General features: G+C 43.6%; 7 protein-coding genes and 2 long non-coding RNA genes across 23 annotated transcripts; 3 read left to right on the plus strand and 6 right to left on the minus strand.

The window, feature by feature from the left end:
- Window positions 1-394: 394 nt before the first annotated feature.
- RAB11FIP4 (RAB11 family interacting protein 4) lies at window positions 395-125,372 on the minus strand. Of its 9 annotated transcripts, XM_068655363.1 has the most exons (15): window positions 124,198-124,585; window positions 85,756-85,843; window positions 75,517-75,605; window positions 22,271-22,494; window positions 18,789-18,980; window positions 17,097-17,231; window positions 15,590-15,625; window positions 14,582-14,681; window positions 14,123-14,226; window positions 13,426-13,566; window positions 12,794-12,875; window positions 12,359-12,496; window positions 11,697-11,855; window positions 11,209-11,352; window positions 395-9,398 (listed from the first exon to the last, which is right to left on the minus strand). In XM_068655363.1, exons 1-15 carry the CDS (start codon window positions 124,339-124,341, stop codon window positions 9,282-9,284), a joined length of 1,893 nt encoding a protein of 630 aa, XP_068511464.1. In that variant the 5' UTR covers window positions 124,342-124,585; the 3' UTR covers window positions 395-9,281. The 9 variants fall into 9 exon arrangements, with proteins under 9 accessions (XP_068511464.1, XP_068511465.1, XP_068511473.1 ...); XM_068655364.1 differs by lacking the exon at window positions 18,789-18,980 and having other exon boundaries at window positions 124,198-125,372; XM_068655372.1 differs by lacking the exons at window positions 75,517-75,605; window positions 85,756-85,843; window positions 124,198-124,585 and adding an exon at window positions 66,857-66,881.
- A 5,003-nt stretch (window positions 125,373-130,375) lies between these two features.
- On the minus strand, window positions 130,376-141,115 carry SCPEP1 (serine carboxypeptidase 1). Of its 2 annotated transcripts, none has more exons than XM_068655380.1 (13): window positions 140,992-141,115; window positions 140,161-140,306; window positions 139,156-139,245; window positions 138,098-138,253; window positions 137,547-137,621; window positions 137,274-137,346; window positions 136,289-136,326; window positions 135,986-136,114; window positions 134,392-134,476; window positions 133,484-133,597; window positions 132,697-132,834; window positions 130,945-131,108; window positions 130,376-130,821 (listed from the first exon to the last, which is right to left on the minus strand). In XM_068655380.1, the coding sequence occupies exons 1-13, from the start codon at window positions 141,047-141,049 to the stop codon at window positions 130,756-130,758; spliced, it is 1,332 nt and encodes a 443-aa protein (XP_068511481.1). In that variant the 5' UTR covers window positions 141,050-141,115; the 3' UTR covers window positions 130,376-130,755. The 2 variants fall into 2 exon arrangements, with proteins under 2 accessions (XP_068511481.1, XP_068511482.1); XM_068655381.1 differs by lacking the exon at window positions 140,992-141,115 and adding an exon at window positions 140,479-140,515.
- COIL (coilin) lies at window positions 141,116-147,972 on the plus strand. Its single transcript, XM_068655376.1, has 7 exons — window positions 141,116-141,405; window positions 141,576-142,770; window positions 143,125-143,211; window positions 144,635-144,682; window positions 145,279-145,354; window positions 146,267-146,355; window positions 146,813-147,972. The coding sequence occupies exons 1-7, from the start codon at window positions 141,152-141,154 to the stop codon at window positions 146,900-146,902; spliced, it is 1,839 nt and encodes a 612-aa protein (XP_068511477.1). The 5' UTR covers window positions 141,116-141,151; the 3' UTR covers window positions 146,903-147,972.
- On the minus strand, window positions 144,882-150,161 carry LOC137841914 (uncharacterized). Its single transcript, XR_011088826.1, has 3 exons — window positions 149,769-150,161; window positions 149,410-149,523; window positions 144,882-146,432 (listed from the first exon to the last, which is right to left on the minus strand). It is a non-coding gene; the product is annotated as an uncharacterized lncRNA (long non-coding RNA).
- Window positions 150,153-161,225, plus strand: TRIM25 (tripartite motif containing 25). 3 transcript variants are annotated; one of them, XM_068655373.1, is made up of 10 exons: window positions 150,155-150,864; window positions 151,725-151,820; window positions 152,817-153,050; window positions 153,595-153,751; window positions 154,689-154,793; window positions 155,213-155,296; window positions 155,742-155,807; window positions 156,439-156,465; window positions 156,815-156,943; window positions 157,609-161,225. In XM_068655373.1, the coding sequence occupies exons 1-10, from the start codon at window positions 150,244-150,246 to the stop codon at window positions 158,139-158,141; spliced, it is 2,052 nt and encodes a 683-aa protein (XP_068511474.1). In that variant the 5' UTR covers window positions 150,155-150,243; the 3' UTR covers window positions 158,142-161,225. The 3 variants fall into 3 exon arrangements, with proteins under 3 accessions (XP_068511475.1, XP_068511474.1, XP_068511476.1); XM_068655374.1 differs by lacking the exon at window positions 156,439-156,465 and having other exon boundaries at window positions 150,153-150,864; XM_068655375.1 differs by lacking the exon at window positions 154,689-154,793 and having other exon boundaries at window positions 150,156-150,864.
- Window positions 161,226-166,321: 5,096 nt separating this feature from the next.
- Window positions 166,322-181,583, minus strand: LOC137841911 (meteorin-like protein). 3 transcript variants are annotated; one of them, XM_068655383.1, is made up of 5 exons: window positions 180,436-180,655; window positions 179,352-179,568; window positions 179,159-179,267; window positions 170,690-170,749; window positions 166,322-168,414 (listed from the first exon to the last, which is right to left on the minus strand). In XM_068655383.1, exons 1-5 carry the CDS (start codon window positions 180,534-180,536, stop codon window positions 168,098-168,100), a joined length of 804 nt encoding a protein of 267 aa, XP_068511484.1. In that variant the 5' UTR covers window positions 180,537-180,655; the 3' UTR covers window positions 166,322-168,097. The 3 variants fall into 3 exon arrangements, with proteins under 3 accessions (XP_068511484.1, XP_068511485.1, XP_068511483.1); XM_068655384.1 differs by lacking the exon at window positions 180,436-180,655 and adding an exon at window positions 181,444-181,583 and having other exon boundaries at window positions 179,159-179,568; XM_068655382.1 differs by having other exon boundaries at window positions 179,159-179,568.
- Window positions 181,584-184,719: 3,136 nt separating this feature from the next.
- On the minus strand, window positions 184,720-199,810 carry DGKE (diacylglycerol kinase epsilon). 2 transcript variants are annotated; one of them, XM_068655379.1, is made up of 12 exons: window positions 199,628-199,810; window positions 198,270-199,496; window positions 196,451-196,610; window positions 195,990-196,109; window positions 194,928-195,071; window positions 192,867-193,024; window positions 192,541-192,592; window positions 192,290-192,403; window positions 191,830-191,901; window positions 191,172-191,299; window positions 190,219-190,330; window positions 184,720-185,486 (listed from the first exon to the last, which is right to left on the minus strand). In XM_068655379.1, exons 2-12 carry the CDS (start codon window positions 198,731-198,733, stop codon window positions 185,361-185,363), a joined length of 1,650 nt encoding a protein of 549 aa, XP_068511480.1. In that variant the 5' UTR covers window positions 198,734-199,496; window positions 199,628-199,810; the 3' UTR covers window positions 184,720-185,360. The 2 variants fall into 2 exon arrangements, with proteins under 2 accessions (XP_068511480.1, XP_068511478.1); XM_068655377.1 differs by lacking the exons at window positions 184,720-185,486; window positions 199,628-199,810 and adding an exon at window positions 185,488-189,901 and having other exon boundaries at window positions 198,270-199,339.
- A 1,177-nt stretch (window positions 199,811-200,987) lies between these two features.
- C18H17orf67 (chromosome 18 C17orf67 homolog) lies at window positions 200,988-207,163 on the plus strand. The gene is made up of 4 exons (XM_068655387.1): window positions 200,988-201,144; window positions 201,837-201,937; window positions 204,962-205,101; window positions 206,712-207,163. Exons 1-3 carry the CDS (start codon window positions 201,090-201,092, stop codon window positions 205,076-205,078), a joined length of 273 nt encoding a protein of 90 aa, XP_068511488.1. The 5' UTR covers window positions 200,988-201,089; the 3' UTR covers window positions 205,079-205,101; window positions 206,712-207,163.
- A 29,183-nt stretch (window positions 207,164-236,346) lies between these two features.
- LOC137841874 (uncharacterized) lies at window positions 236,347-242,317 on the minus strand. The gene is made up of 3 exons (XR_011088815.1): window positions 242,132-242,317; window positions 238,332-238,429; window positions 236,347-238,049 (listed from the first exon to the last, which is right to left on the minus strand). It is a non-coding gene; the product is annotated as an uncharacterized lncRNA (long non-coding RNA).
- Window positions 242,318-260,566: the final 18,249 nt, after the last annotated feature.

The following is a 260,566-nucleotide window of genomic DNA, read 5'->3' on the forward strand; positions in this document are numbered from 1 at the left end:
GTACATAAGAGGATCCACATTAGCAAGGACAGCTTTATTGTCCCCAGAAAGTATTTCAAGAAAATACAGATTAAAATAGTGTAATGGCACATTGCAACAGTATTGACATCACTTCACTTGTGTTGTAAATTACAGAACAAGATTAAAAATAATCATTTGCCATTTTTGCTAGCTTTTTTTTTTTTTTTTTCCTGTAACAATGGAGTGAATGGACTTTGCTCAGTTTCTTACCAAGCAGCCTTTGAAATAAAAAAATAAAACCATCTCCTTGCTTCTAAGGCAGCTTTGTGGCCTTAAGTGGATGCCAAATTCAGTTTAAAAAATTCTCCTCCATGAGAACAGAACACTGTATTTTATAGATCAAAACCTTGGGTCTTTGAGTTTTTAGAGGATATTATTCTTTTTTTTTTTTTTTTCCCCCTTTCTTTTGTGATTTAACAAGATCTCTTTGTGATCGCTCTTTGTGATTTTATTATCTCACACCATGTTTGCAGGCTGGTGAGTGAGGCTTATCAGGTATTGACAAAATACGTGAGAGAGGGAACAATTCAAGCATCTGACCAGATGAGGGGGTCAACACTCAAGAAATGAAAGCACCAGCTCAAGAAGAGGTTGGTGGGAGGGAAGGACACTTCTAGGACCAGGGCCCTGGTTGCCAAAGAGTTACAGGTGGCCCAGTCTCACCTGGAATCTGTTTTGCTTCCCAAATGCTGCAGGGGTGTTACGCTACAAGCCCCAAAGGAGGTTTATTCTGCAGCTGCTAAAATGTGAAAAGCAAGACACCCAATTTCTCACATCTGCAAGTGGAGGTTAGAGATAGTTAATCATCTGTGCAAGAAATTCCAGCCCTATTACCTTCATATTCTTAACACCTTGCACTTTCAGCTGTGCAGATCCAGTAAAAGCTGCCACAGAAGCCTGGAAGGGAACAGAAGTAGTAATCCAAAGCATTTTACCATAAGAAGGAGGGTCTATAAATTGGCACTGCTATTTCCCTTTTGATTGCAATAGGCAAAGTAAATCATTCACCCACTCCCACAAAAATAATCCCAGAACTGAAATTAAATGGGCAATGTGTTAAAATGAAGTTTTTGTCTGATGTTCATTTCAAGTGTAGAAGGAAACAAGTTTTCTGTAATGTGAATAAAAACCATAATCATCAAGGCAGGACCTTAACATACATCTAGATGTTTTATTATTTTGAATTTACTGAAACTAACAAGTGGATAGAATTGGTCTCATAGTGATACCAGAACAATAAATCCAGGGAGTGCGTGTCACACTGACTTATAAAAAAGACCAGCCACCTGACACAACATTTCTAAAACAAGACAGAACTGCTAATTATGTTAAACCTCATTTGCTAAGTAAGTTAGAACATGACCTAGTGCTTCTAAAAAAACCTGTACAAAATGAGTATTTTTTACATCTCAGGCACATGAATACAAATCTGATCTATTTTATATATACACACATTTACATTACATGAAAATCAGAGATGAAGATCAAATGAAAGAAGTGTATATAAAAAGTACCCCAAAAAGCAGATGAAACATGAAAATGATGTTCTCACAACATAGAAGTGAAAGGCACGAGTACTAAAATGTATAACCATGCAAAAAATTGAAGTACAATCTGTGCAACAAAGCAAAACAAATGGCTCCCACAATTGATTTTACAGTAATTCTCAAAATATCCCAGTATTTAAACATACTGTAAGTGCAACATTTACTGTCCTGTAGCATATTGAAGTGTTCACATGACATGAAATTCTCCCCCTTCAAATTTCCTTTCTCCAAAGCCAAAATAATTTAGCTAAGGATAAGGTATTAAATAAAACAGGGCTGATGTTGGGTAGTGTAAAAAGATGACTGCTCCAACTATCTGGGTGGAAGAGTAACTGCAGCCCTTCTGCACCCGTTAATTACTGTGTATTAAACAGGTCTGCCAGAGCAATCACCTGCCTACCCTTTGCCAGGGTACAACGGGCTTTGCAGGGAGTTCACCAGGGTGAATTTCACTCTGCTGAGAACGGTGATGTGAAAGCTGACAGCTGAAATGTCACAGTTGCACCACTAACAACACCTATGCAAGAAAGAAATACAGACTCTAGGGGTAGATGTCCAAAAGATACCAAAGAAGTCCATATTTATTATTTTTTTCATTCAAGTTTAACTTAAAAGTAACCTCTAATTATGTTTCAATAGGTACTACTCTCAGAGTTGAACAAAATTTCAAGACTTATGCCAATACACCAAACAGAAGTCTAAGGAAGGCAATGTAACACTGTGAGCTGGCTCCGCTCCGTCACAAACTACGGTACAGTGACCTGACTTGCAGATGTTTCTGTCTGAAGGGGAATTGGTTGTCTCTAAGTTATGCTTGCTAGGCTAAGCTAGTAAGTTTGTGCCTTGCAAACAGAGTGTACAGTTACAGCATGCAATTGGATAGCTATACAGAACTGAGGTAAAGCTTATAGGGACAACCCTGTGCTGCCTTACCTGGATGGACTTCAGTCTTATTCACCCTATATGCTTGCATATCATGGTAATCACAATTTTGTCATGCAGATGGGACACACCTTGTCTTCAGGATCACAAAAGACATGTAGAGGACCAGCCTGGTATAAAGCCAGGGCTAAAATTCTTCTCAGTAACTAAAGCTGTACTGAAGCCAAGAATACTGTCTGTGTTTGTCCCTCCCAGCTGCTCAAAGTAGCTACCCCATGGCACATAGATGCTCTGACAGTGAGCACCGTAGCTGGGGTCAAGACTAAGAGTGTACATGTCAACAAAAAATATTCTGGGGGAGGAAATCCACAAAGAAACAACTCTTGCACTTTAGAGCACTTCCCAGTACGTTATTCAGCACTGACTATAAGCTGCAGACTCATGGCTTGTTAGAGACATTGAGACTGAGATTCAAAAAAAAGTGAATTGTCAGGATGTTACAGCTGATCTAGAAATTTTATCAGCAAATCACAAAGTCACAAATAAAGCTGAACCAGAGCTGTGTGAAAAGGATTTGCAGCCTTATCTCTATGCTGTCTTTTTGGACAGGCTAGTCAAAGATATTCTAACAAGGCAGCTCATGTAGGTGAGATGCTGTAGAGGACAGCTTATGGTATCAGCCACGGTGGTTGCACCACCTACACCACCACTCATCATCACTGTCAAACAGTGCTAACCAAGGAGCAGCAATGGACATAAGAGTTCAGATAGGAAAATCTCACTAGGATGGACTTAGTCTAAAAAAGCACAAACTTTTTTTTTTTTTTTTTTTTTAAATCTTGAAAGCATAATGGAGATGGGACTTCCCTCTGAATCTCAGCAGTGGCTGCTCCCTGTCATGATAGAAGCATACTGATAGCAACATCTTCATTCACCACTCCCCTGCAAGGAAGGGGCAGTCCTGTGTTCCCCAGACAGCCCATTGCATCAAGGGGGTGCAAGCTGTCCAAGAAGCACGGGAATGAATCCCACTCTCAAGAAGGAGATTTGAGCCTGTCTAATGCTTTTCCTGAAACACAAACTCAGCACAAAATTCCCTCCCAGACAGATCACTATTGACGTGCACAAGCCATTGATAACTGAGCTAGTCTGTGCTAAGGGCTCACACATACTCTTAACTCTCAGTAAACCTCAACTTTGTCCCTCAGTGATGCAGGAGACTGAATGACCACAAATAAGATCTCAAGTGGAAATAAAATATGATACAGACATCAGTACTGGTTAAGGGCAGACAAGTGAGGTTCCTTTGTGGGACAGCAAATAAGGCTTCAAGGTTTGTGGGGGTTTTGTTTTTTACCCTTTTTATTTTTTACCCTTTTAATTTTTTTCCCCAAGCATAACAAAGTTCTTCCCTTCCCTTTTTCCTCTTTCTTTAGTGACTATAGAAAACAAAGGATGGGAGGCAGTAGGTGAGAATTTTCTCTATATCTCTGTTGATCTCTTTAAAAGGAAAATAGCTACTCACAATGAGGATTTCAAACCTCTTCTAGTCACTATATAATAAAATAACCCTAGTAAATATAATCCACAGCTCAAGTTCCGCCTTGTTGTGTGCTAGACACACAAGCCTTTGGTTAAATTATTGAAATATTTTGTTTGCAGTGCTCAGCTGAACCCACATTCTCTCCTAAAACAGAGAACAACCATAGAAGCCCCAGCAAAGTCTCCCTCTGTGCAGAACAGAACGCTTGCAAGGACTACACGATTCAGACTATGGTACACAAAGTTTCATTAAGTAAGAACAAACTCACATACGCCACATGCTTTAATAGCAAACTGCCTTGGAATCAGTATTTTGGATTGAAAAATACTGAGAAAACAATCCCAAGGATGTAGTCAAGGAACAAATTGCCAGCAGCTGTTGAACAGTTTATTTCCTTTCAAATCAGCTGTGGTACATAACAAGTCGTGCTTTCTTGACAATATTCCTTGAGTAACAAATGACATAAGAATATGAGCATTGCTGCTTACACTAGATTACACTAGAACCAATCCAGTAACTGCTCAGTTAAAGTTTGAGTCAGTTTTCACTGAAATCAATATAAGCCAAGTCACTGATTTGGCAAGTGTTTGATCAGCTGCTACTTCCTTCCTTTCTTGGAAAAAATCCCTCAGACCACACCATACAGTATTTGTTTTAAGAAAACACTGTACATATATTCACTGCCATCAAAGAAGAAAAAAAAAAAGGATTTATTTGTAAATTCTAGTCCTTAGACTCATCCCACATCATTAGCACTATGATGTAGTCTGCTGAACAGTGACTGATGTAGCAGGCCACAATCTATGTTTACATATTAGCTTCCAAACCCTCAATTACTAACTGGATTAGAGTCTAAATACAGTAGGCTAAGATCCTCTCTGGAGAGTAGAACGGAGCCTTGTTGGATTCAGAGAGCAAGATGTTTGTTGATACACATCTTTGAGAATTAATAATGCTGCATTCAGTTGCCTACAGATCTGGCTGATGAACATCCAAATTTCTCCCAAGACCGTAAAAGGAAAGTTGGCAGCAAAAGCGTATTGATTTTTTTTTTGAGACTTGCTACAAATCTATGTATTAAAAACTCCTTTAGAAATAGATCGGATGGTTAGTTTGTCACTGTCGCACTTCAAAGCACGACAAGTTCTCCAACAGCCTGAGTCTTTATTAGAAGTTATTAAAGAAGCTGAAAAATGCTCTTCTAATGTCAATATAGTTTGAGTCAGCACCACACTCTGAAACCAGAACTAGGTAGCAGTTGAAGGCTGATACTTGGAGTGAAGCAGCCAGTATCAGAAAATCCTGAAAGACCACATTTCAGGATTGCAGGAACTTTAAGTGCAAGTTTTAAGAGAGAGTTTTCCACAGTAGCTTGTGTGTGATTAGCCTGGTGAAGGACTGCTTCTAGCCAGAAGCAAGTCTTTTTTTTTTTCCACTGTACAAAAATACCTGCAGTGGTTTGCAACTAGTTTGACCAGAGTATCACTTAGCTTTTCAGAATCTACAGAAGAAAGAACTGAAGAGCAGATTAAAATATAGTACCTTGGAGTGCATTTACATCCCTGAGGGTTAAATGAGAAGCATGGTTTTAACACAAGAATGTTTATTACGTTTTAGTATTGCTAGAATGAGATGATACCATATTTCTGTTTGATATTATCTATCCAGGAAAGCCAAACCATTGTTCCACCAAGCACAACACTGACAAAGAGGCAGGCTGTGATTCCCCAGCTTGCCTGTGAGCACAAAGTAAGACGACAGTAAAGGTAAGACATTTATCAGAGATTAGACACTGAAAACAGTGCCTTCCTATGTCCCAAATCTCCCTGCTATTCTGCCAATATGTCTGTCTGACACTTGATCAAAACATGCATTCTCTGGAAAACTGGTATCCAATTACTCTTCTCACTGCCCCGATGACCCACCAAAGATGGTCCCTTATTAGCAAGTTACCTTTATGTCAAAAAACATGACGACTTATTTTCTGGGATAGAAGGGTTCTCCAGGGTTTGGACTGCAAGATAAGTTGGTCTAAAGTCTGTAGTTACAAGGGCTAATATTAGACTCAGTTTAAAAAAATCAATTGCTAATTATTTTATTAATTTTATTTTCTTACTATTTCCTTAAAATGCATCTGCAAATGAGATGCCTCCCTCCACCTCCAACTCATTACTTGTAAAACACAAGAAGTGTCTGGATATGTATTTGAACACTATGGAAAGCAGTACCTCACCAACAGACCCACAGGAGTGGAAAAGCAACTCCTTTACGCAATAAAACAAAGCTACAAACACCACCAACATGGTGGTAAAACAAATCTTCAAATTCAAGCACTGCAGAGCAAGGAACAGCTTTTAAATTCTAAAGCATCTGGGTGCAGAGCTAAACAAGAAGTCCTGCAAGTCTTCATAAAATTCACTGCTGGGTACCCTTGGTTAGTGTGCCATTTCCAGCGTTTCAGGCAGATTTAGTGACCTTTAGTCACTACTGGTAACCACTCATTTCTTACATGTAAGTACCTGCACAGGATTCTGGATATCACTACAATCACATCTTCTTCCATTCAAGTCCATGGACTCTGTAGTTTCAGTGAAGTATGCCGGGTGCTCTGCATCCCCAGTGCTCGGCATAATTTTCTGTGAACTAGTCCTCAACACTTGCTGATGTTTGACCCTAACAGGAATGGGTTTTAGATGATTAACATTTTGAAGACAAGTCCAGTTCATGTCAAAATATTTAGGGGAAAAATATTCAATCACCAGTCTGACCTGCAACTGCTTCGCTCATATTTCAATCCGCCGTGTGAGGGCAGGACAGAAGTGTAACTTACCAAGCACAGTTAGCTCCGGTAGCAGGGCTGCTGGCTCACCCAGCCCTGCTTGTCACAGGTTAGCAACAGCCACCTGACAGCTTGAAACAGTTCTCAGCGGCCTACAAAAAGAGCAAAGTCCTTGGCACAACCCACTGACATCACTATTCAGATAGAGTTGTCGTCACTGAATTGCAGGTGAAGAGTCCTCTTTGCAGGGATCTGTAGGTAGTGCCAGGCTGGTTTAACCATTTCTCTCCTACCTGCTGGGTGGCACATCCAGAAGCAGCAGTAGCGGGAACAGTGCCTACGTGGGGGGGTGTCCTTGGCATTCCACCTGTTCCTCCACAAACAGAAGCTGCTGAAATTTAGCACAGAACATTTCACACTGTCCCCAGCTGGTAAAGGACTTGCCCTTCAATCCCTTCCTCCTGATTACCCTATAGCCTCAGGAATCCAGCCCTAAGACATTACTGTTTGAACAAGACTAACATTTCTCCCAGTGCACTGAAGTCCTATTGACACCTGCGCATGCTGGGATGTTGTGTCCCATGATTATCCCTCTGGTCCCTTCTGGCTTTCCAGTTACTTTACACCTGCCTAATGCAGATACATAGAAACAAATTTATTTTATTTTCTTGCCTTCAACAAAGCCTGATTTCAATATTCCCCCCCCTCCCTTTTCATCACTCCAGTAACATATCACTGAAGGCAAGAGCACAGAGACTGCAGAAAAATATATGTATATATATTTACATCCGTAACTGAATACATATCATATGTATTCAAATCCCGAAAAATGCATCACATATACACACCAAGATACATCAAGAGAATACTAGGGGCGAGACAGTGCCAACAGCAAGAAATACACAGAAAAGCACAGTCATTGCTACTGTAACATTCTTCTGGGGAGTGTATTCAATAGAGGAAACATCTCTACACACTGGGAAAAAAACAGATACTTGGGCCTATTTTTCTGTGTCAGTTGGCATCAATCTAAAGGAATTTGAAGTGTGAAATTTTTACTTAAAAAATATAAATTATTCCATCCACATTTTAAGGATTCAACTATCAGCCAATTTCATCAGCTTCTTTTATATAAGCTGCAGTAATTATTAATTAAAAAGGGCCTAGCCCTACAGTACACAGATCCAGCTAAGGAAAACACACGCACGTGTTGAAGTCCACCCCTCTTTAAGGCAGCATTTTAGCACACACTCAACTTTAAAGCTTTTGTTCTGTCCCACTGACTTCTACGAGCAGTCACAGTATACATTTAAAGTTAAGCACCTGCACAACTGCTCAGTAAATCAGGATGTATTCCCTATTCAGAGCTTCAGATACGCACATGTGTACTCAGTCTGGATTGGTAACTTCTGCAAGACCAAGCTCTTTTGCTTTTTACTGCCCTAGAGGTAGAAGTCACTCCATGGCACACTTCTCTGCAGCGCTGTGTTAGGATGGAGATGGTCCTCCCTACAGCTTGCCCACAAAAGGTCACTCAGTCACTCCACAGAGTGCAGTGTCTGGACAGCAACTTATCACCTGATTTCAAGGGCAGCTCCTCCTCCCCAAGAAGTGGGCTATTTCATGCAATTTTTCCTTTTTTCCTTTTTTTTTTTTTTTTGTTAAGAACTGGCATATTTCTTCAGTGAAATCTTTAAAATTAAGGTGTAGGATCCCAGAATTCATATCAATGGCCCATGATAAACCCCTGAAAATAGGGGAATAGATTTGAAGAGCTTCTTAGCCTCAATGCTACAGGGACCCTGGCATAAAACATACACATGCGTGCACACACACTAAAGAGTGGGCTGGCTCAGAACATCCCAAAACAGGCTCCAGAGTGATCTTCTATAAAAAGCACTTTGTGCTGACAATGGCAAACAAGTGGATGGTGATTTTACATAGATAGCAACAATTCAGAAGTGTCTTCCACTTCTTTCACACACTTTGTGTCTCCCCTTTTCCCCAAATTTTCTTTTCCCATGTGTGGTTTAAGTAATAAAGCTAAATTGAATAGGAAATTACACAGTCAGCACCAGTCAGGAACTGAACCTGGGTATGTTGATCGGTTTGTGGTACCCAAATTCCTGGAAGAACGAAAGAACAATTCCTGCTCCTAAAGTTAGGGTCACATCCATATGCTTCCATTGTCTTTTTTACCTTTACAACTAGAGGTAGAATCATTTTGTCCAGTATCTAAAACAGCATGATCCAGTTATATTGTTATTACATTAATATACAGTAACTATCTTGTCACAGGTATTGAAAGTGCATGGAAAAAGTCTAACCAAGCCAATTCAACGACAAATAACAGTGTACCAAACATCATATAAACACACCCGCGCACCCACACTCACACGTAGTGTATATATATATATATATTTATAGATTTACAGTATCAGTGTTGTTTAGATCCAGTGGCATGTGCAGAGATATCAGGCAGTTGCTGCTTTTCCTTTTTGTGGTCTCTTCAATTCTTTATTTCCAAGATAGATGGGTTGTGATCTAGGATTGCCAAAATGATCTTGTCCATATACTGTCGCAATCTGTAATTTATCTCTTCCTGTTCTTTAAGGGCTTCCATGAGCTGAAACACATTTCAAAGTTACTCCTCCAGCACTGTAACTAGTTTACATAATGGCATGAATTTAGCAAGGCAAGAGACAAGTGCCTGCTCAAGATCACCATTACCTTATCATTACCTTATATGACAGATACTCTACCTCTGCCTCCTCCATTTATCTCTGTTAGAAAGGATTTGCATATGAAAGACCTTTATTATTGAGGAAGGTGGTAAGCAGTCACCACCAGGAATCTTTTGGCAGGTCATTTGAAACACAAATTCCACATCTAGCCATCTAGCACACCAAACCATCCTGTACCCACACCATGGATGAGCAAGAACTCATCTCAATGCAAGAATGCATGGTACCCAGCTTGCTTTAGATTTCAGTAGATTTGCATGGAAGGTTGCTGAGCAGAACATGGATTGCTGTGTTTTGGGCTGGGAACAACAGGAGCTCCCTTTGTATCATACACTTTTTTTTTTTTTTTTAAAAAAAAAAAAGCCATCAAAAAACCCACAAAAAACAAACCCTAGCTACATATACTCCTCAAGCACAACCCACTGAATATTTCATGTTCTACATTAAATACATATTGTGTTCCACTAGACCTTTGAGCTGTGAAAAGCCCTTTAATATTTCCAAGTTGAAAACAGCTTGCTTTTTTTATACACAGCATGTTTAATATCAAGCTGCCAAAGCTACCCAGAAGTGTCAAAAACCCCAGATCCTCCTAAAGCTAATGCGATTCAGGTGCCCATTTCCATTAGCCTGCAAGGCAGTCCCACACTGAACCTGCAGCCTCTCACCTTCACTTTGATTATACAGGAAAACCAGCACAATGGGAAAGAGTTATGCTGGTCTGGGAGGTTTACTAAGCCTGGGCCACAGCTGTGAGGCACACTGCTCCTTTAGAGGAGTGCGGGCTATTCTCTGCATGAGCCAGAGCCATGAGACTCTGGAGGAGAAATAAAGATGCCTTGACAATAGCAAAACCCAATTTGCTTTTACTCAATTAGAGTGCAACAATTAAACTCCCTTTCTTCAAGTGCAGCAAGAAATTTGAGTATGTAATTCACTTTAAGGGGACCATCCAGGGGCTAAGGCTAACAGGGCCATTTCAGTAAAAACTGGGTAAGAAAGTTTCCTCTTAAAGAAGATATGGGACGTTCTGTCCAGAAAAAAAAAAAAGCATAAAAAGCAAACAATTCATTTTAAACTCTTTCATCCCGAATTTGTCGTTTTCTCTGGGAACTCTTACATTTCTGTTGGCCTGATCTCCTGATCTGTCCGGCAGCTTAAAGGAAGCTGTACCAGCTTGATGCAGCCCACATGCAAACAGTCTCCTACAACATCTTTGAAAGCATTACCAGATCATCACTTGCACACTGCCTACTTCTGCAAGAATTCAGCTCTATTACAGGGCAAATTTAGATCTAAGTGAAAGCTTGTTACTGAAGTAACTTAGAACTAATTTTAGAATGGAGAGAGAAGATTTAATTAACTAGCTACAGCAATGTCTATGTGAAGTTAATGCCATAATACCACAGTCCCCTATAAGATAGAAGATGTTAAAATAAATCCATTGTAAAACAGTTCACTGAGATTCTAGTAATTCCTATTCTGAGAGGGAGAAATGGAAGAGTTATGTAAAAAAGAGTCCCTAAAACCACTGTTAATTTAAAACAGTCTTCTAATACTCTTTGAACTCCTAACAAAACATATTTTTCTGTTGTTCTCTTGTCAACTTCAGACAATTTCACGTTGACCGTTAATTAAATTGAAAAAAAAAATAGATTTTTGGATTTAGTACTTAATGAAAAGGTATATTACCTCATCTCTTGATGCAGAATCAATTTCAGCAGCCAAAGACTGGGCTTTTGTTTGTGTTGCAAAGAGATTTTTAGCTTCATAAAGACTCAGACTAAGAATCTGTCCATTAAGATCATCATTTTGGTCACGAAGTTTCTGGTTCTCCTATTTAAGGAAGAAAAAAACATTGATTTTAAGTTATTCCTACAAGGATTTGTTAAAAAAATCACAGCTAGTGTCGATGAGATACAGTAAGGACGCAAGCTCACAACTCTCTTACCAGTGGCAAGTTGTCCCCACCTGAACTGCAGGTGTTTCCTAGGCATACAACTTTATCACCTGTGCAAATAAATCCTAGATGAATGCCATGCACATCCTGTGCTTAAAGATGAAGCAGGAGGGGATACAAAAACCTAGAAGCAACGTACTAGGATGTGCAGCTATAGGCCTTTTTCAGAGCAGTCCTGCACAGTTCACTGGCACAGACTGTGAGGCCCTTCCCCGCTCACCTGCTTCAGCCGTTTTATTTCATGCTCCATTTCCACCTCTCTGGTTTTGGCATTGAATTCACTCACGCTGGATGAGGAACTTCTACCACGTCCAGGACGCTCACATTCCAGCTTGTAGAGCTGCAGGTGCTCCAGTTCCTTCCGCAAGTCCTCAATGAGCTGCAGATATAAAATAAGGCCATGTCTCTCCAGTCTCTGCATAACCAGCCCTCCCTGGCAGCAGCCATCCCTTTGCTGCACCTTCGCACTATGACAAGAGCACTGTGTAAGCCTGGTCGAGGCCAGACACTCCTAAATACCGCCTCTTGCCTTCTGTGGAAGGGCAAATCACCCACACTGCTTCAGAGCTGGAAGAGGCTCTGACATCCAAGCTTGGCATCTGAGAGGCATGATTCTCCTTGCAAGCTTAGTAAAGCAGTCTTATGGCATGCATTCAAGGCTCCAAGTTCTCAAAGAATTGTAAACCCTTTGGGATTCTCATTTATTAAGTATTCTTGCAACATTCAACGCCCTACGGGTATCCCCTCATAGAAATACAATCCAGTAATATATTCACTGGATGTTGTACTTTCAGTGTTCATCCTGTCTGTCTATACTTTTTTAGATGCTTTCCATGCAGATTAAGCACAATTGCCTCATCTTACAACCTTCCTCACGCTTACCTCCTGCGTGGCTTCCCTCTCCTTGTTAAATTCCAGTCTGTTCTGCCGCAGCTTATCCATCATTCTCTTGTACAAATCCATCTCATCCTTCAGTCGCAGACTAGTGTCCTCCAACCTGTCTGACATGCGTTGCCTCTCCTGGAATAAATGGGGAACTTCACAGCTAGCTTACAAGTGCATGAGCCATCCTCAGTTTTACAACACCAACCTATAAGCACATTTATATTACATATAGACAGGTAAACTGGCACGTGTCTCAGGGCATTTCTGCCACTAAAGGTGACCAATGCTCCAATCCATTAATATTCTCATTTAGGGAAGGCCAGTTAGAAAACCGGAGCCAATCACTATATGAGTTTGCCTTTACACAAATCAAGCTGCTGTCAATTTGCACATGACATCAAGGACTCAATCAGCACTCGAGAGTTTTGTTACCTCATCTAATCTCTCTGTTTGCGATTTCAGTCGTGTGACAGTGCTTTTCAGCTCACCATTTTCGTCTTCCAGTTGCTGAACCCTGTATCAATAATACAAGTCTTACAGCAAATGTCTCTTCAAGAATACAGACATGCAAAAACAACATGCTCTAAAAAGCAATTCTGCTTGCAGTTGACAGAAGGACCAGTAAAGAAAACCTTTCTAATCCTGGCATTTTTATCATGAGTTATGGGGTTCCTTTTTGTTTGTTTTTAGGGCCAAAAACGCTATGCTGACATGTAATTTCTTATATTCATCACAACTGGTATCTAAAAAGAATCAAGTATAAAGAAAATAATACAGAGACAAATGTCTGGTACAGCTGGCCACAACTCCCTCCTTGAATCCATGCCACGTAACCAGCTAAGCTGTCTACATGGGTCATGCATATAAAAGTACTAATGTAAACCACCCGCTATGACTGGGCAAAAAGGGTATTAGACATGCAACCGCATGGCTACTCTGTAGAACTATTACCCTGTAACCACCTGTGCGCTGTCTGGGTGTGATCAGCCTACATTTAGATACAGAAGAAAGAGGAAGAGAATATAAATGTACTCTGTCCTGGGTGGGACCAAGATGTTTCTTACCTTGTGTTTAGCAGTTCAATTTCCGTGCCTTTCTCTTTTTCATACTTGGTATATGCTTCTCGATGTCTCTTTATCTCTTCTTCCAGGGTCTGTTCTGCTGATGTCTCTTGGTCTTTCAATAATTCTTCCAGCTCATGAACTCTAAGGAAGCCAAGTCTCATTTCAGTAACAGATTCATATGTATTTAAAAATTAAAAAATGCATGCAACTTCATTGCCTGCTTCCCTCCTCACTTCTTTATTCCATTCTACTTCACCATCTTCCTCAACATTTAACCTCTCCCAGTAGCTCTCTTGGTATTTAATCTTCCCAACATGCAAAGAATTAAGTAGTATCAGTTCATCTATTATTCCTTCATTTTCAGTCTCAAGAAGTCTGTCTATTCCCCCAGCAACAACCAGCCTACTGTTCTTGCTATGCACATTATAAAACCCAATGGTAACCCGCCTTATAACAAAAGAGCTTGTTCTTGTACAAGTTAGTAACATCTCTCTGCACTAGAGAGTTGCCTCTACTTGCTGAAAATTCAGTAAGGCAGCCCTATTCCGCTTGGACTTCTCACATGAAGCCTTGCTTTGTTCTATCAGTATCAAGGCAGAAAACTCGGTCACATTTTACAGGTAGAGATGTTCTTTCCCTCCAACTTTGTTCTAGCACTGCTGTGACATGATAGAGAACTGGTTCTATGCTTCATTACCTGTGAACTAGCTGTGTGTTCTCTTGTTTCAGTTTGCTCTTCAGGTCACCATTTGTCAGGTTATCGTTCTCCAATTCTGTAACCTTTTTTTCTAGATACGTTACCTGGAAAGGAGAGTGGAAAATAAGAGCTGAGAGTCTGAATCTCTTCATACATACACTCCTGCACCTTTTCTAATTGACATTTGGCTATGGTAACCATTTAAGAGGGCATACTTCCCTTCAAGGTGATTAATGCAAATACTCAGTAAAGAGGTACCAATACAATGCCCCTAGATCTGTATTTCCATAGCTCCTTCATTTTTGTGAAGCAGTTTTAATATTAATGGAATAGCTTAGACATTTTGAATGAACTACTTCGTATCATTGGTACCTGTGAGCAAGACAGCTTCCTCAATTGATATACATCTCCAGCAGGATTTGGTTAGGTAAATTAATTGCAATACACACAGCTTCTTACCTTTTCAGTTATATCATTATCGCAGGAGTCTATACTGTCTCTGAACAGGTCTTCTGTGCTGCCATTACTGCTGCTGAAGTTGCTATTGTGGAAGAGCTGCCTGGAAAATCAGAAGGATAATTATTTTAGTTGAGGAAGGAGGAAAAGGAGTGTAGGTGCTGTCTTATAGCCTGGCTTTGCACTTACAACATCCAGTGCTAAAATTTGTGCAACCATTTCAATGACAATTACAACTGCTTAAGCACAACTCTTACAAAAGACTGGTAGATAAATGAAGTCATACTGAGCACAACCAATGACATTAGTTCCAGAGTGTGAGCTCTCTGTTCCTTTTGATAGGACCTGTCACCAGCATTAGCATTGTCTTAAACCTACTTAGCTTTATTCACACTACATACCAACTTACATTTGCTTTACTAGAAATTCAAAGGTCACCACTGTGCACTGGTTGGTACATCTAATCTAGAAATTTTCATACAGTAAGAGCTTCTTTAAAAAAACAGGAGAACAAAAAAAAAAAAGAAATCTGAATCTCAGTCCCCAATACATAATACAAGGGAGCATCTAAAATATTCTTGAAACTTACAGCCCTACCCAGTCCAGGGCTGGTTTACTAAGCCAAAGGAAGACCACAACTCTGTGGGTCCTTTTCAAAGGCATGCTCTTGCTATCCTCTGCATTTCACCAACAAAACCAACAAAAAGTCCTGTACTACCAGGGTGAAAGAAGCAGTAGCTGGAATGATGGAATAACAATTTAAAGGAAAACAACTGACAGACAACCAAGTAACTGTGTTCTTCTCAGCAGAGCTCTTCCCAGTTCAGGGACCTGCTCCAAGACTAGAACTTCTACATTCTGTAACACTGCTACCCAAATATAGGACCCTTTCCTTGAAAGCTTATCTTGCTTCACCAAATTTATTCCTTCTCTCTCCCCCTACTCCCATTTATGGAATTGTTACAGTTGATTCCACAAGTATTCAGAAGAAAAAAAGTTAAAGACACTTACCTTCCAAAAGCTGTGCTTGATATTTTCCTGTTAGGGCTACAAAGATACAGAAGGCATGATATAGGAATTAAACACTTATTTGATCAGTGTTGAATTCAATCTCAGTTTAATCTTCAACTGAATTGCACAATTAAACATAATATTGATTTCTTAGTAGAAAAAAATAAAAAGGTTCTGTGAACAGTGTTCTTAGACAACTTAATCAAAATCTGCAGTTATTAACAATGTGAAGATGAGTGGAGCCACAAGTGATCATTAATATGTCAATCTGCAAGTACTGTTATATCTAGCAGAAATTTGTCAGTGTAAATCAGAGTGAAGCTAACATTAGAAATATCACAAAAGAACATTGAGTTAGTGATGGATGTTTATGGGATTTCCAAATTTCAGATGATTTTATAAACAGATAGCTTATCCTTCATCATAATGCCTCCCAGCTCAGCACAGAAACTGAGATGCTCTCAATTTTTAGTTTCCTTTTGCATCTAAAGACTGGTATTATCCAAAGGAGGGACCAGATTCCAGACAAGAGCACTAGAACCAAATCAAAATATCCAGTTGCATCTCTTGACAAGATGCCACATCTCTGGGCACACAGACGCACAGCTCTGTATCAGAGGACCACCCTCTTTCAGCCAGGTATGTACAACTTCACTCCTAAAACTACCAGAAGTCTAGCCAGGCATGGTCTGGGTTTTAGCAGAGTCCTTGCTAGGGCAGGAACACTGTTCCTATCAAGTATGATGCTGTGTCATCAAAAGCAGCAGCTCTGAGCACTGTGCTCTGAGCCAAGAACTATGTAGACAGGTGGAATTTATATTCAGTTTCTAGAGGGAGCCAGAAGCTCACCGAATAATCTCCTTCAAAAAACCCAGCTGACTGTTGGAAGTGCAGGATTCCTTCCAAGTGCTCAGCACAGCTTAAAAGTGGTTGGAGTAACAGGGATAGAAATGTAAGGAAAACTGAAATTACAAACAACCCTCAAAGACACTTCTGCCCTGGGATTCATCGTTATTTCAAGTTCTCTTTAGGAGGAAAAAAAAACACAAGACTGAAGCACTTCTGCTGACCAATGGCTTCATAAGAGGTATACGTAAAGTTATACACATTAGTTAAGGATCTGCCAAGATCACTTCTTCCTGGAGAAAAACATAGTGCAGAGTTACGATCACCTAAGCAGTACTGCAGACACCACTTCCTGGGAAAAAATCCTGGAAATATCACTCTCACTCTGTCATCAAAGAGCCCATTGGTTGAAATATTTAAGGCATAGACAGCATTAATACACTCAAGACAGGAAAAACTACTTATTACTTAATGAGGAACAGCACTTTTGTTCACGCAAGATGTCAAGGTCTGAATTTCTTACAGTTTTGCAAGAGAAACACAATGTGTTTAAGACTGAATGGGACACAGGGAAGCAGACAGCTTTTCTTCCTCCACTCCTGCCAATAGATGGTTGTATTTCAAGGGAGCATTGCTAAAAGCAGTGCAATAGGCTGCTTACCTGTTTGCTTTCAAATTTTTCAGCCTGGCTTCCAAATCGTTGAGCAGATTTATCTTTTTGCAGCACTGTGAGCAGTAAACATCCAGTAACTCGCTGTTATAAACATGCCTCATTTTTCGGGGTGTTTGGCCAGCACTGTTTGCAGGAAAGGAGAGAGATTACTGGCTATAGTAACCAACCCTGAGCAGGTTTTGCCTCTTGACTGTGCGTCAGAATCACAGATTCTGAGGGACGTGGGGAACCACCTCTCACCACGGCCCATCTGTCTTAGAGGTGATGATGAGGAATGCTCGTTTAAGGGCAATTCTACCTGCCTGAGTTGAGGCTTTCCAGAAGACACGTTCTGGGTATCAATGCAAAGAACCAGTTTGGGCAACTGGAGGAACAGCGCAAGATGCACAGAGCCCACATGATGCACGTAGCAAAAACAGCTACAGCAGTATGTTCACCTCAGCAGTGTCCCCCTCTGTCTTCTTGCCTATCTTGCCCCTGCGTGGCATGCAACCTGAAGGGTCCCTTGTCCAGGAGAAAGGCAGGAAGATAAAAACAGAGTGGTCTGGCAGGAAGAAATCACATGAAATCCCACAGATGGTAGGGCAGAGGGAACCCTGGAATGAGGAGGTAGGGAGAGGTGGACATAGGTCTGAAGAGGAGATAACAGCAGCTCTTGGCATGATAAAGGGAAAATAAACTGAAATATATAAAAAAAAAAAGACCAATTGTGGCATGAAATGCACAGAGCCCCAGGAATGGAAAGGACTACATAAGCTTGAGGAAAGGAAGGATGAAGGACACAAGCCATTATCATGAAAAGGCAGCACAGAGGGATGCTGGCTCTGCATGCATCGTGATAACAGCAGTGAGGCTAGATCGTGGAGGTCCATGAAACACAGGGTGGCACACCAGGGTTGCATGTGGAACAGTGGGATGCAGTGAGCTTGTCAGCAATCAAGCACAAGACCTTCATGCACTAGTGATTCGAGCAGACAAATCCTAGTCTTCAACATGCTTGGCTCTTCCCCAACCCTGCTCACCCACTCCCTTGCTTGGAGAAGGATTTTAAATCAGCAACTGGCTTGGTCATAGGACATAAAAGCTACTGAGTGTGGTTGCATCCAGGAACTGGTGGACTGTGGTGGCATTTCCAGCTCCTAACAGACAGCAACTACTTGCTTATGTTCTCCAAGACATTCAAAGTCAATACAGATGCTTGTTTCACACCAGCCTGTCTGTATATATAGAACTTCATCTTACAAGATAATATTAAGGATTTGCAGTATTAAAACACTAAGAAGAAACAGCTCTCTCACAGATCTTCTCTCCATTGCACCAAGGCTCGTGCATAGCACTAAGCTGGTATCTGACTTACAGCAGGTAACTTCCAATACTAACCCCTAACTGTGATATCTGCTGCTTGCAATCGGAAGAAAACTCTACAAGCAGAGCAGCACAGTTATTTCAGCAGAACCCAACAGCAGCTATCAGAAACAATGTATTTACTGTAATTTGATTAAACAATGTATTTACTGTACTCTGATCATCAAGTAATTTGTCAATTGGAGGGCAGAAAATGAACTAATAGTTTGCTTTTAAGGCAAGTCTGTGTTACCACTTGAAATTCTGTTATGGTCACCCAGGCTCAGAGAAGAACAAAAAGAAGGGAAAAAAAACTGTTAACAAATAAGGAGCAACCTGGAAGATACAGATGAGCCAAGGTCAGAGTAGGCGTTGGTTCTGGTCTCATCATCAGGGCATGGGCTACTGGGAGTGAAATCCACATCATCTCCTTCCCCATAGTCTTCAAACTGTTCTTCATTACTGATCAGAGAGGCAGTGGAGTAAGTGGAGAGGTCAGATGCTGCAGAAGGGTTGTGAGGACTTGACCTGAAACAAGAGGTCAAAACGTCTGGAGGGCCGACTTTGATAGCATCTCACCTCGCATGGAGCCTTCCACCTTTTCAGTTTGTCCCCTCATTTGAAGTTGTAGTCCACTTAACAACTGAAGTGACAAATGTACCTGATATCCATTTTTCACGGTGACTTAAAAGACAAATGCATGAGAACCTACAAACGAGCTACCTGTGAGACGGGTTTGTATCAACACCAGCCACTGCAGTTTAATAGTACAGCTTGGCAATCCTCAGCCACCATTTCCACATGGTGAAGGCTGCTGCTCATGGGCCTTCAGCTGATGCAGGAACTGTGCAGACATCTCCGAAATGCATTGGGCAGTGAAAGGGATGCGTACAAGACTGAGGCAGCTGCTGTATTCCACAACCAGTTCCCAGTAATCTCCATAAACCCTCTCCCTCACCCCATGAGCTTCAGCCACTCTCTTTTGTGTGGCCAGAAACACCTTCAGCTCACTACGTGCCAGACGAGCTGGGAATGAGAGTCACGAAAACCAGAGATGTTGCCTACCCAAGGCTGGATCCCAGCCCTTCCTTCCATCATGACAAAATGTATCTTTCAGAGGAGATATGGACCCCAAGAATCGGCTGCTTTGTTACCACCGAATTACCCAAGATAGTACCAAACAGATAGGGAATGGCAGGACCACGACCTAAGAGTGAGAGCAGCCATGCAAGTACACAAACCTGTGTAAGGATCAGCAGAGCCAGGCAGCCCAAAGCAGCTGGCAGAGCACACCACGACCAACACACCACAACCAACATGCCTGCTGCAGGGACAGTGGCTCCCAGCTGAGACTGACCTCCAGCAGCTCACCGATATCATCTCCTTGGTGTCTTTTCTGAATCTACCTTGAGCCTCCTAACCGTGCCCTGCACTTTCTGGGAACAGGGAGATTCCTCTTCCTATAATGCTGTGCTGGGGAGCTGTAAACAAGAGCCTCAACTACGTTGCTTTGGTGGTTGGCACAAACATTATTTGTTTATCGCCTCCCTTCAAAAGCAATTAGTAGAAGAGGAAGCCAGCCAGCATTACACATGTATGCTCTCTTGTTGCTCCTGTTTTGAGGAGATCCATTACAACCTGCACCTCATTTATCTAACTTATGCTAACAGAAACTACAGCAAGTCAAGCCTGGCACATTATCAAAGGATGAAGATCATGAAAGATAGGAATGCTCATCTAGAAATAGAACAGACTTTCATCTAACAAGGTTCCTTGGCTAGGAGACGGCTTAGTGAGAAGCTTGACACATCACACTATCATCTATTCATAAAGAGCTGCTGTGCCACAGGCGTACTATGCATTGATGAAGATTTTGGGCAACTACAATCTGTGTAATTACAACTGCCGTGTTTTCATCTCAGTGTTGTTACACTAAACCAATTTAGGAAGACGCTCCTCATGACACTTCCACCAAGGTTGGAGGCTGACGACGAGGCCTTAGTTGGGATGATAACATATAACTGTCAATAAAATCCACATTCCTGCACAGACAGTCCTTGAACAGTACCACTTGCTAACAGACTGCGGTTCAGCAGCCTGTTTTCCCTAATGCTTGGCTAAGTCTTACAATTATCCTTTCTTTTTTCTCTTATGGCAGCTACGCTACAGTCAGTCACCACTGCTGGGCTTGACAGTGTCGCTTAGAACTTCTCATTGATAAGTTCTGCCAAACTCTAAGCTGCTTGGGTTGAAACAGGCCATGGCCAGGATGGATCCTGAACTCGTAACCAGCCTCAGACTGGAAACTTTCTAGGAGTTGCTCAGTCATTTTCAAGGGAGTTGCTAAAAGCAGCTGGTTTTCTCATTCTAACAGTTTCTAAAGGAAGCTTTCAGTGTGTGTGTGTGCGTTTTTAAAGCTAGTTTCTGTTCTTCAGAGCAGGACTTTGCCAAGTGCTGACACACAACTGATGCACAACCCACCTGCTTCTGCAACAAGCAGGTATCTGGGTTTAGCCAAGGCAGAAACCTCTCTCGTTACTTCTAACACAAGAGCACGAAGCTTCCCAAATTTACCAAAGCTAAGTAGGCCTTGAAGGATAAAGCAAGATTTTTTAGTAGGAGCAGTGCAACTTTTAGTACTTCCCAGCTTATCCAGATGGGAATTGTACAGGATGTACGAAGTTCCATCCCATCCTCTTTCACAATTACGAATTCCCCCCTGAATTATGCAGTTTGGAGGAAAGATACTCATTTCAAAAGCAATATGGGTAAAAGTCAGCCACTGCAAGGGTAGGTGCTTAGAGAGAACTGGGAATGGCAAAGTAAGAAAAATTTGATAAAGAGATGACGAAAAACTGGAGTTAGCTTAACAAAGTCTCTGGAGCTGCTAGGGCATGTGGGAGAAGGCCAGATCTCAGCTAGCTGAGGAACTCAGGAGAGCAGGAATGAGGCTGAAAGGAAAAGGAGAGCACCCAATTAGGCCCAGGAGAGAGGACAACTGCCCGAGCAAGGAAAGAAACTCAAGAGGCACAAACCCAGAGGACAAGCCAAAAATAAAGAAGAAAGGGCAGAGGCTTATAAAGCAAGCCCAGGTGAGCTCTGTCCTGTGCTACTCCATTAGCTCAGTGGAAAGCAGGATTAAACCAGATTGGGTCCCTTCCCCTACAAGTCAGCGTTTAACAGCATCCCTGGGTACACACCTGTAAAGAGTCAAGTTAGGATTACTGAGACACTCTTGTGTTAACAGCAAGCTACGGTTACACACGCACATGGCAGAACACCCTGTGTTAAATGCCGGTTACTGTTGAACACTAATGACCATGGAAAATTAGAAATACAGAATTAATTTGGTACATGGAGTCACAAAGCAGGTCAGCAGCACCCGTACCTTCAGATACCCAGACATACAAAAGGCTAAAGCAACATCCTCCACATTGTGCTATGTTGTGGAAAGTATTTGGTTCAACTCCAGCACGTAAAGGGCAGTAACACAGAAGATCCTAAGTTTTGGGGGGGTGACAAAAAAGCGATCCTTTCTGGAAATGGACAGCCCAACATTTTCACTTCAACACATGACACAGAAGTTCCATGAGTGTTCACAGAACACACCAAAAGAAGCCAGGGCTGAGACTGTCTAAGCCACTTAGAGGCTCTGGACATCTATCACCCTTATATTTTAAAAGGATATCAAGTTTCTAAATCCCTCAGGCATCCTCAGCCTCCTTCTGGAAGGATTAGTCAAATAAAGGCTTCTTCTGCCCTGGTTCTTTTACAAATGCTTCACAACAGAGCTGCCATGGGGCAAAACCACCACTCACTTGTCACCAGGCAGGAATAAGCCACCAAGCACACCGTCCTTCTCCTCAATCCGACACACGTCGGAGGCCTCCGAGCTCTGGGCACTCTCGATGGCACTGTCCATGTCAGACTCATGGTGAACCTCTTGCTGTGCTAGCGTCATCGTGTCGTCATCAGGAAAGAGCTCTGACTCGCTGTAGGCACCTTCGCTGTCCAGGTAGGTGCAGTCCTGGATTTCACCACCCTGGCAAAAGAAGAATTAGGAAGCTGTTCAGATCATCCCCCGAGGCAGCTAAGAGGATACAGGGGAAGCAGTAACCCACCCTCTGGATGCCCTAATAAGCAAGAGTGGTATTAAAGCAATAAAACAAAAAGCTTGACCTGCTTTTCAAAGGCCAGATCCTGCAAGCCCCTAGGGCAGCTTGCACCTTCCACATAGGGTTTGAACACTGCCCCGACCTGCTGTCTCTTCCACAGGAGAAATGCAAGACCCAGTTATAACATGCAGTCAATTTTGGCCTAATTCACTGTCAAAATGCAATCAGAGTTAATAAATATCCTCAAAGGGTTTTTAATCTGAGAAGAAGCATCTTTTGTAAGAAGCTTACCACAGGACCAACTCTCAGTTACTTCACCCTTCGTGTATTATCAATTAAACAAAAGCAACCCAGATAAGTATAGCACCTTACTCCGTCTTCACAGGTGGGCAAAAATCTGTATTTTGGAAGGGGGGGAAGTCGGCAGGTGTTAAAACATTGCCACCACCAACCAAGACTTACCAGGAATCTAAGACACGAGAGAGCGGCAGGAGGGCGGTGGGTAGTGTTAAGGAAAAGCCCCAAAGAGCACAAAGCCATCTGTTCCTTCTTCCTGGAACCGGTCTTAATTAAGTACCAGCTAAAGTAAGACGTCATCCTTATTGCTGCAACACTTCCCTGTTGCTGCTCATCCCCTCCCTTCCCTTCTTGCCCCATGAACATTCACAATAGTCAGGACAAGCTGCTTTGTGTTTTCTTCTCCTTGAGGGACAAACAGAAAAATCTTAATTGAAAAAATAAAGCCTAACATTTTGCTCTGTCCTCTGTCTGATACACGGCAGCACAGTACTGCTTTGGCAGTTCCCATCCAGCGAGACAACTCATTCAGGGCTCGGCAGCAACTCACGCAAATGCTCTGACTCCGAGCCCCACTCCAAAGCTCACCTGCTCGCTCCACAGGCAGCCCTGCCACTGAACTACTGCCAGCAAGTTAAGGCTTAGTTCACTGGCACAAGTAACGAAGCATTTCATTCACAGAAATAGCCTGTATTTAGGTCCAACTGTCCTCCTGCCCTGCTCCTTCTGAGGAATCCCATGGCAGCGGCAGCCTGGCACCGCTGGCAGCATCAGCTGCCCTCCTGGCAAGCACGCTTGCTTGGACGCTGTTACAGAGGGGCTGCTGGCAGTGCCATGGCTTCAGGCAGTCCCCTGCAGCCTCTGAGCACCCCCATGCTAGTGCCACGGGGATTAAATCCCCTGTTACAGCACTTGTGGTACTCAGCACCAGTGACACCAATTTTTCTTAGTGTTTTTTCCACCTCAGCACGGTAGGAGTCAGCCAGAGGCTGCAGCTTTCTGAGATCTGCAACAACTGCTACTGAAACGCAGGTCTCATTTTTCATGTTTTCCTGAAATATTTGTATGACTGTGAAAACTCCTAGCACACTGATGATTAAGAAATTCCAGAGCATCCTCACTTGCTCAAGAAGCCTAATTAACTAATGAACATCTGAGCAGCCAAAAGGACAGATTTACCTGCAGCGGTTGGATCTCCAGACAGGCACTCAGAGCAAGTATCTGGATGCTTTTCTAGCTGACTTCTCAACAGGTCTTTCAGGTACACAGTAACACCAGTGAGACACTCCAGCACTGTACAGGGCTGAGCCCACGTACACACGCCTTCTCCCCCTTTTCAGGGTCAGCCTTAGTAAGCTTGAAACATTCCCTCGGTACCATTCCAAGACACGTCCGGAGGGTTTTACTCTTGGTCTATCCACGTGGTATTTCCTGGAGCCTCATTGTCTCATGCAGTCAAATTTCCAGCTCTGAGCCACCACCACACCTTTGGCACGAGCCCTCCTCCGCACGGAGCTGGCAGCTTGGCTGCCAACCGCCCTGCTCCTGCTGCTCTTCAGCACATCTTCTGACCCGCACCTCGCACCCTCAGAAGTGAGAAGGGGCAATCACAATTCTTTGCGAAGTGCCTGGGGATTGACAAACTGCACAAGCAGTAAGACCTTTTTAATAGGTATTAGAAAAGTAAAGATTGTTAAGAGCAATTGAGATGTTTCAGCAGTATCCAGGAGAGTTTATTTACTCTAACATTTCCCTTAAGTGTTCTGCTTTGTGCTAAGCCCCAGAGGCACAGAGCTCCCATTTCTCTTTAAAAAATTAATGCAATTAAGCCCTGACTGCCATTATGGAATTGTACCAGCTGGTAAAAATCTGATCCAAGATGGGCAGAGAGGCACGGAGCACACAGCAGATCCCTGAAGTACGGGTCTGCAAATCAAGGGAGGAGAGAAAGAAAGGACTCCTGCACAGCCCTCCCTCCCCATCAGCACATCTTTTCTGGAGTCTTTACAGCAGACAAATCTCACTGGTATTAAACAAATTAACACAAAGAAGTAAAGGTCAAAAAGAGCACAAAAGACTGTTCTCGTTCCCTGTAGGTAACATCAGGCTTGCTTTTTCTAATAATAGCATCCTAGATGCTCTTTAAAAAAAAAGTCCATTAGCAATTAAATGTGCAGTGTCATCTATAAAGACCAAGGGCTCACTTTTCTTCCCTGTCACTTTCTGCCAACCCAGCCATCATGTATTTACTGGTGTTAGAGTTGTGAACCATAGCTACAGTACAGATCACACCGTCCCCATGCCAGTTAGTACCATCCTTTCTTTTTCAAAGCCTTATCATTCTGCTCCTAAACATTTACTTCTGAGCCCCATGGAAAAAATAAAAAAATAAAAAGAAAAAGAGAAAGAAAAAGAAAAGTTATTTGAGGCAGTGACCCATCTAAGCCCGAACACCTGCTTTACAGCCAGTGAAATGCCTCACTGCCTGCCTTGGAAGCCCTCCTGGAAGCCAGCCCTCCTCGTACCTCCTCCTAGTACTGGCCCTCTCTGAGTACCTGGCAGCCAAAGCACTGAGGGCCCCTGCTTGGGCACACACCCAGCCCTTCTGAGGTGAGCAGCATGACAAAACGCAGCCCTGCCAGGAAGGCTCAGCTCCAGCTGATTTACATCTAGGTGCTTGAGGTCCTTGCTTCAGCAAGCCGTGCACAACATGGACCAGAAACAGCCACTGTGGGGCTGAAACCTACGTTATCATTTTCTGTGGGTACAATCTATATGCTCAGCTATTAAGTATTCGGAGATCAAGACGAAGAACCACCAGTAATAACATGGGGTTTCCAGGCATGAGGATCTCTCTGATGTGCACAGAAATCCTGTAAAGCAGGGGACGTGGCTTGCTTGGTGAAACCAGCCTTAAGTGCAGCTGTCCCCGTTACACAGGTATGCGGCCATAGGAAGTTTTCCTTCTGTGGCCTAAATTACCAGCAGAAGAATAACCTTTAAAGCAAGTACAACAGGTTAAGAAAGCCTCTTGTATGAGAAGTCACAAGCGGGGCATGTCACTACCAACAATACACCGGCATCCACGCTTTGCTGACTAAGGCTGCAAGACATTTACAGGGACAATTGTTCAGCGATCACAGGTTCTCACAGCACCTAGTTTCAGTGCTGCCAGCTAGCACAAGCTGTTTACAGACCACACCTAAGGGAACAAAACTCCTCCTTAAAGAGGCCAAACGCACCACTTACGGTCTCAATTTACTCCTTCATGTGTAGGTACCTACAGGATTTCATGTCCCAAATTAGAGCTTGGCAAGACCCAACATTATTCAGCTAGCCTTAAAAGAGCTGGTGTGAACCTAAGCAGTATGTTAAAGTTTAGGAGACACCTCTGTCCTGAGTCACTTGCTCCGAGTGCACATGCATAACCTGAAACCAGAAGGAGAAAGCAGATCTGACGCCCTGAATATGAATCACTGTGCTTCTTGTTCTCCTGGCAGCTCCCTTCTTCCTCAGCTGAGTCAAAAGAAATGAAATTGTTGCGCTTATTATCTTGAAATATTCACATTAAAAAAATAAAACAGCACCAACACAACAACACTGTGGGTAGCACTAAAGCAGCAAGTCCTTTGCACTTTAACTGGATGCTCAAGATGCCTCCAAGTGCTTCACAGGCAGCAGGCCAGGCGCTCGTACAGCGACTGCTGAATATTCAGCAACAGTTTGCTCTATAGAAGCACCTGCTGCCCAAAGATCTGAGGCCACTTCACAGTAACTAATGAATTCCCTGCCTCGAGAGAGGCCATTGTGTGGCCGCATTGAAACCAGACGAGTAAGCACAGCCTGCCTTCACACAGCCACCCCGACCAGTAGCAGGAGCCAGAAGCTGGTGATTTCCATGGGCTAAAATTTCCCAGTTAAAATCCGCTCCCACCACAGCCAAATCACCAGCACCTCTGATGGACTCCCACACACCGCTCCAGAGCCAGCAGGGAAGATGAGATGATCCAAGCCTCCCCCCACTGGGCGATTCAACTGGCAGGAGCCAGAACCACCACAAACACCACCACAAATAAGTGCCTCGTGCGCTTCCCTCACCAGGACCGTGTCCCTCCCCTGCACCCTTCGGCCAAGTCGAATCCATTAGCCATGGGACAGATGAAAGCCTGGTGTCCCTGCACCCTCCTCTTCCAGTTTCTTCCCAGCAGAAGCGCAGGAAAAGTCCCCCAGCAGAGCTGGAAGGGAAGAGGTACCACATAGAAGTGTGCCAGGCTCAGAGAAAATACTACTTACCGTCACCCATCCACCACGGAGAAAGTCCCAGGCACTCACCTCTATGTAAGCAGCCACTGCATTGGGAACGTTCTTCTAATCACCAGGTAAGGAAGAAGGGCGTGAGGTGTTTCTCACCAACGAATCTAGAAGCACACCACTCCCATACAAACGGTTGCGTATTTACTTGACGTTGGCTATAACTGAAGCACAGGTTCCTCCCCCAGCCTATTTCCCTTTCAGCACTTGGGCAGAGGCTGGGAGGTGCCGACACATCCCTCGATCTGACTGGGAAGGGGACAAACTACGTAGAGGAAAATGCCACAGCGCTACATCAGACCATGCTGCTGCGCCGGCGCCCCCGAGGAAGCTGCCGACTCTCGCCCACGCGGCTGTGGCCGAGCACAAGGCTTGGGGCAGCCCCACGCCTCCTGCTGCGGCGTGCAAAGAGCTGCACGTTTCCCCAAATAGCTGGGGGTTTGACACCTCTCAGAGGGCTCAACATCAGAGTGCAGAGGATGGCTGTTTTACTAAGCTGCTCAAATAAGAAGCTGCTTCAGGGCCACCCCTCAGTTTGTTCGCTGCAATAGCTCCACCCAGCTGTTCAGTTACTCCAGTCTGATACTTGAAGCCCCATTTAAGGCAAAACTTCACGTGCTCCTGCTGTGGGCATTGCAAGGGATTTCTTTTGCAGATTTGTTCTTGAGATCTAAATCTAGCATGGAGTGCAGGACAGCATCCTGGAGAGCTGTGCCCAGGCTGGGGCAAGCCATGCATGTGCTGCAGCGTGCTGCCAGCCTCTGTAAGGTAACATTAGGATCTCATACAGCCGTGCAACTCATGGACAGCAGGGTCGGACTGCACGCCTGAGCTTCAGCCTCTGGGCTGTTGACACTGACCCACATGAGCAGAGGCTGGGAAGGGCTGCTTTGTGCAGTGGGTGGGAAGCCCACGCTGATGCACCCCGCCGAGGAGAGGAGAGGGGCAGCGTGCGGCTGGAGCCAGGCTGGGAGGAGGCAGGACTGTTTACACTCCGCTACCTGTCACGTTAATTGGCCATAATAGACGTGCCAGCCCTCATCACCACACACAGGGTCTAGATCCAAGCGCTCCTTTTCACAGGTCATCGCTAATGCTCTGGAAGTCTTAACATTAAAAGACTTCAGCAGACAGATAATTTGATCCTCCAAAGAAACCAATATAAAAAAGGCTCTTTCCCAGTACTTTGAAGCTGCAGCCCATCGCTCCCTGGGCTGCTTCTCCCTGCTGGGCTATCACAGGCTCATCAGTCCTCGCTGCAGGTTCAAAGCAGGGAGCGTCCCTTTGCAGAAGAAAACATCCCGGCCTGCAGCGTTAGGAGCAGAAATACAATCCCTCCACCTTCAGCATGGATGGGGCCAGCACATCAGCTGCAGAGTTCAGAACAAAACCACCAAACCATTTGGCACCTTGCTCCTATACTCATCAGGGTGCTTTTAGCTCCGGGCTGCAAGGCAGCTCTCATTCTTTTTCACACAGACAAAAAAACAGAAGTGTGAAGTGGCACCATGCTGGTATGCTGGTCACTGTCACAAACGTCACTTGGAAAGTCCTAAAGTAACCACTCCAGAAAGAGCAGGGATGAGACCTAATCATCCAGAGAAGTCCCTGGTAACATCTCTAGTGTGAAATGCTGCCTGTGAAAGCTGCTAACCCCTGCTGCCTGGTGCCACAGCCCCACCAACAGAGCTACCTGCTGGGACAGCCCACAGCAGGAGCCCCCCTTAAACCTCCAGCCCAGGGACAAAGGCAGCTCCGTGCTGATGGGAGCTGGGGTGGACTCAGCACCACCTCTGCAGCACACAGCAGGGTGCTGCAGCCCCTGGTTTGAGAAGCACTGCTCTACACCTCCAGAAACAGCTCATGGCATTTGTCACGCTGCAGGTAATAAGCGTGACATAATTAGCCCTCTTGAGAAGTCTCTGCCTTGAGATGAGGCAGCTCAATTTGCCAAGGCAGAACAGCAGTAACCGGGAGGGAGCACACAACGCTCTTCTTGGGGACCATTTCTGGGGCTGATGCTCAGGCCTGCCCTGCAGCCACGGTGCCAGTGAGGCCAGCACCAGGACACTGCCATCCGTGCCACTTACTGTTAACACCGGCATGGATAGTTGGTGACAGAATTAGAGGCCACCAAGCGGCCAACCGCAGGGCATGGTCATAGCACTCCTTGTGCGCAGGCACTGCGGAGCTGCAGCTCACAGCTAACAGGCAGTCAGGGTCAGAGGTGAGCTCAGATTGGGCTATTTTGAAGCAATTCCAGAAGTGAGCACATCTGCTATGTCAGAGAGCTGGAAGCTGCTTGCGCAGAAGTGTCTTTAGCACAAGTAGTTGCTTTGCAGTTCAGTTCCTTAATAACCGAGTCTGGGAGTTACAGCATGCTCCTTGCAAGTAGATGTTTTCTGCTCAGGAGGCAGCTGAGCTCACACAGTACTTGTTTTCCTTGACAAGCCTCAAGGTCACCCAGTTGGGTAGATGGTAAATAGCAAAAAACTTGCATCATACTTGCCTGCAGGTGCTGCAGGCACATGGGTAAGGAGCTCCAGGAGCAGACCTGGTGCTGCTGCACACCACTGCTGGGTGAGGAGGAGGGAAAAAGCCCTCCAGGAGCCACATTAGGCACTGCACGAAGGACAGGAGGAAGCTCGCTGTCCCAGGCACTGACACCTCTACCTACTTTTAAGCTTTTACAGGAGCCCCGGTCAAAATCTCTTTCCCCAAAGAACTTGAAAACTACACTGTTTGTGTTTCTTTTCTATACTGCTGCAAGTCTGGCCTCCAGGAAACCCAGGGAAATAAAGCCATTGGAAGATAAACAACAAAATTAGGATTTTTGCCTCACAAATCATATTTCTGCCTTCCCACCCAGTCGGGTTAGGTTACACTGCAGTGTATAGAGAGGTGGAATGGGAGCAATTTCAGGTCCCAAGGGGTGGAGAAACATCCCAAGCTCCCACAGCACAGTAAGAAATCCAGCCATGCTTGCTAATGAGTAGTTTATGTTGGCAAACAGAGGGAAAGCATTAAGGATGTGGCTTTGCTCTAGCTTATATGGAAACACTTCCCAGAGCCCATTGGTCAGTCTGAATACAGACAAGCCCAGAAACTAGCTCACTCTGTGTTTAAGAAATACCAGAGAAGCTCTGAAGAGCTCTCCTTTCTGAGGAGGAAGAGCTCCAGGACCTTGGCTGCTCTTCAGCTGGTGGCTGAGCAAACCATGGGTTAGGGAGCCTTTGTTGCAGGAAGAACTGGAACTGCAGCCTTTATGCAGCAAAGCTTGCAAGTACTGAACTTGAAAAACGTTCAGTCCCCCTCTGTATATAAAAGGCTTTATATATATATATATATATATATATAAATAAAATAAAAGAAATAAAAGACAGACTCACTCACCTGCTCTTTCGTTTTCTTATAATGAAGTGAGTTATCTTTATTTGTAGATGGGCTTCACTTTATTGTTGTTTTTTTTTTTGTTTTTTTTTTTTTTTGAAGTCTGCCAAGCACATCACAGTGCTTGAAACATGACAAACAAGTTAATATCCCAGCAATCACCAACTCTGGCACATCCATCAGGCTGTGTTTTTTCACTTATATGGTAAAATACGGAAAAGCACAAAGCACAGCTTATTGTAGTTTGCAGCTCTGCACAGGCATGGGATGTTTCTACTCATGAACCGCACAGACCAAGCAGACAGGATCCAAGAAGAAATAATTGCTAACAACATTAGTTTGCACACTGAAAACAAGACTCAAAGCAGAGCCGTAGCAAAAGACCCCCGCTACTAACCAGCGCTAGGAGCTGCAACATCGTGCCCCAAACGCCGTGTTAGGCTGTCAGGAAGTACTTACAGAGCCTGTCTCACGTTCAGAGCAGCCACCAACCAAAATGACTATGGCAACAACAACAGGAATTAGATTATTATTATGCTACACTTCAGAATTTCAGGGGTCAGCTGCCAAAACACAGCAAACACTTGAGAACATCAGAACCAGGACAGCAGATAACTCAGCAGCAACCCATGATTATGTTTGAGAACCACTTCAAATATTTCACTAGACACTGTATTCACAAGACCCAAAAAGTTTAGCTAAGGTGTGCTCCCACACATGCAACCAGCCTGGTTAATCAGTAACCGAAGCAAAGCTATCCCATTCCCCTTGCTGTTTTGGCATGGGGAGCGTTTTGCTTTGCAGCCTCTGCACATGGCTGAGAGCCCCGGCACGGCAACCGCTGCTGAGAAGCATCTGCACGTCAGGTGCCTTCTTGGAGACTTGCTGCCATTTGCAGCCCTTCTGCTAGTGACAAAGTTGAAAGAAGCCTGTTCAAAGAGGCTTTTAAACTGCTTAACGGCTACCACGTCTAGCATGGGAACAGCTCAAGCTCCTCAGTCTGGGCAGCCACTGCCAAACAACCACAACCTCCCTTACCCATTGTGAGCAATATTCCACACTACTGGACATCTCCGGGGAGGACGCTGTGCTGTTCCACCCACCCCAGAAATCAGCAGGGCCATAGGCAGAAAGCCCCTCACATCGCCACCAAGATCCCATTTCATCCCGGAGCTATGCTCAGGACCAAGGAACAACCAGGGGAGGGCAATCCACTGCTATCAGCAATGAGCAACCCCACGCTGTCACCACCTGACAGGAGAAAGCCCGTTTTTAACGGGAGCAGCTACAGTAATACATCAAAAGGGACTGAAAGAACCCCAAATTCTGCTGGTGTAAGGGCTTGAACCCAGGTACCACAAAGCCCACATTCTGGGCACCAACTCTCAACCTGTTTCAGAGCACTCCCCCATCCATCCTGCCTCTTTAACAGCAGCCAAGTACCAGGAGGTTTCTCCCAGAGAAACTGTTGTTTGTGCCCCCAAAAGCCACTAACCGTGTGAACCTGCAGGAACAGACGACGATCACCGCTGTTACCAGAGCAGCAACGCGGCGCTGCCACCCCAGGACTGACACCACAGGTGGCTTCCTCCCAGGACAGGAGGGCCAACATCCCACTGCTGTCGAAGAGGATGTACCCAAATCCGGACCAAGACCTGCTGGCATCTCCTGTGCTCCTCACCCAGAGCTCCAGAGGACGGTCTCTGCCCATGAAACGCTCTCTTACCCTGCCAAGCGTGTGCGGCGCAGGCCCCGAGCCGCCGGGCTCCGTGGGTCGAGGCAGGAGCAGCCCGGGTGCTGCTCGGGGGCTGCGGGCAACCCCCGGAGCCAGCACACGGCGCTGAGGACCAGGGCTCGGTGCGGAGAGCGTCCTGCAGCGGCAACCAGAGCCGAGCACACCGCCGGCAGGAACACCGGGACGGCGCAGGGCCCCTCCAGCACGGCCACCCACGGGCTCACCACCACTCCCCACAGCTCTGCAGCGAGCCCCAGCCCCGTGCAAGCGATAAAAAAGGCTGGGGAGGCAGCAGCGGCCCCAGGGCCGGGCAGAGGGCACGGATGCTGCCACCCCCGGGCGCGGTGCGAAACCCCCGGCACGGAGCCGGCTGCTGCAGCCCCGGTGACGGGCTCCCGGTGTGCCCGACAGCGCCGAGCCCCCCGCCTTGCCTTCCCTTGCCTTCCCTCCCCTTACCCGCTCGGCTCCGTCCCGTTCCGCCGCCGCCCGCACCTGGCCCGGCAGCCCCGGCCCAGCCCCAGCCCCAGCCCCAGCCCCGCCCCGCCGAGGGGCGGCCCCGCGCCCGGCCCGGCCCCGCCGTTGCTGGGCGACCCCGGGAGGGGAGCGGCGGCGCCGCTCGGTACCGGGGGCCCCGCAGGCCCCGGGCCCGGTCCCCTCACGCTGTGGGGCCGTGTCCCGGCGCCCTGCCCAAAGCTGTGGCCGTATTGCGGTGCCCAGCTCCCGCTGCCTTTAGCACGGCCCCTACCCCTGCCGGGCTCCGTTTGCCCACTCCCGCCGTGCCCTCTGGCCCTGCTGCCCGTGAAGCGGTCGCGGATCACGTCCCGTTGTCGGACTCGGTTCCTCCCGGGGTGCCCCACAGGATGGTGGTGCCGCTCAAAAGCATCCTCCGAGCTGCAAAGCAAAGCAGGTCCTGCGAGGAGGTGCTGTTTGTTTGTCCCTGACTTTATCCCTTCGGTTATCAGACAAAGAACAAACCAAGAAGGCTGAGCGCACTCGCAGACTTCGTTCTTTGAAATTTGCTTCACTTTGGAGAAGTTTTGTAACTTCCTTTTTCACCACATCTCACGAGAACCGTGTGGGCTGCAAACACTTCTGGGGGTTTGCAGCAGAGGCCTCACAGCCAGAGGCGAGGGGTGTAAATAAACATTTTCTGCAAAACCTCTTTCAAGGAGCCAGGCTGCAGCCACACTGAGTGTCACAGCTGCCACCAGAGCATGATGTATGACAAAAGCCTGTCCCACTGAGCGAGCAGACAGACAGACACCTTTCCCTACCCAGAGCAGCACTGGGACAGGACAGCATCTCCTGCCCCATCCCTGCTGCCACTTTCCAAACCCTGTTTTTAAGGTTAACTTTGGGTGACAGTCACAGGGAGCTGCTGGGGGTGCGCTCTGACAATGGTGCTTAAACAGGGACACTTGCATCCTCAAATCTTTTGGGCTTTACTGGACAGCGTCTGCAAGGCTTGCTGGAGAGGAGTTACCGGCAGCAGAGGGTGAGGAAAGGAGAAGCAGTGGGCAGCGGGTGCCTGCCCCACACAGCCTGCCCCAGCTTCGCATCTCTTGCCCCAGGTACTGCCGGAGCCTGTCCTCATCTCCATCACACCCAGAGACTTCTAAATGTAAAATATTGTTTAATAATAAAAAATAAGAAAAAAAGCATGTGGGACCCAGCAGGACTCCCAGCAGCTGCAGAGTGGCTCTGGAGCCTGAATTACATGTACATTACCAACAGCACCACAGCTCCAGGAGGCACAATCCATACCACTGCCCACGAAACAAGAGGCTTACAGCAGGGCAGGATCAAGCCTTTGTGCTTGTGTTCCCAGAGAGCCTGCTCACCGGCAGGACAAAGAATCAGGTTTGTGCAAATGGCTCAATGCAACTCCACAGCACCTGCCCGACCAGCGCCGTAATACAAGTGTGCACTGCAAAGCAAGACCCTTCCTGAGAAACTGCACCACGTACTGTGCATCTTGCTGGGGATCGGTCCGTACAGCTGTTAAATGCCTGTCTCCTGATTGTCTGCAAAGCCCAACGCCTGGATTACAAAGCCCTGTCTTTAAGCACACAGTATGACAAAATAACTCCGGAGAACCTGAAGGGCGCGTTGTTCTTCACAATGGCTTTTTTTCTGAGTGACATTTAAAAGGAACAGCAATTGTATTCTGATTTCACAGCCATTTATGCAGCTTACCTGGTTTAACTGAGTTAGTCCTGGTGAGGAACGGTGCAACGGGGATCAAAAAGTCCTCCCAGCCCTCTTTTTACTCATTGATTTAACTTAATGGGAAAGCCGTTATTACAAGACAGAGCTGGGGACTGTATCACTGCTTTTTAAACAGGACACTTCTAAAATCTGTGTCTCCTCTCAGTATTCAATCTGAAAGAGGTGGTTGTATGGCAAGGATTCACTGCTGAATAAATAACATAAATAAAACAACCACATGCTCAGTACATTTTTAATGCTTTCCCAACAGATGTAAGAAGTGTTTGAACTGTTGCACTGATCAGGCAGTATCACAGCCCACGGGGAAATGGTTCCAGATACTTGCAAAATATTTAGTGAACACAGCCATATTTTCAATAACTTGTGATGAGCAAAATGTGAAATAAATCTTTAACAGATAAAGCAGCAAATTGGAAACTACTATTACAATAGAGATGTTAAGAATATGAGTCCAAATGTTTGGTACGTACACCAACCAAAAACACTACTGTGCATGTCAGGCAGGGCTTTGGCATTTATCACCCCGTAATAATTGAGAAGGCATAAATGTCTCATTGATTGAAGTGTTCCTCAGTAAAGGTCCCAGGAAATGTGCAGTTTTTAGACAATCACTTGTTATTAAGAAATGACTGTATAAAAACTTTATTAAGTAGGTGCTTGCAGAAGCATGCAGAGGAAATTTGGGCAAAATATTAATCTTCTGGGGATTAGAGGAAGATTGCTAAATAACTAAGTGCCTAAATCACATGTGGTGATGATCCCAATAGCACTGAACACCAGGGTGCCTGCCGAAATCTGTGTCTTCTGGCCAGGAAATGCAGAGAAGGGCACGCTGCTGAAAGGGATTGCAGCAGGGCAACCTGCTGGTCTTGTACAAAGCACTTCACTTTCTTTTGGAGCTGTTTGGAACAAAAGCTGGCACCTCCTCTGCTGTTCCAGAGGCAGAATCCTTCCTCTGAGTCTCACTAACGCATCGCTCACAGGCTAGTCGCCCTAATGACAAGAAACTGGAGCTGAAATGTGAAGAACAGAGACTAATTAATAATGAAGATAATGAGATCACCAGAACGTATAGACCAAACCCACATTTTAATTATCTCATGAAAACTGGCAACTCCAATCACACTTCAAGGGCCTTTCATCACGCTCCTTGTGATGAATATTGGTGGATATTTTGCAGACACTTCTGTAAAAATACCTTTTGTGTGTGTTTTTCCCCTGCAATAACATCCAGCCAAGTTACTACTGCAGATAAGTGCTCTGCTTGAAAATGAGATATTGCAGGCTAGTAATTACAGTTGGTCTGATCTTCATCTCATCTACTAATCTGATTTTGGAGTGCCTCCTTTGAAGCAAATGCAATGAGACCGGTGTGAATTACTGCAATATTATAATGAATCCCATTTATTATGGCAGAGCAAACCCGGAACACTCCCTAATTAAGCCAACCTCTGCAGAAACACAGGGAGCACACAGTCCCTGCCCCAAAGATCTTACAGTCAGAACATGCAAAGACAGACTTCGAGACAGAGAAGAGGGGACGGAGTGAGCACAGAAGGAACCTTCTCCTCATTGCAATTTGTTCCCATGACATTTTTGGAGGGGAAGTCCAGAGGCTAAGACAGGATGTGGAGTACAAGTGTGGAGCTGCTGAGCAAAGACTGCAGGAGGGGGGAAGAAGAAGGTAGCATGGACAGCACAGACAGAGCCTTTTCTCAGCTCTCTGCCATTCCTCCTCTGCCCTCCCCACCCCTGCATCCCTGGCCAAGGCGAGGAGGTCGGCTCCATACTCCAGCAGCACGGGAACATTGCTCTGCATGGAGCAGGCTCCGCTCACCCCCCACTCCCAAAAAACAACCCGCCAAGTGTCTGCAGAGAGGCTTACTTTAGTAAGGAAGCAGCTCTTTAGACTACACCATAGGTTAGACCGTGGGGGGCTGCTCTCCCCGTGATCCCCGTTAACATTAATCGGAGCGGAGTGCTTGCCTGTGTGCTGTGCTCACCAATATGGCAGGCAGCTGGGCAGATCAAACAGCACGGGTCAAGCAAAGGGCTTGCAACAGAAGGTCTCTGCGCAGAGGAGAGCGCTGAAGGATGGGGCCGGCTGAGGGCCCATTAGCATCAATTCCTTGGGCCTACAACAAAGTTGGACCTAACTACTGCATGCAATTATAGTATAAAGACATTTCAGGGGACTTATCCATCGCTCTCTCTAGAGATGAGCTGCTTGCAACCTTTTTGACACTGGTAGCTAACATTTTCTTTGCTTAATGAGGCTGTACTGGGACAGATTCTCTGCATTCCTCCACAAGCCTGAGGGACTGTAAGTCAAGAAGTGCAAATCCAGAGGCCAGATAATGGAACAGCACATGCAGCCCCCTCCAAAAAGGGGGCTCATTTTTTGCTCATCACTGCAGCTGTACCATTAGGTTTTTCGTATCAAGCTCTGAAGGCACCTCATAACAGCATCTGTTAATCCACATTAGAGTACCTTTGTCAAAGGCATTACAAAAAACATGCCAGGCACGCAATCTATTCTGTTCAGCCTTTGTCGAAATGCCCAATAATAATAAAATAAAACAACAAGTTATGAGAGCAAATTCAACGGAAAAATATGTACCATATGCTTTAGAAATGGGCCAGGAGAACTGTGCAGAATGAAGGCCTGGATGTGGGCATCTCATAGATGAGAGCAGGCGGCAAGCAAAGCCTGAACGTCCCCTTAACTACTGCAGGGCTTAAACCAAGGTGGAGCCAAGCAGCTCCATGCTGCACCAAAAAGATGTAAACACATTTACTCAGCTGTCTGTGCTGTGGCAAATTAACTCTGCTCCTCTGAGGCCAGAGTGACTGCAGACTTCATTGGCTCTTTTACCCAAGCCAAGCAAGTGGCCAGGAGCGAGGCGAGCCTGGAGACATGGCCGGGGCAGTGGGATCTGACAGCTCCCTTGATGGATGTGATGCTCTGCTGGATTGTGCTGCTCTGTAAAAGGCAGGCTGCTCTGAGCATGTTTTAGTGACATGTTTTTTGGCTTTTAGTCCCTACTCTGTATAATATAACCACTTCGAAGAAGAAAAGGAAATAAAAAGAATCAGCTGGACAGGACAGGAATAATTTATGCTTGCCAGAGGCTATTATTTCTCCCGTGGCACATGGCTAACAGCGATGCTGCAGAACAGAGCATCCTAAAGCAATGAAAAACCTGTACTGAGCTCATGGGTGCAACTTCAGTCCCACTGCTTGTGTGTGTTGCTGCATGTCTTTAATCACACGATCACGTGCTATCTCCCACTGCTCTGCGTTTGTTCAGGACACAGGCTGGATGGTGCTCAATTTATCAGCAAGTATTCAATATCTGCTTTAGTCTCTCTGATCAAAGTGCAGCTTCATGTCTTATTTACGGCTACTACTAACAGCTTGCTCTGCACACACAACTATTTATTTCCCCCCAAGCTTTTCTGTGGTGTTCATCACTTTGACATCTGAGTGCTTTGCAAAGATTAATTCATCTTCATAAAGCCTCTTCAAAACGAGGGAAGATGGTATTCCCATTTTGCACATCAGGAGCTGTTGCGCAGACAGATTGAGGTCACGCATATCTACTCATGATAGGTCCTAATATGAAATGTCTCAGATCTAATCTTTTTTAGGTGTCTTCAAATACAATGCCAAAACAAAAAGCTGCTGATTGTACGTTCAAACAGAGCTCTGACTGGCTTCTTTGGAAGCCTGGTAGTACAAGAATGGGAAAGGCTTAGGAGCGGTAAATGCTGGTCACCAGAAATAAGGATGAAAGCTTGCTGAACACTGGTCTCGGGAATACTGAAGAACAATACAGATAACCCAAGTGAAGACTTTACGGGTCTTCTGTGAAACAGCATAATATACCTCAAAAAATTATACACAGATTAATTTTTCACTACAGTCCATAACACAGGACCAAATCCTGAGAGCATAGATAGTTTAAGGTAAGAGGAACTGCAGTTTCTCTGCGTTTCTTGGGGCCTGGCCAAGCCAGGACAAATGCCGAGCGCTTTGTAGTGCAGAAGACCACCCTGGGAAGCATGGCTTTTGTTTTATTAGTGTGTTAAAAGCATCTGCGGATCAAATGTGCCAGTATCACTTTACACCACGAAAATGCTGCCCAGGGGACTCTCAGGACTCATCTTTTCAAACGTTGATACCTTTGTCACTTTTAATAAAAGGCAGCTATAAAAACAAAGTGGACCATGTGGTCTCAATGAAGCAGAGACCATGGCAATCAATAACAGAAACAATCTGCACTTCCTTGCTGGGAGAATTTGCTATTAGCAACAACGTCTATAAAACAAGACATCACTCAAGACCTCCCTTCAATTTTTCTTGGGACAATGAGCCCACTGTGCCCAAGGCACATCTGTGCTTATGGAGATTTTCAAATCCAGGACAGTGTTTAGTCTGATAACACGACCGTGCAACATATGATGATGATGGATTGGAGCTCGTGGGATGCTTGACCCTTCCTCTTTTATCCCCAGCTGGGCACTTTGCTGACTCAAAAGAAAATTTCAATGACAAAAATGATGATTTTTTTATGCAATGGACATTATTTTCTGGTGTACTTCCTGGTTTTTCCTCACAGGCCACCAAACACCCACCTGGGTCAGCACCTTGGTGTGTCTAAGACAAGCTCCTCTCTCTGGCCCTGGTTATTAGCAGATGGGGAAAGCAAACAGCTAGGGAAGAATGAAACATAGGGAGGGAAGTGTCAGGGAAACAAGAAGAAAGCCTTAATGCGATCCCTAAAAGGCACCAAACTGTGCCACATCAAATACTATCAAGCCCCCAGGCTGCATATGACTTAGATCAGTTAAATTTTATGTGGAAAGTTGTAGCTGAGGCCATTAACCTCCTCTATCTTATCACTCAGGTGCCATCTCCGTGCAGCAGCACATAGGAACCGGGGCTCCATGCACAAGGAGGGCCGCGAGCTGCCTTCCAGCAGGGCAAGCACACCCACCGGGAGCAAGGCAGCCCCGGCTCAGCCCCCGGCACTCTCCATCAACACTGAGTAGGAAGCTACTTGACAGGGTGAGAATGTTACAGAAGTGCAGGGGCTGAACCATTTGCTGTGTTGGGCCATTTTCATAAGATTAAGCTGACATGGACCTGCCGGCACCAGGAGCTCTGCTGCCAGCAGGGTTCTGTAACCTCCTGCAGCCTGGTGCTGAGCGCGGCAGCAACGTGCCAGCGACGTGCCAGCTGAGCTCCCACCTTCCACTGTCACCCGTGGCCATGTGGTGACAGCAGTGTGCCAGCCCCAATGTGCCAGCCCCCTGCCATCTTGAGGTCACCGCAGACGAGGGACACGAACCGGTCCATTTCCCGTTACCCTGCCCTGCCGCGACGCTGTGGCACTCAGCTGCACGCCTGATCTTCCACTTCTCAGCAGATTCCCAGTGCTTTGCTTCACAAAATAAGGAACCAGATGTTTTCAGTTCCTTCTGTCTGGGAGATGCTGCAACATTTGTGAGCAGAGGAGCCTGCCTGTCATGTTAAGCATGCTTCAGTAATTCATGTTAATAAAATCAGCTCAAAGTTATGGCTGCTGCAAACTTGTATTTATATCCTGGTTCAGGATCACTTTTGGTTTAGGATCTTGGGTCACAGAAGAACTCAGGAATGGGCTCAACCACACTTAATTCTATCCAGAAACAGAACTTTAATTCTTTGGCAAAAAAATAATGACCACCAAAATATTACCTTATGGATGGAAAAAAACGCTGCTTTCTGTCAGTAATGCCTACAAAGCATTTCAGGGGCTTGGCTGGGTCCAATCTCAGTAAGAAACATACAGATTTTAATTTAAAAGTCACACATGGGTAGTCTTATCAGCTGAAACATGAATTGCATTCTAACCTGGATGACCCACTACAGACATCAAAACCATCCAATTTCCAGCCTGGGCCATCCCAAGCACATTGCTCTACCTCTGTGGTTTGCGGTTCCTATTCACCACCCATTTGCATTCTTATTGAAATCCAGCAAGGCAGTTACTTCATCAGCTCTGCACCCTCGCAGGAACATGCAGGAAGTCAATTTTCTGCAGCACCAGAGAATGACAACTCAATACTCCCCATGACATTTCATTCTGGTGAATTTTAATCTCATAGTAAGAATTTTTGTTTCCCTGAGAGACCAGAGCTGCTAGCCACTAGTTTTTATTTTGTTGTTGTTGTTGCTTTTTTCTTCTCATAGCAAGGAGAGGAACAGTAGCAAGAAAGAAAGAAAACAAGATTTTTGCCACGGTGAAGGCAGTGCTTTTGAAAACAAAAATGGCCTTCCTCTACCTCCAGGGAGAAAACAACAGAGAATAAAGAAAACGCAGACAGAAGTCTTATCAAGCCTTGCCACCAGAGTCATGCCCTCTTCCTCCAAGTCACACTTGCTCAGTTGTCAGATCCTTTTCTCAGTATTTTATTCTAAGGTGAGCCAAGGCCTGGCCCAAATCTGAGGCTCCTTGAGAGCACAGTGCTGTACCATGACGAGCCAGCAGCACAAAAACCAGGAACTAAGTCAATATAGTTCAGTAAACAGGGAGAGAGAGAGAGCAGCAAAGGGGATTCTTTTAGAAATGCAGCATCTACAAACAAAGCTGTTTTTCCTTGCTCTCCTAGCTGCTTTGCCTTGCCCTAGACAAACCCTCCACTGTTTTGCTAACCGTTACACTAAGATTTGGAAGCTGAAGTCTTTTGAAGGTGTTGTCCAGGTGAATGGAACTAACGGGACTTGCCTTGCTGTCCTGGTATTTCACACCAAAGATATGTAAGAATGGTTAGAAAGCTGCGTTGATACTGCAGCAAACACCATGCTAAACTGGCTACCTAATACAGAGATGAGAAAGCAACAGAGGTTTTTCTTGTACAGTCCTTTCATGTTCTGCCCTTTGCTCTGGCTCAGCCAACGAGAGGCACAGCCTCTCTCGGGACACAAAGATCTCAGTCCACAAGACATAAAAACATTTCTGTGCACGGATTGCCTCCTCACAATAACCTCATTATCACAGCTGTCAGTCAACAGGACAAGCCAGCCACTAGCATGGGAACTACTGATAAGAAATGCTCACCCTCAAACGCATTTGTTGCCTGCAACAACACAAGGGACAGCAGCATTAAGGCAGCAACAGGCGAGTCTGGGTCCTGTCTCCTCGCTGCCGCAGCCGGGACGGGGCTGGTGACAAGGTTTCCTTCAGCCCTGCACCATGCTAGCATGGCTGCAGCATGCAGCCCCTTCAGCTCTGCACCAAACTCTCACTCATATGGATGTAATTGTTTAATAGCCAGATCCACACCCTGTCATTCAGATTTATGTCCCACAACTGTGATGCCTTGTGATCAGGCCGAAAAATCTCAGGGCTGTTTTCCTTACAGATCTCCCAGTGCAGAGATCTTGCATCCACTCGCTGTCCCCCTTTACAAGTGGCTGTCCAAAACCTGAGTATTATTAATCACTCACTTTCTATGAGGCCTCTCTGTGTTTTATGCAAACCTTTGACTTCCCAATGAAGGGTGGCTGTATCCCTAATCATGCTGATGTAAAGCTGCATTCATCACTCATACTCAGTTCCACCTCGGTACTCCTCAGCCTCTGTTCAAGACAGGGAGAATTTGGCCCTGATTTACTGACCTGAACCATGAAGTGATTTTTAAAAGTTTCAGAACTTTTTTAAATCATTTTTAAATCAGCTGAAACATCTTTCCCAAGGCAGTGATGTTCAGAAACCTACCGAATGCCCTGAACATTCAGTGCCTGAATCAGAAACTGTAACAGATGGACTCAGAGGGCTTTTTTAATATTGGCTATTAATAAGTGCACATGTTCACAATGACAAATGCAATTTATTTTTAGCCTCTACCGGGATATTAGCCTGGTCTTCCTCAACAATTTTGTCAAACTCCCTGCTTTGAGACGAAAGCACCGAGGCGAGAGCTCCTGCAGCTGCACAGCCAGCCGGCCCCGAGCTCTGCCCAGCAGCCCTGCAGGGTCCGACCAACGTGTGGCTGGCCGACCCCCTTGCTTTATTCCTCTCCCAGCATACGACCATATTCTTATAACTTAGGATTGTTTAATGAGCGCAGCTTAGTTAACCCAGAATTACTTGTAGTGTAAGTTACCTCAGCATCAGGCCTGGCTACTGAAACGAGTGCATTAACTCCTGAGTAGGAAACCACTTTGTAGCCCAGGTAGGAAAGCCTGGCTCTGGAGCTATAAAAACACCACAAATGCAACCGGCTTTACTAAAGTCATTTCTCCAGCAGCTACTTTTCAGCAGCTACAGGGGAAAAAATGTGAACCTGTGGCCACGTACAACCTATCGGCAGCACCGTGCAGAGGCCCAGTCATCCCCCTCCGCCGTGCCTTTCCCTCCCAGCTCCATCCCAGCACCAACACCTCCGAAAGCCCACGAGGAACGACCTTGCTGTGAACCTTGGCAGCAAGAAATGCAAATATTTTGAATCTGATTCTTGTGGCCATTTCACTAAGTTACACACGCAGCCTTAACAGTTCCCAGAAGAACGCTGTGGTAAATATAAACTGTGATAACAGTTTGACAAATGTCAGCTGACGTAAAATGGACCTATTGTTTGTGTTTAATTAGAAGCAGTCGGGATTTCATGTCTGTACTTTGTGGTTTCTTCTGGGATCCTTGCTTTACTTTCTGTATATCACAAGTGTATTCCAAGAAAAGACCATTTTTAGACTGAGAGCACCAGAAAGAATGTGGGGAGACCTGGGGTTAGAGCACTTGCAGCTCAGAAGAAACAGGGCCGTGCCTCCAAAGCCAGGCTTTGTTACTTTGCTAACATACTGACCTGTGATATTCTGCAAGCAGCAGGTTATCAGCCACAGAAACGTGCTAATTCTGTTACAGGCTGGATGGCACCTTTTGCTTTACGAGGTTTTTCTGAGGGGTTTAGTTGGCTTCTCTTTGCCTTCAGACAGGGCACGGTGATTTACCCAGTCAGCCGCCCCTGGGGCTGCGATGAAGTACCTCGCTGGGATGGATGGTGTGCGAGACTAAAATTACCCTCGGCCAGGAAATATTTTCCTCATGCGTTTGGTTTTGCTCCTTCCTCCTCCCTGAGCAATGGGCAGCTATTGGGAGAGAGCATTTCACATGATTAATTTTCTGCTATGGCAGAGGGGATGCGTTTCCTTCTACATCTGTGTTTTTGTTCACTGGTGCTCAGACAAATGACTAAGCCGTGGGCAGCGAGCGGAGCGACAGCAGCGCTCTGGCTCCCAAGCACAGCACAGCCGTTCCTTGCGAGGGCGGCTGACTGGACCGATTGTCTTTCCTTCCTAAGCGACATTAGCGTTTTATCATTAAATCATAGCTAACATCACAATAAAGTACATCGCAGAGCTCCTCAGCTGAAACCAATTTTTCATCCGCTGCTCCCGGGAAAAGCAATGGCTCTTTGACATGCACATTTGCTAAAGCAAGCTGCCCACCAGGTCCAGGCACCCGGCGATACAGCAGCGAGCACCAGCACTTCTGCCAAAGCCTAAAATCTACCGACAGCAGTAGCAAAGCTTCCTTTGACTTGTACGTAAATTCTTTGTGGTATAAACCCCGCATATGAAGTCACAGTGGGAAAGTGCCCTTCAGTCCAGAGATAACAACCCCCCTCCCCCTTTGCAGAGCTGGCTCTGGGGATGCTCAGCACAGCCCTACTGTCTCTTTTCCACACCTTTTCAGTTCTCCCATGCTTTAACTGCTTCTACTTTACATTTGGATGACCAAAGCTCAAAAGGGAAAAAAAAGAAGAGTTCAAAGGCTTTGTCAAATCACGGTGTAACACTAGGCAGTTCCCCCATGGCAATCACACATCTTACAGCTAGACAAAAGGAAAATGAAGGAAGTAATCACAGCATCCATACAGGACCACTGCTGTTAATTATCCCTGCTGGGGGGAACCTGCCCTCTGCTCCCACCCTGGTGGCTCAGCCCAGGGCAGGCAGAGGCCGTGCTGAGAGCCCAGGGGTGGATCAGCGTGATCAGTCACTATCTGATGTCTGGCATTGCTCAAGATTGGCTCCAGCTGACTGAGCACAGACATTTAATGCCACTTTGAAGCCTGAAGATAGCCAAAGCATTCACACAGATGGGGCATAGCCCCTCCAGGAGAGCATGGCCATGCAGCAGCGCTGTGAGACTGCTGGTGCAGGCATGTAGAAGACAGAGGCTACAGGTGAGAAGAGACAGCACTGGATTGAGATGTGAAGATTGATTTGTCACTGCAGTTAGCTGGGCTTGTTAGGGTGGCCATGTAGCTGGAGCCACACACACCCCAGTCAGAGCCATCACCCTTGTTAATATCCTGCACGTACTCTGAGCTGTCTCACCCATTCTCCTCTCAGTCTCTTCTGGAAAGTGCAATTTAAGGAGAGCAGCAACAGCTGAGATTCTCCACCTGAAATCCAGAGGACCGCAGAAGAATGAGACGTGGGGGACTCTCTGTTCAGGCTGCAGGCACATGCTGTCACCCCCATGGCTACACAGGCTGCTCTTCAGCCAGTTATTGGATTACAACTTTGGGCTCTTATGCTGTGTGAGATCCGAATGAGCCTGCTTAATCAGCTGGTGATGTGACACTTCCTCCTGTAAAGACCTGAGAGGTACTCCCCTGGCAGTATGCCTTTCCTCCGGGAGGTCAGGCTGGATCCCTCACTTCTGAAGTGCTGTTGGCAGTGGAAAGACAAAGCAATAATAAATAAATAATAATAAAAAAGATCAGGACAGTTGTTATTTCCATCGAAACTTGACAGGACATTCTGCCTGAAAAGGATGTCTCGAGCTCCTGCAGGCTGGCCCGCTTCAACCCCTGACAGCAGGAGGCTGAGCCCCGAACCTTGGCTCCCTCCAAATTCACACTAGGTTTAATTGCTTGAGGTGATTAAGGAATGACAAGTGATTCTCTAAAAAAGAGGTGGAACAACAAGCCTCAGACACAAAGTTAAGCAAAAATGCACCAAAAAAAGACATTACCTACTATTCCAGGAAGAACACTGAATTACCTGCCATACAAGACTTCATGGGACAGAAGTAGTGCTCAGATCTGGGACATCCTAACTGCACGGACTGAGCTCCCCCTGGCCCAATTCTTATCTCCTTTACATGTAGCTTTCTTGTCTCCCTGACTAATTTCTTATCTTCCAAATTCTTTCAATTCTTTTGCTAAGTCACAGTTAGCAAGTACTGTTAAAAAATGGCACAGGAAAAAAGCCAGCCAGAGCCATGTGTAATTTTTGCTTTGATGAGCGTTACAAAACATCCCAGGTGAAATACTTCGCAAGGCTGAGAACCCAGCTGCCACCACCTCACCTGAACGCACCGGCACCTTGCTTGGGAAGAAGCTGGAAGCATCTCCTGCCCCTCTTGTATACAGCAGATCCCAAAATAAGATTTTCTGGACAGTCTTTTATGCAGCACACAGCTAGGCAAAGCCAGTCTTGTTATTTCCAGCAGGCAGGCTCTGTTGCCTGGAAAAGCAGCTTTAGTTTGGCATGAACGAAAGCCAATGACTAAAACATTGTATGAAATTGATTTAATAAGGTTCAATGATTGAAACAGGAAGGATTTCCTTTAATAATTTGTTACAGGCCAGATTCAGCCACTGTGACCAGCTCTGCCATCAGCCTAATTGAAATTTGTGCAATGAGTGGGGGCAACAATCTTTGCTCTCAATTAACTCTGAAGAAAAGTTGAATTTTTTTAAATCATTCTGATTTATCAGCTCTTCTTTCATCTTATTTTTAAAGAGGTCTGGGTATTTATACAGCTGTTCGGAATATTCAGAGGTACCATAATTCACAGATGTCATTTCACCACTATTAAATTGAATGTTTAAAAGCTAATTAGAGATCAGGACATAATTCGTATTTCATTTGGAGGGAAGCAGGCAGGAATCTCCTACAAATACCCACTGCCAAGCCTCCATCTAGTCCCAGCCCAGCTGGTCAGGCAGCCCGCCCTGCCTTCTGGCTGCAGACTGAATGGGGTACATCTGGCATCTCCTAGGCTTTGGTTATAAATATGAGAAAAAAACAACACAGTTCTGCCATCGTTGCTTACCCTAACCAGCACCTCCTTTGGAAGTACTCCTTGTGGTCTAACTGAACTTGTTTGTAGGGAAAAGTAACGCCTTACGGTAGGTAGGTGAATCCCTTCAGCCAGATGCAGTGAGATCTGGGGGCAACCAGACCTTGGATTAGGTCTGTTGCCTACAATCTGCCTGCCATGTTCCAAGGTCTCGGTGCATGCTGCTGACCCTCTCCTGGCTGCCCTTGCTCTGAGCACGGCATCGTGTCTGCCAGCACCCCGACGTGGCTCCCGGCGCCTGCTGCGAGCAAGGCACAGGGCTCAGAGCGACCGGGGCTCCAGGGAGGAACCGCAGCTGAAGCTGCAGAAGGCTTCACGTGAGAAAATTCTTCTTGTGAAAACGTCTCTATTAATAAAACAGTAGGGAATGCAGAAAAGAAGATTTATCTCGGAGTAAAACGTTTCTCTGGGAGCTCCCTGAGGAGCCAGCAGCAGCTTGTTACGGAGCTAACATGTCTTTTACTGCCGCAGCCACATGAATAAGAAATATTTCAGCATTAGGAGCAGTTAAGAGAGGCACAAAGCAGGAAAGCTAGGCAAGCAGAACAAGCGGCTCTGAATAACAAAACCCGCAGCTACTGGAAAACCTTCTGAAAGGTTTTGACTCTGAAACAACCCGTGACCTAATTAGGTGGTACTGTTACTGGAGAACAGAGCGAGGAACAGAACAACAGGAGGGGGACACCAAGGGGAGGAGAAAGAGCCAGGCCGAAATACTTGGCCGACCAGCCCAAGCGAGTGCTGACCAAGGCTGACATTCATTTAACCAGCATGAGCACTCGGTGAGGCATGGGGGAGGCACAGATGAGAGGGGTTTTGCTCTGTGCACGTGGGCAGAGTGTGTTTTACGCAGAAATGCATGAGGTACCTGGACAGACAACATCAGCTTGTGGAGATCTGCAATGAACGGGGCATAGCCACATGGTTTTCTGTTACTATAATACAGCATTTTTCTCTGAGGGGGAAAAATGGGTTAGGAATCCCTAAGCAGCCTTGGAAGAAACAAGCATTGCAGCGAGTTATTGCAGAGTTATGGCAAGATGTGATAAGGATGCGACTTAATCTACACCTTCCCCAGGAGGATTCACCATTGCTCACGCCGAAGCAGTTTGGAGGCAGCTGATGTCCCCGAGCAGGATGAGTGTGGTTCCTGTGCCTGGGTTATGTGGGGGACATACAGCAGACGAGTCCCCGCAGTCCCTGCACCAGCAGGCCCAGCCACACCGAACCAGCAGCGTGCTGCTCTTGAGCTCAGCGCAGGAGTAATTACAAGAGTCATTGGGAACAGCCGCACGGACATCGCCGTGGGGTGTTTGGGCACCCTGTCTGCCCGAGGCAGGAGGTCCTGGAAACCCAAAGATCCAAACCAACACCATGCTATGCAAAGGGAACTCCCCATGGTCCATGTTAAGCACCCTCTAAACCACCTCTTATTTGTCACAGCTGCTGTATTTTCTGTAAAAATGGCAGGCCAGACTCTTAGCTAGGATATACTGGCCCAGCACCACTGACTTCAGCAATTTAAATGGTGAGATTCAGATATAGTTTCTCCCAAAGATACTGGGAGTGGAGAAGAGCTGGGCTGGCCAAATCCTCATCGCTTTTCAGCCAGCAGGGTTACAGGCTGAACTGCAGCCAGCTTCCTGCTGTTCGCCTTTGGGGACAGCAGGAGAGCCCAGGAGGTGCAGCAGCCTCAGGGGCTGCCACTCAAGTACAGCAGCCCCCGAAGGACACGGTCATTCAAAGAAGGAACCAAAACCGCAAGGATCTGGCCCCGCTGTCAGCTGTTACCACAGATGTGTGGAGCCTTTGAACCAAGTTTCTTTAATCTCACATTCCTCTCTACTAAAAGCAGGGGTATGATTGCTCAGTCAAACGGCACCAATAAATTGAGTCCCGACTTCTCTTCCTCCCACGGCAGCGCTCAATATTCCCAGAGGAGCAGGGCTGAATACTTCATTCCCTGTATGCTGGGACTAATCTCCCGCAGCCCCACAGAAGGGGCTGCCGAGGAGCGCTGCCGTCAGGACGGGTGGCACGGTGCGGTCCTGCCCTCACTCAGCTGCAGGCAGCTCATGACTCATTCCCCGCACGGAAGCCGCACAGGCTCTCTGCAGTGCTGCAGGCTGCCTTCCGAGTGGGTAGGTTTAGGCAACCGAGCTGTGAAAGAACTGCAGATGAGGAAGCCACGGCACTGCCCCGGCCCTTCAGAGAACTGCAGTCAGCTCCTGCAGGGAGCGCAGCCAGCCCAGCCCTCCACTGTGTTTGCGAGTGCTTTGGCTAGCTCACTTCCTACAAGCATGTTTTTTCATGGCATGTGCCACAGGTTGTGCATGGCTCCACCAGGAAATGTTCAAAGCAGGGGTGCGCGCATACCTGCAGCGAGTGCGGTGTGACTCAGAGGCACTGGAAGAGGGTGCTCGGAGCCGTGCCCGCCCACATGCCCACCCACGCAGGCACGACACATGCCGCAAGAGAAGGCTGTGAGCCCTCGTCAACAGCGGCAGCTGTGGTGCACGGGAAGATCGGCTTTTTCCCTGAGGTCAGAACAATTTAGGTGACTAAATCACAAGTACAGTCACAATAGCCACCTTTCCACTGGGTTACGGTAACCTCTGCAGGGTTGGTATTGCTGCACTCACTGTTTGCTCCATTAAAAGCAAGCACAAATACTTCAGAGAACAGAGGAGTTCAGAAGGAACAGGAGCCCACTGCACATTCTGGTTCTGCATCAGAAATCAGACATCAATAAGAAATCTCAGGAAATACAGCCTTGCCCAGCTAAAAACTCTCATCTTCAAAACGACACCACTTTACTATGATTTCAGTGCAAAAGGAATGGAAACAGCTCGCTGCAGTGCCAGGCTCCCCTGTTGCATCAGCAGTGCAAGAAGGGATGTGCAGAGCCCACAAAGGCATGCAAGACGCTGGGGAGGCTGTCCCAGCTCCCCTCTCGTGCAGACAGCTTTGCTGTAGGTAGCAGGCGCACACAATACAACTAGCTCCCTCCTGAAAAGAAAAAGCTGACAAAGGGAGAAGGGTCAGGCTCTGCTTTCCCACTCCGCCTGGTTTTCTAAGACTCGTCTCCTGCAGCCTCACACCACTCTGTTAATGGCTCATTAGAGCAGGTTCACACTAACTGAAAGCAGAATTGTGTATATTTTAACTCTGGCTTTTAGCCTGATGTGCCTCCCTTATCTACAACACACTTAACAAAAGACAACTTCTGGGGGTAAAACATTCATCGTTTCTTAATTCGAAGTTCTACTTACTGAGAACGGCTGTGGAAGTCGCTATAGGAAATCGCAGGGACTCTGAATCTCCCTCGTAGCAGCTAAGTTTCTCCCGAGTGGGACGTGAAGGCAGACCTGGGACACGCTCTGCGTCTGTGCTGGTGAGGGCTCTCAACTGTGCGTCGTTGCCAAGAAACCTGGGGTAGACTCCAAAGCCTTCAGATCTGCCCTGGCTAAGGCATTCCTAATCAAATCCTCCTCGCAGCAGGAGCATCCAGCACAGCCGCGGGCAGCACGGAGCCGGGAGCAGCATCGCTGCCTTCGATCCAGGTAACGCTGAACTTCCACGCAGTGCTTCCACCAGTCCGAAATATTGTTAGTTTAACAAAGCAATTTCTATCTGAATCTAAACTAGCTATTAACTTTAGACTTATTTTGAAACAAAATAATTTTCTGCCTCGCACTCTCCTGCTTTTAGCTGCTCAGAAGAGATCACCGAAACGATGGCAGGACTGAGGTTTGCCTTCAGGTTTGATGCCGAAGTCTTCAGTGGAACCAGGTATTTCTGAACAACTCTAAGGCTCTGCTATGCCAAAATCTCTTGACTTGCAACTACACAGCTCCTGAGAACAGGGAATTCGTAAAATCTGCTGCTGCAGTAATGCATATGAATAATCTTTTGCGTTACGGCAACAGATTCTGGACAGCCAGGTCGCACAGTGCCAGCTAACATACACATTCACAGGCTCTATCTATCCCAAAGATCTTGCAGTCCAAAATAAGAGATGTACAAAGCTGCAGAAAGCAAGAAATAGCCAGGAGAAAGGAAGACAGCAAGCAGAAAGAAAGTTTGAAGCACAGCAGAAGTTAAACTTCCTCTCTAAACAAATACTACCTCTCTGCTACCTCCCAAATGAGTAAAACAGCCATCATTTTAGGCTCCTACCCCTTTGAATTTGTTGCTCCATTCAGAAAATGTTGATTGTGGCAAAGGATATTCTTCATCTTAGTGGCTGTAAGATGGAAAAGATTCACGAGATCATGGGAGCCTGGGCAAAACCAGAAGAAATGAGCAGGCATTTAGAGATCCCCTTCTCCACTGGTCCTCTTACAGCTGATCTTGATACAACCCAGCTTTCTCATTCAACATTATTTTTTGTTTCTACAGGTAAATTGATCATAATAAAAATGTTTACATTGTGCAAGTCAGATCAAAATGTTTTAACATTAGCATTTTGACTGATTTGACAAATTATTTTTATATTTTATATATTTTTTATATTTTCCTAAGGATCACAAACACTTCTGAGAATGAATTCTTCTCTTGAGTTAGGGTAGGCGATGTTTTTCAACATCTTTCAGTCTTTAACGAGACAGAAAAAAAAAACATTTCCTGCCATTTTCTATTAGTTAATCATAACATAGCTGAAGTTTATCGTCAGACTGAAACAACATCACATTGAATCCCATAAAAAGTCTAAATTTAGGCATGATAGGGGCATATCAGACTGTGCCTTGGCATGGTCATTTTCACAACTACTTTATCTAGAGCTGGCCCAAATGACCTTACATGAAGAATAACTGAACCCTGTTTATTTTAACTCTGGTACTTCTAACATTCAGATCTCTACAACAATGGAAAATTATGGGCCTTTAATTTTGTTGATGAGGACTGCTCAAAGGAGGAAAGGTCAAACATTTCAAAGATTAGAGTTTTCAGCAAGGATACACTTTAATCTCCTTCTTTCCTCCCAGAGTTACCATTATGTGCCTGTAAGTAATTTAAAATGAACTCCTCATACAAAACCATGTGTACATCATGTGTAATGTGGCTAAAGTAAATCAGTTAAATATATCTTCCCAGCAGGGCCTCGGTTCCTGATTGCAAACAAGAGTGGTGTAAAGGAAGGTGGCAAGCAAAAGGCAGCAATAAGGTCAAGGAAGCAGAAGGAAAGATAACTATGGCTTTGCATATTGGTTTTTGTTCTTCTTTATACTCCAAGAGACACATTTATAAGGAAAAGAATAAATTCTTCTGTTTCTAGCACTGCATTTGCAGTGCTGATCAGTCCTGGAGCAGGCAGCCTTGAACCAGCTTCATCATCCAGCCCAAAAGAGATTAAGCATGAACAGCTCTCCCAAAAAGAGAGTGTTAAGAACCCTAGTCATTGCTGCTCTAGGGAGTGAGACACCTGAGACATGTGCTCTTAGGACACATTGCTGCTCCTGCAGGCTCAGCGCAGAAGATGGGGCAGCCCAGCTCTGCAGCAGGGCAGGTGCTGGAGCATCCCTGGTGCATCCCTGCAGCCCAGCCCAGGAGCAGCAATGGAGCCCGCTGCAGCTCAGGGTCCTTCTCCTGAGATCCAGAGGCTGCAGAGCAGGAGATGAAGCCAGCTCTCCCATACAGTTAGGATGTGCCTGGGCTGTGCAGTGCAAAGCAGGAGTGGGAAGGGCTCCATGCTCCACAGCTGAGAAACAAAGATTACAATTAAATAAGCCCAGCATGATTAAAAATGTATCTCTCGCACTCACAATTTCCATGCATCTTTCAAAAGGTCTAAATCTGAGAAGGTAAATTAACTCCTTATCTGTTCACACTTGAAGCTTTTTAAAAAACAGGCCTGAAGGCTGGAAGAAGTTCAGCAGGCTGAAATGTTTTAGCCTTACATGGGAAAGTTTGCCTAACGAAATACTATGGTTTTATCAGACTGTTTCCTTCTGCTTCCTCTCTGGTGGGTAATGGAAGTTACACCCACTCCTTAGCTTTGACATGTGTAACCCAGAAAAGCCTTAGTTCACTGTAAAAATGCCAAGTGATACGATTCTTTGTTAGAATATGTCTTGGGGCTCTTGTTGCATTCTTCTAAACACGTCAGGATAAACTAAATGCATTATTAACAGCTGGTGGAAAAGCACCACGCATTAGCCATTCTTCTTCTGAATGGAAAAGAAAAAATTCTGATGAAATATAGTTCCTGCTATATTCCTAGATTGCTTTACTGGATAGCTGCCCTGTCTTTCACCAGCCTCAGGCTGAAAACAGGAATTCTGGAAGATAAATCCAGATACCTTAAAAAGAATTAAAAGAAAATGTGAAAATTCTCACTTTTTTTTTTAATTGGTGGCAATTTCTTAAAATGTTTATATGATTAAGTGTTACTAATGTTATTAAAGTTATTAAATGTTTATACAATTAAACAAATTTGTTAAAAACCCAGTAAAAATTAAACCAAAACACTCCACAGACAGATGTCAAAACGAGACTCTGAAATTTAGGCATAATTCCCTTCCTGCTATGCCAAAATGCTGTCAAAACCTGTAATTTAGGGTCATTTCAACTCTGACAGAAAACAGCTTTGCTGAAACATGGCCTGCCATTGGACTTGGCACTCTGTCCAGCGTCTCAGTGAGAAATGCCATCCCAAGAAAGGAAGGAGACAAATGATGCCAAGCTGCTGCAGCTGCACAGAAGCGGTGTGGGATGGGGGACTGAAGGGCTGGGCTTTCTGCCCCAGCTGTGCGACGGGGCAGTACCTGCACACTGCTCCGGCCCAGCAACAGGTCTGAATTCCTCCCGTTACTTCACATGATGCATCGCATGATGCACGCTGCTGCGCAAAGTCAGCGGTGCTCCCCTGCCTCGGGATGCATCTGCGCTCAGCTACTCCCGCCTAGCAGGGGCTGCTGCCCTAATGCTGCTTTTGTAGCCCAGCATTGTATGGCAGAAAGGCTTCAATCTGCCTCCTCAATGCCTGTCAGAAAGCACTATAGCTGCGCTACAGCTGAAGTTTCCCTCAGTGCTGCAGCAAAACGACAGCTATTTATAAGCTATCTCACTTCCAGATCTCACTTCTCCCTAGTAGGAGATACAAAGACACGTATAAAAGGCAATTAAATAAAACACAATGGATTGTGTTAACTACTGGTAACCAAGAAGCCACCTTGATCTCCTTCTGAATCTAAGATATTCACTGCGTGACACTGCGGCCTCAGCTCACAAAGACTTTTCAATTTCGGATTAAACACGTCGCATTGGAAATAGCTCTGGTAACCCCCAGCAGCAGATTAGAGCTGGCAAAGAGGGAAGAGAATGAATGGCGGGGGGAAGACAGAGGGGTTAAGCATTTGCATTGGGAGAAGGAGTGCAAAGGAAAAACACTGTTTTGTAAAGGGTTTCATTATCTTGCCACGTTTCTGGAACCTGGGAACTGTCTGGACCATGGGGAGGATGAGGGAAATCATTCGGACTAGCTCTTCTCACAAAGCCCGATTCCACTTTCTGGAGCTCCAGTTCTTGAAATATGATCAAAATCTGGGGAAAAAAAATATTCTGAGAGAGACCTAACTGATAACTGCACCAGTAAGAATGAGATTGGCTTGAGTCCCAGCCAAAACTGGAGAAGGCAGATAGAGGGAAGGACACAGAGCCTCCCAGCAGCGCCTGTCAGAGGTGGCAGTTCTTCCATAGGCAGACTTCATTTGCTGCCAGCCTGCAGGACTGCTGCTGAAAACATGGCTTCTTCCTTCCACGATTTTCATGCAGAATTTATTGCTGGTTCCTCTCCAGATGATTCACATTTAGCCTTAGAGACTATTTTTAGCTGCTTTTCTTTCAGCACTTATTCTTGGAGAGTCCCTGCAATATACGTGGTCTCCCCTCCCCTGGCTCCTCTGGCGAGAAGCACCACGAGGTTGGCTGCTGAGAGCAGGGCTCGCTCCTCGCTCATCCCTTCTGTGCACAGCAAAGCCCATCATAGCACTTCTGAGGTCAATAGCAGCGGTCTGTATCGCCACAAAGATAGGTAGTGGAAAGAAAACAAACCAAGGAAAAACAAACACACTGCAGGTCCTCGGAGTGTTTGCAAAGCCATTGTCAGGCTGGTTGGGCAAAGGTCTGATGGTCTGGACACAAGAACAGATAGCAAAGGTGAAGGCACACATACATAGTGAATGCATACAGAGGCAGCTGGGTACAACGGAGCGCTGTAAAGCATGAGAAAATTGCTGCAATTCGTCTGGGGTAAACCTGACACTGAGACATGAAGTTAGGGTCACACAGTGCTTCCAGCATTATAAAAGGGAGATGTTAAATAACCCCTCAGTGTGTCCACGGCCAGCACCATGGTAGGTGTACATGTCCTTTTGAGCTGGATTCTGATATCTTCAGGATTAGTTTTACAGCTTTGACACAGACATTGTGGGACACGGTTAACAGCACAACCACATAACATTACCAGCCCAAGAGGCAGCTCCACAAGCAGGAAAGCGCCTCGTATCAGTCTACAGTGACTTCTTTCACATATGGGAGTAGTATTGCTGTATTAAATCATTTTTACACTGGCAAAGTCATATAAATTAAGGCTTGTCTTGCTTTAACTATACCCATACAAAAGCCTATTGTTATGAACCATAAAAGTTTAATATTGTTGAGGTTCCTGCCTCTCTTCCAAATGCGGTTGACATTTTCTAAGAACTCTAAATTTTCTGAGGCATGAGAATGGGACACATACATACGTGCTGTGCACACATACACCACAGACATTGGGAAACCTAAGATAGGAGTAAATTAGCTGGAGGGAGAGGTGAAAACACACTCAAGGTATGAATGTTAAGAAACCTTTGACTGAAGATTGTTATTTTTATCTGTGCAGTCTTACCTGGTTTACAAGTAAATCTCTTCTCTACCATGGAGAGACTCAGCATGCTCTAATACATAACCTTAACTTTTAAGAGCATTTTGTATATTGATTCCAAACGTATGACTCAAGCTTGTTAGCTTATAATCTGCTCGGTTAGTAAGAGCTCCTAGGGAGCCAACATATGGGTGTACTTATGAGCATGTTAACAGCTGTAGTAAAGCAGCTAAGTCCATTACACTGAGCAATGGAGTTGGTTGTACTCTTTTCCCGTTGCCAACACAGCAATTATTAGGGCTGCTGTGTGCTTCAGTAGACTAAAAGAACTGGCAGACCAAATTGATCCCAGGAGTAATTCAAGAAAGACAGAGGAGTTACACCAAGAGTCGTGGCCCACCGTGTTCCTCTCCTTGAAACCCTCACTTGAAAATATTAGCTATTTGCAGGCTGGAGTCTAGGCTACTAAATGGTAATTAGACAGCTACATGGGAAATAATTACCTGATTACGAGATGATTAATTAGTATTCTGTCAAGATACGATTATCCTGGCATCTAGGGAATACACTGCATTTCTTCTTAGCTCCTTACAAGATGATGACAGCAGCATAAAGCACTTCTGCCCTAAATCCCTACAGAAAGGAACAGCAAAAGAGCACAGACAGCAGCACTCAGCACCCAGGGGTCTAATGAGGCTAGAAATATGCATGGCAGACTGACACAGTCCAGTCCTGCAATGACAGGTCAAAAACAGACAAGAAAACAGCTTCACAAACAGCAAGAACCAAACAGGATCCTACCTGCACCATCCCTCAAATACACTGAGCCACTTTTGACTGCAACCTAACAGTGGGAGACAAGCAACTTCTGGCTGCCTGCGTATTGCAGTGTAAATGCCACACTTTGTCAGACAAAATCAAGCCTTGCAAAATTTTATAGATGCCTACAGGGACTGGAGGATAACAGCACAAGTACTTCTGAGGGCCCCTGAAACTCCAGTAAAAGGCAGGAAGGCTGACATGGTAGGGAGAGGCGAGATTTACAACACAGCTGCTTCTAACAGAACACAGCCTGACCTAATTAGTTGAACGCCTGTTTGTACAAGGGTGCAGCAGACCTATAATGGCCCCCTTGGCTGCTTTTATAAACTAGAAGTAGATTTGACACCTACAAATCTTGCTGGGCTGGTAGCTTCATAAAGTAGTGCAGGTGAGCAAGAAATTAATTTGCCTTCAGCACTATTTGCATCAGAGCTTTGATCTTTCCCTGGTCGAAGCAGGGCAGCCCTGCTTTGCACTCTGCCTTTCACCCAGGAAGGCTCTGCAGAACAAGGGAACAAGAAAAAGCATTCTGGAAAATGATCAGCACGTGAAATTTAGTAACAAATTCCACCTACGTGCACAAAGTACTGCTGAGTTTTATACGTGCTCAGATACAGAAGCAGTGTCAGCAGACAAGGCACTGGGGGAGACATGGGTCCCCACTCAGTGACAGGCATCTCCGATGACCCCAGTGACACGCAGTCACCTGGCTCTTCTGTGGACCAGCCTGATTCTGCCACCTCTGACCTGGGCCTTATCAGTGGATACCTCAATTTATCTTCCACAAACTTGGGCTGAATAACAATTTCCTAGCTCCCAGAGGAGCTATGAGATGAATTCATTAGAGCCTGTGAAGTACTTTGATAGTATAATAATGGAATAAGCATTGTAGATAGTTTTTATGCTAATTCCTTCATCTACATATCTGTGGCTGCCTCCTCCAGGAATTTAACAGATACATGGCGTGCAGAATAAATGTCTCAGAAGTAACAAGCCTCTGTACCAAGCCTGCAGCTCATTTCCACGTCTTGCCATGTGTGTACGGCCACCCTGCACCTGCCCTACCAGGACAAGTGAGACCTCCTGTAAGATAATGGAAACTGACTGAACCATGAATGATGCCTCTTCGTGTATCTCCTGCACCAGCCTTAGGCGGAAAGCATCAGGATGGCAGCCCCTTGAAAAATCGCCTGGTGACAAATGCTATGCCTGCCCAGCTCTCCGGGATGGAGATGTGCAGGCAGCCTCTCGCTGGCCACCCTGTTATTCCAGTCAGCGTTTTCCTCCTCCTGCACACAAATACCATTAGAGCTTCTCACATTTGTACCCTTCTGCTGGGCCAGAGCCGCTCAACCCCTCAATTCCAGATGAACCCAAGTGCCCAGGTGCCCAACACCATTGAAAGGGACAAGAATGGAGTCCCCATGCATGCTGGTGACACGAGGCCTCCCAGCTGCCACCTCCCTTGGAAGACTCAGCATTGCAGCCTGGGTGCTGAGCACGCTGCAGTGAACTTTGCCCCAATGTTACCCCTCAGCTAGACAGCTCCCAATTAGCGACTTTGTGTCAGCCCAACTGGCTCTAGACTGTATTTTCAAATGTGACCACTATGAAAGGAAAAAAAAAGAAATAGGTCAAGAGGATTATGCAGGGTGACTAATGATTGCTGCATGCTGGGCTGAGATGTGAAGCCTGGCTATGTTTTCAAAGGTGCATAATAATATGTCCTGGTCTGACCTGTGGTGCTGTTGACACTTTTTCTGAGTTGATGCCTTCTCACAAACGCCCATTAGGCTGGAAGCTTGGACGCCCCCCATGAATGATGGCAGCGGAGTGGAAGGGCTATCAAACTTCGCAGAACTCCCATTAAGTTTCACTTCATTTCTTAAAAGCCAGGCAGGAGGACAAGTATTTAGCCATCAAGGCCTTTTGGAATTGTTTGCTGAGGAATGTGCCCGCTGCTTGCACGCTGTGGGACACAATGTGTTAATACTCAATTCCCTGGAGCCAGGCAACAGGAACGAGAGGAGGGGGCTGCTCTGCTTGGCACAGCTGGCACTCAGAGGCAGGGGAGCACGCGCTGCCAGCCAGCTTGCCATCCAAATAGCCAGAACTAATAGTTTTATCCTCAGCTATTGCTGAGCTGAACCCAGAGCTCCCTACGGGGACTCCTGACCAACAAGCGATGTGGCAGGCTCAGAGAGCCACGGAAAACAGCGTTTCATTTCTCTCAGAGCCCCTTCACGGATGAGAGTGTAAGGACAATCACTGAGAAGCCTCCTTCACAAGCACAGACATACCAGGAAAAACATAACCTCCAGTTCAGCTGAACTGTGAGGAAGATCTGGAAGCCATCTCACCTCAGGCGCTGGGGGCCAGTCGGCATACACGGGCTGTCGGCAGCCGCCGGGCAGCATGTGGCGAGACCGGCTGGTGCTGGACCTCGAGCAGGAAACAGCGGGTGCAGAGCTGCTGGGAAAGGCAAGGTGCCGCCTTCAATTCGTGTAACTTTTGTCAAAAAGCTGCTGGGAAAACTCCCGGCTATAGGAGAAACGTGCAGCTGTGCAATGAAGCTGAGGAGTGCAGGCGAAGCTGTGAGGGCAGGAACGCCACCGAGGCCTTCCCAAGGTGCCCTGACAGACTTGCCCCTGCACCTGGGTGACTCCACATCTGTACAAGCAATGAGGGAACTCAGCACGTACTCACATCTCACAGACACCTTTCAAATAACCTCAGTTTTAATTCCCAGGAAGTTCTACACAGTCAAAGAGCAGAAAAGCATTGCTGTAGCAGGGGCAGTCCTCTGTGACTGACAGGGCGCAGCCCAGGCAAGGACTTTCAGTACAGACTTCAGGCTCCCCGCCTCTTTCCTCAAGGAACTGCTCAAAATTTAACAGAGGATCAATTTTTGCCCCATTGTTAGGTCTCTGCAATCACAGGCAGGGAGGAAGATTTTTGCACAAGCTCCTTGATTTAGACCAACCGAAAAGTGACAAGAATACTTTTCTCACTTTTTTAAAGCCTGCCTGAGCCCACAGGCTGATTGCTCCATAAATCAATCTCTTTTCCAAATGTAAAGTCTCCCATTGCTCATCCCCTGTCTTTCATCCTAATTAAATACTGATGTGAAGCAATCAGCATTATTGTCAATGGCTCTGGTACTGCCCAGACACTTCTGAATATAAAGTATTAGGAGGAAACGAAGCCAAAGAAGTTTTCCCTGCAGACAAGCAGCGTGGACAGAAATCACCCACGCGAAGAGGTGGAAACACCACTGACCCAGGCAGGACTTCTGTAGGGCACAGCCATGACTCCAGTCCCAGCAATTTGCAACATGAAAAGAAGTGGGAGATTTAAAAGAGCTGAAGGAACAATGCTGCCTACACTCGGGGAGTACTGGCCCAGTGTCCTGTGAAAGCACTAATAGCACACTGCCATAGATTGCTGCTCTGCTTACCTGCTTGTAAGCACCACACACACACAGGAGCAAACCCACACCTTGCAGTACTGTCAGGAACTCTCCGCTGGCTTTAGTAAGCCATCAGCCACGGACAGCCCTGTCTGCACTGCGAGGTGCCCAGGCAGAGGCCCTGGTGCCACACTGCTCCAGCCCTTGGGCCTGGCCCCCACAGACGCCCCTGGCACAGCTCCACAGCTCAGGGTAGGGGGCCATGCTGTGGCCATGTAACTTTTTTTTTTTTTTTTCTTCAACAGAAATGCTTTATTTTGCCTCAACAAAACCAAAACACGGCAAGCTGTATGAAGCAAATTCACAGGCCTATGTTTTATACTTCAGCAAGGCGCCCGGTGGCTGCAGGGCTGGCCTGGCTGGGGGCCTGCAGTGCCCATGTCCTGCAGAGAACAGGTCATGGGAGGGCCCCTCTCTGTGCTGGATGTGACACAGCTTCCCTGCCACTGCAGAAGAGAGTCAACTGCCTCCAGTTCCCTTTCAAATTCTGTTTTCATAATCTGGTCAAATTAAAATACTGAAGTGCTCTTACATGCTGATCCGTGCCCTTGGCACTCACCTCTCCCTTCTTATTAATCACATTCAATACGGAAGTGTTTAGATGCCATCAGAAAAGAGCTCCTGTGAGGCAGCAAGCTGTCAGTGGGGGGGAAGCTCTGGGACCCCACGTCATCTAAGAAGCAGCTACAGATGGTGAATTACCATAGGAAACAGAAACGCGTGTGGTCCATGTGGTTCTTGTTACCACGGGCTCTTGTGGAAGTGGCATGAGTGTGAAGGCAGCCCCAGCCTCCCTGAGCAGACCTGTGCAAGCTGTGCTAACAGAGACCAGCCCAGAGCAGACAGGGAAGCATGCCCTCAGACAGTCTGAGCTCCTGGGAGCTGATTTGGGAGAGTCCATCCTCCCTCGAATATCAGATTCCTAATAAGAAAGAAGACACTGCACGTAAAAGCAAGGTACTTGCATTCTGCATAGTTTAAATCCAACTAAATATGAACGTTTGGTGTGTAAGTATTGATATGCTAAGAAGACTGCTGGTTGCTTTCCTTTCACAACTTTTCCTTCTAAGGTTAAGTGCTCCTGTTCTTCCAGGGGAGAAGCAGAGTGTCCCATATGACAGGCACTATACAATCAAGTTTCTTTCTGTAAAGGTTTTTGATCTAAAAAGATTACCTACAAGCTAGAAGAAAAGCATGTCACTCAGCAGCACAGCAAGCAGCACCCTGGCTCTAAGTCAGGAAACATCTGACAATTTGTTCATGGGGAAAAACCAGTCATCTTTACTAGTTGTAAAGAAAGTGACTGAGGACTTTCCCCAGCCCTAGAATTTTGCTTCATGAAGCATGAGTCAGTGTTATCAGAACATTTCACTGCTAAAGCTTTTCTTTGGAGACTAGCAGGGCATTGGTCATGCTTGGCAGGGCATGTGCTGTGATATCTGAGTACAAACTCTTTCCTCTTTGATTTGAGTACCACAAAACAACATAGGATGTCTCCTGATAGCAAAGTTTTGCTTTGGTGCAGTAATCTGAGAAATCTTACTCTTTTTTTTTTCTTTACAGGCAAGAAAATGTATTAGACAACAGGTGAAAACTGAGTTCACTACACAAGACACCCTTTGGTAATTTCCCAGTAATATCTCACATTTGGGTTTGCAATGAGACAAACAGAAAGGTTTTATGTCAAGTTTCGAAATACTGTGCAAGTACAAAGCCAGCAATTTACTCTTTCACTTACTGACAGCTTCGCAGATGAGAAACTTGTGGCAGCTCCTGAAGCTAGATAAACCCCATAAAGAGTGATTCATAAAGGAATGGTTGTTCATCTTTGTGCTCAAGAGTTCAGAGGTAAACAAATATTTATGAAAGGCAACGTTTATCCACTAGTCTCACAAAATACCATGCATTACTCATGTCAGATCTCAGAGATGCAGTGAAATACTGACTCCATTCATTATTTACGTCTCCTTCCTCACTCTTCCACAGGGTTAAAATCAACTTATAAATCTTTCCTTGGAAGCATCTGTGTGAGTTCACTAAAAAAAAAAAAAAAATAAAGCCCAGAATTGCAAACAGTGTTGGTTTAAGATAAAATTTTCACAGACTCTTAAAGCCCAAATCCCATACTGATGTAGGTGACATTGATTACAAGTCCAGAGCCCCACGTTTTTGCAGTACATATGTGTATAGCAAGAGTCCTGCTAGAAAGGAAAGGAGAGCACCAACAAGGTTCTCAGGGGCTTTTCTTCAGGACATGCTATTTGCCCCCAGAGGTAAAAAAGCAAAAGCAAAGTCACAGCATGCAGGTAGAAAATACATGGTTCCAGAGCTCTGATGGACATGGTCTAGAGACAAGAAAACAGAAGTTTCTGGGTTGCTGCTGATAAGCTGATCATCTTGGTTTCTGTTTTGTTATCATGAACAGACACAAACAAACAAAAACAAAGGAACACTTATTTTTCACTTTAGCCACTGGCTTCATATTTGTCATACCAAACTCTGAAATTCCTGTTCCAAGTTCAGCAATGGAAATTTAACCACAATAAAGATTTATTTGGCCCAGAGGTTGGATGGTGCATGGGATCCTTTGGGATAACTGGTACTGGACAAAGTTAAACATTTGCAAAATATCAATTTTCCATAAGCAGCAGGTGAGCAAGAGAAACCATCCTAATTACAGCCCAGACTTCTCCCAGTTGGTTTTCCTTTTATTCACTAACCTTTAATCTCCTTCTTTTCAGGAACCTTTTCTATCATATCTTTTTGTTGGCCTTAGATTTACTTTCCTCTGATTTGTAAGAATTCACTTCCTCCTCTCTTTTTCCTTCTTTCTTTCCTGTACTCCTGTAAATACCCGTTAAATAAGCTGTTTTTGCACACCAATCTCCTCAGCATGCAGAGCTGGGGTTTGCCCGCACTGTGCTCAGGCACTGTTCTGCACTATGAACGGGTGAAGGGAAAGTAGGATGTTACTTCTTCACTCACTCATGATGTGAGCTCTCCTGTACAATGCACTGAGGAAAATTTCAGTTGAGCACATTGTAACAGTGTGACCAGCAGGGCTAGGGAGGTGATCGTCCCCCTGTACTCGGCTCTGGTGAGGCCGCACCTCGAGTACTGTGTTCAGTTTTGGGCCCCTCGCTACAAGAAGGACATCGAGGTGCTTGAGCGGGTCCAGAGAAGGGCGACGAAGCTGGTGAGGGGCCTGGAGAACAAGTCCTATGAGGAGCGGCTGAAGGAGCTGGGCTTGTTCAGCCTGGAGAAGAGGAGGCTCAGGGGAGACCTTATCGCTCTCTACAGATACCTTAAAGGAGGCTGTAGCGAGGTGGGGGTTGGCCTGTTCTCCCACGTGCCTGGTGACAGGACGAGGGGGAACGGGCTAAAGTTGCGCCAGGGGAGTTTTAGGTTAGATGTTAGGAAGAACTTCTTTACTGAAAGGGTTGTGAGGCACTGGAACAGGCTGCCCAGGGAGGTGGTGGAGTCACCATCCCTGGCAGTCTTTAAAAGACATTTAGATGTAGAGCTTAGGGATATGGTTTAGTAGGGACTGTTAGTGTTAGGTTAGAGGTTGGACTTGATGATCTTGAGGTCTCTTCCAACCTAGAAATTCTGTGATTCTGTGATTCTGTAATCATTTTGAGCCTGCAGGCCAAATACCATCAGATATGCCTAGAGAAAAAAAAAAGGATGTAACTGGCCTATGAAATATTCTGAGGAGTTCAACAAGAAGCCAGTGGGGCAAAGATCCTAAAAGACAAAACAGTCTAAAAGAGTTTTATGGCAGAACCCCATTTCAGAGATCTAAATATGAAAAGCAATTTTAATTCTGAAATTTAAAAAACAAAAGACCCTGGAGGAGATGAAGCTGTAGGAGTTATAAGGAGGCACTATACAGAAAAAGTTCCTACTCTAACAATCTTAAGAGCTTACAGAATGGGAAAAGAAAACCCACCAGGAACATATCCTCATTTCTTTCTTACTCTTAGGTTGATTTTCACCATCTAAGAATATGACGAACAGTTCTTAATGGCTCCCAACACCCCCCTTTTTCTGGACAGGTTCCCATCTTCCACGACCATGCCTTAGGGCATCGTAACCATATGGTCCATCTCACGATGAAAGACACATGCCCCAGTTAACCCGACCAATCCTCCTCAGTGATGTTAACATTCAAGGACACAGTAATTAAAAACTGATGGGAGCAGCAAACAGCAACAATTCTTTGAACACACACATGCCAGTAAGAAACATGGAACAGTTCCTGATATAGGAAACTTCTTGCGGAGGATATAGAAGAACATTTGAGGCTCTAGCAAGCCCAACACATCCTCGCTGCAGCTGGGAGAAGGTGTCAGCATATTCACTTTGTATCTGTTAAAAAGTTCTGCCCATTTAAACGGGGTTAGGTTTTGTATGTAGTGTGATAAATACACTTCTACCATGGGCAAGAAAGTTTACGTATGTATTACTGCCTTATTCTATAAAAATGTTTGGACACAGCTCTACAACAGAACTATATCGCATTCATGTAACTGGGCTGAAACTACCTAAGGGTAGTTTTGTTTTGTGAGCCTACATGCAGTGAAAGATGCAGAACAGGCTTTCAGGGGGTAGGATTAAATTATTTACTTACTACTTTTTCTGCATCCTCTCACTGGGAAATTGTAAATAAAATAAAAAATTCCACATTTACTTCAGCAGAAACCCTGTCATGGGTTAGATATCCTGTTACAGCCAAGAACAAATCAAACTTTTGGAAGTCGAATTGTTTGTTATCATACTCCTATTTGCACAGACTGGGAAAAGCTCCACGGAATCACCCTTTTCAATATGCTTTTTTTTTTCTTTTCTTTTTAAACCGCACTGTATCTACTTCATGCCTTCCCAGTCATGTTAATTTGAGAGCAGGCTGCCAGATTCACACTGTCAGCCCAAAACACTCATCAGCATTTGCATCCACTCTGTATCAACATTGCCATGGCTACATTATTATTCCAACTTAACCTTGCTAGCAGCTTATCACAATGCCATGTACCAAAACAAGCCCAGATCCAGTGTACACATCCACCCAAACAAGCTGCCGATCTGACGGCCTATGCTCCAGCTGATACCCAAGCCAGCTGGGTAATTACAGGAACAGCCTGGGTAAAAAGGTGTGCCAAAGAGCAAAACTCCTAATTAGCAACACCTCTCAGGGGCCTAATTGATCTTGCCTGGATTTCTGTAAACTTAGAAGATGTAACAGTCAATGATGTCTTTCCTATTTCTCATCCATTCAGACTGTAACTCTCGAAGCAAGCCCCGCTGCGCTCCCCCTCTAAAAGCTGCCTGGCAAGGTCCTGAGGGCACCAGCACCTTGTGCAGCCTGGAAATCCCTCGGGGACTGCGGTGACCAGAAATAAATCAGCTCCGTTCCACCCAGTTCCTGCTGAGTTTCAGCAGCCTCTTCTTGGCACGAAACTTCTGGACAGAAGCTGTGTTTCTTTGACATCCTTACTCCAGCCATGGCCTCCGCATCCCTGATTAAAAGAAGGTCAAATAGCCCACATCTCTTTAATTTTTAATCGCAATTTCATGCTGTTATTTCAGCTGCTGGAGGCAGCGTAGCACAAATCCCGCAGGAGCAGTTCCTAGATACTCTCTTGTAGGCTGGCCTACTTTCCCTTCCTGTTGGGTTACAAATTGCTTATCACGGCCCTGATGTGTGGCGGTGCTGGGGAAGCGTGCCTCTACCCAATCGCATAAATGCTCCACTGTAGCATGTAAAATAGTGCATTTTGATCCTTCTCTGGCTTCTAAAAATAGACAAGATAATCAAGATCCAATTTTTAGCTCTGTGAGCCCAGCTGAGTACAATGGTGTAATGTTAAGGGTAAATGGAACTGACGAACTGCTCAATAAACCTGCAGGTGGGAGGCACCGAACTGGGAAGGCTGGAGCCCACACAGCTTTGGGGGGGATTTTGGGACATTTCAAGGGCTGGGGGTGAAATGAGAGTAGAAAGCGGGAAAGGAAAAGCAGTGGGCAATTTTATTACTGTAATGGGTAATTCTGGTGGCCCTTCCTGAAACTACTGAAATCAAGCATTTGAGCCCTAAATAACTGCAGGCAGTCTAGCAGCAGCTGTGTGACAGAAATTCCTATAAGATCCTCCTAAGGAGGATTGTTTTTTTTAATGTAGGTGGGAAAACCCTGGCAATATACAAAGCACATTTTTTTGTCAAACAAGAGAAGGTTCCTCCAACAAAATACATTGCTCTCAGTCTGATCAGAGAGACTGAAGAGCAAAAAGGATGCAGGGAAATGCTTTTAGTTTGCTTGTGCAAGGAGGGGTTTCAGTGGCTTTGTTTAGCCCGACCACCTCTCTGTGGCAGACCTTCTCCCCACAGTTTCAAAAAAACCTGGAACGTGGCTTTACCAACCAGCTTTTACAGGCCTACACAGACCTTACTGACCTTTCTCCCAGTTAAAAACAAAACCACCACAACAGAAAATACCTAAGCCCATACTTTTTACTCCAAAGAGGTTTTATATTTCAGTTTCACAGCCTTCTCACTGAATATATTCAAAGAACTCTCTGTGTTCCCTTATCTTCTATAAACGGCACAATTCTGCCTGAACAGCAAAGAGAAAAGAGGTGAGGCAGAGGAGGAAATAAATACAAAGAAAAAAAGAAAGAGCTAGTTTCAAGTTTATGATCCGGAGGGCAAAGATAATTTCATCCCATCACACAAGTGGCAAGAAACCCACAGAATCCTATATGCACTGCCTCTTACTTGACTACTTTTATTACAGATACTTTGGTATTTCCAAAAGAAATATATCAGAGTCAGGACTGCTTCACCACCCTCTGACTGAGCAGCTGTATTTCTATGACAAGAGAACAGGACAAAGTGAGTGCTGTCATAATCCTTCTGCTTATATTGTTGATAATGCCATAGTCAAAACACACAAGCTGAAGTGGATAGATTTGCATTACAACAAACAACAGGTAAAAAGGGCTAAACCACAAAGTCACACTTACCTGAAGGATTAAATCAATAGGGACGCAACTTCCTCGACAGAAAGGCAGCAAGTTTTAGCTTTCCATAATTTCACAGCCTCTACCCAAAGCCTGATCCGCTGCCCAACTTCGTTTATCCACGGAGAAACAAGATGGGAGGAACATTTTGCCATGGCAACTGACAATTCCAGAAAACCACCCCCAAAACTGTGCTCAGTCAGAAAATCAGCAGATGAAAAGCTTGAAGATAACACCTCAGAAAGAAAAAAAAGGCACGGGAGAAAATGCCTGTTAAATAGAGGTTCTGTCAAAGAGAAACGTGACGGGCTTTCAAATGGTAAAGCTTCTGAAGGTTGCACAAAACCCTACCTGGGCCCCAAAACAGCAAAATACTCAAAGAAGAGGCAAAGATACCAAGAAATACGGATGCATGAGGTAACTCTTCCTCAGAGGCCTGGAAGAACACCGGCTGTAGCTTCACCTGTGTCTGAGCAGCAGCAGAACGGCCGCACTGAGCAGCCACAGCTCCGCCTGTCTGAAGCCCCCCAGCAAGTGCAGCCCTGAGAGGTGGCACGGGTCGACTGGGACAATGCCACGTGCGAACAATTTCTGCTCCCTTGCTGATTTACGTTTCTATTACAGGAGAGCAGCAGTTCACCTGCAGCAGCAGGTGGTTACAATTCAAAGCAGGTAACTGGCAGAATTTGGACAAAACACTGATATAAGCAAACTCAGCCCAGCTTTCCAGCTCCCCAAAAGACAGTGGTGAGCTGACCAAGCAGCACTGCGCCGAGATACAGCATCACGATGGTGACAGAAACTCCAGCAGCATCTCTGATGTCCCTCCCCAGAGCCAGGCAGACCCCTGCTGGCCCCAGAGACAGCGGGATTGCATCTGGAGGGAGCAAAACTCATCTGCTGGGGTGGTAGGGCAAGAATGAGGTGGGAAAACACTTCTCTCTCCCTAGGAGCTCCTAGATTTCAAAATATTTTCTTGTCCCAGCTCAGGAAGAGAAGGTCAAAACCTCGTATTTTTTTGAAAAGAAAATCCAAAGCACATTTTGAGAAAGGGACGAAATATTTTTGGACTGGGCCAGAGTATTTCACTTTTTCTTGTATTATTTGGTGTGCTTTTTATACAACAACCAAGCAGAAACAAGTCCAGGGAAAAGTAATTTACCCTCTGAAGACATCAGTGTGTGATGTTCCACCAAATCACAAAATTCAAGCTGGCTTTGAAAAAGAAAATACTCCTCAAACAATCTTTTCTATGGCTGCTTTTGGAGGAGTCAGCATTTATTTTGTTGGAAGATGCCTGCCTTGCCCTGAGTGCAACGCTGCTCATTCTCTGTGCAGCAGCTCTTCAGGGCAGCCTTTTGTAGTCAGCTTGAGCAGCCAGAGAGGTAGATTATTTTATGCAGGTGCTCTGTACCAAGGACACTTTGCATGTATGCACAAACACAAAAAATATAAATCAGAATATTGCCAGGTGAAAGCAGGCAATTTCCATGTAAATTAGTCCCAAATGGGTGCACGCTGCGCTTTTCATTGCTCTTGGTAATTGTTCACTGGAGGTTTCTTGGCAGTTGTAGTTAATGTTGCTTTCCGATGCTTGGAAAAAAATAGGAAAAAAATGAATTGCTGAGTGTTGCCCTTAGAGGTTACAATAAACTTCTCAGTAGTGAAGATATTGCATTGCCTATGTATAATCCTATCTCGTCCTACCTAGGAACATGGGCTTGTTTCTCTGTGACTGCACGGCTGTGCTGTATGAAGATTTTGGACAGAGCTGAGCTTAGAAGTGTCCTCCAGCAAGGGATCCAGGCAACAGCCTCCTCAGGAGCAAACCCACAGTGTTAGCCTAGAAGAAGCCCAGGTCTTGAGAAGTCTTTCTCCTGATTTCAGCAGGGGCTGGATCAATCCCTAGGCTGGGTCCCACAGAAGGCATCCCCTGAGATGTCGACTAGACACATTTCCCATGGGACACAATAAAAGCGGAGGGGAAGGAGAATCTGGCAGATTTAGGAGCATCAAATAGAAGCCAGAATTCTAGATTAGAAACAAGGGAACCTTCTGCTTCCTTTAGCGTGCCCAAGGGAGACACTCAAGCCAGAACATCCCCCAGCTGAAGCACTGGGGACATGCACATCCCGCGTTCTGACTGCTGCAGCAGTGAAGATGCAGCCTCCCCCCCAGCTTGAGGAAAGATGTTAAGAATGACTTGTTCATAATCACAGCGTGGGTCCCACGGTGACAGCAGGACAGAAGAGCCCACCAGCAGCTTGGAAAGGGAAGCAATTTGCAAACATACGCTGTGCTGATTGCTGCGTAGCACAAACACCCCAAGAGTCCCAAGCGCAGGGAGGGAAGGCTTCACACGCGAGGCAGACACCGAGCAGCGACAATGCCAAACACACAATGGGAGCCAAGAATGACAGTGTGGAGGTGGTGGAGAAAACTGCAGGCTGATAAGAAACAGAAAAAAAACCACAAAGCTTCAATTTGCTGTGTTTAATACTACTTCTCCTGACTGCCTAGGCTGTGTTTTTCTCTTTGGTATCAGTTGGAAAGATATTTCCAACTTAACATCTAAGCTGTTGTTTCTGTTAAGGTGGGAGATTTGGGGTCCTTTGCCCAAACTTTGCTTCAGCCTCCAGAAGAAGAGAAGTGAGCTGAATACAGCATGGGTAAACGAGTCCAGCGCGATCCATGTGGGGAGTTTCCTTGGGGGCTCAGCCACACCAAGTCTGCACCAAGGACAAAAAAATCAACAATCAAGCTTTGGAGGGTGTGTGGTGCTCTCTGAAGCAAAGATCTGTTTTAATCTGTGGTGGCAGGTTAGCACTGTGCCTTTACTCATTTTCATGGTGGACACTGCCCTAAAGTGGGCAGACCATGCTTCTGGGAAGCTAGAAGTGATCAAGCAGATTTTTCTTGGGCTCGGGTAAGATTCGAAGTCTTTGCTTACTCCTCTCTTCTGAAGTGACCCAGAGCGGTTTGCTCACCAGCAAACTAACATTGCTGTGGCTGCCAACATGCCTGGTGAAAGAGATGCCCTCAATAGGCAAAACAAAACAAAACAAAAAAAAGAGTTTTGCTTAAGATGCGAACAGCAAGAACAGAACTGCAAGTTTGAGTTCAATAAAATACTCAACACTTTCCTGGGCCCTGCTTTGCAATAAACATAACAGACAGCATGGAGATCATAAGCGCAATTCCATGCTGACCCAGTGACCTATGCAAATGGCCAGTCACCTTTCCTTAGTCCCACAGTGTCTCAGACTGCTATTCCCTTCCTCAGCCTCATGAAAAACGCATTTGGATCTCTGGCTTTTCCAGTGCAGATAAGTCCCTCTGTCCTGCCATAGGTGTTAGCAGATCTCCTTGAGCAACTGGTGGGAAAAAAAACTTTTTTTCGGAAGCCAGTGGGGGACACCTAATTGCTGCTGAAAATAATTTCAAAGCAGCAGATCAGCTAGTAGTCCCAGCTCCATCCCAGAGGCAAACACAATTTATTTGTCACATTTCAACAATTTTTCTGCTGTTCATACAGTGTAATTAATCACTTGGCAGGCAGGTGAACACACACAGGACTGAAATGGCAGCTCATTCTTTGACACACAGCAATCATCCTGCACCTTGTTAAGCAGCAGACTCCCTCTTATTTACAGATGACAGCAGCAAGAAAAAAAAAGGAAAAAAAAAAAAAAAAAAGGGAAAACTGCAACTACTCAATACTGCACCAACGAATAAGAAACAAACAGCCTTGTTTAAAACAGGCAGCCTGCTATTATTGGAGCTTACAATAGGCTCTTCTACTGGGTTTGCACGTACAGCACTTGGGCATTGATTTCAGATGAAGAGGCAATTTCTCTTACATAAAAATGCATAGCCTGTCTCTTCACAAGCAGCTACTCAGGTACCCTGCTACCTGGTGAGAGGCTCTAAGATCCTTCATTCAATCTCCTCTCCTGTCACCCACCCAGGTGACCTAGATTCAGGGTCCATTCAAATCTGAACAGCCAGAATATGCCAGCTGAAGTGCTGAAAACTCCAGATCCTGGTGCAGATTCCCTTTTCCCCAAACTTAAGACACCTGGAACCAGGCAACTGCTTCTCTGACCTGCTGGGCAAGTCTCGGCCAGGGAGGTGCGGATGCAGCCAGCCTCATTCCCCTTCGGTCCTGTGGCCAGTGCCCGCAGCTGGCTGGGTGCCCAGCAGGGCCCTGAGCCAGCCGTTCACAAACGCTGGGCACGGGCACTTTGCTTTGTCTGAGCTGGCTGAATCTGGGTCTGGGTTTCCACACATGTACTTCAGCTGTGGACTTTGTTGGTTGGCATCTCCTCAAGGCTAGCCAGGGCTCTGCAGCACTACCAGGAACTTGCTGCAGAGCAAATCCTGCCCAGTGGGCTAGGGAGACTTGTGGCTCCCTTCAAACCGCAGCCAAAACTACACTTGAGGGCACAGCAGCCAGCACTGGGAAGGGAACTCGGGGTAGGTAAGTCAGCTTCTGTCTTATTTAGAACATTTCCATTCTCTCTAAAGAGACAGAAATTATACCAACCACTTATACTGCCTCAAAGAGAGCACGTTACAGACTGAAACACCAAATCCACAGACCCTGAATGCATACCCAGGGGTGCAGGTTTGTTCACAGGTCTGGGAGTGGAGAGGCCCTACAGCTGCTAACTTGTGCTGTTGTGGAATAGACCTGCTTCCCCCGCAGTATTTATAACCCCATTCTTAACACCACAGAGCACTTTGAGCAGCAGTTTCAAAAGCTTCTCCTGCGTAGCGCCAGAACTTCGAGGTATTGGCACAAGGTTGGGTGGGGGAGGACGAGCAGGGACCCGAACATTTTGTTTCGGGTCTGACACGGGTTTCCTAACTGCCACCCCATCCCAAGTTTCTTTGGACCAACTCTCTCTGTGTGCACTAACATTTTTGCAGCCTGATTCAGTCTGTGAGAAGTCAGTGAGACATTTCTGACTGATCCGATGGTCCTGTAGTAATTAAGTGCTGCCCTTTGCTTTCCGTGCATCATGCCTTAACAGACCTGAGCTCAAAGGACGAGTTATCTGCTTGCCTGACACAGCACACTGACAGTCTCTCATTACAGACCATTAGAAAACTTCCATGGAATGGTCTTTGCATTTTAAATTGCATAGTTGTTTTTTTTTTCCCTCCCTTCTGGCTGTAGACATTAAAAGATTATCAGTTTTTGTTCTTGCTTTCTGTGAAGAAGAAACTAAAAGCAGACCATTTAGAAAATATTAAATGAAATGCCCCAACCTCCTGGTAGCTGGGGATCTTACCTATAAATTTAAATTAATTGCATCTAGTTGGTTGCAATTAAAGGCTTGAGTTTTGGCAGTTTCTTCTTCCCCATTTGTCTCAAAACACACAAACAGCTTCATCAGTTCAGCACCTCACTCTCAGTGAGGTGCTCTCAGTGAGGTGCTGAAAGGCAGCTCCTGCCTTTACCTCGTCCCCCTTCTTGGCATTACCTTCACCCCTCCATGCTTTTGCTTCATTTTGGGCTTCGAAAAGCTTCGATACAGGGAATAGGCACATGGGAGAGGAAGCCAAAGCGAAAGCAGGGGAAAGGGGAAATAACATAAGACAAGGACAAGTCTCCTTTTCCATTTTTCTCCCCCAAATCACAAGCACCTGAGAGTTAGACAGACATGCAAAGGGATGAAAATCAGATTGACAGGCAACTGCTAGTTGTGCCACTGGGACCTGTACATAAGCCTGACTACATTACCAGGAATTCACACTCAGTAAGGTCTGGGAAGTGCAAAGTGAACTTCCACGTGTTCAGTACGTGCCTCCTTGGGAGCGAAGCGCAAACCTCAGCAGCAGCGATAACCTCAAATCCACCCAGGCCTCTGAAGTTCTCCCCTATTTCACCGGAATGAAAATTGCAACTTTCTTCCTCATAGGAGAGGATCCTTAAAGCAGGCACAGAGCCGGTTCTCAGAGTTTTCCCAGTCTTTAACTGACATCTAGTGAAGAGTTTCTGAACTGCGCCTGAACAACCAACCTGGAAACTAAATCGGACGAGACTGCCTCTGAGGAAAGCAGAGCTTCACGGGGGAGCAATAGCTTACGTGTGGGGTTTACCAAAACGTACAGTTTCCTGTCCTCTCCCCACCAGGCAGGGAGCAGGCCTGGTTGTGCTCTGAAGCCATCAAATACTGCACTGGTCCGGTAAACGTGGGCAAACAGCTGCTGGACTGCACCGGTGCCACCCGCTGCACAGCCCATACAGGGTGACTGGGGGCACCAGAAGCCTACCCTGGAGCAACCAGTAGTTTCCACCCCAGCACTGTCATATGAACTCTTTCTGAACAGGCAGGGTCGCTCGGTGCCCCTTTCCTTTCCCAAGGGCACAAAGTTAGAATGGGAACCCATCAGCTGGCTGCTCTCAGGACCAGCAGGGCTCTTCTGGCTACTGGGTGGCAGGACTGGCACACTTTGCATTCCCCTCACAATTCACTTTCCAGCACCTTCTCTGCAGCCTATCTTTGGTTTACAGCAGATCTGAAACCTGGCCCCAAAGGAATAAAGACCCAAGAGCCACACCAGCTGCCTTTAGAGTCAGACGGAGCCAGCGACATCTGCACAGGAGACACTGAGTGTTTGCAGAGAGCCTGCTTTCTGTCTTTATCATCTCCTGCAAAACAGAGAGGTTGGTTTATGATGTCTATTCAGGTTACCAAGCAACAGCATTGCGGGCATCTATGTCACCAGTTACAAAACAATTTCGTTTGTAAAGGAGCGGAGTGTTAGCGCTGTCAGCCCTTCGCTGCCCGGGTCCCGAAAGCAGCCTGCCACTTCCATCACACAGAAAGAGCCAACAAGCCCAGCCAACTCTTCCCTATTCAAAAAGTTGGTGTCCAAATTCTGCCCTTTTGTTTGCAGCCTTAGAAGGCTCCTCCTATCTTGTGACGGACATCATCCACCTTGAGCTGAAGGAAATGTTTGTGTACCTTCTGCACAGTGAGAACCATTCTGTGTATCACCACAAAGCAATGGGGACGGGCTCCGTGGCACTCACACCTCTCACCACGTGCTTCTGCAACTAAGTTGAAGTGCTGGTCCTAGGTATTCACGAGGAGTGCAAAGAAAATGTTGAAGCAGGATCCTGGTGGGGCCGAGTGATGGGTGCTTTCCCTACACATGCAGTGGAAGGAAGGGCTCCCTGCCTCTGAGCAGCTCCAGCTCCATCCCTCAATAAAACCCTTTGCCAGTCCTTGTCCTGTAGCTCGCACCCCAAACGTGGCCCAGCATTACAAAGAAGCCATAGCTCAACTCTTCAGCTAATTACAGGTTCAACCCTCCTGCAGGCAGGCCTGCTGGGAGGAAGCTGTCACCCCAGGACTCGGCCACAGACACCCAACTACAGCACTGCCTGCAGCCCGGTGGTTACCACACCTTGAACCCAGATCCAGCAGGGTACACCCTGGGCTCAGGCTCCTCACTTGGCCTCCATTACAGACCTCTGCCACACTGACTCACTAAGATTTCCATCACACCAGGTCTTTGTTCTTCCCAGGCATCTCCCCACCACGAGTCCACTCTCTAATCACCGCAAAACTCTTCTTTGTCATCGAAAGGTGCAGCTGGAGTTGTCAGAGCTCCCAGGCTCAGCTCCCAGCCTCTCCAAGCCACAATTGCTCTCATTGCCCCCTTGTTGGTACCAGTTCACACGAGGGCATCTGAAGCCACCTTCTGCTAGAAGCCTCTGGTGCAGAGGCCATAAATTGCTAACAGCACCTTCCCTGTTCTGCCTTCCTTTTGGGCATACTCAGCCCAGGGCTTTTCACCAGCTCTTCCCTGACTAACCACCTCATCCACGCACTCACAGATCTTTTTTCCCCTACAGGTGCTCTCAGAGGAACCCAGCAGCATTTCCCTGCATGCTTATCATTCGCCTATCCTCGCTGTATGAGGATTGTTTTCACACTTTGTCACCTGGGAAGCTACAATACTTTACATCCAAATTGCACAATGACTTGCAAGTCTCCTAACACCACTGACATCTGAGTGCACAATGCCAACTGCGCCTTTAATCGTAAAATGCACATGGGTGGAGATGACTAAAAACAAAGTAAAATGAAGGAGAGACAAAGAGATGCTTAAATGAAGCATAACACTGTCCTGCCTGTTGTTGCAGACACTGACAAATTATGGACAAGGACTCCTTTAATAGTTTGAAAAATTGAATATGGATATATCATACCCACCAGCCAAAATATTATAAAGGTATTTTTGTTTCTGCTTCCCAACTGCTGCTCAATCCCTATTTATTATCTGCAGAAGGTCTCTGAGGACTTGTTCACCTACGAAGTTTGACTGATTTAATTAGATCCCAATCACTCTTTTCCACTTATGTGGTGCCAGCAAGCTTTTATGTGATGGCTTCACAGAAAAGAGATTACCAAGGCTTGTAAGAGCAGTGCTAACCAAGTCCTAAATTCTCTCTCATCAGCTGACATACAGCCTGTGTTAAATACAGCTTAAACCAGTACGGAAGGCTTGCTAACAGTCATGAATCTAGGAAGGAAGAGTCAACAGGCCAAGTGAAACAACAGCATTTATAACAACCCAACCACACATCACTCCAGAGACATTCTCAGCACAGTAAGATGAGGAAGAACCGATGCTTCTCCTACCTGGTAATAGTAGTCATCGTACTGCGGCTCATAGTGCTGAGGCCCAGAGTTGTCGGGAGACAGGACATCTTTCAGTAACTCTTCACAGCCTGGCAAACAGAAACAAAAGCATATGGTCAGGCTGAGAGCTTGTCTCCCAGAGATTACATCGACAATGGAGGAAAAAACAGTTGTAGCTAGCCTGCATGCACAAAACTTTGAAAGACAGCTCTGGAATATGTTTAAATAGTTCTAACAGAGCCGTGACTTCAGAGCTGTGCAGGGCACACATTCAGCATGTGACCCTTAATAGCTGCCATTACACTAATGTTGGCACTACTCTGAGCTGTAGTGAAACCAAAAGCTGCACATTGCCTGGCTTGGGAAGCTGTGCTGCAGGATGGAGACCACCCCCACCCAACCCCAATGTCTGGACTCAGAAGCCTGGCACTAGCCAGCATCTACTTGACATCAGCAGAGCTGCTTCTGATTCCCTCTGGCCTAAGGACGGACTGGGCAATACCCAAATGTCACATATCCCCTTCAAAAAGAGCTCTGTCACGAAGCATACAGTGTTTGGCAAGCAAATGTTTATGTGCTGCAGTCAGATCTTCAGCTTCTGTGTTTGCTTTTGTTAACCAACACACTAACAGCTGGAAAAATCAATGTCCATGTTTTCCCCAGTCCTTGTCTCGTCTCAAAACCTGAGACAAATATAGAAACACTCCAATCACCAAATGCCTCATTTCCCATTAATTACCAGTGACTGCACTTGGCATGTCGAGCCGCAGAGGCAGTGCTATCAGGCCAGGTTATTTCAGAACAACCAGCCTACAGCCTTGGGCCTGAACTGCACAGAACCTCAGCACGCGTACATTTGGAAGCAGCAATTAGCCAGCAGCATTCCTCTTTTCCATCCCATCACTAACGCAATCCATTTGCTCGTGACACGACACACTGATACTCATGAGGCAGATGAGTCAGAGAAGGCAGAATAATGCAAGGAAGTGTGAAATGTAAGGATTTATCCTGGTAGCTGGCCTTCTCTCTTGCTTTTTTAAAATAACGAAATAACATCTCCAGGGTTGAAGATACCTTGTGGTTATGGAGGGGAGTCCCTTACAGAAGAAGTGAGTACCTAACAGGGAAGGTGACAGGATGGAGGATGCCCAACATTGGGGTCGATGTGTTTTCCTGTCTCCTACCCACAGATGTATGCCAGAGGCACCACCAGGTGGATGAAGCCAGTGACGTGGTGTGCGTTTTTTTACTTTTCTGGAGAAGTCAGCAAGCAAGAATTGTGTTGCTGTCGCTTCCCAAAGAGGAGCTCACATGGGAATAACAATCCAAAGAGGTTATTTACCTTCTGAAAAGAGGCAAAATATTAAACGTTTTTGCCTTGAGACAGCATCTTTCTACATAACTTGGCATGCCTGTGGCTGTCACATTTCCCACTTGCCCATGGTCCATTTCTTTCTCCCGGCTTTAGCATTATGTTTGTCAGCCTGTGCTTGACTAAGGGCACTTTCTAGTCCTCTTACAGAGAATTCAATTTACTATTTGTACCTTTTGACATTTATAACAAAAACTTATTACTCATCAAACTACCTCATGCCAGCACCCACTGTGACAGTCTTTACATGTACGGACTGCTTGCTCTGCTAAATGCTCTCTGCATGATATGGAGCACGTACTCGTTAAAGTGAGTTATCTCCAGCAAAAAGGAAAATAAATGCCAAGTGCTACACAGCAGTGGATGTAGATTTGTGTAATGAAGGAGACGTGTTTACACAGTTCTAAAAATTCCCAGCTATATCTTCAGCTATAAGGTTAGGCCTTATTTTTCCTATTTCAGCTGTACTAACAGTGCTTCTAGCTAAAGACTTCTAAGCTGTCAGCCTTTGCTTAAGCCTGTTAGATAAGCGTACCACCTTCCCCAACCTTTTTCTTTGGTGGGCAAAAGTTACAAAGGCTTTCAAAGGTTTTCAAAGGTGCAAGAGGGATTTAACTACCAAAACCAAGGGGCATCTTAAACCTCTCTAATCTGGAGTTTAGCTGCAAGGTCTTCTGTGTCCCCTCTTTGCTGCCCAGTTCTTATCTGAGATTTTTCCTGATCACAGTTATTCATTTTCCTTGACCATTAAGGTCCATCTCTTCATGATAGCCCTTGACCATTTAAATTCAAACCTATAATTTACTCAGAAAAAAACACAGGAGAAAAAGCACCGTCTCCTCCATACCTAACCTACTTGGGGCAGCCCTAGCCACTTCTTCAGAGAGCCATCTGGCACAGGCTTTCGTGTCCTGGGCCAGAACCGCAGAAGCCAATCAAGCATTTGAGCCATTTCCAGAACATCACCAGGCACTTAATCCAATTTGTTTACTGAGCTGAAGAGCTCCATTTGGCAAACGGAGCCAAATCTTCCTTTTATTGAAATCACAGACCAAATTTCCAATGCAACTGACAGAATCAGGACAGACTCAGGTTCACCTGAGACCACCTCCTCCTGCAGAGGTGACTTTTTGTTGGGAAGACGTTTGAGCATGCAGCAACCAGCGTCCCCCGTGGGAGACACTTGCTGAGTGCAATTAATGTGCTGGCGTGGCAGCTTGGATCCCCTCATCCTGCTGGGAAGATTTGCATGTTATTACACCCGGCAAAAGGAGAAGAAGAAAAGAAACTGCTGAGAGGCCATTCTCCTTCAGGGTTACTCAAACACACTGCTGCCACCTTGCTGGACCTCATCCACCATCCAGCAAACCATGGAAAGATGCCAGTGGCTGCAAGAAGCTTAGGATCGTGCCACCGTTTTCACCCCACTTAAGAACTAGGTTTAGTAACAAATAAATGTTTTGTTGCTCATTTTCCCTATCAAGACACAAACTGTCACCCCTAACAATGGAGGGCTGTGGTGCTGCTCTTTCCCCAGGGCCCAGCCCCTACCACCAGGACGTTGGGTTTTGGCACGCAGTTGGTAGAGGCATTGCCTTTCTTGTCCAGTGTTTTTTTGCAACACTGCTAACACATCTCACCTTTTGTTTCCCATATCTGGAGGATGATTTGAATTTTGCAAGTACTCCAAGAGGTTTACGCAAGGGGCATACCATAAGAAGGGAACTGAATTAACCTGCAGTGTCTCAAATACTGTTCACATGTCTTCTTATTACCTGAACATATTTTGGCTTGCAGCCTGGGAAATGCCAGTGAGCAAAATGAAAGTGTCACAGTCCAGAAAGGAAACAGGAAAAAAAAACAAGGTTTACTCTGGCACATCTCAGTGTGGAAACACGAAGGCGTTGGACAGCAGCTTGTATAGGGAGCTGTCTGGTCAGGCACACAGGGTGCTTTCTGCCAGTATCTGTCTTGAGGACAAACATTTTTGCCCGGGCTTGCAGAACTGCCATGATCAGTATTTCAAGCCATGCAGCAGTATGCACCCAAGGCTAGTCTGTCCATAAATAACCCACTGCAAATACATGAACGGATACTTCCTGGCTACTTTAAGGACCTCCTGCACTGAGCTGTCCCATTGTTGCTCTAATTTCATTTTCCAGGAAACAATAAAACTGAAAGCCACTTCTATGGCTGTTTAGAGATATTTCATTTGAATGCCTACTTGTATCACAAGATTTTAACGTGCTCAGTGTGCTCTCACCCTTGCTATGGCTGGGAAAACCTCCTCATTCACATTTCTGGGCAACATTTGGCAAGGAGACCCAGCTCCACTGCAGTCAGTGAGGCAGCGAATGGAGGCGAAGAGCTAACCCAAGGGTGGTTTCAAGTCCTTCTATATTTTCTACAGCTGTGCAAAAGGATGCCCTCTGTGGAGAACACTCCTGCAGAGCCGTGCATTGTATAAATCACTGTGCAGGGTGACAGAGTTTAGGAGCAACCTCATATCTGGAGGAGGAACTCAGTTACCAAACCGCAGGAGAGTGGTGAAGCTGCTGAGGTTTCTTTGGCTAGAGACATGCGGTGAGCCAGCACAGAGCCGGCTGCTCTTGTGTCCGTCAAAAGACTGCTCAAGACAACGGCGTGTGTCACTTCTCATTCACCAAAGCACCGGGTCACTCTCTAATCTGATTCTGTCAAAATTACAGAAGTTAAAAACACATTTATCCAAAGTATGCCAAAAGCAGAAGTGTACACGGTGCCTTTGGCCAGAACTGCAGTGGGGAACAACCTGCAATCTGGCAATTATTTGCAGGGGCAAACTGAAGTAAAAAGACAACTGCCCGCACTCTGGTAAGAGGAAGACGCTGCAGAACAAGAAATCTAAGCATCATAACCACTAGATCATTTATCCTCTCCTTTTGTGAAAACACAAGTACTTCTGGAAAATACCAAACTAATGCTAGTAACCTCTCAAAAGGCAGTGCTGGCTCTCCCAGAGGCAGGACAGGCTCATCTTTAACCCTAAGCAAAGATGATGCAAGTGTTTTCCAAGTCACTGAAGGGGAGGACGTGAACCTTTAACATTTTCTGTTTGCTCAGGATGCCAGACATGACTTCCCTTACCACATATTTTTAGATATTTACCTTCAGTTTCATTTAAAAAAATGTTTTTCACACTCTAGCAGACAGTTAATTTGCAAACAGACACTCTGGCTGCAAATAAACACAACTGCAGCAAAGTGGTTTCCTGCAAATGTTCCAGGAAGGAGAATTAACCCATGCTGTGTCAGGCAATTTTCACAGGCAATTAAACAACTTTAATACTATGGGAAATCAAATCTGGCTACCTAACTGAATGAAGTTGGTTCTTGGCATTTTTCCTGAGACCAATAGCTTTTTTACTTCATCTACCCTTGGATCTTTAATGGTGTTTTAGACTTGTTTATGATCTCAGGCTATATTTAGTAAAATTTAGTTGAGTCTTAGCAAACTCCGACGTACTTTTAAGAGCAACGAAGTTCAGCTCATTAAAGAGTTTTAGCCTGACTCACAAAAGGAGAGCTCAGCTCTCCACATTTACCAGGACAGTCCTTCTCCCTAGAGCCAGCCCAAGTACCGCTCCCGTTTGTAAGACATCCTTATTAGAACACACAGACTCATCAAATCCTCTCCAGCTATGGTGCGTTGCAAAGTTTGAGATCTACAGCTATAAGCCTAAACGGGCTCATGAAGATTTTTTTGTTTTCTGCTGTGCTTTACTGAATGAAATTCTTGTGGTAGCACAGCTCTTCTGCTCCTTAGAACTGGTAGGTATTGCAAACACTGGTGTCCAGCAAATAAAGGTAAACTCCTCTTGTACAAGTGCAACACATCCATCTCAAGTTCTCTGTTGGATCTTCGGGGCAAAGCTGATGCAATCCTATTCTCAGCTACGGGACTGCAAATTAAGTTAAGAGAGATAATCAAAACTCAGCACTGGTTCTGCAGAAAATATTTGTTTGGAGCAGCTAAATGAAAATATAAAAGCAAATTTAAAAAAAAAGTCACAAGTGCAACAGAAGGCCAGAAATATTCCGCTCTGGAAAACTTTCTTTTGAAAAAACATTAAATTTCATAGTACATTATTTTCACAGTACTGATAACCTGCCACAGTGGGAGCTAACAAAGCAGCCCACTTAATTTTTTTTTTTTTTTTAGCATTTCTTTGAAGTTTTTGGCAATTCTGTATTCCTGGAAATTTCATCAAAATTGCTAGGACCTTATGGAGAAAATAACTACTTTTTACAGAAGAAAAAAAAAGACAGCTTATCTACTCACACTGGGACTGCTTCTAGAAGTTTTCCAGCCAACTGCAGTAATTAAAGATCCAAGAAAGCACACAGATGGATTTTTGAAGGCACTTAACATTTTGTGTTACTATTTTGAAGACTCAAAGGTTGCTGTTGATGAAGGTGGGGAAGGGTAGAAATTCACAACTGTGCTTCTCCCAGAGTTAATGAACATGAAGAGCTCCTACACCTCAGCTTTTTTTAATATTACAACAGGTCATAACTTTAAAGCCCTTATAACATCTAGAAGATGGGGAAAGCACTTTTCCTCCGGAGGAACAGTAAGCTGTATAGTTTCATTTGGGAAAAAATAAAATAAAAAACCCACAGTGATTCTGCTAAAGCATGAAAATTCATTATTGCAGAAGTGCTCTGTGCTGGCATGGCTCAGCCTCTCCCCTTATGAAAGCCATTGCCCTTCAACTACTGCACAGTGGTTAGCGTTGTTTTCATGGTTTAAATAAGCAATGAAGTTGGAATATGTTTGCCTTTATCTTTTAATTCTGCATGAATTTGTATTCACATTTTACCCTCTCATCTATGTGAGCTGCAACTCCAAGGTCAGCAGGGGGAGCTCGCTCTTTATTTGTCAGGGTTTGGTGGGTTTTTGTTTGTTTGTTTGGTGTTCTGTAAGTGAAGCATCAAAGTGGAGAGACTACTGTGAAGAAAACAGAAACCTTAAAATAGAAGGAACAGATCAGACTTAATTGGAGCCTGCTAAACAGACCAAGAGCCTGGTCCTGCAAACACTTACCAGCCTGTAGAGCACATTAGAAATAATAGTTTCACTCAAACCTTCAGGTATTACAAGTGGCAGAAAATATTTACTGGATCGTTACTGTAAGTCCAGTACAGTAAAAATAGAAATGGACTCCACTGAGCAAACAGTAACGGATCCCACGCTGACCCTGCTGAAATCGATGGGCATTCAACCTCTGCGGGATGTTCTGGCTGCTCTCGAAGTCCCTGTGCAGTGCCACTTCACAGACCGTTCTGGCTTTGACACAGCTGCTAGGTAAGAGGGTACAGGTGTTATTTCATGGCAATTGCTCTCCAGACTGATGCAGTTATTAGAACTAAAGGCATGCAGTGAGCAGATAACAAAGGCAGCTATGGCAGGAGCAAAATCTTCCTATTCTGGAATTCCAGTGAAATTACTGCAAAGCTTTAAATTTGATGGCAAGCTCTGGCACTTTTTGCATGGGGAAAGCAGCCCAGACAGCGGGGGGCTCAGCTCGGACACTGAGGCAAAGTGCTTTAATCCATGAAGGACAAGCAAAAAGAAGCAAAGCCTCCCATAAACAGAAAGCACCTCTGCCTGGGTAGTATTCCACCCAGGAGACATAGTGGGAATGAGTTCCTCCAACACACTTCTGCCCTCTAACGTTGATACTTCTGTAAAAGTCCTCTCCATCACTTCCAAAGGTCCCTGCTGCCAGCTAGACTCCTCAGCACATCCTTCCCCATGGGACCTGCTGTTCAGCAGCTGCAGATGTCTCTTCCAGATGAGAGTCCCAGCAACCTTGGTGGAGGTACATGACTCATACATCACGGGGTTCGTCCAGCTCAGAAGCACGGAGGAGGAGGCAAGGTTGATGTCCACTTGTCAAGGGCCATGGCGCTTTTCATTTTACCACACAAGAGTGCACAATGCCCTGGCTTATGGAGAAGAGAGGCCAAGCTGCAGGTTTTAGATGCAGTTTGAAGTTTCTCCTTGCAGTGAGAGCAGCTGCCACCCAGTTACAGAGCAGACATTGAACGTTGTGTTTGGGATTTTTTCAGGCTCCAACATTTTGTTGTTGGCTAAGATCCAGACCTGGATCTGAAAGGATTAAACCATCATCATCAGAGGTGACTTCTTTACCACTGTGATTTGAATCTGTTCCAGATGCTTCAAGCCTGATGTTTTAAACACAAATTCAAGATACAGCGAACTAACAAACAAAAACTTGACACTATTTCACCTCTGCAGGAAGAAAGTTCCTCAGCACACCATAAAGGCAGCTATCTGTCAGATAACTTAATGTGAAGCCTCATAAATGAGAAATATGGCAAGGCATTAGGACAGTAAAGTTTGAATTTGGACATTTGGCTTCAAGTCCCAAGAATAACACAGCTTCACACTCCCTCACTGAAAAAAACAGTGGATTCATAGTAGCATCGCATTTGCTCTATTAATCTGATTACCCCAAGCAATTAAAATAGGCTGAGATGTCAAAGCATTATATTCATAATCTGTTGCTGCCAATACAAATTGCTATTGTTCGATAACAAGCCTGCTGCTCCCCCTGGGATGTGGTTGCACTGAAAAGTGAGAGATGGAGGCTTTCCATCCTGAACCGCAGACGTACATTTTTTTCAACTTTCGCACGACCAATTTATTTTTAAGAAAAGTGGGCCTGGTTGCTAAAGACCAATGAAACTTTCACACTGTGAGGTAAGCAATAGAGCCAGTTCTCCTTAAGCGATGCTGTGAAATCACACACAACAATGTCTGATCAGAAATAGATACAACTGCTCCCGTGGTTATATGCACTTGGCACTGATGCTGTTTAAGTGTTAGCACTGCTAATGATGTGCTACAAGAGCGCTATGTGATGCTGCAGAATTGGAAGATCTCTCTGTCTGTTCACATACACACACTAACACCCATCAAGCATACCATAAGACTTTCCACATAAGGGCTTTAAGGTTTTCATAAACCCAGAGTACAAGGTATTCCAGAGCGTTTGACTTAGCCATGTCTTTGCAGGACTAAACCTTAGGCTATGAATATATGAACCAGCTCCCACACGGTGAGGCAGGATGAAAACTCCCAAGGCATCATCCCTCTCTGATAACCATCATTATGCACATGCTGTCCCTCACAGTGAAGGAATCGCAGACGCCCACTGCTTCCCTGAGGGCACTGCCCACTGACTTCTTATTTGCTGCGGGCAAGGGCACATCTATTACAGAGAAGATGTTCTCCTGGCTCACACCTATCCCTTACTGATGCCGTTTCGCCCACCTGAGCACATCTTTAGGCTGTGAATTATAGAGGATTACTGGCTGCACAGAGCTTGTGTCTGCCTTAACCTAGACCCCAGTTTACTGCAGCATTTCTTAGACAAGGGAAATGTCTAGCGTAGGCTCTAGTGTCTAGACATCTACATTAACTTTCCTTTAGGTCTTTGCACTGCCTTCTCTTCAAATACATCAGCATCACCTTTGGAAGGTGTCTCTGTCTCCCCAAACCTGGACTGAGAGCAGCTCTCACAGTAATTTCACATAATTATATGCTGTTCTCAGTTACCATAAACTTTAATTAAAATTGCTATGGTGTCACATTCTTGCATCCTTATGGCTTCATAACAGTCTCGTTGTAGCAGACTCTCCAGAGGCTTCTCCTGGAATCATGCTGCAATCACAGTGACATTCACCCTGTCCCTGAAGTGAAGCCTCTGGGCTGTGACGGCACTCCGGCACTTCACTAAGGACATACCAGGTGTCCCAACAAGGACAGGCTGAACTATTTTGCTGTGGGAAGCTACAAAGCTAATCAGCAGCAGAACAGCTAAAGTCTCTCTTCACTGTTTGCTTCATCGCCCTTTGGCGTCTCTGTAAAGAATAATAGTGTCTATGCCTTCTGCCAAGGACTCTGCAAAGGAGATGGTTTGATCCAGCTGGTCTCCTTCTGGACTCCTTAATTTGTTGAGCCTGTAATTAACGCCTTTCATTCCAATACAAGTTCCCAAGTACTTTAAAAACATGAATTAACTATAGCTTGCAGGTATCTTGAGAAGAGTATAATAGTCTTAAATTTTCTAGTAGAGAAATTAATGCCCCAGGATCTCCAACTTCCTTCAGTAAATCAACAGCAGAATCAGAATAAGAACCTGGAAGCATTGGACTTTGACATTGCCTGGTAACCACAAGGCTACTCTTTCTTCTGCTACATTTTGCTTTAAACCACATCACATCTGTTCTGAAAAATTAGCAGTAGAGCAATACTCAAGCACCTCTGGATGTAGGAACTCAGCATTGCTCACCATTGACACACAGACTGCACAAGAAGCAGAGATGTATTGGCTCTGTTCCCAGAGCTGCCCTACTGTCACTACAAATAATCACAGTCAAAAGAGGAAGCAGCCAGTCCAGCCATGTTACTTTCTGTCGCATAAACCCCAGCTAATCTTAGATCAGGTATAATTACATTGCTGCACCAACCAAGAACAAACCAGCTACAACAAGAGCAACACATGGCCAGGAACATGCAGCCCTTACTGAAGAGGTCACCACCAACAATCCTCAGAAACACAAAAATAAAAAATAAAAGTCTAGCTCTAGATTTTTTATTTTTTTTTAATTTGTAAGAGACATAAAAATGAAAGCCAAGAAGGACGGCTGGGAATTGTAACTGTTTATGCCTGTATCAACCAGAAAAGCACACTGCTGCTTCCCAGCAAACGTTTTGTCTTTGATCATTACATTTCCTGCAACCACAGAAACATTGGTGGCACTGAAGTAGGTAATTTTTATGAAACATGCACATACCTTTGATGGCAAAAACTCCATGACAGAAGTCCTTAAAATTGATTCTTCCCAAATCATTTGGGTCCAAGTACTTTGCCAGTTTTTCCACCTTAAAAAAAAAAAAAAAAAAAAAAAAGATTATAAAATACATGTTGAGAATGGTAAATCATCTTTTGCTCAGCTAGTCTGTAGCTTCCACAGAAGACCGTGAGTGGAAGAATACCCGCAACATTTACTTGAATCATTCAAACCGTTCTGCAAGGAGAAGTCACAAGTAGATTATCTGATGCCAAGCATGGTGCATTGCATTAAGCTCAGGAGCTTAACAGGGGGTCAATCTGTGACCTAACCTTTCATCTTAGAGAAGGGTGCTAACAAAATCTGTTTCCCTTGGGGCCCTTTTCATTTACACAGCTCAAAGAAAGTTAAAACCTTCATGATGTCCACCCCTCTTGCCACCAGTTACTGAGGAAGAAGAATAGATGTGCACAATCCATAGGAGCCTCGTTCCCTGAAGAATCCAGAGTAAAGTAGTGAATGTTCTTTGGCCACTTGGGATCAAAAAAAAATTTCCTTTGTCATGGCAGAGAACACAAGTTTGAATTGGAAAATACAACGGTATAAAGTATATACATATACAAGCAAGCAATGTATTTATTTAATTATAGTTATAGTCTCGGCTTCACAGTTTAGCATTTCTGAACACTAGTCATTGTAAAATGAGATTATACAGAATTTAAACACAGCCACCAAGTTGGCATTTGCCCAAAAGAAGGTCTGGCAGATTGCTCAAGAGGGAGAAAAGCAGTCCAGACAGGAGAGGCTGCTGCGTGCTGAGTTGTCTGGAATAAAGGAATGGAGAGGGTTTCCACAGAAACAAGTAGCTGAAGAGGGAGAAAAAGGAGAGGGGCAGAGCATGCTGGAGACAAAGGAGAGCAGGCACCATGCTGGGACACCCAGCTGGCTGCTCCCCTCTGCCATAAACACGCTGAATGACATTGTACAGGTCTTCCCCGAGCCTCCTCCTTCCGTACCTAGCAGGCAGTGTGCCGAGGCAGCCCCTTGCTGCTTGCCAGCACACTCATGGCCAGCTGCAGCACAGCCCTGACCTTGATCCGGGCCCTCCAGACACCCCAGAGCATGAAGGAGATGAGGGCAGCAGGCATGTAGGATGCTGCACAATCCTGGCAACAGCAAGAGGAGCTCAGATATGTCAATCTGAGCAGCAACAAAAGCCCAGCTGGAAAGCTATGCAGCAAATGAATCCAGATGACCCAGTTTTTCATTTTTCTATTTTTTTTAACATGCTAGTGAGAGCCTAGCTGTTTCTCAAAACCCTGCAGATAACGCACTGATGTGTGCGTGACACCTCTTCCTTCAGATTCTCTCCGTGTTTATAAATTCTCTCATTGCTAATAAATGCCTTGATTAGCCAAAGACCTCATTTAGAGCAAACCAATCTACAACTAGCAAAGGTGTTGGGATGGTGAGGCGCAATTCCCCATGACACAGCAATTCCTGCTCTTTGTGGGTCCCATTTCTGTCCCTCCAGGTGGTCAAGTACCTGCAAGGGCTCAGTATCATGACCCAGGGCAGTGCCAGGGGCACAGTGCGAGCTATATTTGGCTTCTGAGCCAAACAAGGGCCCTGAAACTGTGCTAACAGCACTAACCTGAGTAGTGCTGTGTTTCTTTGCTGATGACACCCAGGAACAGACAAACAAAAGTTTGCTGTACTCAGGTTTAGGACATCATGCAGTTGTCCCTGTTCTTCTCAGTGCAGGTAGGCATTCCCTGTGTAAGGAATTTACCAAGACCTTACCTTGGTTTCAAGCCTACAAACTCCTCTGCTTGCAGGCCTGAAGCAAGTTACCTCTCCCCCATCACACCAAACTGTCTAACCCACGGCTGACAGTCTTCAGCCTCAAAAGGAAGAAGAGAATCTCTCAACTGTCTCAGTCACAGAGCGAGAAATGGATCTGGAGTAGGAGAGAGATCCCTAATACCTTTCATGTTCCATATTGTAGACCTGCTTGCTATTCATTAAGATTTTGTCTTTCACTGCAGTAAGAGCAGGAATACCGTTGTGTTGAAACTGCAAGCCAAATGGTCCAACCATGGATGGGAAAACGACCCACTTCTTACATGCAAAATGCTAGGTTCAATGAGAAATGAACGGTTTGATCCTTTCATTGCATCCTTGCACCTCTCTTTGTCTTAGGGAAAAACAACAATGTTCTTAAACATGACCCCAGGAACGGAAATGTTACAGCTGCCACCTATTGTGATCAAATTCCTACATCTGGTACCACGAGCAATTAGCACAGTCCCACTGATTTACAGCAGCTGAAGATAGGGGTCTGTTTCCAAAACACAGCCACTTCACCACTGTAGAGTGGGTTTAACGCATACACGATGAGCTGGAAATCCTTCCTGAAACCACTTAAATCGATCCAAGCCTGGTACAGGAAAGCTGGGTTGCTCTTATCGCTGCTCACCTGCACAAACAGCAATGTTATAGAAAGATGAAGCAGCAACAGAAATTCCTTTCTCTGGGCTATTTTTGGATGCATTCAAAGCAGCATAATCACACCGGCCATTGAGGCTGGCAGCAGCAAGATTTTAGAGCTGAAAATCTTCTTGATCACTGTAGCAGCTTAAATATGCGGCAGATGTGTCAGCTGGTGTAACTCAGCCTGGCCCTGACAGCGCTGATGCAGACCTCGGTGAGGCCACTAGCTCAGCATCTGTCCCTGTGCAGATACAGCAACAAAATCTGATCAGACACCTGTCTGCTGGGTTATGGGATCAGCCTGTAACTCCCTCTGACAACTGGCAAGCTCCCATCATTGCAATGTAAGTAAATACACTTGCAAATGCTTGCGGGGTTGCTCTGAAGCATCACATTTCCTGTAGGTCTTTTGCTAAGAGGCAAGAAATTGTGGTTTAGGTTTTAATGTACAGATTCCCGCAGCCAGCTGGGAAGCCCCTACACAACTTCATATTGTGCTGTAGCCCAGTGGTGCCACTCGGTGTTTCCAGCACGCCTGGCCTGGTAAGTTTATTTCTGACAGTTGAGCCAGTGATTTTAGTCCACCAGTTTCTCAGCCACATACAATTATATTTTCTAATCAAATTAAATGAGATGTTATACGTCTGGATGTATTTGTTACAAAGCAACAGCGAATGCTTTCATGTTTAAGCTTGAGCAACGTTTAACAGCAAATGAAATTATCACCTCAGCAAAACGCTTCAGTCTCCAGTCTCCCCGCAATCCAATTGTGCAGGTTTTCAATTTGATTTCCTAACGCAAAGAGCTGCCATCAGAACAGGAGAGAGGAAGGACTTATAGAACGGCCTGGTGGAATTTGTGCTGATCCCCCCCACATCTTCAGCCAGCACTGACCAACGCAGCTCCAGCACAGGTCGAGGCCGCAGAGCTTTTTATCAGCCAGGACTATATCCAGGTATAAACTTGCATGCAGTCAGTGCCTCGATACACACGCATGTACTGTATATAAACCCCTATTGACGTGCACAGTTTCAAGCCTCCAGAGCACATGAGCATGCATTTTTACCAGCTGTTTTGGGGGATAAGGCTAAGAAGCTCTTTTCTACAGGGCCTGCCTTTTCTGGGATGTCTAAAAGGGGCCCTTGGACAGGGCTCCTTGGTGGGGCTGTAACACAAAGGAGAGCCAAGACTTGGTTTAAGCAGCACGATCTTGTTAATTCCAGATTGAAGGCATTACTTGAAAGTAAGCACGATTTCAAACTGTGGCCAAATAAACTATGCCATCGCAGCCACTCCTAAATCTTCTGTGCTGTCTATACCGTGTCAGCCATCCTTCTGCTTCTCTCTGTAGAGAAATAATGTCCTCTCCACCTCCTTCTCACCAGGGGTTGGCTCCCAGCAATCAATCAGAAGCTGTGGCACTTACTTATTGCCTTGGGAGGCGTTACGGGGTTGTCAGCCCAACAGCCAAGCTGCATGACAACAAAACCTTTTTTGCAGTCCACAACCCCATGGGCTTCCAGATAAAATCCTCTGCCAGCAAACAGGGAGCAGCAGCGCTTCAGCCCCGTTAGCAGCACGGGCAGTGCTGCCTGATTTCACAGACGTGGGTGAAACAGGCGGTGCCAGTCTTGGACACGGTTAGACTCCTGAGCCCCTGCATCTCCAGGCTGTGCTGGGCTCTGCCTCCTCTGCTGATCCCACTGCAAAGGACACAGGACTGCAAAACCAACTGCTGCCAGAACTCAGGGCTGAAACGACCGGGTGATTGTTGTGGTGCCTGCAGGCAGCACAGGGAACATGCTCCAGAGCTGAACACCATCGAGATGGGCCAAAGCCAGGGTTTGGGGCTGGGGATTGACACTACTCTCTACATTGCTGCACTGAGCAGTCCCCCACCACGTGGGACAGCACAAACAAGGTCAGGATTGCAAACCTTGCAAACTTTCTTCATTGTGGAAAGAGAAGGACGAGGACAGAAAAAATTAGCTGCAGGCTCAATAGTCCAGCTGGTTCTCCTGGCAGCTGCGAGGGTCCCTCTAATGAGCTCCTCAGCAGACATCCAGTAGTCTCAGAGAGAAGAAATAAATCATTTTTGCTCTGGGAAACAATTGGAGAAAATCAAACCCTTTGTTGCTATTGTTTAGCTTGCTTAGATGAATGGGTGATTATCCTTCCCAGGCAAATGTATTTCCCCATTGTAATAACCGGTCACTTCAGCCAAAGCATTGCCCCTCTCCGTTGCATTTCCCAGCTACACTGAATGTGCTGCGAAGTGATGTTTGCCCCTGCTGCTTTCTGATAGATACATGTAAGAGCAGCCTAGAAACACCTGAGAGTTTCTTCAGCCCAAAGTTTCTTGCTATGCTAGCTAGAGAAGGAGCCCCTAACTGTGGGGGACAGCTCTGCATTTACAGCAGAGGATAACATTTCTGAGCTCTGTTCCAGTGAAGAAGCAGACCTTCTATGTTCCCACAAGAGCACCAGGCACAGGGACAAACCCAGCCTTCACCAAAGAAAGGGGATCGAGAGTATCTTGCAAGGAGTCCTCTGTAGCCGTGCTGCAGATAGGTATTTATTTTTTTTCAGCAAGGATTTTCCTCCTAGAAACTGAATCTTGCTGCCATCTCCAGCAAAGAAAAAATTCAGGCCTCTACTAACCTCCCTTAGTTTTCTTCAAAAACTGGCCAGCTCAGGGGAGATTTGTTACCGCACAAAAATGTTAGAGCTGGCTGCAACAGGAGGGACCCCACGCTGGCTCCATCCACCAGCATCTTACAGCCGGCTCCAGGCCCCAGACAGAAGATGCCATCTGAAATACTGAACTCAGCTCAGCAGCGTGCCGTCATACTGCGGGAGCCTGGAAGCACGTCTCGCCCTGGAGTGAGCGCAGGAGCACCTGGGAGCAGTGAGAACAGCAAGACGAGCACTCGCAGGAAAGGTCAGACCATGCTGTGGCATTTGGGCAGCATCTCCTGAAGCATGAGAATTTCTCAGAAGTTTACAGAAGCTTCCAGCAAAAGGAGAGCACATAGGTGAATGCTGCAGAGAGGAATTAGAGAGCTTCCAGTGTAATTTATAAAGGGAGCAGCAACACTCACTCTGATTTTAACAGACTGGCCTTTTCTGCACCTGGGGAAGCTGCGTGAGATCACACCCTCGCCTGCTCTCCCCTCGCTTTGCAGGTCTTGCTCCTCCACCACTTCACTCCGCAGCCAGCTACAGACATCCAGCCCCCAGCAATTCGTCACCTTGCATCTTTACAGACAAGACGAGTTACAGGCTTTGCTGTTTTCTTGCTTATATAACCCCCTGACACAATGAATCTAGCTGGGAATTAGTTCCCCCTAAAGGGCTCCTTCTAAAAACAACCCGCCGTATCCGCGATACACAGGCTGACAAAATGGGAGTCCAGCAGAGGGACCTACAAACATCACTGAGTCCATCCAAGAGCTTCAGGGTAACCAAAAATTAAAGTCTATTATTCAGGGTATTACCCAAATGCCTCTTGAACCCTGACAGGCACAGGGCAAGGGCATCACCCGCCTCTCTAGGAAGTCTGTTCCAGTGTTTGGCCACCTGCATGGTGAAGGAATTTTACCTGGTATCTGGTCTGAGCCTGCCGGGCAATGGGCATTCAGGAGCCCAGTAGCACAGAGTGCCAGCATCTCTTTGTGAGTTGGTAGGATTGGTCCTACCCCAAAGCTATTCAGTGCTGCCATTCAGACTGCAAGTAAATAGAAAACCATGATGATGAAATTTGCAGATGACAGGATGATAAATAACAACAATGCTGACAGCCTCATGCTCCTCTGGAGAGCAACAAGTGAAGCCCATACAAACAGGGTATGGTTTAAGCACTGCTAGGCAAGGCCACAAAACAGAAAATACAAAAGAAAGAGAAGTAAGAGTTCACATCTACAGAAGGGATGGCTGTGTTTGGATGAGCTGGGGTTTATAGAAGTATTCAGAAGTTCTGACAATTTTGGGGAGGGGAGCAAGATAAGGAAAATGATTTTACCTTGCGTTGGAGAGACCAATGCTAACACAGTTGTGTTACTAACGCTCACAAGAGATGCTGAAAACCCAAACAGATTGCAGAGAAAAGGTATAACGTTAAAGGGCTGTGGAAATGCTTTATACAACCAAATTTCGGGTTCTCTCTATCTAATTTTGTAAAAGAGAGACCAAGGGTTGATTTGTTACTAGGTATAAAGACTTCCACAAGCAGGAAATTGCAGGCTGTAAAGGACTCTCTGCTCTAGCAGGGGAAAAACAAAGAACCATTAGCTGCAAATTAAAAGGCCCAAATTAGAATCAAGGCACCAATTTCTATCAGCACAGTTGTCTACCCATGACAACTATAAAAAGAAATGGGTGGACTCCCTCCCATCCGAGGCCTTTTGAGAAGACAAGATACACCTGCCCAGTTTTACCTAACCTAGAGTAAATGGGTAACGAGCTGTGCTGTCACCATTTCAGGACACCTCACGGGATAACCTGGTGCTCCCCCTGAACCTGACCTTCACATACATGAAGGACGACGTCCCTACTGACACACGCAAGGCGTGGAAGGCCAGCACTTAGGAATCGTGAGTCCAACCAACACCGTGCCCTAACTGCTCTATGCTGACAGCCTTTCTATCATAAATGATTCACGACGCTCCAACCAGCATCACAGATTTCCACAGATCCCAGACCATGCAGGAGCACACATCACAGCTGGAAACAATGGCTTTGAATTTGTTTTGAATTCTGATTCTGATTTCAAGCATCAGTCATTGTCCCCTGGTGCTTTATACGCTGGCTTCAAGCCTGCAAGTTGACATGCCAGAGAGATTTCTTTAAACAGAAACTACTGTTTCAGTTCCTGCTTTAACTGGGGACACCCGATTCACCAGCTAGAAGGTAGATCTTGGACCGTATCCTCAATGACGTAAGCAAATTTGTTGAATAATCTTGGCGTTGACTTTGAGCTAATTCCTAATTCTTTCAAATCCATAATCTTCTGTGCCTCTAGTGCAAAGATCTGACTACACTCAAGGCAGCCCATTCACAGGTCTTCCTGGGTTTAGCATAAAGCACACAGAATTGCATCTTCTTCCAATTACAAATTGGGTCCTTGGGGACCCAGATGGAGAACACAACCATGACGCTGCTGCCTTTTGCTGAGTGTGTGAAAGATAACAGTGAATTACAAACCCACAGAGCGAGAAAGGTACTTTCAGAGGCATCGCAGGTGGTTGAGTGCACTCAGAGGAGATGGGGAAGCTCACAGTGTTCATTTGTTATTAACGCCCTGTGTAAGCGTTACCTGCCTCAGGTGGGCAACAGATGGGAAATGCAGCTGAGCTACAGAAATGGGAATCAGGCAGCACACGCACGAGAGCTCAGCTTCCACCTTCAGAAACGCAAGGACAGCAAGTGCTCTACGCATGCCCAGCTGCACCTGCCCGTTCCTGGCAGAGCTGTGTACGTGCCGCCTTCCAGCAGGGCCAAACAGGACGGAGCACAGGTAGCAGCTCCTCGGCCATCCCCTAATGCTCAGCTCTGTGGAACACACCAGACACACCAACCTTGTTACAACACGCAGGTATTTGTGAACTGCATTGCAGACAAGCCTGTCCCACTGAGCCGACCCTTATCTTCATGCCATCTTCTTTTCTTATTCTGTTCAGCAGCATCTCCTCTTCTGAGAGGAGAAGACTGAGCCATATGGAAGTGCAGAGAGAACACGTTAGAGATGGATTCGTTTAAAATATTTTCCATAAGCTGCTAAGAGAACGTAGTACTCCATGAACCTCAGTGAATGCATGTGTGGCAAATACCCAGGCAGTGCCAGGAAAATCAATGCCTTCTGTTTTCCATGGAGAAATCACTTGTGGTTTTTACTACAAGTGATGACACAAATCTAATTTGGGATAACAACAAAGACAATTCTTGAGATATTGTATACTCAGATTTTGCAGTTAACATTCTTATAGCTTGGATTTTCTCCACAGCGAGAAGTTATTACATCTAAAGAATCCTTTCTCTTACACCACATACCTCACTGGCTAGCCTCTCGACTTACAGAGCAAGACATTTACAACCACAAAGAATTGCTCATAAACTTTGAACAAAGTGACATGCATAGCTCTGACTGACAGCACCCAAAAAAGGATCACTACCTGTTTTATTCATGAAAATGAATAAAATTCATGAAAATTTAAAAAACTGGAACCAGAAAGTTTTCTAAACTTCCTCAGAGGACACATCCCAAAGTGACTGCCCCTAGCTACAGACTTTACTTCCCTCCCATCCTTTCTGCAAGCCAGAGACCAGAGGAATTCTGGTGCTTTTCCTCTGCCTTGTTCACCTTTGGATCAGGTCTCTGTCACAGGCAAGGGTAAATCCCCCAATTCCTTACGCAGACAATACCACTATAACAGCATTTCTCACTTGGTGTGTCCATCCTAATGCAATGTGGCAGCCAGCAATGAGCAGGCACCAGAACCATAAGACCAACATCTCTCCACAGCCTCTTCCACCATCCATCAGCCCAGATGCGAGGACCTCTCGTTTAGAGTCACTTTGACATAGCTGACTGGAGAAGGAGGCCATTCCCCTCCTTCCCTCTGATGCTGTGTTGCAAAACAAGACGTTTGGCTGAGCCCACCAATCTTACAACAGTCTATGGGGAATCCCACACAGTCTGGAGTACCATGGGAACAGAGAGCAAGGCTAAAAATATGCCGGAGCCATCTGTTCACTCTACAGTGATTTGTGGTGTTGTGCTGGAAACAAAGAGTTAACGTGATGAACTGTTTTCCTAAAACCACTGATTCACTCACTTGCTAAAATAAACAGGGCTGCATTAACGCCTTCTCCTCCACTTCTGCCAGACCTGAAACCAAGGCTTCCTGAAAAATAAGGCTGTTAGCAAAAGCTGTGACAAGCTGAAATGAAGCGCAGCCCTTTATTGTCTCATTCATTAGCGTAAGTCAAATACAGCACGAAGCAGTCAGAGCTCAGGTATGCAGGATGCCATCGGGCATGTGGGTGCAGCGTGCTCTGCCTTTAAACAACAGGGAGGAAGATGTTTGGGTTACATCAGGCTCATCCACTAGTGATGTAGCACGGATTCAATTATCAGAGAAAATATTTCCCCCCCTCTGCAGTTCGTGGTGTGTGTGATCCTTCCCATCAGTGCACAAAGCAAACTTGCACAGAACAATGGTTTTCATGGCCTTCAGTTGTGAGATGTCAGCCAAATGGGATCTACTCCAGGAACGATTACCATTTTTGAAGTAAAACTGGGGAGAGAGGTAGGGCAAACAGTGCCAGCTCCTGAGCCAGCACCTTCTCTGTGCCTTTCTTGCTGCCACATCTGCAGTTTCACTTTAATTGAGGTGTTATCACAGGCAAAGAGCAGGCACAATACCAGAGACCAGCAGGAGGAGGCTGGAGAAGGTGGAGAGAACACAGCAAGTCCGAAGTATCCCTGTAAGTCCCGGCATGCACCTCAGGCATCCTCTATTCCAGCTCCACTTGTGTGAAAACAGTGCCCAACGCCAGAAAGAAGCTACAGAAAATTCCTCGAACCAGAACCAAAAGCTAACGCAGCTGCCACAAGCACACTGCAGGCTCACACTGAAGGCCAGGCAGTCGCTGCAGCCTGCACAGCTCAGGCAAAACAAGAACCAGGCCCTCTTCTGTCAGCCACATTAGGGCCCCCTCGTTGCTTTTCCCTGATTGACACATCAGGAACACAGCTAAGTGCCACGACAGGCTCCCAAGACACAGCATCCCCCGGTTTTGACAGCAGCATCCTTACAGGTTGGGTTTCTAGCCTCACGGACAGAAAGCAGGTAGCACACTTGGTCATGTCTCAACTGCCTGCTTTATTACTTTCTCTCCTTAACACAAAATCATTCCAACATATGCACAGAGCACAGCGCTGCATCACACACCAACACCTACTTTCCAACACAGTTTAGATCATGGTCTGCACTGGGGTCTGCCCAGCACAGCGCAGGCTGGGCCTCCTCCAGCTCTCCCCAGCTCACTCCTGAAGGCAGCTGCTAGAAGGGAACGTGCTCGGCCTTGGCGTGCTCGCAGACACAGAGGATGAAATGTAGGTCTCGAGAGCTGATCTCAAATGCAAAAGCCCGAGTGAGCAACAGTCCTGAAATTAAATTGAATGAAGGAAATTTCATGGCAAATTAATGCTTTGACGGAAATCCCAGGAGGAACAAGTACTGGATGAATCCAGCACAGGAAGACACGCATAAGTTGAGATGAAAAACATCAGGCAGAAAGGTATGATTAAAGGAACAATCTTCCACTTAGCTGAAGAGAAAGATGCTTAACCTTTCAGAGAAGTGTGGCTAGGAGATAACATCCTTCCAACAAAACAAAGCAAACGTGCAGTGGGTACCACCGCTACGGGGGGATAATTACCGAGTACGAAATGCAGTTGACAGGTTTGAGCAGCAGCTGCTTCAGCTGACGTCAAGACCAGGGAAGCACAGATAAGCAGGCAGCAGCAGAGCACGAGTCAGGACTGCTGATGCCGAGAGGACAACGATGGGTCCCACCAAGAGCAAAGCTACCAGGGGAAGGAACGAGTCCTTGCTGCATCAGCTTGCCCAAGCAGACAGATTCCTGACCACAGCGCTACCACAGACAGCGGAGTTAAATCTTTTCTAAATCCCCCGAGCCTTGTTGCAGCTGTCAGCTCCAGGCAGTGCAATAGCTCAGAAGCCCCTCATGCCTCCCTCTTCCACGTCGTCAGCAATTCCCCCATCCAGCAATCATTCAAATTGCAAAGAAGAAAATTCTCGCTGTATAAAATGACACACGGAAATTTACGCTGCCCTTTGATGCACACTGGGAAAGACATTAGCGGGAATGATAATTAGCCAAAATTTTTGTGTAGGAATGGACGGACGAAATACAAAGCAAAGCCTGCACTCATACAAAATCTCTTTCCAGCCTTAGAGGCTGCACAAGGTACTTCATGTCACAGTACTTCCTATGCTCCCCATCCTCACGTCTGGTCCATATTAATACCTAATGGCTGGAAGGCTGAATGGAAACAAGATCCAAAGCATAATACAAAGAGAAAGGAAATAAAGGTGCACAGCTAAGCTGGAATTGTACTTTTGTATTCTTAAAGTGTGCCCAATCCAACTCTTACCAATTAGTGGTGGTATTGTTACAATAATAGTGAGGGACCGGGCCCAGTGTTCCCTGCTCGCTGCATGCACTACTGAATTCACAATATCAGACCCAGAGATAATTTTCTCTGCTGGTACGTGATTTTATATTCTTTTCTTACCCAGAAACAGATGCACTGTAAAGAGTGCTGGGCCCACGGACTAAGCAGGAACGGCAGATTTTGAAACAGAGACTGAGCTGCTGAGAAAACCCTGATCTCCTGAGTGCAAATTTAAGCAGGACTGTGGCATCACTGCATGTGCAGTTGGGTATAGTGTGCATGGGCCCCTGCCGACGTGCTCTGCAACTCCAGCAGTGTGCAGCAGGTATGCTGGCCCTGGGATCACCCCGCAGAGGACCCCAGCTGGCTACAGCACCTCGCTTTTTAGCTGAACAGAGATTCCTCCTGCTGCACTTCTCTTTTGTACCCTGGGAACCAAGCCTCACAAGAGAACAAACAACAAGCACGAACAATACCGCACTTCACGAGCCAGGGACTGAGCCGGTGTTCAGCAGCCCCGTGCTCACGCTGCCCTTTCTCCACCATGAAGGGTAGGAGTGGTTCTGATGACTTCCATCAGCTGGAAATCTCATCCCACCAGCTCAGCAAAGCAGGTTGTTGTTCCCAGAGCAGCTGTCAATCCAGGCAATAGTCATCGGAGAGGCATTTCTGTCCACCTACAGGTGGGACCGTAAATATTCATGCCTGTACACTCAGCAAAGGGGTTCACAAGGCTGTTTCTGTTGTGTTAAATTGTTTCTTCCTAAGGCTTTATAAGAAGTTCTGTTTTGGTCTTGCTCATTTCCACTACTACTTTTTTTTCAACCAGATTTTAGTAAGGATGTAGCTTGGATTTTCTAATCTATGGCTCAATGTGTATACATTTATCATCTCTCAGTAGATTTAATTTTGTGTATCCTTTGAGACTGTTTTTGACACTGTGGTATCAGCATGTTAATTCGTTTTTCCCTACATTAAAATCAAACCTAACAGCCTCACCAAGAACATTTTGTTTTTTCTAGCTAATGTACGTTCTCTGTAGGTATTGTCACAACACATCACCACAGAGACCCAGACAGCGAAAACAGATTGCTTGGAAAGTGAAAGCCACCGACCCCTTCATTGCAAAACTGGAGTAGGTGCTGTTTACCGTAAATCAGGAGGAGATTCACCTGAGGTGGAACCCCCCAAGAAATGAGGTAAGAATTGGCCACTAGAGCTCAACTACCACATCTGACATAGAATATGTCCCCTGTGCACTGCCAAGCAGCGGAACTGCAGTTCTGCTTTGGAGTATCTATAGAAGAGGGGAGAGGAACAGGTTATCCTTTTCAGTGGGACCTCACCCCACTTTGAGGCATAACATGAAGAGTAAAAGGTTACTTCTGAACCACCTGAGTCCCTTTAAAAATCCGGGCAAACACCCCCTTCTTGGCCTTTCAGTTCATAGGCTCTTCTTCATTTCACTGTTAAAAAGCTCTTGACAATTTATTAATCTCCTGTGAAATCCCCAAGCAGGCAACAGCTGATTTCTGTGTGTTTGCCAGACCTTCCATGGTGCAACATCTCTGAAGACTCGCTGCTGCTGCCTTCTCTCAACCTGCAAAAAAGCTGTGCTCCTATCTATTTTCCTCCAGCATAAAGATGTCTTGTAAGAGTTACAATCAAGAGGTGAGAATGCAGAAAGCACAGCAGATTTATACTGCAAGGCCCTCACCCAGCTGCATTTCACTGCACTGTGTTGGATCCGAGCAGCCTGTCCACCACTAATACCCGAACACATACCAGCCACAGAAACCACAGGGCGCTCACTCCTTGTGTATTTCCAGGGACACAGCTTCTTTACAAGGTAATTTACTAACAAGGAGGTAATTTGCTCTTCAGTACTAAGGCTGGGTGAAGCCCTGCAGCAAAGGTACATGTATGAAATGTGAGGCGAGGTGGCTGAGAACCTGAAGGTAAAAAAGGAGCTTTCTGGGAACATCTTTCAAAGGACCAGTTCAATAAAGGAATCCACACCAGACAGTACATAATCAGCTCCCTAGCCACGGAGGAAAGTAGTTTCATGGTTTATAACCACCTTGAGTTAAACAACCTGACATTTTTACACCCATGTAACAATAGCAGTGTCTAGCTGACACTGCTGATGGTGGCACAGTGTATGAAGGCGCCCCAGAGAGGGCTGATGGGACTGATTTTGCCTGATGTGCCCATGGACTGGGCATCTTTTAGAATATAGTTTCTTTATAATGCATCTATGGAGACTAAAATCCAGCAGGCACGGAACCTCAGAGCTGCAGCTTGGACAATATATACGGGGAAATGCCAAAGAAAAAATAAACTCTTTCTAAAACGTGGTGCTGGTGCCTCAGCAGCCAAGGCTTTGCCCCTCGGCAGCAGGACGACACTCCAACCCCTGCCAAACCTCACCCTGCAGTCTGACCTGGGAACAGCCACAGCTCCCAGAGCTCTGAATCGCACTTGTTTGGATGGGATCCACACATTTTTTTGTAAGGTAGGAAAAACAACCTCGTGAGCAAGGTGTGGGGATATTAGAGACAGGCATCCTGCCAGCACTCACTCCTGGAGGGACCAGAGACAAACACAACACCCTGGACAAACTGCACTGCGCCTCCGCTAGCCGGGCTCCTCTCTGCAGCTCTCTGCATAGGCGGCCGTGGGCTGGAGCTGCACAACTGCTCCCAGGGGAAATGTGAACAGGGTCCTGCAGGCTTCACGGTGTTCTGCGAGCAGCTTGGATGAAAGCTGATCTGGAACAATGCAATGTTATTGCCATTACTGTAGATAAATGTAAGTTGAGTCACAGTGAAATGCTGCACCTGGTGACAGCTCAGCCTTGCCATTCTCCCTGGGTATGACCTCAGATTTCTCACAAATCAAGGCTGATGCACTCGTATTAAGTGACCCAGTGGTGCCCGGGCAGGGAAGCAGTGGGGAGGGCACAAGGCAGCCACAGAGCTGTCACATCATTCGGAGCTCACACCAAGCAGCATTGGTCAGGGCAGGGAAGCAGAGAGGAGCAGGGAACAGCTCCCGTGGCACCACGCTAAATCTGACCTTGAACAACGCCAGAAGCAATGGGCTTGACACAGGAACCACTTGTACTGTATTATACAATGAAAGTCATGCTAGAAGAGCTTAATGGCCGTAAAATCTATAAGTCACCAATGCCACAGGGAGGTATTTAATGCTGAAACGCACTGCTGCAATAAATTTGTAAGCTTTGACAAATAACACTTAGCCCCTTACTTGAAAGATGCTGGGAGGCATTGTTATGATCTAGGGCTTGAATCAAACTTGTCCTGGTGTGAGACCTGAACCTTCTCTGGCTGAATATCGCTTTCCAGTGCTCACCATCATCCAGGTATGCGAGGGCTCTCCACCCTACAGGACATACTCCGCCTTCATTGGCGCAGAACAAATCTCTGTACAGCCAAGTTTGTCACAGTCTCATTATGCAGGACTAGTAAAAAAGTAAAATGCTGAGAATTACAAATAGGCACCCTCAGACTTGCTGGTTTTTGCAACTGTGTACATTTGCTCAGAACACTCGTACTTCTGGACTATCATCCTAGAGACCAGGAACACCGGTGTAGCCTTTTGGGGTTCCAAACCTGCACACAAAAGCTACAAAACAGGAGTTCACCGTCTCCACTGCTTTGCAGACCTACAGGGGACAAGGAGCCCCAGAACAAGACACGTTACTTCTTGCTCAGAGTTCACAGAATGGTTTTACCCTTCGCTGTAATAGGAATCCCTCTTTAAACAGACCATCAGGGAAGCTCTGCAAATGCCTTTCAAAACGCAGCCACCAAACCAGAGTCTGTCCAATACAGAACTGAGCAAATATCTTTGGCCTCCTGCTGAACCCTCCCTGCACACAGGGAGGCTCCACATCTTTCTGGAACAGCATCAGCACAGATCTTTCATGACCTTTGCGTCCAGCAGTTACATTAGGGGAAGCACCAAGTCTCTGCAAAAAGTAATATTTTGTCAGTGAAATAAAAAAAGAACATTTTTCTAGCCAGCAGTCAGAGCCATGGGCTGGCAGAGGGGACAATTCCCCTGCTCCAGGGCATTTTGTATCTTGATGATAAACTCCAGTGGCTAAATTACTTCTGGTTCCCATCATGTGTCTCACTGCTCGCTGTTTATTTACACTGCTGCACCGGTGAGAATACGAAAAGCTGCAATAACTGAATTACTGCTGTGCTCAAAGATAACAGTGGCGAGGCCTTTTAAAGGCTGCTGCCCAAACACTTGCTTTGTCTGGGATAAAAACGAACAAATAACACCTGAACAAAACAAGGATCTCAGCACACAGTGCACGCTGGATGTTAGGGGGTTTCCAGCACCAGAGGTCAATCTTTGTGCCAAAGAAACAGAAGGTAATGTAAGAAGGGAAGAAGTACTAGAAGGTAATATTTGTATCCTAGCTCCTATCAATTTTACAGAATTTGGGTGATTCCAGAGGATGAATGGCAAGCGCTGAGCTCAAGGGAAGCTGTAGTCTTACTCTGAAAGCCTTCCACCACCAACCCTCAGCCTAAAGCTGCACAAAGCCCAAGGCTCACTGCAGGTCTGCTCACTGGGGAGGATGCTGTGGTTGGGAACTAAGCAAGTGCTCCTCACCCCATCCACACCTCCAGCAGCAGCAGCTGGGGGGACAGCCAGAGCTCCTGGGGGCTGAGACCCCCACCAAAGCTCGACTGCCCTGCTGGTGGGCACTGTAGCAGATAGGCCATGTTCCTGGGGACAATAAAGAGGCCTGAGACATGGTGAGAGGCAAACAACCAGGATGGATGCACGGTAACACGAGCAAAGCCCTCTGCAGGCCAGCTGTGGTGTGCCTCAAGAAGTGAACAGGAACCTCACCGTCACCTGGACACCTCCTGGTCAGCACACAGGGTCAGCAGCGAGGCTAAGCTAATTAATGGCAAGGCTTTTTCACCCTTGGCTAAGCTTCTCACAAGCAGCAGCACTCAGCAGGAGAAGTGAGACTTACCGAGGGATTTGACAGAGATCAGCAGCTTTATGGAGCTCTGCCAGAAGTTTTGCCATGTATCAGGAAGAAGCTGCGAACTGCAGACTCACTCTGCCAGTGTCAGACTGACGAAGAACTACAGCTCTGCTCATGATTTTCTGTTGTTTCTCTTGACCCTAGAAAAACCTCTCTCCATAATGTGGGCTACTCCATTTCTAGGATGCTTCCTTCCTGCATCAGCTCTGTAAGTGTATTTTACCTTCTCATACACCTGACCTTTCAGCGTAGGCTCCACCCTTTCTCAACTGTTTTTCAGGCATTTTCCTGTGCCTGTATGTCAGGACCAAATACTCAGCTGATTAAACAGGAAAACCTACACCTCTCCAAAAGACGCTTGCTGTGTGGGCTAATAATATTTTACTGGTTATACTACATGGACTGTTAATTTAAGGTCAGAAATTTAGTGTTAATGTAATGTTCTGAAATAAAGCCTTGCAGACCAAAGCCTAACGGAGCTGTGAATCAGGTGCAGGCAGCAGCCTTTCAAGGTTTCTCATCCTGGCCGTTCAAACCTAAGGCAACACCACTAAGAGGTGGTCTGACAGTTCATTTTATGCTTGGATACTTTACATATTGACAGCAAAGGGAATCTGTGGCAGCCCCATCTAGACCCAAGGTGCAGGCCAGCGCCTCAGACAGAGCAGACAATCTGTTACTCTTGGAATAAATTATCTGCTTGGAGAAGAACATAATATGATGCTATTCTCAGGAAAATCACACTCTCTTCCTGTTGTCCTTTCATGATGGTTTAAGCTGCATGAACTGACTGCTTGTCTATGGAATTGTGCACACGTTGCTGTGGCATTTACTGCCCCAGCGTCCTCCTCCTGTATCATTCAAAGCTGCTGTACAGAATCGAGTCCTTCCAGACCTGATCAGACTCTGGTCTCAGGCTTCAGTTCTTCAAGAGCCTCTTTCTCTCTCCTGACTATCTAGGAGGCCTTGTCTTCTGCTAAGATCAGATGCCTGAAGCTGGGTGTTATGCTTCCCAGCTGGTTTTCCATCCATTTACCATGCTTTTTTTTTTTTTTTATGCAGTCTGTTCCCTCAGGATCTCCTACATACCGTTGTCCTCTCTGAAGCAAAACTCTTGAAATGCATGTAACACATCCAGTGGCAAGGAGGGAAAAAGTCTGCTCCTTGTCTAGAAGGCCATGGTTTAGTCTGGGTAGGAGCTGCTGGCCCTGCTCCAGCATGAGCATAGCTGGGATAAAGGGAATTCTGCCTGAATCAAGAGCTGCAGACTGAAAGCCTAGGGAAAGCCAACTCAGACTGCTCGAGTACATTAAAGGAGGTCAGATGTTAAGTAAATACTCAATTAAGAAAGGAGGGCAAGTAATTAGTAAGGCTAATTCTGTGCCAAAGTGGTCTGGATGGTACACACACAGTCATCCCATCTCCTTCCACACAACGTAAGCCTCAGTTCTTGAAGGTGCAGCCCAGCTTTCAGGAGAGCTGTGTTCAGTCACCACCTCTGCCACAGCAGCAGCGGTCTGGTCACAGACAGGTTAATGGTTGGCTTGCACGTCCATTCCCCAAACTCCCAGGACAGTGAAAACAAGTACATTGCAGCTGAGATGCTCAGCCACTACAGCAATGCACCCAAATCGGTGTGTATACATGGGGTTATATATTAAAATAAATACTTGTGGCAATTACAGCTCTCCAAGAAGTCCCGAGAGACCAAGCAAATGCTTGTCTGTCCCCACACCTATTCTCAATGCGTGTCCAGCGTGAAGGGATCTCATTACTAAAAAAAATCAAGTGTTATTCTACATCAAGCACTGCAATAATACCACAGCGGGTAGCTGGCACGTATCACAGATGCACAAAAAGAAGCAAACGCCTTATGCAGTGTTATATAAAACCCATTAGAAACACCAAGCCTGGCTGGTTTGAACCTATTTGGCCTGCACTCATTTACTGCAACACTGCTCTCACAACTGATATTCAGAACTGGAGGGATTCTAAAAATAACCAGTGCAGGGAAAGAAAAGAATGGCAAAGAAATTGTTTTTTTGGCCTGGCCAACAGATTGGGCAGCAGCTCCCAACTCCCCAGGAGCTCTCAGTGCCCTGCTCTGTTAGGAACCTGCACTCCCTAACGGCCCCATTAGGGACATTAGGCAGGCAATTTATGGAAACTCACCATGACCTAAATTTTCGCACAAGACATGCAAGAAGGGATTTTTCCAGTTTGAGGCCAGGCCAGAAATTGTCATGTCTTGTGTCAGAGCTGATTCAAGATCTAGCTGTCAGTGAATTGATGGAGGACATCACCCTGCCATTATGACAAATATATGTAGCTGCTAATTCAGAACCAGGAACCCAGTCCCCAGCCTACTTAGCTAGAGGTCTCTCATATAAGCTGTAAAATTGGATTTAAAAAAAAAAAAAATCACACTTGCATGCTGCCCTGTGCTCCCCCAGAACAAAGCTTTCTCTTGAAGCTGATGCAAAAAAAAACACATTCTTGTGTGCAAGCTCTCCTCCTCTGCTGGACCATTACCCAGGGCTCTGCTTTGAGTCACAGGACCCTGTCACCAGCTCACCCTGCCTCCTTCCCACACCCTTTCCATTTAACTAATTCTCGCACAGCTGCTGCGCAAGTGAAGGCTTCCTGTAAAGCGCTAGGAGAAGCGATGAAAGCGATCTAATTGCTCTGTGTAGATTAATGGTCCCAGCACAACCAGCACATTTTACCAAGGCACGGAGCTAAGTTTATACAGTACCTGGGAACAATTTGCAAGCAGACATAACACCCAGATCTTATCTGATGCTTTCATCCATCTACCTTGCACTGTAACACTGGCATTGACTTCTGGTTACTGCTGAGAAATGGGCAGATACAGCGAGAGCAGGAGATTAGGCACGAGATACCATTAAAGCTGACAGATGTTCTGCATCCCAAATCCTGCCTTGACGACCTGAGGGTGTCCTGATGGAGCAACACAGCAGAGAGAGAAGTCTGTCTGAATATGAGCATCTCTCCCAGCCATCCACTAGACAGACCTGAAACACAACAGGAACACTCCAACACTGTGTGCAATACATCAGATGCAAGATTTAACAATTAGCTGGTTAGAATAAGAGCAAGCAAGAAGAAAAATCTTCCCCTATAATTAAGGGTTTTCTCAGACTCCCTGTGTTATTTTTCTGCTAGTAAAAGCAGTCAGCGCAGTGCTGGGGTAACAGAGGATAGAGAGCCTGTAGCTCTTTCATATAATTACCAGTTGTCATCTCATCTGAAAGACAACCCCGCAAGCCCCCTGCTGTGTCAGATGTGAATTAACTTGTTCTTCTCTAGCAAGGACACTGCACGAGTGGAACGGTTGGGGGCTTTCTCCCAACAAACACACGACAAAGCTGTGCTCCCTGTTCAAACACAGGGACAGCGCTAACTGTTTTGGCTTAGTCTTTCAATGGTACAGTCACCGACTGGCGCAGAAAAGCAGCTGCTACCTTGCAGTCTTTGAGCACGCTGGGCTTAGCTGCAGCCTGGGGTCTCCTGTGGCTTCCTCCTACACCTGCTCTGACCAAGGCAGGCTGAGGTGCACTGTGGAATGCTGACTGTCTGCTACATCTGTGGGTCTCTGCAAGAGACTGCCAAAAAAAACGCATTCGAGCACACTTGGGAGCTTTGAACCATGCCGTCAGAAATGCTGGCATTAAACATTTGGGCTTAATTTCACACCACCATGATGTACTATCAGCATAATTGGGTTTCTATGATGTAGCCAACACTCTCTGCAGTTAATCAGATCTGCACTGCCATCTCACAGGCTCCTGAAAAGTGAACTCTGGTCTCGCGGGGTGCTCACCAGTGGCTCTCCAGGGCATCACACGGCACAGCAGAGTTAACGTCCCACACATCAGACCAACCTCCACAGGCAGCAGCTGGACTGCACAGTGCGAGCTGTGTGCCCTCTACATATGGGCTCAGCCCTGATGGAGATTTTGCCCTTTACGGCTTTTGGAAATAACACAGCACAATAATAATCAGCAGAGGCACAGGATATTGCAAACTCATGGCCTATTTGGAGGAAATAATGAAGGGTGAAACGTAAGAACTTGAGGAGAATGGAATACTCAGAGGGTCAGGTGGCAGCAATAAAACACCACATTTCACATTACTATTGCACAGAATAATTTATCAGACACTCTCAGTATATTGTAATACAGGCTCCGCTTCCCCACCCGAGATGTAAATTTGCATTTCATACCCATTGCTAGGCTGATAGATATCTGCAGCCAGTGCAGCCCAGTGACAAAGGCTCCATACATCAACTGTTCCTGGTCATCAAAAGGACAAAATTTACACACCAGACAATGTCGAGATAAAGCACTGATTAAGTAAGAGAAAGTCGCTGCAAATTCTGCTTAGCATTTTTCACTTCAATTCATAAGCAGAATGGACCGTACTCAGGACATGCCAAAAGAAGAAAGGAAATATGCCAAGGAAATCAGCACCTAGCACGCAGCCAGAATGTTCAAATTCTGACAGCAGAAAAAAAAGGCAGCAGCAAATCCTCTGCAAATAACTCACCAGTAAAGATTTGGAAAGGGGAAAAAGTCTTCAAGCATGGGCCACTGTGAAGCTAAGCAAATCCGGGGCTCAGCAATACTCAAATCATGACAATAATATTAAATATCAACTCTCAGAAATGGTAAAAATGGACACAGAGCTCTGAAAGCTCTGAACCTCCAGGTATGGAGAAGGTAGCCCAGGAGGCAACCAAGAACAACACCGACTAACGGTTTCCCAAGGACAGCCAGCTCACACTGCTTTCTCCTGCACTCTGGTTCCTCACAGCAGGGCTGCCAGCACCTAAGGAGATCTGCAGGGCACAGCAGCGCTCAGCTGGGCTCCCTCCACCCTGTGACCGTCTCCTGTGCACAAAAAGGGTGAAGTTTCTCGTCAGGCAAGGAGCCTTGGCAGTCTTTCCACAACATCTGTTGGTATCTGCATCTCTACGGAGAAGCTAAAGAGACCTGTAAATATTTAAAATGGCATTTATTAATCACCTCCTGTTTCTTCTGTATAAATGTTATATAAGTGCTTTGGGGATAAAGCTCCTTAGTTTTAAGCATAAACCGGTACAGCTCCTTTTACTCTTAACAGCACCACAACAGGCTCTATTTCCATCTCCGAGTGACATCAATCTGAATTTCATTAAAGCCCAGACAGTTACACCAGTGCTACAGTAATGGCGAACAGTTAGACCTTTGAAGGACAAATCTAAGGGAATTAAAATCCTAACAGAAATTATTCACCTAATGACATGACAAGAGAAATTCTGAACTTTTCCAGGTGGTTTTCCATGAGGTCACCGAAGCCTCTGTTTTCCTTTATTTGTGCTTCAGCTGTTCTCAGGAGCGTCTGAGGTCAGACAGATTCTCCCTGTTGTTCTCTCCTTTATGCCAATAAAAACCAGAGTATGAAGCCTCTGGGACTTTCAGCAGCAAAGACAAAAGGCAGTCAGCCTAAGACAAAACATTCCTGCTTCCATCTGAAATTACCAGTGAAATCTGACTACAAGGACGAAGGCACTACAAAGATTTAAATAAGCACTGTCTGCATTTAAAACTTTTAATTCACAGCTCACAGGCATTTGGCTCCAGGTTTGGCTGAGCCCAGTTCAGACAAAACCATGAATCTTACACGCAGTCAGAAGCGTATCTTCCTTCGCTGCCAGACACAGCTATGCATTCTGTAAAACACAGATTTGAGCTGGGAGTAAGGTTCCTGTCCTTCTAATCAAGGAAAGAAAGCAGGAACAAGATGATCTGGGTTCGTGCAGTTGGTAGAAGTTACAAATTGCAGTTGTCATTGGTAAGAAAAAGTGAGCACTGCATAAAGACATCTACAGGAACTGTGGTGGTCACGTCCGTTTGGCCCCTGCTCGTTAGTCTTCTGCACCTAGCGGCGCAGAGAATTTACTGAGATGCTTCCACGACACGCAAGCTGCTGTGCTGAGTAACGCATCGCTGCTGCAACCTGTCACAATATGTTGACAGACCTTCACAGCGTGAACAGGAACCTGTTTATTTCATTGTTAATCCTCCTACAATCCAGCTGAAAGGGATGGCGTGTCCTGTTTGTTGTTCCCAAAGCGCAGGTAAGGCCCCGGTTTGAGGATTTTGTGTAGATGGGTGTTATTTTTTTCCCCAGAGCTGTTCATGCTTCTGAACTCCAGGATCTGAGCTCCTTCTGAAACCCCATACAGGACAGGCACGTCCCTGAGTTCAGACCCTACAGACCCCGATACCGATGACAGCTCCTCTTTAGCTGAAAGTACCCAGAGGAGCCCTGGCTCCTGCCCCAGAAACAGCCACCGTGTTCGAAGGGACCCCAGGCTGAGGACAGACTGATGGGGGGAAACCTTTCAGTCCCACTCCCAGTTTGCAGCAAAGCTCCACTGGTTTTACTGAAAACTGCCAAGTTGCCTACAGTCAAATGAATAAACTCGTCATATGGCACACATTTTTTTCCGTTTTCTTTTTAACTACTATGTTTTACAGTTAGCTTTTTTTAGTCTGACATTAGTGGGTGGCAGACATGTTACTGCATTACAGCTTTTTTTTTTTTGGGGCAATTTTATCTCAGATTAAACCTACCTAATCTGAATCACAAATACAAGTGTGTGTGTATGTATATATACATTGAAATCTACTATTGCAGCATTTTAACATACAGCATAGGGCTTTTTTTTTCCCGTAATGCAACCCACGCTAATAATAGGAACATCCTCCCCCCACCCAAAATATAAAATACAGCTCTGATACCATTGTCATGTTCCTTTTCCTACTTAGGCTCTTACAGCCTGTGGTTAGCACAGAGAGGGAACAGGACATATTTTTAGGACAAGCTCTATGAAAGATTTAATGGCAGAAAAGCGTATGACAACAGTCACTCGGAAGACTGCTGTCCCTGCACAAATCCTGCCAAAGGCCTCAGAGCAGGGCTGTAGGTAGCAAAGGAAAAAGAAGAGGCAGACACAGGAATAGAAAATAGACCCCAGAGGAAACAAAACCTGAAGGAAAAGATCAGCAACATGTTTAGCACATGTTTATTACACACTAGCATCTGCAATGCTACCTAGCATTTTACATTACACATTTGTATGTGCGAACAGTTGCACAAGCACCAGTAACATTGCTCAGTGCCTTAGGTCTCTGCCCTTGAAGTCTGCAGGACTTTACGAAGAAACTAGTTCCAACAATCTGTATACTTGGGGAGCCAGCAGAAAATTTCCTGCCTAGATTTTCCTTTTTCTCAGCTATTTTGATTAGCCTGATTGCTCCTTGCTGTAAAGAGCACAGCTCTTCTACCAGGAAGTATGTATGAAGCTCATGTTAGGTGTGCAAAGCCCTTGGCTCATCAGGAGCGTTATGCCTGGGCTAACTAATTTCATAACTCAGCATTCCCGACAGGTGTCCGGTCTAGCCCTAAACATCTTAAAAAATTAACTACACTTGGCAGCTCCTTCCACTGCTTAGCTCTTCTGATAGCTAAAGCAGAATCAAACAATAAATTAAGCTCTGGAAAAGCCCCGTGGCAGTGAACAGAAACGACAGATTTCTACTCTGCTGTAGAATTTAATAAAAGGAATACACTTTTTCTGTGGAATTCCAGAGGACACTAACAACATTGGAAAGCTGTCACTTTTCCTATCTCTTGTATTTTCAGTGTCATTTCTAAAGAAACCTGTTAATATGGATTTTCCCAATCATATGGGACTTCCTGAAGGAAAAAAAGAAAAACAAAACAGAAAGGCCTTAAATTCAACAAATCTCTGCTGCATGCATTCAACTTCATTTTTTTATTCAGCTCCACTCCTGTTCATCTTTTACCCTCATGCACACAGACCCCCTAACGTCACTGGGACGTGAGCACATGCCTGAGCACTTGGCACAACTGAAGGCTTTGTTTTTCTCTCTCATTCATTGTTGTTATCAGTGGTGTAAATTCTGCCACAGATGTCAGGCCAGCCATCAGCGCCTGCCTGCTGGTGCTGAGCAGGAGCTGCCGTGCAGGCTGTACCTGCCTTCCTTGCTACAACGCTGTCATTAAAGAGATCTTTCCTTTAGAAACCTAGCTGCTTTTTGCTTTTTCTTTCTGCTGGTGGATTTCCAGCACAAGTAAGGCAGCATTCGCAGGCTCTGAAGTGCAGCACTGTAGTATCAGTGCAGCATCCAAGGCTCCCGACTGCGCCGTGAGCAGCTCACTGATAGCAGATGCATTCCTCATTTTGCCCCGCTCTAGAAAGTGATGACCATCAGCAGCATTCCTGGGGCCACGCACCAAGTTGCATAGGCAGGCTAATGCTTTTACACCTAAATCAGATGTGCTGCCAGGTGTAAATCAGATGTGCTGCACTTTTTGATTAAAGATTTTCACAGTGCTGCCAAATCTTCTCTTATCCAGCTATCTTGAACTCAGATTTTCAAATTAATTCCACAGAGGGCTTTGGCAAAAAATCTCTATTGCAAGCAAAAATAAACTAGCAAATTTAAAACACTTCACAGCTTTATTAGAGGCTATTCTTAACTTGGGTAACACCAGCATCTTTATTTAATTTCCCCACTACTCTTGTGAATGGCATTTTAAGAAGTAACAACTTCAGAATTAAGACGTTGCCCACGAAGGTCTGATGAATTTCTTGTCCCCTTCCTGCATAAGCAAGGACTCTGCCATCCGAACCAATGCCATGACACCAGCTTTTACCACCTCAAAGTTTGTGTCAGAGCAGAAGAGCCCAGAGGAGCTGCACGACCCAGCCCATGCAATCACACCAGAAGAGCCCATAGCCCAACTCCCCTACAGGAGCTTTACACCCAAAAGCAGACTAAGTCCTAAACTCACTGAGTGTCTCTGGTGTCATTTGTAATTTGGGGTGTGCTGAAAAAGACATTTAAGAAAATTAAGTTTCAGGAGAGCTGATCATTCTACCTTAACAGGAAAAAAAAAAAAAAAAAAAGGAGCCTGGTGCTGCCTCTGCACACCTGGGGTAAGAAACTGCTCCCAGACTCTTCTAAAAGCCTCTGAGATTTCAAATCCCCTTCTGACACCTGTGCAACTCCATTTGATGTCGACAAATTGTGCTTAGAGGACAATGTGCTCTGAGCACTGATGCAGCATGACCCCACCCATCTTCCAGAGCTGCAAATTAGGGAATTGCAGCGGTGCAATTAGCAATGGTAAAGGGAAAGATGAAGCAGCCCTGCTATCTGCCACTCCAGACTCTTTTGTAACAACACTTGCTGAGCAAGAGCCCAGCGGTAGGAATCCAAGCCTCCATTTTAGATCTCCTACCATGTGGCAGACCCTGAATATTCATTACCTATTAGAAGCTTTGAAAGTGTAAATTCATCCCACAATCAAGTGAACTGATTTATTCACACAGCTGAGTCACACTCGTTTGCAGTCTCTGACCTAAATCCATTAATGCAGCACCAAAATAAGTCATGCTTTTTATGTTAGCAGTATTAGCTGAACAAGGGTGAATATTTTAAAATTGTGTGTGCTATCTCTTTGAAGCGGGGGCTGACACACAGCTCGGCATGGTGCTGAGCCTGCCTTCCCTGCCGCTCCCACGAAGCAGCGTGGATTGCTCGTGTTATCTGCATGCAGTGACCCATTTAGTCCAGATTTCACAAAATCTTCCCGGGAATCACATCAGCTCTTTAACGAGAGTCTTTAGAGTGCCAAGCAGCAAGAAACTTCACCTAAAGGGAGTAATAACTCCCTCATTAATCACAGAAAGCACAACAGCCATTTCCAATAGTGGGGAGGAGTACTGTGATGAGAACGCAGCGTTTCTGGGTCTAGCACCTCCTGCATCTTCCCCGAGGGTTAACGCAGAATTTCCATGAGCTTTTGCCATACTCGGAAAGTAAAGCTGCATTTTCAAAAATGACCCGAGCTTTTTGGAGCCACTAACTTTCAGTGGAAATAAAGAAGCATCAAATATAGCAACCAGTTTGGGAGGTTTAACTTAAAAATGCAATCAATGAGAATTTAATCTTTTAATGGCTTCTCCCTTCCTTCCCCTCTGATAGCCTGTGACATTGCCTGAGTTCATCACTGATAGCACAAATAAACCCACAAGCTCCTGCAGGAAGAATGAGTTTTTGAAAGGTTAGTTAAAGTTCAGTCCTGTGCTGAAATTGCCATCACAATCTAATTACTGCGTGCACTGAGCGCACACTTCGGGTCTTAAAATCAATTCCCCTTCCAGGCTGGCAGCTTACTCCTCGAAACCAGTCCTTGCACATGGGTGGTATTAAGAGGCACACAGGTATTCAAACAGGCTAAACACTGCCATCCTGTTCCACAGCTTTGTCCATTTCACCTGAATTCCCTTTGTATTCGTTCACTGCTGGTGGCAATCTACCCATTTATTTGCTTCTTGCTTCCTTGTTCCTCCTTCCACCCAATTCATTTAGCGAAACCACCGGCTGGCACTGATGACGGCACGCAGTCAGCGCTACTGACAGCAGTTCCCCCCCATTAAGCAGGCACAATGACTAACAGACTGGTTGCAAAAGAGGAAAGTTTCTATCAGTAGCAAGGGTAGCATAGAACACACAGAAGAAATTGAAACTAAAGCTGAAGTGGGATTTGGGTAATCGGAGAAATACCTCCTGTGACTGACACACCCACCGTGCACTGAATGATGTGAGTTCCTAAAAATGCTGAGTGTTACACAACGGGGAAAGGAAAGAAAGGTACCAGGGTGCCAGCTGTACTAGGTCAGGTCACACAGACACCTTCAAAGGATGGCAAGAACTCCCTTCCGGAGTCTCACATCTTTAAATTTCCCCAAATCAAAGGACAATTCTGCATCTTTGCCTCTACAGAAGGTGTTCCAGAGGATGCTCAGCTTGGTGCCCTTGTGGGCTCAGGAACAGCTTCTGGTGAAGCTACCAGCAGTTAATGCAAGCCTCCCTTCAGACATCCAGTACCATACGGAAGTCTGGAAGATTAACTTCATTTTCATATCTCATAGAACAACATAAAAGATAGGGGAAAAAACAACCAGACACAATGTTTCATGGCTATTACCCATGGTAACCCTTCCTCCTGTAAAAAAAAAAAAGGTATTTCACACTTCACACTTTGACTCCAAAACACAGATGCTAACCATTTCTTGCTATAAGAGCAGAGCCCGCACTCCTACCCTTTTCATCCTGTGCTGTAAATCCAGAGAATCGCTGCCACAGAATAGAGCAACATCTAAAAAATGCAAGCAGTGGCAAGCACTGAATTAGAAGTGCCACCGAACAGAACACATTGCAAAAGAGCCACTGGCACTAATAAAGAGAGGGGGGTGAAAAGCAGCAGCCAACTGCAATAAACCCAAAGGTAATCTATAGCCCCATTATCCCACCAACTCAGCTCACTCAAGCAGGCTTTTCACTCAAAATGTGTAAATCATTCGCGTTTACAACCACATAGAGCTATTCCTCCAAAGCTCCATTCTCTTCCCAACAGGTGCTAATTTGCTACAACACAGCTAGAGCTAAGTGAGCACGATGGTTTAAGCTAAGAGCCCCCCACCACAAAGCACAAGCAATGACATGCCCAGGACTGAAGCTCTCCCTGAAGGAGGAATAAACTGGGACAATAATACAGGGAGGCCAGAGCATCAGGTGTTATTTCAGAGAGTCTCCAGCAATGCGAGGCACCCAGGCAGAGCTGGAGAGCTGTGGAACAGCAGTGACTGCAGTCAGCTCATGGGGTGTCCCCCGAGGCACCCCTGATTCTCATGCCTTACACATCCCTGCTGCATGGTGCCCTCCTCCTCCTCCCCACGCTACGAGGCAGAGGCAGGGAGCAGAAACGTGGCCAGTGTGTGTGCAGCGCTGGCCCAAAGGCAGGGCAGCTGCAGAGGACCTCCAGCCGCTGCCAGCTGCACCCAGCGGGGAGGTGCGCGGTGCAGCGGCACCCAGAGCACACCAGGAGCACAGGAGGGATGTTTCCACATACCAGGCTTACCGTGCTTCTGGAAACGTACTGAGAACGCCGTTGGGAAAGTAAAGATGTTGCTGAGAAAAGAAATGTCATCCACAGTAGTTATACCAGGTTTACATGAAAAATACAGCAAGAGGAATCCCTTGGGGCTACCTACACAACAAAAGCCATCTGCGTCTTGCACTTTTGGCAGAATCAGTAGAGTTTGCAAATATTTTACCTTGTTAAATATGCAGAAATCCTCTGGATTACTCATAGAAACAGCTGGCAAATTGGACATCAGGACAGTTGTGAAGTGGTAGATTACTGAGAATGATGGCAATGTGTCAGCCCAAAGCAGCACTGGCACTCAGGGATGTGCTCACCTCCACTGCCTCCAGCTGCACCACAGGTGGGTGCAATGGGGTTGGGAGAGGATAACAACACATCATGTGATGTGGCAGCATTCCCACAAACCCCAACAGCAACAGAGCCTAACTTTGTTCCAGCAAATTACAAACTGTGCATCCCTGGGCTTTTTCCCAGCTGTAATTCCCTCTGAAGTTTGTCCTTTCAGAGGGCTATTATTTTGTCACTCATCAGTTATTTTTCTGGTTACATCTGCCTGTTATCTTAGCTGGAAGACTTGGTATTCTAATGCTTGATGCACATAATTTATGACATATGCCACTCGCCACTGCCAGGAAGAGGCAAAAAGCAGACAGACTTTCACAAACGCTCGTTTCCAACCACTGTCTGTTCAAACCAATTTCACCCGCCAACAAGAGGCACTGGACTGTCACACTGGGAGCAAATATCACGGCACTTCCCCATGAACGTTCCCAACTGGGCAGAAGAGCTTGCGTGTGGCAAAGGCCATGCAATTCCCAGGTGGGAACTGGGGGGAAAAACTGGAAGAGTTTCCTCAGTGGAACCTTCCGTGGTGTTTAACTGCTCAGTGAGAAGAGCAAAGCTGACATTCTTAAAGCTCCTTTCAACATCTGTCCCAAGCCATACCTCAACTCTTTATTTTTAAGGGATCTTAAAGGGAATTGAAGAATGAAACACACAATTCACTCTTCACACCAGAGTCTAAAATTCACGAGTTTCACCAGCGCCTGACTGCAGCAAATGAAGTCAGACTTCATTTGCTCAACACAGAGACCAAGGGAACGATCACTGCAACCACAAGCTGTGAAAAGCAACAGACAGAGATACTCAAGAGCTAAAATCCGACATTCTCTGTACCATCCTGCTTTAAAGCTGTTCCAGTTTTCTGTACAAACTCATGATATTTTTTTCCTAAAGATTATATTCCTCTAGTCTCTTTCTGACAGCTTGGCATTATCCAAGGTTTTGCTTTTACCTATTGCTCTATTTTCCCCATAGCTCTGGATAACTGTGAGCTGAACATAAGTCAAATTAGGCAGAGGAGAGATGAACCGAATGGCTTATTTCCTCTCCCTCCTGGAGCTCACAGGCTCCCTGTACTTGCTTGATACAAAACTTGGTAAATACCTGATTTTTCAGCTTTTTGCCCAAGTAAAGGAAATCAAACACATTTTATCAATTTCTTAGAAAAAAAAATAAATAAAATGTGTGTTGAACAAAATTTTATGATTTGGGGCATTTTCACTTTTTGTTTGTCAAATACCTCAATTTATTTTTGTCAGGAAAAAGCAAGCTTCAAATGAAAACAATCAAAATATGCTTAAAACAAAACAATAAAAACAAAACAAAACAATAAAAAACAAAGTGAAATTAACTACATTGCTACTTTTTTAAGGCAAAAATCGTTTGCAAAACACAAACCAGACTCAGGGTATGTATGGGACTTGCGAAAAGAGAAGAACTCACCAGCTTTGCTGAGACACTCCACACTGTTCCGTGTGGACACCGCAAACAAGCCAGCATTTTGTGTTTCCCCACACCGAATAAGCATGTAATTAATTGCCCACATACTTCCTACCACAACAATTTTATGTTGTCATCAGACAAGACTGCCAGCAGGAGAGGGCACGCAGGTTTGAAGCAAGCTGCCAGTCCTTACAGCATGTTGAGATACCCCCATTTGGAAGGGCTTAGTGCACAACGATTACCTGATGGAAAAAAGCCCTTGCAACATACAAGGGTCACATCCCCGATTTCAACAGGGTCAGGACTCCTTGGGTCACGCTGCCAAGCCTACTCTCATCGAGGCTGCCTGTTGGCCCAGTAAGGACAGCGAAATCTCTCTTCCCACATCCCATTCCTTTCATTAGCAGCCCACCTCCCTCCGGAGCGTGCAGCTGCCCTTAGCCCTCTTTCCAAGCAGGCTCTATTGTGTTTTGTCACAATGCCACACAAATCCAGCGTGCGAGAGAATGCTGCAACAAAACGCTTCTAATGAGAGCCCTCCGGCTTTCCACTGTTCCCAAGAACAAAAAAAAAGCTCAGAAAGGTAGCTCTAGTGCTATTACTGGAGGATTTTGTACTGCTTTGGGGTAACAGGATACACTGCTGCATTTCACCCTCTGCGTTATTAGCTACTGCGCCCCAACATTATGGGGTTTAACTGGGTGAAATACGTTCCGCTGGTCATATAGTTGCTTGCTACAAAAACAGCAAAATCACCAATATTTGGGACAGTTTCTCAAATCTATTAATACCATGCAAACATATGGGCAAAGCTGTTTATATCTGCATATTTGTTTGAGCTTTTTAATCACAACAACAGCAGTGTCATTGGAAAAGAATATCCCATGTTCCAAAAGCCATCTGGATCTCATTGGGGGGGGGAGGTCTGGTTCACCACGAGGTGGTGGAACAACACCAGAATGGCTTCACGAGCCCACTGCAAATCTTCATGAAAAACCAGGCACCAAGAACACCCAGAACAACCTACGCATCGGAAAAAAACACAAAGCATGCTGCCACAGCAAATTTCCAGCATGCGTACCAGAAACATGCTCCAGTGTGGAACGTCACAAAGCAGTGCCACAAGCTGAAGATGTCCAAAAAGAAAAAGGTTCCTTGAAAGCTTCCATCCAAGGACTCCTTCTACTTCTATCAACACCAGAACAGACACTTCCAGTATCTACTTTCCCGATTTCAGGGAACCTAACAGAGAACGTCTCTCCCATCTCTAAGCTTTCTGCTTCAAACAAACAAATAAGCAAACCCCAACAACAAAAGATCTGAAACCGTAATGCTATACCCAAAGTAAACTGTTGAAGTGGCTTTAAAATCTAAAGAGTAGATTGTAATTCTTCCAGGTCTGTGCCCTGTGCATCAATCCTGTCTCTCGCAGTATTTTGACCCCACAGCTCACTCCTGTCACTCACTCTGGGGCAAAACATACTGTAAAACTGAACAGGACGCACAGCTTAGGAAGGAGCCCCGCTGGGTTTGGTTTTAACGGCACAGAAGATGTGAAAATAACATTCATAGTGGTACATAAACACTCACCTACTCTCCAAGTGAGGCCCTTTAATTACATAGTGAAGAAAAAGGAACAGAGATGCATTACACAGCGCTTTGCTTACACTCGCGCCGCTGCTGTAAACCCCGTATGTTATAGCAGTAGTGTTCGTGTCTGACATTTCCCGTTACCATTCATCAACTTCATCACTCCCCACACTGAGCTAACTACGCTCAGTGCACGGATGGGAATTCACTCAGCAGCTTAGGCAGGTATCTAGGTCTGAGATCATGGGCAGCCCACAGACTCATGTGTATTTTAAGAACTGGTAGAACTTCATTTCTAGCTCTTGAGCAGACACTGTGATTCAGTTTACTTCCATTACAAAACAGCAATCAGGGATTATAAAATGTTTGTGAATATTAGCATTGAAAGTAGATAAAATTATTATGAAATGATTTTGTAAACTACAAAGAGAATAATAAGACACATTTACTTAGCTAAACATTATGATGCAAATGATTTTCCCCACTATATTGTTATGCAGGTGTTGCTGTGGAGTACAAGTCACTTGTGCTATAGTTCTGTATTGCAGATCATCCCCACAAATCCCACATGGCACTGTCCTGTTCCCCCCTAATATTTACCCTTCCTAGCAGCGATTTTGTCTAACTCACTTTTCAAAGCTTAATCACATTACAGGAAGAAAATCAGTACGTGCTAGAAATCTGAAATCCTTCCTAGGATTTGCAAGAGCAAATTTCTGGAGAACACGCAGACATGTCACAGACAAAGAATATCAATTTTACAGCTTAACAGCATGGAGCAACTCAGGAATGGGGCTGGGGAGGTGGAAGGGGGAAGGAAAAAAAAATAGCAAATACCTAGTCTTGCTAGGCAGCTGAATATTTTAACTTCACCAGTTACATATGATGCCTTCAATACAGTGTGGAAAGAATGCAGTAATGTCTTCTACACTTGATCTATATGCTAACTTTTTTCTTTACTTTTGCATTTAATAAGGCAACAGTAAATCACTGTAGCTGTACTAAAAGCAAACACCGAGGTAGTAATAAAACAGTCATTTAAATAAGAGCATCAGGAATTGCTATTAAACTTGTTTGCCTTTCCTCAGGCTTTGTGAACTCACTATTTCAGATTGCTGACACGTATTGCAAAACACAGCAACAATAAATTCTTACCTGTGCACATCACCCCCCTCAGCTCTCACCTTTGAAAGGCAAACATATTACATAACAAATTAAACTCATGAGTGCACAGCAAACCCACAGCTTCTCTTCCCATAACAGTGCTTCAGAAAATGTTTGACTAACACTAAGTACTAAGCTCGGTCTATGCCAGCTGTTTGAAAATACACGCTTAGTGCAAGGATATGCCAAAGGGCTATTTTAAACTTACTGCTGGCTAGTTTGCATGGAATCAGGAAGGCTACAGCAACAGAGTAATCCATAAGCCAAGTACCCACTGCACCATTCCGCAACTACGCATATTCCATGTCATTCTGAATGACTTGATGGTCTTTAAGGTCCCTTCCAACCCAAACCATTCTATGATTCGGGTCATCGGTATATACAATTTCAAGGAATATCACTTTTTAAAACTACTGTATTTATTTCAATGTCTCGGTGCCAAAGTCTTTTTTCTCATGGATGGAGGTATGGCCAGAGCATGCTGCACATTACCAGGAACCTATGAACCAGCCTCTGTCATCATGCACACTGATGGAAACTTGCAGCAACTTCACTTATCTCTATGGCACAACTTTGAACTGCACCTCTACAGCTGGGAGAAGCCCGAAACTCCCCCAGGCCATTCAGAAAGATCCCAGGTTGTTATGTAGTGAAATTACAGCCCTATCTTCACAGGAGAAGCCAGCCATGGAGCTGCTACAACAGAGGGGCTGTGCTTAGGGCACAACTCCACCAGGTGTCCCTGGGAGACACCTGAGAGCAAGTAAGAATGGAGCACGTCTGCCAGGACTGTCATTAAACTGAGACAGCAGCCACAACTACTATCTGGGCACCATGCAAGGCTGATGCCTTTGGTTTCAGCTCAGGATGGTGATAATCATCACAAGAAAGCAACAACAAACAGCAACAAACATTTCCCTAGTCCAATGGTTTCTTTTGGCCAGAAAGTTTAATTTGTTCACATGAAACATTAATTTGTTTCCAGCTACTTCTGTTCTATACTACTGGAAAGCCATTGATTTCAAGTGAATTACTGTCCAGTCACAAGAATAATTGATTTTGGCCTCCTGATTTTATTAGCTGCTCAAGTTCCCTCACAAGTTGAGGAGTGTTTGCCGACCTTACCATGACAAGGTTACTGCCTACGCACCTGCACAGTTTGCACACCTCCCAAGGATGATTCCAACTCTAGAAGCAGTCAACACGTTCAGCATGCTTCACTTGTTGCTGAAAAATGAATGCAGAGTTTAAATAGAATCTGGCATAATGAAACATCAACTGGCACTACCCTGAAATACACATTCACACACTCCACTGCCAGAACTGGGGCTTGCTGAACACGTCACTCACAATGCTCCTAGACACTCAGCTGCTAGTACAACTCTCCTCCCAGTGAAAGGGAACCAGATGGCAAGCAACTCTTGGCATTTTTCGATGTTATGAGAAGTGTTTCTTCAACTAGTGAGCACCCGCCATTCAGTCAGGTCTCTTTGGAAACAGCCCTTCACATCTTTCTTCAGCTTCTTTCACAAACAGCCATTCAACAGGAAAGCAAGGCCCAAGCCTGTTATTTTTAAGCACTGAACCAAAATGTCTCAGTCTAGGAGTTTCTGTTGTTAGGAGAGATAAAGAAGCACTTCTGAAAGATGAATTTCATTTTGGGACCTGTTACCTCTGAGTGCTCAGCTGATCATCAATGACCACGGAGGAAAATTACTTGATATACCCTGGTTATACCCCAGAAGATGATTCTGCTGTTGGCTGTGCCAAATGAACACGGACTACTCGTTTCTTCCTGCGGTTGAACCACATGCCACATAGGTCAAAGGTTTCCTTCTATTCTTTGTACAGGCTCAGCTGAAGCCTGGTGTTGCTGCTGCAGCCTCCGCTAGGAGCCAAGTCCTGGGCACGTGAGAAGATCATGGCTCCGTGCTCCTCAGCAACAGCAGGAAAGAGAATCACGTTGGGTTGGTCCAGTGTTAAAAATGCAATGACGAAATGCTACAGCATAAAAGCAAACTTGCTAGAAATGCTTCTGCTGCAGAAACACCTTACACAAGCAGCTGCTCCGAGACGATGGCTGCTCTGCTGCAGGTGGCTCTCAGTGACTGAAGGAAGATGAGGATTTTGGGGGGGGGTGGAAGCAGAACGGTATGAGGAAAGTGTGATGGTGCGGTCTTAAAGAAAGGAAAAGCATCACACTATTAGAAGCGAAAGCTCAGAAGTTCAGTAAAATAGCAAGGAATTTGATAAGAAATTTTTAAATTTGCTATTCTGATGGTGCAGGTAAGGGCTGCTTTACTTGAACAGGAAGCTGCTGCCTTGCTGCAACATTTTGCCTTGGGGCAGTTTTCAGAGAGTTGTAGATCTTTCAGGAAAAATAAATTTCAGCAAGTTGTAGATCTTTCAGGAAAAATAAATTTCAGCATGTTGACTGCACACATGTCCAGAAGAAAAAAAAAATGAAGAAAAAGGAAATGGAAAGAACAAGAAAAATCAGAAAAAGTCAAACACCCTACACAGTCCAAGCCCCACACGCCCTGGTTGGTATTAAGAATTTATAGACTCCAAACTTTGCACTGCTGTGGCTGCAGGAAGGTAGAGAAGAGGTGGAAACCTGCATGCATCAGGACAGCACAGCTGACAGCACAGATACTGTCTCATTTCATAAACGTGACCCAAGGCTACCAGGGGTAAGAGTCACAATTATTCAGGCCACAAAATTACAAAACGGGATCCTCTCTGTGGCCAGATTAATTCAATAAATAGAAGCAGCAAATAACTTAGACATGAGGGCCAATCAATCTTTCACTGATGCCAACAGAACGATTTCTTTTGAATGCAAAGGAAGCCATGGTGGATCAGGCCCAAGAAGCATAGCACGTTCAAATGTATAATTGGTTTTCAGTGACAATAAACACATTTTAGTGTGTTAAAGGAGAGTGCTCGAGCAGTGTCTCTTCAGCTTAATTTCATGAGCTGCATTACCACACACAGCTTATTAGGTTCCTGCAGCTGCGGGGGTGAAAGTGCCATGTTATATGGGAGAACAGCTTCTCAGTGTCTCCAGACATCAGCTGCGATTCATCATACATAAAGTTCAGTTTTAACAAGGCTCAAAGACAGACCGGCTCACCTGCTCTAATCTTTCTGCAGTAAATGTGCACTTGGAAAATTGATTCTGTATTTCCCTAACAAGCCTCTTTCGGTGATTTACTAATCACAATTACTCAGCTGATACACGCTCCTTTGAAATCAAGGGACTGCCAGCCAATGACTACAATCAATGCAGAGAAGCAAAGGGGAACAAAGGGTTATATCTCTGACAGATGCATAGTTAAGAATTCTGTGTCCCACTTTTGCACATACCTTGTTTGAACACTGCCAACTACAACTGCATAAAATAAAAAAGGATGCGTTGCTCCCCACTGGTAATTCCTCTAGTGCCTGCCCAGGAAGCCAGCCCCTCCTGCAGCCTCGATACCATGCTGACAACCGATACTTTTCTACCGCCTTCACTGTTGAGATTACCGGTTTTGTCGTCTATTCTGTTCCATTTCATATTTTAAATATTTGCCAACTAATATACTCCAATTTACTCAAAGCTTGAGAGCACCACCTGAATTCTCCCTTACATCACACAGAACCTTCCATAACCTGATAGATTTCTAAGACCAAAAAGGATTGTTGTGATCGTCAAAGCCATTCTGCTGCAAAACAGCCTGTGGAATCAAACTAATCTTCCTCTGCGCTGCAAGAGAAAACCACCAATTTGCCTCCAAATAAACGCAGCACTGCAAGAAGCAATCCTGATGCAATGCATTTGGCAATACCATTTAGAAATACTTCTATTAGCTTATATAAAATTATACAACTTACCAAGAGACAAATAAAACTAGAAATCAATAAAGCTCTCTACTTTTATGCATTTCTCCTCATCATTTTGCTGGTTAAAACAAGAAACTCTAGTTTCTCATTAAGAAAACGTTTAACAGACCAATGACTACCTGCAAGCAATGAGCCTCCTCCTGCTCTTCTGATTTCATTCACAAGCTGTTTCATTACCAGCAGTAAGCCAAAAATGAGTAATTTGCTCCAACAATTAATGTGAATTCACTGTGGTTTTGCTGCCCCTTTGGCATCCCTTCCCAAACTCCTTTTTTAGAGGCTCCTTCCGTTAATTTGTTTTATTATCCTTTAAAAGGCCAGCTGAGAGCAGCCGAGCCTTTTCCCAGTCCCAGCTCCACTCCCCAGCCCCAAACCTGCCGGGGGCGCGTTGTGAAGCATCAGTTAAGCGCAATAGCCCGAGAGGTCTGAGAGGGAAAGCATTTCTTGCTTGGTTAGTTTGATCAGAGCTGCAACCCTTTACTGAATCACCTAAAGGAATTGTTTAATATCAAACACACGTCATTACCCCCCAGATACGGGTCCGAACCCCGCTCTCACGGATTTACAGGGTCCTGCTGTCATTAGGGCTCCACTGAGCCCCTTGGAGCAGCTTGGGGCTGGCGGTGGGATACCAGAGGGCTGGGTGGATCACCTGGGGGCTCCACTCGGTGCCTCAGGGCTGCTCCTGGGGGCTCTCCTCTGCTCCTGGGCCGCTCCTTGTGTGGATGCCCCGCGCCTCACTGATGCCCCCGCCGCTGCGGGCGGCCTGCGGGCCTGGCACCGCCCGGAGCTGCGGCTCGCTCCGTGCCCGTTCCCCGCTCAGGACCGTGCTCAGCCGGCACGGAGCAGCCCCCAGCTCGCAAACACCTCCCTGAAAGGCTCCGTAGCCCCGCCGGGACGGCCCTGAGGCGGGGTTGGGGAGGAAACATCAAGGCCGGGTGGCTCCGGGACCCCCTGAGGGAGCCGGGACTCCGGCCTGCCCTGAGGGACGGGGGCTCCGGGACCCCCCGGGGGGAGGCTGCGGGACCCTTCTGAGGGACGGGGGGAGCCCGGGACGCCCCGAGGGGCTCCAAAAGGGTCGGGGCAGGTCCGAGCCGCCCTGAGGGAAGGCGGGGAGCTGAGGGGGGGCCGGCGGGGCAGAGCGCGGTGGGAGCAGCAGGTGAACGGGGCCGGGCCGAGCCGAGCCGGGCGAAATCCTGGCACCCCCCATCCCCATCCTCCTCCTCCTCACCTCCTCCCCTTGGCCGAACTGCAGCCCCAGGGCCACGAAGTGCTCCACCCGGATGAAGCCGTCCGCATCCTCGTCGCACACGTCGAAAACCTCCTTGAGCTTCCGCAGGAACGGCAGCAGGTTCGGCGGCTCCATCGCGGGCATCACCTCAGCCGGAGGCCGGCGGCGGCGGCGACACCGGCGGCGGCGGCAGCAGCAGCCATGATCACCCTCTCCCGCAGCCGGTGCGGGAGGGACCGCGGGCAGGGGCCGGGGGAGGGCTGGAGGAGAGCCGGGGGAGGGCGAGAGCCGCGGGCGGAGGGAAGGAGGGAGCGAGGGAAGGAGAACAAAGGGGCGGCGCGGCGAGGCGAGGGCGGCGGCGGCTGGCGAGGGGCCGCGGGGCCGCCAGGGGGCGCCGCTGGGAGGGAGCGGCGGGGGCGCGCGGCGCCCTGAGGGGACGGGGGAAAAGGGAGGGAAACGGGAGGGGAGCGCGGGCTCCTCCAGGCATTGGCGACCCCTCGGTTTCTCTCCCGGTTGCCGCAGACTCGGTCCTTCCATCCCCAGAGTCCCAAATAAAACTGTCCTCGCTCCTGAGAAAATTCCTGGCCACCTGCTGTGGGGAGGCCCGGGCTAAAGGCAGAAAAGCGGAGTGTGAAGAGTTGGAGGGTGGTAAAGGACAAGGAGGGCAATGGGAGCCGCTGTGCTCCGGCTGGCAGAAGCACTTCTCCCCGCCTTTGGTTTAGGGCATGAGCTCAGCCGACGAGACGTGGCTGGGAAGGAAGGGATGCCCCTGCCTTTGCAGGGTTCTTCATAAAAGCCTTGTGCAACTGCTGTGCTGGGTTTTAGTTTGATCTTTCTGCTCTGTCCATTTTTCTCAGTTTTTGGACCACTTTTTAAGCCCACAGCCATGAGCTGCTAGTGAGAAGACCAGTCCAGGTTCTGGTTCCTGCAGTGTGCCTCAGACCAGGAAGGTCAGGGAGGATGGCTCGTGGAGGATGTGACACTGGCTGTACCTGGCTCAGGTACATACTGCCTCTGCCAGGACATCTTTCCCTCTGTGCTTACTAAGGACAAGTGACTGTCTATCACCAAGTGACATTCTGTAGGTGATGGATAAAGCTAACAATCCAAAATGGCCACGAAAGTGTAGCAGGTTTTGAGCTGAGGCAGTGTCCACTTGGCTTCTTTCAGTAGGAGAGGTTCTCATGCCCCTCAGCAACCCTGAAAATCCCATAATTAAAGCAAGCTAGTGAAATTCATCTCTTCTTTTTTTTTTTTTTGGTATCACTAGGAGCGTTCTCCTCAGGAAGTTTTCTTTCTTTGAGCATATATCCCTCATCTCTGCTATGTTCAAATTCAGCGTTCAGGAAGAGGCTGACTTGACAGCTCTGTAGGCTTAAGTCAGCTGTCAATCAACAGCACAGTGATAGCACACACTGAACAGGCAGCACAGCTCCACATATAACCAGCCTCTGATTTGGTTCCATAGCCCCTATCACCCTCCTTTAGTTTTATAATAAATACATAAGACTTATCCAGTTCCCTTACTGATGTACAAGAAGGTCTTTCCAGACCAGCAAAAAACCTCAAAGTGCAGAGATCAGATAAGATTCCTGAGAAGCAAAGAATTCATGAAGAGATGTGAAGATGCAGGCAATCTGAAAGAGAAAAGGGAAGCAAAACGTTTGATCAGCAAACTTCTCTGAAGCTGTCTACATAGAGCAGGACTCTTAGATGTTGGGACATTTAGCTTTTATCTCAGCATAGGTGAATTCACCTTCAGGTTACATAGGAACTGAGTTAAGCACACCCCTCAGGGGCACCTGTTTGGAGTATTAAAAAATCTATGAGCTGGTACCCTTCACAGCTGTGGAAAGCATGCTTTTAGGGTATCAGCTACTGTTAGTCTAAATGCTCTGAAGTGGAGTTCAGCCCTTTCAAAGCTTCAGTGCATGCCTGTGTCGTTGTCCCACACTTTGCTCAGATTTTCTCAGTGTCTCCTTGCACCATCTGACTTGGTTCTTTGTCTGCAGGTGGGCACTTGTACAGTCCCAGACAGGGAAGTGGAGTAGCACAATATTATGGAAAAAAAAGCCAAACAAACATCATAGTAGACATCCATATTTGCCATGCTCAGATGAGTCTGTCTTATGAAATCCAGTTAATTCCTACTGGCTTTATCTTCTGATGGAGGAAAAAAGAATTTGGTCCAGACATGCAAGTAAGTGACAATATAGATTTAGACCAAATCTGTCAGTATCAAAGTATGTGTTATTCTAGTATTAATTTCTAAAAAAAAGGAGGAACACAAGGGGGGGAAGCTCCAGGTATAGGCAGTAGATACTATAGTTTGGGAAGTTAGTACAGAAGTCTGAGAACTGCCACACAGTTTGAATGACAGACAGAACTGAAATCAAGCTGATATGAGAGCTAAAGAGACAGCTAAATATTCCGAGCAAAGATCTGACAGCTGGGAAATTATCTGATGGTACTGAATACAGAAGAACTGTGATGTGAGATCCTGTCAATAAAGGCCCAGGATCTGAAAGCTGGGGGTGCCCCAAGCATGCTCAATTTGGGACACTGAGCTAAACATGTGCCACACACACTTGATGGACAACTGCACTGGCAAGGGACATGGGAGAGGTCAATTTTTACTGCCAGTGGATGTAGCTGGCATTACTCCTTACTGATCTCTGCTTTTCCAGTTCTCAGTAGAATACGCACGCTAGTACCACTAGGCTATTTTTCCTTAACGGTATATCAAAATAGCTGTTTAATCAGAGATGTTTGACAGCTTCTTCATTTGAGTTTTATACTATGCGGAGTAAGTATCTTATATGTTGTGAATCTGATCTTCTAAACTTGCAATAAGACTAGTGGTGGTGCTACCATCTTTGCCTGTTAAGAATGAAGAGTTCAGGAGGAAACATTTCATTGGATACCACAGGCCACGGATGCGATTCGCAAGATTTCTTTACAGTCAGCTGCTCATCCATCAATGTCACTTCCATTTATTTAGTGAATTGTAATCTGGTGTCAGAAACAGCGTGTAAGGACTGCATTAGCCACGACTGATGACCTTATCTACAGTTCTGGTTGCATTCCAGCAAACAGGAGCGACATCTGGAGACCTAACCTCTCAGAACAGTTTCATAGTACAAATTCTCTCCGTATTATATATAACATCACTCAACTAAATAGTGACTTATTTGACTTACTGTATTTTGACTCAAATGCTGTTTTCCATCAACAACTGTAGCTCTGATTAGCAATATAACAGATGTGCTCTGCTAAGTAAAATGACAAAATACTACAAATTTTGTAGAACTTTCAACTAGCAAGGATCTTTGAAAAATTCTAGTTCCTAAAGGGTCTCACCATGTAAAAGTTTACTTAATGGTTTGTTTTTATATAGTGTGAACGGTATTGCTTGATTTCAACAGTCCTCTTACCAGATCATGAATTGGGCATATGTGTAACTCCTTGCTAGATGAACCTAGCTAGACAGCTGACTGCAGTTACCTAAGCAAACACAGCAATGCCTTCTTTGTTTCTTCTTAACACACATACTACCTTCAGAGACATTGATGAAAAAGTTTCCAAATTAGTCAGGGAATACACCAAATTGGAAAAGAAGAACATGCTTAAATACAAACGACAATGTAAAATGGTATGTTCTGGCTAAAGCAGGCCAATCTAGCTGCTGGTTGCAACCACAAAACCTCACTGTAAATGGGGGCTGTACCCACAAAGACCAAAATATCTGTTCTATTGAAGCTACTACAAAAGTTAATCTTCTGTACTGGCTCACATACAACCATTTCCACTATGAATTCATAGGATCAAACACACATTTCCAAGTGCTAATCAGGTTCTCCCAGGGATGGCACCAACATGTTCCCATTGTATTTGAAGGGCTGCGTACTCCACCAAGTGGTCAGCCATCTCACTGCACTTTTGTCACCAGCCAAGAGAACCGTTTTGCTGGCCACCTCATAGAGGGGAACAAGGTGAGTTTAGTACCAAAAATTATATGGAAAACAGATGACTAAATAGTATGGGATGAAGTGAGCTATTTTCCTTTTCTAGTAACTCCTACAATCCTCCAAATGCCTTGGGACCAAGTGTTTCAGCTCCTGGTACATTCCAGGAGCCTTCATGCCTTCTTTTAGGGAGAGGAGAGCACCCATCAGCTTTTCTCTGAAGAGCTCTAAGCAGTTGGGAAGGCTTATGTTTGCCTCAGATTACAACATGTGATGGCATCTGGCAGCCTCCTGGAAGCATTAAGGGTGCTAGAAAGCATCTGGCAGCTACCAGGCCTCTAGGTCATTTCTGTCCTGTTCTTCAGGTAGAGATCTCCAGTCTTGACAGGAGATTCTGAATACAACAAAACATTTAAGATACCTAATTGTTCTGTAGACCTGAGAACTTGTGAGGGGACCAGCAATGGGTCTGGATAAGCAGACAACCATGTGAAAAGGTAACCTAGTGTAGTAGCTACAGTCATTTCCAACTCCTACCCCAAAAAGCCCTGCCAAGAGACACACAAACATTCCTCTCTGGCTCTAGCAACCAAACAACAACACACCTCAGACTCTTGAAGGGAAAGACCATTGTCTTACACAAGTGACCTCTAAATGTCTGCACACACCCTCAATTTATTAAAATAAAGACTGCTATTTTGCAAATCATCTAGCAGCTGCTCTTGCCTGAGGGCACACCAACCAGTATATTTTCCTTAGGCTCACTCGCCCACAGCACACAATATGTGAACTGTTTGGTAATTTGATCCTTACTGCTTTAAATATATTTTTTAGTTTTGTTTACTTTGCTCTGAGATGGACTACACAACATCTGAATAGGTATGCTCCATCTGTGATTTTATTCTAGCTGACTACAAGGAGTGCAATTCCTGTATTTTTCTGCATTTAGCAGCAAGATCTGGGACAGAGTAGTAAAATTAGAACATGCTATACCATGCTAACGCCAGTGATTACTTGTTGCATCTCAAAACAGATTGTGTGAGCTGAGTCCAAGTCAGCTGACTAATAGGAGCTAAAGGACAGAACAAAAATATTTATGCATGAGAATGTAGGTGCAGCATCATTACTGCTGTGACCATCGACAGATCAAATTGGCTGGGGGGTTAATGGTGATCAGCATAGTCTGGCTGTGCCAATGACAGTATGTCCTATGACATTCTATGCCCAAGGGAGAGCAATAAGATTAGACCTATTGCACTTACTAAAAATGTGTTTTAAAAGGGTCTGGATTTGCATTGTTAAAGTTCTCCTGAACACAGTTCAAGCAGACAACAAGAAGGAGAGCAATTATTGGGTGCCAATACTCCAGCTGCTGGACGATTGCACATGTTTACATAGCATTATGCCTCAGTCCTTGCTAAGCCAATGCTATCAGACTTTTCATGACAGTTTCAGTTGCTGGAGTAACTGGCAGGTTGCTATTTATTTAGGATTCTGACAGCTGGAACAAGCTGTGTGCCTCCTAGCAGACACTGATAAAGAACAGTCACTTTGTGTTCTTTAGCAGAAGTCAAATATGTCTGATCAAGTCTCTCCTTGACAGTATACTGTGTAAAAAATATTGTTTCACAAGACAAAAGGTCTCTGCAAGACTTAAAAAAGCTATCTAGAAAATGCAGTGAAGATATTGGTTCTAGTTTGTATAGCCTTCTTTTAAAAACGATTACCTTTCAGAATTATGCTATTACTGTTCTAGTGACATTCTGCTTTTCATTCTCCAGCCTATGCTCAAAAGCTTGTAGGAGACTTCAGTTCATTAGGACTCTTCTGTACAAGATGGTATTAATAAGGCTTGAATTGAATTCCAGCAGAAATTTTTCCTGGATGTGCTTTAGATGTTAAAGCCAGGGAAAAAAACTTGAGTCATTAAAAGAGAATGAAAACAACAAATGGCCAGATGAAAGAGGTCAAATCCTCCCCTGGAGGGGCGTGGTGGAAGCCTGAGGAATTTTGGATCCTAACTCAGGCGTCTCATCTCACTGAGATGATGGACTGTAGACCCTATTGTGCAGGTCTTCTATCCTGGCCAACTTCGTGTCTTCGGCTTCTAATCCAGCCAGGTGGCTCAAGCAGAGGCCTGAGGACAAAGGAAGGAACATTCCACAGCCTCATGAAAAAGGCTTGCTTTCTGAAAGGAACAAACAACTAATCCATCAAGATGCAAATCAGTTTTAGTCTTGGTCTGTGAACAGACAAGAGAACATTTGGAGTAAGGCAGCTTTTTTACAAAAGCACAAAATCCTTCCAAGACAAAGGCAAAGGCTTATTGCTAGTTGTTTATGACAGAGGAGTTCCTTCTGGAAGAGTCATTACAAACAGTATTGAGGCAGCAAATCATATCTTTCTAATTCAAAAGAAACAACTCATTCAAGGAGAAATATGCCTTTTCATAAATGCTTTCACACATCATCAAGATCAGAGAAGCTGTGTGTCCAAGTACCAGTTGTTCCTGATGCGGCTTATTTGTTCTGGACTCACATTCTGCAGTAACACAGCGCTCAGCAGGAGGCCATACCAGCTGGCCTCCCCTTCCCTAGTGCATCTGTTGGGTCACCATTCTGACCATTTTCAGTGCCATCTCTCCTTGATCAGACGGTACCTAGTATGGAGATGAGAGCACATGGTCAGCAGCTGCTGTAAAGAAGCAGGGAACGACAATACATGCATGCTCAGTTGCCTTGCAGGTATCGGTGCATCCTACCCCAATAGGTCTGTTATTTACCATGTGCCCAGCCTTAAGAATCCAGAAGAAAGCAAAGTTCTTATAGGCTTTGTGGAAAGCAGCTGTATCCGTGGATTCTGGAGACACATAAAGTGCCTTCCACCTCTGTTGGCTGAACTGGTCCAAACAGGGCCATTTCAGTTTTCGAATCCATGCCTCCTGGCCTGTTAAGAGATATGAGATTTAACAGAACGTTTCCATGTGCTCAGATTCTAAAAACAATTTTGCTCTGCCTAGAGGAGTGACCAAGGCTGCAAACAATCCAGGACAAGCAGAAACAAACCAATGGAGAGGGAAGGGAAAAAGCAAACTGAAAATGTATGTGAAATGGAGTTATGGTGATTTTTTATAGTTGGCTGTAGGAAATCTTCCAGCTTCAAGGTACCAGCCCACTGCTGGACTCCCTCCCAGTCCAGCTGTGGTCCCAGCAACAGCTGGATTTTTTCATAAGCCTTTATTTCTATGCTCAACACTACAATAGGCAGGTTTGGGTAGACAAGTGGCACACGCACCTCGTACAGGCTCTGCAGCCCTACCAATTCTGACATGTTTTGCTCAAACACCTTGAATGTCCTGCAATGGAGGAGAATCAACCCCTCTTAGAAATCCAAAGAGACACCTGCCACATGGGTTACTACTTCTTTGCTTGCTACAGTCACTCAGCAAGAAGAGCCTAAGAAAGACTCTTTTCAGATCCCTGCTAGAGAAAGTGGAAGTCAACGCAGCAAAAAGGCCAACTCCAGGACACCAAGGGGGAAAAGGCTTATTTTTAGCCTACCTCTGAGCTACTGGAAGAATTTACACATGAACTGAAGCTAAATTTTAGCTCAAAATATGATAAAATGGAGCACCGCTAACTGCTAATCTGTTTTGACAGCCTAAATACTCTGTTTTCTGACATATTGATTGCCATGTTGTTCATGAAGGGCACGTGAATATCTAAGTGGGCAAAGAAACAAAGAATAAAGCCATTTGCAACACAAAAAGATGTTTATGCAGACTGTAGCTGCAGATTATCTGCATCAATAGAAAAGGCAAATGGAAGAGAGCACGGGCAGCACAAGGCGTTCCAGCAACACTTGGCCTGGCTCCCGCACTGCCACTTCATCAAGTCTGCATCTTGCAAGCAGCAAGGGACAAAGCCCTGCCAAAATGTGCAGGTGCCTACAAATGTTACTGAGCAGCAGGTGCGACCATGCTTCAACTGCACCCTCATGGACTAATTACCAACACCCTCACTGCATCTGATCTGGCACCATGCTCTCTGCTGCAGACTGCTCAGTGAAGGCTGACCCATGTTCTGCATCAATCTGTAGCAGGATATGGCCTTTGCCCCACAGGACAGGATTTTCAAGGCAGAGCAGGAGAGGAGAGGACAATCTCCAAATATTTATTAATTTATTCTCAGTCTTCGTTTATGAAAAACTGTACTTATATACACACACCTACCCAGAATAATTCAGTGGGTTATTAGCTACCTGCTTATGGGCTTCATTGAAACAAGAAAGTACTGATGTTGCATATCTACTTCCCAACACTATAATTATAATGGAAGTAGGGAAATTGCCTCTCTCACAGGGGTGTAAGCAAAACATAAGAGCTGCTCATTTATGACTGAAGTATTTAAGCACTGCAAGTTACATAGGAGGTTTGCAGAAGACATCCAGGTACAAGTGTTACTCGTGATGACATGACATGTCCTACTCATAACCTGTTCTGTTCCCGACCTCAGTCACAAAGTCCCTTACTTACCCATGGTGTCAACAATGAGATCCAGCTGCCCGTTATAGACTGTAACATTGACATTGGCTGCTAAAAGCTGATCAACAATGTCAACGACAGGCTTCATGAAGTCCTCAGCCATGTTCTCAAAGACGTTTGTGGACTGACCTAGTTAGAAACAGAAAGGAGACAAATTTTAACTGATGAATGATGGCATCCCCAAGCTGGGACAGAAACAACTGGCCAGAGGTCTCAAAACACAGTTCGTAGCTACATAAAATCCAGCTCTAGCACGAAGTATCAGCCTGTGATTTATCAGTCTGAGGAACTAAAGAGAACCAGAAAGCAGCCACACTCCCACTGGAGCTAATACAGCACTGTTGTTTCTAGCTCCTATTACACATATACAGGGTGCTGGCATCAGTTCTTTTTGCTTTTCCTTTGTTTTTTTCCTCCCTCCTCCACACCATGCAGCAGTTCATGATACCATCCTTCTGGCAAAGAAAAACTGACAGAAATTCTTTCAGCAAGGCTGTGAGGGCAAATATCAGATGCTGAGATGTGGGAGATCATCTTCCACTCATGAACTCATCTGCTTGGCTAAAGACAGATACAAGCAGCAGAAACAGAACCATGTCTGCTATCACTGATTTGCCCATTACATTTTCATTCGTGAGAGTAAGTCCGCTTCTTCGGATGAAGGACAATGAAAATTTAATGTGACTGCTAACTACCAAAAAATTTCCTCCTTTGGACTTTAATACAGTGGAAGGCAATAATATATTCATTAGATCCACACTAGAAGATAGGAAAGTACCTCCCCATTTCACACAGTCAGGAATAATTTTTAGCTTCTTTCTGATGGGTCCATTCATCAATTCATTTAGGCTGTTCTTATGCATATTTTTGACATGGCGTTGGTAAAGTCTAACTGGAAAAGAGAAAAAAATGCTTTGAGTAGTTGCACATTTAAGACAGCCATCCTGCACAGATAAGAATTTTCAGTGTTACAGTCACAGCCATCAAACTCTTCTAGTGAAAACGTAACACCATAAAGAACAATTTGTTTTCTTTTACTAGAACCCCCTGAAGTCAACCCTTATTTAGGTCATGGGATAAAATGGGAAGAGCCCAACCATCCATTTCTGCTTTTAGCTAACACGCTACTTTTTCAGTTTCTGCTTTAGCCACTTGGCACAGTTTCTTCTCCTCAGCAGACCAGTTATTTTAAAGTTGTAATGCTTTACTCTAGGGAGCTGACTGTGCTGTTCACCTTCCCAGCTGAAGCCAAGAGAGAAAGAGCTTGAAAGAAATTCTGTACATGTGCTTATTTTCACACAGATGCATAAGCACCATGAAGCCAGAGAGACTAATCAGAATATTTATGTGAATGGGACATTTTTGTATCCTAGCTTGAAGACAAATGAAAGGCATTAACAGGAAGTAACTTAGAGGTCATAAAACTTGTGTCGCAATTACGCTACTTCCTTGGAGTAATCTGTGCAGAATGTGTAGGTGGAGATGTAATCTATAGGGGGGTTACTCCACATTCCTATTCATCCTTATCTATGCAAGAGCTATCAAGCTCTGCTCAGGAGAAAATCCTTTGGATCTGACGGTCCCATTTTAAGGACGTGCTAAACCGAAGCTGTTCCCACTATTGGAGTTGATGGTATGTGAATGCAACCAGAGCCTCAGAAGTTCAAGTACTTAAATCCAACTTACTGAGATGAAGATTTTCTTGTTCATTTGTGTTCATTTCTGGAACTTCCTTAGTCATGATGTTATAAAAGTTCACATTGTCTGTGTTCTGAAAACACAAGATAGTTTTTGGAACAGTGTTACTGAAACATTTCTCAGATTTGAGGAACAGAATTCCTTCTGAAAAGAAGAGGTAAGGCCTAAAGAAAGGACCCTGTGACCTACCACTTGTCTACATATCAGGAAATTATTTATGGAAAAGCTTTGGCTCTACATTTGCTTTGAGAATGGTAAAGAGTTTTCTCAAGTCTCTGTTCATATGTGGTTTGTGCCAGAGATGCTACTTCTCTAAAAAAGGTGTGAAGCTACAGAAAGCCCTACAGCCTGCAAATGACTGCAGATTCTCACAACTCATTACAGAGATAGTTACAAGTGATACTTTCAAATGCCCTGTTCTGCTAGATCTAGTCTAGCCCAATGCTGAGCTCTTGCTCGACATCCTCCCACCCTAAAACCCTTCAATATCCCAAATGCCTCCTTAAGACAGTGGTGATAGGTATCCATCAACCCTCTTTTGGAACTGCTGACATCTAGACAAGTCTGAGAATCATTACATGACAGCTCTGATACAGACAGTAGACTGACTATGTCCAAAGAGTGATCAGTGTGATCACCGTTGCTATTAGCGAAGTTACTCAAGATTCTTGAAGCTCCCCTTTACTTAATTGTCAAATCTTAAAAGTTATGAGGCTCAGGTTAGGAATGAGCTCACAACAGCCACCCTACTGGAACTGAAATGCCTGCACCCTTACAGTGATCAGAGCCAGAATGGAAAGACAAACATGTTTGAAGAGAAAGGCAAAATGGGAACCACAAGTTTCTACCAAGAAGTAAGAAGTGAAACCAACTGTGTGCAAAGCACTGAGAAAGAAAGAGGGGGGTGGGACGCAGTTCAAGATTAGTCTTTCGGTTTGAGGAAGCCATAATTTTACTTGCACTAAAACTACAAATACAAGAAAAGATTGAAATTTTGGAGCAACCCTTTAACAGGAAAAATTAGAACAAAATTTTACCTAGTTTTTAAATTTGAACTTGTTAAGTACTAAGATGCATTTACCCACAGTAACAGAATGTAATTTGATGTTCCTTTTCATCTTATGCTCCTATTGTACTTTTTTAAATAGAAGATTTAAACTTAACTTGAAATGTGTGCCTTGCTGGATGTAGTTTTCAACAGTCAAAACAAAGCTTTCAAGGAGACATAGCTTGTTCAAGTTGAGCGTAGGTTCTATAGAAATCAGTGGGACTAGTGGCATGCTAAAAATTAGGCATCTACTTAAATGATGTGGCGGGTTGAAACCTTTGTGCAATACTGCAAGCCCATCAGGATTGCTCCTCCCACTGCCTCTTATAATCACACAGCAGCACACAGCAAACAAACAGCTCTTTTACAGCAGCAGTATCATAAAACACATACTGGTGGAAGTGACTGGTCAGGGTTTGGAGGATGCACACCAAGCCAGTGCTCATAGAAAAGAAAACCTGGCATTGGGTGCTCCCCCAAGCACCAGCTATTTGTTAATGCTGTTAATATCTTGTTAATTTGTTAATATCTTACCTCTTCAATGACACCTTCAGCCTTGCTCCAGAGCTCAGTGGCCAGGCCATATTGATTTTTATTTATGGCATCCATTATTTCTTTAGCAACAGCAGTCACCTCTGCTAGACCATGATCATCAAGGAGAGACTAGAAGAGAAACGCAGTAGGACAGCTTTAATTATAATTCCACATTCAGTTCTCATTAACAGTCTCCATGCATGAGAGATTTTATACCAATTAAGAGCCAACCTTAAAATCAACCTCCATTTATACTATATGGTAGTACAAGTTCTCAGAAGACCAAGAGCTTAAGGTACTTACGGTGCTATAAAGATAGGGCCCCCAAGACAGCACCGAATCTAAAGAAACAGAACAGATTTCAAACATCTACATTTTTGCCATATGATTTCCTTTACTTTTCCTTTATTGTAGCAAAAATGGTCATGACAAAAACCACACAGAGATAAGTTACTCAGTGAAGAATTACTGTCTGCTCACTTTAGTCTGAAGCTTAGATGCCATGGAGCAGTTTCTTTACAAATCTCAAGAACCACTAAGACTAATTCAATGCCATAAACATAAATCAGTGAAATTTATATAAAGCAACAGACATGTCCTTACCAAAGCATTCTCACCCCAGCACTGCAGCACATTGCTACAACATGGGGAGAGAACAGACAAAGTCTAAGCATAGTCTAAACTAATCTATTTGAAAATATTTCAGGGAAAAAATAGTTATAGAACCAATCTTTTATCTAACAGGATAATTTATAAGGTTTCAATGAACAGATGATCCTTCTAAGACAGGTAGGAGTTGGCTTGATACTGTCCCATGTCACAAAGAATCTGTGGAGCCTACCCTTGCAAATCTTACTGAAGACCAAGTATCCTTTTCTTTTTTTGGCCTTCACCAGACACCCTATCTTCTCCAGGTCAGCAAGTACATCAGTTCCCTAGCACAAGGTCTCCTTGTGAAAACAGTGAGAAAACTTCAGTTGCAACTTTGTGGATCATCTAGTGGCCACATTTTATGTGCAGTACTCTTATCAAAACACTACAGACACAGTAGAGATTTGTAAGGACATTTCACCACCACCCCAATAAAAATGCAAGTGTGCTCCTCACTGACTTTGCTCTCAGACTGTTCATGACTTAGATATATTCTAAAGATACATTCAATCAGCTTGCAATACTAAAGTATTTATTTTTGGTGATTTGATTTACCAGACTCACTAGAGATTTAAGTCCCTTAAGGCAGGGCTGGCATTTTTGACTGTAGATACCCATGAAACAATTTTAAACGTACCCAAAGGAGAAATCCATGAGTCTCCAAGAGCAGTCCCAACAAAATTGCACTTTATACTTCCTTTTTGAACAGCCTTGGTGAGAAGAGGAAAAATAAAAACAAGCCTTCTTTTAGTAAGAAATTCACGACTCTAGAACCAGTTTTCCTTACGTGAAAAACAAAAATGGGTTATTGGCCTGACTTAGGCAAGAGGCACAGCGTATTCCAGGAAATACTAGTATTGTAGGATACCACATTTTAAAGTGAAAAGTGAACTACATCCCAACTACTTACCTCATGAAGCGCTAAGGCAATGCCAGCAGCCATTTTACCTCCATAAGATTCAGAAAATATGTAGAATGGGATGGTCTGGAGAGAGAAACCACACAATGAACCCATTAGACAGAGGGCAGAACATATCCCCAACCCTTTTCCGCCATCCCACAGAACCCAGGAGCTCGCTTGTCAGTTCTCACTGTCCAACACTGGAGATTTTTGATTCTAAGTTGCAGATAAGATTTCCACAACATACTGGTGTAATTGCCAGGAGTTTTGAAGTGGGCACTTCAGTATTTTGGAACTAGGAACAGTCATGTTCCTACATGCTTCTCAGGTCACAATAGAAAACAACACACCCTTTTGATTACCTAGCTGGTGCCTAAGACAGAAATTCAAGATACCAGTTATAAATTGTGAAAAATCAGAGGCAGTGCTTACATCTGCAGTGCCTCCCCCGTCGCTGCATGCTACCTAGTAGCAGATGTCTCCTGTTCACCAATTCCTTTTGAGAACTATTTAACAATCAAATAAAAATAGGATTCTAATCAATAATTCAAATCACTTACCTGGAATTCAGTTCTATGTGTGAAAAAGTCTCTGAGAAAGACCATCATATCAGAGACTACTGTGGTAAGGTTTTTGGCAAACAAGCTGCAGTCATCCACATAACTGAATCCAGTGCCAACAGGATTATCCACAAACAAGATACTGGCTGCCTGCAACTGTACAAGTGGAAAGCAAGTTTCTATGAGATCTCAGTTCAGCTAACAGTCCAGAAGAGCACCACTACTGTAAACTATGGTTTTGATGCACAGAAGTCTAACAGTCACTGTATCCCTCACCCTGAAAGAACCTGCCAAAAAATTAGGTACAAGTCCAACACAGGAAATGGTACAGGTAGGACTTCTGTCTGTCAGATGTCAAATATGCTATCAAATAGTGCCAAGTTGTATAGTTACAAGTGTTTACGTAAAAATCAATAGATCAGCACAGAGATAGCTAGCACAGCTCAAAGCAGTACAGCTCATACAAGAGGTACAACATGAAGTCTTTCCATTTCCTAATCTGTAACAGGAAAGGCGCCCAAAAATCCCAGTCATTCAAGGGCAGATCATCCATGTGATCTAGGGATCTCCAGAGTAGTTAAGGCTATTGGTTGTCTCACAGCACAAATATGTTCTGTTGAATAAACCTTCATAGGCAGCTATAATTATATTACAGCTGGTTTCCCATGAAGGTGATACTGGGCTTGTAATTACAATCCCTTGGTTATATGTTGCCAGCCACCCAGAAAAGCCTTCATGACTGCATGCAATGAAGCAAGGATTGGAAATAACATCCTCCTAGAATTTCCCTGCTCTCCATTTCCTCAGACATGTGCAACTCACAGATTCATGGAAGCCCAGCCATATTCCATCAAATCAAATTAAGAGGCTACTTCTTCAGATCTTAACAAGGCTACTCATATAAGCCATTTTTATTAACCACATCATTTTAAGATGAAGTATCATAGTTCTATTTAAATGAAAATTATTCTGTGTGTGCTTTTGCCGAACAATCTTTTGCCTACACAAGCAACAAATATTTTTCAATCAATTATTAGGAGCTGAACTCTCCACTATACCCAGGTAGTATTTCTTGGTTTCATTTCTTTGTCTAACGGACCAATCTCTTCAAAGTTCCCAAATCCACAGCCTGAAGCTCCTGGACCTCCCTAAGGGGAAACAGCAAATGACAAGTAAATTAGAAGGCAGCATGGTGGAGACATAAAAGACAGGAGAACAAAAGCAACCCCCTAAGCACAACCTATCACATGTTTAAAGAAGTGGCCTTTGCCCTACATGTTAACTTGCAAAGAAGGCTCTCTTCCTCATTGTCTTTTCATTATGCGTACACAAGCTATTTCTGAACGGAGAAGCAGTCACCCAGTTGTGAAAGCATCTAATGAGTTGCATGATATGAGTGCTGTTTGAAAACCTTTCCCCTTAATCCCCTAATATCTAATGCCAAAAAAAACAGCTAAAAACAGACATTTTCAAGTGATAATTTTTTTCTCAGCATGTACAGCACATGCATTTCATTCTGAAAAAATAACATGAACAGGGAAAGGACCAAATCAAGCGATTATATTCAACATTTATTTCTGAAATGCAATACTGGAAGTGAATGTGGAGCACACACCACTGACTTTTATCAGTTGTGATTGAACGGGACCAATTTCCAAAACAATCAGTCTCTCTGACTTGTTTCCTTACAGCAGTTACCCTACATCTCTGATTGTTTTGTCTACTCTCCCTCTGAACATCAGTTAGGCTGTAAACTCCTCAGGAAAGTTGCTGTGACGCCTCTAAGTACTTGTCATGTCTGGCACAAAAAGCACTACTGTTGTTTGAAAGATAAGAACAGCTGCTATTTCTGCAGTTTAACTCTATGAGTAGTTGAGGGCATCACACAACTGCGGAATGACACTTTAATTATTTCTTGCTAACCTGAACACTTCCTTCACAACATGAAGCATTAGAATCAGACAGCTTTGAACACTACTTCTGTCCAGCTGTAAAGTACTTACCACACTGAACCAGACACAGATGGAAGAAGTTCTTGACTAAGTGCCTTTACCAAACCTTACCTGAAGCCACATGATGAGAGGTAGCTCCGTGAAGTCCTTGGTTGGGTTGTTTGCGTAGTAGAGCCACCAGAACATGTGGGCTTTACTTCGGACTTGCACATATCCCCACAGCTCTTTGGGCTCTTGGGGTTGCTTCAGCACCACACCTTGGGGGTAAGACAAACAAACACTGAATAAAACAACCAAACAAACAGCTAAGTCCAAAAGGTTCAGCTGCGGGCTTTCTCCCAGATTTGTTCCACAACGTTACATTTCAATCTCGGGTGTGATAATTAGAGGTGCTTCAATTAAAGAAATTACTGTAAGAATCATACTTACACGCCCGTGGCTGATTTACCATCAGTGAATGCGGTTAGGCGTGCAATTAGGCGCTCGCTTCCCAGCGCCTCACAGCGCAGCTGCTGCGGGCACAGCACCGGGCAGCCGCTGGGACAGGATTGTCACAGAGACACCGAGGGGCTGCGGTGGGCAGGAGGCTCCAGAGGCCCACCCGGCCCAGCAGGGTCACCCAGAGCACAGGGTGGCACCCAGGCGGGTTTGGGTATCTCCACACACGGCCACCCCACAGCCTCTCAGGGCAGCCCGTTCCAGCGCCCCCTCACCCGAACCCTTTCGAGTTCTCCTTCCCGCGGCTCCCTTCACACCCGTCACCCCTCGTCCTGCCGCTGGCCACCACCGAGCAGACTTTGTCCCCGTCCGCTTTCCAAGGTCCCTCAGGTGTTTGCAGAGCTCGATGCGATCCCCCCCCAGCCTCCTCCCTGGGCTGAGCGGTCCCAGCCGGGGTCCCCTCACAGGACCGAGCCCCCCCCCCCCAATCCCCCCGCCCCGTACCTGCCGCCAGCGCCGCCAGCCCCAGCCCCAGCACGACCCCTGCCCGCTGCGGCGCCATCCTCCCGCCGCTGTCACGCGAGCGGCTCCCGCACCGCCCCTCCGCCCTCCTCTCCCCTCCTCTTCCTCCTCCTCCTCCTCCTCCTCCTCCTCCCGCCGCAACATGGCGGCGCCCGGCAGCTGCGGCCCGCTCCGCCTGCGGCTGCTGTTTGACCACCCTCCGCCGGGCAGCCCGGGCTGCGCGCTGTGCTGGCTGCTGCTCGAGCCCGACCAGGCGCGGCTCGTCACCGACCTGCTCAGCATCATCCGCCACAGGTTCGGCTTCAGCCGCCGGGCCCGCCTCAGCCTCTTCTTGGACGGGGCGCTGCTGCCGCCCACCGAGAGCGCCCGCCTGGTGCGGGACAACGACGCGCTGAGGTACGGCCGGGGGTGGGGGGGGCACGGAGCCTGCTCTGGGGGTCCCTGAGGGCCCTATCGGGGTCCCCCCAAAGGTTTTGCAGGGTTTATGCCGGTACCGGGCTGGGTATCCCCGCCCCAACGGCCTGCAAGGTGCCGCCTGACCCTGGTGTGTGTCTGCTTTTTGGCAGAGTGAAGCTGGAAGGGATACTCGCAGACAGTGATGATGAAGAGGTGGATGATGAGTTCTCCTACACGCCAAACAAAAGCAAAAAAAGGCACAAACGAAAGCAGAAAGAGGAGGAATTGTCTAGGAGTGAAGATGACAGGTGTAAAAAGGAAAAGAAGAAGAAGAAACGGAGCCCCGAGTATTCCTCTTGTAGAGAAGAGGCCTCTCTAGATATTTTGGACTCTCAAAAGAAACACAAGAAACGAAAAAGAATGGAAGAAGTTAGTGGGAGTAGACTTACAGAAGGTAAGGAAGAGAGCCCTACTGACCGATCTAAAAAGCTTAAAAAAGCAGAGAGGGAGAAACAGTTGGCAACAAAAACAAAGGATGGAAAACACACAAAGGTCGCTGCAGCAAAGGCAGCTTTAGAACGGAAAAATGACAGCTTTTCTTTAAATTCTGGTAAAAATAACACCAAAAAATTGACAACAGAGACCAGGAAAAAGAGGGTGGGAACTTCAGATTCCTCCAGCACGTCATCTGACAGCGACAGCAGTGAATTAAATATAAAGCAAAATAAATCTTCCCATAAACCTGCAGTGGCAACGCTTCCCAGAGACAAATCCCAAGCTGCTACAAACTCTGAGGTGAAAACTGCTGTTTCTAATAAAGTGACTGTAAAATCTAAAGCTGAAAATTCCACTAAGACTGCAGTTAGTAAGACTGCTAAAAAATCCCAGTCCTCTAGTGAGGATTCTGACTCAAGTACAGAGGATGAGAAAGTGGCACCAGCACAAGACAATACCACAAAGGAAAAGTCATTGCCTAACAATGTAGCAGCTGTAAAAGCCGGTACCAGTAGTGCTCTCAAAGCAAAGACTTCCTCTTCAGAATCTGACAGTTCAGATTCAGAAACACTTGTTATTAAAAAACCCACAGCAAATGCTGGAATGAGTAATTCCATAGTAAGAAACAGTAGTAAACTGTTGCCAGCCAGTATTCAAGGACCGGTCGCCAGCCCAGGTCGTGGAAGGGGGCGTGGAACAGGAGAGGATAACTTCTGGAGAGGACCTAGGGGCCGTGGGTTTCGTGGGATGATGAGGGGCCGAGGTCGTGGGAGAGGAGAAAACCCTGGCTTCTTCTATAACTACAGCAGTGAAGGCCAGAAACAGAGGCAGATAAATGAAGCTGTGACAAATACTTCTTTTCTTGTCCAGGTGAGTGACTTATGCAGTCATTGGTCACCCTTCTCGTGCAGATCTAACTGTACAAAAAATGTATAGGGTGAGAGTAGTTCAGAAAAGCAGAAATAAATAAGTAGGAGAAAGGTTGATGGATCGGAACTTAGCGATGGATCTTAATTTAGCAAGGCTGATGTTTACAGTACTTCCATGTATCAGCCTGAAGGAGTGTTTATGAAACAATACTTAAGAGATTGTATTTTCTATCTCAAAGCACTCATACACGTACCTTACTATTCTCAGAGTTTTTACGTTCCTACATCACAAACATTGTCTTCCCTTTTTATAAAAACAGTAATCAAATCAATGGGTTTATTGTTTGTTTCACAGAATGCCGTGGAGGTCCCCAAGAGAGACTATAGTGTATTACCTCTTCTAGCTGCCCCACCACAAGTGGGAGAAAGAATTGCCTTTAAGGTAAAGAACTTTGAAATGCTGAATGTTACCGGGCTAAAATTGCTTCACTTGGGCTGCTCTAAATTTTGCATGATATGATACAAATGGTTTAGTCCTGACAACCAAAAGCTTGCACTTTAGAATATGATCTTAATCTTCTTTTTTCCCAAAACTTTTTTTTTAAACTTCAACAAGTGGTTCAGAATGTAAAACTGCTTCCAAATGTTTGTAGGCTCTGAAAGCATTCATTCCTCTTGCTGTCCTTATAACCTAATAGTTTCCCATACTATAGAAAATATTACAGTTTCTGTTCTTGGCCTTAAAAATTCTTTTCTGACTTAGATTTTTACAAAGGTTTTGAGCATACAAATAGGGCCAGGTAATTCTATCCTGAAGCTAGATAGGGCTGTGAGGGAGGAGTTTGAGTGTTTGCACAGTGCTTGAATCACCTGTATCACCAGGCTTTTCCATTCTCAGGCAGCACCAGCCTCCCATCTCCCCAGATAACAAAGCATTGCCTGTACTGCTGTAATAAAACTCGCATATTCAAAGATCTGAAAGTTTTCTTGAGCTGTCATGTGCTGGCTAACTGTTGCAGATCATGGGATCGAGATGAGCAGTGCTCACCAGTGGCATAAAGGCAAAATCTTGGCTCTTGTTAAAATCCTTCACAAAAAAAATAAACAAATCCTTTTTTTTTTTTTTTTTTTTTTTTTTTTTTAAGATTCCACATTGTGGTTGGACTTGGTAATCTTAGGTCTCTTCCGACCTAAATGATTCTATTATTCAGTATCTTAAATGCATTTCTTAAGACTTGCCACATTTATACAACACAAACAAAGAAGTGTCTCTGCGGCTGTTTCAATGTGAATTTCCATGTACAGCTGTACAAAGACTCCCTTACGTGGCACCCAATCAGGTCACGAATAACTGACCTTTCAGGCTTTATCTTCTCAAAGTTTCTCTCTATCCTGAGGATGGTTTCAAGGTTTATGTTTAAATATAAGAATGACATAAAGAAGCATTACCCCTCTCCTATGTGCAAGGAAAGTCAGTGTTAAAATTAGATGTTATTAAAAAAAAAATAAAAATTCCTCTGTTATTATTTCTCTCTGCAGTGTTTCTAAAATATTATTGCAAAGCTTACAATAAATAACAAATAATTACACTTCAGCACAAAATAAAAAAGTAAAGAAAAATGAAATCACTGGAACTGAGGAGACTGGATCCTTCTCCTTGATCTCATTTCACAGCCTGACCTGAACAGAAATCCTTTGGAGCAGTGAGTCCTGAAAGGCTGCCTGGGACTGTGATAGGTGTCAGGGTCTAGGAGTAGGAGACTTGGTTCTTGTACTTCCCTCTTGCTGAAGAAGCCAAGTCTGGGTATAGGTGGCATCTTAAAGGATCGTAAGAAGTTGTAACTTATTTGTGTTTCTTTCAACAGCGCTTGGAACTAACTGAAAATTACAGTCCTGAAATTTCAGACTATAAGGTATTGTTTTTCCTTCTCCCTAAACCCCCCAACTCACTGAAAAAAAATATTATAGGTGAGGTAAGACTTAAATATTTTGATGTTCTATAGTATTTTTCTTCTTACCTGGTTGAGTCTGCAGATTATTCCTTTTGCAGCAGTAAAAATTAAAACCTAAAACCCAAAGCTAGCTGAAAACTAGGTGAAGCTGTTAAAAAAAAAAAAAAAGTATTATTAATGATCATTAGTATTTTAGAGATGACAGAAAAGCAGACCTTCAAGTACAAAAACGTAGCTATATTCAAGTATACTGCTCTTTGAAGTCAAGGTAAATTCTTGGTATTGTTGTATGTAAAATTCAGTACCTACTTGAAATAACTTGGTTTCTTGGGAAGTACTGATTTAAACTACAAGGATAGTGACAGTATCATGACTGTATTGATACTTGTAACTGCAGATTGCTAAATGTTAATACCTTACAGATTTTGTATGTAGAGATAAAGTACATCTGTTAAATTTTTCTAATTGTGATCAAGTATCAGAATGGTTCTAATATGGAATGGTTATCCAGTGCTGAGATGTATTATATCAGATTCTTTTCTTGTTGCCTTATACAGGAGGGGAAAATAATCAGTTGGAATGCTGATAAAAAACAGATCGAGCTTGAGATCCTATCGTCTTCAACAAGCCAACGTATGTACCCTGGGACACTGCATGTGCATCACCTGAAAAATAACTAATCTCAGGCACATTTCCCGCTCCATGAGCATTTCCAATTTCCTCCTGTTCTTTCTCAACCTTCCTGCCCCCTCCAAACTCCCTCTCCAAAAAGTCTATTTATTTAAATCGAGAAGTTCTGATGCTTGCTAGTCTTAAAGGGCATGCTCATACATGCTTGCAAAATGAAATTTCTCCGGTCAGTAACTCATTTCCATTGCTGTTTCATTTCCTGAAAAGTTGAAGAGATTATATAGAATTCCAGAGAACATTTTAGGTCCTAATACCTAAATTTATTTGTGAAGTCACTGAAGTCACTGTCTCCACTGGATGTGAAACAGAGCCTATACAATGACAAAGTGCACTTCAGAGACGCAGAAATATATATGTGTATGCTGCAGTTGAGATTTATACCAGCATTAATGAATCATTATCATATGAACATTTTTCTCAAATGTAGGCAGCGTATTGTTGACAAACATTTTTCATGCATAGTTTTACTAGATAATTACTTTAATTTTGTTGTGTAGAGTTAAGTTCTCCTTCAGAGTTTTGTTAGTTACAAACATTGCTGATATGATATATGTTTAAAACTCAAAAATAGGCTAAAGAGGGTTCATACCAAGTGGATTAATAATGTGAGGCGTGGGTACTGTGTTGTGGAAAAGTGTAACATAAATACAGAGTAATGTCACAGCTCAAGTGGTTCCTTGAGCCTCTGGAGCCTCAATTATTGCAGCAGTTTAGACTAATAATTTAAAATTAACAAAACAAACCAAAACAAACCAAAAATGCACAGCTGTGCTTGACTAGCTTTGCAAACATGATGAAAATGTTAACCTTTCGCTTTTTGTTCATGTAACTAAGAAGCTTTTTTTTTTTTTTAAGCTGCTAAAGAGCCAGGGAAATTTGATCTGGTTTACCAGTCTGCAGATGGAGCTGAGCTGATAGAGTACGCTGTTCCTCATGATACAAAGGTATGTACATATCTTGTTCGCACTTCCTGTTTTATGACACTGTTCTTCTCAGTGGGATTCCTCTTATTATAATGCATCTGATTGAAAGCAAAAATAATTGATCCTTTCTAGCAAGAATCACAGAATGTGTATGATTACAAGAACTTCATGCGTGTGTTTTCAATTAACTAGATTCAAAACCAGTCATCAGACAGTGTAACCATTTAGTTTTGGCTAACAAACGATATTACAACTAGATAGAGCATCAGTTCTTAAAAGGCTATTCCTTTGAGGTAGCCTGCCTGATGCACAAGTAAGGAAGACTGAGATTCACTAAGATCACCAAATCACAGGAAGAATCTATGATCTGTGATCAGTAGTGCTGCTGTTCAAGTCCAGACGAAGTAAAATATAGAACAAAACTGCATCTGCCTGTATACGTCGTACATGCTAACTCTTGTCTGTATTTTGCTTTCAGATAACTGAAAGTTGGGATGCGCTGATAGAACCAAGACTGATTGTTGAAACTCAAGTTAATGGATCAGGCATTGAAAACGGAGCAATCTAAGATGTGAATACATGTAAATAATCGTATGGACTTGTTTTGTGAAATACTGCCTTCGAATTCTGAGGGCAGCAGATGCACTGGTGAATATTTTTAATAAATGGTTTTGAAATGAAATTGATACCAAAAGAAAACACTTTTTCTTAGGATATGTTTTTTATGTAATACAAGAATGCTTTGTTTATTATAGGAAATCTTTAATATAGATTTGATTTTTTTTAAATAGAATCTTAGCCACGCTTTTCATATCTCACCAGTGTGAGCTGTAAAACTGGAACAGTTTGATCAAAAATATAAAATATGACCTTGTACTGTCAGTAGCTCCATTTAAATGTCTTGTTTTGTCTAGAGCAGTATAACTGCCATACAATGGCAGCTTGTAAGGATAATTAAAGACCAGCATTTAAAAGTCAAATAGTATTGATACGCATGACTCTTCCTGTACGGCTGCAGAGCACGATACAAATGCCATGGCTTTGCAGTTGTGTACAGGGTTCACTTGAATGTGTCAAGAAAAATGTACAGACTTTAAGCTTCTGTAATTTTGAAAGGCAGATAAATACTATTTGTAACTGAGAATTTTGTCTGGAACCAGTGGAGTATTTCAGAAATCCTAGACAAAAATGTGTCCCTGTGTGTTAATCTGTGTACACTCTGAAAACCTTTTTCAGCAAACCCTTTTGCCGTTTCAGTGCTGAAGTGTCTGTACTGACTTTTTTTGTTTCCTTTCTAATCATAGAACGGGTCATCATATGGTAGTGGTGCACTTACTGACATCTCTGCTAAATACCAGTGTTAGAACCTTGTGCCCCTAAGGTATTGTACTTGCATCTTGGCAAATCTTAAAATTTAAGACTCTCCAACTCAGATAGTTGACTCTTAAGCAGAAGACATTTAGAAAAGACAGACCTGGGTACAACAAACACCTGAAAAGCTGCATGTCATGGTTTAGCTAGTATATATTCTGACTAATGCATGACTACATTAAAATATTGCACACCTTTGTGTTATTCCTATTAAAATGTCTCCACTGTGAAGAAATGCTTTTATCAGTAAAATTAATTTGTGTTGCAGCTCTCTTTAGTTGCTGTTGTTTTATGTTAAAAATCTGATTCTAAATGTGGATATACTTGCAAACTGGACAAAGAGAACACTTCTGATACTAGTGCAATCACGTGGAGACAGGATTAATTGAAAGATTATTTTTTAAGGAAATTGTTAATTTTGAATTCTTATAAAACTGCAAATATTACATGCAAGTATTTCACAGCCTGTTAGAGCAGGACTTGCCTCTTGTTCCATTGCCTACCGTGTATTTTGGCTATAAAGTAAAGATACAGCATCCTGTGAGAAGCAGATCATGATTGAAAACAAATATACCCCAGAGAAAGGATGTTTTGAAGATAAAATCTTGAGTTTTATTTAACCACTGTTACCAAGTTAGCACAAAACTCCTGTTCCAGTGCACAATTTAAATCAAGTAAATGCAATCTGATAGAGATGGCTTACTGCCCTTCCTGCCACACCACTGCATTTGTTCTTGACAGAACTAGGCACTAGTTTCCTCATACCAGGCAAGCTGGAGCAGGGCTGGGTCACTAAATGGGCGAGAAATGCAGAATAAGGTAGATGTGCACGTGAACCATAGAGGGAGATGGCGCTACTCTGAAAAAAACTATTTTGCTTTCTTTCTGTCACTTTGCAAGCCCCATTGCTGAGGCAGCCCTGGCTATCAGACACAGCAGCTCCTTGCCACCTTCCTTCATGAAACTTAGAATTATAGGTTTGTTAAGAAAAAATATGTTGTTTTTTTTTTTTTGATAAACTCCAACCTCATGACTAAAAATGTGTAAGTTTGACCTAGCAGGCTACAGTCACAAGTGTGCAACCTGCTGTAGGCCTACAGACATAATAAACTTTTGCAGCGAGAAGCTGGCAAACAGAAGGTGTTGAACAGATTTTAAGAAACCCAGAAGTTTGCTGCTGTGACTACAGACCTGCCAAAAATACAGCGTGTCAGTTCTTCAGGAATTTGGAGATACTTATAATTTTGATGGGGAAATTATACCTACCTAAGCCAGTTCAAATATTAAATCCAAAGAAGTCCCAAAGTATCAGAGTGCCTATCTTGATGTTTGCTCAGTCATGTATACTGATAATTTCTTCTGCTGTTCTTCTAACTTCCTGCTTCAAGCCTGAGTGGCATTTTAAATACACAATATCGGGGCAAAGGGTTAGATTTAAATCAGAACCACGTGAAGAAATCCTTGAGTAATTATGAGGAAGCAAACAGCTTCAATAGCTATTTAAATAGTAAAGTTCTTCAATTATCTTTAAACTTGTTTTTAGTCAACAGGAGTGGTTGGGTTCACTCAACAGAGTATCAAGATCTGGTTGATGATGGGGAAATTTAAATTGCTCATCTGAGCTCTAAACATCCCATGTTCTGCTCCAGAAGCAAAGTTACAATTGAGAGAGTATATATTTAGTTACCCTTTATATTTGCATACCTTTGCATTAGTAGATATCAGATGAGTGTTGCAGAAGTCAGCGAGGGTGCCGAGCCCTTGAAAGATGGTGATGGCTTAATGCAAACGAGGCCAGGAAGAAGTGCTTTTTTTCACCTAATGAAAAATTAGAAATGTAAATATCAACAGGTGCTTTTTGGTAAGGCGCACCGCAACGCACCACTGTAACAATGTTCATTTGCAGTCATTGTCAGTGACCAGCTCTCAGATATCTCCAGGCGTTTGTGTCCCCTCAGGCTCATCACAAAATCCTGAGCTGCAAATCCCTGCGGAGCTGGAGGTAACGGTGGAGCCGCGCCGCATTTCCTACGAACTCATCCACCCTCAAGCAAATTACATACCTGGTCCCTGAGCTCCTCTGTCACAGCCAGGTTATGCTGTTATTACAGAGCAGTCAATCAAATTTCCATACTGTATCTCCTGCCTAACTTCCCTCTGTTAGTTTGAGGAAGAAGCAAAGCGTGGAGGAAAAAAAAAAAAAAAAAAAGAGAGAGAGAGAGGAAATGCATTGAGGTGGTTTCTGCGTGCACACAGCCCTAAGTTGGGTGCATTAACGGGAGCTGCTTCGGCCGTGCTCGGTGTGTAAAACCAGACGGGGCCCTGCTGGGAGCCCCCCGCTGTGTGCCCGCCCCGTACCGGGGGGGTCCCAGAGCCGCTGCCCCCGCTCGCTGCGGCCGGGGGCCGGTCCCGGAGCCGCCGCACCTCCCAGCGAGGCGGGGCCCGGCCACGTCGTTTGCCGGAAAACCTCGGCCCCAAGTTTCGTTTCTGGGCAGCTGAGGAGCGGCGGCGGTGGCTGTGGGTGGCACGGTCGGGACGATGGCGGCGCTGACCCGAGCCGTGTCCGAGCCGAACCTGGCGGGGCTGGAGGAGGATCTGACCTGCTCCATCTGCCTCTCCCTCTTCGACACCCCCGTGACGGTGCCGTGCGGCCACAACTTCTGCGCCTCCTGCCTGGACCTCACCTGGGCCGAGCAGGAGGCTGGCTTCAGCTGCCCTCAGTGCCGGACCACCTTCCCGGGCCGGCCGGAGCTCCGCAAGAACACGGTGCTGTGCCGGGTGGTGGAGCAGCTGCAGGGCTGCACCGCGGCCGAGGAGCAGCAGAAGCAGGAGGATGAGGAAGATGAGGCGGTGGCAGAGGAAGCAGCGTCCCCCGTGTACTGCGACAGCTGCCTGCAGGCTCATGCAGCACAGACGTGCCTGACCTGCATGGCCTCCTTCTGCGCCGAGCACCTGCAGCCGCACCACGACAGCCCGGCCTTCCGCGACCACCAGCTCTGCCCACCCGTGCGTGACCTGCAGCAGCGCAAGTGCTCGCAGCACAACAAGGTCTTCGAGTTCTTCTGCAAGCAGCACGGCACCTGCATCTGCTCCCTCTGCCTCCTCAGCCACAAGCTGTGTAACGCCAGCCCCCTGCAGCAGGCCAAGGCTGAAGCTGAGGTGAGCGGGGCAGGGGCAGGGGCAGGGGCAGGGGCAGGGTGGCTCGGCTCGGTCCAGGCTGCAAGCTTCCTGCCTGTCTGTCCTTCTGATGTCTGTCCTCCTGTGTGAGCCTGAGCTCTTTGGAGGCTCTACACACCTCGCCTGAGGCGAGGAGAGGGGTCTCCAGGCTGGCGTCGGGGTGATGGGTGGCCCAGCCTTGAGCCGTGCTGGCTGGTGAGGCTCCTGGTGAGGCTTGGCAGGGAGCCGCTGGCTTACTGAGAGCCTGTAGGCACCGCTCACTGCTGCTATGTTCTTAGAAAGCAAAGAGCTATAGAAGTACCCTAGAGCGATCTCGAGCATGTGCTAAGGAAGAGACGTGCTAAGGAAGAGCCAGGAGCGGGTTCTCCAGGGAGCAGCACGGAAGGAAACCTGGCTTTGTATTGTATAACTGAAGACAGCTTCCTTGACTTTGCTTAGCAGCATTTTAAACTAAAAGAATAACTGAACAATAAAATTATTGGAGTGAGAGGTGAAGAGCAGTGTTTACCTAGTAAACCTAGTTTTAACTAATGCTCAAAGTCCAGCCTAAGAGATGAAGTAAAGTTTACTTTAAGCACGGGGAACAGCTTTGCTGATGAACAGCCCTTATCAAGAGAGTGACTCAACAATGTCCATCCTGCTGCTGGGAAAGGCGGAGCCGCAGGGAGGGTTCTGGCTTCACACACCAGGCGTGTGCAGGAGAGCATTTTTACATTCCATAAGGTTTAAGGAGCAGTGAGTTTTAAATCAGTAGTACTAAATGCTTACAGTGGTTATGCAGAAGTTTCTATAAATACAGTAACTTCTTTTTCTAAAATCTTATCTGATCTCCTCTACTACAGTCAGCACTGAAGAAGAAACTGACAGAGCTGCATAATCACAGTGAAAAAGCTACTCGAGCGATGAACTCTGTGAAAACAAGCCAAACCCAAACTGCTGTAAGTGGGAAACTTCCTGTTCTAAACACTGTCCAGTCGCTTGGTGTATGCTGGCTGCTGAGCATTGTCGATGCTCGTACTCTTGTGACAACAGCTGTAGTATCGAGATTATATTGCCAGGAGAAGATCTTATTGGGAAGGAACAAAAAAGAGATGTTTTGGCAGAGCCAGGCAGCTCCATGGCAGATGGGACCAAATGCAGCCACCTTTCAAGGGCTTTATTCTTGCATGTGCTGATGTACCCGAGCGGTAACTGGGCTCAAACTCATCCGTTCCTGTGCACCTGAAAGAATGCACCTGTGTAGCCTAAACTGAAGCACGAGTGGGCAGTAATAGCTGCCCCCTTGCTGAAATGTGGAATGGCTCTTTCCCATAATTTAACACAGCCTGTCCTTACTCATACCGAACAATTGGGGTTGTCATGTGCTGGCTGCTGGATCAGGTACATCTCACCTGTACCGTCCTTTCTGGACTGTGTGGTGGGGACCAAGAAACTGCAAAACTGCCAGAGTAGCCCTTCTGTGCTCCTCCAGAACACCTCTTGGAGGATGGGGAATAACTCTGTATTAACTGAAGATGCCACAAAGCACATCGCTGACACAGGAACAACTCCAGCCGTACAAGTGGGTGTGTGGTGTCAAAGCTGGCGAAGGCCTGATACAGTTCCACTTCTTCTAACCGCTAGATGGCACGGCTGGCCTGGCCTCTGCCCAGCAGCCTCCCAGAACAGAGGCTAAGAACTGTCTTGATTTCTTGGGAGTAAATGATTTTTCTTTCCAAACAAAATAGGAATGCATAGCTTTTATATTTCTAATTTCAAGTAATTAGTTTAGATGTTCCTCAAAGACTTTCATTTTTGTTTGTTTGTTTTTTTCTTCGTTGTTTTTTGTTTGTTTGTTTTGTTTTGTTTGTTTGTTTGTTTTTGTAATAGCAGCTGCACTTCTTCCACAAACTGTTCTTTTGAAACCAGTGTCTATCTGTCCTTGTTTGCTTCAGGAGACAGCTGCCAGAAAGCGAGATTTGATGAGAAACGAGTTCTTGGAAATTAAAGCTTTGATTGAAGAAAAAGAAAACCAGATCTTTAAAGTAGTCATGGAAGAAGAAAAAAGAGTTTGCACTAAGTTTGATTACATTTATACTGTTCTGGGAAGTAAGAAGAATGAAATTCAATCTCTCAGAGACCAGATTGAGATGGCACTGACAGAACATGATGACGTTCTGTTTTTAAAGGTAATAAGTCCTCTAGATGCAAATCTAATTCTTCAAGTTTCTAGAATGCAGAATCAAAAAAAACCTGCTGTGGCAGTCCTGCTCTCCAGCCACTTTATTCAAATGACAATCCAATCATGTGCAAGAACCTTCTGTAAAAAGGTGTACTGATAAGCACTCAGATAACAGTGAAAGAGCACTGGAACAAACTTCTGTCCAGTAAATTGCAGCCCCCTCCCTCACCAGCTTGCCTACTACTACTGCCACAAGCAGAAAGGTCACTGAATGACAGAACCCATCTCTGTGAGGGATGTGTTACATCTCCATACTGCAATGAAGTCTAGTAGATCTTTCTCATTGCTTCAGGTATCAGTTAGAAATTACTGCTTATGGTTTGCTGAGTTGTTGTTCAAAGTTTGCCATGGCTCATGTCTGACTGTCACCTTTGCTTGTTCGCATTTGAGCTGAATGCACAAAACCTACTCCATTTAAAGTAACTTGGTTGTATTTGTCTACATCTGCCACAGAAGGTGGTCTGCATGAGATGTTCCATTTCTCATTTCAGAGAGCAGCAGCACTGCAACGAGCATCAACAAAAGAGGTTTTTGTGCCTGTAATTGAAATGGACCAAAACTTGATATATACTGCTTATCAGTCTGCCATTAACCTTAAAGAAATGGTCAAGCTTACAGTGAGTCAGCCTAAGGAGAAAAAAACAGAAGGTATTGTATCACTTAGAGAACTGGCATTTTATGATTTGTTCCTTTATGCCTTTGAGCTCAAGTGAGGGATATTCTCACTGCAATTGAAATATCATTTAAAAAAAAAAACAAAACACAACCACAACTAGTGCAGCAAATAGAGCTGGTTAATATGAACTGTCTTCCAACTTCTGTGGTCCTGCATTTCCAAGCAAAAACATACAGTCTGCTCTAAAGTATAGGAGAACAAAATGTGCTAGTGTTTCTTTACTCATTACTTACCCAAGTATAGATCACTGGGACACTAAGCCCCTCTGGCACAACTTGGCCTTCATTCCTTAGAGTAATTTACATTTTTATTATGCAGCAGGGTTGGACACAGTCACAGAATCACACAATGTTACGGATTGGAAGGGACCTTGAAAGATCATCTAGTCCAATCCCCCTTCCAAAGCAGGCACATCTAGATCAGGTCATGCAGGAATGTGTCCAGGCAGGTTTTGAATGTCTCCAGAGAAGGAGACTCCACAACCCCCCTGGGCAGCCTGTTCCAGTGTTCTGTCACTCTCACTGTAAAAAGTTTCTTCTCATATTTAAGCAGAACCACCCATGTTTCAGCTTGCACCCCTTGTCCTATCATTAGATATCACTCAGAAGACCCTGTCTCTGTCCTCCTCACACTAGCCCTTTACATATTTATAAACATTAATAAGTCACCCCTCAGTCTCCTCCAAGCTAAAGAGACCTGGCTCCCTCAGCCTTTCCTCGTAAGGAGATGCTTCACTCCCTTAATCATCTTCGTGGCTCTGTGCTGGACTCTCTCAAGCAATTCCCTGTCCTTGAACTGAGGGGCCCAGAACTGGACACAATATTCCAGACGTGGTCTCACCAGGGCAGAGTAGAGGGGGAGGAGAACTTCTCTTGACCTACTAACCACGCCGCTTCTAATACACCCCAGGATGCCATTGGCCTTCTTGGCCACAAGGGCACAGTGCTGGCTTATGGTCATCCGGCTGTTTACCAGGAACCCCAGGTCCCTTTCCCCTACGCTGGTCTCCAACAGGTCAGTCCCCAACTTATACTGGTGTCTGGAGTTGTTCTTGGCCAGATGCAAGACTCTACGCTTGCCCTTGTTACATTTCATTATATACATGTATGATATGTGGATATCAGGATATTCAGGATATGTGGATTTGAGGGGGAGACATAAAACACCCTGGAGTGATTGAACTACCCAATTGTAAAGGCACTAATTGTATAAATGTTGTAGAATGAAGCTCTACTTACGGGGTTAAGCGAAAGTATCTTCTGGACTGGGGCTTGGGTAACTTCCATGTAGTTCTGACTTTGCCAAGTATCACTTAAGTTCTAATCGCATAAATTCTAATTACATGCCTGAAAAATATGATTGAAAAAATGTCCTTTTTCATGCATAATTGTCCTTGGCAATACAAACCATAATGTAAAATATTGATATTGCAGAGAAACAAACAGCTAGGAAAGCTAAGCCCCCTCAAGCAGCTGCACTAAATAGACCTGTTCCTGGAAGAAAGCCGGTTGGACCACGTAAGTACTAAGGAACATCATCCTCTCCTAAGGTTTTGCCATTAAATAAAGAGCTCAAGCAGTACCCAAGAGCTGCTCACTCTAGTGGGGATGCAGCAATGATCTGTAATGAGCACTTTTGTGTGGGAAGGGGAGGATGTTTTATGCTATTTAGCGATGGATGTTGTGTGAGCTGTAAAGAAGCAAACTGCATGGATACAATGGTGCATTAGCCTCAGCGTGCATGTGTGCTTGTGGTGTTGTCAGTGCAGGCTGTAAAGCAAAGGAGAGCTTCCCTACCCTCTGGTTCTTGCAGTACTTCATTGCCTTTCTGCCTTGCAATGCAACGGAATATTTACTTTTCACTTGTGCAAAATGTCTATGCTTTTTTGATGGATTTGTATGTAATGAATCCTGCTTATTAGCTATTCATGTTCTTTTTTTTTTTTTTTTCTCCCTTCACAAGAGCGTCCAAACAAAGAGAAAAAACCTTCCCAGGTTCAAGAACCTTTGCAGGAGGAGGCAGATAACCGTAAGTGGTGATTAACAGTGGCCTTACTTAAACATCTTGCTTAAAGTCTAAGGCTGATGGAGACAGTCTTTGTGGCAGGGTATGCTCAGGTCTTTCAATACTGTTTTATCCAGTTGCTGGTATTCATGTGGCATTCTGGCCTCTTTGGAAGATCTTCCATGTTCTCTTTTTCAACTTGATCTAAGTGTTAAGAAACTAATTCTGTCACTTCCACTGAGCTCCTGACATACAGTCCTTTCTGTTCATGAGTCCTGTGTGGAGAGCGCTCAGAGGGGTTTGCTGTGGATCACTTTACACAGTGGACGAGCAGCTCCTGGTGCTGCACCAACAATTCTGTTCTAAAAAAGAAGCAGCCTACGTGTCTCATGGGAATAGGGTGATTACCACTTCCTCTCACATGTTGTATCCTAAGGTAGAAATTAAGCTCCTTCCAGACTTATGACCCTAAGAAATAGGAGGCAAATAGTAGGTTGTGCTTCACGTGCAGCATTCCAGTATGTGTGTATTTCTGTGTGGCTTCAGCATGCTAGACTGTCAGCTTTATCTACTGCTGTGGCTTCAGAAGAGCCATGACAAGAATATTACAGTTAGCGTGGAGACAACTAACAGATAATTATTTTTTTTTTTCCAGCGGACAAAAAGTTTTCCATTTCATTTGGTAAGTTCAGACTTGAGGATACTTATTCTAGTTTTCATTGACTACTCTTAAAATGCCAAGTAGACGATCACCGGGATTGGTGTATTAGGCAAAAGTTCAGCTGCTGCCTCTAAGGAGGCTCTTCCTGGTCACTGTGAGAGCTATCAAGTACTGAAAGAAGTTGCCTGGTGGCAATGGGATTTTGACTTTACAAGACAGGGTGCAACCTGAGCTAATATTGAAGTTAGTCTTACTTGGCAGCAAGGAAGCTAGACCAGATAACTCAAGATCCACTCCAGCCTAAGTCTGTGTTAAGCATGCAAGATTTCTTCCCAAAGTGGCCAAACTCTCTTTTCTTTTGTCAATACAGGAGCACCAAACACGGGAGCACCAAGCACGGCAGCAACAACTGCAGGAGCATCAAAAGCTGCAACTGCGGCTAATACAAAAGATCTTATTAGCAGCTTTCTTCAGAAAGACAGAGAGGAGCTTTTGCAGTGTAAGATATCAACATTACACTATGTAAAGATGAACTTTCTGTGCTTATTGCACTGGTGTTATGTGACCTTTGTAGTTATTTGAAAGTTTTTGAGGGTGTTTAGTTAGCTAGGTTGCCTTTGGGGGGTTATTAACTAGTTGTTACAAGTGAAAGTTTTGGAGGATAAGGAGGAAGAAAGTTTACCTTACTAAACAGTGGTTATTTTGCCAGATGAGTAAAAATTAATATTCTGTATTCATGTATTTGCCACAGTGTAATTGAAGTTTTCTTAGTAATGACTTGGGTTTCCCCCCCAAATGACTGCGTTAGGGGAACCTAGAAATGCAATGAAACCCACTTGATTTTTCGTTGAAATGAAACGTAGGCTCTTTCACTGCCAGATCAGTAATCTCTCTGTGCTGCCAGTATACATTTGGGTGGCTAGAGAAATTTGTGGGGATGCAGGAAGGAAGGAAGGAAACCTGTCCCTCCCTGTTTTCCTGCTCTGCAACATGGAGCTGCAGTTGAACCCAGCAGCTGTTACTGCAGACCCAAGAACTGCCTACACTGCAGAGGAGAGCCGAGCAGGGAGATAAAGATGTGTAGGACATGCGTTGCCTACACAGGACTGTGTAAATAAAACTGAATTGCTCTTTACTACCTTCAACTGATTCATGTCTTTACAGATGCTGCTAACATCACCCTGGATTTCAACACAGCTCATAACAAAGTGCATCTGTCTGAGAGATACACCAAGATGTCTGTCTCAGATACCCCCCTGAATTATAACCACCACCCTCAGCGTTTCACCTATTGTTCCCAAGTGCTGGGGTTCCAGTGCTTCAAGAGAGGCATCCACTACTGGGAAGTAGAACTGCAGCAGAAAAACTTCTGTGCCATTGGCATCTGCTATGGCAGCATGGACCGGGAGGGGCCAGACAGCCGCCTGGGTAGGAACAGCAGTTCTTGGTGTATTGAGTGGTTTAATTCCAAAATTTCAGCCTGGCATAATGATGTTGAAAAGAATTTACCCAATGTGAAGGCTACCAAGATTGGCGTGCTGCTGCACTGCGAGGGAGGCTTTGTGATTTTCTTGGCTGTTGGGGAGAAGCTTAACTTGATTTATAAATTCAAAACCCAGTTTACTGAGGCACTGTACCCTGCCTTCTGGGTATTTTCAAGTGGCACTGTTCTCTCCCTCTGCCAAATGAAAAAGTAAGGTCTGATATCTTAATGTAGTTTGCCTGGGTATTTACATGCAGATAATCATTCCTTGCAGTAACTTATCTTAGTAGCTATAACATGTATTTTACAAGTTCATGAGCTATTAACTTGCCCGTCTTAGTCAAAGCAGTCTCAAAAAATGTTTTAAGGTGAAAATCAATTTTTCAGCAGTTTGGAGTATCTGGTGATTCTTTGGTCTGAATTGTTAAAACCTTTAGATAGTAATTTAGTAAAATGTTGATGATAGTAAAAAAAAAACCAACAAACACACAGTTAAAGGGTTTGCAAAAACCTTGGCTGTCCTTCCAAAAGCAGTTATCATATGATCTGCTCATAAAAGGCTGCAGTAGCTGCTGTGGCTTCTGCAGTTTCCTGTAAAGGATCCCCAGATGTAGTTTTCAAGTCTGTAATAGCCTTGAGTCTGGGTAGCAGTATATGAGAAAGAAACAAGGAATTCCTTGAGAAATTCAGGTTTCAGGCTTTGAGGTTGGTCTCAGTTTTACCTTAATTCTTTCTCTATATTCAGTCCACTGTCTGTAGTCCAGATTTACAATATACATGTTCTTAGTGTGTGATGGCCAATGAGATGCTGCAGAATGAACTATTGAAATCAGTAAATTCAGGTCTTGTGACAGCAATAAAATTAAGTATGACAAATCTCATCAGAAGGGAATGCAGATATTTTTAGAGTTGATGGATAAGAAAATGGTATCAGAATCATCAGGTAATGAATTGCTGAAGGAAGATTTCCTGCACAGTAGTAGCGTGGATCCTGTAATAATAGAGTTCGTGGGTTGAAGCAATCTGTCTCATGTTCTGACCCAGAATATGCTTCACATTGAAGGCTCTTCAGTGTTTTGTGTGTTGAGGAGTTCAGGGAGCCTATTTTTGGCTTGCATAGGAGCATAAATGTGCTGTTCACTTTAGTTTATGACAGGAGACCCTGCTTTCTTTTCCTCATTGTGAGGCAGGATATTCTCTGCTGGCATATTTTTAGTTGCTTAGTTGGTAGAGACTGGATTTCCTACAGTGTGGTTATGTTACTGGGACTCTGATTTGAGGAGCACAGTACATAGAGAATATTTCCTCTGTGTGTGAAGCCTGCACACAGGGGAGTCTTTCGAAACAGAGAGGGAATTAGCACAAAGGAGAATACACTTCAACCCCCACTGGAATGGATTTCTAATTCTCCTGGTGTTCTTTCCTTTGGGTTGTAGTATGTCTCCAGAAGTCCTCACCATGCGTAGAGGACTGTACCTCTGCATTTCTTAATTACAACTTTAAAAGAATTAGTAGGCAACCATGGTACTTGGATCTCATAGTTATTGGGCCTGTATCTTGGTAACATCTCTGGACTTACCATGCCAGCTCTAATTTCTTGGAGTAGGTCATGAAGAACAGAGAGAATTCCTGGACTCTGATAGGACTGAGTAATAAAACACAAAGCTACAGCTGACAGCTTGAAAGGGAATTGTTGGAATGCTCAAAGGAATCTCTGACTACATTCCATATTGATTGAAGTGGGAGACTTATAGGGATTTAGGCTTTGGTGTCTCCGTTTACTTGGTTTGTAAACTCTCAGTACATTGTCACAGGTAGCCCAAGTCCAATAGGATGTGTCTATCTGTTTGGCCAGAATGGGATATGGAATTTTTGCTGGATCTAAAAGTGCAATGGCTGTCTTTGGAGTGGTTGTCCTGCCTCAAGGGTCCATGCCTTCCAAAGCACAGTCAGCACTAAAACTGTCAAATTAAGCAAAACATTTTGAAAGGTGAGGAAGGAGGATGTGTCCTGTTTGAAGCAAAAAGTACACTGAAATATTTTTTCTGCAGTTCCAGTTTGTCAGCTGTGGGGACATGAGCAGTTTGGTCTGAGAAATCTTGTCCCTTTGGCTTCCTAACCATAGCATAGGGCTGCAGACCCACTCAGTGGGGTGCTGAAAGTGTACGACATCCCCCCTTCATGGCTCTTCACTTCTCAAAGTGCCCCAGCAACTTGTGCAGTGGAGAAACTCCACCTCTTCTCGTCTTCTGTTGCTTGCTCTTTGACTTTCAAAGGGGTGTCAGAGTTAACCTTTAAAGTCTTTGGGCTTCTTTAGACATAGTATGGAGTGACACTCAACAGATGGACTTAATGATCTCAGAGGTCTTTTCCAACCTAAATGATTCTATGATTCTGTGTTCAAGCTAACGAGAGAAGAGTTCTTACTCTGCCACACTGGATAAGGGTAGATTCTTTAAATGTGACATGGGTATGTAACACGTTAAGACGTGTTCTGGTTTACTATGGGCAGTGAAACAAGCCTGCCCCTGCACTAGTGATTCCTGTTTGGTTTTGTGCTTTGAATGAATTAAAATAGTAGAATGAGGGTCAGTTAATTTAGAACAAAATGAGAAATGCACAGTTGAGTTGTCACACTTCTGAAAACCGGTATTTCACTTAGTTTCAGAGAATATATCCTTTGCATATATAAAAATGGTGGGGGCAGATGTATCATTAGAATAAATTATCAGTTACAGCATGACAAATAACAACTAAAGTTTTTACTCATCCAGTAAGAGTATCAAAGCTGTACTGGTTTGTAAATGAAATGTAGACACGAGCATAAATTTCAATTACACTTCTCGTTTTATTACTGCAAAGAAATTGATTATCCAGTATAGGAAGAGAACTAATTCTGGTGTTAATAAAGCCATGAGTATGTGGAATGATTTGCATATTAATGTGTAAGTGATGGTAACTGGATAAATGCTTGCCCACTGAATGCCCTAATCTGCATTAATCTCTTCTTCCATTAAATAAATCAGTAAAATACTGTAGTTAGAAAAATAAATGCTTATGTAAGTACAAACCTGATGATTGTACTGGTATCAGCTATGTGCTTCAGTATGTACGTTATATGCTATTTGATATAGATGTTTCAGCTAGACAGCCTTGTCAGGGCAGTAGACATGGATTTTATGCCATCTGCTTTACTGTTGTACCTACAAATTTTCGAGAAGATGATTTCTGATCTTTTAAATTTTCAAGTGAATGAAATGATATTTTGAATTCAATAAATATTCTTGGTAAACTCTAACTCGAGGTATTTTGTTCAGTGCTCAAAGTTGAAGTAAGCAGTAAGGGAGGCAGAAATAGATGCTATCATATGCAAAAGGAGACCAGTTATTTGTACAACTCACTAAGTTAGACAAGAAGTGGGGAAGAGAGAAAAGGACAAGAGCTGCATGTGCTGTGGTGTCCTCTGGATTGAGACACGTGCCTGAACTATCTCTGTCTCCATCTAAGCTACACACCCTTTACTAGTAATGGTTTATTCTAGCTGAGGATGAGATGAACATCCCCTCCAACAACCGCACCTGTGGAGACCTTTTCAGGTAAGCAAAAATGCCACTAGTTGGAAGATAACAATTAAGAACTAAGTGTGTGTAGCGGGATTGTTTAAAAAAACCCTTAGATGATCTCTAGTATTTTCTTGCTCAAGTGATGCCTGGAAGTGGCAATGGGTGATGATTCAGGTTGGGTATCAGAAGAAGGTTCTTTGCTGAGAAGGCTGTTGGGCACTAGAATGGGCTCCTCAGGGCAGGGGTTGTGGCCCTAAGCCTGCCAGAGTTCAAGAAGCATCTGGACAATGCTCTCAGACACAGGGGCTGATTTTTGGGTGGTCCTGTGTGGAGCCAGGAGCTGGACTCAGAGTGATTCTTAAGGGTCCCTTCCAAATCAGGATATTCTGAGACTCCTAATAGCAGTCAGCAAGGTCACACTAAAGGGCTTGTGGCTTGCAATCTGCCTCCCCCTGGGACCAGTGGAAAGCAGACAGCTCAATAAAGTTTTTAAAATCAGCTAAAACAAAGGCTCCTGTAAAACAAGGTACAAATTGACTTTGCCACTTTTCTCTGAATGAGTGTAGCTGATGAAGGTTTCTGGGAATAAATTCTCTGAAGAGTTCCTAGAGAGTCAGTTATGATATTGCTGGATCAGGAGAGGCAGACAGTGGAATGCTGTAATTCACATTAATAACTAAGGAAAAATACAATCCTCACCTTCCCTTCACTAACTACTTGTCCTGTGATGTTCTTGGGATTAAGAGGTCAATTAGGTCTGCCACAGTTTGGCCTAAGCTTCCAAAGCTTACACAATTCCAATACAAATAAAGTATCTTGCTCCCATGTAAACGTGACTGACAACAGCCTGGCTCTGGAACACGTACTGAACGTGGAGAAGCCAGCATGCACCTTACTCATAAACAGTCTGTTCTCCTATATAGTATCATGTTCTCTTCATTTAGCTTTATGACTTTTTCATAGTAAAAAGAACACTGGAAGGGGACTGCAAATTATCTGGGAACACACATGAACACATCTATCAAGACATTTCTTAATGCTTGTTTCTCTTCCTACATTAAAATAGGACTGGGCTACTGTTCAACTGACTGCTTCCATGCCCAGTTCTGACTCCCTCCCATCTATTCTCACCCCTTCCTGATCCCCTCTCAATGGAGGGGCTGCTACTTCTCAAATAATGTCATTTAAAAACATGTCATGGTGTGGTCATTTTATGACTCCTATTCAAAGTTCATGTCATTTAGACTTTCATTGGCAGCAATTTTGTCCCATTAAAAAGTTCAAGACAGCAATTTGTGAATCTTGCTCAGCCATGTAGAACCGAGGAAAAAAAGTAGTTATTTCAAAAGTCAATTAATTGTGGTCTGTCAGAGTGCTTCTCATTCAGTTTTTTCCAGGCCTTGTCACAGGCTCACATCTGTCAGCCCTGTGTTTCCCAGGCTGCTATCAGATGCCGTTACATTGAAAATAATGGGCTTATTCACACCATTTACTGGACTTCACGTGGTAGACACATTTGTATATCATTTTACGGTGTAACAATGCCATTTACATAAAATATAGGCAATTATGTGAGCCTGGCCAAAGCACTAAGCAAGGGCGGGAGGAGAGACCATTAAAATAATAAAAGCTAATTGAAAAGAGGCAGATAATTTAGGTGAAAATACCATCGTGAGCAATTATTGATCCTAAGTTAGTTCAACAGAACTTTAAGGATCCAAGTCCAAGTATTATAGATCCAAGTATTTTGGATGTGTTTGAAAACATTAAGAAGTTTAATACACAATGTAAAAAATAAGTTGTATTTTTTTAGAGTACCAACACTCTATTTCAAAAATCTAGTAGTTCTTCGTGAAGGAAGGAAAGTCTTTTTTCTGCCTTAGGGGCAGTTTTTCCCCCAGTTTAGAAGCAGCTTCCAGATTTGTCTGTAAAGGATTGTTGTGTCCTAGGAACCTGATCAGGAATAGCACTGTTGCAAAAATAATCTAGTAGTCAAGTCATACATTCATTTTACATGAAACTGATACTCAGGCAGTTTAACAATCCTTAATCTTGGCACTGTTATTGGTAATGAAGTTATAATTTGGCTGCAAATTCTCAAAGTCACAGTGAAGAGGGCTGCTGCTCTATGGCATGCTGCAATGACAGGTTTGATGGCATACCTGGAGTCCCCTTATTCCTTGTTGGCCCCTGATTCATTTCAGGTACTTGTCTCTGTACTAATTCCTTGAAGACAGAGCTATGGCTTTCTCAGACACTAAGAGAATTATATATCCTGAGGCAAAATTATAAATATGGTATGACTATTAATTACAAGAGCGTTTACTATGTATCTCCGACGTATCGCTGCACTGTAGCAAAGCCAAAACACATCACTTTGGAATAAAAAAAAGTGTTTAGAAAAAAAGTACTCTCGAATCTGATTCTTCACGAGTATTTTGGAAGCCTTGCTAAATTTCAGCAGAATGGGATTAGAACCATTAAAAAGCGGGAAAAGATGGAATCTTGATAAAGGTCAGAAAAAGAGTAAAAAAAAAATACTCCTCTTCCATGCTGACGTTAAGCCTAAAGATCTCAGTGGAGAACGAGCTCTGAAGGGAGGTGCTAAAACCTAGGATGTCAGAGAGAAAACACATGCTGCTTTCTCAAAGCCATTTTCACTGTCCAGCTGCGAACAAGTGCTAGTGATTCTGAACTGAGTTAATTCTGCAACGTGTTCAGGAGTGCCTCCCTTAATCCTTCTCATCCCTAGCCATCTAAAACTGCTTTAAAATACGGACTCTCACTGACAATGGAAGGCATTAGGTATGTGAGTCAGGCAAAGCTCAGCATAAACCCAGATTTCAACCCAGAACTTTGACATGCAGCTCCTGGGCCTTCTCACTACAACTCCCCACCCCTCTGAAAGCCACAGCTTTGCCATTTCACTGTGACATTTTACTTTGTTACACCAACAGGGTTCTTACACTTCTGTTTGAGACAAGCTGAGTTTACAGTTCAGCTAAAAATATTGAAACGTTTACCTTTAAAGTACTAATAGAATTGGAGAAAGGGAGTGAATGAGTCACTGCTCTAACAAAGAGTATGAGCCTGTAGTCATGCAATTAATTTCCTACAGAACAGTGTGTTGAAAATTCAGTGCACTTGAAACTATGCAGAAAATGCAAAGGTAGACATAAGGGAAAGACCTGCTGCATTCAAAAAGGGCCAAATTCACTTGGGTGTAAGCCAGCCAAGCCATGTTCAAATCAGACGAGAAAACTTAGCCCCCACTATCTATTCACAAACTTCTACTTCATAGTGTTGGTCCAGTCATTCACCCACTCATTAGAGATTCTTACAGCTCTTTTTTGTCTTTCAATGAAGTGAGGAAACATCCTGTCTATCTTTTGATTCTTGATCTACACATCAGGCACGAATCCAGCAAAGAACAAATGATTAAGTGCATAAAGACCCCACTGCTTTATGAAATGTTACAGAGCAGAAGGATTATGGAAAAGGCTTCACTTGCTTCCTGGAAGAGGCCGAAAGACTTAAGCTTGCAATGCTAAGGGGGAAAATGTTCAACCGGCTTTCCTCAATAAAAATATTTAATTGGGTTAAATTTAACCACAGTAAAGAAAGAACATCACGTGTTTGCTTGCAGTTGCTCACAAATGGGTTGAGTATAACTTACCCCCCTTCCCCATAGTCCATCTAGCTCAGATCACAGGGCTTGCACTAATGAGAGCAGGCACCCAAATCCCACCAATAATTGCCTTGTGCTGCCTCAGCCCTCCACTTGTGAAACAAGTGATATTATTTCACTTCAGATCCAATTCTCATTCACCTCTAGTTGGAGAAACTGATCCCTAAAGCTCAAAAGAAACAGTTGTATTAGGCTTCTGGCACCCTTACTTTGTTTTTAGGCATTCCCTTATTCCCTGAAGGTTCCCTATGCCCTTGTAATGCTGCCCGGCCTTTGTTTACCCACCACCAACGCAGCCATAATGTCAGAAAACCACAGGAAAGGAAGGTTTCCATTCTTTACTGTTAGGGATCCCTGGTTATATTCACTTATTTTTAAAACTCTCTGCTGGGTGCCGTACAGACTGCTTGCATAATTTGTTTTCTTTCACTCTTTCCAACTTCTTGCTGCCTGATAAGACCATAATGCATACAGAACTGCAACTGTTGGCTCCTGTTATACACAAGCTAACTTGACAAGGAAGAGTATTCCCTTTACCTTTCATTCTCCTACACCTAAGAAACTGTAGCTAGAAACTGTAACACAGGATGCAAGGGAAACAAACATTGCCTGCTGCCCTGTGTAACTAAGAAACTGCACTGTATTACCTTAGGCTGACAGTTTAAACCACCAGGAGACAAAATTAAAATGTCCTGCTTGTTGTTACAGCTCCTTGTTCCAATAATGGTTGCCCATCCTGTCTAAGGATAATAATCTTAATAAAGTTACTGAAATTAAGTAGTGTGTAACCTGATCTTATATTGCTCTTCAAATACATCCCTGCTCTTCCACTGATTCTGATTTTCCATCTTTTCCAGCTTTATCCCACTGTTACTCATGCCTATTATCTTGACATACTGTCTTGAAGTTGGAAGAAATTTGGACCTAGGGTAAAGAACTGAAGCACTATGGATTTTATGAGTGTTGGCACTCCATATATCACAGAAATTCTCTCTTAAATATGCATATACTTGTTCATCTTTCTAACTGCGTTTTTGTCTGGTCTTTGCTTCCGAATCTTTTCCTATAGAGAAAAACATTTGGCTCCCTCGATGGACTATTTTCCAAGAATGGTCTGAGCACTCTGAAGTAACTTTCACCTAGTTTCCTTTTTTTTTTTTTTTTCCTCAGCTCTTCTCTTTCACTTTCCTATCTATTGTTTGTTTTCCCATTTGCTAGCAAAGTGTTAAGGAAGGCCCCTAGGGGAAGAACAATGCGATGCTTTTACTTTCTTCTTTGTTCCTTCAGAGTATTTGTTTAAAATCTGAAACAAATTCAAACTAAAAGATTTTCCCCTGCCAAAGCTTTTTGTCCCAGCACTTGGAAACATTTGGGTACCTCTCTACATGTTACTGGTGTCACAACAGCGATCTCAACTCCATGCAATGTATGGAGACTACAGTGAAACAGAATTAATATATTCAACATCCACAAGCTCTAGTAATCTCTTCATTATGGATCACCGATTGCAGGAATTTCATGTTACTCATTACAATGCAGACAAGCCTGCATAGCTGTGGATTAAATCACTGGATCACATGCACTTCAGAAGTATGTATCTTGTATGATATTTCATATCACACTGGGTTATTTCAGGTTTTCAACCAATTGTTAACTGAAGTACCTATTTGTTGGAAAAAGAACACATTGTTTCAAAGGGACAATGCTCCATGAAAGCTAATATTAATTATAGCATTGATGCCATTGAAAAATCACTAAGGACCCTTTAAAATGAAAAAAAAAAAAAAAAAAAAAACAACACACAACAAAAACCACCACAACACACACGTTTGCTATGTACAAATATAGCAAATATACAAAACAAGAAATGCAGTACCTCTAATCTATAGTAGTTCCTCTAATCTATACCAAGACAGAGATATCTCTCACATTTTCTCTCACATCTACAGTGCAAATACCAAAGAGTACCCCATTTAAAATCTCAGATGTAACAGTGATCTCCAGCTCTCAAAAGCCATGTACTTGGATACCCCTGTATATCCTCTAATACTTTCCAAGAGCCAATTCTCTTAGCTCTTTCCTATTGTGCACTCAACAATAACTAGAGCTAGCTGTAGATCCAGTACTATGAAAACCTACTATTACATTCCAATGCAGACAATGCTACGACCTAAACTTCTGATTATTTCAATGCATTTCTCTAAGAGCTTTCCTCATCTGGTAATACCAGTTCATATGAGCTTAGTGCTGTATCTCTCATTTGTCATGTGGAACAAAATCAGATACTATCAATTATGCTGAAATCAACAGAGAACTGTGGAATTACATCAGCTGTGATCCTGCTCCAGAGGGTTAGTTAATATTTCTACTGACATACAGAAGGTGAAAAAAATGGCAAACCTACCAATTGTTTGAGGGTTTAGTAACAAATGCTAACTATGGTTTTAGCTATAATCATAGGAATGTGGAATGATGAAGTGGTGAGATGCCCAGAAATGATCTCGTAGTTAAGAAGATAAATAGGAATCAAATGGAAGGGAAATCAACTGGAGATGGGTGAAGAGAGGAAAAAAAAATAGAGAAAAAGCACATAGTAAGTGCCCAGAGTAAAGATGGAGAGAATATCTTAATACTGAGCACTAGCTGCCTTCTAACTACAAAACAAAGATAACCTTTTCAAAATTCACAGTTATTTTTTGAGGCAAAGAAGATTTGAAGAGGGAGAAAGTAATGCAACCCAGTTTATGGATTAGTGGTCAAAGTTTACAGGGCTCACAGAGCCATTATCTCCAAGAAATTCTCCAGGCTCCTGTTTTGGTGAAATTGTTAGTTTTAGCCCTTGGTTTTAATGCTGTTTCAGATTCAGTATCTGAAAACAGGGCTGAACTTTTTCAACTCTCACGTCCTGTGTTACTCCTGTCAATTGAGCTGAAACTCGCATGGGTTGGCTCTTCTTTCTCTGGCAGCATGGTAAATGAAACTGAAATCTTTAAACCGAGGAGCACAGCCCAACCAGGCTTCGCCAAAATGTTCATTTCCAGTGAAAAGAAAATCTCCAGTTCCCTTCTTCACCTTACACTGTAGCAGGGTTCGTATAGGGCCTCGCCATTCACCACTTGCTTCATCCTGCTGGAAAATTCTGTTTTTCTGTCTGTAGACTTTCTGGACGTTGACATCAACCTGTGACATGTGGTTCTCAGAATCGTGGGAAACATTTCGGATAGATCCTTTCACCACTAAATGTGAAGAAGACAGGAGTTGGTTATGGAGCAGCAGGTAAGTAGCTCATGTATAAGGAGCTCACTGAATGAAATAATTGGAGAAATAAATCTGTTGCATGGCTCGCACTGCAACCACCTACAGGCAGACACATTTCTGAGCATACATTGCTTCCTGTACAAAGGACAGTCCAAAGCCCGACACAAACAGTGCTATGTGCTTGTAAGCATGCTTTATAACTGCTCAAATCGACTATGCTCGCGAAGAAATGTATAACTTGTTTGATAATGCAAATCAGCAGTAAAGAATAAAAAGCACAGGAAAAGAGGTCAGCTCAGGGATTCAGTTTATGTTCCAAGTCAAAGACTGTCACAGACTAAACTCCTTCCTGTCTCCACAGGACTCTCAGTTTTCTTCTTTGACAGCAGTAAAATAAATTGATTTAAGAAGAATTAGAATATGACTCAATTGGGAAAAATAAGAGCTTGTTAAACACTTTTCATTTAAATGTTCGAGGTTTCTTCCCTCAAAAGAAAACATTATCCATCCAGAAAAAGATACTTTCAGAGTCAGTGAACAGCATGCAGAACTCTTCAAGTAACTTTATTTTAATCCCTATTTAAAATCACATAGATTCATGTACCTCTTTCTCCCAAAACAATCCCATTTGGGCTTTGGGCAACTGAGGGGTTGTCAGTGAAACTGGAACTTTGCCATACTTCTGCCACAAAACTCTTTCATTCAGGTACAGAGAACTCGACAACAGATGAAACAGAAAGAACGCATTTCTGAAATTTCCAAGACCTTCCTATCTAACTCAATTTCCAAGGGAATCCAGGATTTTGTGTAACAGATGTCTCTGCTCTCCATCTCTCTCTCTAATAATTTTTAATCAGATGCATCCAAGTCTATTGACAAGCTATAATGCACTTGTTCTTGGTGCTCCAAGTTGCTCCTGCATTGCTCAGGGCCTAGTGACAGAAGACCTCGTCCTGAGATTAACTATAAAGCCCCTATTCACTCCCAGTGTCATTTACACTTTCATTAGCAGCTATTTTCTCTAATCAAAAAAGTTGATGATAGCGATTTGTGAGCTCAGGGCAAGGAAGTCAGGCCATAAATAGAGTCAGTTCAAAGGGCTATTTCTTCTGGTCTGTTGCTGCTCTAAGTGTAAATGCTCCCCATTGTGCTCTGGGCCTCCACATCTGTCAGTCTCTGGTTTTTCAGGCAGTACAGGGGAGAGTGCCTTGCATGGGAACTGATAACTTCATCAAGTAGAAACAATGGGACAGATTGCATCAATTAATTTAGATGAAGAAAAATTACCAGCTAAGGAACACTATTTAAGGGAAGCATGCTCTATGCTCTGGTTTTGTGTTAGCACAATGATGCTGGGGTGTGAGAAAATTATCTGTAGTGTTTGAAGTACAGCAATCTTTAGGAAGAAGTAGGAAAGCAGTTGTTTCGTGTTTTCTTTTAAACACTGAAAAGAAATAAAGGAAATACAGCTACAGACTATATTTACACCTGTTCATAGGCACATTTACAGCAATACAATTGTGGCCATGTGGAGATACAGCTCTACAGCTTCATCTTTCGGACTTCTGTCTCTAAGAGGCACAAATTTTAATTTGTAAAATTATGGGAATAAAACAAATAGCAATCCACAGGGAGAAAAAAAAAAAAGATAGCGATAAGATAGCGATATTGCAATTGAAGTAAATAAAATAGGAAGAGTTTTTAATGTACCACCAAATCAGCATTTTAACTGCTTTGTTTTCTCATCAAGCCTGAAACTGAAACAGTATGTCACTGAAGGAAGTTGAAATCACCTGAAATCCTTAGCTAAACTACAAACAACTCACTACTTTTGTAGAAAGAGAACTAGGAAGTGTGCAAATTGTGAGGGAAAAGAAAGGACATATTCATCATCTGGGAAAAAATAGATTAAGGGAATAAAAAAGAATGTAAATAGGATGTATCGTTTGTGCATACGTGTGTTATCTACAGGCATGTGACTTTGTGAGAGTCAGCAGTACACTTGTGAGAATTACTTTTAGCTCAGTTTTAGATCACAACCTTTTTGCCTGCAGGAAATGAGGACCTTGAAAGGAAGCTTCTCCCTTTCAGGTTTCCTTCCCCTCCCCCAGTTCAAGTTGTTTTTCACAAAGATATTTTCCTTCTCAGATCAGGGTGCATAGTCATGTCATTACTTTAAGAAATCAATCAAATAAATCCAAATAATCAATATGTATTTATAAAGTCAGAATGACTTCTCTTTAGTCAGCTTACCAAAATCACTGCTGCAAATAGCCATAAGAAGTTCCATGTTGTCACAAGGACGGCACATAGCTTTAAAAAAAAAAAAAAAAAAAAAAAAAAAAAAAAAAAAAAGCCAGTCAGTTACGATACAATACTATGCCTCATTGCTAAAGGGTTTGACATTGACACATGAGAGGAAATGGGGCAGAGGTACTAGTTTAAACAGCATTATGATCAGACAAAACAAAATTCTTGTTACGCAAACACAACCAAAACAATGAAATAAGCACAGAGGATTTCTAATAGTCATTGAGTGACAACGTGGCCTGACAGCCTATAATCCCTTTAACAACTCATCAGACATACAAAAGATATAGCAGAAAACATGAGCACCTGGCACATTGCTACCCTCCACCATTTTTGAAACAAGGAAAAAAAATAGGCATCTATGCATGAACTGGGTCCTATGATGACTTCAAACAACACTTAGCTCCACAGTCAAGGAATACTCTGGTATCGCTTACTGAAACAACATTAGCAATCCAGCATGGATGTGGTTGAATTTTAGTTATCCATACACACATTAGATATCCTGCTTGTTATTGAAAGCTCCTGTATCAAGTATTGAACAGTCATGTGGGAATAGAAATGTTGTTTTTGCAGAGTTACATTGTTTAGAAGGAGGGAATGTGGTACTGAGATATGCTTACAGTGATAAGAAAGTTTAGCAGGCGACCTAGTAAAATGCAGACAACCAGACTCCTTAGGACAATTAGGTGAAAATCACGGTATCAAGTCAAGTCAGATAAGTGAAGAAACATTACCACTTCAAACAGTAAAAATGTCAAAAAAAATTTGAAATTTAACAGGCCGGCAACTGAAGGCCATGCATTGTTTGTGAAGCATCAGATAGATTGTGAACCTGGATTACCCACTCAGTGGGGAAACAGGGGAGGGTCCTGCCATCAAAAGGTATATAAACTGTGTTTTGGAACTAGTAGATGCGCTCTCTCCTGCTTGTGGGGCGCCCGCCATTGCAATCGCGAATAAATTACTACTTCACTGAGATCCTCGCCTGAGCCTAAGTTATTGGCTACAGAGTGTTTCTCACAATTTGGGGGCTCGTCCGGGATCCAGTCACCTACTGGGGAGCTCCACCGCCGCAGCAGCAGGAAGGCATGCCCCGCTGATTTCAGCGGTCCTGTGCATCGACGGTGGCGGTTCTGCGGAAAGCTGACAGAGGGCCCGAGACTGGTTAAAGAGGCAGGATCCGTGAAGTAGTGGGGAAAGGAAGAAGGTAGGCACTCCGGGTTTTTAAGAATCGATCCGGTAACTCTGTGCACAGACCAAGGTAAGAAATATTAAGTATTGCCTTGGGGGTCGGGTATCTGGTGTATGGTAAGCCCTTGCACGGGGAAGTGCTGGCACTACACCAGGGGAATCTGGTGTACGGTAATCCTTGCACGGGGAAGTGCTTGGAAGTACACCAGGGAATCTGGTAAACTCAGGTGTGCGGTAACGCTGGCACGGGGAAGTGCTTGGCGGTACACCCCCATCTTTCAGTACGTTGGTGTGTGGTACACTGCAGAAGGGAAATTTCTGTAGCACATACGGGCGAGGGTTAGGAAAAATGGGAAGATATGAGTTCCAGGGGACAGGGAGATATCCCTGGGGGAGTGCCTACTAATAGTTCTTCCTGAAGAATTATAAGAGATTGGAAACATAATCCCAAAATTAGAGGGATTGTAAAAGAAAAATAATTAAAAAAAAAAAAGTTAAATATTGTGTATCAGTCTGGACAAAAGAACCAATTAAGGAAACAGCAGTATTTTGGCCAAAATACGGGTCTGATGAAAATTCAGGCTTTAAATTTATGTGTAAACAAGAAGATTCCTTTTTCAGAGAAGGAGCCAAGTTATGCTCCCTATAATCTTAATATTGAACTGGTGGCAGCAGCAGTCACTCCAGGAAGGGAGACAGGGACTGTAATTAACACTGTCCCTAAAAAAGTATCGTACCCTAGGCTCCGGCAAGAATTAGAACAAGGTAGAAGATATACTGAGAATTTTGCCTTCCCTGATACTAACAGTATTAACACTAACTGTGTATCCTCTTAGGTGAACTACCCCCCCCTCCTTACCAGCAGAGAGGTTAGGACTTTTAAGAAGGAGAGGAAGTCTTTATTTGAGGACCCCGACAGCCTAGTTGAACAATTAGACCAGTTCCTACGACCTGATTTATACTCTTGGGGGAGGGAATTATGTCTATAAGTATGTTGTTTACAGGGAAAGAAATGGGAATGATCAGGAGGAGAGCTGCTATACAAGAATGGGAAAGAGCTCATCCTCCAGGACCAGGGGTAATACCGGCAGGGCAGAAATACCCACTTGCCAATCCTGGCTGGAATAATAATAGTGTGCAACACAGAAATCATATGAGAGACTTGGGGTCAGAATGAGAAAGTACTTGGGGATAAGACCTGAGGACCCAGTAACCCAAGGGCTCTTGAAAGTTCATTGTGTGATTAAAGCCTGGCAAAATACGCAGAAAATGATTCAGAAGGTGGGGGGATGTAGTGAACAGTCACTGGGGGACCCTCCTGCGGGAGGCCTGGGAGGTGTGTGTCCAAAGGGGAGATAAGAAGGAAAAAAAAAAAAAAGAGCGAAACTAATGGTATTGACAGTGCAGCGGGTAGTGAGGCAGAGGGTTGGAGAAAGAGGAAGAAAATCTTCAGGGAGAGTCAGGGCCAGGATGGAAAGGAGAGGAAGAGAGATGAAGGAATGGCAGGCAAAGAAGGCTGCCTGTGTTGTGGCCTGAGTCCTAGCAGGGACAGGCCTTGATAAGATGTTTTAAGTGTGGCCAGGCTGGCCACTTCGAATAGGAATATGTGGAGTGGAAGAAGGAGGGAAGAAGGAAAATGGGATGAAATATGCTATATTGATATGTTGTTTATCTTGGAGGGAAAAAGTATGGAATTAAGTTGGACCCTGACTGAGCCTTTGGTGCTGGTATTAAAGTACAGGCTGGAGAAAGATAAAGGAAGTGTTAAAAGGGTTGCTGAAGGGGTTAAAGGTGTGGCATGTAGTATTTAACAGAGCTGTTTGAAGTTGAATGAGCAGGGAAAGGGGATGTAGGCATTATCTAAGTAACAGTCTAGAAGTTTTGGTATATTTGCATATTTGCTGTGGTGTTTGGTCAGTTTCCCAAGCATCGGGGAGGGGGACGGTGGGGGGGAACAGCCTGCTCCACCAGGAGCCTCTCCAGCGGCCGCAGGGGGGCTTCGGCTCCAGCGCCTGGAGCGCCTCCTCCCCCTCCTTCTGCACTGACTTTGGTGCCTGCGGGGGGGGGTTTCTCGCTCTCCCAACTGCTGTTGAGCAGCAGGTTTTTGTTTGTTTGTTTGTTTGTTTGTTTTTGTGGATGTGCTCTCACAGAGGCACGGCCTGTATTGCTCATGGCTTGGCTCTGGGCAGCAGTGGGCCCCTTTAGGGCCAGATGAAATTGTCCCTTATGTGCCACGGGGAGGCTTCTGTTTTTTTTTTTTTTTTTCCTCACAGGGGCTGCCACTGCAGTTTCCTACCCCCCCCACTCACAGCCCCCGAACCTTGCCATCAAACCCAATACACTGGGGAGCAGCTAGGTCATTACTGACTTGTAAAGTATCAGGGATTAAATTAACTAATGAAACCCTAAAAAGTGATGGGGGTAGAAGGGGCTGGGATAACAGTGCCACTTTTGGGGGATACCAAGCTGAGACCAGGGGATAAAATGATCACTGGGTAATTATTGTATGTACCCAAGGCAGGGACTAACTTGTTGAGAAGGGATTTGATGATTAAATTGGGCATTCAAATAGTAAATTGTTAGACTGGAATAACAGTGTTATTAATGGAGTGCTCTCAGGCCCTGAGAGCAAACATACATGTATATTCACCTCTGACTGGAAAGACCCTGAAATGGGGGCGGAAGCAACAATATAGGTGGACAATTTTACCCCAAGGGTTTACTGGGCCACCTATCTATTTGGTTAAGTTCTAAAAAAGATTTTGGAGCAATTACAACCTCCCAAGGGGGTATTAATGTTAACAAATATATGGATCGTTTTCTATTGTCAGGACAGGAGAAAAGAGTTGTGAAGAAAGCTACTAACAAGCTATTCAACTTTCTGGGAAAGCAGGGCTTGGGAGTATTAAAAAAAAATAAATAAATTACAATATGGAGAAAGAGAAGTCAGGTATTTAAGGCATCTAATGTCTGAAGGAAAACAAAGAATAAATGCAGAGAGGATTCAAAGAATTGTTGAAAATTAAGAAAGAACTAAAAAGTTTTAAAAGAAAGATTTTTTTTAAGAAATCAGGAGCCATGAAGTCTGAAGGAAAATGGATACTCCCTAATGGGAGAGAAATGCTGAATAAAGTGATAATGAGGCAAATATTAACTGTTTTACATCAGAAGAGTCATTGGGAGGTGCAAGCAATATGTGATAAGAAAGTATGTCTGTGTAGGAATATACACTTTAGGGAAGCACATATGTAGAGGATGTACCATATGTCAAAAGGTAAATAAAAAGGTCTTCTGTAACCCATCTAGAGGGGGACGGGAGCCAGGGGTTTGACCTTTCCAAAGTATACAGGTAAACTTTACTGAGTTACTTGTTTGTCCTAATTGACCACGTGACTGGATGGGTGTAAAGCTTTACTGCAAGGGTTAAAGCAGGCCTTAGAGATTGAGTGGGATTTTCACAGCCCCTGGTACCCCTCCTCTTCTGGGAAGGTGGAGCGAATGAATCAGACATTAAAGAAGCAATTAACTAAACTAGTGTTAGAAACCCAACTTCCTTGGGTAAAATGCTTACTCCTACAGGTTTAAACAGCACCAAGAAAGGATATAGGAATTTCACCATATGAGATGCTGTTCAGATTGCCCTATCTGGGCAGAAGGGATGAGATACAATTTAAAACAAGAGAGTTTTCTTAAGAACTGTATTCTGGGTTTGTCCTCTTCTTTGTCATTTCTCAGGACCTGTGGGTTGTTGGCTCAAACCCCACCTTTGGAATTCCCCATTCACCACCATCACCCAGGAAACCGGGTCCTGATTTGGACCTGGAAAGAGTCAACTCCGGCCTGAATGGGAAGGACAATTACTAACCACTGAAACAGCCATAAGAACTGCGGAAAAAGGTTGGACTCACTATACTCGAGTGAAGGCATCCGTCGACGCTAGTACCTGGGAAGCTGTTCCTACAAAAGACTTGTTGGAAGTTGAAATTGAATAGAAAAATCTCATAGTGGACTCTGAGCAGGATAAGAGCTTACAATTGTAAACTAACCTTTATTTTCACAGGTAACTAACGACTGCGACTTGTGATTGAAAGAAAGAACAGACCTATAGCGAAATGCAGTGCTCCCAAGGGGGGGGTTGTTATAGTAGTAGTGTACATCTTATTTTTTTGTATCGATAATTATTTGGAAACCTAAGGTTTAAAAATAATGACAGGGAAAAATTGATTACTAATTTTGTTTTTAGTGATTCTAGGCCTCAGAGAAGGCCTTGGTCAATTGGCAACTTGCAAAAGGCATGACCAGATAATAGCAAAAACGGGATACCCCATCAAAATATGGGTGACTGTGACAGAGGGTTATGTACCACATTCTGTCACGTTTGATGTTTGTGAGGTGTTAGCTTGTGGAGATCTAAATGCCCAACGACAATTGAGCAGAGAGAACAAATAACTGGGAGAGACCCAACAGCCAGATTGAGAATAGCTGTATGGAAACAATCCTCTATTGCCATCAGAGAAAGGGAGAAACTCAAGGAGAAAACAGGAGAGAAAACAGGAAGCCCTCTGAAATGTGTCAGTTCAAACAAGGTATGGGGATGTGAATGCCTGGATAGAATGGGTCAAATATACCGTCCAGAGTCTCAACCGTAGCTACTGCTATGCTTGTGCCTCGGGATGACCGATTGCCCAGATAGTGCCTTTCCCATGGGGGTGGACCAAAGACTCCCAAGGGATGCGATGTATGATTGCATTGTACCAAGAAAAGACTGCCTGGGGAAATGAGGCCTGTAAGTCTCTCTTTGCTGTTCCTTGCATGATAACAGTATCACGGTTCCCCCTGCATTCTCTACAGCTATAGGTAACCATACAGCTTGCCTCTCATGGCAGGGTGTGAGTGCTACCTGGCATCTACGAGAATTTGCCTTGTGCTACCAAGGACTTGATGGGAAACTGCTCAAGACTAGAGATCCCCAGGGCAGATCTCTAGTGGTACGGTGGAGGGAAGATCTTACGGTCCACCCTACCATCTAATTGGGAAGGCACTTGTGCACTTGTTCAATTAGCTATACCCTTCACCCTGGCATTTGAAAGAGAAACATCACAAATACCCAGAGGAAGTAAAAGAGGCTTAGGAATATCATTTGATGATAGAGTATACATAGATTCTATTGGGGTACCTAGAGGAGTTGCAGATGAACATAAAGCCAGAAATCAAATTGCTGCAGGGTTTGAGTCACTGTTCTGGTGGGTAACAATCAATAAAAATGTGGATTGGATTAATTATTTCTATTATAATCAGCGGAGATTCATCAATTATACCAAGGATGCGATGAGAGGAATCGCTGAACAACTAGATGCCATCAGCAAAATGGCTTGGGAAAACAGGATAGCATTAGATATGATGCTCGCAGAGGAAGGAGGTGTGTTTGTGTGTGTGTAATACTGAGCAACCATTGTTGCAATCTTATACCCAACAATAGTGTCCCAGATGGCTCGGTAACAAGAGCATTGCAAGGGCTTACCACCCTTGCCAGTGAATTGGCAGAAAAAAAAAAAAAATAAAATAAAAAAAAAATAGGCATATTTGCAACATTGATCGTAGTTGTAGGAGTTTTGACAGCCATTGGTTGCTGCATTATCCTCTGTGTAAGAGGACTAGTACAGTGGTTAACTGAAACTGCACTATTGAAACAAATGACCATGGAGCTACCACCTTACTCAGATAAGGAGATAATGAGGAGATGGAAAGCAAAGAAAGCAAAAAAGAAGAAGTCTATCAAATTACACCTTAGAGAAAGGTTTTGCAAAAATCAACAGTTTATAAAAAAAAGAAAAGGGGGGAATTGTGGGAATAGAAATGTTGTTTTTGCAGAGTTACATTGTTTAGAAGGAGGGAATGTGGTACTGAGATATGCTTACAGTGATAAGAAAGTTTAGCAGGCGACCTAGTAAAATGCAGACAACCAGACTCCTTAGGACAATTAGGTGAAAATCACGGTATCAAGTCAAGTCAGATAAGTGAAGAAACATTACCACTTCAAACAGTAAAAATGTCAAAAAAAATTTGAAATTTAACAGGCCGGCAACTGAAGGCCATGCATTGTTTGTGAAGCATCAGATAGATTGTGAACCTGGATTACCCACTCAGTGGGGAAACAGGGGAGGGTCCTGCCATCAAAAGGTATATAAACTGTGTTTTGGAACTAGTAGATGCGCTCTCTCCTGCTTGTGGGGCGCCCGCCATTGCAATCGCGAATAAATTACTACTTCACTGAGATCCTCGCCTGAGCCTAAGTTATTGGCTACAGAGTGTTTCTCACAGTCAGGCCAACAAGCACTCCCTAAAATAAGTGTGTTCCTCAAGTTAATGCCACAAAGCTCTAGCAAACAGCAAAGCTATGCAAAGCAGTAGCCTGAACAGGTTAACAAAAGGGATATGACAGTCCAGAAGTGCTATGGTTGCTCTTTTATTTATTCTTTCCCTATTTTACAGGGCAGTTGCTTACTATTGTAACATGGCTTGAACGCTCCCCTTATTTATCTGGCCTTGGTTATCAGGTTTGACTTAGATATTATCTACTGGGGACAGTGAGGACACAATGGCAGCAGTACGTGGGTCCCAACCTTTCAGAACCTGAATTGAAATGAGCCCTCTTCATACATCAATGGGGGGGGGTGGGGAGGGGAGAGGGCACAGATGCACACATGCACATAAATGTTATTGAGTGCAAGATTTGTTTGTTTACGAACAGGAGCAAGAAAGAAAGGTAAATGAAATTTCAAGCAACTTAGGTGTTTTTAAAAGATTGAATTTTCAGTGACCATCTTGGGGAGACCAATTCTTAATGAATTTAAACTTCTCCTAAATATGGTATTTCGACTCCTAAACCACACAGATGCTCTTTGTGACAGTACCTCCCAGGGGCTGGAGTCACCCTGATTGCTCTGCATATATCCACAGCCAAGCTAGCTGCTAAAGGAGGGACTGAGTTTCTCTTTATAATGCAGAATTTGCTCCTGTGCCTACCGGATGCCCCTGACAATGGAAATCTGAGCACACATAGCTGGTTATACTGCACCCCTGTAACACTGTGAGCTGGCAGAAGGATTTCCCTTGCCATGACAAACCCCTTCATCCAAACCAGCTTCCATCACTATATACAGATGTGATCTTGGATCCACCCCAACAACGGAGCCCTGAAGCAGACCCTTCTCTTACCTTTGACCAGTGTCATCTTTTTGAAGTCAGGGCCAGCAGCACTCTGGTTGCCCAGCAGCTCATACTGGAAGCTGGCCGTCCGGCGGCTGATGTCCTTCTGGGGGCTGGCCTGCAGGAAGAGGGCCACTCGTTGCGGTGTGTGGGCACTGAAGCAAGACACGTGGTGGGGTCGAGTGCCTCCTGCCTCGCTTACCACCAGATGTAGCCGCCCAGCACGTTCCACGTAGATGCTGGCACCCTGGAAGTCGCTGGCTGGCTTGATGCAGACCGTGGTGTGCTGGGCACTGGACAGGTTGGGCTCCAGAACGACACGCAGGGCTCGCGCTGGGTACATCCATTCCAGGGAGCCCTCAGTGCAGCGCAGGTGGACCTGCTCCACTGCACGGGAACGGGGCTCCCAGCTCAAACCACTGCCAAGACAACACCATCAGTCCATCACTAACGATATCCACAGCACAGGTGGAATGTCCAGCAGTTACCGCCCAGAGGTAAGGGTGGTGTCTGTGCAGCTAACACCCTCCAGCTGGGCTGCCTTTCCTCCCCAGCCTCTAAGGACTTGCTGCAGGTGCAGCCGCAGTGCCACGGGACCGCTCGCACCTGGTGCTGCACCGGCTGCAGAAAGGAGCCTCAGCCCCCTATGCCCAACCACAGGTCCACACCTGGATGTTTGCAGCATCCAGAAAAATATTAAATTCCCTCCGTGAAACAGCAGCAAAAGCTTGGTGGGCGGTAGGTCTTTCTAATCTCTCTGGAAAATCCCACCTCGGGGCAGGTGAGAGCACGGACTCGCAGTAGGAGCTGCACAACTTGTGGTGTTGTGTCTGAAAATCAGATTTAAAAGCCTACATTTTAAAGTTTATTTATTTATTTATTTTTTAATGCTGCTGGCAGGAACTCATCAAGAAAAATGGTTTTATTGGAAGCAGGCTGAGCACCAAGCCGGTGCAATTTTGCTGCCTTCAGGAGAGTTACTTCTGGTTGTACCGCTCTCAAAAACCCCACCGAGCTCCAGCAGCAGCCCTGGCCGAAAGGCACCGACCACGCCAGGCGCTGTCCCCTCGGTGAGGGCTCCGCCAAGCATCCTCCTGCGGAAACGCCGGCGCTGAACCCTCCGGCGGGGCAGAGCCGAGGCTCGCAGCCGCCTCTCGCCACACGGGGCCGGGGCCGCTCCCGCTGCTGCCCCCCCGGCCCGGCCCTGAGGCGAATGGCGGGTCCCTGAGGCGAACCCCGGGGCCGCGGGCTCCCACCTGCCCTGCCCCTACCTGCCCGGCTCCTACCTGCCCCTCCAGCTGCAGTAGTCGGCGGCACCCGGCTGTTGCCCACCGGCCGCCAGCAGCACCAGCAGTAGGGCCGGGAGGAGGCCCCGCTCCGCCTCCATGGCAGCCCGGCCGGCACCCCCGGCGGACAGACGGCGCGGCCGGGCCGGGTCGGGCTCTAAGGGTGGCCGGGAGGGGACAAGGGGGGGGTCCCGGGGCCCCGCCGCCGCCCCCGGCCCCGCCGCGAGCACCCCCGAGCGGCCGCAGCGCCCCGTGCAACAAGGGCAGATTTGTCTTTCAAGTATCTTAACGCCATCAGTAACAGCTTCTGAGTGCAGTTCAGGAACAAACACAAGTCGTGTCACTGTAATCAAAGCAAACAGCGAATGATTGATGGAGATTCAAGAGTTTAACTCCTGCTTTCATTATTACTTTTCAGGGGTCCGCGCACAAGAAAGGGTGAGGGCCTGCGATTATCATACTAAAAGGCAAGCCGGGCCTGCCAGTAATTAGATTTCTATATGCATTGCACTTTCCATATTTTCAATGAACGACATGGGGAGCTGCTCTTTTGCAGGTCTGAGAGACCGAGGCTCTTTTCTGCGGCTCTTCAGCATGGAATCGGGATTTTGCAGCAGGGCCGCGACAATGGGCCCCAGCGCTGCTGGGTGGCACAGGCGAAGATCCGTGCAGCATTGTCACCGGGGCTGCATGGCCATCTGTTACCTTGTGGTGAGCAGCATGCTCTCACATTGCCCCCAGCCGCTCCAGGAAACAGAGGCAGAGTTTGTACCTTCACAGCTCTGCACTTACGGCTTTTCCTTAACAGGAAGACATAGATATCCTGAAAAAACAGTTTTAGCCCTCAAATGCTGAAAGCTAGACTACTTGAACGTTGTTTGGACCCTCACACAACCACTTTACTTTTCATTATCAAGTATTTTACAGTTTTATTTTTATTTATCACAGAGCAGATAACCTCAGCCTTGACTTGCACTTCTCTAACACCCCGCAGCTCCCCACACCTACCTGTGGTGTGACTCGTTACACTTCAGGCAAAACTGGCTCAATCTGGTGCTGTGCACAGTTCAATCCAGCAGTTCTAAAAACATTTAAAAATGCATTAAACCTAGATCTTGTATTAACGTAAGTGTCAGTGATCCTCAGTGCTCTGTGAAACTATTGTCTTACCACATAAGAGAAAAACCTGCTATCTATGCTTTGACCCAATCCTGAATGGGAAACAACACACAAATAGTCTTTAAAAGGTTTGATTGTGGCATAATCTAGGAGCTAAGAGGCCAGAGCCCATTCTCTCTTTTGTGCAAATTAGATCAGGGAACAGAGGAGAGGACTTGGGGAACAGAACTGACATCATGATAAAGAGCCCCCCCAGGAGGATTTATTCACTTCCAAAGGCTCAAACTAACCCATCTGTTGCCATCAGGAAACAGCATTGAGCCACTTGATCTCTGAACTTCTTCCAGCAGCAGTTTTCCCTTTCTGTGGAAAGCACTGCATGTGTTTTTGCTGACTTGTGTTCAGCATCCCTCCTGCTCCAGTTTATGTTAATACCACGTAACACCAAAACATCTGCTGTTAAAACCCTTATCTGTAAAGAGCAATTTCTAAATAATACAGTTGTACCTATCTTCCCCTTTAGCTAAATAAAAAGCACACACTGTTCTAATAACCCTAATAACTAACGACAAAGGTAAGATAGAACAACTGAGACATTTCATTTCACTACTAAAGTCTGTGTTTTTTAAATTATTTTAAATGTTTTTTAAATGACAAAATATCTATTATAAAGCCATACGAACTCAACTTTTCCCCTCAGGTAAATACCTCCACACAGTACAAAACGCGTCTCCTTCAACCCTGTTGTAACCCATTTGAAAAAAAGCTACAGAACCTTTTAAGTGATAAATTGTTTTGTAAGATTCAAGCAGGAAACTGCTAGCCATTATAAAAACTTGTGAATGCTTACCCAGGAAGGATGCCCCATATACACAAGTAATAGTTTATTAAAAAGATGTAGCATGCATGCTACATAAGAAGCTGCTGGTCCAGCTCTGCAGCCCAGCACGTTGCCTCAGACAGAATGAATTTTAATGCTTTGGGCCATTTATGTGCTGAATGTTTCAGTTTATTACCTGTAATGAGGAGGCTTGCTGAACAAGCATAAAGGGAAAGGCAGAAACTGAAAGAAGCTTATCATACTCCAGCCCCCTAAAGCCAGGCAGCAATCTTCATCACTAGGTTGTTATGGATTCAAAAACTTGCATTTGCTTCTGTGCATAGTGAGGAACAGGAAAAACTGAGTTTAAATATTTTAATCCATACACTTTAGCCTACAGAGAAATACAGTACAAATAGCAAGACAACAAAAAGATGCATTAGGAAATTTAGTAACAGAGTCAGTACTGCGAAAAATCTATAGTTGCAAACTTCTATGAAGAATACAGAGTAGATGTTTCTCAAAAGAGCCTTCTGGGAGCTTAAGACACAAGAAATAGGCCACAATACTATTGACTAAACACAAACGTTTTCTTCAGTTTCACTTGTGTTAAGGTGGAGTGCTGCCACAGAACCTGATGGAGCCTATAGACAAAGCTTGGCCCAATTACTCAAATACTACGTATCACCTACATGTAATAATTTGGGTAAACCTGTCACATTTCACATGTCAATGCTAGTATCACCTGCTTCAGTAGTAAGGGATTAAGCCAGTAAGAGCACAAACAAAGCAGCGTTTTATGCAAAGTTCTAGAATCATACTTGCTGTGTGTCTACACAGCAAATAAGACATTTCCCAGCCTTTGCAAGTAGAAGTTGTACATGAATACCTCCTTATCCTCCCATTTCTACCTTCCTTCTTTTAACCAAAGAAAAAAAAAATGTATTTGAAAGCAGCGTGATGTAAAGAAAAAATGTAACAACTTTTGTCTTTAGAAGTTTGCATTGGAGGTTCAATATTATGCTGCCTGGCTATTTCTTTGCAAGCAAGATCTCATGTACGTTACTGCTACGAGCATTCAGCTTTGCTCTAAGATTTTGTTTTCTGAGAAGAGAGGTGGGAGAGGTGCGAATGGCTTTTGCTGAGGTTGGACACTAAGTAATACATGTGTGTTAAACTGCACCATAGGGAAACAACTGTTCTGTCAAGTGCAATGATCATTCCTGCGTTAGGGCTCTGCAGCAGGGAGAAAACAAAAAAAAAAAACAAAACAACACATGAAAACAAAACACCAAATCCCAAATGTTATCTTGGTTGAAAAAAATGATAAAAATTCTACCTTTTCATCTATTATTTGCATTTCAAGTTCATTTTTCTCCTTTAGTGCAATTTCAGAATATGCATAAACACATTCAATGCAAATTCCAAGTCACAGCATCACAGTATTTCCGAGCTAAAGAATAACTTTTTTTTTTTTAAAATTTTAACATGCTGGTATTTTCATTTAAGTAGTTATTAATTTAAAGTTACAGCTCTTAAGAGTCACATTTTTACAGTATTCTAATCACTAATTACTAAACTGAAATAACTAGTATACATATTGAAGTTACAAGCTACAAAAATAAAAATCCGTTCTGTTTAACTATAAAAATCCTATAAAGAGAAGATGGCTGGAGGTACTCGAAGGATTACAATAGTTGGTAGCAGACAAAATGGCTTTTGAGGGATGTAAACTTTGAAGACACAGAATGCAATAAACTCACAACATTAGTTCCCACTTACTCTTAAGAAAAAAGTGATTTATATTGAAATCTGCAAACAAGTTTCAAATAAACAAATGAATTACATACAACAATAGGAGTATACAGCACAGTAAACAAGGTAGCATTAATGAAAAACAAAGTAAAATTTTGAATACATTCATACTTTCAAACAGTAAAGACCAGAGCCTCAGCGAAAGCAAGTCAGCATAACATCACTAGGTTTAGTTGAGGCATGTGGCTTTACTCCAGCCTAAAGTCTCTCCCTGAGATGCCCAAAACCTGAACTGGGTATTCAGCATTCTTAGTGAGATATTTTGATCTGCCATGCTTTTAGAACTGCAGCCTAAACAATACTGAAATAGTGAATGTGTAAATTCACTCAATCTATCTAATTGCTAAATGAAAATGTGGTCTCATTTCATTCCCATGTTCAGGAAGCAGCTACAGTTTCTCAGAAAAGAAGTCAGAACGTTTTAAAACAAGTGTTTCACATTCATCAGGATCAGTGATGCTACTAGCATGTTTAAATCTAAAAAGATATCCTAGTCTATTCTTAACCAAGAACAATCTTGTTTCTTTTAAAAAAAAGAAAACTGCTAATACTAGATACGAAATACAGAACAAAAAAGGATTTTCAGTTAGAACACATGCAAAGATTCTTAAGTGTCCTACTCTTATGTGTATATTAACCAGTTAGGCTTCAGTGCTGCTCTACCAAATGTATTTGTTCCTACGTAAAAAAGAAGCATTGTAGCATTGATACTGTTATGCTGTTTACAGCTAATGTACAGTGTTTTTTTTTTTTTAAACCAGTTAGATACAATAATATACACTAAAAAGCTGTGAGCATCAGTTCATGTAATGCAGATCCAGAAGAAATTGGCAGAACCTAAACCAGAAATTACTAATTCTGAGAACCTGTGTAGAAAGTGGAGATTCATCCCCAGCAGCAAAAAGCAAAAACTGTACTTTCAAAATAGGTCTGTAGGACAGGGAACACTACACCTGATGTGCCCATTCTAATATTCTCCAGGTGTCAGTCTGAGTAAATTAGAAATTAAGGTGACTGGAAAGGGCAAAAAAGGTGAGTTACAAATATGCTGTATGAAACCATTCCAGTTTGCGTTTCTGACAAACCAGCTGGCATAAAGTATAAAACAAACAGAAGAGAAGCTCACTATCCTGTTTCAGCAGAGTTTCTGACACTGTCCCAACTGATGTTTTTAGCTAAAGTATACAAACTGAAAATGAGAAGTTAAAATGACTGAGGGGAAAAAAGTACTTACTGAATAGCTGCAAATTCTGTCAAGACAAGATGTACCAAGGAACAAACTCCCAATCTGAATCAGCTGAAATTATATATATATATTTTTAAAACTTTTGATATAAACATCACTTTAAGATGACAATTTTCTCCAAGCGTGTTCAAACATGGTAGCATTTTCTTGTGCAACCAGGAGAAACTCAAGTCTGCATTCCAAGAACAGTACTTAAAGCTTCTAACTATAGTAAACAGTGTTCCAAGTTACTCAGTGCCTAAGAAAAGCAAGACCTGAAAACACAAAACTATGAAGGGGCAACAGAAAACTGAACATACATGGTTATCACATGCATAAATTAAGCTATACCATCTTTACATTAGGAAAACAAAATGCAATTCATAACAGAGCTGAGAAAAATATTCAAGTTTGAGCATAAGTTCAAATTAATTTGAAACAAATCTCACAATTGCAGTAGAACAAAAACAAAGCTGAATGTGGTTGCCATCCACCTCAGCTGTTTTTAAAGACGAAGAATGCACCTTTGGACTTCAGACACCTTTTTAAATAGTCCATACAAGGATAAAGATACAAAAGGCAGGTGGTATTTGAAACAGTTTAACCTTGCTATGAATTGCTCAAAGTAGAGGATAAAAAAAATGTAAAAACAAAACCTATGACAAATCTCTATGCATATGAAAATGCACACACATACCCCCTCTCAATGAACACGTAAACAAACTAGGTTTGAGTAAGGCAGGAAGCTCACGCACAGAAAGACTCTCCATATAAGTTAAAGTTTGCTGTTTGCATTTCACAGGATGGAGAACCTACAATAAAGGAAATTATCAGCATCTGACCAAACTTCTGTTAAGGTAGCCTATACTGCAGTAAAACTTAAAAATAGTTTTAGTGAATTCGTTTTTGAGTGCTTGACAATATATGTTATTATTCACTCTATACATTTTAAGCAAAGTTATACTGTATGAAGACTGCCAGAAGAAACTACTCATTATTTGTCACTATTTTCCCCAACATTAGTCAGTAAGAGGGCATGGGAGAATCTTTCCACACAGGGCATGAGCTCCAGCTGCAGAGTACCCTCTTCTGGGTAAAGGACGTACTGCAGTATTTTCAGGTTTCTGATCTGTTTTCAGAAGAGCTATCTATACAGTTGCTATTTGTACTGGTGCCTTATGCACCTACAACATTAAAAAAACATGTAGCAGTTTTAAAGCCACAACACACATGACAACATTAAGCAACTATAGCTATATTATAAGTTAGAGAAGTTCATTTACGTCAGCATTAGAATCTGGGAGCCTGTGTACTATGTTTGAGCTTTCTCAAGTTGGACTAATAACAACTTTAGGACAATTTGCAACATACTGGAAAGGAGGACACATGTAAATCAAAGGATGGTGTGTTGGACACAGCAAGACTTCCCAAAGACTTCCCAGCAGATTCTAGTGCTAACATCGTATGTTTAAAAAGATTTTTTTTTTTTGTCATGCATATGACAATGATATAATTATAATAGAAGGATGACCACACATCTGCTTAGGAACCGGATACTTACAGAATATTCTCCATACCATAAATACAATTTTACAAGAGGCTTTCCATGCCTAAAAAGGCTACACATGCTGTCTACCATTTCCTGCATTCACCAAGAGTCAAACTTTTTCACTTCCACATGCAAGATGGGGATGATGATCTGTCCAATACAAACAAGACCATTTCTTGGGGGTTCTCCCCCAAAAGTGCTCAATTAGATACATTTGCATTTCCCAAAGAGTATTTCACACATTTAGGACTGGATTCATAACAACCTGCAGTAAGTGTGAGGATCTAGTCTGCACAAACATAGTACAATATCACTGGTACACATTCAGGCAAAACAGATGTGGAAAAGTCAGCTCACCGACTGGAGGAAAAAAAAAGGAAGCTTTCAAAGTCTTCACGTCACATATTTTTCAGGATGTTGGGAGTTTAAGAAGTGAACATTTTGAACTGTTAAAGATTCTTAAGATACAAAATAATTCGAATAATCATCTGATCAACTTTAGATAGCTCTTTAAACTGCATTCTGAATAGTTTAAATTAAATATACAAAATACTGCCCTTCATAACACATACCCTGCTTTTCCAGAGACTTGTCAGTTGTTTGTAAACAATAGTTACATAGCACAGAACTTAAGTATTTTGGGGATGCTAATGCCTGTAAATTATCCAAATAAAAATAAATAACTAGCAAGACTTTTGAAGCTACAATACAAATTGAACCTCCATAACAACAGCAACAAAAGGTTAGGATACTGGGTTTATCTAACATTGCATGTTTTTGTGTATTTTAAATACATTTTATATAGACTTAACAATAAATTTGTCCTCTGTATTTACATACTATAAAATAATTAAGATGAGGTGTGGGAGGCTAATGAATATGGAATTTACAAGTGGCTTCTGTTTTACAGTTCGTTACACTCTGGTCACATATCCAGACAACTAAAAATTCACTGGCAATCAGTAGTATTTTAAGATCTAGCACATACACTTTCTAGAGTGAATACCATCAGTTTAAAAATGCTCTCCAAAGATGATTACAATTGAAGATTCTAAAAATACTAACATTTCCAAGGCTTAAATAAATTATTTTAAAATATAAATAGTTCCTTCACTGTTAATGCAAACTTTGTTTTATAGATTGCTGAAAAACAGTTTCATTTTACAAAACCTAGAAACACAATCTACCCAATGGTTTTGCTTTCAGTTAGCATAAAAAAAAAAAAGTGACTGGGGCAGTTTGACAAAAGCAGCAACATTCAAAGCTATGATCAATGCCCCTCAACTTCTCTTATGATCTTAGCTTATGCAATATACATTCAGCGTAAATTCTCTTCTTATTCAAGAACTCAACTGGACTTAACTGAATTATTAGTTACAAACCTCAAAATCTTAACTCACATGTCTCACGTGCTGCAGGCTTAAAATGTCTCTAAGGGAAAACTAAAAAGGAAGCAGGTTTTTACTTCTGTTAGACATGAAGATGTTTTTACCTGAGAAGCTTGGAACCTGAGTAGCTTCAGATATGTCAAATTGACCGTTTACTTGTACTGGTGTGTGTGTTCTTAACCTTTACTACCATGATAGGCCACTAACCTTTTCCTGGCCCAGTATTCATATGAGAAATGAAGATTCAGGCCGAATTATCTTTGACCCCCCTAAGAGCCAGTTAGAAAACAAATTTACCCTCCACACACATCAAATGATACACGTGAACAAAAGAACTTGCTAACCTCTGCAAACCTCTCTCTCAATCTCCACAATTCAAACTGAAACAGTTAACAGACTGACTTGCTATTGATTGTTTCCAGGTAACAAAGCAAGATCTTTAACAAGCCTCTTAAAAAAAAAAAAAAAAAAAAGGTTTGCCAGCTATCATTACTTCTTTAAAACCGTCTTTAAAACACAGCTAGAACAGACAGCTCCAGGTTTTCTTCCAAGAAGCCTCCTCTAGAACTATAACATGTTGCTATTTACAAAAACTAGAATTAATCTCTTGCTGACTGAAGCAGTCAGTCACAGGATCATTCAGTGCAAGTCATGGTACAATTACTTTGATGTTGTATCTTGGGTACTCAGGAATACTCCATCTATGGCTTACAAAGCCACTGAAAAAGTCATTTGCTAACAGACCCTTTCCAGAAACCTTTGGTCCAAAACTACCTTTCCTTGCTAGCTGCCTTTCCAAGAGCCCCCACATCTCCACTCTCCCAGTCAGGCCTACTAGGTATGTACTGCACACACAGGAGCACAAAAAAGTTTGTCCTACTTCCAAGAAGCGATGGCAGACAGGACCAGCAGGCTGTTGACAGAAAAAAAACAGCCCACATTTTACTTGGTCTGTTTTTCTGTTCTGGAAGCATTCCTGGAGAAAATAACAGGTGGAAGCAGGCTGAACTCCAACTGTTCCCCTTTTCAAGGGTATCAAAACTTATGCATACTATATTGTATATGTGCAGAAGATCTGATTCCACAACAAGGAAGGGCTTCTGTATCTGGTCCTTCCCTGACAGAGTAACTGGCTCCTCAGCTAGAAAGGCTGGGTACCACTATCAACCTAAAAGGCAAAGCAGTTGTGGTAATTCAGCTGTGAAAGTTTTCATGAATGTGAAAGCACGGCTTTTTCCTCGACCCTAGTTCATTTACAAGTATGAACCTTACAGCACAATCCTTGATCTAGGTTAAGTGTTCTCAGTGCTTTTAATGGGCTGAAGTTCTTCTTTGTATTACATTACATTCCACAACATCTATACCTCTTCATCTGTCTGTTCTCTCACATGCTCTTGCTCAGACACGCTGGAAGCATCGTCATCTGTTTGCTCACCCGAGTGATACAACATCAGTGCATGTGTCTTATGAGTTATGGTAACAGTGCATGGCCCCTGAGCCCACGGCTCTCCATCCACCTGCATTGGCATCTTTGAACTCTTCAAGATCAGCTAGTATTAAACAGAAGAACACACAATCACAGCAGTTCAATGTAGCTCTGAAGATACCTTTTATAACTACAACGTACTGATGTTGCACAGTTCGAGACTAGCCAGGGAGAAACTTAATACATAATTAGTTGTACTCATAGGTTACCAACCACAGCAACAGAGGATTGCTAATTATAACATAATTAAATTTATTATGCAAAAGAAGCATCCTGCTCAACTGCAAAGTGCAACTTTAGAACATACAGCTGAGTGCTTGAAATTGTATGCTGTGTATTGAAAAAAAGATTAGGGAAAACAGGTTTATAAATAGTACTTACCCTTACTGTATGTGCCTGCCCTAGACGAACAGGATTTGCTAGTTTCACCTGAATCTGGGCACAGTGGAAAGAACCGTGAACTCCAACAACCTCCAGAAGTCCATCGTCATGTCTATGAATTAAGAAAGCAGACCTTTTAGTGATGTTCATGAACTCTGAGATGCCCATTCAAATATTAGTCTTTTCTCTGTTACTATAAAAAAGACAACTGTTAATCTACAAATGTTTGAACTATTTATTTCCCGGTGAATAAGTCACACTGAATAGGGAGCGCAGCTGTACAAAAGCAGGCCAAGTACAGAGCAATACTCTGGTTGGTACACCCTACACAGTTACTGGTGATCACAGATATATTATTCTCCTAGACTCGAAGTGCATATTTAAGTGGATTTCCACTTCAGAAATTTGAAAATTTTTCTGTCTTGCTGTCTTTTTAGGCAGTTATTAATCCACAGGAAAATATTTTAATTGCCCCCACCTTTTTTTTTTTTTTTTTTTTTTTTAGATTTTGGTAAAGAACTTTGGCCAAATAATTTTAGAAATGCAGCCTCATAAGCATTTTCTAAAGGAAGTCACAGGAGGGCAAGTCTCATGTGCCCACAATTCAGCACTGCTGCAGCCAACTTATATCCATTTCAGACTATAAAAGAACATGTCTTAATACAAATTAAAATTTAGAACAATAATAAGGTAACAAAAATTTGACTTCCATGATGTAAGTATCTTCTACTTTTTGAAGGCTATTTTCAATAGTCTTTTCAACTCTATTGACTAATCAGGCCAGACATTTTGAGAAGGTCAAACCTGATGCATGGGATGCACTTAGCTCTAGTCTCTAACAAAAAGAATCCTGACTTTCAGACAAGACTTATTACGTAAGCATAGCCTAGTGGGGGGAATTGTTTACACTACAAGAACTGTTAAAAAAAAAAAAAAATAGAGGTATTGCATACCTTGCCAAGGGATAAGGTTCATCACCCATTCCTTCCCAGAGCCTACAGCCACCTCCCCAATATCCAATGTTCAGGACAATGATGCCTTCCAAATTGGGCAACTCAATTCTCTCACCATCCAACTCTAGCTTTAAAAGACAAACAGAAGTTAATTACCAGGAATGAAATTCAGTACTTCAACATAAGCTAATTATTCTCTTTGTCTAATAGGCCTCCACTTGAAGAAAAAAACATCTGTGAGCAAAATCGGCCCTGTACAAATATAACGTTTTCTTTCCATACTTAAAAAAAAAAAATGATTTCTGACTTCACAACCTGTAATCAGTTTCTGTTAATAGAGAAAATAAAAATGAACTGTCACTTATTTAAGTCTCTAGTCTACTACAGATTTCATCTCAGTATCTGTATTTGAACTCAGAGATCTGAGTCAAGACCAGAAAAGTTTTTAGTAATTTTCAGTAAGCTCGAAGGCATGAATTCCACAAATAAAGTTGCAGATAGCAAAGAAGCCTGGAATATCAAAAAAATTCCAGAGTCCAGAGCTATCCTCACACAAGTATCATGTAGATGTAAACTGCAGTTTTTTTCCTTTCCTTTCACAAGATAAATTTCTCTACTTCCCTGACTGTCCAAAGAAAAAGCAAGTTAAAAAACTTACCTCAACTTTCTTGTTAAGATCTTTACATTCTTGTACTAAGCAGTCTTTGGTTCCATAAAAAAAATAAACAGCCTGCAAAACAAACAAAAGGAAAGAAGAACAGAAAGGACTGTTAAAAGAGACAGTTAGTACGAAACCTATTTTAAATGCTCATGTATAGTTATGGTTCTTCAAAGCTTATCATCTAAAATACATATGTAACATTTGCACAAGGCAGCTGTGCAGAGAAATTATATCACTACAGTTCATTAATATCTGAAGACATTTTGTTTCAGAGTAATGCAGTCCCTGACTAAGAGTCCTAAGGGCTGAAAATCCAATAGAAATTAAGATGAAACTAAGATTTAATTGCAATAACTTCTGTCACACTATGCAGAAAAATAATCATGCTGAGTCTTTAAAAATAGCCTTAAGTCAAGTCAGCAACTACAAGGTGAAAGTGTCACTTTACCGAACATACCTTATTAATAATTCTGCTGGAAAACAGAGACGGAGTCTTCTCACGATGAGCATGGAAATTTAAAGCCATCAGAGCATCAGGTCCTATAGAAAAGTAGTTGTTCATTGTGAACACCTGTAAGAGAGAATTTCTATTTATGACCTTCTGAAATATTATTAGGATTTAAAAGCCACTATGTTTAATGGGAAGTAGGTAATCAGAAAATGATACAGATATTCCACAGAACCCATATTTATAATCACAAGCCATACCTTTGGTTTCCTTAGGTTATAGTATCCTTTGTTTGTTACCTGAACTTTCCATCTGAAAAACAACAGCCATTATTTAGATGCATGGCAGGCAAACTATTCTCACTTAGTATCAAAGTTGTAGTTCAGAATCTCAAAAGATTCAGATTTAGCTACACTATAAAAGAGTTAAGCACTTCAAAAAAACTAAATGAAGACTACTTTTGGACCTCAGTTATTCTGCAGTTCCCTAATCCACTGTGTACTTTACATATACTGCTTTAGTGGCGTAGCAGTAGACCTACAGTAATATTTGGTTAAATAGAATTTGTCTTTTCACTGTTACTTACCTGTCTAGTTTGATTCCATCTGCCTCCATGACATTTCGTAAGATTTGTTCTACAGGGACTTCTCCAGCATAACCCGCACCCCAGCCCAGTGTATTAGACAGGTCATTACCTGTTCCCAGAGGTAAAATAGCAACTTGTGGAATAAAGCGTTCTTGCCCCTAGGATACAGAAACACTACATATTAGCTCTATTTTTAGCATAATTTTCTACCTTCTAAAAACAAATGTTCAAGTCTGACAAACAATCTTCAGATCAGCTTGTTACATAGTGCAGTACAGCTGGCAGTATTAGTAGAGCAGATGGCCCATTTAAGTACTTATGGTAGTGATAATGTACAGAAAGGAAATGTGAAACCATTGTGAGGAGAAAAATTAAAAAAAAAAAAAAAAAAAAAAGGAAACAATGCATTACTGATACTCAACAGAGCATCCCCTCAGAAGAATGAAGCTTTGGAACTACAAGCAGAAGCCTGAACTTCTCATCCGATTTCCTAATTTTCTACTTGTTGCAACCATGGGTATGAGTAAGTTACTAACAGTATTATTGCATATACCTCTGGGAAAGTGCTCTGCAATGAATGCTAAGAGACAAAAAGAACACACACGGCTGTGGACCATAATAAGCAACAAAAAGGCTCTTAGAAGATTGATGTTAGTTCTAAAAAAACTGATGCATGTAATACTAGAGCATTTCAACTGTGGACAGAAATTCACACACCCAAAGTAAAGTCAGTATCTAAGTTTCTGAATTGCAATAAACACACACAAATTTATCTGTCATGAACAGATTGAGCAGATGATGATTACCTCTGATCACACAGCAAATATCAGAAACAAACATTCAAAACAGCCACTTTAGCAAAGATCTTTGCCCTCTTTACCAGAGAAGCATGAACAATTGTTTCAGACATACTATGACCTTTGACATTCAGCTGTGAAAAATACTTGGAAAATGTAGCATTACGGTTACTACTTTTCAACAGGAGGTTTCTGCCAGGCAACCTGGATTTGAGAGTCAAGATAAATGAAGGGAGCACAATCTACTGCTGATAATCTTAACAGTATCTATGTAACTCCAATGCCTCAATTGAATATCTGTTTTCTTTGCTACCAGGTTTCATCAACTATATTGGCTCTGGGGACAATATATCAAGTTTCCAAAACCAAATAACCACATACCCATATTAGTTAAGCTTTATAGTTCTACTTTGTTCCATTTCCACTTTATCGGTACATAAAAAGTCTCAAAGAAGCTCAATTTGATTGTGCATGGAGTTGTAATAATGGCCTTCAACAACAACATTTCATGCATTAACATGAAAGCAGCATCAAAAAAATAAAGCTACTAAAAACGCTGCAATTGATTCACAGCCAAAACAGACAAAAAAAGAGATATTGATAAAGGAAGACATTATTTTATCACTAGAGAAAAAGATTACTAGGTAAAGTACAAGAGCCCTGGTAGTTCTTTACTTTCAATCTTCTCATGGGTTCTTAGCAGTACTCTGTAAATTGGATTATCTTCCCTTTCAAATCAACATATTTTTTCTATTTGCTGTTAATGGATCAGTGCAGACTGCTAGGTTATTTAGAATACACCATAAGTAGTAAAAGCACATTACAGCCCTCATTTATGCACTGGCAATATAACCACTGTAGCTGGCAAAAATTACGAGGTTATTATAAAAGTGCTTTGGGATAAATAAACAGAGCAAGTCAGCATTACTAATAATGGCTACTGATAGCAAAATATATCTGTTTAGACAAAGAGGAAAGAATAATGTATAAAATACTCTGCATCTGTTCTTTTCTTGTTCTACAGAAAAGAACAAATTTAAATACATTTTTAATTCTAAAGCTTTTACTTATTTTTCTGAGCTACATGAAAAGATGCATTATTACAAGCTGTTTTTGCCCTGATAAGCAATTCTGCAAATATTTTTCTGTATGCTTATTCAGGAAGATGAAAAAGATAAATGCAGGTAAAAGACTAAAGTGTAATAATTCAGCAGCTCCAAAACTCATTTCACCATAACATACCCTTTCATTTAAAACACAATACCTTTATCTTCATCTCATCGATTGCATCCAGGACCCAGCCTACTGTACCATCCCCACCACAGACAAGAACCCTGACAGCATTGCAAGGCAGTAAGGTACAAAGTTGGAGTGCTTTAGCAGGCGTAGTTTTGCTTAGATCAAAAACCTAGAATAAAGGAAAATAGAGAGTCTCATAGGTTCACGAAACATGAGTCATGATTTGCCTCGTAGATAAACAACTTCAAGATGTTTATTCTAATGTAAAACAAACATTCTCTATTTATAATATTACATAAGCAATTAAGCTGTTTTGATTTTTATGAGCAGGATGTGGCCTGAAGTCACAAAATAGCTTCAGCTGCTTCACTAGGAATAAAAGCCATTGATAAATCAAGCTGACCAAGTCCTAAGAAAAGTCTGTATCTAGTAACATTTTCATGAGTTTTGTTAAGATGAAAGGCTTCAGATAAAAGTTACTTTAAAATATTCAGGATACAAAGAGGTTTATTTTGTAAAGCCTTACTGGGATGTATTTAAAACAAATGTGTAGTGTTTTCTGTTAGTCTGTATTCTAAGATTCAGTTTTAAACTTCAAAGGGAGAATATTAAGGTACAGCCAGGAAATCCAAGGAACAACTAATTGCCTTAACGTCAACATCCTGTGCCATCTCAAGTGGACTTTAAAGGGAAAGCAACAGCACAAAACAGCAATTGTAAACACCAATATTTTCACAAGTAAAGTGAGGATTTAAACACATGTTCCAAATTAAAATTTAAATATTGCAATTTCTAAAAAAAAAGTATATTATTAATAAGTACATGACTATCAAAGCAGAATTACTATGTGTATTATTATAAATAGAAAACTGCACAACTATTAAACGAACCAGAAAAAAAACATGGAAGTGGGGGGACCTCTGAATTTTTATTCTGCACACAACCTTATTCTTTCTAAAACAACAAACTGCATGAATTTGTTTCCTTTACTGACCTTCCAGAAGATCCTACTACTATTATGGAAGCAAAGTGATGCTGATTCTAACTTAAACTGTATTTTGTTATAGTGGTTTTTCACTGTAATTACCTGAACAGGGTTCAGCAGAATTTTAAATTCTCCCAGTAAAATCTCACCCATGTTGTTTCCACTACGAGTATTAGCCAGTACGATTACTGGGATCCAGTGTTTTCTGCCATAAGGTACTATCTGCAAAAAGATGACGGTAAGTCACATAACACTGCATGCTTGAAAATGTCTAAAGTCTTGCTTCGTAATCAGTTCCCTCCAAATGCTGAAATGAGGAAGTTACCAATTAGTCTGACGTAGTCAAAACAAACAAATACTTTCAACACAAAGGCTGAAGATTTGTTCTACAGTGCTTGGGAGAACAAATGCTACAGTGTTATAAACTCATTTTTTGTTATGTAAAAAAAAAAACAAGCCAAAACAAAACTTCCTACATCTTTATCAAGTTTTCCAGTTTCATTAAAAAACAGAAGCAGAAGCCAGACAATACATTATAAAAACAAGAAGCAGAAGGCAATTACCTTTTCATAATCGGTTCTTTTGTCTTTACGTAGCTGGTTGACTGTGGACAAGTAATATGGTGGAATAATTAAGTCTTTGAATTCTCCAAATGTACATTCCTCAATCTTTAAACAATCCAGCATGCAGTCATCATGTACAGTGCACTGACACCATACACATCTGGAAAAAGAAAAAACAACTGAAATCCTCACACAAATGACACAAATTTTGCTTATGTATTTTAGAAAGAGAAACTAACTTCTAAGAACTACTTATGTTTACATGTACTGTTATAAGTGATATTTTAAGCACATTTTAGAGAAAAGCATGCATTCTCTGGAAGTTGAAGCAACTATGTATTGGCTACAGAAAATTACGTAACTTGATCATGTCCTCAAAAGTCTAGAAAAACAGTTGAATTTGTTAAAATAAAGATACCAGTTTTAAATTAACTCTGATTTTTGGTGTTAAAAATAAGTGCTACAAATACCGTATTGCACTGTATGCAGCAGTTACACTGAAAGCTTGGATGAGAAACTGAATTCCTATCCATTCTTGGAAAGCACATACTAGAGTTCAGTTTAATAATTTCAAGTGTTACTAATACCATGAATTGACTTTGGTGATAAATTTCCCAAAAGTGTTAATACCCGTAGGTCTGAAACCTAAAAGGTTACACGGTACTGAGCAAGGCTTATGGGATTTTGCTATGCAAAATTGCTCAGCTTTTTGACCTACTCTAAGAGCTGCCCTGGCAAACAGACTAGAACAAGAGGGAACACTGCAATACCTCCTGCCAGCCTCTGCAAAATGTTAATCTTTATTTGCTACATCCAAAGCCTTGGTTTAAGCAGCTGTGAAAGCTATTTTTGGAGTCCTTCTGCTTAATCCAGCACACAACTAGAGAAGCGATGATACTTGCCCTGTACTGTAGACAGTGACTATTGTCAGCTATTTTCTGCTTCTTTTCTCATTCTTCCTCCTTTTGCTTTCAGAATCCTGTTCCTTTCCTGCTCTCATAGACATGCTCTCCCTTTCTCAAGGTTTTGTTTCTGACAATATGATCACGTATAATGGAATTCTGCTAATTTACCATGCAATTTCCCAGTATCACACAAATGTAGAGCAAAAGCAGACACCCTTTAAGAATGCAGAGGTCAGACTCTACACAGGATGTGCACCACGACCTCTGTGTTCTAGCCTAACATGTCACTATGTGCCATGCCGACAACTTTACAAGCAACCTTGCTAATGACAGTATGAGCCTTTCAATTTCCTAAAACTTTTTTATCATTCTTACTACAAACCATAACAATGGATTATATTGCAGCAACTTTTATGAACTTCCTATTAGCTTCTTTTGAGCAGCCTTAAAAAGGTAAAAAACAAAAACAAAAAGCACCAGTTATAGGAGGGTTGTTTGTTCTAGCTGCACTAAGCAGATGCCAGTTTTGCAGAGATGCATGCACATTTTGGCAATCTGAAATGCGCACTATGCCACTGAAATTGCTCAGGCTATTCACTGTACAAACGACATGTGTGTTAGAGCCTTTTTAGGTCTGTCCCATAAAAACATAAGCTCTCTTCGACATTGCCTTTTAGAGGTAATTATACGCTAGCTAGCACATCATTATGGAGAAATGCAAGCAAGACAACAAGTAGACTGAAGATGCAATATCCTGCCCTTAACTTATGAGTCAGGTAACCCACAGGCACCCACTTTCATTTTAGGTTCTCTCAAATTGTTTTTGTGGCGATGTGTTCTTAAAAGACTGCAGTTAATTAAACATGGATGTAGCATCACACTTCCACATACAAAACCAAACTCCCTTGCAGTACCTGTAGTCGCAGAGTTTGGGCTGTGTGCCACACTGTTGTTTGCATACCACACAGTAGCTGCAGAGTGGGACGTTGCCTCTGATCCAGTGATGCGGCATAGAGCTGCGGGCTCTACCATCGCTCCTCATCATAATTTCCTTGCAGAGAAAGTGCTGGTCAGCCTTCTTTAGGCATCCTTCACTGACACGCAGCCCACAGCAGTTGCAGAAAGCACCCTGGAGGATGTGCTGAGCACACACGCAGCAGTAGGAGGGCTGACCAAAGAGATCGGTGTAGTGCCAGTCGTGTTTGCTCTTGCGAAAGATGTCACGTATCAGCACCTGCCGCCGGGACCGCTGGAAGCTGCACCACAGCGTGATCAGCACCGGCACGATGACGGAACACAGAGTCCAAAACACCAAGCTCCAGTCCGCGACGACAGAGGACGAGGAGGAAGCGCTGCTTCTGCCCTCCGTGCCCGCCATTCCTCGTCCAGCTCGGTCTTCCAGCCTAACCCCTCAAGAAGACAGCCGGGCGAAGCCGGGAACGGCTGCCTGGGCCCAGCAGCCAACGAGCAGCTTCGTGAAACATCTTCTAACCCCTCCCTCAGCACCTCCGTGCCCTCAGGGCCGGCACCCAGCAGAGGGATGCCGCTGCTGGCCTCCTACCAGGGGCTCTGCCTCCGCCTAGCACAAGGCCGTCCGCCCCCCGGGACGGAGCCCCCGGGGACTGCGGCTCCTACGAGGGCCCCGCGCCTCCCCTCAGGTCCCTCGGTGGGGGAGGCCCAGCCCCGGGCCGCCCCCCCTCAAGCCGAGACCATGCGCTGGGGGCCTCCGCCGCCGCCCTCCGACCTCCCTCGCCCCGTGCCCGCTTCCCTCGGCTGCTGGCGGCCGCTGCTGGCGGCGGCGGCTCCTCGGGGCCGGGGCCGGGGCCACACGGGGCCGAGGGGCTCCGCTCCGCGCCGGCGGCCGCCGGGGATGCGCGGAGTGCAGGAAGCGGAAGCGGCGGTTACCAGGCAACGGGCGCCGCCCGGAAGTGGGGCCTGGCCGCCACGGGCTTTGTCGCGACTGTCGCGACTTGTAGAAAGGGGCGGGGCTTGTCGCAAGTGCCCCCCCCCGACGCTGGTTCGCCCTTCGCTGAGTTTTATCCCTTTGTTCGCAGTGTTTGTCCCTTCGCTGCCCCACCCGTAGCGGCTCTTTGCTCATAAATTCTTTCACGTGGTGCTGGGAAGCTTTCCCGGGAGCAGTTCTAAAAATAAAGCAATGGTTGCTATTAATAGAAACTACAAGTTTTTTTTCAGCTATGACAACAAAATACTTCACAGTTACTTAAATCCATACAGTACACATCACATCTCTTGGATTTTAGGTTGTCGGTACCTTAAAACATGCTGGAAATGCACGCACCGCACAGTTGGACAATCCTCATGTTGACATTAACATGAGTTCCGTGACACGATGGGATACAGGACCCAGGAATTGTCCATTGTTTCTTTCAAGGCCCAACTACTGAGCTGCTCTGCTTTGTTGTCGTCACCTAATTCGACTCTGGTCCAGTCCTCACACCTGTGGCACCCCACGTTAGCTCATGGCTCACAGGCTGATACAAACCAACGTGGTACTGACGTCAGCAGCTGAACTTAGCCAGCCCAGTGAGCTGAGGAGAGGTCTCTGGTGTTCATTGGAGCCCCTGGTGTTCACCAAAGCTGAGCTCACCCTGCAGGTTTCTGGTCGAGCGGCACTGACAGCACCTCAATCTGACCCATCTGTCTGATTTCCTGAAACTTTCTGTTTCTTAGTATTGTTGCAACCCACAGCTTTCAGCCAGGTTTCGCTGAAACTGACTGGTTTGCTCAGAAGCCTGTGAACACAGAAAATGCTGCACAGACACAACTGCTTGAACACTGCTTCTCCACGGAAAGAAAAAAGGCAGAAACAAGAAGCCCTGCTCAGGGTCTAGGCTGGCAGCCTGTGGTGCAGCAGGGATGTGGATGTGCTGCACCTTTCCCTCTGAGGGGAAAGGCTACTTGCTCATGTCCTTTGTATGGGAGCGGCTGATGAATTCTGACTGTTTCAAAGGATATATTCAAAGGGATGTGTATTTATTTCCCTACAATTTGGTGATGCTGGTGCCCTACGTCCAGAATAGTGCTGCTCAGATGTATGGCCAGCGACATTTCTGAAGGTAGAAACTAGCTCTCTGGAAACATCTGTTAAATTCACATTCATAGTTCACACTGTATTAAATAGTGAGGTCATTTATAATCCCATTTTCCACTAACTTGTCCTGAAAAGAAGAATTATGTGAGTTTTCATTTCTATGATTCTATTAATTTGATGAAAATCTCTCTTTGTATTTCCACAGTGGTAGTTTGGCTTTGCTAGAGTTAAATCAGGTTAATACATACTTCTGTGCTGGAGTAAAGTTAGAGAGAGGAATTTTTAACAAAAGGCCCCTTCTAAGATTAGCATTCAGTAATAGGCAATTGTGTCTTTTAAAAAGTGATTGTTTTTTTTTAGGCACCTGAAACCATGGCTTGCTATGCTAAATGAAAGGTAATGTGTCCTATTTTCACAAATTTAAAATATCCAGCATAACTCAGAAACCTGAAGTGGAAAAATAGTCTTCTATTTTCTTTCCCTCAGGAACAGAGTTATGCTGAGAATGTTTGAACAGATAATAGCCGTATTCAAAACTTCAGGCCAGATGTCTTCAAAATCATACTATAAGTCAAATTAAAGCATAAACAAACATTTGTGACTGACGTAGCTACTTCAAATAGGCTAATGCCTCAGTCAGTGTTATTCATTTTGGAACAGACTGAGAGAAAGCAGAATCAAAATGAAGAAGTTACTTGTGTTTATCTTCTTTCTGGTCTTCATGACCACTTTTACAGGTAGGAGTTTATATAAAATAAAACTGTATATGTATGTAACTATAGAGTATAGCTGCAGAGCATATTAGCATAATATTAGTAATTTGTATTTTATTATCTTCATATTTCATTTTTAATATTTAACTATTTTTATATTACAGGCTTGACATGATTTGTTTTTTAACAGTTGTGCTACTGTATTAGATATTCTATTCTCTGCATTAGCACACTGCAGTCATTTATTTTAAAACCAAAATGCTTTATTTTATGAGCTTACAATTTTAATATCATTTTACCAAGGTCCTGAAAGTTAAATGTTCAATTAAATCTCTCCTTTGCAACAAATTCTAACTCACTACTTAGACAAATAATTCTAAAAAGTAAAGCAATGCAGAAAAGAACAAAGAATTGGAAGAGTTACGAATGTTATTGGTTAGATGGTGCTATTATATTTTCTCATTTTAGATAGTAACATTAATATGTACAGTTTGTTTCATACTGATAGAACCAAACTATAGAAAGCCCAAGTTAAAAAAAATGGTTTAAAATTCCACTAATATCGCCTGGAATGCAATATCCCCTGGGAAGGGGCTGTAATGAAAGGATACTTTGTATATAGACAAAAATAAGGTTTGGAGACATTTGGTTTTACAACTGACAGGTAAAACATTAACTTTATCATAATTTCATAACTAATTTCTGCTTTTCCTTAGACACTTCACCAATTTTGACTGAAAAGGAAGCCAAACAGATTCTGAGAACTCGTCGTGAAGACAGACAAATAAAAGCTGGTTTCCCTGATGAGCCAATGAGGGTGATTTATGATATTTTTAAATTACATTAACTATATTAAAAGAAAGAAAGAAAGAAAAAAAGAAAGAAAGAAAGAAAGAAAGAAAGAAAGAAAGAAAGAAAGAAAGAAAGAAAGAAAGAAAGAAAGAAAGAAAGATGTGCTTAATATTAGATTTCTGTACATGTAATTCTAAGCAGTAAGTTATGAATGTCACCTTTTAAAGCAGCTGAGCTCTGCGAAATATTAAAAATCTCCTTTGCATTCTTTCAATTACTGTCACATAGCATTCTGAAAGTGCTGAACATTGCTCAGGAAGCGTATGCTTGCAGAACGTGGAAATTATTTATCACGGTTCAAAAATGCCGATTAAATTATTGAGAAGAAAGTGGCTTTTCATTTCTAGAAATGTGGAGTTCATCAGGTTGTTCCTGAAAAAACTAAATAACAGGAAATGTCTTCCACTTACAGTACATTCTGCACTCAAGGCAGAAAGGAGATGCAGGTGTCAGTGGTCAGTGTGGAGATTGAGGTAGTTTTAAACTAGCTGTTAAAATCACTTACTTTCATTCACTTTTATATGAATGCTACAGATTGGATAGTTTGTTACGGCATTGTAGGCATTTTTAGCTGCTAGCTTAATGCAACAGCATTATTTTTTCAAGTAATATTTACATTTATTAATTTCTAAACTATTTTACAACAAAAGAAATAAATAAAAGAATTTAGAAGGCTTCTGTTTTACTTGCTTTGACAAGATGTAACATATAATTCTGCACTTCTCAAGAGCCACTTAAGGTATTTTAAAATTAGTGCCTATTTCTTTCCAAAGTAAATAAACTGTGCAAGAATTACATGGTTCTGAAGAGGCAAAAACCACAGAAGCCAGAAAGCACACAATAGATTGTACATGTATGATGAATACAAGGAGCTCAGTTTAGCAAGGTGCTGAATGAACACTTCTGAACTCCATAGGGCATGAAGAGCGCTATACACCCATAGGGCATGAAGAGAACTATATACCTCCCAAGACTGAGCTCACTGTCTGCCAGGCTTGCGGAGACAGCAAGTGGTTTTCTCTTTCCTATAGTTAGTGGCTGGCTATACACCACTTCTGATGTACGTACTTTGTCAAGCGTGATGTCCAAAACAAATCAAAACTGTCACAAGAATATTACACTATGCTTGTTAACAATCTTGTACAAGTAATGCTATACAACAGAGCCAAGAAACAAGTAGGCATGGGCTTTACGACAGCCGACAACATTCAAGATTGGGTTGTTTTCCATGCTGTTGTTAAGTAAGCCTTGTAGTTTTCACAAATTGGTGGGAATACATCCCATCCATGCTTATGTTTGGTATACCCCCAAGATTACATAGTACATTATATAGTAAATATCTTAAATATAAAATAACTAAAACAGAGAAGATGGATCAAGTTACATTCTGTATTCCAGGCAGTTACACTTGTACTTGTGGAGAGTAGAGGGAATTAAGGCTAGAGAAGCATTTGATTACTGACCTCTGCTGCTATATCCTGGCCACTTTCCATCCTACCATGATTGGACTGGCATACACTTTGTTGAGCTCTCTTTTGATGAGAAATTAGAATTGATTATTTTTTTTTTCTATACAGCAACACTCTCTTTCTGTAAGAAAACCCAAACACAAAGTATTTGTTTTTCTCACTAAATGTCAAGATTTTCAGTAGAAAAGGAAATATCTTTCAATAAAAAATCCATCCCCCCTGCCACGTTGAACATAGAGATTTACCTCTGTGAATGAAGGGTCATGGCCACTGTATCCCTGTGCACAATTCTACCACAGTCTCAAAGAGAAAAACTGATTTTGCATGGATTCCTTGTACAGAATGAAGTTAGTGCTGGGATGAACCTGCCTCTGTTCAGCTATTTTAAGCAAAAACTGTTTGTACTAGGCCAGATCATGCTGAGCTAGGGAATTTAATTTGCAATTCTTTGTGAAACAGTTTGACTTCCACAGTGCTGTTTCACTAAAAATGCCTGTTCACTTACAGACAACAAGATTTGCCATCTCTTATTATTTAAAAATGTCATTTATGATATTAGCATATTTTAATCTTCCTTTGACCGAGGCCCTACTTTTATCATGTAGCATCTTCACGGTCGTATAGTCCTGTTCTATTCAAGTTCATGATGCAGCTTCACTGAGGGATTTGAGCCAAGTTCCTTTGCATGGTGAGGAACACAGAGCACAGTATACGGCAGGACACCAATGCTTCCTGCTGCTGTTCTGTGCACCAACCCTCTGAGCAGCTCAAAGAGCAGAGAACTGGATGACAGCAGGAATACTTGGCCACTGTAAAAGGTTTACACTACAGCTTCCATTGCTACAACGCTCAGTGTGCTAAGCAATGGGGTACATTTTGAAAAAAATATATTTTATATACACAAAGGTTATAAGCCCACATGTATTGAGACTGTAACTTTTTTAAAAGCAAATTTTCTTTTTTCATCAAGTTTTTGGCACATGGCTCACTTAATTTGAGTTGTTGTTGCTTACACCATAAAACCTATATGTTACTATGGGAAATTCACATTACTTATCTATCACACAAAGACCAATCAGCACTGATGGATAGTGCTTACTGGACCCCCTCAGAGAACTGCCACATGATCCTATAAAGATTTAATGTTTTTTAATTAGCAGGAATCAATTTTCAAAAGAGGATGCAACAGACCTGTCTGTGAGACTCCTTCTGTACCCCCAGGACCAACAGAGGTTTCTGTGTAGATATGCCAATAAGAAATGTGCACGTGGAATTTTTAATTTATGAATATTATTGCAAAATTCATGCTCAATGTGTTTACTAATATGGCTGCTGATGTCAATCATTAAGTATTGCTACATTGGGACAAACCGACTCATAACCTCATTTCATTATGTTTGATAATTTTCAGGGGTAAATTCATTGCTCTTGTAAATGCTGTAAAATTATCCTGGTTCATTGGCCTGACATCAGACCTGAGTGACTGCATAATTAAATTACATTTTCTTGTCTTTAAATAGGAGCATATGCTTTACATCCAGCGCTTGGAACAGAGATCAGAAGAACAATTCCTTGAACACTGGTTGAATCCACATTGCTTCCCACACTGCAACAGGGATTTAGTCCATCCAATCTAACAGTTTTGGCTACCCTGCAATTGGTATATAAATATATATATATTTACAGTGCATGCTTTTTTTTTTTTTTTTTTTTTTTTTAGAATAAAGGCAGAACCATGAACTAGAAGAGGAGAGAATAACCAATGCCTGGAGGAAGCACCTTGCACTGAAAGGTGTCTGGCAATAGAACGGAACAGTGGCAGGAAACATGAGAGCTTCAGGCATCAGCTGTGTCCATGTAGTTCTGTTCATATTAATAAAACATTTGGTCATGCATTTATCTGCTATATGGATAGAAGTTGTTGACTGCACAATGTTCTTATTAACATTGCTTGACATTGTTCTGGTTTCTTTCCTGTCTGCTTATGCTTTTTTTCCAACTATTTTTCATTTATTTAAGTCTTGTACTTGTTCACTTAACTTTCAGTAAGACTGTGGCAGGATGAAACTCATAGTCTTCATCCTTGAGATATCTGAGATACAGTCTGACCTGCTAAGAGTTGAGCTTGTTCTTCAGTATCTCATCTGCAATAATCTGCTGACTGCAGATTTTTTTAAATGATTTTTTAAATTTAATTTTAATTTTTTAAATATTTGAATGCTTAGTACACATGCTGGTAAGCATTAACACAGAACATTTTCATGGTGCTTGTATGGGTTACCAGTTCTGTTTATCATTTTCAACATCAGTGTAATAGACAGCGTAATTTGCTTTACTGCCTCTGTTCATCATATGCATCATAAAATTAAATGGGAAAATATACTCCAAAGCGCAGCCAGAAAGCAGACACCACTCATAAGCCAATTGGTAACAATATGCAACATGCCAATAGAATGTCGTGCACATTAGGTTTGTGCTATGGTCATCCTATTTTTTCCTTGTGTATTTTGCACGCAATTATACTTATCACTACATTCAGAAACTGTGAATCTGGGGTGGATAAGACAGGTATAAGCTTGTAAAATACAAGTATTAATCCTAAACTCTTCCAATTCCTAATGGCTGTTTTGGATGCCAAAAAGGAAGATATAACCATATTTGTGTATTTTTGTAACAGGATAAGCCTTCCCCCTAACGTTCTCTAAACAGACATGAAATTTGTCACTTAGAATTATCACCATAAAGTGATGCTAAGGAATTTATGAAATTATGTTAAGAAATTAACTCACAGTTAATTTCTTAACATAAAAATTGCAGATTCCGGGCCATACTTTAAAAAGCACTTAAGCATTAAAATACAGAGGTGGTATCTGTCAGGGCTGATCTGAGTCGAAAGATAGAAAGTTCATCTGCTTAAAATTCAACCAGGCATCTACCTGTACCTGTATGTATCTAAAGTTCTTTGAAAACTTGGATGTTGGGGTAGGCTTCAACGGAGCTACGCTAATCCACAGTAAGCCAAAGGTCCGACACTTATTTAAAAACAAAACCACAAAATTCCCAGACCTTAGCCCGAGGAGGTAAGTTGGCAGTTTTCAAAAAATCTTCCAGCTGAGACACAATTGAAAGCTGGCTCACTTCTACCCAGCTCACAATGAGGTGAAGAATTGTTAGAAAATTGCTTAAAAGATTTGATGTCCCTTGTATGTTATTAGTGTGGCCAATCTCTCTGTGTTTTAGTTATATTTTCATTTTTTTTTTTTTCTGCAGGTCTCTTCATGGTCACTGAAGAGGATACGTATTATGATTGCGTTAAGGACAAGGTTATTCCCGCATTGGCTATGTGCTCATTGTAGAGGTGAATCTCTTTGCAATACACTACAACCCTAGTGATATGGCAAAACTGCCAAACATAAATGGCTAGATATATTATAGACCAACATATATATTCTACCAGTAGGGAAAACAGGTATTGCATGCACAGATAAATAAATTAAGGGTTTCCTACAAGTTCTGAGGTATGGGCAAGGAAAACTCATCAATTAGTCCTCAAGTAAAGTGAAGGCCACCTTTCTGGACTTTGGAGGAAACATTACTTATAGCTTTGTAGGTTAAAAAAAACAAAATTGTAAGAAGACACATTTATGCAACACTGATCTATGTTTCACTGCCTGATGAGTATTTCATGTATTACTTCATAATAAATGCTTGGTTCAAATATATTTTCAGATGATTTTGTTACACTACATTCCCATACTCTATGCTGAAAAAGATCACTGGAAGTGAAGTATTACAAAGTGATTTCTTTTTGTATTGCAAGTATTTCAAAGTGACGACTTCCCACGATCAGTAGGTGAGAAGGAGGAAGGTGTAGTATAACCATTTTGTAGTTTCTGTGTACAACTTTTCCTACTATTTTGTAATTCTGCCAGATCAGCCACATGTATCCAGCCATCCCTTTTCTTCCTGTGTGCCTTTAAAACTTATGCCTTGGTATAGAATTTCTTGTATAGTTAAACATATGATACCTGCAAAACAACATAAGAAATGTTTTGGTGGCTTTTACCTGACAGTTACAATTTGTAATGGCACTAGAATTAGTTATGGACAGAACAAAGTAACTTTCAGAGTTCTTCACTGCAGTCACACTAAGAGCCTGATCACAAGTAACAAAATAAAAAACAATCCATTGAAGATACATATGATAATTACTGCATCAACGTAGCATATGGTAGGCTGAAATAGAACAACTGTCCTTCCAGTAAGACAGCCCTCTTGGATGACTCCAAGGAAATAATTTAAATCTCAAAGCATCAAAGGCTTACTTTCCCCTAATGTCAAGATGGAATCATAGATTAAATCTGGGAGTGTAAAAAAGTATAATCAGGCTGCTATTGTGTGCTTCATTTATAATACTCTAAGCCACATAGATCTCAATTTGCATATCTCCATGGAAGTTAACATCATTAGGGGAAATCCTGGCTCTGTTTTCTCTTGCTTAGAGAAAAAAATCACGCCGATCCCAATTATGCCAAATTTCACCCAGTGAAAGTCTATTTAAGTACTTGTCTGAAATAACAGAACACCCACCTAGTTATATTCAGTCACAGGTTAGATAATTAGTAAGGTTAAATTGTAGCTGCTAGGTCTACCTCAGTGACACTTAGCTAATCTTATTGCAAATGTGGAATTGAGATTATTTACTGTTTTTAAGGATTAAGGGATCTCATATGAATCTCCATAGAAAGGCTAAGTATTACTATGCCTAACTTACAAGAAGAAAACTAGGAATAAGAATGAAGTGCTTACAGGTCCCTCCCTGTACTGTGCTCTCCCACTTTGTAAAGAAGAAAAAAAAAAGATGTTGTTAGTATTGTTTACCTCACATTTGCCTCAGGCTGATTGATCTGGCCAATAGGCTAAAGAGCCAACTCACATTTGCACTCAGATTCAAATCAAAACCATTACAAGTGTTTCTAAAATTCCATCATTTACAACTCACAAAAATAAATGCTGTCTTACAAGTAGCTGCACTTCTGTTCTGTGGTGGAACAGATCATTGAAGTAATTCCTGATCCATCAAAACAAGAACAGCAAAAACTGTATAAGAAAGTTGGAAACTGAGAGAGTAAGGGGATAAAGAATTTAATCAAGATATTTCATTTTAAGACATCCATCTGTTCTGCTGGATTTAAGAAGCCAAGCTCTCCATTCATACAAACTAATTTAGGCCCTACAAGTAAACAGAGAAACACTCCTTCAACCTACATGAGAGACAGCCAAAGAAGAAGGCTGTTACAGCACAGCTGATCTTTGGAAGTTTGCTCAGCACTGGCAAACACTGCCGTCTAAAGAGACAGACAGCAAGATTATGACTGCTTTAGAAAATTTTTGACAGTAAAATAACTCAGACATCAATTAGCATAAAAGGTTAACACTGCATAAACATTATACTTAGTTTTATCTACAGAAATTATATAATTAAATTTTTTCCAAAGTCCTTAAGCTGCTTCATTGTGCTGTTATTCTCTTCCTTTATCCAGGTCTTTCCCTCAAGGCCATGCTGCACTTGAAATCGTCTAAAGTTGAGCTAAATAAGTGTATTCAAGGACTAGCTGAAAGTTTGTATTTGTCCATGTCTGAAATCACGGGGAAAAATGATAGACTTCTTCACATGCATGCAAGCCATTAGCTTTTCTGCTGGGTGAAGATTTTTGATAATCTGTATAACACTAAGTCATTAGAATTTACATCTGAATGCCATGAGAGGGTTTAATATAATGAGGAAAAAAAAAAAAAAACAAAGAACAAGTGTTCTGCAAGTTGTATGCAGAGGATGGGAAAATTGGCAGGGTAGTTGATTTCCAAATTCTTTTACAGAAAAGTGTTACAACAGACTTGGGAAAATCTTTCACCTATGAAAAAGATAAAGATAGCATTAGCTTTCATCACTGCCTGACTTGCTTTATATTTAGTGTCTGATAACATTGTCTCCTTTCATGTGAAAAGCTGTCCACTAGATGCCACTGTTTCTGCATAAAACTGCACCACAGCCCTCAACGGCCATTTGACTCGAAATATTCTGCATCCCTCCTTCTCCCCTCTTTTTTACTCCTTTTCTAAAATGTTCAGGTCAAATGACTGAAATTAAAAGGGAAAAAAAAAAAAAAGACCCTTTAGCAAATGGTCAATTTTTCTCCCCTTTGGATCCAAGATTGTAGTGAAAGTGGATGTTACTGTAGTGTCTGCCTCATGATATGGGAGCACCCCATTACATCATAGAAAGAAACATTTGGAAGTTTTTACAGCACACATTGTAGAGGCTTGTGACTTTTTACTGTCTGTCATTAAAATACTTACACTAGGAATGGATTTTTGTGTCTGATGTTTTTCACTCTCACAATGACTCTCATTTGATCTATTTTCAGTAACCCCAAACTGTAAGCTGCAGACAAATTATATAGTGAAAGCATCACCCATTATCTTACTACCTTTGTTATCTTTAGTAGCTTAGGGGACTATGTGTTAGGTTTTGTACCAAGCAGTACAGAAAGATCAGTCTATGCCCAGGGCTTAAAACGTAGTACCCCTCTTAAAAAATGGTAGATAAATAATATCAACTTTAATTTACATATGCAACAACCCAGCAAAAAGAAACAAAGGCTGAGATTTTAAAAGCATCAACTTCAACAAGGCCAAGACTGAAAGACTTCATCAAAGCCTGATAAGTATTATATGAAGTAGCTATAATATTGCTGCTAAGCAATTTGGTAGTTCAACTAACTGGTTATTTCCAGAAGACCACCTTACCTTGCAGAAGAACATGCACTAGAAGTACTTAATTACTAAGACTGGTATTTCCAGAATGGTCACTGAAATCAAGTCAATAACTTTGTTTATTTGAAATCCACTTTCACAGTGGTGAAGGTAATGAAAAATGCAGAATTAAAATTACTGGTTCGTAGTTAAGATGATACAGTACTTGCCCACTTCTCATTGAGGCCAAACAGGTGAGTATACTCTTCTAAATAGGATGGCAGTACTACTTCTCTGCAATATTTCTGAAAAGCGAACATGAAAGAATGAGATAAAGCAAATGCATATGACGATTTGAAATGAAATAATGTGTATGGAAATGTTTCCCTGCAATACTTTGGGGCTTTTTTTTTTTTTCCCCAAGTAGTTAGAGACTTGTTTTGAATGTTAGAATCTGGTTTTGAATGAAGACTTGTGTTTCTCTGTTTTGATGAATGAATACAAAAGCAACCTCTGAAACTGTGAAGGGAAACTGGATTGATTGAATGTGACCACTGAAGTAGGAATCTAGCTTAGATTCTCAGAAAAAACAAACAAACAAACAAACAAACAAAAACTTATTTAATGTCTACAGAGATCAGAGTGGACTTCAGAAGGTTATCTGAGCCTTTTATGGTCTACAACAAGTAGAAAATGTTGTGAGAACTATGTGTCTTGAGATTTCTGGTATGTGATTAGAAATGCTGAGTGATCTGTCTCCTTTCCGGCATTTTAATCCTTTTTCAGGACTGGGAGTAAAGATGTGTACTAAAATGAAAAACAGTAAAAACAGAAAAGGTTCAATGAACTTTGAGCTGATATAACTATCTTTATTGTAGCAAATAGGCAATCCAGCACAGTGTAGGCTCAACACAAAACCATAGAACTTCTTTTTTTTTTTTTTTTTTTTTTAGGGAGGGAGTTGTTCCAAGACAAGTGACATACCCTGTTTCCAATTCTGATATTTATGGCCATTTCTAAGGAGGGCCAGGCTGAAGTCTGGGGGCAAGAGGTAGCATGGGACAACATGGTGTTCCATAAATTGCTGCATTCAGCTCTGCTGACCATGCATGTACATTTATTCATTTTTCAATTGTAAAAAACACAATTTCAGTCTCACGGGAAACAAATCTGCAACAAACTTCATATAAAAGCAAAAACAAAACAAAGAAATAAATGAATAATATTTATATCTATGCTTATTTATGTATACAAATGTTTACAGATATTTTTATGTAGTTTAAGATACAGAAATTAAGCTTATGTTTTAACAGTGGATGGATCTGAATTGCATCTCAGCATTCCAGATGCAGAAATTATGGTTTTCAAGAGCCTTTTCTGCCCAGAGTTATTCATTCTCAAGTCCTGAGTATTTGGATGCATTTTGGTGAAACACAGTTTTGCTAACATGAAATCTACAGCTCTGGAGGGGATTTGGCAGATGGTTGGTGTTTGGTGTTTTAGATAAGAGCCATAGCAGAAACAAAATATTTCATTTTTACTTTTTCTCCCTCCTTCTCTCTATTTACCATTTGATGCTTTAGAGATGCCCAGGGAAAGTGAGAAAAAATGTTTTCTATTTCATATTGCACAGCTGTGGCACTGCTGGAGAAAAAACATTTTAAATATTAATATGGCTTTGGGACTAAAAGCATTTCTAAAAAGGCACTTCAATGCAATGACTTTCAGCAAAGTGAACAGTCACAAAAATAGAGTCAAAGATCAAAATCCCTTCTGCTGATAGTAAGGCAATTTATTTATTTTTTGGTGGATGCCTACAGAACTTGTTATGTGTGATTGTATCAGATGTTATGTGTGATTGCTTTCTACCTGAGTAAAGAATAGTTCATAGATGCAATAGTTTATGACGGCCTCTGGAGTCAAAACCATCTTTTTCTCACCTCAAACTTTTGGAGTGAAATGGACTGTCTCAGTTCTCTCTCCATGCCAGCTTTAGTGAACCGGGAATACTTCAGCACAAGTTAGAGCACAGCCTCTTCCACCTGCTAAATTCTGTAGTTGTGGTTAACCTGCAAATGGAGACTTTAGTGTTCTTACCCAATGCTACTAATGCGTCTAAGGGTGTATACTGTGGTTATCTCATTTAGCTCTGCCACAAGCCAGCCTGTGTAGTAATCATGCCAGCTGCACCTTGAGGTCACCCACACCAGTGGTACTCACAGTACTTCATCCCATCCAAAAAAGAAGCAGGGGTTTCCCTCAATGAAAACAGCTTGACAGTAGATTTCAGCAGAGGATGTTGCTTTAACTTTGTCTAGGATCCATCCCCAGGAGGCAGGGTTCTAGCACAGACAATACAGTGGGCTTACTAATGGCTGCAGCATTATTTATGCACCCAGACTGCTGACATACCTCCAGTTCTGCTTTGAAAAGGAATCATCATCCTTCATGGTCTGAAATTCATGGTTGCCAGGGGGCAGAAAGAGGCTACTTCCATCATTTTGGTTGCTCATCTATTTCCTATTTACCAGGGATGACAAATGTTCAAGCCACCTAGTTAATTTATTCCCAGGCTTTTAATTCTGCTCCGTGTGCTTTGCTGTCGAAACCACACTCTCTCAAGAGCAGGTCTGAAGTGAACAGCACCTGTGGCTCCAGTCTTTCAGTAGCAGGACACACGTGCCCAGAACAACTCGCCTAAGCAAAGAGAGAAATGGATTACAGCCCTGTGTTACACACAGTAAATCACTAGCACAGACAGAGAAGCACAGAGACAACAGAAGTACCAAAACAAGCTTTTTTAAAATGTGACTCTTTAAATTAAATAAGACAAGGAAATATATGAAATGACAGCAAGGTCACTTTTTCCTTAACTGTTGCTCCGATTTAAGCCCGCACATATCTTTCATTTATTTTCACCTTTGCTCTTTGGCTACCTCAGACTCGTAGGAGATGGTTAAAAAGCATTATAAGTGGAAAAGGGCTACAAATGACTCTAGGTATTTATCAGCTTATGCTAGTTTTGGTAATTTCCTTTTTTTTTTTTGTAATTCGTTTTCATAAGTGCCTAATGTTCCCTATTAAAACTCAAGTTCCACTACAGCAAGCAGTGTACAAACATCTCCCTGTATAATGAGGCTACATATTATGTAGGCAAACTTACTAACTGTAGATTGCAGTGCTTGGTTGTATTCACCCACGTTGTGACAGTGCTGATTAGATGTTGCAAACAATTGTAGTAGTTACTGAAAATCAAGATCAGCATTTACCATAACATCAGCATTCCAACATTGTTCACTTCATTTGCCTCATGACCAGATTTTACTGCCTACATACCTCTCCTTCTGATCTTCTTTGCTATCACACAAACAATGCGTGCCACTGCTCAAATTGATTGTTATTAGGCTGGGGTACTTAGGAACTATAAATACATCACTTCAACTGGCCTAAAATTTTTAGGGTGGAATAATGAACTGCATGATCTACACATATTGGTAAATAAAGTAACTTAATTTTGCTCAAATTAGCACTAAGTGTTTGCATTTAACTGAAAAGCTCCATAAATTCTATGTTCTTATTTAGAACCGTCAGCTAAAATTGAAGATGCAAACATCCAAAAATCCAAGCTCACATTAAGAAACCATGTGCCACTCAATGAATGAAGACCTAGCCTCCCCAAACCCAGGAACAGGGCAGTCTGCATGTATGCGGACATGGAAAATTGCTTTGCCAAGGTTTATGTAAGGAGAATAGAATCCACAATTCTAGAAGTGTCATAAAGTTTGACGTGCACTTCAAAATGTGTGCCTGTTTCAAAAGCATGTTGGAACAGTTATTCTCTCTGTCCCTGATGAGACAGAAATGTCTTTGCTTGCAGCTTTAATGCCTACTCAAGAGGAGAAAAAAGGGAATTGCACTTTCTGGCATTTTGGAGAACATGGGGCAAAGTTGGAAAGAATCCATGTGGAAGAAAGCTGAGGGGGTGGGATAGGAGGGAGCTAGGGCTGGAAACAGAAGACCTTTCGTTGTGCTTTGATTGAATCAGGTGAGGCGAGCAGGGACAAACAGAGGGCTGGTTTCTGAGAGCACAGAGCCCCTGCCTACGGTCTGTGCGGAAACAGTCTCTCAGCTTTGCTCTTTGTTCTTTTGGCTTAATTCAATCCGGGGACAAATTGCAGTGAAACTGGGTGTGTGTACGTGCAGGCGTGCATGTGTGTTTGGGGGGGTGGGTGAATGGACGGGAAGGCGGACACAAAAAGCTGCCCTTGTGACAGGGCCCAGGTCTGACACAAAGACCACCAGTGACCCTGCTTACACTGGGGCTGCCCAGCACAGCTGTCTGCTCATCTGTCTGTCCATCAGACGGCCACAGCCTGTCAGGCAGGGGGTCAGCCCCCCGGCATCACCTGCCTGCCTCACAACCACCTCGAGTGAAGGCATCGGGCCTGCACGCGGCTGTAAGCCTGCCTGCCTTGTGTCACTGCGCTGCTCCGACACGTTGAGCAGAGTAAAGACAGGTTCAAACTGACAAATGAACCCCAAGAAGGTTTCCACTGCCATAACAGGCCAAACCAAACCTGTTTATGGGGCAAAGGACTTTCACGGTGAGACTGTGCCAGACAGGGAAGCCTAAGGCAGCATGAAGTCCATACCCTCATCTTCTTCCTCCTGCGCTGAGGATCTCTTGGCCCAGACTCCTGGGCCAAGAGCAGTGCCTCCTTCCGAATCTCCTCCAGAGCTGTTGTCCTGTCTCACAGGAGGAAAGCAGATGAATTGCCAGAGAAGGGGCAGTGGATGCCAGGCTGAAGGCACCGAGGACCTGTCTTTCTATTGCATTTGTCCTTTGGTCATCTATAGGGCATATATTATTCCCTCTGGAAGCCCCTGAGTTATGGTCCATGGACCACTGGGAAGAGATCTACAGAAAATAGCTAGCATAGCAATCTCCCTTTTAGTCCATATCATACCAAATGAGGGACCACCGGAAATTTTTTTTAAATGTACATTTGTTTTCTCTGTTGCTAAAATAAGACTCTCACAGTTATATACAAATACCAACAGGCTGATGTAAAGAAGACCCAGAACACTGAGTTTGTTGGCTTTTTTTGTGTAGTGTGGGAGTTTACATTGTGTTGGATGGTTCTTCAGTTTGATGTTGCTTCTACTTCAAGCATTGGGAACTGTGCTTAAAAGGAAAGTGGCTATTCTAAATTAACTGATTTTTTAATTGCCTTATGTTGCTGTGTCCACTTAGCTCCACTGTCTGTGCATCTTTCTTTGTGTTTTGATATATGACAACAGTGCAGAAATACAGCATTGTGGGATGTGAAGTGGCTCAGTGGAGGAGGATATAAACCAGATGTGTAACGTATCCAGTGTGTGCTCAATGTACCTCCTGTGACCTGTCTAGAGATGATACAAATACAATCATTTATTGAGACAAAAAAATGGAAATTAGCTCCGAGAGCAAGGAGGGAATATTACAGACCAGAGCAGCTCAGAGAATACAAAATCATTTCAGGCTACCAAAAAAAGAAAAGGAAAAAGAAAGAAACATCACAATTTTTCTACAATTTTGTAAATAAAAAGAAGCTAAGTGTCTTCCCCCCATATTTTGATTAAAACCACAAAGACAATTCTCTGAGGGGACCTCCAGTTTGTTTCTTAAAATCTTTTGTTAAATTATACGTAAATTATCTCAGACAATGGTTACAATAAAGCTGCAAGCCTATCACCTTTTGTCACCTTACGTTTTATCCTAATAGTGCAAGCATCTCCCACAAGACCAGACTTTAGTAAAATGATACTACTCCCTATGACAAGTCCTACCAAATTGATTTCAGAGGTTGCATCTGAAAATAAAACCTCATTTCAGGATGATTTTTTTCCTCCAAGGGATTTTCGCTTGAATTGCTAGACTCATTTGTTATAAACCTGGATAAACTGATGTCATGGATATCAATGGCTGCTAGTCTCCATTACAGCACAGGAAAAAATATGACCTATCTGTGTAATAGTTTATACCCAAATTCTGCTAGAGTTACCAAATGGGCTGGTTTGTGGAATACAGGGATACTAATGTCAGCAAGTGTCACCAACTCTTGCCTATTACAATTGAAGCAATGGTAGAAGGATTTGAAACTGGCCACTTTTCATTGGTATTTGGAGAAATGTTGGTTTGTTTGTTTCAGGCAGTGGAAGCTGCTGGCATCTGAAAGCAGGCACATAAGGCTGTCCTAGAAACAACTGGTGCTAGCTCACAACTGCAGGTATTAAAAGCGATACTGGAACTCAAGACAGGTCAATGTAATACCTTTAGTCCAAAATTCTACCTCATTAATACCTTGTCTACCCCCTAAAGATTGTTTTTCATTAATGAGATTTTAGGTTCCTTGGAGCCCATGTCTCAGAGGAGGCTGAAATGTGGGGGGTTTGTTAAGCTGTTTAGCACCAGACAAATGGATTCAGAAAGGTACATCAAAGCAGCAATAGTTGTCAGCAGCTCAGTGATAAAACTGAAACAAACACAAAAAAGGTGCAAAAACACTGGCCTGGCAGATAGATGTCTTTCCAGGATGAGTCCTCATTATTTTGTTCTGTTACTGGGTTCAATCTTCCTCTTTGTCTGCACATTGCTGGTCTCAAGTCTTGCGATAATGTGCACAAACAAGTTTATTTTGATTTTTTTTTTTACAGTCCCATTGTATTAAAGAAGTCACAGATGCTACAAAAGGGATTATTGTCATGAGCCTGAACCTGCCCAGCCTGAGCAGTGGCTATGAGAACATTTCTCTTGTGACAGAGTTTGGGAGGGTGAGTTTTCCCTTTCTTCTCTCACCTTGGCCGTCGGCACGGCAGGTCCCAGCAGTGGCGCTCCCTGTTCCCACACAGACGGGTGGGCTGGGAAGGGGAGCTGAGGAATTTTGGCTTGGCACCCCTCACGTACCGAGGCAGCCAGGCGGCAAGGAGGGGAACGCAGTCGGAGCCAAGCACAATGCGAACACGGATTGCTTCTTTTGGAAAGGAGCAAACCCAAGAGCCACAACTGAAGCACTGCTTTGCTGTTGGGATAACTCAACCGTACACTGCGTTGCCCCTAAGTCAGTCCAGTAAAACTAGGACAATATTTCACTAACTTGGGAAATGATCTTTGGGCCGTGTCACAGAACTGAAGTACTCATTGTTTAGATAGTTTGGGAAAAAATACCTTGTTTTTCTTTGGTTGACTGGTCTCTGGAAAGTTGAGGATGGCATGCACATTGTGGTAAAGAGGAAAAATGAGCACAAACAAGGAATTTGAATTAATTTGACACACTGGGAGTAGTATTGCTGGGAAATTGTAGAAATTGCGAACTGTAAAAGAAGGCAACACAAATAACTCTGTTACTGCTGATGAGATGGACAGAGGATTCCCAGGACAAAGCATGGCTGAAAACTGTAAAGTGCTCAGTGGCTGCTGAGAAACGGAAAGGTGCTCCAGCAAAAGGAGCAGAGGAGTTACCCAGGAATGTGAGAAGTTCACAGCCTAGCCTAGATAGTTTCATCTGTGTGGCTTGGATGCTGCTAGTCTGATCAGGCTATCCTTCAATGGCCCTTTGGGCTGCTACTGAAATGCAGTTCTTCCACTCCCTCTTCCCCCAGACACTCATTTCTGTGCTTTCTTATGCCAGCACAAGCATTCATGTGGCTGTACTACCCTAAAAAACTAATTATGCTTTTTTTTCTTTTAATTGGGTTGATATTCAGCTGGATCAGTTCTGTGGTCCAGCTCGCTGCACAGCCACATAAACACTGGTGCCAGACAAGAGTGGGTGAGAAAAGTGACTGGGTGCAGAGGAAGAGGGGAGAGAGGACTGGAACCACCCCTTTCAGCAGCAGCCAGATTTATGCCAGATTAAAGTGACCGTGTAACCGCAGCCTCTTTGAGTAGCCCCCTTAATTTCATTTGGGGCATGTGAAGAATCAGCTCTTACTCCTACCGAGTAAGAGCAGCACAAGCAGGCTTTTATCATCTGATAGGCTCACATTTGCTAAATTTGTGATGTGCTCCATGCTCTGCCAGAATTTTTGGAAGGATCTGTGGCAATTACAAGGAAACCCACCTAGGGACAATATCATTCCAGTGTAAGAAGGCTGGTATGTATGCAGCCACTTCAGCAGCTCCATCTGCTATGAAAGCAAATGAACTCAAGAGCAGACAAGAACTGATATGTGAAGTTACAGTGTAAGTCTGACTGCATAAATTAAAAGGACGGGAATGCAATGGATTTTGAATAGGTTCTTTCACATGACAGTGTTCTCCTGGAATCAGAGGGCAGACATTGCAGAAAAAAAGAAGCTTTACAGTGTTCTGAAATAAATATTAGTATTTTTCTTAGCACAGAGGAGTTAAATGAAGTAGCAAATCAAAACACATGTGTGTATGTGTGTATGCATATACATTAGAGACAGGAAGCATGGACTGTAGCAAAAGGGGATTGATGCAGAATATCGACTAATAGAGAACACGGACAGAATATTGACTGTGTTACAAATTTTCTGCTTTACCCAAGTTGCCTTCTTTCTGGGCTGGAACTGGCAGACATGTGAAGGTCTGAGCTTCCAGCTTGGAATTTCAGCTTCCCTATGCAACCCCCTGCAAACCACTTTGTGGAAAGAGTTTTGAAATGGTGCACCAATGCTTCCCTGAATCAGCTGACAGCCTGCAAGGAAAAGTCTATGGGAAGAACAGCTACGGTCATATGTTCATTCTGATGCTGGGCTAGGTCAAAGCCTCGGGTTAAATGGCTCTTGTACATACCACCAGGGTTAACTAATTCACTGCTCTTCAAAATAGATATAAAAATAATTGGTTTAAAGTTGTGTTTATTTGTTATGTCTAAAGCAAACAGAACTTATTTTGAAGGCAAAGCCTGAAGAAACAACACTAGCTGTTCACCCAGAATTCAACCCCGAGATTTTGGAGTTGATGGGAGAACCTGGGAATGCAGAATGTAGTCAGCACTGGGCAAGGGTAAGTATGAAAAGGTTAATGCTGGTGTTTAAGGCATTCATTGCCTCCCCAGTAAATCTGCATCTGATAAATGGTTCTTCATAACCCAGTGTTGCTTATAGATCTATAAAGAGGCAAGTGTTAATTTCAAACCCATGCGTAAAGACGTGGGGCCAGTTTACTACCCAGTCTGCCACTATCATTCTCCCCAGTTGAAATTCTGGCTTGTGATACCATGAGGTATTGTGAAATCACAGTTACCAAAATAAAATAAAATAAAAATAAATCCATTTACATCTGTACTCACTTGGATCCTCCAGAAGGAAAAAAGACTTAATTTGCAGTAAGGGACATTTGTGGACCATCTGCGCATTTATGTACTCCTAATTTGCACCATTCTGATTCATTCACAAAACATTGCTCCTGCTGATGTGATGGGTCTTGGTGCTGCCTGTGCAAGCCAATGCATTAACTTGTTGCCTTACTGCTGCCTGTTCGGCTACGAGAATTAGAGTAAGAAGTCATTTTAATGCTTTCCAGTATACAGATGGGGGATTGACTTAGCTGCTCCAACATTATACCTTTGTGTGCCATTTCCAATAGGAAAGCACCACACCAACCCTTCCTGTACCCGCTTAACTGGTGGCCATTCATTTTGCTGAAGGAAGACAAAATATTCCCCAAGCAGAGGCATCTCTCAGGCTGAGGATAGGTGAAATGCTGAGTCCAAACTTCTAGGATTTAAACCCCTCTCTGCTGGTCATCTGGAAATGTTCTTACACTTCCAGACACAGCAAAAAGACCAGGCACCTAAATATTTATGGAAGCTTCTTGGAGAATTATGAGCCCGACCACTTCTTCCCCAGTGTCATTACAGTATGCTGTCTGGCCCCGGAGCGATGGTAATGGTTCCCCTACGGGTGACATTGCTGATGCTTTTGCAAAGTGCTTACTTCACTCTCAGTTAACAACTGCTCCGTTCCCTGGGTGGCTGGCAGCTGAGCTCTCCAGCCACCCAGTTACAATTTAGACAATATTTTTGCAGGAATCATAAAAGCAGAATAAATCAGGATGTGTTGAGATCCAAGGACTCCTACAGGGTCTCCAAGAAACAGCATAATGCTATTTTAGGTCACTGTAGTAATGACACCAGTACCAACGCTGGTAACAGAAGTAATTCCATGCCCAGTCTGCAAGAGACTTAGGACTATTTATAAAACTGCCACCTTTAAAAACTTTCCATCTGCCACTATGAAAGTAGCCGTGTCTCAGAATGTTTATAGAGAACATTATTTTTTTTGCTGTTTTCTTCATTTTTATTTAGGATTTGTACAGTTTATCTCCAATTTTAATGAAATGCTTTAGCTTTTCTGATAGTCTGCTACGAGTTCTGCTCTTAATCTTGTAGGTGTTCATTTGATTTTGAGCAACTGAATACTTTAAGCTTCAGTTTGTCTTCTATTAATGTAATTTCAGCGACAGCTTTTAGGTTTGTTCTTTCACATTTATTGATTACAATAAATTTATTAAAGTTCGGAATTGTTTTTCTTTCAATAATAGTACAGATCAAAAGCACTGCAAATCCAGTCAAATTGGTTTTCTAGGAGGACATGCATGTTAAAACTGAATCAAGGAAGCATGTTTTCACTGAAAAGATACCTCTAATTCCCTATAAGCTGAATTCTTTTGACATTCGGAATGAGATATTTCTGGTACAGTTTGACTACAGCCTTTTTTTTCCCTAGGCAATTACTTCTGAAGCATTAACAAGTTTTCTCTGCGAAGCTGTCCTCTCTCAGCTGACCAGTCCTTCTCTTATAAGCCTGGTCCAAAGCCTGCTGAGGCTGATTTCCATTCCTTTGACTCAGACCCACCATCCATGTCTCCCAAACTTCTGCGACAGTAGAAATTATTCACCCTCTAACTGTCTTATTAAATTTCAGCTGGTCTTGGCTACCAGCCTGCTCCAAGGGTTGCCTTGTCAGGTTGCTTGTTTACCTTCACCAAAACACCAGAAGTAGTTTAAACTGAAAACATGCCAGTTTGGAGTTTCATGCAAAACATTCAGTCTAAATGAAAAAAATGATTTAAAAGAAAAATACAGAACGCTGCTGCAATCCAGTGTGTCTCTGCCATCAATAAAAGATACAGCTAGTCACTTCATTCAAAACAAAACATGCAGTCTTTCAAAATACCCTCCCCGATCAGACCACCAAAGCACTTAGCTTCTCTCCTTTGCTCACCAAATATTTTTATGATTTTCCAAAAGAAACAGCCAGGCAAAATGCTAATAACCACTCGGCGAGTATGGGAGTACATCATGTCTCCAGACACCATGAAAATAAAATAAATCACTACAGAAACAAAATTTTATACGGCTTGTTTTTTAAATCATGTTTTTTCTATAAGGCAATGGTGAAGAGAAGTGTGAACCAACCTAGGGAGCAAATGGCTATTCCTGCTTAGATCTTGGAACACTGTTATTATCAGAAGAAGGCCATCTCTAGAAGCAGCCAAGATGTTTAAGATCACTGGCCATGGTCTTTAGAAACCCTTTAAAATCAGAATGTCAACATTAATGGCTGTATCTATACTAATACATAACATGCACAATTTTAACAATGAGGGCCATTAATCACTGTGGTATCTTATCTAGGGATGAACAAGATTCCTGTTACAGTCTCTACATCAAGACTTGGCATATACATGTCTGTGTCATGCTGCGATGTAAAGCAGAGACTTGAGAGCCATCTTAAAACCACCTAGCTCATACTGACATGAGGCCAGCATAGTGCAAATTAATTAGGCCAATTCATCCAGTTCTTACTAGGGTAAATCAGACCATCCAGGGTTCAGCTGGACTGCTCTCTGTCCCCACCAACTTGTTTACAGCTATCTAGGTACCTTCACTCTTCCCGTGGTCTCCAGTGGAGATGTAGCCTGGCTGACTTCCTACAGGACGTGTTAAAGTGCCACTGGATGTTCTGGGCTCTGTGGAGACACCGCTGGATCACGCTGACAGCCTGGTAGAGAGCCCTTCTCCAAAGAGGACACAGACAAATATATCAGCACTACCACGGAGATCACTCAGTGATACGGATAAAAATTTCTCCCTCTGGGACTGGCTCTGGGTCCCCCCAGATCCCACTGTGGTTTGTGAACTTCAGGCCACGCAGGGAGCCAAGCCCGTGACCTTCCTTGGTGTCAAGGTTCACAGAGAAGCAGCTTCCTGGGACACCCGGTGAGGCGCACAAAGCCGTGTGCCTTCATGCCTCGTTGTGCTTCCAGCCTAAGCAGCGTCAGCCACTACCTGGGAAGTTCCCTTCTGCCTGTTCCTACCCTACATTGCAGAACAGACTCCTATTTCAGCATCCATTTCTATTAATACACACTGGATATTCCCCCCCCTTCCTCCCCAATTCTGTCTTTCAGTGCTTGTCCTTGGCTCCCCTTACCAACCTGCAGGACAAACTTTCTGCCTCTTCTGCAAGGGCCTGAGCCCAGGAGCCGTGCCGAGCTGGCACAGCAGGCACTTGAGGAGTGGGAACATTTCAATCCCACTTTAGGATTTGCCACCAGAAAGCCAGGCACACACACTGAAATGCTGCCCATGCAGTACCGCAGTGTCTTCTATAAGAAAACATGGATTTCTGCCACTAGACAGACACAGCAGCTAGTAAGCTATTCCCTGCATTCTTCTATCCCCCTGGGCACCCTGTGTAAGGGAAACCATTGATGCTTGCCATCAGATAGACACACAGACTAGTAATAAAGTACCCATGATTCACTGCATTTTTATTCCTTGGGGTAGTTCTGAAGAGGGAGCTACTGATTTCTTACTTATGTTTAAATGATTTGTGAAGGGAAAAAAAAATCTATTTTATAGCCCGTGCCGTTAGCCATAGGGGAATCTGTTTTCTGTGAGCTCTGTATTTCATGTGACAGATAGCTTTCCTCTAATCACTTATCTTTACTTTGGTTGTTTTAGGAAACTCGAGTTTTCCCTTATCTTGTAATTTTGATCAGTTAAAAGTTGCTGTCTATTGGGTGAAACATCAAAGCCCTCCCGGTTTCTGCATTTACTCATTTCAATAGGAGATTTCCCATCATGAGGGACAGGATCTTTAAAGCCTCATCATTTAAACACGGTAGCCCTCTCCAGTCCATACAATTACCCTAATGATCATGTAAAAGCAAAGAAGATGAAGAGAAACAGACATGACCAGTAGGCGCTGCTGCTCACAGCTTCCGAGCTCCTGCACAGAGCAAGCCCAGCACGTGTGGAAGGGAACTGTCAGGGGAAGAGCAGCCAGGACGCCCTGTGCTGCCAGCCCTGCGCTGGGGAGGCCACAGCCGTCACCTCTGTCCTCCAAAGCAGAAGGCCACTGCAGGTTCTGCTGTAGCCAGGGGCTTGGACACCACAGAGAAAGCCACAGCGTGGCAGCCTAAATAAAGATAGAGGTCTCCACGTTCTGCCAGCAAGGGGAATCCTATTCCCAAGACAGACTGGAGCCACATCATTGCATAATGCTCTAGAAAGCACATCATCTCCTGGAACTCCCACGGCACGGCACGACCACAGGGCATATTTTGGTGAGTGGTGTGAATATGGCCCTTCTTCGCCATTTCCTTTCCATATTAGTCACATTTAGTCCTGCTCTGCTTGCTGCCTCTGGAAGCCTAGCATAAGCTCTGCGTCTGGTCAGGGAAGAAAGCAAGCAAAGCATTTTCTGTAGGCAAGAATCCACAGCTCAAAACCACCTAATAATACGTCTCAGTTCTTCCTGACTTGGTAGTGTCTGTGCTGGAGAGGCCAAGGTTTGGAATAGAAGGAGTTGGCCAGGACAAAAGTGCACTGGCAGAGCTCTGTGGAGGCACTCACGCAAATCCTGCCCACACTACATCTGGATCCATCCAGGGCTTTCATGATCACTGGGTTTGCCAACCTTTTTTTTCTTTTTAAAGCAAACAATCAATAAAGGGAGAGAAAAAAATTAAGTAGCTGCTTGGCCCGAAGTTTGCTGCTACTCAGGAACTTCCCACATTGTGCTAAGTGAAAGCAAAGCAGGAAGTGTACTCGTTTGGGGCCCAATTCGCACCCAAGTCCTTGGCCTCTGCAGCATCTGCTCTTTCAGGGAGGCTCAAATGCTTGGATGTGGCTGGTGAGCTCTTAAAGCTGCTGGGCCAAACAGGCAGAGTTCAGGGCTGAACTGGCTGAGAGGCAGCCTGTTTCTGTGCATTTCTCAGGGAGAGGTTGCTGACAGAGTCCTTCAGGAACCCAGGCTGGAAAGCTGTTGTTCACACAGGGCAGTCCTTCTGATGATCAGCAGTGAATTAGCAGCTTTCTTCCATGTGCTAACATTTGCTACTGCCACTGCAAGGTAAATGGCAGCCCGGCACTCAGCTCTCACAGCACAGCACCCACACCCACATCACACCCACAGACTTCACTTCTACCAGGCTGCCCAACCAACCTTCAAACCCCTTAGCAGGGAGGACTCTTTATTTGACCGAATTAACGCAGACTAATTTATGAACCACCTGGGGCATCGCAGCCTTTCCTGTTGTCTCCAGGCAGGTTTCTGTGTTACCTCCTTTACCTTGAGAGGACAGCCTGAATCTTCATCAGAGTTATCGGCACACAGAGACCTTATTCAGAGGACTCCTGCTTTTAGGACACAGAAGCAGACACAATAACTTTCTTGGTGAAGGTGCAGATAACACCTTGTGGAACAACAAATTCAACACCACCAAATATTTCAAATATTTCTTCTGTATAGAAATATTCCTTCTCCTTGCTGCCAACTGCTTACCATCGTCTAACTTCAGTGGGAACAGCCTCCTTTTCACAAGGCATAATCAGTTTGTCTTTATGGGGCATTACAGTAAGAGATCTTCTGAAGATTATCTCTTATGTGCAAATTATTAATTCAAGGTAAAGATCTGGAATCATCCAAGAGACACAGAGGCTGCCTGAAGCAGAGGTACAGATCCTGGAACGAGCAACTAAACACCTCATTAACTGAGTTTCATACCAGTTAGTCTGAGTGACTGAATATTTCCAACACAATTGAAACCGTGGTTCTCTGAATTAATGTTATTTTTAATAAAAGGAGGCGTTGAGTTGCCTTCTTTGGTGTGCATTGTGGAATGTTTCTAACTTCGCTACCAGACACGGCTGCATTTGAGTGATATTTGTGAGGCACTTGGAGAAGAAATGTGCTATATAAAATTAGAGATTATGCCAAACCTCAGCGTTGGATTAATACGTCTGTATGAATTTAGAGGATGAAAAGCCATCTTCCATTTGATGGCAGGGTGTCAAATTCCATGTTAGTGTAAACTGATGCAGGCAGTTAATTATAACAAAGTCATTCCAGTTATACTGACAAAGAATCTGACCTTGGTCCATTTGCCTGAAATGAAACAACCAAAATCCTGGGTCTGAACATGCCAAAACTCTGTATTTAAACTGGCATCTTAGTTTTGCTTTTTGGGCTTATTTTTGTTTGTTTGTTTTAAGATGGATCTTCTTATAGCAATAATATATTGCTATACAAATATACTGCAATAAATACTAGCAGAGAAAAGTCACAGATCAGAAGAAAATATTATTTATAAATTACAGAATTTTAGAAATATTTTTTTTTCAGGTGAAAGATTTGTATGCTCACCTGAAATTGCTAAGTGAGCACATATGGCAGTTCAAAGAAAGAGTAAGTTTCTCTTCAACACTAAGGAATTAATTTCATGTTCTCAAACTCTAAATATATCCCTCCCATGGTTTGGTAAATGGCACACTGTGAAAACTCACTCCCTGCTAGTGCATGAAATTAGGATGCTGCAGTCCAACAGCATCGATTCTCCTTTGATTAAGAAGTGAGCAGTGCAGTAGCACTAGTATCTCAAGCCAGATCCCTTCTGCTACAGAGGACCCAGCTAATACAGACCTCAGCAAACAGATCTGTGGGACCATTTTCAAAGTGGTTTCAGTGTCTCACTGGGAGATTTTTGCTGGCTAAATTAACAAAATTCAGAGCATACATTAGGTCCGTGACTCCAGTTAATGAGTCCTTTGTTTTATTAGATGAATGGGTAAGAAGGGTCATTTTCTAATACACTTTTTCCCAGCAGAGTAAAATATCCACCACTGAAAACAGCCATAGGCGATCCATTATTTTTTATATTACTCATGTAAGTTGCTCCTTACAAATAATGAACACTCATAACTAAGCACTGCTCAGAAGAATAAATGACTAACCAGATTTTATCAGTACACAAGCTAAATTCAATGATTTATGAAGAAATCTTGGTCCCGTCTAATGGAATTTTCCCAAAATAAATTCATGTAAACAACTTGCCACAAAGAGGCAGTCAGTGCTGGTTGGTATGTGTAAACAGCTTTAACAGTTGAGAATATAATCTCCTTGACTGCTGGGCAGTCTGGGGAGATTCATGCAGAGTCTCCGTTCAGAAAACCACCTTTGGCTCTGATCCTCCTGACATCATAATGCCACCCATTTCAGTAGTTTTTAGCAAATGTTACTGTCATCATAGATGGGCAGAATGATTTTGCCTCTCAAAGCCAGCACAATTTTTACAGTCCTCACCAGAATCTCAGGATGCTATTCATGTGTAGGACTATTGGGAGGAGGTGAGAAATGGAAAAAAAATCCAACTCCTGAATAAATGTATCACAGTGTGTTCAGCTTCCAGGGGTAGATTATCAATACCTTTTTACATCTTCCTAGAGTCAAGCTGAAAGTCCATTTCAGCTGTATTAACGGGTTGCAGTCATTCTTAACATGTTTCCATGGGAACTTCTGTTTTCATGGTCTCTAACTGCAAGGTGAAGTCAGATATTTGATAAATTATCTCACTGATGTTAATTAGTCCTGCTGGAAGATAACACTGAAAGCAACGCCTGTAAACTAATCTCTGTGAGTGGCTCAAACCGATTTGGACTGGTTCCCAAACAACCTAAAGCTCAGTTCTTTCAAACTGAACCACACCATTTACAAAGTTTGCATCATTATCAAAAATGTTTCCTTCTCTGCCTTAACTCATCCTTAAAAGCAACACATCACAGACAGCATCAGTTCTGTTAGAATAAGAACCAAAAGGGAGCCTGGCTCAGTACCAAAACTGCAAAAGACAGTTAGCTTTTGCTAATAACTATTTGTAAACATAGCATCATTAGCTGTTTCTTGGGGATGAAAGCTACAGTACAGCATGTTCCACTGCTCAATGGAAGAAGAAATCCTACACTACACACACAGATTTTATGGGCACTAATAAGTACCTTTTTTAGCTTCGTAGAACTTTGGAGGCTTTCTACATTAGCCTGGTTTCCCAATATGTCTGCTACGTGGATGAAGACTGGTGTATTTTAAAAGGGCCTAGTGATTTTACATGCCCCTGCTGGGTTGCCTAACTTGTGCCAGCCCTGAGAACAGCCTGATAGCTTGAGGATTTCCAAAAATCTGCTGCTTTGAGGTATCTCTGCATAACACCTCATCAGTCTCTCCTCAACTCTGCTCAGTGACAAAAAACCCTCCCCAAACACTCCTTGCTCCTGAAGTTGTCGCTGAAGCCAGACAGGGTGCTTGCTCATAGAGATGTAAGATTTAATTTTCAATTGGAACCAAATGCTGCTGGTAGATAGTTGGTGGTTGTGATCTTGACCGGGAGGTGACTGAAGTGGTTCTTATGACTTTTATCATGTAACTCTAAGTTAGACCAGTGTCAACGGAATCAGTATTTACTTCCACTGCCTCGCATGGCCACCCGATCAGCTTGCTCTCATGTGAGTTGTGAGCTGTTTTGGAATAGATTTGCTTGAATATTGAACTTGTCTCAAATTTTAGGTTCATTTGGTTAAAACAGAAGGAAGTCTCTTTAGCCACCTGAATTAAAGGATATTATCCATGCATGGCTTTTACATTAGAATAGTTTCATTTTGAAATAAGAACAGAATAGTTCAATTCAATCATTGGCACAAAAATAATACCACTATCAGATAATGGAGACTTCCTAGGAAAGATATACCTGATGTCAGACAGCTTCGTAAGTAGGCCAGCAGCCAGTTCTAATGGAAAAACAGTCTGTGAAGAATTCCCAGCATATTATATTCCCAAGCTTTTTAGAAGCTATTTTCTGGCTAATCAAAAAACAGAAGCTATGTCTTCAGCAGATATAGAATAACACCCTTGCTGAAATACATCAGCTCAAGATCTGGCCCACAGCATGTATTTAAGATGTTTAGCTACACTTGAACTCAATTCTTTTTTTTACCCACCTAGCTTTAATCAGGTGTGACTGCACTTGAAGTCGATATGTTCAAGGCAATGTGAATGAAATGGGAAGTGAAGACAGATCAGAATGGTGGCAATTTACAGTGACTTTGCTGAAATGGATCTGTCAGGAGTAAGGCAAGAGAGAAGTCACACCTCTGTGCCTTGCACATACCGTTTGCATACCCGTTGGCCAGCTTATATCCTAGAGCTCAGAGCACTCCAGACAGAGTGGGATCAATCAGCCCTCAGCTGCAAGGCATGCAGTGAACACATGGAATCAGTGCCGTTAGGTTTAAAGCATTCTGTGCAAACATGGATTAATCTACAAAAAGAAGTTAATGAAGCATGAAATGCGAGTGGTATTTTTGTAGCATCTGGGCTAAAGAGGACTGTAACTGTGATAACTTTGAACCTCCCTCTTGGAAAGCTCTTTTCCTAGTCTCCTTTTTATAAAACGTTATTTGAGGTCGTGTACATGTATATGGAGACATTGTACTCTGCTGAGAACTGCGGATGTGCACTAGCTTAGTTTACTGATGCAATTATTTCAGTCCCTTTACAGACTATCTGCTAATCTTAATACTATCCTGAATGATTACATGTAAATTTATGATTAACTTTATACATAGTGTATACACAGAAATAGCACCAGATCTTCAAATCATTTGGGATGCTGATTCCACAGATAATGGATCTTTAGTGTTGGACAGCACTGAGTAGCATATTGGACAGGAAGGCAGGACATAGGAGTGCTTACAACTGTCATCTAAAATGTAAGCTTAAACTTTTATATTGCAGAACGATACTAAGAGTTGATAAACTATAGTTCTAAAGATCATCTGTGACTTGGGTCCTTATTATCTGCATTTTATGGTGGTAGAGAACCTCATCATATACTATAGCTCTAATGGGCAAGTTGGAATTTCTAATTTTCTACTCAAATACCCAACTCCCTAGGATCTTTTGACATCTGCAACATAAACACCAGTGCTGTCTTCACATCTACAGTGCAGCGTGGCTGAAAAATTGGTAGTCTTTAGCCACTGCTATCCCTGGCCACCAGTGGCCATGAAGGAGTGTCTTTCACAGCGAAACCTCTTCTCTATAGACATGAGTGCCTTTATTCTTTTTCTCGCTATCATAACTTAGCCTGCAGCTATCAGTTAATTAATAACCCGTTACAGTTTCACACAGAAGCCTTTTTGGAGAAATCATCCTGTTTATACTTCCAAGTGGCCACTCCCGCAGCCCTTTCCTCTATCAGTAGCCCCACTGACTGGTGAGTAAACGACACGGGACCGAGCCCTTAGGGAGTTAGTTTTGGAATGAGCTGACAGCTTGAGGCAGTTCACTGCTTGGTGTGTTAACCCGATTATGTTTGACATCTGAGGTCAGCTAGATCATTGGAAATGTCCCATTGCTGATCTTCTGAGGAGTCTCAGGGTTTCTCTCCCCTGACAGCTGGCTGTTAAACCGCCTGTCATAGATGCCACAACCAGACAAATCTCTTCCTGCAAATGTGGTCCCTGGAGCTGCTACTTTGTGCAATTGTTCCTTATCTGTACACAAAGTGTCTTGCTTTGTCTAATTATTGAGATGGCACCAAAAGCTATTAACTATAAATTCAAAATCTTAGACTACTTATCTGAGCTAGCGAGAAGATCAAAGCTTCTGCATGTTTTACATAGGTAGCTGGGTATATAACGTCACTGAACAGGAGAAAAGCAGTCTAAAAAGGGAAAAGTCACAGGGAATGGCATATATTGTTTTTTAGCATATGTAGCTTTTAATACTTGTCTTTCTCTTACAAGAAAGAAGAATTTATTTCCTTATCTATACTACTGCATTAGGGCTATTTAAAGCAAATTCCAAGGCATTGCAAATTGTTTAATTTAATTTCCATCCAACTAGCAGAGCAGCCATGGGGAACTCCAGGATAATGACACTATTTTGAAAGTCTTAAAATGCAACAGAAAACTCACTGAACTTTTATTTTCCTCCAGTTTGCCTCCTGATATTTATGTCCTTAGGGAAAGCTTGGGTCAGACTATAAAGCTTTTTCCCCCAGAAGTACAGGGGCTACTGGAAATGAAAGCAGAGATTCTTGTGCATCCACATGAGACAGGGCTCAGGGCTCTAAGCAAGGCACCAAGCACTGCTGGACTTCCAATAATGTGAGGCTGTGGATGCCCCATCCCTGGAGGTGTTCTGTGAAATGAGTTTATGATAAGATTGACCAGCACTGTATTGATTTCAGCTGCGTGATGCTGATTTACACCAGGCAAGACAACAGTCCCTGGGTTGTCTGGGAAGCAAGAACCTTGCTTCTGCTCTACGCCCATGGCAGGCCTGCAGGCCAGACACCGCTCACAGCTGGACGTATATAAATGTCTCGGTGTCGTGGCACAGCCTGCAGGAGCTGCTCCCAGGCCTTCTCTTCAGGTTCTCACTGCTGTAGGCCTGGACACCTCCTGTGGCTTGGCCCTGCCATGCCTGTACTGCGTGCAGCCAGGCGAGCTGGGCTGCTCCGTGCTCAGGGGTGCGACATGGCAGCGTGGGGAGAGGCTCAGACTCGTTGAAGGGACTCGGGAATCCTCCTGGCTGGGCTCCAACCCCAACTGCATGCCTGGGCGGCAGCTCTTGTGCCCTGGGGATGCTGCAAAGCAGAGCCTGGCATGAGCAATGTGCGGGACCCCGCTGGTGCTCCTCAGAGCACAGGCTAGAGGTGGAACAGCTCCACGTGTCAGGTAGGGGTAAGCCAGAAAATTGTCCCCTACTGCTAACACCACCAGAGGCCCCAGGAAAGCCTCGTGTGGGTGGTTGCAGCTGGCCACAAAGTGTCGCTGTTACCCCAGATTTTGGAGCAGATCACTCATCTTTCATGCTACAGCGTTAGGCAGTTGAGAACACAAAACAACTGTCCCCTTAAAATGAAAAATATATGTATTTATCTGGTATCATCTCTTTGTCTTTCCTTTAAAATGCCCAACTTTTTCTCCTCTGTCCTCCCCTCCTCTTTTCTCTTGGGAAACAGGATTCCTAAGCTCTGCTTGGAACCAAAGTTCAGATTTTTTGGCAGCGAGGAGGGACTCAAATGAGAGCTAAATTAAACCTTTTCAAAACTTCCCCAGCCAGCCGGGTAGCAGACAAGAGGCACATTCCAGGACCGTGTGGGAGATCTGAGCTGAGGCAGACAGCAGAGGCAGAGGTGATGCTTCCAGCTCGCGCTGAGGTGCCGACCCGTCTGCACTGCCCCAGCAGAGCCCACACAAGGTTCGGTGCTACCGTCCCCACAAAAGTAGGAACCCCCCCAGATATTCTCCTGGCCAGGCAGAACGTTTGTTGATTCCATAAAGCACAGTACAGCAGTGGAGCAGCACACTGGGATTATGGGGTGGATTTATGGAAGTTTAGTACAGATGACAGTGAGCAGAAGCAGCAGCGCTTTCAGTCCGGCTGCAGTCTGAATTTGGGGACAACATGGAAGGCCACACAGAAAAACCCAACAGAAGCAGGCATCCTTACGCCTCCCTGATTGTCTGTTCGAGGCTGCTCAGAACGTACAGAAGACAGGTTTCTGGTTGGGTTGTGGGCAATGGCATCCTCTTGCCATTTCTGTCCTGGCCTTTTTAAAGCAGCTTTGAAGCAGAGCTGAGCAGCACATCCAGCAGAAGGAGGGTTTGAAGAAAAACAGCAAAAAATGTCTTCCTAGAACTGTGCTGAACTTCTGCTGAGAATGCTTAGAAAACTTCAGCTTTGGGAAATTTTACATTTTGTTACAATTTCATAACAGTAGGACATTTATTTGGAAAACATAGAATTTACTGGTTTTTTCTAAGCTTTATACCAAGATTTTCCCCAAGATCAGAGAAAGGGACTCATTTCCATCATTTCCCCATCATTTTTTACACACTGGTTCACTGATTTTTTTTAATCAGTGGGATGGAAACGTTTCATGCAAGATGGGGTTTCACTGCACAGGGGCCACAGCCACATTACACTGACTGCAACTGAGCCACACCTGGGCATACCAACAAAGGAGCCGGTCTATTTTATCCTATTTTCATTGTCTAAATGTTTTTGTACGAACGTTGGAGAAGAATCGCCATTACTGGCCGCTAAGAAGAGGCCAGACAAGCATCCAAAAGCTTGAGGTTTCAGAGCAGGCAGAGGAACAGGACTAGACTCTTTGGGTGTATGATTCTATGGCAACACCACAATCTCTGCAAAACTGTATGGTTTGTTCCCAGAACCATAAATCTAGCCTGGCATCATTGGAAACTCAGTGCTAGAGACCTTGGTTTAATTTCAGATTTACTGCAGTAACCAAAACTGAACAAAGTAAGCCCAAGTCTGAGCCTCCTACCTGAACCTGTGATTTGTGGAGTGAAAGTTGTTTGCATTTTCTGGTACTTACAAATTCCTACTGGATCAGAAATGTCACAATCGTTTTATGTCATGGCTTACAGAAAAAAACAGGAGCCAGAACTATTGCCCCAAACAAACTCTTGAGTCTTAGTCTGTTGGTGGGTGATGAAGGAATAGTGCAGTGCACTAATTTTTGTTGAATTATCTAATGTCCTCATGTAAATGAAAGACTGTAGTGTCAGGCAGTAACTGAGCCTTTAATGAGAACATTAATTTCTGCTCTATGATTCAGCATTTTCCTTGATGGTCCCTACCAAAGTTAAGAAGGGCAAAAATATATGCAGCTTTTTATTGACTGATCCCAAGCCCCGTGGAAATGTCCTTCATCTTTAAGAATTAAGGTTCCATCGACTACTGTACCAGTAAGTTAATTAAAATGCATTTACTTATTTTACTCAAATTAATCTATCCAGTTTTATAACTGAAGTCATAGTCAAGTCCACATGCCATTGCTGAACTCTTTACTCTTGGGGTCTGCATACACTAAATAAATATTGGATTCCTAATCAATAGGTCCAAACTAGTGAGTGCCATAATGCTTGCTGGTCAAAACTGGCATCTCACCACACTGTCTTAAGGCCACCTAGAATTTGAAATTACATTTTAAAAACTGTGTTTGATTTTTACCACATTTAAAGTAGACAATCAAATTGTCTGCAGTAAAGTGTATCTAAAGAGTTCATACTTGAAAAAGCACTGGACAACCTCTTAACGAGATAAGAATCTAATTATATATGTTTAAAATGACATTTAGAGGCCTCAGTACTTTTCATACTCGGTCTCAGATCTTAGAGCTGGCATCTGTTTCTCCTTTTAGTTAAGGAAAGGAAAGACTATTTACATATTCTTAGGAGTATATCTCCAATTAAATCTTTTTCAGAACTGCACTCTCAACATCTCATATTAAGTTTCTTGGCAGACAAGTATCTTTTTCTTTAAGAGATTTATTTATTCAGTTGGATACTTTTTTTCATCCTTTGCCTGGGCATTTGGAGTCTTCAGCCTCACCATCCTATAATTAGAAAAATGACCCTGCTCAGAAGTTTTAGAGCTCTGCTCCAAAATTTATTCACCTTCTTAGTGATGTGGCTTCATCTAGTGACTGCCCTTCTAATAATCTGCAGCAGTAGAGTGGAGTAAATTTAATCAGGGATTTAGAAATTGATGTTATTGTCAAGGACCAACAGCCAAAGCAAGAAACCAGATTACCGAATGATAAATAAGACTTCCACATTTATCATTCAATGAGAGGGGAAGGTGGGTGGGAAAGAAGAGCAGCACAGGGGAAATGCATACTTGTGGAGGACTTTCAGAAGTCACAAGACAGTCCTTTTATAACAAATCCCTTCTATCCAAAGGAAGCATAAACACTTATTTCTACCCCCCAAACCATAGGTACTGTATCCCATTTCCTAGCTTCCCTAATGAAACCTGTATGTATTTTCTATTTAGTTTTCAGATAACGGAGCTGTCTGCTCAGGTGTCTCAGCAGAGACCAAATGATTATATTCGACATCAGCTCCCCGGCGTCTCATCCACCGCCTTCACAGGGTAGAAGAACAGAAGCATATTCTCACTTCTCCAGATATCTGACAAAAGGATGTCTTTTGCAACATGCCAGGAAAGTCAGATCTGGACTACTTTGGACTAGAGTAGGAAGCAGATTCCAGAGTATTTCAGACTCCTCATAAAAGATACTCTGTCAGCACCCTCTGAGTAATGGAGCGGGGCGGATTCCTCCCCCTCTCGCAGTACTGCTGTTGACATCAGCGCCAGCAAGACTCACTGGGTCTGCCCTCGGTGGCACCACTGTGAATCTCATTGACCTCTGAGTTATTCTTCTTTTGCACAACACTGGAATCCAATTTACCAGAAATAGATATTCAGGATTTAGTATCTAAGATCAGTAAAGAGAAGCAGTCTTTGGCCTGTTAGATCTAAACTGCATTTCCTTGTTATAACAAAAGTCCAGATTCAGTCCAAGTCCTTGTTAAGTCCAGGCTCAGCGTTGGTAACACTTCGCTGGTATCCAGCCTTGCCATCCGTACAGCACACAAGCAATGCTATCTGCATTTTCTGACCAATACATGGACTTCTCAATCTGCCAAAGGTACCAGGGACCAGGTTCAGGTGTGCAGCCTCCATAGCTGTGCTCCCTTCACAGGGGGGGCCACCAGAGCTACAGAAAAACACGATTCCAGTATGCAGCTGTATAGCCTATAAATCTGACCTGCATTTTCATCAAGGACTTTTGCTCTGAATCACTCTCGACAGGAACCTCTCTGTTCCCAGCACAGCAGAATGACCATTTTGGTCAGCCCTGAAGTTCGACAAAGTTTTTTCAGCCACTCCCCAGCTCCTGCTTTATGGGAGCGAGGAAATCTTTGTGGTGCTCAGGGACAAACCAGACCACATGATGTCAGTTTAAAGCAAGTCTCTGGCTAAAAACAACAACAACAACAACAAACAGATTAAACCCCATGACCAAAAAGTCAGCTTGATACAATTTATCATTTGTTTTATGTAAGCTCTGGTCCACAAACAGGAGCTGGAAACCCTTGCCTCAATGTGATGCAGCACATCGATGGCCTGTTCAGAAGCAGGAGGCCTGGAAATAAGCTGTGAGTGATCGGTGCTTTTATTTCTCTTCCTTACTGCTGATTTCAGGGCAATTCCCTCCATGTTACGAACCAGATGAGATTCTGTCTCCAGAGCAAGACAGAGGCTGTAATTCCACCCAGGGGACGGGGTGTGGTTTGCAGACACCGATAAACCACGGCACATCCCCTCTTGTGGTTCATGATGTCATTGGAATGACTCAATACAACTACAGCCTGTGTCAGTCTGCGTGTATATTATTCTACTGAAATTAAAGCTTTTGAAATAGGAGCTTATTGTTTTTAATAACTTCAGTTATATAATTCCTTTCTCATGTTAGTGCTTCAATAAACATTTCTCATGTTAAATTTTACTCCAAACCTATCCTTGCCAGTTTTAGGCTCAGAGCTGATATATTGGAATAATCCTCTTCGTTTTAAGTCCCACAGACACTGCGCTGTTCACATGATGTCATTCTGTGTATATTCCTTCATTTACTACTGGTGAGTCATTATTATCGTAGCTAATAGAAAGAGGATTATCTCTTTATTAAATCAAAGGCATGGCATTTTGTTGTTGGTGGTGGTGTGCCTCCTTGATTTTTAACCCTTTCAATTACATGAGTCAGGATTTTTCATCATGGGCCGCAGTCAGGAACAAGAACACAGCTGCTGCTAGAAGCTTGCAACAAAGCGGTCAGGGAAATTAAGGTGCAATTCCTTACTCAGTCATAAACCTCTTGGGTGATCTTGGGTAAGCCACTTGGAACCAAAGCAGCAACAAGTGTCTAAGTCTTTGAGAGTCAGGATCTTAGTCTGACACCTTTTAATTCATAAAATTAATTTGTACCTCAACGGCAGTGTTATGATTATAATATATTACAAAGGCAGCAGCAACACTCATAATAAGGCTTTAATATAAATGAAGTGATCACCATTGTGACAGTCAGAAATACGGCTAGCTGTGAAAGATGTACAAACTCTACCATACAGTTCAGGAAGGCAAATATTCATCCCAGTAATCTTTTCTAGGGAGCAGCTCTCAAGCAATAGAAGTTATTTTTCAGAAGGCTGCAGAGGTATGAAGAACTAAAAGATTAGCTGGAGAAATTAAAAACGTCTGCATTTAATACAGAACCAGTGAGAAACCTGATTTTTTTAATAGGAAATTTCAATGCTTAAAATGTTTTCATTCTAAATTAAAATGACATATTTTCCCCAGGAATCAAGATTTCTAAGGCCTTCCAAGATTTAGAATTAGCTTACTATTTGGCTTAAAGTTAAATCATTTCATTTTGGCAAAGCAAAACCCATTTCAGTACGATTATGTAGAAACAATAAGGTACCGTACCAAACGTGAATACGTTACTGAATATCTACACTTCCAACCTTAGCATAAACTTAAAACCTAAACATTAATAAAAGTGATAAATTCAAAACAAAATATTTCAACTTCATAAAATCTTCCCTCAAAGCCAAGATGCTTCTTTTTCTTTCTCATGGAAAAAAATTGCCAAAATTGATACCCTCCCTGGAGAAGCATTTCAATGTTAGTGAAACTGCATTTATCAGCAGAAAACTGCTCTGTCAAAAAATTTCAAAGAGCTCTCTAATTTAAACAGTGATTGCTGCTGCGATAGAAACAAAAGCTGTCCATTTGCACTATTGCAAGAAGAATGATTCCAGAAAGCAGCTCCTAGACCGGTGATATCTCTTTACAGTAATCTCAAAGTCTCCATGAATGGCTGGTAAGGAGGCATTAGAATGGCCTGCCATCAATCGTGGCTTTCTCTGCTTTAAAGCAAGAGATGCCAAGTCAGCCATCACCTTAGAGGAAACAGCAGCTGCGGGTAGAATGCACAAGATTGAATGAAATCCTACTGGCACATTTCCTTCTCTTATCTACCCTGAAGCCCATTATCAGACAGCGGATTATAATAAAGAACACAAGGTTGAAACAATTATCCATAGACGCATTTGAGGACTCACAAATCTGCTAATGTTACTAACAAGCTGAGTTACCCATTGCAGAACACTTCAGCACTCCAGACGAAGGCTTAACTGTTAATGAAACCTAAATCTCAGCTCCAGAGATAAATTTCAAGCTTCTTGTGGCTTAAACCTGGAAGCCAATACATCACGGAAACTTTTAAGAATTATCTAAAGAACAAATAATGTTGGTAAGTCGCCATAATGAAATCTCGATTTCATGTCTGAGGGATCTAAGAAGCCAACATATTGTCACCGAAATAATTTCTCATGTTTTTGTGATGGCATGCCAAAATCCACCGTTAAAATACTGTGGCAGTGGTCTCAGAACCAGGATATGAATCCCTTTAACAGGAAAGAACAAGCTTCTGGATTCCCAGCCTTACCAGTATTTTAGTGACTGGTGTCAATCTGATACTGAGAAAGTAAACAGCTTTAAAGACGCATGTCCTCAGAATGATGCCACTTCAGTAACTAGGAGCCAGGAAATCCAGGTTTACAGTTCACTTTTGTAACAGATTTCCTTCATGATGATGGAAAGGTTTTTTCCCTAAAGAGAATTTAACTTTAAAATTATATTGAAGTTATTTTATCATTATTATTATTACACTATTTATAAGAGGTGCTTATTTTGGAATAAGAACGCCTTTTCTGTTAAATAGGTGCATACCATTTTCAAAAGATGGTATATACTAAATGGGAAAGAGTGGGGGAAACAAGGCATTCTTATTCCAGAAGTTATCCAGCCAGATCTGAAATGGGATAACTACAGTGGTATAGACAAGCTTTGAGACAAGCTTATGAGACACCTTGGGCCCAGGCCACAAAATACCTTGAGGATTAGGGTCCAGACCTTGAACTTGACTTGATACTCTTGGAAAGCTGGGGCAGAAACCGATGGACAATTTGGTATTCTCATTGCAGTGGTTCCTGAGGAAGTGCATTACAATGTGATCAACAACAAAATCTCTGTCCTTCAGCACTCTATCTGTACAGTAGGTATATGTAATGGGGATAATAGATATCATACATATAACCAGATGCTACAAATGCTTTTTGTCAATCATTTCTATTTAGGCTGGAAATATCTAAAGATTAATAAGCTTTGTGTATTACAGAAACACTTAAAGACCTCTTGATGGAAATATACCGATAATAAACTGTATCTTAACAGATGCTTTCTTTAACAGACAACTGTACTGTGCTGAAGAAACACCGCACTTAACCTTGACTGCATAAATCAGTCATAAGAAGCTATTTCCCCATCTCCCGATTTCATATACAAATGTAAGGATTTGTGTGAACGTCTACAAAACGTATAGGTAGACACCATGCTGTACTCACACAAGCTCACAGGGAGCTAAGGCACTCCCCACTAGAGGGGGAAGAAGAGCAATTGCTTTGGCTGAACGCATGAAACATAACAATCAAAACCACAGTCAGGAGAGTAACATACAATTCTAAATGGAACTTGAAAACTTGAGAAGTCATTTAAGGGAACCACATTAAATGCTAAAATGTTTAATGGGACCCATGTGTCTCAGGCAGAGAAAGAGAGTGAGAGAAATGTAACAGAGGAAATCAAGGAGACAATATGTCTGTGCGACTTGTTCTAATTAGGGGCACAGTGCTGGTGAGGATCATTCATTATAATTTAGTTAAATCTTTAGCATGGCAAAGGCACCTCTGTATAGTGGTATAAAACAAAAGACCCCCAGTCGTAAACCAAGTTAAGGCCCATAGAACAGAGGTTAATTTCAGTCATTTGTGAATGCTAAAGGCAGTACATCACATGAATACCAGCACTTCTTTATTACCGCAGAGTTGTGCTCCAGCTAGCAGATGTCTGCAAATTTGGCATGTGGGGGGTGGTACTGGGGAGGGCAGTGGCGCATTGTCTCCAACTTGTCTGTCGCTTAACTGAGTAGATCTGTCTGTTTCTTTTAGCAGGGGTGGGAAAGGAGTTCAAAGAAAGAATCAAAACAATCCATCCATCCAAGCTTTGGAATATCTGAACTGAACCCAAATATCACCAAGCACTTCCCAATCTCTGCTTTGAAACAAGAGAGCGGACGATGATTTGCAGCCGTTTGGGATGATTTACACGCACGCAGCATGTGTAGCACTTACTGCAGCGTTATTTTAAAACTTATAAAGCATCAGAAGGCTGAAGGGGGTCAGGTTCAGGTTTGTGACACCAGCTTGCGTCACTGCGCAGCAGAGCCACAGAACAGCTTCGGCTGCACTTCCTCAGTGCAAATCAGGGCCACAGCAGACCCAATTCACATCACGTTTGCCATTGTGTATTTCAGGAGTAATTCTATCTAAATATGGGTCAGATTCTTAGCTGGTGTAAAGCAGCTGAGCTGCCTGCATTCCAGTGCAGATAAACTAATTCACACGAGCTGAACGCCGGCCCAGCAGAATTACGTTGCTGTAAATCCAGTGCGAGATCAGAACGGAGTTAACCTGGGTTAGCGCTGGTGGAACTGAGAACAGAATTTAACCCACAACATTTTGACACCGTTCCAAATATTTGTAAAACCCATATTAATTTTGAGTGTAAATGTGCCAAATTCACCCTGGTGTCATTCAGAGTCCAAAAAAATTACACCCTAGGGATAAATTTGGCTCTGCATATTTAATCTAAGTACACGGCATCATCCCAGCAAGGAAAGCAAATGAGCAATAAACATAAGTTTGCTGTTGGATGTTGTCTCTCTGCTCCTCAGCTTTCTAGTACATTTTGTTTTTGGAGCTTACTTAAACGAGCAGTTTATGGTTTGATCAAGCCCTAAACAGGAAACCTAAAGGGTTTATAAAACATTGAGTGTTCTCATTACAACTGACCTAAAAAACTCCAAAGCGGCAATCTTCCTTTCTATTATACCTGCTGTTACTGTGACGGGAATGTTTTCTAGTGGTTAACGCAGACGTCAGGGAGTCAGCACTCTTGAGGTCTGACTCTCAGCTTTGCCACTGACTTGTTGTGTGGGCTAGGGGGAATCATTTAAGTCCTCTGTGCGTGAGTTTACTTATATGGTGTGGGACAATTAATGATCGCCAAAGGGCTTTGGGTTCCTCAGATGGAAACAGAAGGGTTAGTGTTCAGAAGTATGACAGGAATGCCCTCCCCTTTTCTACGTGACATTAGGGTAACACACTAACCAAATTACACCATAAAATAGCCATAATAAACATTACAGTACCATAAAAACAACAATACTACTGCTAAGGCATAAAGATAATAATACAGAGTTATTTATAAAGCTGCTCGCTACAACGTTGCCAGGCACCTTAAACACAAATCTGAGTACATCTTGGACCAAAACTGCTTTTGATGCAAGTGGAACTTCACTGAATTCTTGAGAGCCACTGCTCAAGCAGTGCGGATCAACACGATGCCGCTCCTATTAGGGAACTCCAGTAGGTTTCACCAGAAAAAGCTCTGGCCACTTACACACTTTCTGGATGAGAGCAATAAAATTCTGATAAAGAATACTCAAAAAAAAAAAAAAAAAAAAAAAAAAAAAAAAAAATGAAAACAGATGAATCGCCTTTCCCTGGCTCTAGAGCTCCAATCTCCCACAATTTTTGCAATAAGGTCTGGAGGCAGTGCTCTTCACTGTCTTCTTCAAATGCAGCGAGTTATTGTGCTTCTTGCACTTGTGTTGCTGTGAGATGGCAAGGCCCCTTTTTGCAGGGATAGAAGAAATCATACTGCAAAGATGGAGAGTCAAGGTTACCAGCTCACAATTTAGGTTTAGGTCTCCCCAGTATCTAGCCTTCCCCTGCTCCTCCCAGTGCAGAGGTTACCAGCTCAAGCTGGCAGCACCTGGCCAGGACAAGAAGCACAGGACAAGGCCACCACAGTAAAGAGTGGGAACTGGGGGCATAGTAACAGGACTGAAAGTCCAGTCTCACATTGCATCTGCTGCTGCCTTAATACAGGCACTTGGACAAGTCACAACATAGTCTATTTTAAACTAATTCTGCCTCCATGTGCCTTTGAAAGAGGGATTATGAGAGCTGATGTTTGCAGAGTATTTCAGTGATGGACACCGCTGCGTGCTGTGTTCCTTCCCCAGTGACTATTAACTAACCACTTCACGGTGCTCGAACTCAATGGGCCTGTGCTGCTTTTGATCCAGGCAGAAAATATCATGACTGATTATTTTATTTAAGACTTGATGAAAGCAATGACATGGGCTTTTCCAGGAATTATTAAGCCATGTATACATATTACATTGCCTAAGCTATACTATTTGGATGGGGAGATACCAATCCCAGATTGATCTACAGGTGTGTCCCGACCAAGTTGCTCGCTTGCTTGCTGCCTGAGTTGCAAAGTAGACTATTTCTAATTAGAAATGACCAAACATGAATTGACTTGATAAGGTAACTTGAGTGCAATAAATAATACAAATCTTTGATGTAAGGGGCAAAGTAAGTGGTACCAACAGGAAGGCCATGATTTAAAATAGCAAGAAATACCAGGAATTAGAAGCAGGTGATTTGTCTAGCTAACCATTAACAACAAAGAAATGACGTAAAAACTGTTTGAATTAAATGAAAAGAATCTGAGGCTCCCTTTTCCAAATGAGGTAAATGTACATTAAAAAAGCTTTTAACCTGTTTGAGTAGGTAGACGATAAGTTCCGGAGATGAGTCCTATTTCCAGCTTTCCTATCAAGCTACTGCGTAAGCCATAGCCCCCTGTACAGCTCTTAAAAAGAAAACTCCAATTCATTTAGATCACAAGTTTGAACATCAAACAGCCAAGCAGAGCTGTGATAGAGCTACAGCCAAGGAGCACTACAGGGTAGCTCAAACAATGAGAAAAAAGCCCAGAACTGGGCTTAAATGGAGCTCCTGGAGCTGTGGGCGGAGGGGGGAGTGTCCCAGGTGAGGCTGGTTGGGACAATGCAGGCTTGCTGGTGTCCTTGGGGGCTTGATGCAGTGAAACATTTGATGTTTTTGTTGGGGGAATTATATAAATCAGAGCTCAATGAAAAATAGGCTTATCCATTTTGTGTGGGAAAAAATAGTATATTTTCTTTTTTCCTCTAAAATTTGGAATATTCAGGGAAATTTATCAAGTTAACAACTGGCTAAGGAACAGGAAAAAAAATCTCATTTTCATAAAAAAGTACTGGTGGTTAGGATGTAAGCACTCTTTAACCTATTTATACTGAAATTAAAAATAAATCACATTTTTTTTTTTTGGAACTGTACTTTTTTAAACAATCCTTTGTTGAAATGGAAAAGGAAAAAAAATCCTGGCTTCTTTATACTGGCTCCTATGATAAAAGGTATGCTCCGATCACTGGCCTCTGAACTGGATACAGGGCTTCCTGTGCAGCTCCTGCCAAACCGGGAATTCTCCCAAACATGATAATCGTTTGTTAGCAAGATCGTTACACCAGCTATTTGTAGAAAAATCCCCTTGCTACAGATAGTTTACAAATAATTTGATTGGCAAAGTGGGAAGATTTATTAGAACTACAGCCTGGTATTTCAGCTGTAATACAATCCAGTTTTGTCTGGTTCCTCAACCTGGTCATCAGGATTCTGGTCCAGAATAAAAGAAAAACATCAAGGGGAGGGATGGCATGTCCTAAGCAAAGCTAGTGGGAATAAAGATAATAAAGCCTCAATGTAGAAATATTAGCATACACAACTGGTTGACTGAAGAGATCTGTACCACCCAGGAACAAATGTTGTGTTTTCCAACATACAAAAGAACGTAAGTAACATTTTCCATCTTGGCTGCTCACAGTGAGATATTCAGGCAATGTTCAAAGTGACGCAGTTTCCCAGATATCTCAGAGGAGACACATGTTTATGAAAATCATGGAAATCACTATAAAGCAGGGCACTTTAAATTATGATGCCTAACTACAGTGGGAATCTATCCCTAGGTGTCAGCCTCTGGAGGTAGACAAGCAAGATCAGAGCACAGGTGGGACATGATCTTGCCTGTTGTAATGTTGGAGAGTACATGGAGAGTCAAGCTAAGCTTCTGCCCAGCTAAATAACATACATATGAGTAAGACCTTGCTCTCTCACAAGGTTTGGAAACACTTTACAAGCATATATGAAAGCTGAGGTATAATGAAATGTTATGATTTAACCATTTTTAGATACTCTGAAAGTGCCCAGACTGGAAATATAACAGCTTCAGCTGCTAAGCATGTGCTCTAACCAAGAGACAACTGCCACCCTCCGTTATCTCATCAGCCTGCTCGGTCTTCTGACCTCCTCTGTGTGGCTGACCATCATCATTTTGGGGCTGATAACGTAATGCTGTATTATTAACCACACAGTAAGAGTAGCGGTTCAATTGTTCAGTTACAGGTATCAACCAGATCTCCAGTCCAGGGCAGATATCACTGTCCATGGGAAAGACACTGCTGTTTGATCTTCAGGTGTCAGATTTGGCTGCGTGGGCCAGAAGAAAGCGTCAGCTGTCTGTACAGCCAGCAAGGTTGTGTGGTGTGTGCTGCAAAGAACCGAGAGCCAGAAGTCCCGGCTCCGACTCCGCTGAGGACTCGCTGTGTGAGTTGAGGCAAGGCTACTCTATCATTCTTTTTGTTCTCGGTAGACTGACTGATTCTCCCGTTGAAATCCAAGGGAGTCTGAAAGCATTTAACTGCCTCACAAAGATATGTCATGCGATCTAACATTCTGAGCACAGAACTGGGAGCCAGGAGCTTTTAATGGTGCCTGTAGGGATTGGAGCCAAATCACTTAACCTCTTTGCTTCTCAGCTTCTCATCCATAAAAAGAAAACTATGCTTGTGTTGCTGGCTGGGGTTTTATGAGAGTTAATTCATAGACCTGTATGGAAAATGATTCCTCCTCTGCTGCAGAAATGTAAACTTTTTATTTTAAAACCCCAAAAATGAATAGTGTCACCAGAAACTGAGAGTTTGTAAACAGAAGCTTAAAATTTTGGCTGAATTGTTCTTGAGGGAAATATATTTCTCCTGCAAAGGCAGATCTCCATTGTGAAAAGATGGCTTTTTTTTTGGAAATTCAATTTTCCACTGAAAAAACAGTTTTGACAAAATATTTTTGATCAGCCCTAACATAAGCGAGCCATTTTGCACTTCGAAAGTGCTGCGCTTGCAAAATACTTAGCAATCCTCCCATTGACAGCACACCCAGTGCCAAATAGTTGTATTCCCCTTAGCACAGTGAAATCATCAAGTACTTGCGGCTGATTTGCATCGTTTTTAATTTGTTTGAACAAGCCGGGCCAGATCCTCAGCTGGAGTCAATTAGCAATGAAGCCGAGGGCAGAACGCTGCCTTGCACCACGGCAAGCTGCGGCTCCTCGCCTCGGCACGGCGGCGGGGCCGCTAGAGGGCACCGGCGGGCGGGGGTCGCCCTTGTCCCCGTCCCCCCCTCCCCATCCCCGTGTCCCCGGGGGCTGTGGCGGTGCCGCCCCCCTGTGCCGGGGGCTCCCCCGGGTGGCACCGAGGGCTCCCGCAGCTGCCCGGCCGGCGGGGCGCGCGTCGCGCCGCTGAGCTGCTAAGCTGTCAAAAAGTTTCAAACTGCTCCGAGGAGAGGAGCCAATAGAGCTGCTGAAAAACCTCATTCTGTACGGGATTTTTTTTTTTTTTTTGCTTCCCCCAAAACTGCGCGTGTGTTTGCGAGCCAAGGCCGGCGCGCCAGCGAGGCTGGGAGCGCGTCTCCTCGAGCGCACCTCGGCTGTCCCGCGCCTTGCAGCGAGCCCAACGCGTGGCTTTCCGCCTCGCCAGCCTCTGCTGACGACAACCTGGGTGCTTTGGTGGCTGCTGGGCTCCCAGAACAAATTGCTGCGTGTTTCGGGCTGCCTCGCCAAGCTTTAGCTCACGACGGTAGGTTACTCACGCACGCCTGTTCCCATTGAAGTTAATAGGGGAGCATTAGCCTAGCACGAACGCAAACGGGCTGCCTGATGTAATGAGCCGCTGCTGTGAGTAAGGCGCTCAGCAGCCAGCCTCTAATTAGAAGATGCCTGGCTACTTGGGAAGAAAAGAAACACGGTTTGTCAGGTCAGGAGAGAAAGGCTGCCTAGGTTCATTGCGTTTGGGGGGATTCTGCTAGTATTAGCGAAGGAGGCAGGAAGATTTTGCTAAAGTCTTCCCGAAGTATGGACACTGAGTCTTAGCTGATAGTAATAGGGAAAAATAAAACAAACAAAATAAAACGCTGCCTGACACTAAATGCAGCTCCCATCCAGATGCAGTCTCTTGAAGGACTTCCAGCTAAAGGCTAGAAAGCAGCAAATAAATACATCCTTCCTCCTCCCCCAAAAAACATTTTTGTTCTGCCTTTATACAAGCCTAGCTTCATTGTGTAGGCTTTATACTTAAATTTTGTAAGCTCTTGGTTTGGTAGCTCTTAATTCTTCACACAGATTCCCAAATTCTTGTAATGATCTGTGTGGCTGGGCCTGTGACTGCAGAAGCTAAGCATGGCGTGGTTGGGTGGTACAAGCTCCCTGTGCAGCTGAAAGGCCAAGCGGAGCCTGGGACCTGCACTCCTGGCAAGCTGAGCCCGAGGAGGAACCAGCAGGCCCAGCTCTATGGCCACAAGCTTCATCTTGTGGTCCCTTCCAGTCCCTGACAGTCTGTGATTCTGTGATCTGACAGCTGCTAACCTTCAGTGCCATGGTTGCCCTGGCACCAGGCTCGTGCTTCTGCAGCAGGCAGCCTTCCTTCCTTGTGCTGCTCCGCCACCTTGGACTCTGAACAGTATTTTTTTGCTTACCCTGAAAGCAGCACGGTGAGAGGTCCACAAGGGCTTCTGCTCTGCCCGGCACTGGGGGTTTTCTCCCGGGCTCTGTGGGGGGCTGCAGGTGAGGGCTGAGCCCACTCCTCGCTTTGCCCTGCAAGTGCCACGTTGCTCAGGTCCTTCAGTGCCTCCCTTCCAAGCCCAAACCAGCATCCACAGCTGCTCCCTGCCTCTCAGAGCTGGGCTAGCATCAAGCATGGAGATCCTTGACGAGACGTGATGGGAGGCACGCAGAGCACACTTGCCATGACACAGGGGAGCCGCCCTGCTAGGCCTGCAGGACAGCAGTGGCAAGCCCAGCAACGGGAAGGCAGCAGGAATGTGGATGTGGTGCGCAGGAACGCGGCATGTATGCAGCCGTGGCTGGCTGTCACTCTTCCTCGCCACTTCAGGAGCCTGGCACAAGGCAACTACCACCAAGGCTCATTTGAATAATTCCCACATACATTCCAGATGTTGACCACATGGCCTGCTTTTGTAAGGTTTAAAAATAAGGGGTGGGGGAGGAAAAAGGGTGAAGCGTGTTTTTTTTCTTCAGTGTCCATATTTGTTTTCTACACAGATGTTTGTAGTTGCACAGAATAAATAAGCATAAATCAGCCCTCCTTTTTCTTTATTTTTTATAAGTGCACTATATGATTCACATGGATGGAACCTGCACACAGCTCAGCAGAGATGACAGAGCTAAGCCGCAGACTGTTGACATATAGTAAAGGGCGATGTATTCTTTTTAGGGACAAGAAGATCTTAAAATAACCACATTGATCAAAAACACAACCAGGGCCACTGCTGCTCCGCTCCCTCCCTTTTCAGGCAGGGAACCGACCCTGTCTGTCTGTCCACGCACCATGTCCATCCCGCCTTAGGCCAGGCTGTGCCTTATGCAAGGATGAGGCAGCTCTGCAGGGAGAGGGGATGCTGATGTATGAGGGCTGGGCCCACTGCCCGCATGCACAGCTCCTGCATCGACAGCCAGGTCCAGGCTGGATGTGGTGCTGCAGCCCTGGGCAGTGAATGCTTGGGGAGGTGAGCTCAGGGAGGTGAGCTCCTGCTTCCCCCAGGAGCTGGGACGGGTCTTCAGTGCTGCTGCCAAAGGCGGGCTGTTAACAGTGATTAAGCTCAGCTCAAACACAAGAGAGAGATTCCTTTCCTCTACATGCTCCCTTCATTCCCAATTCTCTTTTTTCCTCCCCAATTCAACCTTTTGTAAGTCAAAGATGCAAACCAGTATCAGAAGCTTAATGCTGTAGAGTGGAAATCATTTCCTTCAAGACTGCAATACTGCGTCTCAACCTGGAGAGGGTGGAATGGAATATGACAATATCCCTGCGTGCCACCTCCCCGAAGTACCGTCTCTTCAACATTTATAGCACAGGAACCCCCAAATGGTCCTTTTAATAACATACACTTACTACTTGCATTTTCATTGCTCTTTCGCATACCAGCAGGGTCACAAAAATGTTTTGGCCTCGGGAGCATTAGCTTGCAGGGGAAATCCCTTTCTTCCCTAGCAGTGACTGAGCCAGTGGCAGCTGATAAAAGCAGGGGCAGGGACCAACATAAGCACAACACTGCAGTCATTATCTGGCTTCCTCCTCGAGTTGCTAATGTAACTTTTATGCTGAGATGTAGCTGCTGAGTGCAGAAATGGATGAGGTAACTGTGCCATGAAGGTGGAGAAGGATGAAGGCAAGCCCTGCCAGCTGCGCCATTTCATCCTCTCTGCTACAGGCGGGTTAGCCCGGCTGTGTTTCTACAGTGGCAATTTTTTCTGGCCACATTCATTCTTTTAGGGGCATGTGAGGCTCCAACATTAACAGCTAGTGCCCAACACTATCAGCAAGAACACAATATTTTGACTAAAAAAACCCTCTGTTTTGCTAGAAGTACAATGTGTTCTTGATCAGCTAGAGAAGACCTACTTTAAGCTCTCATCCCATTCCTCTCTGATTCTTGGTTCATCTGCTTTGGAGGCAGAAAAGGTTAAGACGATGCTACTGAGACTTGGATTGCTCATCCTAAATAGCCTGAGAAAAACTAATGCTTGGGCTGCTCATACAGTCCTTCTCCATCCTGCTGAGTCCAGTAAATAAGCTACACTATTAGTCACTGTAAGTGTGAGAGTCCCTTTCTATATAACAACTCCAACCACAACTTCTCTAAAGACATTTTAATAGGAGGAAACTACAAAACACAACCGAAACCGCAACTTCTGTCAGAACATTAGGAAATAAAGGTCATAACACCAGTGATTTTTAAAATATATGAATCATAGACCCAAGGTCTTTCCATGAATCATAACAGAAATGTGGAGTGGTGTGGTATATTTCACACACACACACACACACGTACGTGCACACTGGTACTTACTGCTGTTCTCTACAATGAACGAGATGTCTCAAGTCTGAACTAACACCAAGGCAAAAGGGGTCAGAAAGAGCTCCCCGTGGCCATTCAGCTAGCAGCAGTATGGCTGAAGGAGGGGATGGGAAGACAGGCCTCTCTCTAGAACATCAGGTATTGTCTCCCCTTCCCAACACAAAACGTTCAGCGATTCTATGACAATTCTATGGTTTGTCACAAAATACAACCAGGAGAGATGCAATTAGGTCTGGAAAATACCACGTTGCCAACATCAGACTAGATACACTGGAATTAAACCCTTCAGATAAATGGATGGAGTTAAACATAGATCTTCATTCCCTCAATGGGGGGATTAGGGTATAAATAACACTCAACAATATGTAAATTAACCTATTCCAAGCTCCTCAGCCTGGGCTGGAAGTGTGTCTGACAAGTTGGGAAAAAAAAGAGTCAGATAACTCCTGCAGAAAGTTTCTGGTATCCTCATTTGTCAGAAGACTTCTCTGGTGAAGGCTGACTGAGCTGTACCACTTACATTCAACGTTCACACTTCGGGATTAGCGTTCACCTTATTCAACACAACAGCAATTATGACTCAGAATGGGTAGATCAATCTTCATCACTTTGGGTATATAGCCCCTTTAGGCACAGCCTCAAACAAGGGGTTCAGCGTTAATCTCACTGTCTTGAAGATAATCCCCAGGGCGCTCGTGACTCAGAGACACACCTCTGAGTCACTATTCTTTCATTACTTCCTCTTGCTCCTCTGGGGTAGAAACTTACTGCTGGTTTACACCAGCAGCAAATTACAACATCCTGCTGTAACGCTGACCTTGCCATTTTGGCTAGTGACTCTAAAATTAGAGCCAACATTCATTCTTCACTCTACCTACTGGAAGAAGGAAGTCAGCTGATGAGTGAATCCTGTTTACTCCATCACACCCAGATCTGAAGCTGTAGGGTAAATTTTCTGAGTAGCCCAGTTCATTGCGATGGAATTACCTATCTGTTGAGTGATGCAATGCTCGGTCTTAGGTAGGATGGCAAAACATGGTTTATAGCTTGTGATCATAGAATGAGATTACATGAAAAGCACTTCAGTGTTGCAAGATATAACAAACACCTATTATAATAAAGACCTAGGAAAAACTAGAAAATAAACACTGGGCTCTCCAGTTTGCAACTCACATTGGCTATGAGAACTATCAAAAATTGCATCCATTGAAAGTAAGCTTCTTGCTTTCATTCTCACCTGAAACAGCTGAAATTCAGAATAGCTCAAAGTGACACAAATCTTGACTGTATCTGAGATCAGATCTCCATCACAGACCAGTCCCTAGAGACCCAGGGTAGAGTTTTATTTAGCCAAGCCTGAGAGGGAAAAGCTATCTTTCTGTGTCACGGACTATCACCACTCTAGCAGATGCCACTGAATCTATTTCCTTCAAAGTAATGAAGTGAGATTGTTTATGTGAATGTTTTCAAAGAGCTGAACCTGCAAGGTCCTGCTCACAGTTCAGGAAATAGCAGAATATAAATCTGTCCAAATCAGCCAGGCTCATACAAAATTCAATACTGGAACGCAGCGACACCAGCAACATCTTGTTCTTTTGGTGTAATGACTGTTGATGCTAGGATTTAGGAGGATTATGTCGATTTAGGAAAAAGAGGGGAATATTAATATACAAAATTGTTAAACGTCAAATCAAATCCTTTAATAATGTGTGTGTCTGGTTGAGGATGGGAGTGCTTTCAAAACTAGCTACAACTATTCAAGAAATCCATTTGGCAAGTTCAAACAAATAGCCCAAATCAATTATACACGCAGTATTCTTAAGGGGGCACATTTTCAGCATAGTATGTGGAAAATTAAGCCCTCTGCTCCCATTATTGTTAATGGGATTGGCGCACCCAATTTCTCATTCACATGGTTGTAAGTTTAAAGCAAACAAACAAAATTATCACTCTGATATAACAGAATGTTTTCATATTTTCCAGTCTTTCCTGCATAGTATAACTAAGTTACTTTTGTGTTTTTGAAGAAATCTTAATGCGTACACAGTGGGTTCCCTGGCTCTACACATGCTCAAATGGAGATGGAAGAGTGCAGAAACTGTTCTTGACAGTTATGTGGAGAGCTTCAGAGAAAAATTCAAGCTAGAAAATAAGAACTGTATTTTGTGGGAATTGTTAAATATTAGCACCTACTCTTAAGCATTGTTTGCAGAACAAAAACAAGTCCTTCTGAATTTCCATGTGCAAAAATCTGAGAAGAAAATGAAAAGCTAACAATTCCAGAGTAACAATTAGTGTAAAGCTACTGGATAAGCTTTAAAGCTCTGAATCAGAGGGATTAGAAGCCAGTTATCTCACGTTCCAAGCAACTGTCTCAGCTACCAATCTACTATTTTGAAGTGGGTGGAAGGAATGACTTCTTTCACTCTGTTTCTTCGCTTTTGATCTGAAATTCCTTCCTAAATATCAGAATGTTGAATTAAAATTAAGTCTTTCCTACTCAGGAATCTGTTTGGATAAACTGGTATTGCTCTATGGAAAAATAACGATTAAGACAGCTGCAGCTAGTGCTAGGCCTTGCTTTTTGCAGAGCACCCATGTCACACCCTGAGTCAGGAATCCCTGCAGTCTCTCCACTGCCTGCAGATCACTGTGGCGTGCCTGTTTCTACTGCCTGGAACCGCACAGATCAAGCCGACATCCTTAGGTGCATCTAGCTGTCCTTATCATCACAGCAATGCATGGGCAAATCTGATTCCATTTTTTAAATAAGGATATCTGTAATGCTCTCATCTGCCCAACTGTGATTAGTTGGATGAAAAGAGATCAAATTCTCATGACCAAAACTTGATGCCTTCCTGCAACAAGTCATGCAGCACTCTCCACTTTGCAATGTTGCCTGTTGGTATGTGTTGGACAGCTGTGGTTCTTTGCACCAACACCCATGTATGTCTCCAGACTTCTTCACTGTAAGTGTACTATTGCTCGAAGGATAAAAACGCATTGTCTATTACTGTTGGAGTCTGCTTCACAGTTGAGTGCTCTACAGAAAAAGCACTCCAGAAGGGCTCTGTGGACTTAGCAGAAGAGCTCTTCAAATTCCACTACCAGAGTTTTGTTCCTGATATTCTGGCTACCTCTTCTATGCTGAGCTCCTATGGATTCAGCTTACAGCTTAATTCAGCCTCCTCATTACACCTGTGTAGTTCAGTGGACAGGGTACTAAGACATCGTTAAAAAACGTAAGCTCTATTTCTGGCTTATTTTCTCTGTGCTGCTATGTTCCCTACTCCCTCCTTCCCCTTCCATACATGAGGTCTTTTGTAAAGCTTCTCACATTTTATTTTACATATCAGCCAAGATCCTTTGTAGCCAGGTGAGTGAACTTGCACCAAATTATCACCAGCATTAATTGATGAAGGACTAGACCTCATAAGCAATGCTTTATGTAGATCAGAATTACTGAAACTACAGTGACTACTTTAGTGAAGGCACAAACTATTGTTCGGACATCTTCTGAAGCTCACAATGAGGAAAGGGCAGGGAAGGAAAGGGAAGGGAAGGATACAAAAATTACTTAAATACCATGTGCTTCAGTTTTGACTCAGATTGTTTAAGAACAGGGTGTAAAGCTAAGGACTGGTTCCACAGATGGTGTAAATTGGCACAGATCCGTTTACTTCAATCTGAGATGTGCTCCTGAAAGGTCAAAACACCTGGAGTGTGTAAATAATTAGGTCTGTGGGTCAATAAAACCTGCCAACTTGAAGTAGCTGTTGGGCTCTTTGAGTTTAAGCCAAACATTGACTATTCATTGGAGAATGCTCTTCATGCTTACTGTGACATTGGTGCTATTGCAGGGAAATATTTTCTGATAGTCAGTCTTTACACTTTCACAAGGAGCAAATGTTATTTTTTTTTTTTTATTATTATCATATCATGAAGATTATTCTTCACTTACAAGGTTTTACATTGAATACACACCAGTGAAAGCCAGGAGAAGTGATGGAAGGCTCTTCATAGAGCTCTGCCATGAGCAATTGTAAAGCCCATTAGCAATCAGTGCAGATGACATAACGTGCACCAGGAAATGAAATCTACAATGTCAATTTTTTTACTTAATTAGAGTTTTCCTTAAGATACTAAACCTACATTACTGGAAGATTCTTTATAAGCGATTTACATAGCCATTGTCTTGCGGAACATGGTATGAATAAAGGCAATGTGTAATGATTATAGCTTAATCATTGTGAGATCCATATATTCCAAGCAGTATGTGAAAGTCATTTACATAATGCCCTAGAAATAAAGGTGCTGTCTAGTAATCTGGGATTTTAAGGCTAAATATTTAAAAGGGAAAAGAAAATGTGGGAACAATATGTATATTTTTATAAAATATGTACTTGCAGTAACCACATTGCTATTTACTGTGGATGCCTACCTTGCCTAACATTAAATATTCACTGGGAATTCTATTTGTGGTCAGAAAGACATTGCTGCATTTTCCACATGTAAATAGCCACTTCTCTATGAAGTGGCCTAAAATCTGCGCTAAAAATAATGCAGTAAGTACTTCTTGGTACCACAAACAAAACCTTGCAATTCATGATATTCTAATGAGCATCCCGCCTCTGCTTTAAAAGTGCAGGTGTATCCCCTACCTCAAATCCCACTACAGACCATCACCCTACAGAAGCCAGTTTCATGTGCACCCTACTCCTGTGCCAGCATCGATCCTGGTGTCTGGAGAAGACCTATCAATTACTTCTATGTTAGTGGATCAGCTTGTTTTCAAAAAATGTCTCAGCAACTGTTCTTTATTGGCCTGACCCTACAGTATTAAACAGCATTACTTTTAATCTCCATGGACTCTCATTAGTCTTTTCATTAGACTTGTCATCAAACTTTTCATTAGACTTTTCTGGACTACCAGGACTCTCTAACAACAAATAGCATTAGCAGATGAACCGTCTGAGGCTTGGCTAATTCTGGTCAACCAGCACAGACATTATTTATACACTGTAGTTTATTTCTCTTCACGTAACTGTAGCATCATTTCATTCTGTCCAGAGCCCCAAGAAGCCTTTTTGCCTTCTGATGGTAATTTATATCTATTACAGCATTATGAAGCATTCGAGGAAATGATGTAGCTGACCCAGAATTATAATTTCTTTTAGAAAAAAAAATATATCTTACAACAGTTTATAAATATTTATTGACCTATGTTTGCCTTCTTGTCCTAAGGACTGTGTCCAAACGTAATAACCACAGTAGTGAGAAATATATTTTTAAATATAAAAACTGCAGATGACTATTCTAATGTCTTCAGGTAAATCCCAAGGCCAAGCCTTTATGTATAAACAGGAAGTGTTAAGAGGGCTGGCAACTCTGCTAATAGAAAGTATGTGCTGAGGAGAGGGCCTATTTTATAAAAATGTGACAGGCATGTAAATGAAATAGAAATGAAATGCTGAAGACTGTCACCACTAAAAGTGCTTTTGAAAGAATTTTTTAAAGGATTGGGGCTAAACTCTGGCTACGGAAAATTTAAGTTTAACTAATATTGCTACTTGAGATTTTATCAGCTGAGGGATGTGTCCGCTGTCTAAAAATAGGAAAAGAAGGACCAGAACAGCTGTCAGGGGAATTTCGCTTTCTAGAAATGCTCTGTTGTGACAGTCACCTCAAATGCAAGATCCCTCACCAGAGAGTAAAGTCTTTGGGATGTCTGTGAGAGAAATGTCAAAGAATGAGCAATAGTCAATACTATGTGTTCAAAATCATACTGAGTAAAGCTGAGCTGTGCACCTTTCAGAGCTAGTGTAACTTCGTGGTTTTGGTATTGATAGCATTGAAAGCTGCTTGGAAAAATGCTATGAAGGTGGAGCAGAGTGTAGGGTCAGGGCAAGGTTTCTGAAGATGACCCAGACTTGTGTTACAGCCACGAAAGTGGAGGTGCATTTCAGGCCTGACAAGGAGTGACTGGGCCCTACGCTGGTGTTACAAGCAGCTATTCCTACAATCACTTCAGGTCACCTTGTCATAAATGGCCTAGTATTTGTCATGAATCACTCTGAACAAACAAAAAATAACAGCACTCACAAGGAATAGCCTGTAATGACTAACAAGGGAATCTATTTTATTCCTTGAATTTCTAAGGCATGCTTTAATACAGATAGATTAGGATAGACTGATTTCTAGCTGCTAATGCCTTGAGTCAAGTCTCTGTCATGGTTACTTCTCCTGCCTTCCTGCTTCTGAAGCTTTTTGACTTTCATAGGCAACAAATGACTTCAGCACACACTTGACTTTAAGAAGGTTATTCACACCCTTGAGGTTTTTCAGGTGCTGAAACTCCAGACCCACTCCAAGTGACAGGAAGGTGAGGCTGCTCTCTGTTTGCTTGGGTGCCAAGCACAAGGCTCCTGGCCCAGTTCTCCTGATGCCAGCACAGCACCATGTACGTCAGCACCAGAAATACCAGATCCGTGCCAGCCCCTCACGCTCCAAAGGAAATTTCCTCCTGGGCAGCATGTGACAAAACAGCCACGCCATGTGCCACCAATATCATGTGAGCGGCCAGCCCTCTCTTCAGGGTAAAATAGGTCAAGACCGAGATGCCCTGGCAGAGCCACGCAGGGAGGTTTGCATAACACCTACCCCCCTGCATCTGATTCCAGCCAGCATGATTAATCGCTCACTTTCATGAGCAGTAAATTTACCCATAAAATTTAATTAAAAAGAAATCTGTAAATGCATCCTTAAAATAAGGCATAAAACAAATGCCCATTAAAGAAGTGACATAAACACCCACTCAGAGCTTCACTGGGGAGTCAAGGAGGAGGGTTTCTTTCTTTGTTGCTGTTCTGTATTAAGTTTTGAAATACTGTTAAAAATAAGCATCAAGAACTATTGTTTTGAAGGGGTAAATTATACACCTTCTGAAAGAGGTCTCTGTCAGCTCAGTATCCCAAACTGAACATGCTATTAGGCAGACTAAATAGTAGGCACAACACAACTTTGTATCACCGGAGACCTCTCATATATTTGCCTAGAAGCTAACAGACTGAGGTGAACAAGCCTTCTCCCTACTGTGTTTTAAATAATAATTACATTCCTAGGAGAATTCAGCCCCAAATGTTAACTGTTCCAGGCAGTCTCTCCAAAAGCAGAGGAGCCAGTGCTGCTCTCTAAGTGCTGCCGTACCCAAGAGAGGTGAACGGTGCAAGAGCTGCTCCGCAGGGCACCTCTTCACACCACTGCTGTGCAGGAGGGGCTAACCTGGGCTTGCTGTCAGGGTGGTGTAACGGAGCTCTGGTGTAACGAGGACGAAGCCACCAACATAGTTAGGAGACCTTTTTGGCCCACTTGCCTCTCCCCCCACTCCTGAAAAAATCACTGAACTTTGTACTGCTTGTTTGTACTGCTCAAGACATCTGCAAAATAAACTTTTTCATAGATGATTTATATCCAGGGAAGTTAAAAACAAACTGACCTTTCTCATCCATCAAATAGTCCAAGCTTGTTCTTGTATCCGATTGCCTACTTAAAACATCTGAGATTGCTCTTTGTTACGCATGGATATGCTTTTGTATGTGTCCACTTATAGAAGTTATGGGAGGAAAAGCAGTGAGGGGGTTTTGCAAGATGTTAGGCCACTTAGCAGATGGAACTGCTGGGAAAAATCACCAACTATTTTTCTGGAAAAATAATGTTACATAAGCCCTTCTGTAACTTTTGCTGTTTCATAAGTAACCTGGCAAGTTGAGTAATTCACATTCTGGGTATCATTCTAAAGAAATATTTCTAATAATCCTCTCTGTGTACAAAGCAGTATTGCCTCATCCTGGTCTGGCATTTAATCTACTAGTTACTATTTTCAGAAAAGCTATTTCCAAATCCAAATAAAAACAACAATCTTGCACTTACATAGTGCCTTTCATCCTAGAAGATTCCAAAAAGCTTTGCAGAATTAAAACAAAACAGACATATTGGGCACAAGGGTGGCTTCATTCATCACTGAAATGCAGCCAGCTCTGGGGTGAAGCATGGTTGGTAGCAACAGCTCTGAGCAATACTCTAGAGCAGGGAGTACAGACTGCCTGATTCTCTTCTTCCATATCTTAATGCAGCTACACGGAGTTTTGTGATGTTATTTGTCATTTGCACATGATGGCAAACATGCCAGGCTGTAGCTGAATAGCAAGTGGAAGGAAAACTTGTCCACATTCATTGCACTTTCCTGTTCTCCTGGCCCCTGAAATCCAGAGATGTTACTGCTCAAAAGCTGTCAAGAAGGGAAAAGAAGCAGAGACTTGACAGGCTCCTAAGCGAAACAGCTAAGATAACAATATTTAGACATCATCCCAGTAAAAGTCATGCACAAAATAAAAATTCAGCCTGTATTCTCTTTTACATGGAGCTTTGTCTGCCCAGACATCTGCAGCCCACCCCGGGCAGCACAGAACTGGGAAGGTGTACTGAAGGCCAGAGGCAGCAGAATGGCGTGGCCACACCTTCTGTTGAATCTGTGATCTTTGGGATATCCTTGGCGCCACTCCAGCAGGGGCAAGCTCCACTATCACTGGAGCAGTGTGGGAGCATCTGAGAGGCAGTTGCCCCCCCCAGACCTCACTTGCAGTTTCAACACAGCCCGCTACCAGCTCAGGGCTACCTTCAGCACCTGCCAGTGCATAGAATCAGAAATCTCAGCTCCAGCACAACCCTTTATAACCAGAAGGCTAAGGCCCATTTTCTCTCCTGCCCAACTTGTGCACGCACGCACGCACACACACACACAGACACACACAGACACACACAGACACACACAGACACACACACACACACACAGACACACACACACACACACACACACACTTACCAACTTGATAGGGAAATATTCTGTGAACTTTTTTTTCCAGGCTATTTTTCTGCTGCCTCCAAGTGTCACAGCATAACTCAGTCAGGCTGTACCAGGATCCAGAGCTGGCCATATTATAATCTCATTTAAAGATACGAAGCCATAATTAGTGAACTCTGAATAACCATTCTGTGTTATGATGTCTAATTCTTGTCTTGGCTAATGCGAATACAGGGGAAAGGGTATAATCTTATTTATATGTATCAATGAACTGTATATATGTCTTTACGAAATCCCTGCAGTACTTTTGCCTGCACAATTTAATCTGTGTCACCAAAACTGCACATTAACTGCTTATACTAAGTTGTGCCTTGATTAAAAAAACAGAAAAAAAAAAGAAAGGAAGGAAAGAAAAAAAAAGCATGAATCTTGTTAACCCTCTTACCAGGCTAATACTTCACTGAAAATCCCCTTGGTTGTAATGGGTTTTTCTTTTATACATACTTTATACTGCACCGTATTACAGTGGCTTTTTATAAACACAGCACATGAGGGTAAGAGCTGGAGCCTCAGTTAGCGCTTTTTTGTACCCTAAATCTCTACCAAGACTGTTATGTAAATGCTACTATTCTAAAAATAAAAACAAAACAAACGATCAGGGAAATGTTACATTATCACTCCACATACTGGGCTATTGATGGCAAACCAGGGCATGCTATTTGTAGGTCAAATAAAACTCCTTACAAAAAGCATCCATCTTTACCTGGTCAGAACTGCCTCACCACAGTTTATGGCCCGAGTTCAGGAAGCCTTTCAAGTGTATCTTTAAATATACGGCTGTTGTATCAACAGGTCTTAAAGGTTATACCTTTTCGAAATTTCACTGACTTTAAATGGGATCTTAATACACGCATAGGTGGTTTTTTGAACTGGATATCCATGCTCACACAGATACTGGACATAGCAATATGCTTAAGACATTTACAATTTTGACTGTAAGGAAATTCATCATTCCCAGCTACCCTTGCATTCACATCTCTCCTGATACATCCTATGCTGACAGTGCTTACAGTAGTGTCTGTGCTACACCATGTTTCCAACAAAGGGAGCAAAGAGAGATTAAGTATTTTTTCATAGATTTTAGGCCAGAAGAGAATTTTTAAAATCTCATTTACTGTAAAGCACAGCCCAAATAACTGCATGCAATGGAAAAATCATTACCAGCAGCTTGTAGAAACTTCAAGGATGTAGTTGTACCCTTTCTTAAAACTTGCAGGTTACCCTTCTAAAGAAGCTGCTCACGCACCCCTCATTTTATGGAAATTTGCTTGGGCAATGTTTTGTCAGGTACTTAGTGTAATTGGGAGGGGGAAAAAAGCTATAATAAATCTAGGACTATAAAATCAAGTGTCATAAATCAGTTCACCTTGATCAGCTACTGCACTCAATTACTCCAAATGATTATGTTTGCTCCAGGCAATCCTTGCTTTGGCCTTCAGGAACTGCGAAGGAGCAGCTGATAGCTACTTTTCTCTCTCCTCTGGATGATTTTGCAATGATTAGGAGATCCCCTACAGGATGGGATGAGCTGCTCTGGACAAGGATGTTTTGCTGTCCTCTGAATGGGTAAAACCCTGTAGTACAGGGACTGAAAACAGGCAGAGTGCAACTGTGGATGCTCGTGCAGTGGTGGGCACAGATGTCCTGGGCAGTGCTGACAGCAGGAGGAACCACAGCCACTTCTGCCCAGGCACGGCTCTGACACCAGCGTGTGAGTCTACACTTGACTTCCCCAGGTTATTTTTGCTGTGAAATTGTTCGCTAGCCCAAAACACTGTATCCGACAGGGAAAAGCCAAGGGTTTCCAAGCTGTCAGTGGAGCTGTCAGAGGTGTGCACCCGTACTGGTGTTTTACTGTGTGTGGCTGAAGATTTGTTGCTCAGTTATGATGGTGACACTAACAACAGCCTTCAATACCCTTGGTGAATTCCCTGGAAACATCTAGATATGTGTCAGCTGCATAACGGGAGCATGCGCAGCAATCTGGAAAGTACTTCAAAACCCCCACACTACGGTGGTGGCCAAACACAGCAACCACAAAACAAAGTTCTCTGGAGCCATATAATTTCCCTACTACTTAATTTTGTACTTCTACCATTCAACAAACAAAACCCACTGAATATGCTGCATTTCAAAGACATCAATTTAATTGTATCTGTTAGAGCTAATTAGGTTTTGTGTTCAAGCAGTCCCACCAAAGACTTAAAATCCCATCTGACTGGGCACTCTATAAAAGCACAGCACCAGACCTGAGCATTTCATAATGTTGGATGAACAGTGAACTGCCTGAGGAATGCTGTAGCTGAATTGAAAATTGAAGTGAGCTCTCCCCAAAGGCTGGTGTACTCTTTTTGGAAGAACAATAGGTACCTTCCATTCCGTACTGAGCCCGATGGCATAGACCCATCTGTACTCTGAGTGTCATCTCCTAACTGTCCTGGGAAGTGAAAGACCATAGCTGGTTCTTTTCTCAGTTTATGGGAGATAAAAAAATCTTTTCATAATGCTCATGGAACTTTCCACAAGCTGAGATATTCTATCTGCACAGCTATTATTCTAGAAGAAAATACTTCAGGCATTTTCTTAAAAGTTTTAGCGTTGTTCGCTCATTTTTCTTTTCTTTTTGCCTTCAATTCCTTTCTGTAATAAGAATAAAAAAAATCCATTCAAAATGGAACATTTTCTTTAATCCTACAAAGAAGGACTATAATTGATTCAACTATAAAATTTATAGGCATGGAATCAATGCTTATTATAGTCAAAACATGCCAGGTCACTTCTTTGTGGCTGCTTTAAAGCTGTTCCGTTAAGTATAATGTTAAGTGAAAATACTTTAGTCTAAACATGAAAAGGTTAGATTATATTTCATCTCTACAGCTCTGCATGACTGTTAGTATCTGATTTCAGGGTTTCACACAGAAGACCCTCCATTGTTTTCTTTGTACCTTCTCTCTGGGGCAAAATTAGCTTGACAGTCAGAGTAA

This window comes from Anas acuta, chromosome 18 (assembly GCF_963932015.1).
Source record: "Anas acuta chromosome 18, bAnaAcu1.1, whole genome shotgun sequence".
In the NCBI taxonomy this organism is placed as follows: domain Eukaryota; kingdom Metazoa; phylum Chordata; class Aves; order Anseriformes; family Anatidae; genus Anas; species Anas acuta.

Bases quoted from the DNA above. Each gene is read 5' to 3' on its own strand.
- RAB11FIP4 (XM_068655364.1), bottom strand. From the start codon at position 124,734: ATGGAAGGACCGAGTCTGCGGCAACCGGGAGAGAAACCGAGGGGTCGC. The intron at 14,227-14,581 runs GTAAGAAGCTGT...TCTCCTTTCCAG, and splicing joins ATAATGATATAACTGAAAAG to GTAACGTATCTAGAAAAAAA. The intron at 11,856-12,358 runs GTAAGCGTGAGG...TTATATCTGCAG, and splicing joins AGAGGGAAGCCACGCAGGAG to CTCATTGAGGACTTGCGGAA.
- TRIM25 (XM_068655373.1), top strand. From the start codon at position 150,244: ATGGCGGCGCTGACCCGAGCCGTGTCCGAGCCGAACCTGGCGGGGCTG. The intron at 155,297-155,741 runs GTAAGTACTAAG...TCCCTTCACAAG, and splicing joins AAGAAAGCCGGTTGGACCAC to AGCGTCCAAACAAAGAGAAA. The intron at 155,808-156,438 runs GTAAGTGGTGAT...TTTTTTTTCCAG, and splicing joins GCAGGAGGAGGCAGATAACC to CGGACAAAAAGTTTTCCATT.
- C18H17orf67 (XM_068655387.1), top strand. From the start codon at position 201,090: ATGAAGAAGTTACTTGTGTTTATCTTCTTTCTGGTCTTCATGACCACT. The intron at 201,145-201,836 runs GTAGGAGTTTAT...GCTTTTCCTTAG, and splicing joins CTTCATGACCACTTTTACAG to ACACTTCACCAATTTTGACT. The intron at 201,938-204,961 runs GTGATTTATGAT...GTCTTTAAATAG, and splicing joins TCCCTGATGAGCCAATGAGG to GAGCATATGCTTTACATCCA.
- SCPEP1 (XM_068655380.1), bottom strand. From the start codon at position 141,049: ATGGCGCCGCAGCGGGCAGGGGTCGTGCTGGGGCTGGGGCTGGCGGCG. The intron at 136,327-137,273 runs GTACGTTTAAAA...CTGTTTCTTTAG, and splicing joins CTCATGGATTTCTCCTTTGG to ATTCGGTGCTGTCTTGGGGG. The intron at 132,835-133,483 runs GTACTTTCCTAT...GTTTCTAACTAG, and splicing joins TGACTGTGTGAAATGGGGAG to GTCAGTCCACAAACGTCTTT.
- DGKE (XM_068655377.1), bottom strand. From the start codon at position 198,733: ATGGCGGGCACGGAGGGCAGAAGCAGCGCTTCCTCCTCGTCCTCTGTC. The intron at 190,331-191,171 runs GTATGCAATACC...CTTAATTCATAG, and splicing joins GAACCTTATCCCTTGGCAAG to ACATGACGATGGACTTCTGG. The intron at 189,902-190,218 runs GTAAGTACTATT...GTTTAATACTAG, and splicing joins GGCAGGCACATACAGTAAGG to CTGATCTTGAAGAGTTCAAA.
- COIL (XM_068655376.1), top strand. From the start codon at position 141,152: ATGGCGGCGCCCGGCAGCTGCGGCCCGCTCCGCCTGCGGCTGCTGTTT. The intron at 141,406-141,575 runs GTACGGCCGGGG...GCTTTTTGGCAG, and splicing joins CGGGACAACGACGCGCTGAG to AGTGAAGCTGGAAGGGATAC. The intron at 142,771-143,124 runs GTGAGTGACTTA...TTTGTTTCACAG, and splicing joins ATACTTCTTTTCTTGTCCAG to AATGCCGTGGAGGTCCCCAA.
- LOC137841911 (XM_068655382.1), bottom strand. From the start codon at position 180,536: ATGGAGGCGGAGCGGGGCCTCCTCCCGGCCCTACTGCTGGTGCTGCTG. The intron at 170,750-179,158 runs GTAAGAGAAGGG...TTTTTTTTAAAG, and splicing joins AAAGATGACACTGGTCAAAG to CTATGTGCCGTCCTTGTGAC. The intron at 168,415-170,689 runs GTAAGCTGACTA...CTTCACATTTAG, and splicing joins TATTTGCAGCAGTGATTTTG to TGGTGAAAGGATCTATCCGA.